This window comes from Hemibagrus wyckioides, linkage group LG11 (genome assembly GCF_019097595.1).
Source record: "Hemibagrus wyckioides isolate EC202008001 linkage group LG11, SWU_Hwy_1.0, whole genome shotgun sequence".
Classification (NCBI taxonomy): Eukaryota; Metazoa; Chordata; class Actinopteri; order Siluriformes; family Bagridae; genus Hemibagrus; species Hemibagrus wyckioides.
Window position 1 is genome coordinate 10116626 of NC_080720.1, and position 288358 is coordinate 10404983.

General features: G+C 38.3%; 1 protein-coding gene across 9 annotated transcripts; it reads right to left on the reverse strand.

Moving 5' to 3' along the window:
- Positions 1 to 1025: 1025 nt before the first annotated feature.
- Positions 1026 to 212235, reverse strand: ptprfa (protein tyrosine phosphatase receptor type Fa). 9 transcript variants are annotated; one of them, XM_058403026.1, is made up of 35 exons: positions 211919 to 212235; positions 135531 to 135683; positions 114728 to 114873; positions 113513 to 113654; positions 96193 to 96381; positions 92881 to 92898; positions 89716 to 89826; positions 77098 to 77367; positions 72609 to 73202; positions 71998 to 72131; positions 71525 to 71669; positions 67118 to 67423; positions 62533 to 62726; positions 55544 to 55661; positions 54723 to 55018; positions 52869 to 53187; positions 51307 to 51404; positions 49947 to 50209; positions 47070 to 47151; positions 44590 to 44805; positions 36591 to 36745; positions 27657 to 27769; positions 26778 to 26810; positions 23839 to 23936; positions 14265 to 14388; positions 13147 to 13322; positions 12904 to 13023; positions 12645 to 12799; positions 10791 to 11076; positions 9291 to 9469; positions 6357 to 6483; positions 5140 to 5265; positions 3750 to 3904; positions 3517 to 3652; positions 1026 to 3209 (listed from the first exon to the last, which is right to left on the reverse strand). In XM_058403026.1, exons 2-35 carry the CDS (start codon positions 135619 to 135621, stop codon positions 3141 to 3143), a joined length of 5784 nt encoding a protein of 1927 aa, XP_058259009.1. In that variant the 5' UTR covers positions 135622 to 135683; positions 211919 to 212235; the 3' UTR covers positions 1026 to 3140. The 9 variants fall into 9 exon arrangements, with proteins under 9 accessions (XP_058259009.1, XP_058259008.1, XP_058259007.1 ...); XM_058403025.1 differs by having other exon boundaries at positions 211851 to 212235; XM_058403024.1 differs by lacking the exon at positions 211919 to 212235 and adding an exon at positions 169635 to 169897.
- Positions 212236 to 288358: the final 76123 nt, after the last annotated feature.

Genomic DNA, 288358 nt, shown 5'->3' on the forward strand with positions numbered 1-288358 from the left:
CACACAAACACACACACCACTCCTGGGCACAGGGATACCAGATTACTGACAAGAGAACACACACACACACACACACTCCTGGGCTCAGGGGTACAAGATTACTGACAATAGAACAGACACAGACACAGACACACACACACTCCTGGGCTGAGGGGTACCAGATTACTGACAATAGAACAGACACAGACACACACACACTCCTGGGCTGAGGGGTACCAGATTACTGACAATAGAACAGACACAGACACACACACACTCCTGGGCTGAGGGGTACCAGATTACTGACAATAGAACAGACACAGACACACACACACTCCTGGGCTGAGGGGTACCAGATTACTGACAATAGAACAGACACAGACACACACACACTCCTGGACTGAGGGGTACCAGATTACTGACAATAGAACAGACACAGACACACACACACTCCTGGGCTCAGGGATACTAGATTACTGACAATAGAACAGACACAAACACACACACTCCTGGGCTCAGGGGTACCAGATTACCAACAATAGAACAGACACACACACACACACACACTCCTGGGCTCAGGGATACTAGATTACTGACAATAGAACAGACACACACCCACACACACACTCCTGGGCTCAGGGATACTAGATTACTGACAATAGAACAGACACACACCCACACACACACTCCTGGGCTCAGGGATACTAGATTACTGACAAGAGAACAGACACACACCCACACACACACTCCTGGGCTCAGGGATACTAGATTACTGACAATAGAACAGACACACACCCACACACACACTCCTGGGCTCAGGGATACTAGATTACTGACAATAGAACAGACACACACCCACACACACACTCCTGGGCTCAGGGATACTAGATTACTGACAAGAGAACAGACACACACACACACACACACACCATTTGTTTCCCTGGCAATGTGCGGAATGTGTAAGTGTGTTTGCATTGTAGGGGTCATCATGAAGTGCCATTTTACACCATGCCACACAGTCACAAGAAGAGTCATAATCAACAATATACAAAACCCAATTATTCAACTTTATTAACATCAAGGTATTTGGGAACATATTTCCTCTCTTTCTCTTCGTTTTTTTTTTTTTAAAGATTTTTTTTATTAACAAATAGAAAATAAACGGCATGTCCAACAGATCGAACGAAGCCTCTCACATCTCGACGCAAACGATGAGCGGTCCAGTCTGTTGCAATCCACCTCACTCTTAGCCTTCCGAGAAGGGAAACGCTCGAGTTTCTCTCGCCGGTGATTCTTCTTGGTTATGTCGTGATATTGTCCTTCCGAGCCACAGTGACATATGCTCACATGATGATTACAGTATGTGAAAATACCATGTGTAGGGACATCAGGATCAGTAGTTTCAGCAAACTGTTCCATGCTGTGGCTTATAATCGAACCATGAAATAATCCTGATAAAAGCACAGTATTAAACATTGTTTTACCCTGCTAACATTTTGCACACTCTAAGACATACAGAACATAGTGTCATGTCTTGCTGTAAGATATCGTGTTTATTATTTGTTTTTATTAATTTGTGAATACTCTTTTGTTTTGTATCACTGCACTCCTTCGGCGTGTGTGTGTGTGTGTGTGTTTGTGGCTTCATACTGTATGTAGTGAAGACTTCTGCACATGGCTAGTAACAGCGTCTCAGTTATGATGTTAACTCTGTTCAGAAGCCTGCTTGGATATTTTTTTTATCTGTTTTTTCAAAGGTATAGTCAGCGATTTTTGGAGAAGTTAGTGTAATGAGGACATTGTGCTCATTGGAATACTAGTGCGACTTCTAACAGTCAGTTCCAGATTACTTCCTGGTTTTAGTATTATATAAATAAAAAAGAAAAGCTCATGGACATTTACTTAATGTGAAGTCTTGCCTTTCTGTACAACTGTATGGAAGTTGTTTGTTCTGCTTGCCGTATTATATTTGAGCCCTTGCCTTGGAGATTTATGCTTATGATCAATTGTGCTTTAAAATTTTGCCTGACTGTATGTTTATATTTCTGCTCTTTTGGCCACAACTTTATGGACATAGATCCTCATCAGCTAGCTAATGCTACTTGTTATGAAACTTAAAATCCAAACGAACACAGCCCAAGTACAACACTGTTTATTCCCTCCGAAGTATTTTATAAGCAGCTGCTTGGATGTGAGAAAGGGTTTGACTGGATATTACAAAATGACTTTAAAAAAAATCGCTGACCTAACCTTTAAGTCCACGTGTCTGATCCGTTTTGGCCTAGTTCCCTGCAAACTCACAGTTTACACACTGGATCTCATGTATCACTGTTCACTGACTCTGGATTCACATCATTTAATATCATGTTGAACGCACATAATTTGTTCTAAAAAGGGTGCCAGAAGAGAAGAAAAAAGGTGTACAGGAGTTCCTCCCCTCGCCCGCTGAATAATTGCAGTCTCATTGAAATAACATAATGATATTAACAGAGGAACGATCAGCAGCTCGGTGTATTCAGGTCGTGTTAAAATACACGCCCCGTGGACTAAACAAATGTAAGACCATATGGTGATAACAATAAACATCAAATAATACATGATTATTTTTTTAAAAATATGTATATAAAAAAATAAAAAGGATAAAAATAAAAAAAAAAGAAATAAAAATAGACCCATTACAGATACCAGTATAAATGACAACAATTACATAGTTGTGTTGTATATTGTATGCGCATGATAATAATAATTAATAATAATAATAATGGTAATGTTGATTAATATGACAACAATGATTAAAAAAAAAAAAAATTAGTAAGATTTTCAGTCTCAGCAGGATTCGGAGATATTATTATGCTATAACAGGTTTTATAGTAATATTGACACCAGAGCGGCACTTTGTGTTCGGAAAGAGGAATGGATGCAGGACTAGAAGAAGTTGTAGGCATCCTGCTTGCCATTCACATTTTCCTGTACTTTCTTCTCTCTCTCTCTCTCTCCCTCTCTCTCTCTCTCTCTCTCTCTCCCTCTCCCTCTCTCTCTCTCTCTCTCCCTCTCTCTGAACCCCTAAACTGAAACAGTGGAGTGTGTGTTGTTGCTCAGAATGATCCGCCTGCTCTCCTGAGGGGCGTTTCAGGGCTTTCCGGAGGTTTTCAGACGAGCGGTTATGTTGCATAGTGATCAAAGCTGCCCAGGTACTCAAGAGCTGCTCGGTAGCACAGCTGATACTGGTCCTGCACACACACACACACACACACAGATGTGTTGTCAGATCTATGTTACAGGAACAGGTTCTGCTCATCAGTGGAAGCTTAAAGAAATAAGCACAACTTAAGAAAAAGCAAATCTTATTGTGTTTAAATAAAACTGCACACTGCTCCCTGTGTTTCAGCCTGACTGACATCACTGACTGCATGTTTTCATAAATGGTGCCAATTGCTCATTATCATAAAATAATTCTGGAGTGGAGCTCACATATGTGTGTCTCTGGTTCACACAGACATCTTTCTCAGAACTTATGCGTCATCTCACTCTCCTTACCTCGGTCTGTACCATGGCTGGCCTCTGAGTGCGCAATGTTTTGATGGTTTGGAACAGATCCACCACTCCCTCATATCTCATCCTTTCCAGTACGATGCTCAGAGTAATGAACACTCCTGTACGACCTACGCCAGCACTGCAGAATGCAAGTGATGGTCAATACACACATTTACTCATAGACACAGGTACATACACACACACATACACACACACACACATATATACACACACACCTGCAATGAACAGTAATTGGTCCATCCTGGCCAAACTGCTCCTTGGTTTTGTGCACCTGGCCAATAAAGTCGATAAATCCCTCCCCCGTCTTTGGCACACCCTGCTCTGGCCAATCAGTAAACTGGAACTGCCGGATGGTCCTGGATTGGCCATCCTGAGAGCAAAGGGGAAGAGTTATACACACATGCTAGATGTTAATGGGACTGTAAACCCCACATACAACCTGTACAACTCACTCAGAAAACTCACTCAAACAGAACTCCAATCAGGATAACTTTCGTCCATATTTCAATTAGAATTTCTAAGGGGAACTGCAAAATGAATCTGAACTGAAGTATAAACTCTAATCTGAACTCCAGTCAAAACCTCAATCTGAACACCAATCTTAAATCTATTGAGAAGTGCATTATGGAGTGTAATCTAAACTCTAGCCTGAATTTCAAAATGAACTCCAATGCAAACTTCAATTTAAACTCCAATGTGAATGCTGAGATTCAAGCAAAAACTCCAAAATCAACATGTACTGAAACTGAAATTAAATAAAAAAAAAAAACCCTCTAAAGTCCAAACTCTAATCTGAATTCCAATCTGAACTCCAACAAAGAAGTCCGGTCTGAACTATTTTTCTGAATTTTACTGTAAATCTGTATTCCAGTCTGAACTCTAATCTGAACTGAACTCCAATCTGTTCTTAAATCTGAACTCCAATCTGAACTATAATATGAACCGGAGTATGAACTCTAATCCGAACTCCAATAAGAATCCCAATCTGAACTAGAATCTTATTTAACTCTGAACTCCAATCTGTTCTTAAATCTGAACTCCAATGTGAACTATGATATGAACCGGAGTATGAACTCTAATCCGAACTCCAGTAAGAATCCCAATCTGAACTAGAATCTTATTTAACTCTGAACTCCAATCTGACCTGAAATCAACGTGAACACCAATCGAAAATTGCTACAAAATGTCTTAGCTAACAACCCTGTCAATAATCATCATTATCTAGTTAATATTAGCTACACGGCTGTCCCAAATCAGCAATTTGATATAATCCTTAACCATTAAATACAATAAAACGATTTTTTATCCAGTGCATTTAACAAAACTCTACTCTGCAGAATCCTGACGACAATAAACTACAGTGGCTATTAAACTGCTTATACAGGATGCAGAGACATAATACTTTGGCTGTGATAGAATGCTGGTGAACTCTGCAGGGAAACAAATTGATTTAACATTCATATTTCTATAAGTTGCAGTCTTCAAAAGTCCAATTAAAACTTTTCCAACTATGTAGCTGTTTAGGATCCAGGCAGCTCTGTAGATACTGGGGCACCAAGGTCATGAATTGCTTGAGTGTTTAACACAACAAAAGAAATGCTGTACCCTGGCATCAGTGACTTTGAACTCTCGCAGGATGTACTGTGGCATGTTGTATTCAGCCATGGGGTCCACCACAAAGTACTGATAGCGTGCAGAGCGCTCAGCTGGCCAGTACTGATGGCACTTCTCCTGCAGGGCAAACACAAACACACACAGATTATAACTGCGTAGGCATAAGTAGGTGTATATTAGCTGAAGGCATGATATTTGTACTTGGCTTAAAACAAGGCATGTCTATGTTGCCCTGCATCGCAAATTTCTATAACCTGGCCTCAAATAGGTGCTCTTTTATTGGAAATGTGATTTAATCTCAGAATGGCCAAAATAACTCATATTGCACATGTTTTCCACATCGCATGGCCCGCCCACTTTGCTTTGCTAAGAATTGCTTTGTTTATGCCTCTCCACATACGTCCACATTTATTTTTATTGCCTGGTGACATTTCTATTGATTAGGTTATGGACTATTGTTATGGAAACAAAACAAACAACCATGGATTACATGGAACGCCTAGGGAAAGTTGGTCCGGGATTTGTTATTTTATATTTTTATTCAGTACCGAAGCTTATAATGATGACAGCATGTAAAATCTCAGGCACATATGGATAAAGTGTCCGTGTCTGTGAAAAGAAAAGATCTTTCCAAATAAATGATATTTGGAAGTAATTTAAAAGTAAGTTCATTTGAAATGAAAAGCTACTGCTTTTACTCTAAAGAGCAGGCAATTAAAACAACAAAAGAAAATCAATATATGGTGTAAACCTCTTTGCCTTTAAAAGTGCACCAGTTTTCTTAGCTCCATCGTCAGTGTTACTGCTTATGATAAAAACTATACTGGTTCCACTTTAGGATTTAGTTTAGTGTTTGTAAAATGCTGTGGTTTAAGATGAAGAAAAGACTTCAGGGCATGAAATTATTGGAAAATCATCAACTTTTTGTTGGTGGACATCATACTACATCCATACCACCATGTTGATTATTTTCATAAATTGACACACCCTGAGATTTTGTTCCTTACTCAAGCAGACTACCAAGCTACAGGCTTCTAGTCATTTCAGTTCTGGAATGCTGATCTAACAAAACATTACTGAAACAACTAGGGCTTTCCAGCTTCCATTGATTTCCCAAGAGGACTCCTGGTGGCAATCTTTAACTTTTGTTGGAAACAAACAGAAGTCAGCTGCTTTGGTGCATGATGTCACTGCCATGTGAGACTTACCCTTCCCATCTCTCGGAGTTTAGTCAGCATGACTACGATGGTGGAATTGTGCTCCCAAAGCATTCTCCAGAAGTCCTCTGTGGTCTCAGCCAGAGGACCCTGTGTTGCTATGTATGCCTTCTGCTGCCTAAACACACACACACACACACACACACACACACACAAAACACAAAACACAAAGAGCGACAGTTAATGGGGGAGAATGAAGAAGTAGAAAAAGAGGGAATGAAAATGGTGGATTAAGAGGAAGAAAATGGGATGGAGAGTGTAGAGGAAAGAGAGGGAGAGGATGCGGAGATGAGAACAAGAGAGATTTCCAATTAAAAAAAAAGAAAGAAGAAAAAAGCAAGAATTGCAATCGAAGTGCAATTGAGTTTCCTGGCACTATGTATCTTTTGAATTAGTGTGCAGTTGCTTTGTATTTGCTTTGAATGAGCAGCAGAGGGCGATGTAACACTGCAGCACAAAGCACACACGGTCGGAGCTGCTACATCTTAGGATCAGTGATGTGTATCATTATAGCTGAGGTCATCAGTTCTGTAAGAGGTAGGATGGAGAGAACACACTGTTCTGTCATACAGTGTTTGAAACACAAAAGCTACTACCGTGACCGGGGTAAGTGTGTGTTACTTATGATATAGTAATTTTCAAGACTAAAATATTAATTGCACTGAAATATCAGCACGTTTCGACCATTAAGCAATTACTTTTGCAGTAGAGAGTCTATTTATCCTGACACACACAAACAACAAAGAAAGAAACAGCAAGCTGTCTCCTCCCACAGGGGAAAGAAAGATAGATGAAGGGTCAGAGTGAAAAAAGAAAGACAGGGAGATAGAGAGAGAGAGAGAGAGAGAGAGAGAGAGAGTAAAAAGAGATTTAGGTGAACAGAGAGATGGGGAGAGAGAAACGGGATGTAGTGAGATAGATTTGTATGTTGTAAGGGATGGAGAGAGAGGAAAGATGAAGACAAAAAAAGAGACATGGGGACAGAGATGTAGTGAGAGAGAGAAAGGGTGGAGTGAGATACAGCAAAGAGAAAGACAGAGAGAGAGAGAGAGAGAGAGACAGAGAGAGAGACACAGACAGACAGAGAGAGAGAGTAAAAAGAGATTTAGGTGAACAGAGAGATGGGGAGAGAGAAAAGCGATGTAGTGAGAGATTTGTATGTAGTAAGGGATGGAGAGGGAGGAAAGATGAAGACAGACAGAAAGAAAAGAGACATGGGGACAGAGATGTAGTGAGAGAGAGAAAGGGTGGAGTGAGATACAGCAAAGAGAAAGACAGAGAGAGAAAGAGATAGAGAGAGAGAGAGCAGATTCCTTCTTTTAAGCCTCTGTGCTAGTTCATCGATTTCTCTAGATGTCACTCGCTCTCTTCACCCTGTGCTGCATGCCATTTCTCACCTGTGACATCAAATCATCCATTTCTGTCTCTCTACATCTGCCTGTGCCTCTCTGTCTCTATCAGTGTCTCCATCACATTCTCTCCTTTGAGACCTCAGCTGTCTGTAACATGATTTTAAATAGTACTCTCTGTTCCAATAACACACCTCTGTGACTTTTGCTAACAATGTGGAAGTCTATTAGCAGCTGGTAGACCACTCACCAAGAAGAAACCTTGAGAGGAAGCAGACTTAACATGGATCCCAACCCATTCTGGGTGATGCCAGACAGTGGGAAATTGGAATTATAAACAGCATTGTATTAAGTTGTAGTTAATAATTCAGTTGAGCATGTAGCGAGTAACTGTCTTGGCATTGTCACTAGCACAGGACAGTCTTTATGATTACAGCGGTTCTTGGGAACAAATCTACAGTATCCATGTGGGATTATCCACTGATGTGAGCTTGAGACTTGAACTGTTTTCGGGATGTGTAAGACTATAGGCAGTGCTAATGAGGTTCAGATATGGAATTGGTTAGTGTATTGGGGACCAAAATCAACTCTAAGCAGTCATGTGTAAGGTTCTCAGAGCACTGAATGTGTGTAAAATGGTCCAAACCAGCTATGTCTTTGTTTAGGTCCATATAATCCCTCTGCCACAGTATACACCAAAAGTATGTGGACACCTGACCACCCCACCCAAAACATCTTGTATGCTGTAGATAAGATTCCCTCCACTGGAACTAAGGGGCTTAAACCTGTCCAGCACGACGAGTGAGCACTGAATATCTTTGGGATGAACTGGAATGCTGACTGCACCCCAGGCCTCCTTACCCAACAGCCACACTTCATATCTGTGTAAATCCTTAGCAGAAGAGTGGAGGCTGTTATAGCAGAAAGGAGGCGGGGCATTTTCAACAAGCACATCCAGGCATGATGGTCAGGTGTCCACACTACATTTGACCATATAGGTTATGTACTGTGTTCCAGCTACCGGGCGCTTTAGATAAAAGATTTCCCCAAGCCTCTTTCAGAGCTTCCGTATTTTAGTCAAATTTGCTTGCATCCATCTCTTTCTACATACAGAATTCTCTTTAATATTCCATTAAAAAATGTAATAGACCGAACTGTCCCCCTGACCAAGATGCTACTGAGATATTACATTCACAAATGGAAGTGAATTATTTATCTAACACTATCGGAAAAAACCCCCCCAAAAAACCCTAGCTGTGACATTCCTAGTAACTGAGGTGGTACACTCTGGACTACAGCATTTTTGGAATAATAATCTTCATACCCATTTACCGGCAAAAGATACACACTAAGGGTATAAAGGGACGAGGAATGGGATGTTTCAGGAGGATATAACTACTGAACAGTCATATTCATGCTCAACTAACTAGCTCAAGTTTATAGGGCTAACATGCTTGCTGTTGTATTCAGCGCTGTTGTGTTCATCGCCAGAATATTAGGCTTCATTCTCAGGAAGAGTAAAAAACCTGTGAGCAATAGTGAATAAGCAAGTCTGAATATATTTGAAATTACACACCTATATCCATCGATGAAGCTGGCATTGATGTAGTCGGATCCCTCCACTCCTCTGATGGGCTGCAGACACACTCGGCTCGACTCGTACGGCATGATATTGACGAGCCGGTTTTTGAACTTGTTGCACGGCAGGTTGGCGCTGATGAAGCGGGAGGTGTGTGCTTTGGAGTTGGCAAGTTTCTATGACGGGAGCGAACAGAGAGGGTTATAAAACATCTTTACAACATCACAACGTCAGCAAGCATTCGCAGTACACACTCCATCACAGGAGGACAGCTATCACGCTGTAACAATGCTTCAGTTCTGCACAGAGACACTAGCATTGAAGGATGCCCTGAAAGTGGTGAGTGTGCAGGGTGCCGATCGAGATGATGCCACAGGGTCAAGGTCTAGGATTTTTGCAGCCTGAGAGATTAGATTGTCTGATTTGATGTGTTAGTGAGGTTTTCATAATGCTATGTGTCTGCATTTCATCATGTTCGGATGTTTTAATAGTGTGTGTCTGTTTGTAATTCTGTTCTGACAAACTGATTTGCTATATTATTAATATGCCTATTAAACATTTGAGAGTTAAATGATTAAAAGTTTTTTTCTCTGTATATATGGCATTATTATTATTATTATAATCATAATATCAGTGTCAGGGTTATGCTTAGACTTTTGCTGCTGGTGCTATAGGCCATGTTCTGTTTTTGTATTGTGTCATGTGCTTTTGTTTGTTTCATGTTCAGATGTCTTTGCCCCGCCTTAGCCTCCATCACTTCACGCTTCTTCACACCGGTTCCTTATGTGGTTGTAATTGTTTTCCCTATTTATCCCTGCCGTGATGCATTTTGCAGCACAGATTCCTGGTCTTTGGGTTCTTGTTTCAGTCCCTCCAGTCTGTGTATTTAGTTATGTAGTTTTGAGTTTCGGTTTCATTTCTTGTCCAGTTTGCCCGTTTTCCCCCCAGTATTTCCTGTCCTTGTTATCCTTGTTATTCTGTTAATAAATCTTGTACTTTTGTTATCCCTGCATTTGGTTCTGGCTTTTACCCTGAGAGGCACCCCACTGTCCTGACAATTAGTGTATAGGAGACCAACAACATTTATAGTCTTTGGCTTTGTGTGTGTATGTGTGCATTGTTGACAGTGAGTCCATTCATCCATGCATTTTTCATACAGCTTATCCTACACAGGGTCATGGGGAACCTGGAGACTATCCCAGGGGACACAATCAGGGGGACACCCTGGACAGGGTGCCAACCCATCGCATGGCACAATCAAACACACACATTCACAACACACTACAGACAATTTAAAGATGCCTACAGTGCAAGTCTTTGGACTGGGTGGAGGAAACCGAGTAAACCCCTGAAGCAAGAGGAGCTCATGCAGATCCCACAAACATATGGTGGAGGCAGTAAGGCAAATGTGCTAACAACTAAGCCAGAATACATAATAAAACTCAGAACGTGTCTGAATCCGTATGTAATGTGTGTCTGTCTGCATCCTAGACTGACCTTGAACTCCAGCTCCATGGCGGTGACGGTCTCCCCTGGAGGTGTGTTTGTGAGTTTCTGGAGGTGTGAGTAAAGGCTGCGTGCTGGGACCTCGGTGTGAGCGCAGACGGCTGCCTCCAGTAGCGCGTCATGGATGAAGACATACTGATCCTCCGTCTGTACCATGTAGTTCCTCTGAGATCGCATCAGGGTCACATGACCATACACGTCCACTGATTGCTCGTGCTTCATGCGCTCCAGCATGGCATCGATCACGATGAAGCAGCCTGTCCGGCCCACGCCCGCACTGGCACAAAGACACAGATGAACTCAGATGTGTGTGTGTCAGAGAGTGTGTACAAGGGCTGAGGGACTGCATAAGTCAGTTATATGCAATTTCCATCGTACTTGCATTTCTGAAATCTGGATGAATTTCTTTAAAACACATATTTTACTAAAAAAATAATAAAAGTATTTGTCTTGTTTTGGTACTCTTTCACACACAGGTGAAAAACTGCTAAATGTTCACATTATCGTTGGAATTTTCACATAACCCTAGTTGAAAGAAACACAGCTTCATTTGCATTTTCTCTCGCCGATTTCTCTGTAATATATATATGTTTTGTAATTGTGAAAGATCTGAATAGAAACCCAGCTTCGTAGTAAAGAACTGGTACCTCACCATACCTGCAAACTCTTTCAAATCAACCTCTACTACTCCGACTAAGCTGTGTTTTATCTAAAACCTATAACACCCCACTCAATTCCTACTTGGAAAGGTCTGTTCTACCTTAAGACCACCATGTGGCATCAAGTCCACATGGCTGCTCACAGCGCCTAAATATAGTAGCCGATTTTATGGTGTATATACTAGCATTTGTTCACTTCTGAATAATCAACATATAGGCATATTAGTTTGGTAAATCAGTAACAGTGACTATACAGCTCACTGTATTGAGGAGAGAAATATACACTTCACTCATTATAGTTTGCTAGATTTTTGCTAACAAAGAACCTGGAAGCAGCCATGTTTTTTTCCCCACACTTTTTAGCTCCAGCGCATGTAGGTCGAACGTGATATCCGATTTAAGTCAAACATAGCATAAACCACTGAGTTTACAACACAACCTTCATCAAACACACCCATGTGATCCGGCAGCCATCGAGCCAGACACCAGATCATTTCAGAGCTGATGCTGGAATCACTGCTGACATAATAAATACTGTGTTTAATGTGGACCAGACTGTTTGCTAAAGGCTTTTAACCTGCTGTTAATAACAAATAAGGTGCTGTTACTGGAGTATCTAACTATTAACTCCTCCAAATAAAATATTCCAGAGAGGATATTGTCCTTTTTATCCATGCATAAATTCATTTAACAGATACAGCGCTTCTAAAATGCTTCTATTTTAACACAATTTAATTACAAATTAGATTACTGATAACAATATGAGTGCAGACTAGAATATTTGAAATATTTATATGAACTGAAAAGTTTCTCAGTATTTGGTATGATCCTTTTTTCTTTGCTTAATGACATTGTAGTCTCAGATTCTTGTACCCCATTTACCTCTTATCCAAATGCATTCATTTAAGAGGCTCAAAATACAGAACTCTGATAATAATTCTACCAAATTAGCTATTTATTATGTTATCCTGTTATGCTATAAAATTTGAGAACCTAATAGCTTCATTAATAAATAATAAACTATACAGAGTTATATAATAATAATAATAATAATAATAATAATAATAATAATAATAATAATAATAATGATAATAATAATAATAATAATAATAATAGGAAGAATAAGAATAACATAGAGCACAGTACAGAAGTGCAGAACAGTTTCTGTGTGTGTGTGTGTGTGTACCTGCAGTGCACCACCATGGGTCCTGCATCTGGCGGGTTGCAAGCTTTAACTCTGCGCATGAAGGCCAGGATGGGAGTAGGATACTCAGGCACGCCATGATCCGGCCACACCATAAACTGGAACTGCCTCACCTCCCTTTTTTCACTGGATCCGCTCTGTCTCACACACACACACACACCACACAAACTTTATATTGAGTACAGATGACCACAAGTGATTTACAATTTCATTCATAGTGATTTAGGAGTCTAGTGTTCACCTTGTACATAGTAAAGGTTCTGACGCTGTATGTGGCAAGCTCCACTGTGTCCAGTAGCGTGACCTGAATCATGCCGTATGTCTCTGTCCCTCGACTCGGCCAGTACTGATCACACTTCACCTGCAACGGAAAAATGCACACATACACATGAGGGCAGAAATAAACAGCTGCAGGTGAAGGAGAAGTTCAAAAGCGTTATTTCTGGTGTTTTCGTGTTTAAGTATGTATAAGTTTTTTGCTCACTCTTGACTTCTCCTCCAGTCGAGTCATCATGACGATGGTGCTGCTCCTCTGTTCCCACAGCATCCTCCAGAAATCACTCACAGTCTCAGGCAGGGGGCCCTGTGTAGCAATGTAGGCATTCTGCTTCCTGTATCCGTCTATGTAGTTTGCATTAATGTAGTCGCTCCCGGGTATAGCTACACATACACACCGGTGTGACATTTAGATTCAACACGCATGGCATTGAAATACAATACAATACAAATCCTCACTGGTACTTCATTTCTAGCCATTACACCACGACTCTGTTAAATATTTCAATCCGGAACTTATCAGAAAATCATGAATGTTCCTTTATTCATCCATCTTTAGTAAATGCTCTGTCGAGGTTGCGGTAGATTGGATTGTATCCCAGGAACTCTGGGCACAAAACTACGATGTGTCATTTTTTTTAATCAAAATTGCTGTATTATAAAAGGGAATTTTGGAGCATATTTTATTTAAAATAATATTCAGCAGCGATATTCAATCATTAATTATTTAACATACTTTAATACACCTAAACTATAAATAAACTATGAGACCTCCTACGCCAGGATCTATGACATTAACACAAATATGCAATTAAGAAAGTATTCATCAATCTGAAATCTGATCACAGGTTTGAGTTTGTGATGGATGGATGCTCCAGTTTGTGACTTGTTTCTTATTGTCATGTTATCAGTGTAGTGTAGTGTAGTGTACTTCGATCTGTGTTGCTTTATATAGCTCTGTATTTTATGTAACACTGGTAGGAACATTGTTTCTTTACACTGTGTACTGCAGCAGCTCTATATGGTTGAAATGACAATAAAAGTTCCTTGAATTGACTTAATAACTTACTCAGTCACTCAATAACCAATTACTAAATTGGTCTTACCCTTGCTACCATCATTCCAACACTATCTCTTGACCATTTATACATATACATCACTGACTGATTTACTATTTTACTTAGTATATCACAGTCAGTTAGTGATCACTCTCTCCATCATTCAATTCCCTATTCATTACTCTCTCTCTCTCTCTTTCTCTCTCTCTCTCTCACACACACACACACACACACACACACGGGTGATAAAAACCCTCAAGGTACAAACCATCGATGGGTGACAGAACAACTCTGGAGTGATCGTAGGCGATGACATTAGCGTAGCGGTTTTTTGGCTTGTTCACTTCGAGGTTGGAGTGTTCCCAGGTGAACTGCTGCCCAGGATCAATTGACTGGGAAGAGAGGGATGAAAAATGTTCTGTAGTTTTACCTTGCTTTACACTTGGCATTTAAAAACCTTCCTCTGACAGTCATGTTAGCAAAAGACTAATCTGCTTATGTGGCATCATACAATCATAAGATTAATAGTTATGATAATAATAACCATCAGTAGAGCATCTATTGTATTAAAACACAGCTCCCAAGGCTTTGTTGGATGAATACCCATATAAGAGAAAAAAAAAGGCAATGTTAATGGTAATATACACAGTGATATTAAACAATAAAAATAGTTTGACTATAACATTAAAAAGAAAAAAAGAAAAAGAAAACATGACCTGATAAAATGATGGACTCAAAAAGGAGGAAATTACAGGGTAAAGAAATAAGTAGTGGCTTAAATATGGTAATAATTGGATTTGATAAATATCGAGGTTTAATGTGTTTCAACTTAGAAGAGAACCTAAACTACAAACCTAGCAAATATTAATATATAGAAATATAAAACTACACAAATCTACCGAAACCTAGCAAAGTATACTAAACACAAATTTCATAAAATCAAAACTAATTAATAATTAAAAAGGTTTATGTCTAAGTCATGTGTGTGTTACCTACAGATGAGTGCAGATAAACAGCATATGATCAAGAGTTATCAAGAGTGCTACAAAACTTGTCCAAAGCTTGAATTCTCTCATATTAAAAGAGATGATTGGGTAATTCCTGCAAAATCATACATGCTAAGCCATTATATGCTAAGTCATTATATTTCAGTTATGAAGCCATAATTGTGCGTAGTTACACAAATGTACCTGGCATTAGTTCTGGCACAGATAGATAGATAGATAGATAGATAGATAGATAGATAGATAGATAGATAGATAGATAGATAGATAGATAGATAGATAGATAGATAGATAGATAGATAGACAGAGAAAAGATGTATTCAGTATATACTATACAAAACAATTTAGCTAATACCACTGTTATTTAGCGCTATTCAGTCATTAAATCCATTTGATCAGTAGGTGTTAGTTAACTTCGAAAACAGCATACCTCTAAAATGTTTAATATGTTATCTAACACATGAGACTGTTAAAATGGATGCTCCACAAATGTGTCATCTTTGATAATGTAGGTGTGGAGAAGTTCATTTAGCATTATTTTTAAAGGAGTCTCCAGTGTCAGCTCTTTCGTAGCCGTTTATCTTCTGATGTGGGAGGCTTTTAGTTCAAAAGGTTTAGCAGTCTCTTGGCAACTTTCTTGGTTTCCTGTTCTTTTTAAATCATAATTATAATAATTTATAAGGAAAATAATTCACTTCAGGGTAATAACCAGTAACTTTTCTTCGCTTCAGGCAGCATCACAGTTGATTATATTTCAAGCATAACACATGGAGTGAAAATGCTTTTTGCGGAGTGTTCGAGGTACAGTAATGAGGTGACAAGAGAAGTGAAGTTCTGCACCAGTGAGTCAGTGGGGTTCTTTATTTGACTTTTTTTTTTTTTTAACTGCATCTAAGGAGCTCATTAGCACTGCACTGGCTGTGCTGGACCTCGCACACTGAAGCCACATTATGTTTCATCTGCTGCAGGCTGGAAAGTATTCCTGTTGCATCCAGTCCATACTTTTAGAATAAGAACAACTTCTATCTTCAGGCGGTTAGGCTTCCCACGCCTGAACACACCTAGGGGATGGTGGGAGCTTGCAAGACCTCCATGAAAGTACACAAACTAACACTAGACTGTCACATACACACCAAACCCTGAGCCTCTACCTCATTACACTGCTGTACACATTGAACTCATCCATTATCTCAACATAATGTGATTCTTGTTTACAGCTGCACCACTTCACTAACGCTTGAGCCTTTCCATTGATTGACCGAACTGTTTTTGCCCCAAGGAATTGCATTTTGCATGATCTTTACTTACAATAAACAAGAACGCACTGAACTGCATACTCGGCGAACATAATACATAATACACACACATACAAAATGAACATGTAAGGTTTGAAATATTTGTTCATTAATCAGATGCCAAACTGTCCATGTGTGTATTGGTCAGTAAGTTTAGCCGTGAGCCTAAATCACTATTAAGAATAAACATGCCTTCATCATTTATGATCTTGTCGAGCATACTCATGTTTTTTACAATAACAGACATTTGGCACTACTACAGAAATGACAGACACAATGATACAGAGCAATGCATAAAATACAATGGATATTTTTCTGAAAAGACAGATGTTTTGACTTTTGCTGAAGGAAGTGAGACACTGATGCATTTGGAGTGAAGGGCCAGGTTCATTCCACCATGGAAGAACTATGACAGTGACCTAGCAGTGAACATAACGACAGACATGCTCGTTGCCTTGAGGCTGAAAACCTGAGCTGGTTGTTGTGCTTTAGCGACACACTACAGGACTGCATAAAAGCAGAGCAAGAATGCTCTGGATATACGCTTTGTAATTTAAGCCTTGTAAAACACACAACCCTTAAGGGTTCTTTGGTTGCACCTTTAATTTAAGTTAGAAGATATCAGTACTTCTTAACCCCCGTATATTAGAAGAATAAGAATCTTTTAACAATCCACTGAACCCATATAATTTTTCCAAATCATATACCAACCAATATTAAAATCTACATCCATATCCTTAAGAAGTGCAAGCTTTGATAAGCATTCGGCGTACTATGCTTTAGTATTTGATAAGCAGTCCAACTATCAGTTATCAGCGGTGAGATATTTCATTATTACAGGAATTCCACTTGCTCAATTCAATTCTATTTTATTTGTCAGGCACTCGTAACAATAGATATTGCCATAAAGCTGCTTTTAGTACACCGCTGTAGAAATAGTAATGATTTATTCCTCCCCTATCCAGTTATGCACGCATTTATTTTTACCTGAGTTGGTAAAAAACAACAAAAAAAGCATTTTATTACACCTGTAGAAAGACAATAAAGTTTAATTAAATCCTAGATTATGAGTGTTGGAGGAAACATGACTGATTACACACATAAAATAGAAACAGTACTAAAGGCGGATGAATCCAGATTACTTTTATTCGTTTTCATTCAAAAAGAGTAATTAGCGAAACGATCACAGCACAGCTATGGTTAATGGGATGTTGATTGGATCCTGCAATTACAAAAAAAAGACCCCCCCCCAAAACCCCTTGCTTTGTTTGTGTATGTAAGGGGTCTTTGGACTTCAACTGATGCATTACCTCCATTTTATAGTCCATTGTGTTTTTGACTTTGCTAATGACTTTACTATTATACCAACTGATACACCATCTCCTTTTAATGCTTACAGGATCACATCCAACACCATAAAAACCCAACATCCTATCAGCAACATCTCTGTAAACACTGGGTGTTTTTCCTTTATGCTCATCTCCCCTAGGCCACCTCCACATTTAGCTCTCTCGAGCTCCCTCTCTGTGCTGCCCTGAGTGGTATGTCTTGTCTGATATAATGCCAGCGTTTGAGAGAGGAGGAGCTGCATATCTTATTTAACAGCCCGTTAGATACAGCTTCCTGCATTTCACATTGACAAATCACACCCATTATTGCTAATGGATTTGTCTTTCTCCCTCTCTATTTCTCCTCTACCCCTCAGCCTTTCATCCCTCCATTTTCTCCTTTCATTTAATTTTCTCAATTTTCCAATTTCTCTCTGTTGGATTTTGCACATTTGTACATTTTAGTTTTATTCCTCTTCTCAAATACACCTGATTCAACTTCCCGAGTTGAAGTGTGAGAGAATTTTCTCCATTCCTCATCTTTAAGTCTCTCCATTTCCCCATTACCATGTCCATTTCTTAACCTATTATTAACCCGTTCCCTGTTCCATGTTTTTACCCCTTTAGTCTTCTGCAATCCCTATCCTTTTATCTCATGCACTCTTATATCTTTTAATCCCTTCACTGCCACATCCCCACATCCTTTCCTCTTTCAACCTGTCCTTATTTCTAATCCATTAATCTGCCCCCACTGACCAACATTCCATCTCTCCATTCTCCCCATTGCCATTCCTTCTCATTCCTTCATCTTTTGTATCCCTCCAGCATCCCAATCTGTATTACTTCTCCCTTTCATCCTGCACCCATTCGCCATCCATTCAACTGTTCATTTACATTTCCTATTCGTTCATGCCTTCTGCTCACTTCATTCTCCATCCCCCTTCCTCCATCTCTTCATCTGCTATTCCTCATCTCACCATTATTCCAGCTTTTAAACCGCCACATTCCTCCATCCCTCCACTCCATTCCAATCTATCACTGACCTCTTCATTTCTATACATTCCCTTATCCTCCCCCTATCTCTCTCAATTTCCAATTCCTCCATTCTTCTATTCTTCCCATTTCTCTCCAAATATTCATCTCTTCAGATTCCATCTCTTCCTTTTGTCTCATTACCTATCATTTTCACCCGCTGTTCTTACCATTGCCCAAACCCTTTTATTCATATAACTATGAATATACTTATTCCAGATTGTTCCATCCCTCTCTATTCTCCCACCCTTCAAATTTTTACCCATTCCCAATCCTTTCAATTTAATGTAGCATGTCCTCATTTCTCCTTCATTCCCTTGATCAAGTCCAAATAGCTAGATGGTGGACCCCCCCCCCCCACACACACATTCTCTTATTTTTCCATTGGCTATTCTGTTGTGTTTATGCTTGGTGAGTGTACCAGTGAAAGTTTCAAAACTCTGACTCATCCTGAAATCAGCTTAAGTTTATTTTTAGCTAATAATAAAAATGACTGTATTCTGAATATTACTGTACTGTGTTGTCTAAACTTATTATTTACTCACTTCCTCCCCAAGAGATCCAGTAAAAAAAAAAAAAAGTGCTGAGATATCCTTCCCCGCACCTTTCTTAGATTTCATCACAAATAAAACTGTCAAAAGTGAACACATTTATGTGGAATCAGTCTTCGCAGCTCTCTATAACAACACTAAACCTCTACTAGCAAGTGTGCTAGGAAGGAATACTAATAGAAAAGCTGTTTGCCCTTTGGGTCCACCAGGAGGCAGCATGCTAATTTAAGTGTTATGTTTCCCCAAGGGGAAAACAAGCTAATAACACGTAAAGGAGATGCCATATTGCTGTCATAACCAAGCATGACCTAGAGAACATGCACAGAGGTGCTTGCGGCAGAGGGCAGGGTTATGCGTGATGAATCCATCTGTGTCTTATTATCGCCAGCCTACTTATGTGTATCTCTTTGTGGTTTCAGTGACTGACGTGAGCCGGAGAGAGAGAGAGTGGCAAAGAAAGCAGAGCACACACTCACACACACACACACACAGACACAGACACACACTCACACACACACATGCCCATGCACGGACTGTGATCTTAACCATGAATGACGTGAAAGCCCTGAGCGAGTGATGGCTACTTTTGAGGGGGTTTTTTTTTCTCAGTTTTTGAAAGTCTGCTGAAAAGCTGTGCAGAAATAAAACTGAGTCTCGAGCTCTGCCGCAATTCTGCCTACCACCTGAGTCTTCCTCCATACCCTTATGCACCAGGTGCCACAATGCTCTCACTAGAGTGATCCTAGCCAATGAGAAATACATAACCAGGAGCTCATCACTCTACACCGGACAACACAACATGAACAATAACCTAAGTGTTTAGTAGGTTCCTTTCCTTTCATTTCCCAGGCTATATAGTTACAGGACCTCCATGGACCTGTATCAACTAGAAAACAGTTGAAAATAGAGCTGCAATCCATTTTCCCATTAAAATTGTTCCTCAGCTGAGTTTATTTTGCTCCCTTAATGGAAAAACAGGGAGCAATTCTTTTTTGAATCTTTCAATTCAGTTAAGAGTTCAATGAGGCTTAATTTAATTTAGAACACATGCTAAATTCATTCTCTGTGGATATATGTTTAACACACAGGTTTTTAGACAGTCAGTTAGAATGTTACATGGCAGTGATTAAACACTGGACACTCTTAAAGAGATGCTCTTTGACATCTATAAAAATGTTATGCATTTGAAAAGAAAAAATTATGAAATGATACTGTAATAGTAATGACTTGTCCAGGTTTATTTCAGACTGCTTCCTAGATCTTGTTTAGAGTGAACGGTCAACTCACACCCATCTCAAGATTTGGCTTTCCTTACTTAATAACCATCATGTATTGCGGTCCAGCTAGCAACATCCAATAAAATAGCAAGTAACTGTATGTCTGCTCATTCAGATTACGAAACACTTATGATTAAGCTTTTGGCTTGGACCATAATACTGCTTTTAAATCTCACCCACTTTCTACTGCTCTTTTAAAAACGCTTAAATACACTGTGTGGATCATAATTCCCACCAGCTCTTTTTTTCTACTCTCATTGGGGGCAGGAATGAAGAAACTCTGGCTCAGGAAACGTTTTTTACATCCAACTGGCACCCTTATTTTATTTACCAACGGGAAGTTTCCTCCATATTTGTATCAACCCTGTGTTGCAATGAATTATTCATTTAAATTGTTTCATCAGGGATCTGAGCTCGGATGTGAAGGTGCTTATTAGAAGGCTCCCCTTGTGTAGTGTTTATATTGACACTGTTCTCAGAAAAGAATAACAAAAAACTCCAAAATCCACACACGCATACAACACACTATCTATCTATCTATCTATCTATCTATCTATCTATCTATCTATCTATCTATCTATCTATTTATCTATCTATCTATCTATATATATATATATATATATATATATATATATATATATATATATATATTCCCATGGTCGTAATTTAAGGTTTTGTAGCACTGGGGTGAGTTAGAGTATGCCCATCGCAACCTGCTGAGCTACAGATGGAGTCACTGTGAGCCATAATTTCAAGCTTTTATATACCAAGAAGCCTCCAAACCCATGATGAGAGGAAATTGTGTCTTGTCACACAGTTATCTTGTGACAGCATTCTTGTCCTCTAATATTGCAGTGCCCGAAATAGCTTCTCCCCTGTTGCATAAATGCACACTCTGGATTTTTCTGAAGTAAACTTTCTGGAGCCTCTGTACATACTCATATTTTATACCACTTTAGGAGCATGCTAGGCCGGTTATAGGGAGATATAGCCCCCATAAATCTTCTTTATCTTCCCAAATAAATGTACACTGTTTAGCTTAAATCAGTGATAGTTTTCATTATTCAATTGAGGACGTTCCCAATTTTACAACATACAGAGCTAGCAAACTCTAGGATCTGGGAGAGGCTGCTGCTGCTGTAATTCTGCGTAATACTCACTTTGATGAGCATTTAGTGAATCTAATGTCACTCATCAACCGCTTAACTTGTGTAAGGATGTCGGATTAAAGCTTACTAAGATTAGCATTAGGCCTTATTCGAAATACATAACGTACAAAATGGGTTGTTATTAGCTAACTAGACATAGCCTGCTAACTTTAGCAAGCGAAGTAAAGAATTTAACGTAGATGTGACAAATAAAGACTGCTGCTTTAGGTTTATGCGAAGTATAGAAAATGGGCTAGCCTGTAATATATTAAGCAACTACTGTTTCTCAGTCTTAACAGTCATATAAAAAAAAAAAAACCCTCCACAAACTGACTGAAGGAATGAATTTTATTGGCAGCTCTTTATATTCTTTACTTTTTTATATTTCTTCAGTATATCAAAACAGTCACCTCAGTAGCCCTAGATTGTTGTTCAGAATACGTCACTGTCAATGAAATGGTCATATAAATGCAATTTTGAATCCCTCAAGCCCTCAGGTTGAAGACGGTTATATTACATTTCTTTAGGAGAGAAGCAGAAGCTCTGTGGAAGCTTAGTCAGATAAGACGATTTTGGCATTTTATATTAAAAGCTTTGAATTTATAGATCTCTGTCTTGAAACATCTGTGATTAATTTAAAAAAATGTACTACTTAAAAAAGCCAAAGAGGAAGAGACGAAGCAGAATGAGACTACGAGTGGGCGTTTAAGCTTTCCCACTGAATTTCATGACGTAGGAATATTACTCATACCAGGAATAAATTACTGAGCAAACTCTTTTATACTCTTTCTGACTGCACCAATACAAATCTATATTCTGTGTGTTTGAATAATACAGTATATTTAACTCCTGAAACCATTTCCTCCCACCAATAATTGTACTGGTTAGTAACTATGACTGTGTGTGTGTGTGTGTGTGTGTGTGTGTGTAATAGAAAGCTGTCCCATTGAGAGCCCAGGGTTTCCAGTACATACAGACTCTGAATACACAGTTCAGGACAAAGCAGTAACTGAAAAATGAATGAATGTATCCAAGAGAGAAAGGAGAAAGAATTTCAAATTAAGGATACTATGAAAATGCCATCACTGTTTCACAGAGCCTTCTGATTCTTTGATGCAGTGGCAGAAACATGCGGGTACGAGTACGGGTGTCTCTTAAACATACCGCAGCCTCCTCACAGGCATGTGGGAGTAGTTAATAACGTTAGAGTGCAAATTACATTTTTTGCACACACTTGATAAAATTGCTCACACTCAAAAACTGCAACTGGTTTCCTTCATTAGTTGCCGAAAATCATTTAGTATAAAGATGGAAAAAAGTTTCATCTCTGTCCACTTGATCTGATTATGTGATTTTTGAGAAATGTTCAATTCAATTCAATTCAATTCAATTCAATTCAATTCAATTCAATTCAATTGTATTTGTATAGCACAATGAACATTGTCTCAAAACAGCCTTACAGAACATAAGAAACAAAAAACATAGTGCAAAAAGTCCTACATGTTAGACAAAATCATCCCCACTGAACAAGCCTGAGGCAAGGAAAAGATGGTATGAGGAAGAAACCTTGAGCGGAACCAGACTCAAAAGGGAACCCCATCCTCATTTGGGTGACACCAAAGAGTGTGATTATAAATTATTTCCAAACCCCGGAGAGTGTGATATCCTTTCTGCAGTTCTGTGGAAGGTTTTGACCTGAGAATAAACTTTAGGAGTCTGAGTTCTTTCTTTTGCCTCACTGTCATGGGTCTTACTTACTAGGGGTCAGCTTTGCGATAATGACTGTTGTTAAAAGCTTGTTTTCAATAGATTACTGAAAATGATAAAACATTCTATTTAAAAAAAGTCACTTTGATTCACAATGTGAGTCTTATTCCCTTTGTGACTTGCATTTGGAGGTCTGCGTTCACTGTCAGACTACAGAGACAGGACCTTTCATACAAATGAACCCTTCTTCTACCAATGTTTTGATTTATTCTCATACAAAAACACCAAGTGTTTAACTGACCATTTGAAGTGTCCTCAGTGGCTTCCACGACAGATAAATGTAGTAGAAAAAAAAACTTTTTTTGGTTGTTACACTTATTTACAATGATCGCCTCTTCTCTTCAGGATCAAACTTTCATATAATTAAATAAACGTGTCTATAGGGTAGATGTTTTAACTATTCAGAGACAATTGTATAGTTTAATAATATTTGTATTTACCTCATATTCCTGAGAGAAGCGGAGGTTGTCATTGGCTTTGAGCCGCTCAATATGTTCGGCCAGGTCACAGACGGAGATGGGTGGGTGCTCTCTCATCCCTACAGGACACGACAAAACAAGGCATTATGGGAGTTCAGTCAAATCAGCAATCTGTAATCTCCTGCGATGCTGCATGGTGGTTTGCAAAGCTGTGTGCTGCACACACACACACACACACACACAACCACACACGCACAAACTCTGAAACCTGAAGCACACCTCATCAAAGAGATGAAGACATCAAGAGTGTGATGCTTGAGAAAGCAGGAAGATAGATAGATAGATAGATAGATAGATAGATAGATAGATAGATAGATAGATAGATAGATAGATAGACAGCATGCATACGTATTGAATGGTTGGAATCCCCACTCTCAACAGTTTATGGATTGGTTTAAACATACAGCCCATATCCAGCTGCTTCCCATCCAACCAAGCGCTATGAACTGTGCAAATGATACACAAGATGACATAAGCTTCAGCCAGTAGGGGGCGTGACACATAAAGCTCGAATGATCAGCCGGGGAAAGAGAATGGCTGAAAAATCAGGACAGTGAAGTGTAACTCTGTGTTCCAGTAATGTTTTCAACATACCCTTACCCACTTCCCCTATACCCTTTTAAGTGTCCAGCACCTGTGCCAAACAAGCGCCCCAACCCTTCACAAGAGGTAGAGTGCGAGTGTAACAGACTTTCAGCAGGAGCACACCAAACCTTGGCTACAAGAACAGTGGAGGTGTAGTGATTTCTTTGTCCATTCACATGGTCTGTTTTTGTACATTTATCAAGATACTAAGTAGCAAGCTAACCAGGTCTAGTGCTTATGCGTTAGTTTGCTAATTAGCTAGCAAAGTGAAGTAGCATGGAAACTGTACAATTTGTGTCTCCATTAGCGTAGTCTGTTTCTTACAAAACTGGTCACTAACCAGTATGCTGCTTAAAAATAAGCAGGTAGCTAACCAGTAATAGTGGTTAAAAATAAACAGGTCGCTAACCAGTAACAGTGGTTAAAAATAAACAGGTCACTAACCAGTAATAGTGGTTAAAAATAAACAGGTCACTAACCAGTAATAGTGGTTAAAAATAAACAGGTCACTAACCAGTAATAGTTATTAAAAATAAACAGGTCGCTAACCAGTAACAGTGGTTAAAAATAAACAGGTCACTAACCAGTAATAGTGGTTAAAAATAAACAGGTCACTAACCAGTAATAGTTATTAAAAATAAACAGGTCGCTAACCAGTAACAGTGGTTAAAAATAAACAGGTCACTAACCAGTAATAGTTATTAAAAATAAACAGGTCACTAACCAGTAATAGTTATTAAAAATAAACAGGTCACTAACCAGTAATAGTGGTTAAAAATAAACAGGTCACTAACCAGTAATAGTTATTAAAAATAAACAGGTCACTAACCAGTAATAGTTATTAAAAATAAACAGGTCACTAACCAGTAATAGTGGATAAAAATAAACAGGTTGCTAACCAGTAATAGTTATTAAAAATAAACAGGTTGCTAACCAGTAATAGTGGATAAAAATAAACAGGTTGCTAACCAGTAATAGTTATTAAAAATAAACAGGTTGCTAACCAGTAATAGTGGATAAAAATAAACAGGTTGCTAACCAGTAATAGTTATTAAAAATAAACAGGTTGCTAACCAGTAATAGTTATTAAAAATAAACAGGTCACTAACCAGTAATAGTTATTAAAAATAAACAGGTTGCTAACCAGTAATAGTGGATAAAAATAAACAGGTTGCTAACCAGTAATAGTGGATAAAAATAAACAGGTTGCTAACCAGTAATAGTGGATAAAAATAAACAGGTTGCTAACCAGTAATAGTGGATAAAAATAAACAGGTTACTAACCAGTAATAGTTATTAAAAATAAACAGGTTGCTAACCAGTAATAGTGGATAAAAATAAACAGGTTGCTAACCAGTAATAGTGGATAAAAATAAACAGGTTACTAACCAGTAATAGTTATTAAAAATAAACAGGTTGCTAACCAGTAATAGTGGATAAAAATAAACAGGTTGCTAACCAGTAATAGTGGATAAAAATAAACAGGTTGCTAACCAGTAATAGTGGATAAAAATAAGCATTGGTTAAAAATCTTTTGCTAGTTAGCTAGAGTCGTAGACTGTAGTTGTTTTCTCTAAACAATATACAGCATCATGCCAGTGTTTATTAACTAGTTTCTGACTAAAATCAGGAATATAGTATCAGTGTAAGATGTAGTGGAAACTATTTTGTACAGTCTGTTTCCCTTGAATTGTATGCATGGTAATATCAGCTTGCTAACCGGCTAGCAGATTTTCTAGCTAATGTGTTGCTTAGCTAATGAGGTGAGGTAAGTATTTAAGCTTCATCCATGTTTTTGTTTTACTCTAAAATATAATATTGCCCTAGTTTGCACACATCATCACATTCACATCTTGTCTCTTTTTTCTGTATGTACTCTTCACATCTGTCTCATTGTTCTTGTGTCTTTTGAGCTTTTCATTTCCAGCAGGAATTTTTCTGAATCCTATTTGGAGGATTTATCAGTTAGCTATCAAAGAAATATTTATCACTTTGTCATAGAAACAATTCCTTAATACAAATATCTTGTTATTATTATTATTATTATTATTATTATTATTATTATTGTTGTTGTTTAAATATATTTATTTATTTATATTTTATCAGATTGCACAACTATCTTCTGCTACACTAGAATGGACTCGATCCATCATCTTACAAACTTCACTTGTGCTGCCAAAGTAATGGAAATGGCCTCAGGGATTTAAGCGAAGAGAAGTGGAAGGGGAAGGTAATGAGCATATGTTAAAAATGATACTGAAACACAGCATGAGACAAAAGTGTAAGTGACACAGGAAGAACGGATGGACACTAACTTGGAGTGTCTGGACAACTTGGGTCACTGGAACCTGCGGAGAAAAGAATGGGGGAAGGAAATGTAACAGCCATGAAGAACCCCACACACTGCTTAGATTTAGAAAAAGAGAGGAGAGGTAAGAAAAGAGGAGAAAGTTGAGGAAGATGAACTCAGCTTTCGGTGATCCAACTGAAGATGGAATTCATACTTTAGGCATCAAAATCAGTGTTCAGTGTTTTATGTTCTCATGTTGTCACACTAATATGCTTGACTGAACCCATTTGTATAGGCACAGCGGGGTCAAAACCGTCTGTGACCGTTCATGACAATGCTTCAATCTTGCATTATTTCCACATGGACTCCACAAGTTTATGCAAAACCTGAGCCATATTCGATCAATCTATCAGCATGTCATCTGAACACATGCTTCAGTAGTAGAGATTAGGTATAAGGAAAATCTGACCTTTGATACATGGTCAGTTTCCACGGTCAATATCACAAAACTGCATTCGAGCAAGTTTCCCTATACTGATGCTTCCATTTCTTACATCCGTGTACTGAGATATTTCATTTGGAAGTGTCTCTGTAAACTGTTGATAGATTTTGTATGTTTTATCTAGTGACACTTGAAGTGTCATTACTTTAGTTAGCTAGCTAGTTTTCTCTGCACACATTAGCTTGATACGTATACTTATTAGACTGGATAATTTATTTTACTTTATTCAGTTGGTATAGAGTTTGTACTTTAGCAGGAGTGGAGTCATCTACATATGGCTCTAACATGTGCATCTATAGGTTATATATTTACTCAGTATATCTGTGTGTGCACAACACATCTGTTGGTGGTTTATCCACAAAAATGTGTGTGTGTGTGTGTGTGTATGTGTGTGTGTAGTACCCTGAGTTTGGTAGTTTAGTCTCCTCATCTCTACGGGATCAGACGAGTGGGCCAGCAGATGGTCCTTCACTCCGGCTGTGTGTTCATCCTTCACTGAGGGAGATGCTCGCTTCCTACACACACATACACATACGTACACGTTTACGTACACACACACACACACACACACACACACAACCCACAGCAAGGGGACTAATTAGAGCACAACTCTACACACTCACATACATTTTATGCCATAACGAAAACAAATGCACACGGGTTGAGAACGGCAGAGTTTCATTTACACCCATACACACCTATTGTGTATAACATGCAAACAAAAATGTGTACACAAACAGGTACACACATATACAGTAGGACTCAAATAGTACACACTGATATACACGTGTGGAGAAGTGACGTAGTGAGGGAACGGATGACTGAGAAGGTGGAAGAGTGAGAGGGGAGAGAGCTGACACAGTGGATAAGTAGAACAATGGAGGAAGGAGAGTGTGAGAGAATGGATACGTGTGAGAGAGGGGAGGAATGGGACAATAAGAGCATTGAAGAATGAGGAGAGTGGATAAGATAAGATTGAGATTGGAGAAGTGAGAGAGGGGAGGAGCGGAGTATGCATGTGGCACTGGGGAAGTGAGATTGAGAGAGTGAATCAGTGTGAGATTGGAGGACAGAAAGAAAGGAGGATTGAGAGAGTGAAACACTGTGGATTAGAGACAGAGAGGGATCATGAGAGAGAGAGAGAGAGAGAGAGAGACTTACCTCTCCTGTTTGCTGTAGCCGTGTAGGAAAGAGCAGAAGGAAGACAGATACATCAGAAGATCAGAACAGACAGATATACATAATTGCCCACAGGCAAATAGTCCTGCCTTCCTCTGGGACAGGTATAGTGTGTTGTGACAAATATAAACTGTATTGTGCCTAATATAGTGTACTGTCATTAAAATAAAACACATTGTGTGATCCTGAAGGTGAACAGGGAGGGAAAAAAATGTCCCAGAACACATAAACACAACTGAGCTCCAATACATTAGTTCTGAATACCGACACAGACCAGCAGCATTAGTACGATGACCACAGAACAACGAGGGATTACATCCGTAACATTTCAGTGGTATTCAGGAAAGACTGAAGGAGTCAGCAGCACACTTCTTCTACAGTATGTGCTTAACCACACAACAAGCCTTTTTCTCATAACCCCGGGTCTTACATGAGTACATTATGTCCTTTAAACATCATTACACGAAATACACCAATATGAATACTGATATCAGTGACAAAAGAACTGTGTTAGCTTGCCTAATTATCCAAATTACTCCACAATGCAGTCATGTCACAGAGTCTCCTGCCAATGTTGTGATTTGCTTGCTTCCTTTAGAAACCCAAAACTGCACATAAGGCACAGGGTTGTATTTTTTTTTTTGTGTCTGATGCTACGCAACAAGTCTTAGAAACAGAAATGATGCCGCCGCAAGTACGCTATGACTATTGATCACCAATTATAGAAATGATAAGGTGACACAACTATGAAGTAGTAGTATTTAATTTGCATTGAAATAAAAAACAAAAAGCTGTAGAGGTGCGTGATCCATGTAAACAACGCTGCATTCGAATAAAACATCAAATTTCTTACCAGTGAATAAAGCCCTGTCTACTGACAAATTGAGTACTAATTGTGACTAATATAGGATATATTGTGATTAATATGAGATGTGACTAATATAGCATGTAATGTGGCTAATATGAGACATGACTAATGTAAAGTGTATCGTGATTAACATCAAAAATGTGACTAAAATGATTATTATAAAGTGTATTGTGATTAATAGGAGACTTGACTTATAGAGTGTATTGTGATTAATAGGGAATGTGACTATTATAGAGTGTATTGTGATTAATAGGGAATGTGACTATTATAGAGTGTATTGTGATTAATAGGGAATGTGATTATTGTAGAGTATATTGTGATTAATAGGGGATGTGATTATTATAGAGTGTATTGTGATTAATAGGGAATGTGACTATTATAGAGTGTATTGTGATTAATAGGGAATGTGATTATTATAGAGTGTGATTAATATGGAATGTGACTATTATAAAGTGTATTGTGATTAATAGGGAATGTGATTATTACAGAGTGTATTGTGATTAATATGGATTGTGACTATTATAGAGTGTGATTAATAGGGGATGTGACTATTATAGAGTGTATTGTGATTAATATGGATTGTGACTATTATAGAGTGTGATTAATATGGGATGTGACTATTATAGAGTGTATTGTGATTAATAGGGGATGTGACTATTATAGAGTGTATTGTGATTAATAGGGAATTTGACTATTATAGAGTGTATTGTGATTAATAGGGGATGTGACTATTATAGAGTGTATTGTGATTAATAGGGGATGTGACTATTATAGAGTGTATTGTGATTAATATGGATTGTGACTATTATAGAGTGTGATTAATATGGGATGTGACTATTATAGAGTGTATTGTGATTAATAGGGGATGTGACTATTATAGAGTGTATTGTGATTAATAGGGAATTTGACTATTATAGAGTGTATTGTGATTAATAGGGGATGTGACTATTATAGAGTGTATTGTGATTAATATGGATTGTGACTATTATAGAGTGTATTGTGATTAATAGGGAATTTGACTATTATAGAGTGTATTGTGATTAATAGGGGATGTGACTATTATAGAGTGTATTGTGATTAATAGGGAATGTGACTATTATAGAGTGTATTGTGATTAATAGGGGATGTGACTATTATAGAGTGTATTGTGATTAATAGGGAATTTGACTATTATAGAGTGTATTGTGATTAATAGGGAATTTGACTATTATAAAGTGTATTGTGATTAATAGGGGATGTGACTATTATAGAGTGTATTGTGATTAATAGGGGATGTGACTATTATAGAGTGTATTGTGATTAATAGGGAATTTGACTATTATAGAGTGTATTGTGATTAATAGGGGATGTGACTATTATAGAGTGTATTGTGATTAATATGGATTGTGACTATTATAGAGTGTATTGTGATTAATAGGGAATTTGACTATTATAGAGTGTATTGTGATTAATAGGGGATGTGACTATTATAGAGTGTATTGTGATTAATAGGGAATGTGACTATTATAGAGTGTATTGTGATTAATATGGATTGTGACTATTATAGAGTGTATTGTGATTAATAGGGAATGTGATTATTGTAGAGTATATTGTGATTAATAGGGGATGTGATTATTATAGAGTGTATTGTGATTAATAGGGAATGTGACTATTATAGAGTGTATTGTGATTAATAGGGAATGTGATTATTATAGAGTGTGATTAATATGGAATGTGACTATTATAAAGTGTATTGTGATTAATATGGAATGTGATTATTACAGAGTGTATTGTGATTAATAGGGGATGTGACTATTATAGAGTGTATTGTGATTAATAGGGAATGTGACTATTATAGAGTGTATTGTGATTAATATGGATTGTGACTATTATAGAGTGTATTGTGATTAATAGGGGATGTGACTATTATAGAGTGTATTGTGATTAATAGGGAATGTGACTATTATAGAGTGTATTGTGATTAATAGGGAATGTGACTATTATAGAGTGTATTGTGATTAATAGGGAATGTGACTATTATAGAGTGTATTGTGATTAATAGGGGATGTGACTATTATAGAGTGTATTGTGATTAATAGGGAATGTGACTATTATAGAGTGTATTGTGATTAATAGGGAATGTGACTATTATAGAGTGTATTGTGATTAATAGGGAATGTGACTATTATAGAGTGTATTGTGATTAATAGGGGATGTGACTATTATAGAGTGTATTGTGATTAATAGGGAATGTGACTATTATAGAGTGTATTGTGATTAGGGATTGTGACTATTATAGAGTGTATTGTGATTAATAGGGAATGTGACTATTATAGAGTGTATTGTGATTAATAGGGAATGTGACTATTATAGAGTGTATTGTGATTAATAGGGAATGTGACTATTATAGAGTGTATTGTGATTAATATGGGATGTGACTATTATAGAGTGTATTGTGATTAGGGATTGTGACTATTATAGAGTGTATTGTGATTAATAGGGAATGTGACTATTATAGAGTGTATTGTGATTAATAGGGAATGTGATTATTATAGAGTGTATTGTGATTAATAGGGAATGTGATTATTATAGAGTGTATTGTGATTAATAGGGGATGTGACTATTATAGAGTGTATTGTGATTAATAGGGAATGTGACTATTACAGAGTGTATTGTGATTAGGGATTGTGACTATTATAGAGTGTATTGTGATTAATAGGGAATGTGACTATTATAGAGTGTATTGTGATTAATAGGGGATGTGACTATTATAGAGTGTATTGTGATTAATAGGGAATGTGACTATTATAGAGTGTATTGTGATTAATAGGGAATGTGACTATTATAGAGTGTATTGTGATTAATAGGGAATGTGACTATTATAGAGTGTATTGTGATTAATAGGGAATGTGACTATTATAGAGTGTATTGTGATTAATAGGGAATGTGACTATTATAGAGTGTATTGTGATTAATAGGGAATGTGACTATTATAGAGTGTATTGTGATTAATAGGGAATGTGACTATTATAGAGTGTGATTAATAGGGGATGTGACTATTATAGAGTGTATTGTGATTAATATGGATTGTGACTATTATAGAGTGTGATTAATATGGGATGTGACTATTATAGAGTGTATTGTGATTAATAGGGAATGTGACTATTATAGAGTGTATTGTGATTAATAGGGAATGTGACTATTATAGAGTGTATTGTGATTAATAGGGAATGTGACTATTATAGAGTGTATTGTGATTAATAGGGAATGTGACTATTATAGAGTGTATTGTGATTAATAGGGAATGTGACTATTATAGAGTGTATTGTGATTAATAGGGAATGTGATTATTATAGAGTGTATTGTGATTAATAGGGAATGTGACTATTATAGAGTGTATTGTGATTAATAGGGAATGTGACTATTATAGAGTGTATTGTGATTAATAGGGAATGTGACTATTATAGAGTGTATTGTGATTAATAGGGAATGTGACTATTATAGAGTGTATTGTGATTAATAGGGAATGTGACTATTATAGAGTGTATTGTGATTAATAGGGAATGTGACTATTATAGAGTGTATTGTGATTAATAGGGAATGTGACTATTATAGAGTGTATTGTGATTAATAGGGAATGTGACTATTATAGAGTGTATTGTGATTAATAGGGAATGTGACTATTATAGAGTGTATTGTGATTAATAGGGAATGTGACTATTATAGAGTGTATTGTGATTAATAGGGAATGTGACTATTATAGAGTGTATTGTGATTAATAGGGAATGTGACTATTATAGAGTGTATTGTGATTAATAGGGAATGTGACTATTATAGAGTGTATTGTGATTAATAGGGAATGTGACTATTATAGAGTGTATTGTGATTAATAGGGAATGTGACTATTATAGAGTGTATTGTGATTAATAGGGAATGTGACTATTATAGAGTGTGATTAATAGGGGATGTGACTATTATAGAGTGTATTGTGATTAATAGGGAATGTGACTATTATAGAGTGTGATTAATAGGGGATGTGACTATTATAGAGTGTATTGTGATTAATAGGGAATGTGACTATTATAGAGTGTATTGTGATTAATAGGGAATGTGACTATTATAGAGTGTATTGTGATTAGGGATTGTGACTATTATAGAGTGTATTGTGATTAATAGGGAATGTGACTATTATAGAGTGTATTGTGATTAGGGATTGTGACTATTATAGAGTGTATTGTGATTAATAGGGGATGTGACTATTATAGAGTGTATTGTGATTAATAGGGAATGTGACTATTATAGAGTGTATTGTGATTAGGGATTGTGACTATTATAGAGTGTATTGTGATTAATAGGGGATGTGACTATTATAGAGTGTATTGTGATTAATAGGGAATGTGACTATTATAGAGTGTGATTAATAGGGGATGTGACTATTATAGAGTGTATTGTGATTAATAGGGAATGTGACTATTATAGAGTGTATTGTGATTAATAGGGAATGTGACTATTATAGAGTGTATTGTGATTAATAGGGAATGTGACTATTATAGAGTGTATTGTGATTAATAGGGAATGTGACTATTATAGAGTGTATTGTGATTAGGGATTGTGACTATTATAGAGTGTATTGTGATTAATAGGGAATGTGACTATTATAGAGTGTATTGTGATTAATAGGGAATGTGACTATTATAGAGTGTATTGTGATTAATAGGGAATGTGACTATTATAGAGTGTATTGTGATTAATAGGGAATGTGACTATTATAGAGTGTATTGTGATTAATAGGGAATGTGACTATTATAGAGTGTGATTAATAGGGGATGTGACTATTATAGAGTGTATTGTGATTAATAGGGAATGTGACTATTATAGAGTGTATTGTGATTAATAGGGAATGTGACTATTATAGAGTGTATTGTGATTAATAGGGAATGTGACTATTATAGAGTGTATTGTGATTAATAGGGAATGTGACTATTATAGAGTGTATTGTGATTAATAGGGAATGTGACTATTATAGAGTGTATTGTGATTAATATGGATTGTGACTATTATAGAGTGTATTGTGATTAGGGATTGTGACTATTATAGAGTGTATTGTGATTAATAGGGAATGTGACTATTATAGAGTGTATTGTGATTAATAGGGAATGTGACTATTATAGAGTGTATTGTGATTAATAGGGAATGTGACTATTATAGAGTGTATTGTGATTAATAGGGAATGTGACTATTATAGAGTGTATTGTGATTAGGGATTGTGACTATTATAGAGTGTATTGTGATTAGGGATTGTGACTATTATAGAGTGTATTGTGATTAATAGGGAATGTGACTATTATAGAGTGTATTGTGATTAATAGGGAATGTGACTATTATAGAGTGTATTGTGATTAATAGGGAATGTGACTATTATAGAGTGTATTGTGATTAATATGGATTGTGACTATTATAGAGTGTATTGTGATTAGGGATTGTGACTATTATAGAGTGTATTGTGATTAATAGGGAATGTGACTATTATAGAGTGTATTGTGATTAATAGGGAATGTGACTATTATAGAGTGTATTGTGATTAATAGGGAATGTGACTATTATAGAGTGTATTGTGATTAATAGGGAATGTGACTATTATAGAGTGTATTGTGATTAATAGGGAATGTGACTATTATAGAGTGTATTGTGATTAATAGGGAATGTGACTATTATAGAGTGTATTGTGATTAATAGGGAATGTGACTATTATAGAGTGTATTGTGATTAATAGGGAATGTGACTATTATAGAGTGTATTGTGATTAATAGGGAATGTGACTATTATAGAGTGTATTGTGATTAATAGGGAATGTGACTATTATAGAGTGTATTGTGATTAATAGGGAATGTGACTATTATAGAGTGTATTGTGATTAATAGGGAATGTGACTATTATAGAGTGTATTGTGATTAATATGGATTGTGACTATTATAGAGTGTATTGTGATTAATATGGATTGTGACTATTATAGAGTGTATTGTGATTACTGATTGTGACTATTATAGAGTGTATTGTGATTAATAGGGAATGTGACTATTATAGAGCGTATTGTGATTAATAGGGAATGTGACTATTATAGAGTGTATTGTGATTAATAGGGAATGTGATTATTATAGAGTGTATTGTGATTAATAGGGAATGTGACTATTATAGAGTGTATTGTGATTAATAGGGAATGTGACTATTATAGAGTGTATTGTGATTAGGGATTGTGACTATTATAGAGTGTATTGTGATTAATAGGGAATGTGACTATTATAGAGTGTATTGTGATTAGGGATTGTGACTATTATAGAGTGTATTGTGATTAGGGATTGTGACTATTATAGAGTGTATTGTGATTAATAGGGAATGTGACTATTATAGAGTGTATTGTGATTAATAGGGAATGTGACTATTATAGAGTGTATTGTGATTAGGGATTGTGACTATTATAGAGTGTATTGTGATTAATAGGGAATGTGTGACCAATATAAAATGTAAAATATAGAGCGTTGTGACTAATAAAGAGTAAGTGTGGCCAGTATAGAATAATTTGTGAGAAATATATAATATGTATTAGAATTAATAGAAAATATTTCTGTATCCAATAACCTATATAGACTGTATTGTGCTTGATGGAGAGAGTATTATGGCTAATATGTGTATGGTGAATATATATAATGCCGATATCCTTTGTGGATTCGGACTTATATTCATGGGGTTTGATTTTTTTTGCATTAATATCCTAATCTCTTCTACTACTGTATCTTGGTTATGCCTATTGCAGTAGATTCTTCTTGTTTGCCCTTCATTGTTGGAGTGGGTATCATTCTGAACTCGCTGAGCTGGACAGAATGGGTTTAATTATGCGTGCCATTACTCTCCCATCTCCCCATGGATGCAATATTTTTAACTCCACTTTAATGGACCTGTCTGCTGCTGGGTGTGTGACTCAGCTCTTCTGCTGTGTTAGAGTAAGTCAGCGCTTTTGAAAACGACACAGGCTATTTATACTTTACAGTGGGAACGGTATGGAGCTGACTCAACTTACAATACTTAACACACCTGTCTTGGGCTACTGGCCAACCAAACACCAGCTATTTATGACTGTGCAGCAGAGACAGAGCAAGGGAAGGGAAGAGCAAGACAGACAGAAAGAGATACAATGAAAGCCTGAGAATGACATACTGAGAGAGTGAGTGTGTGCGAGAAAAAGTGGTAACGCTGACGGATAAAGAATGTGGGGGAGAGAAAGACAGAAAGTGTAAGGGATCTGTGTGTCTCACCTCTTGAAGAGTAGGATGGCAATGACGATAATGATGATGAGGACGACAGCCAGCACCGGCCCCATCACCCAAAGCATCTCGGGATCTTCTGCATGCCGGGACATGTGCACCTGCACCATGATGGGGTCTGAAAATGGGCTTGTAGCGAAGGTTTTCTACAGCACACACACACACACACACAGATATTTTATGGCAAGCCATAATAATTTCTAAAACAATCACATCTGTGTGAATAGGTTAAAATACTAGGATTACTTTTATCATCAAACACAGTTTCACCAAGACCTCATTGTGTTTCAAAGGTAAATCAAGAACACTGTGTACTTACTGGCTGAAAGCACGAAATAACACCCAATGTACTTATGTAGTAAATATCAGTTAGAATTAAGAGCGACAGAAATTAACACAGAAAGAACACTGTGTGAACATGATATTTCAGTTTTAGATTTAAGATTTAACGAAATGCAGAGACACAACAATATCACTGTTTCTAGATTAACAGTCAAGTAGGCAGGTAACACTTTGTAAAGCAGGGGGTTTTCAACATTTTGTTGTAGCCAGTGACCCCATGTTAAAGGCACAAAATGCTTGTGCTGTACATGGTGCTACTGTGGTTTGGTGTAATATGGGCTTAAGAGATTGAATGAGGGTTTAATGGGAAGGGAACACAAGGGTTAAACTATATTTGGGGGGGGGCTGTGAAGGTTTGGCTCATTAGGGCTTAAGAGCATTAGTCAGCTCAGGCACTGATGTTGGGTGAGGAGACTTGGGGTTTAGTTAGCATTCCAGTTTATTTCAAATGTGTGCAGTGGGGTTTAAGTCAGTGCTGTGTGAAGGCCACTTCACGCCAACCTTTTTGCACAGATGTAATATCAGACTGAGCAGGTTTGGGCCTTTTCCAGTGAATTTCCTTGAATTTCAAAGGAAATTCATTCTATACAGTTGTGTTTGGGGGAAGACCCATATCGGGGTGTGATGGTCAGATATCCACAAACTTTTGCCATATAGTGTGCATTATAAATAACGTTTGGTAAAAATCTCCGGTGACACCACATGGGGTTGCAACACCAAGGCTAAGAGCCTATATTGTAGGGTGAGAGGGCAACGACAAGAGGATGTGTCCATTTGATTATTCTAATTATAATATTAAATACAAAGTTCCTGTTTCTGGCACAATGTCATGCGCTGTGAGTGTAATTAAAAGTAAAGATTTGCTTACACCTGCTGTGTCTTGCAATGTTGCATTGCTTCCTAGTCATAAGAGATCTCTGTCAGATCTGTGGTTTATCGTGTCTCAAAATGTAAATGTAAATGAGTGTGACTTATGACTTATATCAGGCAATGGCTTTATAAAAGGGAAACAATCAGTTAATGCTGAGTTGTTGTTTTTTTTGCCATAATCAAATTAATTTAATTGCCATTACAATACACAAAATGCAGACACACTAGAGTCTACAACTGTTAAATCAGTTGTCTGCTTCAGTACATGCAATTGGCCAAAGAAAGAAATTCTCACTGAGGCCATCACAACCCCTCTGGGCATGAGTAAATCCTTCTAAACTGTTATCTATAACGTTATAGCTTTATATCTCGGCCATTTTTGACCAAAATAAAAAAAAATTACAAAGGTGAGAAGAAGCACTGTCTTTTCTGAAAGAGCTAAAAGCTTTTTTCACATCCACTGATGGTTTGGCTACCCTTAATAGCAGATAGCTGTGAGCTGCTGACTGAACACACACGCACTGAAAGAGCTCTATTACAGCAAGTTACTCTGCAGAGGAAGTCAAACCCAGCAAATCTTCAAAGCTGCAGAGCGACCAGCGAACTCTCTCTACACTAATCGCTTTAGAAACGCCTCTTAGAAGCAGAGAAAGATGGAGAGGAACAGCGGGAAAGAGTGTGTCGAGGGCGGCGTTGACTCCTCCACCCTGCTGAGCGCAGGAGGATACGCATCAGTGACCCATTGTGGATGAATCCCATCAGCGCGACACCTTCTCTATTCCCTCTGGAAACATCAGCAGGAACCCCCCCCCCAAAAAAAGATAACTTAAAGAAATCCCATCTCTGCAGAGGCATGCGAATCATTAGAGTGCAGCCTGCAGGCTTGGAGCACTGGGGCGATTTAGAGAGACAGTGAAAGAGAGAGAGAGAGAGTTCCTCCTCTGGTAAGAGCTTTCCATTGAGACGCAAACTGAGCGGCGCTGCAGAAGATTGCGGTGTGTTTTAACAAACACCCACACATCAATGTCTCTATATATTGTTTTAAGTAGGGATGCACTCCATTCTTCTATTTTTAAAATAATATAAATATTGGCCACTTTCACAAAAGCCATGAGTAAGGATACCATGCTTGCTGATATACACTTTCAGTTGAAAATGGGACAGGCTTGTGCTAGTGTGCTGATTGTTAATGTTAATTAAACTTAAATAGCTACTCTAGCTAATGGTGCCACACAATAAAGTTTTAAATATAGCTAGCTGATTAGCTTTATATCTGGAGTTTCTTTTAGAGTATGCAAAAAACCTGAATTGCTGTGTGAGTAAATAATTGCTAATAGCACCATAAACAAAATACTAGCTACATCTAGCTAATGTGGAGAATGGGTAAAGGCCAAAGAAAATGATCCCAACACCTCTACTCTCTCATTATAATGCCCTGCCTGTTCTCTTTTATCTAAAATAATAACAATCCAGTCATTTATACGATTGCATTCAAATGCAGTGCACAGGGAGGCACAGTGAACTCTAGTTCTTCTCTCAGCTATAGCAGTCATTAAGAAACCATCACACACACACACCACACACCACACACACACACACACACCACACACACACACACCATTCTGTCAAAAAGTGAGTCTGAGCCTGCCCAGGAGGACGCATTTCATTTTCACCTTGATAAATTTGTTTGTTACGACTCATGTTGATCCATGTGTCACATAAAATTAAGTGGATCAATTTGCTGGGTGTAATTCCCTTTAAACATCCACATGCACAGTGGCTTTGTGCGCCCTCAGATAGCCCATTAGACAGCAGGCCTTTAAACAGCACTCTGTTCCAGCTGTGCTGCTAACATTGGCACTAACTTTGAAATAATGATTCTTTAAAATAATATCAGAATAACATTGGACTCGTGTCAGACAAACACCGAGCCACTGCTAGACTAATGTTGTGCAAATAGTGGCCTAATATTGACTGTATTTCAGTTATTCACTTCCCCTGTAAGACTTATATCGGCCTAATGTGAGAATAATGTTGGGCTAATGCCAGTCTAATGTTGGAATCATGTTGGTCTAATATCATCTTAATGTTACACTAATGTTGGTCTAATGTCAGAATGATGTAAGACTAATGTCAGACCAATGTTCTTCTAATGTCAGACTAATGTCTAAATAACGCTGGACCAGTGTTGGACTAATGCCAGGCTAATGTCACTGTTGGGTAAATGTCAGACCCAAAACTTTTCATAACCACTGTATTCTTAGGGTCAGTGTGAATCTCAGAAACACTGGGTGAGAGGCAGAAGTATACCTTGGGTGGGTTGCTAATCCATTGACTAAGATCAGACTAATATTGGGCTAATGTCAGTCTAATTTCAGACCAGTGTTATACTAATGTCAGCCTAATGTCAGTTTAATGCCAACCTAAAGTTAGCTGAAAGTCAGTGTAATGAAAGCCTAAACTTACTCTAACGAGACCCTAAAGTCAGCCTAATGTCAGCCTACTTTCATACCAGTTTTAGAATAATGTCAGCCTAATGTCAGTCTAAAGTGAATCTAATGTTAGCCTAATGTCAGTCTAAAGTGAGCCTAATGTCAGTCTAAAGTGAGCCTAATGTCAGTCTAAAGTGAATCTAATGTCAGCCTAAAGTTAGTCTAATGTCAGTCTAATGTCAGCCTAAAGTTAATCTAATGTCAGCCTAAAGTTAATCTAATGTCAGCCTAAAGTTAATCTAATGCCAGCCTAAAGTTAATCTAATGCCAGCCTAAAGTTAGTCCAATGTCGGTCTTAATTTTAGACCAGTTTTAGACTAATGTCAGGCAAATGTCAGTCTAATGTCAACCTAAAATGAATTTACTGTCAGTCTAATGTGATCCTAAAGTTAGTCTAATGTTAGCCTAAAGTTGGTCTAATGTCAGCCCAATTTCATACCAGTGTTAGACTAATGTTAGCCTAATGTCAGTCTAATATCAACCCAAAATGGATCTAATGTCAGGCCACTAACTAAAGTTAGTGTAATTTTGATCTAATGGCAAGCTAATAGACTCAGTTTAATAGACTACTGTTAATTACTAAGGTTGGTCTAACAAGCTCTTTTCAGACTAATGTTTTGATAAAAAGCTGAGCTATTGTCAGGCTAATATCTAAACATTGCTTTTGCTGAGATCTGACAAATCAACAGAGAAATACTGTGCTTTAACATCAGACCACTATGTGATTAAGGTTGAATTTAGACTGCTCTATCAATGGTCTAACACAGGACTAAAATCAGCATAACGTTGGGCTAAACACAAACTAATGTTGAGCTACCATCAGACCACTGACAGACTAGCCATGTACTAGTGTTGTTCTATTTCTGGGCTAATCTCCATCTTACAGTAGACTAATTTTATGCTAACATCACAGTTTGTCCTAGTCCTGCATAAATGTGGGTCTAACTGTATGTGAAAGATTATTTCCTCTAATCCGAAAATGTTCTAAGCACTTAAATATTGCCGAGTAAATCTCCCTAACACTCTCGCTAACCTCAACCTCCATACCGAAGCTGTGAGTGATGGCAGCTGAAAGCCCTGTGCGATTTTCTCTGAGGAGAGCATTCACTCTGATCGATTTCATCTGCTCTATCTGATGGAAATGCGTCCCACTGAGTGACTAATGCATGCCTTTTCACTAAAGTCCCATACTTACTAATGCAGCTTCAACACTATGTGTGTGTGTGTGTGTGTGTATGAGCAAGACAGAGACAAAACATGAGAAATATACTATAAAGCAGAACTCGAAAACAGTGATGAGGTTAACAGAATAGTTATACAGTAACTACACTGATTTTCTCCACCTTCACACACTTGATCTGTCCTTTTCTTTCTCTTCTACCATCTTCTCTGAATCATGCTCATGTTTACACCCCTATCCCCAGCATTTTTAGTGTCTTCAAATACTAAAAATGGTTTCCAGAATGATTGTTCCAAACTGTTTAACAGCTTACTTTCTTCTCGTTCTTCTCTAAAGGTTGGATGCAGTTATTCTGAGCCGAATGGTTTTTGGATTTCCGCTCTGCTCTGTTGTTGTTCATCCCAGGAGCTTGTTTTGATAAATGCCGCTAATTTACAGTGACGTTGTGTCTTTATTATGTGACAGTAGAATTTATCTGAGTGAAATGTGTGCATGTAGATGGCCTTCCAATGTTCCAACCTGGCCTTTAAAAAATGATTAAGCTAAACATTGCCAAGTGTTTAGTTTAAGGTTAAGTCTAGAGGATGTGGTAGCTTAGTGGTTAAGGTGTTGGACTACTACTTGGAAGGTTGAAAGTTCAAATTCCAGGTCGACCAAGCTGCCACTGCTGGGCCCCTGAGCAAGGCCCTTAACCCTCAATTGCTCGGTTGCATACCATGAGATAAAAATGTAAGTTGCTCGGATAAGGGCGTATGATGTAAATGTTTAATTCTGGCTAAAAAAAATTATAAGGTTATATCTGAGAGTTTTTGACCGCCCAATAAGGTCAAAGAAGTCAAAGATTGTCAACTTTGGGCATTTATACTTGTATAACATTTCTAATTTACATTCAGTGTCATGGAAATAACACAATATATATATATTTTTTTTGGCTAGGACCATATAACTCCGTTGTTTCTCAAGGTTCTATCTATATATGTTGTATATTAATGCATGTATGTGAATAGACATATGCAAACCATTTTGGTCTGTCAATCAGTTTTGTTGCATGTGAGAAAAATTCAGCTTTTTCATTAATGATAAAAAGAGGGCTTTTAGGTCTGGAGACAGAGAGGAAGTTAAGAGGGCTCAAAGACTGCTGTTTGTCAAAATAAGGGAGGGAAAAGAGACGTACAGGAGGAAACTGGAAAAGAGTCTGCAGCATAACAACATGAGGTGTGGAGAGGCATGAGGACAATCACTGGCTACAAGACCAGCAGCCAGGTGACGGACAGTAATATGGGTTATGCAAATGAGCTTAATGTATTCTTCAATAGATTTGATGTCAAGCCTCAGATGCAACCGTCCCTCTGCCCCACTACATGTTCACCAGTTCATCCCTCTCAGGTAGTGGCTACTATTCCAGATTCCTCTGGAACCAGCACCATCTCAGTGGATCAAGTGAGAAGGGAACTAAGCAGGCTTCACCCCTCAAAGGCTGCGGGCCCACATGGAATCAGCCCGAGAATACTGAAAACCTGTGCCTTGCAACTTTGTGGAGTACTCCAAAACATCTTTAACCTAAGCCTGCATCTGGGGAGCGTCCTGATTCTATGGAAAACATCATGCATAGTACCGGTACCAAAGGTAGCCCGGCCCTGTGCCCCTAATGATTACAGGCCTGTAGTGCTGACCTCTCATTTAATGAAAGCTTTTGTGAGACTGATCCTCAGTTCCATTCAACCCCTCGTCAAACCCTTTCTTGATCCCCTACAGTTTGCCTACCAACCTCAACTCGAAGTGGACGATGCCATTATCTGCTTCAGTGCACCTACACCCACCTAGAGAAACCGGGGAGCTCTGTGAAGTTTATGATTTTCGACTTCTCAAGTGCTTTTGAGAACACCACCAGGCCCACCCTACTGGGAGAGAAGTTGAAGAACATGAATGTGTACGCTCATCTGGTTTCATGGATTATGGACTACCTCACCAGATGTCCCCAGTATGTCTGAATACAGAACTGTGTCCCTGACACTGTGATCTACAGCACTGGTGCTCCTCAGGGAACAGTTCTTTCTCCCTTCCTCTTCACCCTGTATACATCAGATTTCAGACACAACTCGGAATCCTGCCATCTTCAGAAATTCTCTGATGACTCTGTGATTGCCGGATGTATTCAGGTAGGTAATACCTCGGAGTATCAGACAGCAGTGGACAACTTTGTCACCTGGTGTGAGCTCAACCACCTACAGCTAAATGTTGGGAAAACAAAGGAACTTCAGAAAATCCAGAACCCCAGCCTCTCCTTTGTCTGTCCTTGGTGAGAAAGTAGAGATTGTTGAGGATTACAAATACCTGGGAGTCCATATTGACAACAAAATGGACTGGACACTAAACTCAACAGCACTCAGAGTAGGTTGTATTTTCTGAGGAGGCCCAGGTCCTTCAACGTCTGCAACACCATACTGCGGATGTTCTACGAGTCTGTGGTGTCTAGTGTCATTTTCTATGCAGTGGTCTGTTGGGGAAGTGACATGAAGGTGGCAGAGAGAAATAAACTGGACAAGCTAAGCAGGAGGGCCGGGTCTGTACTTGGCGTGGAGATGGACCCAGCTCACGTTGTTGTTGAGAGAGGGATGCTGTCAAAACTCCATTCAATCCTGGACAACCCTTCTCATCCACTACAAAGTGTGCTAGTTGATCAGAAGAGCACATCCAGCCAGAGACTGATCACTGCCAAGTGTAGCACTGAGCGCTTTAGGAAATCTGTCATCCCTGTGGCATTTAAAATTTACAATTCCTCCCTTTAAGTGTTGGGACATTTTCATGTGCAATTTTCACGTGCAATAATAAATAATGGGTGCTATAGTAATTATAGACCTTTCATGCACATTACAATTTCACCATTATTTATCATGTACAATACAACTTCACCATTATCACCAATTTACAATCCTTGTGTGCAGTACTATAGTTCAACACTATTATTTGTACAGTATTTGTATTTATTTATTCTATTTTACGGTTTGTATAACGGTGTATATATTTCTTTCTTTCGCTCTTATATTTTTATTAGAGCAACTGTAACATGGCAAAGGAATAGAGAGAGAGAGAGAGAGAGACGTACAGAGTCGTGCTCCTGGAGTGCAGCCATGATGAAGGTATGATACTGAGTCTGAGCGAGCAGTGGCTTGTTATAGAAGCCACTGTAATACTGCTCATCTCCCACTGTGAAGCTCTCCGGCAGTGTGTGCAGCCTCGCAGCAATGTATGGCTTCAGGGAGTCGTCACTTTGCCTCCTCTTCCTCTTCATTACAGTTGTATCGCCACCAGCCTCTAACAACTAACACACACACACACACACACAGTCGTTAAAGTACATATAAAAGCTGACCAAAGAAAATAGTCAGGTTAAAAACACAATGCTGTGTGCGTATATCCAGACCTTTACGCTTACTGCATACTCGCAGACTCAGAAATACAAAAGGAAATTCATGTTCAGACACACTCAACCATGTGGGAAGACAAACACACGAAATAACAGACACATTATATGCACAGACGCACAGTTACATAGAGTCTCACAGAGAAACACACATCCATGCAAACACACACTATTAGCGACTCTCCTTTTGCAACCTCTCTTATTATTTTATTTATCTTTTGAAATATTAGATCATCTCCCTCCTTTTTTCACAATTTTCCTCAACCGTATTTTAAATATAGATAATTAGCAAAGGCATGTGACGTTTGCTAAATAATTATACGTAAGAATTCTTAAGATCTATGTGTAATGAATGTATTGTGCATGAGAAGCATTCAGCTTCTTCATTATTAGAATGAGTGTGTGTGTGTGTGTATGTGTGTGTGTGTGTGCTGTATAAAGTCGTGCACCTGGAGCAGCCTTGATAAAGCAGCTCCTGAAGCTCTGCATACAATCATGCCATATTTATTTCACAAGCCTGACACTCATTTATATTCAAAACCCCAGATAGTTCAGCTCTGAGAGAAAGTGAGCTCAGGAGAAAAACAGAGTGTGTATGGGCTTCAAAACTGTCTGTATTAATAACACAAATGAAATAAAAATGAAGAGTTCTGTAGTGACACAGAGAGCAAGGAAGAGGCAGAACAGTTAAAGAAAAGTTACAACGTCAGCACTGAAGAAATAAAGGGAATTTGTTAAAGAGAAATGTGTAAGAGAGAGAGAGAGAGAGAGAGAGACAGACAGACAGACAGACAGACAGACAGACATAGAGTCTCCACATATGGTGGACGAGAAGTGCAAAACAAAAACAAATCCCAAAACACAAAGACAATTTAGACAAACCTCGAAAAGGTAGGTACATTTTGCGAATGGAATTCTTAGCGCTGATTGGAAAAGACATCTGTCACTCAAGATATTCAGGAAGTACAGCAGGCTGCGGCAGTAGAAAGTTGATTTGCGTGTATATGAACACCTCATTATTTAATCTGGAATAGTTTTGCTTTCGACACGTACATGCGTTCTTCAGGTGTGTTTTTAGAGATCGCAAACTAATCTTTATGCCATGATACGCTATCAGTATATCCAAAATCACGCCATCTGAATGTCCTTCCTCAAAATAGTGTTGAATCAATTTTATTTTCTTATAATTATAGATATAAATATGTTTGTTATTTTCTTGAAAAGATTTAAAGTTTAAAGTGAATCCCAGAACTCCACACATGTACAAGAAATAATGTTAAATAAACAATTTCCTACTGCTTGGATATCTTGAGTGACAGATGTCTTGTCTAATCAGCGGTAAGAATTCCGTAAGTTCCAAAGTATATCTACCTTTTCTGGTTTGTATTTTAGGATTTGTTATTTTGTTTTCAGATTTCTTATTTGGTTTTCGGATTTGTTATTTTATTTTCAGATTTATTTTGTTTTCGGATTTGTTATTTTATTTTCAGATTTATTTTGTTTTCGGATTTGTTATTTTATTTTCAGATTTATTTTGCTTTCTGATTTGTTATTTAATTTTCGGATTTATTTTGTTTTCAGATTTGTTATTTTATTTTCAGATTTATTTTGTTTTCGGATTTGTTATTTTATTTTCAGATTTATTTTGTTTTCGGATTTGTTATTTTATTTTCAGATTTATTTTGCTTTCTGATTTGTTATTTAATTTTCGGATTTATTTTGTTTTCAGATTTGTTATTTTATTTTCAGATTTACTTTGTTTTCGGATTTGTTATTTTATTTTCAGATTTATTTTGCTTTCTGATTTGTTATTTAATTTTCGGATTTATTTTGTTTTCAGATTTGTTATTTTATTTTCAGATTTATTTTGTTTTCAGATTTGTTATTTAATTTTCAGATTTAATTTGTTTTCGGATTTGTTATTTTGTTTTCGGATTTGTTATTTTGTTTTCGGATTTGTTATTGTATTTTCAGTTTCATTTTGTTTTCGGATTTGTTATTTTGTTTTCGAATTTATTTTGTTTTCAGATTTATTTATTTTGGATTTGTTATTTTGTTTGGCACTTCTCGGCCAGCGTACATACACATGCAAATATAACTAACAAAAAAACAAACAAAAAAAAAACTCGGATGCACATAAACATGTCCCTGTGCTCACACACCTCGTCCAAGTCAATGTCCTCTGGACTTTCCCACTGGCGTGATGTAGATTGACTCATGGGCACCACCACTATGTAGTACCACCTGCAGGACACATACATTAGGATACACACATTAGGACACATACATTAGGATATACAGGCTGTAAGTGTCAGTCCCACTGACTGAGGCTATGATTCATTCAGGAAAGCACAGATACACAGAGTGAATTTTTATTCAAAGTAAAAATCTGGATAATTTAAATCCTTTTATGAGATTAGTAATGTTTTACATCAGGGAAAATAAAATGGCCTCTATTACTCAGACTCCAACAGCATGACCAAGAACAACTCTCTTTTTCTGTGTGTGTGTGTGTGTGCATGTGTGTGTGTGTGTGTGGGTGTGTGTGTGTGTGTGTGTGTGTGTGTGCGCGTGTGTGTGATTCAGCTGCCTGCAGCAGCTACACCTGGATAAAAATTACATGCCATTTTACAGCCCGAGCTACCAAACGAGATTTATTGATTTTGCATTTGTAAGAGATTGGGTCTGGTTATTTCTTGCACTCTGCGTTCGTTTTGTAACCTTTCTGACTTTCTGAGTTGGAGCTAATAAGATATTTAACAAATTACTATTATAAAAACAAAAAAACCTTAGCTTATTTACTTCAGCTTTTGAATTAGTAGCACACGACTTTTGTCCTTTCCAAACTAAACAGCAAACAGCATCAGGCTGCTTTGGACTGATCAATAGTCGGGGCAGTAAACGCATTTTAAATCTGACTTTAACTTAGCATTGCACTGTAAGTTGCAAATTAATCAATGGTATAAGGCTCTGAAATCCGTCTGATTTTTTTTCCCCCACCGCTTTTGGTTTTATTCAGTGCTGGATGACTAACAGGATGAGCTGAGCGATGGTGCTGCAAAAATCGTTGGAATATTTTTGTGCTATGAATTTTGCAGTTAAGATCCAGACCATGTTCATTTCCATATTTCTATCTAAAAAAAAAAAAAAACATTTTTATTCCATCATTCTGTGATTCTGTTCGTGTTTTTCCCAATCCCAGAGGTTATAGGGCTCCGGCTTTGTAAGCCACAAACAAGTGAGGTTATTTGAGATTCTGTTGCCGTCTCTCAGTGTCCAGAACCACTGCATTATCTCAAATCCCTGCACTGCTGTAGACAAAAAGCTCTGAGCACACGCTGTGAAGGTAGAGGAAAGCAACTTGTGTACGAACTTTGGAATGAGCATGGAACAAGTACGAGTAAAGGAAGAGATGAAGGCTTTCAGGATGACCCAGAAGTGGACAGTAATACACACTAAAGCAATATTCGACTCTAGTGAAACCACACGCTCATCTTGCCTGTATAAAAGCTCTGACACACAGAGCTGAATAACCTAAGCCAGTGTGAGATCTACACCTTTTCTCCTTGGATCTAGATGGCTAGGAATTAAAAGGAGATGAGTTTCAGAGTTCCTCTCCTTCCAATCTGGCTGTTTGTGTCACTCCACTCTGTTGATGCACTAAGAACGAATATAAACAGAGCCAGTGCCTCATGTTTCTTCTTCTTCTTCTTCTTCTTCTTTTTTAATTCTCTATATGCGTCAATCAGAGACCTGTGTTTGTTGTATTATTTTTGGCTGTTTGTCTCAATGGGGTGGATACAGAGAATATTACAAGCTCATACACTTATTTCATTTATTTCTGGCATTTCATTAATCAAGCTGGATATGAAGAGATTTATTTGTAAACAAGTCATTTCATGAAATATAAGATTCATGAAAATACAGCCACTGTGTCATTAGAGAGCTCCTGGGTTTGTATTATTTATATATAAGGTGCCTCAAACCGAATCGCTATACCGCAAATGAATATTAGCTTCATTTAAATATCTTCATTATTCCAATTCACCAAACGTTTGTTGAAAACCAGTTTTCAGAAATGCAAATGAACAAATTAAAAAACGTCCCCCTATATAGACGCAGGAAGAGTCAGTCAGTGTCTTTGTTAGCTGACACATGCTGCGACGGCTGAGCTGCATTATTGGAAGTTTTAGCGCACCATTTTGTCATCAGGTTGTCATTTACAGCTCTGTAAGCTTCGCCTTTTATCACTCAATGTGAACCGTGAACAAGCTTAATGATTTGTAGGTCACTGTTGTTTATCATCACATGCACAGAAGTTAAATCAGATCTACTGAAATACCTATGTAAGTCTGCTACATTTACACAGCTTTATTAACAGGCCCCTTTCGAATCTCCCATTGCCCTATGTGAATATAAAATTAAGCTTTATACCCATGGCTGTCATTATAACAGCCTGCTCTTATAATAGGCTTAATTTTCTTTTACCTTCTAATGAGTTCCCACCGAAGAGGATTGAGAGAATCTTTCACTTCACCTATAGTCTTGTGACTGCGGGAAGCATTTAAAAGTACAACTAAACGCAGCGGGAAGCAGCAGACAACAGAAATGTTTCCCAGTGCAAGAGACAACATCTGCCTATAAAATGTGTCTCTACACAAGACTAAGAAGCGTACCAGGCCACTGGAGAGAGAGACAAGGAGAAACACAAACATTGCTGATTGTCGTGGAAATAAAATCACCTGTAATAGATCCCTCTGTGAAGAGATTAATCTCAAAGGGATTCAGTGGAATTGTGTAGCAATGCTCTAAGATAAGCATTTATTTGTGAGTCAGGTTATTTTGGATTCTGCTGCCGTCTCTCAGTGTCCAGACCACTACATCATCCCTAATCTCTGCACTGCCCTAGACGTCTGATCTCGGGGTGTGGCAGACAAAATACACTGGTTTAAATCATTTGAAATAAAGCTCTTTGTACAAACTCTATAAAAAGTATGTCAATGTGCCCACCTGTTTGTGTGTGTGTGTGTGGCACAGACCTGATACGTGCAGCAGCGCTGGCCGTCACCGTGGGCAATGTAAGCGTGACTCGTCCACCCACAGCGGACTCGTGGGCTGAGCGGCTGGGCTTCTTGTCCAGTAAGTCCGGCGCTGTACGGATGGACACTTGCTGCTGCAGTCCTCCGGCGCTGCTCCCTCTGTTCATCAGCACAAACGAATACTCGGTGTCGGGCTGAAGACGGGTGATCAGTTTCCTCCGCAGATCACCCTGTACCTCCACGCTCTGCTGGTTATACAGGATCTGCCAGGGGAGGGCGCTCATGTTTACACAGAGATCCACAAGCTCACCACAACGCTGAGGGTGATGTGATGAAACAGCCAATGATGTGACTACAAGGGCAGTTGGGTTCAACATTTCTGCTTAAACTGTTACAACTGCTGGAATGTGTCTTGGACGCAGATCCTGGAGCAGATAAAATGAATCTGGACTGAGGCCACACTGAGGGTGTGAGAAGGAGGTGTATTTGTCTTTACTGTGACTATTAATCCATTTGTATTTGTAATTAACTCACCCAAGGTAACTGGTTAGCTAAATACCTGATACTGTAAATACACATCATGGTCCAAAGCCAGACATTTAATCTGAGACAGAGGGGTGAATAAATGGGGGTATTACAGGTGAATAATTAAAACAAAAATGAAAGAAATATTAATTAAGTTTAAGACTAAGTCTTTCTTTGTCTTTCTGTCTGGCTGTCTGTTTCTTTCTTCTTCCCTGCCTCTGTTTGCCTTTCCCTTTCATTTCACTTCAGTGTAATTATCTGCCTTTTCCCTTTTCTCTTCTATATATATTTTTTTCACACCTCTGTTCTGCTTCTGCCTTTCCCTTTCTCTAATCATTACCCTGCTGGTTACACAGGATCAAGCAGAAGAGGGCGCTCACATTAACACATGCATGCTGGGAAAAGAGAGGAGTATGCTCTTTCTCTCTCTCCCTCTCTCTCTCTCATTCTGACCTTGGGTATACAATATGTACCTCTGCTTTCACACACACACACACACACACACACACACGTATATTCTTTGACAAGTGTATGTGGGAGTGTTACAGGTTATTCAGACTTTTGAGTATGTTTGTGTGTGTGTGTGTGTGGGCTTCATCCTCAGTCGAGGGCTTTGTCGTGTTGTTTTCTTGTGTTTTGGTTGTTAGTGTACCTGATGTGTGTCTGTAGAGCACAGACTGGATGTGGTGCTTGATTGCTTTTGCTGTGTGAGCTTTGCAGTTCTGAGGATTTCCTCCGCTCTGGTTATTAAAGCCATTTATCAAACGTGTCTGCCTATATGTATGTTATTGATGCAGCTCTGTCTGTTTGGTGTGTGTGTGTGTGTGTCAGTCACCTTAAAAGGCACATGAGGCTTGTAGGTTTCGGGCACCTCCCATGTAAGCAGTACTGAGGTCTTTGTTGCTGCTTTCACCCCAAAGTTTTTGGCAAATTCTGTTCAATAGAAGGAGGAGATATGAGTATATGCTGGAACTCCCTCTCTCTCTCTCTCTCTCTCTCTCTCTCTCTCACACACACACACACACACATTCATTTTGAGTAGGTGATTTAAATATTAGATAAAATAGGTGTATAAATGCTAAACTGTCACCATGCCTTGTTTGATTTGAAAAGGGCACCTTACATTTTACAGCACATTGTTATACAACATTCAGACAAATTAATTTAGACATACAGAAACATTAAAGCTGTTTTTTTCAGCCAAGCGTAAAATGTGACATCGGCATCCGCCGATCTCTGTGCAGTTTCTTGGTCTCACGCTTAGTTTCTAGTGTTTGGTGTAATGAGGTCCCTAGTCTGTTGGTCTGTTGGTCCTACTTCGGTGTTATTGCGATTATCTGTATTATAACCATGACACTGGAAATCCTCTTAATAAGGCTGGTTTATTAAAGGCTAAAGATTTGCAGTCACCCAGTCCAGGGGGAAAGTCACTGCCTGTGGCATAAGACATATTCAGAGCGAGACTTAACACAAAGCGAAGAACTATGAAATAAACGGATGACTCTCGTCCCTGGAGCTTGTGGTCTGGCGATCTTCTGTGATATTCAATTTACTTGTTATTGTTTTTCAATTAGTGGACTGTTACCTCAGGGTTTTATGCTACTTGTTTTACTTTGTGCTTTTTATTCCTTCACTCTCTATAATGTACTTTATTTATTTATTTGTTTGTTTGTTTATTTATTAGCCCGTCTACTCATAGCACACTCATCCACTATGAGATGTCTACTGTAGCAGAAGGTACAGTCATAATTGTTTAATTTTTGCCAAAACCACACTCACCCACCCACCTACCCACACACACACACACCCACACACACACACACACACACACACACACACTAGTACGTACACCCCAAGACAACAGTGCTTGAGTATCTTATACCACATATAAGCGATAATGCACAGTGAAGTGTCCTGATATCAGATGAGTGGGATAAGCCAGAGATGGAGAATGCCACAAAGCTTCAGCACTCCTTATCTTCTTTATTTCATGGCTACTTCAACATTTTTGAACACTTTCTCGATTTCCTTGTTCGCTTCCTTATATCTTAAAAGAGTAAAACTCATTTTTATTTTTGCCAGCTTGCTAGTCCTGATATATCAATAGGCTATCATTATATGATTATATGTGCTATTATATATATATATTTTTTTTCTGTGCACATTCATGGTCATCACATTGGCCATGGCATAATGATTAAAGGACACAGCAGTAGTCTTTTCATAACTGTCTGTCCTTTAGGCTGTATACAGGTGTGTATGTGTGTTTTTGTGTGTGTGTATCTGTGTTTGTGCGTGGGTGTCTGTAAGCACAAGCCGTGCCTGTCCTGCCACAGTGTTTCAGCTACCGCCATCTGTTCTGCTCGGTATTAATAACTGTGTGTGTGTGTGTCTCACCAGGCACAGATGTGGCCATGGTCCTGCTCTGAATGCTGGGGCTGAAAGGTCCTGGTCCTTTCCTGGTATAGGCTCTCACTCTGATATCGTAGGTTGTGTCGGGTTTCAGGCCGCCGATGCTCATGCGTGTCTCTGCTGTGCTGTTGGTTTGATTCTTCACACTGTTGATGTCACGGTACACAATATCGTAGCGCACGATTTTGCCATTTCTCTGCACCAGTGGTGGTGGTGCCCATGCTAGAGTGGTCGAGGTGGAGCTCAATCCCACCACGCTGAGGTTTTGTGGGTAACCACTAGGTACGTCGTCAGGGGTCGTGATCTAAAGTGAAAACATATAGAAGGTAAAACTCTACATTTGCTAAATCTAATAATCTTGAATATATTAAGTTTGATTTCATGTGTGGTATGTTTTTTTTTTCCAGACTATAAAATTTGTGCCTTTTAGCAGGTGCTGCTATTTATACAGCAAGGCCAGACAATCGTGCAGTGTATATATTAGAATATTTTAAACAGAGATATAATCAAAAGAGTAACCCCTGCCGTTCAGAGCAATGGCTTCTGCAAGCCACAGCTTCAACAGAACACACTGCGGAGACAGCACATATGCCTGGGAGAGTGGCATCTGCACCCAGAAGGGGTGTTCCAGATCTGGGAAAAGTGTGGCAGGATGCAGATGGACCTCTTCAGCAATGCCAAATTGACTCACTGTCTAATCGGCTTTTCCCTGGCAGGACAGTACAGTGTGTTAGGTCAGGGTGCACTGGCTCATGACTGGCCTCACTGTCTACTGTATTAATTTTTAACACTGATCCTGCTCACAATTCAGCAATCAAACCACAGATCAGACCAGCTTTCAGCCATTGCAGTGCATCATAACAGCGTGGATAGCATCTCACTGGAGTCTCATAAACTCCCAGCCTGCTGAAGGCAGCTTCGTCCATCACGTTTCCCGCAAATATCCGACGTAGGCTTGTACTGAAGTCACATCAGGCCTCTCTTTACAGGCACTGCCTTTATAAAACTTTATAATTCGAAGTGAAATGAGTCCCTCTAACTACTGCCTTTTTGCTCGCAATTACCTCAGCAAAAAGAATGAAGAACTATAAAGCTTGGCGATAAGCTCACCTTGCATGTATTGATGGCTGGTGTGACCTTGTGGTTGAATGAGGAATTTCTACATAAAGTCATATCACACACTTTTGTTAAGCAAATTCAGTTCATCTATTGCCCTTGAAGGGAAAAACTGCAGCTCAGTCCCAGCTCTTCCCAGTACCGTCACCTCATAGCGCTGTTTAGTTCACACTACCAAGTGAAAAAGCAGCAGGTGACCATACATTTTCTATTTACATGCCCAATACAGAGACCCAATATCAGCTATAGCAGCGAATATCAGGAGATACTTGAATCAAGATGTGCTTAATTCCCTGCAAATTTGGTATGAAACAATAAAGAGACAAACTGAACAGCTTATTTCAGTCCCAGTCATAACGTTAGTTGCTGCCTGCAATGATATCACTTTTAATGTCTGACATACAAAAAAACCCTTATATCTACAGTATGGTTTTATCCTAACCTGTCATCCTGCCCTGAAGCAAAATAGAGTGCTGAAGAAGTAGCTGATATTGTTGGTGCTTGAAGTGAGAGCACATAGCGACTACAGTTAGCTTGCTCTCCTAATGAGCTAGGTAGAAGGCAGTTTTCTCACTGATTTGTATTTCATTTGTGATTTAGCTTTGTTTTTGCTTCACATCAGAACTAAAAATCGTAAATAGAAGGCGATTTAACCAAGTGGAAATTGACAGGACAAGTTATAATAACATTATTGAAATGCATTGGCACTGTTCACTGCGAGACCTCTTTAACGTGCTCCTCTCCATGGCCGGCTCGGTTCTTGGCACTCAGTCTGAAGCTATAAGTGGAGCCCTTGAGCAGCCCGGTGACGGTGAAATGGTCATCGGTGCGCATGAAGTGGCGCGTGATGAACGAGCCTTCATCATTGTCATCTTTGTCATCATTATCATCGTCGTCCTGGCATTTATACTGCAGTCTGAAGCCCAACAGCTCGCCAAACGTCTCTTTTGGAGGCTGCCACTGGATCAGAGCTGTGTTACCCACTGTAGTGCTGATGATCATAGTGGGCTTACCTGGCACTGAGAGAAAGCGGCAAAAAGACAGACACAGTTGAGCTGGATATACACTATACATACACATCCGTATACTAGCCTAATCTAGCTAATGTCACATCTTACTCAAACAATACCAAACAATACATGCACATGTGAGCATATAAAGACAAAATAAAGAGGTAATAAAATAAAACTTTCACATGCATAAGTAGCAAAAGATCATTATCTTCATTAACATTACATAAGTAAATTCCCATGTTATCTTCCAGGAGCAATCCTCCTTATGACTGCATTCGCCATTGCAATAAGTAGCTGTTAGTCAGTGAGGGATATAAAGCTATTAAATATTAATGAAATAAACTGCCACAAATGAGCAATGTGCTTAATGACAAATTGTAAAAACTTCATCTGTTGCTTTACAGCAGCTCCAGCTTAATATGCTGGTTTAAATATATACAATAAATCACTTATTAATATTTCCATCGTCATATATATCATATATATATATATATAGTCTCCATCTTACATGCCACACAAGCACACCCTTACCTGCCCCTGTAGTGGTCACCACCTTGGCTTTACTCCGAGCTCCATCACCTTTAGTTGTGTACGCTGCCACGGTAACGGAGTATGATGTCTCAGCCTGCAACCCTGTGATGTAGGCCTCCTGAGGAAGAAGAGCAGGGGAAAATATCAGTCTGAAACTCAGTGTGTGTGCTTGTCAGCAAATATTTCATTATCTTCCTGCATGTGAACATTAAAACACACCTTTGTGTTAACTTTGTTAACCATACATGAACTTGCTGGGGGAATATGATGGGGCAAAAAGCTAAAATCTTTCATTTTACTGTTCGTAACAGTTCAATTTCAGTTTACTAAAATTTCCGTAGATTGTCGTCAAGCACATCTGGAATAAAGCTTACTAAATACTACATAACAAATACAATGACACAAATGTGTTTTAATCAGGATATTAAGAGAAATTCTAATCGAGCTGGTAAAACGAACTTTAGTGGCAAAGGAGTTGCACTATGCTGATTTTTTGCCAAGTGGTTGCTCTAAGATGGCTGCGTGGTTCATCCAAAGGACTAATGAGGGCAGGTGAACAAGTGTTTCTACAGTATTGGAAGACACATTGCACACGTATTAATCCATTACTGGAAGACACATTGTGGTGTTTGTGTTTAGTCTGGAGCTTCCTGTATTAGGAAAAACAGACATTCATTATATTGCCAGCCTCGTGATTAATATGTCTTGCTTCTCTCATTGACTCTGAGTACGTCTCAAATATAACAAATTCGACAACATTTCCAGCCGCTTCCAGCTGCCTGATGTTATAGCATGCAGAGACAGAGTGTGGAGCCATCATGCTGAGTCTACAGAGGAAATGGGTTGGAAGAAATAGAGATATGAATTATCTCGCCTTTTAAAAATCTCTTTAAGAGGCAGATAAAGCAGGAGAAAGTCTGTGTCTCATTTAACACTTAGGGGCGTCTCCTCCCACTAATTAGTTTTTTAGGAGTTAAACAGTCCTCTTTCATCTTAGGCAGATTGAGCAAAAGAAGTCAGATTGGGACAAGGCCGATACGGAGAGACTCGAACCAGCATGGAGTTAACCACAGCCACCATGTGTGAGAGAGGAGCCTCTTTATCTGCCTGGAGTGATATCACAGTCACAGCTCATTAATCTGCATATCACAGGGAGGGATAGACAGATAAAGTGAGAGAGAGAGAGAGAGAGAGAGAGAGAGAGAATGATAGTACTGTACTGCCTACATCTTGGCAATGATGAACTTCTTTCGGTCATGTCAGTAAATATATCTGGAGAGCAGGATGAGGCATGTACCATGATTATATTTATTCAAACCCATTGGAAAGAATCTTTCTTTGCATTGTGAATTAAGCTTGTTTACTTATAAACTGTGAACACCAGTCATTATTATTTTATTTTTATTTATTTATTTATTTATTTATTTATTTATTTATTTATTTATTTATTTATTTATTAATTATTTATTATTTCATTTAATATTTTATTTTATTAAATAATAATAATAATAATAATAATAATAATAATAATAATAATAATAATAATAATAATAATAATTATTATTATTATTATTTTGCATTTCTTTGGTGAATATTTTTGAGATTTGCCCTTGGGTGCAATATAAAATAAACTTCTTCTTATTTATTTATCTAATACAGCTCTCAGAAACAAAAATTGTGGAAACTGTGCACTGGTTAAAATACAAAAAAATCTTTTTCAACATATTGCACAAATTCTTCTCATTTTATTCCTTTCCAAATGATAATAATTTCAAAGTACAAGAGATCCAAGGACTTATTGGGGCAGGTGTCACATAAATTCAGTGATATAAAGGACAGTATCTATTCAGTATAAAATATAAGTAGGTAATAAAGGAAGAAAGTTAGAGTATAATTACCAGGGTACAGATACAAATTTCTAGAGTTAAACTATATGTACTATGGGTGTTATTTTTATATATTCGTTAACGGGTTGATTTAATGAGGATTTATTAGGGAAACCGTGCATGTTATTCAAACTTCAGACTTGAAGGGCTATTCAGAAATCACAGGAGACGGTTGTGTTTAACTCAACAGGGTGTTCACAATCACAATCCACTGAAATAATAAATAAGGCCAAGATTAAATACATAAATACCTTTTTGTATAGAGGACATCATTTTAATCAGAGGCATAAGCAGAGAATTAAATTCAAGTAAACTGCAAATCAGAGATCAGCATAATGGACGAGTGCTTGGTCAGCTTCTCCTTTAAAGTCTCAGCATGTTTCATTTACAGGAAATTAACATAAATATAAGTCAGAATAGCTAATTAAAGGCACGATATATATACACGCACACACACATTACATTAATATGACCTTGATTTATTACGTTTTGCGCCCCAATTATTTTAGGGCACAATATAAGAAAATAAAATACAAAATAATTTCATTGTAATATAATGAGGGTAGAAGCCATATTGTAAAATTAAACCAGTGATTAATGCGATAATTAGAACTTGGACTAGTCATGCAGTAAATCGGTATACTGACAATATGCTACCGCTTTTCCCATTCATATATCATCCTATTAGTCTTTTAAATTTTCATTAATTTCAATTTACACTTTATTTCAGATTGAAATTACTTTTATGTTACAGTGTATGACATTTGACGGTCCGTCTTCAGTCTGCATTTATCTATCCCTATTTTGGGGGCATAAAGGCCGTGGTTTATGTGCGACGGAAAAATGCTTTCTCTAACACTTCTACTGAAAAAACGGCTGTCTACATGCATTTCATTTGAATAATCTGAATGGGGAGCCCAGAAAATTGATTGCAGCATCTGTGTAACTCATCTCTAAATACACATCATTTTCCCATGTAAATATTGATGTACATTTTGGATTTTATTGGTTGATATGCCATATGCGTGTGTCTATCTGTCTGTCTGTCTGTCCGTCCGTCCGTCCGTCTGTCCGCCCGTCCATCCATCCATCCATCCATCCATCCATCCATCTATTTATCTATTTATTCATTTAATATAGACCTAAGGCTTCATCTTAGCAACTTGGTTAGCAAACCATAGTTAGTCAACACTCACAGTTCCATTGCCTTTGTTGCCATGAATTAAATTCTCCTGAATGTAAATATGGCCATTGGTAGTTTACAAAGACAACAAAAGGATCCACCCATCTCCATATTTCCTTTACCATTAGGTCAACAGATATGGGTTAATCCCAGGTCTCCCAGTTTTAACTAAGCTCTAACTTTAGGTCACAGTCAGTGACGCAGTAACACTCTAAATTCTATATACAGTAGTGTGAATTCACAGTGTAGTGTGAATATGGAACTGTAAAGTGAGGAGAGAGAGAGAGAGAGAGAGAGAGAGAGAGAGAGGGGAATTTAAAGGAATGTTAACTTGAACTTTCATAACACCATTTAGATCCAGTTTCTAGGGCTCAAACCCCTGAGTAATAACAGCTGTTAAGCCTCTAACACCAAGACTTCTTGGTTTTTAATCGCAGCCCTTGAAATTGTTTACCAGTCACTACCGAGCTCTAAATCTAGTTTATTTTAGTTCAATTTAGTTTCAGTTTTAGTCTCAGGTCAATAAAGGCCTAAATCACGGTTACTCTTTCACTTGTGGAAGCACTGAAAGAAAGAATTATCTCGAAGATATATTTGGATCAGCCATGATTTGCACTCTTTTCTTCCTCATCCTTAATGCAGGTCTGCAGCCTGGTGATTTCTCTGTGGTGTAATTTACCCGTAGAGTCTGACAATGCAGAGCTGAAGCAGATGGAAAGAGGATGGTGGATATAACAGCAATTTTTACCCATATATTTTCATCCATTCTCAGAAGAATTACAGAGTGTATATGTAAAACTACTCAAATCTCTGTATGGTGAAGGGTCTCTTATGTTCAGATCGACCTGTTCCATCTGTTCTTAATAGACTGAGCAGGATGAAGACGTGTCTGTTCAAAAGAATCTGTATCAGGGTGAATGGAACTTTACCCAGAAGTATCCGTAATAAAACGCATCCTTTACTCCTGTTCCAATTTTAGGTTAAGTTTTCTGTTTTAGAGTTTGTTAGCAAAGCGACATGACCTGTACTATTCATGGGGGAGGGTTTGGCAGGAAAAACTCCCCCCACACAACTGGATTATAGCTACTTCTCTTCTACTAGACAAGGACACCAACCTGACAAAACAGGCCACTCAAAATGATTCAGCACCACACACATGACATACCCAATCCGTCACACAGATTTGTGACACAGGCTGTCCCAAATTAATCTCATCTCTCCATCACTCACTCTCTCTCTCTCTCTCTCTCTCACACACACACACACACACACACACACACAAACACAAAGCACAGTTCATTTGGCTTTTCAATACAGACAACAGAATGCTGCTATTCATCGATTGATATGCAGACAGAAAGAATGAAAAAGTGCCTATTAAGTCACAGTGACATTGGGAACAGAACCAAGTATATGAGTGAGAGAGAGAGAGAAAGCAGGAGAGAGAGAGAGAGAGATAATGAATAAACAATTCTGATCGCTGGAACAGGGAAAGAAACAGAAAAGTAGATAGAGTGAGTGAGAATGACAGAAACATTGCACTCCTTTCTCTTTCACTGAGAAAATGTCAAATCTACATGAGATCACTTGGAAAATGAGAGACAAGGAGGAAGAAAGAGAGAGAGAGAGGGGAGAGAGAGGGAGAGAGAGGGGGGGGGGAGAAAGAGAGAGAGAGAGAGAGAGAGCAAAATAACTATTAACAAAAATTAGTGAGAGGAATATAAACAAAGAGAAATAGACAAAGAGAAAAAGGGATGGACAGAAAAAGATAAGACATTGAGGGTAAAAAAATTATTAAGAGAAATGAGGGCGTGAGATAGACACCAGAGAAAGAAAGATAGAGAATCCAGAGAGAGGTTTAAGAACCGATGGAGATTGATGGGGACAGTAAAAAAGTGCAGAGGTGTGTGTGTGTGTGTGGTGTGTGTGATTGTGTGTGTGTGTGGTTGTGTGTGTGGTGTGGTGTGTGTGGTTGTGTGTGTGTGTGGTGTGTGTGATTGTGTGTATGGTGTGTGTGTGGTGTGTGCGGTTGTATGTGATTGTGTGTGTGGTTGTGTGTGATTGTGTGTGTGGTGTGTGTGATTGTGTGTGTTTGGTTGTGTGTGGTGTCTGTGTGTGTGTATGTGTAGTGTGTGTGATTGTGTGTGTCTGTGTGTGTGATTGTGTGTGTGGTGTGTGTGGTTGTGTGTGTGTGTGTGTGTGGTTGTGGTTGTGTGTGTGTGTGTGTGTGTGGTTGTGTGTGTGTGTGTTTGCAGGTGTGCAAGGGGTTCTCTTTGCACGCACAGATAAGAGAGGAATGCAGATGATGGTGGAAATGGGAGGTGAGAGTTTTATCTGCTGCAGTAAGATGGGAAAACAAAATGAGACGAGCAGAACGGCACACTGATGACTAGCATGACCTTTCAGAGAGATAGATAGAGAGAGAGCGAGAGAGAGAGAGAGAGGATGAAGGTGAAGACAATAAAGATGAAAGAATCATAGCTGGCCGTTTCTCGGACTGAATGTCGGTAGTTATTTCATTTGGCATTTTTTCTTTTAAATTGGGTTCATTTATTATAAATGCTAACTTTTTTTGTTTTTATAATGGAGTTAGTCATAGCTGAAACGCACAGCATGTAAACAATACTGCTGGACTGAGACATGAGAGAAGGAAAATTCAGTAAACTGTTCTGTACTGAAGGGAAATTATGTTAAAGATGACAGTGATGGATTGTGTTTAGTGCAAGATGACTTAACCAGCAGTGTTATTGTTGCTCCCCGAATAAGCCTCGGTGCATCCGTCATCTTGAAAATTTCACATCACAATAGACGTCGATTGTTAAGCAAGCCAAGACTACAAAGGGGAATTTTCGTTTTCATTGGCTCGAGGACGTAAAACACATCTCAATGAATTTCTCAGTGTGAACAAGCTACCTGCACTGGAAGAGGCTAGTGCAATAGATTGAATTGTTAAAGTCAGCCAAACGCTACTGCAGTCTAATGGTTAGAACTGAGAAGCTCAAGAGGAGTTTCTTCCCTCAGGCATCAGACTCCTGAACACGGACATGCCCATTTCATCATTTCTGAGGATTCTGTAAAGACTCATCGACTCCATTGTAATTCTGCACACTGCACTTTACAGTTACTGCATGTAGTTGACTTGCACATTAAATATAACACTTTCCAAGTTGAGATGAATTGTCTTTATTTGTCACATATACATTACTGCACAGTGAAATTCGTTCTTCGCATACTCCATCCTTGGGGGCTGGGGTCAGAGTGCAGGGTCAGCCATGATGCAGCGCCCCTGGAGCAGGTGGGGATAAGGGCTTTGCTCAAGGGCCCAACGGTGGCAGCTTGGCAGTGTTGGGGCTTGAACCCCGATCTTCTGGTTAACGACCACCGCCCATTCTGTACCGTTCTTACATGTGACATAGCTGTACTACATGTAACATATACACATATTCTACCTTATTTACTATTATTACTCCTTATTACTTAAATTCATTCTTTTTAACATAGTTCTTAATTTATTTACACAAATAGTCTAGGAGGAGTGCCCGGGTTTTCATTATATATATATAACTGTGACCAATAAAAACCCTGAATCTTGAATAAGCAATGTTGATGGTCTCCCAAAAAATGTCCTAAATACTGAATGTCTGGTAAATTTGAATATACGAATTACTGATAATCACAAAAGTCTCACCATTTCTCCATTGTGTCCCAAACCACTAATCATATAACCAGCGTAGGCCTAAACACTCTCACAAACGCCTCATGATAATGAGTCCATTATGAACATGTTCCTCTCTACTACATTATCATCTCACGTCTCATCAGCATCAAAACGACGGCTACACAAGACTCGGACTGTTTAATGCTACTGTACGTCATTTTGGATTACTGCAGTAAGGTCAGCTGGCTTTTGTGTTTATTACCTGAGCATCGGGAAGTGCTACGTCCAGGATAGTGGGCTGTCCTCGAGGTTCTCCGTCCTCCACACGGGAGTAAATCACCTGATACCCGCGGATCTCTCCATGCTGCTTCTGCACCAGCGGAGATTTCCAGGTCACGCGGAATGCTGTAGAGTTCACTGCGTCCACTTCCACCCTGCGTGGCGGAGCTCCAGGCACTGCAAGAAAGACAGAATGTTACACACACGTCTATCTATCTAACCCTCGGTCTGTTCGTCCATGTACAGTATGGATCTCTTTATTTGCTGCATGTCTGTCTGCCGTCAACTCGGATTACTGGCCAACAATGATTTTGGAAAATAAACACTGCACACAATAATATGACCATTTTCTGTTTGCCTGGGGTAAAAATACTGTATCCATCACCATGACGAACTCTAAAGGTCATTGCTTTTTTTTGTGTTTATATACTACGGGGTCCAAAAGTGTGATACCACTTATGAAAATGCTTCTATTTTGCTATTTTAAATGATATTACCAGCAATAACCATGAGTGAAAAGTCGAACCTTGCATTAATTATGACAGCATACACTCAAGATTCAACAAGCTTGTGTAAAACCTGACGATCCACGTTTGATCAGATCCACTGGAGTGTCGTCTGAACACGTGCTTCACTGGAAGAGATAAGACTGGTGGAAAATCTGACCTTTTGTACAAAAGAGCTAACATGATAAGTATCACAAATGTGCTTTCATTAAGATTGGGAACTATCTATCTACCTATCTATCTATCTATCTATCTATCTATCTATCTATCTATCTATCTATCTATCTATCTATCTATCTATCTATCTATCTATCTATCTATCTATCTATCTACCTACCTACCTACCTACCTACCTACCTACCCAACATCCATCCATCCATCCATCCACCCATCCATCCATCTATCTATCTATTGTGTCTGTAGCTGCCATTTTATTTGTGGGTGTGAGTAGGAGGAGAGCTCACATTCCCACCCACACACACATCAGCAACTACTGTGGAGGCGAGCTTGTGACCCCCCCCCACATTCTCTCTCTCTCTCTCTCTCTCTCTCTCTCTCACTCAAGCACTTGTTCATTTACTCAATCGCTCACTCACTCTCCCACTCACTCGCTCACTCACTTAATCGCTCACTCACTCACTTGCTCACCCACTCACTTACTCACTCACTCGCTCACTCTCTCTCTCACTCACTCTCTCACTCACTCACTTAATCGCTCACTCACTCTCCCACTCACTCGCTCACTCACTTAATCGCTCACTCACTCACTTGCTCACCCACTCACTTACTCACTCACTCGCTCACTCTCTCTCTCACTCACTCTCTCACTCGCTCACTCACTCACTTACTCACTTAATCGCTCACTCACTCTCTCACTCACTCTCTCACTCACTCTCTCACTTGCTCACCCACTCACTAAATCGCTCACTCACTCGCTCACTCTCTCTCTCACTCACTCTCTCACTCACTCCCTCCCTCGCTCACTCACTCCCTCCCTCCCTCCCTCCCTCCCTCCCTCCCTCGCTCGCTCGCTCTCTCACTCACTCACTCACTCGCTCGCTCACTCACTCACTCGCTCGCTCGCTCACTCACTCGCTTGCTCACTCACTCACTCACTCACTACCTCACTCACTCGCTCGCTCACTCACTCGCTCGCTCACTCACTCTCTTGCTCACTCACTCACTACCTCGCTCACTCAATTGCTCACTCACTCTCTCACTCGCTCGCTCGCTCACTCACTCACTCCCTCACTCACTCGCTCGCTCACTCACTCGCTCGCTCACTCCCTCGCTCGCTCACTCACTCGCTCGCTCACTCCCTCGCTCGCTCGCTCACTCACTCGCTTGCTCACTCACTCACTCACTCACTACCTCGCTCACTCACTCTCTCACTCGCTCGCTCACTCTCTCACTCCCTCGCTCACTCACTCGCTCACTCACTCACTCCCTCACTCGCTGACTCACTCACTCCCTCACTCGCTGACTCACTCACTCCCTCACTCGCTGACTCACTCACTCACTCACTCGCTGACTCACTCACTCACTCGCTGACTCACTCACTCACTCGCTGACTCACTCGCTCACTCGCTGACTCACTCACTCCCTCACTCGCTGACTCACTCACTCCCTCACTCGCTGACTCACTCGCTGACTCACTCACTCACTCACTCGCTGACTCACTCGCTCACTCGCTGACTCACTCACTCACTCACTCGCTGACTCACTCGCTCACTCACAGCACCTGTGAGACTTGGAGACGAATACAGATCTGTTGTCGATAAGGCGGATCAGCAGCAATGTAGATGTTAATGATAGTCAATAGAAGAGGAGAAGGCAGAGCAAGCAGCGTGAGAGGTTAAAGAGCTTAGTGCTTTGAGATCACCATGGCATTAACACTCAGACTGCAGTTGTATGTGTGTGTGTGTGTGTGTGTGTGTGTATGCCTCTTTAAATTGGAATGAATTAGCTTGATGTGTGCTCCTGGCGGTGGTAGTCAGTGTTTGGCCTTCAGGGGAAGGACTGGGTGGGGCTTGTGCACAAACACACTCTAATATGATCTGTGTGCAGGCGAACAAGAGAACTCTTTTATTTTATCTAGTTTATTTCAATTACCTAGCTATTAGTCTGAGAGATGCATAAAGCACACACACACACACACACACCACTTCTCTCTCTTTCTTTCTTTCCTTTTTTTTACCAATATGTTTTTTTTCCATCAGCTAATTCACTTTAGATATGAAATATTACTTTTCCATCATTCCTGGCTAATATAAGTGCTGTGTGCTTTTTGCTGAGTAAAACTAATAACAGCGACGAGAAGAATACATGATAACAGTTTGTGATAGGAACATAGATGTTAAAATGACAGCCTCTAGAAAAATAAGGATTGACAGAGTTTGACAAATAACACTGCTGAAAGAATCACAGATGGCCCAAGTGATAGAGGAAAAGTGACATACTGCAGGCAAAGAGTGAGGCAGGATGAATCAACGCAGGTGTGTGTTTAAGCAGCTCAGCCTCATTGCTCCACTGGTGTGAAAAATGCTTTGCCTGCAGGATATGCATCGAGAAGCAAGGAGAAGTGTAAGGAGCAAAGGATGAAAGTGAGAAAGAAAAGGGGGCGCGGCCAGAGAGAGGACGTGGAGCTCATGCTTCGCCATCCGTTCAGCTGTCAGTCAAAGTGCTGAGCACACAGCAGAGGCAGCATTAACACACACACACACACACACACACTTGCACCTGATGTGGTCCACATGACAGTGAGTGCTTTCACCCTTTGCTCACTAATCCCAGACATTTTGCACAACAAGACACAGCTGCAGTCCTGCAGTTTGATTGTCATGACATATCATCTCTCTCTCTCTCTCTCTCTCTCTCTCTCTCTCTCTCTCTCTCAGTACTTACCATTTCTTTCTGTCTCATTATTTCTTTTCTCAGCTGTTATATGAATAATATTTTATTTATTTTTAGTAACCATTTTATCCTGGAGAGGGTTAACACACACACACGGTGGCAATTTAGACCGATCTATCAACAGACATTTATTTTGGGGAGTTGGAGGAAACCTGAGAACCTGGAGGGAACTCACACAGATGCAGGAGGGAATCTGTAACTCCACACAGACAGTAACCTAAGCTCAGGATCAAACCTGGGACCCTGGAGCTGTGAGACAGAAACACTACCCTCATATCCCCTCCGGCTTCATACTGGATACCTAAGAAGAGCATAAGAGCGTTGCTAAAGAGTGACGGAGGGTGAAATACCCTGTTACTAGAAACACGGCAACTTTTTTAATGCATCATGTTCTGCAGCACCATGCTAATGAAACATTCAGAATGACTCTGAAAGAAAGATAAGAATCTTAAAGCCCCTCTGGAAAAAGAAGAAGGTTTCTGAAAGATCTTGAAGAGTGCAGACAACATTTTGGGTCTGTGGAGCAACTGGAAAACTGTCTTGAATAATTTTGTGTAAAGATTTTGAAGGGAATAAAATCGGAGAGATTTCAAGGCAGTAAATAAGGATATGAAGCAAATAGGAGACTTTACAAGAGGCTGGAAGGAGTTCAGAAGTATCTACAGGATAAGAGAGGTGCTCTGGAATTTAGAAGCAGCTCTAATGAGTGCAAGGAAAAACTGGAAAGATGTTTGAAAGACATAAGGTGTTATGGAGTAAACAGAAACATTTAAAAAAGGCTTGGGGGAGGTAAGAATGAGCTGATACGCGGTTCAAAGGAATGAAGAAGAAAGGTTTCGTGAAAAATCGATAAAAGTTGAAGCTTGAGATTAGAATAAGTTCTATAACAAGTCTGAAGCAATCAGAAGTTCTGGGCATATCCATTATATAAAAAAAAAAAAAACTGCAGAGGATTTGGTGTGATTGGAAGGGTAGAGAAAATATGGTATTTTCGGAGCTTCAGAAAAACTTCAGGAGCAGTTGGAAGATTTTTAACAGATTATAGGGAATCTAAATGGTAAAGAGATCTTGAGCAGCTGGGAAGATTTTGAAGGAGTTAGACATTTTGAAGGAGGTGGACAGATTTTTGAGGCGGTTAAGAAAGCGTACCATCCTCTTGGGTCCGAATACTGGTGCTGCTGCTCTCAGGACCCGGCCCGACGTCGGTATGGGCTTTAACCCAGACGTGGTACAATGTCCATTTCTCCAGTCCCTCAAGCACATAGCTGGTGGCATCAGCAGGGATGTCCCTCACCTCGTGACGCTCTTGGTCCTCCCCTGAGGGCGCCTGATAGGCCAGGGAGTAGCGCACAATGTTCCCATGGCGACTGGCAGCAGGAGGTGCCACCCAACTCACCTTGATGCTGGTAGAAGAGAGGCTGAGCAGTTGCACGTCCTGAGGCGGGGCAGATGGGGCTGTGGGTGTGGAGGTCAGAATCATACATCAAGAAGGAATGGACAAGTTTATGTACATTAGTAAGCAGAAATACAAAATAATTTGTAATTTCTGGTTCATCTTATGTCTTGAATCAGGGCCATTAGGGCAGATTTGTAGCTGTGTCCTGACACTCTTCATTATTTTTTACTGAATGTATGTCAAATAGATGTGATAAGTACAGGTCAGCACTTATTTATACCTCATGATTTCCTCATTTGAAATCTGCAGTCGCATTTATCACCATGATTTAATTCTATGAGAAGATCTGGCAGAACACGTTAGATAAATCCTACACATTCTGCTTGTGCACCCCCAAATCCCCATATACGGTAAAGAACTTAAATCTCAATTTATGGTTATGCATGTGCAATCCATTGCCTCAATTATATTTGGAAAACCTACAATGGTGTGAAAAAATCCCTCATTATTATCATCTTTGCCACCGCTGTGTTCCACTGTAGTCTCTTCCACTGTAATGTGTTGCGGTAAGATCAATATGAATTTGTCATGTAAGACGTGTCATTATTCGGCTGAAAGTTGGTTGGGAAATTCCCGGCCTGTCTCAATTTCTCAGTGAAATGTGCCCGTGGCTAAAAACCCTAGAGAAGAAAGGGTTTGAGTGTGTACAGGGATGCTATTTATGCACTATGTTGGTGTTCTGGTGGAAAGTGGAGCGAGTTGCTGGCAGACATTGACTAAAACTGCACAAATGAATTCAACTGATGAGTCTCACATCTCAATCAATGAACTGTTATTTTTTGCCCTACTTTACATTTTATCTGTGCACCATGTTGTGAGCTCTATAGTCAGTCATTACTCTGTCAGTTATTCTGACCTGATTGACAGTTGACTAGTGAGTTTTCAGCAGCTCCCCATAAATCAGTTTATAACTGCCACCATTGTACTTTTCTAAAAAATAATACACACGCTCGGGGGTACAACATTATCAGGCATAACATTATGACCACCTCCCTAATATTGTGTTGGTCCCCCTAAACCTTCATGCACTGTGTATTCTGACACCTTTCTATCAGAACCAGCATTTACTGCTTCAGCAATTTGAACGACAGTAGCTCGTCTGTTGGATCGGATCACACGGGCCAGCCTTCGCTCACCACGTGCATCAATGAGCCTTGGCCGCCCATGACCCTGTTGCCGGTTCACCACTGTTCCTTCCTTGGACCACTTTTGATAGATACTGACCACTGCAGACCGGGAACACCCCACAAGAGCTGCAGTTTTGGAGATGCTCTGATCCAGTTGTCCAGCCATCACAATTTGGCCCTTCGTCAAACTCGCTCAAATCCTTACGCTTGTCCATTTTTCCTGCTTCTAACACATCAACTTTGAGGACAAAATGTTCACTTGCTGCCTAATATATCCCACCCACTAACAGGTGCCATGATGAGGAAATAATCAGTGTTATTCACTTCGTCAGTGATCATAATGTCAATCAATCACGTTCTGTGTTTAAAAAATGATTTTCGTATGCACAGCTGATAAATGATAAACCAGGTCTTTCACTAAATATAGCACCACTCTCAATTCACCATGGCATGACTTAACCTGTGCCTGGACACACTTTATTCTACAGCAGCTTGGCCTCTTGAGTCCTGAGGAGCAGAACTACACTAAAAAGCGACAAAGCCTTTGATAGAAAACATCAGGAGAGAAGAACACACCATTTGGCCTGGAGGATAAACAATCCCACATATGATAGGCAGACATGGAAAAGTCAGCTGCTTCTCCGGTGTGTATTTGGATGATCTTGCCGAACTTTCTGGGAGTTGCCATGAGGCTTGCCATAGGTGCTTTTTATTTTTTCATGTTTCCCATAACACACACCAGTAGCAAATCCTGGATTTGTTTGTTGAGTTATTTGTCTTGGACATTGTCTAGCATTAATGTTGTTTTTTTATTAATATAGATAGACTCTACTATATTTTATTTATACAGTAAGGCGCACAATTCCCAGGTTCCATCAGATGATCCAACACTGTATGTAGCTATTTTTCAAGAATTCATTATTTAAAACTGAAATTGTTTATTTTCCTGTGGGAGAAATCCTAATATAAATCTGAATGTCTTCTTTACACTCAACGACTTGGGAAGTAGTGGTGCTGAGGCTGCTGCAGCCCTGACTTTCTACATTTCTAAAGTACATCTGCTCACATAATAATAATAATAATAATAATAATAATAATAATAATAATAATAATAATAATAATAGGTATATTAATATCATAAAATATTATTATTATTATTATTATTATTATTATTATTATTATTATTATTATTATTATTATATAAAAACGTTTTTTTGTGATTGCTCTAGACTAAAATGCTTGATTTTGTTGCTTTTTACAAAATGTGTGATAAAACTATAAAACTTGCCAAATTTGTTGTGCTTTTTGTGTGAAAACCAATTATCTGGCAAAATCGCAAGCACAGGATTCCTCTTTTAAGCTCCAACTAGTGAAGATATATGTAATTATTTTCTATGAAAGCTGTACTCATGATTTGAAGAGGTGTGTTGTGATGATGTCACATGATGCGTCCAAATCTGCAGAAAATCTGCTGTAATTTTGGAAATATTATGGCGTTTGCTTTGATTTTATGTTCATTTCAGAGATTGTGAAATTCTGGGGGAATGTTAAATTGCAATTGAAAAATTTAAACCCCAATAATGTCCTGGGCCAGTTTGACCTGAACAGACCTAAAGTGTCCAAGGAATGAGCACACTATCAGCCTGTTGTTAGTTAGGTTTGAAGGCAGGGTAACACCTGACATACCCCTTTTCCTGCTTCCCTTTATATGTTAACACCCCTGCTGCTTTTTTTTTTTTCAATAAGCAGTCAATTTTGCATTTCTGTTCGTGATGAGAGGGGGATCCAGCTCCAGCATTTGATAAGCGACTGAATAAAAGCGAATCTGTGGTGCTCGCAGTGCACTTTGTCCCTGACTCTGCAGGTAACCATTGATTCTGCTCAGATGATAATCATCAACCGGTTTTGATGGTGGTTTGACTCCAGACAAAGCGCTAAAACACGTCTCCTGATGTGCTCCTGTGAGCGTGAGGGGTCATGATGGTAACCCACTGAAAAAGGTAAAGGAAAAGGAGAAAGGAAGAAAGTGTGAAGGAATGAGGGAGAAAAGGCACCCCGAGAAAGATAAGGGCGAGGGAGATAAAACTGAGAAATGATTGAGGGGCAAAACCTGGAAACGGAGAGCAATACAGAGAGTGAGAGAGAGAGAGAGAGAGCGAGAGAGAGAGAAAGAGAGAGAGAGAGAGATGTGGGAAAGAAAATAAGCATGCGAGACAAACAGAGTATGATGAGATGATGAGACGAGAGATAATAGGTGAGACAGAAAAAAATACGAGAGTGAACAAATGGGAAAATGAGAGAAAAGGAGAAAAAAAAATCATGGATGAATAAGATAGATTAATAAATAGGAGAAAAACAGATGGAAAGTTAGAGTGAGAGAGTCGACTTTGAGGTCATGCCTCTTTTTCAGCTGCCAGTCAACGCATGCACTAGCATGCACCCATGCACACACACACACTCACACACACACTCCCCAAGCTGTCATAAACACTTCAGTGTGAGTGATGGAGAATTGGAGGAGTGAGATTAGAGTGAGCACACCCGTCACTCTGACATCATTGATAAAAAACAAACAAACAAACAAAAAAATATGTGCCACAGTAACACAATAACAGTGACTGGGAGGCATGAAAAGCTGAAGCGTCTGGAAAAAGTGTGTAGATAAAATCTGAAGTGTGCCATTCTTTACACGCCAACTTTTTTTTTTTTTATATCTGTGATGCATGACTGTACTGAAGTAAAAAAGGATGAATAAATGAAAAAGAGAATGAAAGTGCAAACAACAGGCAGACGCTAGCACAATATCATGAGCATTCACTCAGTCATTTGCATATGGTATGAAAGCAGGGAAAAACAACATTAAAGCTTTTTCTGTCATGTCAAGAAAAAGCTATTGGATTGTGTTGTGTGTATGGAGTGTGTGTAAAATGTAGGTGGAATATGTGTGTGTGTGTGTGTGTGTGAGGTACTTACTGGATTGGGCTGTGCGAGCCTCAACGGGCTGTGTGTACAAGCCTAAACCCATTCTGGAGCGTGCGGCCAGTGTGAATTTATACAGAGTGTCAGGCTTCAGGCCCTCCACAGCGTATGAACCAGCTGGGTCAAAGGTCACATGGTTCTGTAAGAGATATACAAAATTAACAACACAGTTGTTGCCATTAATAGTATTACTCATGTTAAAATAACAGCTCAGGCAAAAAAGTAACGTAGCTTTGAGAAAGCTCTTAATAAATGTTGTGAATCCCAAAAGCAGATCTATTTGAAATTCATGAGGTTATTTATTAAGGTGTGTGTGTGTGTGTGTGTGTGTGTTAGACATGCAAATCTGTCCTGTTATACTATTCCTACTCTATGAACCTATAAACTACACTAGCATTGCAATTCCAGTGCAGACATGCACCAGACATGACCTGCTGTCTGAGTACAATGTGTGTGTGTGTGTGTACCTTGTGTCCAGAGTCAGCTTCCCAGTAGGTGAGCTCATATTTAATAATTTGGTCCTGAACAGGCCAAAGCCAACGCAGCATGATCCGAGTGTCAAGCTCCGCCTCTGCCTCCAATTCACTTGGCTGTGCTGGAACTGCAGAAACCCACAGTCAGTCTCACACCTTACACACACCTGAGCTCTTAGGGTCCTGACACACTAATCCACTCGCAAGCTGTTAGGTGCCTTCGACACACTCACACACTCTCTCACACACACCCATACACTCTCTCACACACGCTCATACACTCTATCACCGACACCTGCACACTCTCACTCACCCTCACACTCTCTTACACTCTCTCACACACTCTCACTCACACTTACAGTCTGACACACATACCCTCTTTTATGCTCTCATACGCCCTTACACATACACACAAATTCACACACTCGTTAAATCACCCTCACACTCTCTCACACACTCTCACTTATCTTCATACTCTCTTACTCACCCTCACACACACTCACACTCACACACTTACCACTCTCTCTTATGCCCTCATACTCTCTTACACATTCTCTTACAAATTCACACACCCTCACACGCTCACTCAGCCTGGTCTGTCTTACCTCCCTGTAGTGTTTTTATCTGCAGTGTCTGGGACGGTGGTCCGTCTCCCACAGCTGTGAAAGCTAGCACACGCAGGCTGTAGGTGGTGCCAGGCACCAGGTTTGAGATGGTGGCCAGCTGTGCAGCGTCAGCCGTGTTGTGCTTGTACCAGGCACTGAGTGGCGCGTACGAATGTGCATCATGTGTGTAATATACTCTGTAGCCCCTGATGAGCCCATTTGGCTCCTCAGGCGGCTCCCACTGCACCAGCGCTGTGCTCGAGCTCAGCATCCTGGCCCGCACCTTCAGCGGAGGAGAGGATGGCGCTTGCTCCCCAGTCCGCGTTTCCACAGAAGTGCTAGGCAGACCACGCCCCACGTTGTTCACTGCCATGACACGGAACTCGTATGGAGAGAATGGACTCAAGCCACCAATGCTGTAGCGTGTCGATGCCACACCATCCACTTCCTGGAAACCACCGTTCTCAGAGTGTTTAGCACGGTACTGGATGACATAATATGAGACCGGCTCTGGGTTCCCAGAATCCCATGTCAGAGTCACGCTGGTCGCTGTGGTTTCAGTCACCATTAGAGAGATGGGAGGGCGAGGGAGGGCTGGAACACACATACACAGGCTGAATTAGAACGCTGTAATGGAGTGTACAAATATTACAACCATTAAAGTCTGACTCTTGTAATGATATATTATTTTTGCACATAGGATAGAACATCTTGGATGTTTAGACCCTGTTACCCCGTCACAATAAATCCTTTTTATGGAGTTTATCTCACAAATGATGATAAATTATTTATACTAATACTGATTTTAAACAGCAAACACTTCAGGTTTTCAGTATATAATTTTTTTCAAATGCACTTAAAGGCCCTTTGCTCTTCTGTACTCTACAGTAGGAAAAAAATGTGCTCCAAGTTGGTTTAATTGCAATGTTTTCAATGCCATTATCTACCACTGAAGTGCAGCCACTGCAGTCTCTGTCTGTAGGTCATCCACTGTGCATTTGACATGAAATGCAGAGGCATTACTCTAAAAAACGTCTTTTTCCCATGGTAAACACGGCCATTATCATCACTTTGGCTCGGGGTAATGGACTGCAGCTCAGAATACTGTGTTTCCACAGGAGAGCAGTAAAGTGCCTCTATTGTAATAAAATTGCAGGAGAAAATGACTCTAAAGCGTTGTTTTTTCATGTTGCATGTGATTGTGCTGCTGTCAGAGGACCGGATGGATGTGTAAGTGTACAAGGTAACGGCGTTAAAAAGGGTGGGAGAAAAAATGCTGGAAATGCCCGGGTTTATAGAGCTTAGGTCTCTTCCCTATGTAGAAAAATGTACCAATTCCATCTGCTGCCTGTGAGAGGTGAATGAGGAGACCAGGATGAAAAAAAATAAAACAGTGCAGACTGGATTAGCTGTATGCTAAGTGATGCCTAACTAAACCTGCAAGATTTAGAGTGAATCATTTACTTTTTTCACCCCATTCCCTAAGCATGAAACCCTTCCTGGCTTTTTTCCATAGAAAATCCAACAAGAGTCCACAACAAAGGTCATATTTTATTCACACTGGAAAATCCTCGTATGAAACTACCCAAATAACCTTATTCACGCATCATTTACCAAATGTTCTTGATTATAAGTTGTTCTGAAAATAAGACACCCCTAACAAATTATGTCTGCTTAGAAGAAAATGAAATGCTGCTTCATTGTATTGATTTTTATTTATAGTGTGTGGTTTGGTTTGCGTCTAAATGCCCCGGAGACGTCGTCCGTACTGCATTCGATAAACAGGGACACACTACTCGAGGACACACTGTATTAGTGAAGAATGATGAGGTCTTGATTAAAACGTAGAATTCAACTAAATGTATTTATTTATTCACTTGCTTATTTATTTTGTGATGGAATAAACAACCTGATCCAATTATTATCATCATGATTGCTTGATTTTTTCTTCTCCCCTCAATAGGGTGAAGGTAAAAAGGAGCCAGTAAGCTACACTAGGATGGCGAGTATTTAATTTATATAGTAAAACTTCACTAGATTAGTATAATAACAAGGACAGTTTACTCTACACCTATGCTGTTTTCCACATCTAGATACACTTCACTGTCTTAGACTTTCTTCGAATGAACTTTTACCTCTCCAGAGAAGATAAAATGTGTTCTTGTTCCATGACCGGTACTGGTACACGGAAATTAGCCAGCAGTACTGGTGTAGATGCCCGCTGATACACCAGAAGCGGCAGAGATTCCCAATGAATTTATGGTGCATTAGCTCCAGGTGTAACAATGTACTACTCGATTCATGATTCTGGCTTCAATCAATTCAATTCTCAGTGACTTTGAATGACCAAAGATTATCATACATACACTATGAAAAGCAGCATGCATATTTGTCTGTATGAAACGAAATAAACCAATAATGGCTATGAACAGTGGTTTAATATTGTAAACCAAATGTACTAAAGGTTCACCACATCTTAAAAATAATTAAGTTAAATAAACAGACAATATGCCTGACCCAGGGACTTTGACAGAGCTCAGCTCATCTGTTTTTAACTGTTATAACCTCGTTGTGTAACTGCAGAATGCACTGTACAGCGTTTGTTGATCAATGTGATCCGCTGGTTGAATGTGATCATGTGCACTCTATAGTGTTTCAATGCATGGGCATCACAGAAACCCATACATGGGACCTCCGATGCTCAAACACTGCTACTGCATTACGAGCATCACTTAGCATAATTCTGATTTGCACAACGTGAATTGCACATTTCCACAAGCATCACATTTTTCCACTGTAATGCGTTGTTACAGAGAGTTAAGGCTTGTCATATCGTTTAAAGAGGCACTGCTTTATTTGGCTTCACGTAGGACACCATAGAGAACCATATAGTGTTTAAAAAGCAGCATCAGTGATGATAGATTGGATTCAGCATTAAATAGTAAGAAATTTGAGAAACGTAATTCAACAAAATTGTATTTCGGATTACTGCTTTTCTTCTAAAAAGCCCAATGCCAGTCTTTTGATTGGAATACATTAGAGTATCTTCATATAAAAAGAATTTCATTTATTAAAAAAATAAAAATAAAAAATCGCTTCTTTACTGAACTGGCATTTCTTATTTTCTGAAACTCCGGAGCTTTACGATGGCCTCTTGTTTGACAATTTCCACCATTTTACAAAGGCTTTAAACTCCAGTGCTTTACGCAGAGTCATTTATTAGGCAGCACCAGGCTAATGCGTATTGCGGCTGCATCAAGCCGTATCTGTCTGCGTCTCCTCATTTACAATCATCTGGGTCGACATCTTTTCATCCCTACTGTAGCTTTAACTGTGATTACTCCATATTTGAAATTCGCCCATTCAGTAATCCAGGTCTTTGAATCGCAAAATGATCATAATAACCAGATATCTAATGCCAACATGTGACCCAAAATTCAGCACGCTGTCTTCTATGTCTGTGGATGTTTTGGTGTTTAAACCTCAGAGACAAGAATGAGCATGTCTGTCCCGTGATCCAATATTGTTTCGATGAGATAAACAATGCAATAGGTTCGGCTCGTTCTCATCATGGACCAGATTTAAATAACACCTTTAATTTGGCCGGACAGCTTCACTCTGATTTAGGGTGAAAAACAATGCCCAAAGAAGGAGGCAGCAAAATTATTCAGTTATTCATCACTCTGAAATGATATTCCTCATATTTCAACACTGATGAAAGATTGATGAGCTGATAGCACGTGCTGTGTGGTAGGGAGCTGTGGGAATCATACAGCCTTCATTATTAACAAGACATTTGTGCAGTATCGCAGCTTCAGCTTGGAGAGAACAACATCAGAGCTTAGAGAGCAGATCGGGTCATCTTTCTCCATCACAGCAGATGAACAAGTACGTGCTTAATCAAATGTTGTGTTAAGTCAGTGGCAGGTGTGTCTGATATGTCTTCTCTCCTATTCAACCCAGGCCCCAAAAATTCTTATTTAAACTTCTGACTATGACTGAATATTGCCTTTACAAACAAGTTTGTCTGACAATGCTTCATGATTTCATAATTTGCATTTAAAATGAGTTGAGTGTGGTCTTTTCGAATGAAAAACAGAAAAGGATGATAAGGCAAACCTCATTACTTGGGCAAATGAGAGGACACACAAAGACCACCAGTGAGACTGTGTAATATAGCTGCAATATTGCTAGCTAGTGTTAGCTAAGCACCACTGCAACTCGCCAACCTGTCATGTCTGCTACTAAGTCATTAGATAAACATTGTAAGTGAACAATGTTTATAAGCTCAGTTGTGAGAGTTAGAGTTATAGGTTACTGGCTTATGACGTGACATTCTATATATATATATATATTGACATGAATACTTTTGATCATAATGAGGCTTCCTCGTATGACTTCCATACATATACAAATATAATTATACTATTATCAGAGTTATTATATTATAATAGTATATTAATCCTGTTTGTGTCTTTTGGACGTTTACCTTTGACGATGATTTGCGCAGTGGTCTCAATCATGCCCAGCGAGGACATGGCCACACAGGTGTAGTTTGCTGACTGGCGGATGTTGGTGAGCTCCAGCACGTTGCGTCCAATGGGCATCTCCTCTTCTTTGGTCAGCTCCGTTTCACCCTTCATCCACTTGACAAAAGGCATTGGGGCGCCGACTGCGACGCATGTGAGGTTGATACTGCCACCGGGCATCACCTCATGATTGGTGGGGGGAATGGAGAAGCGTGGTGGAACTCGCCTGACTGTTGGAGGAGGACAAGAGGAAGTGAACATAGTAAACAGTATACAGGACACGCAGCCTTACTGTGGCATGGCTCTGACATTTTTTTATTTTTACCGTTACTATTTTAATATCAGTATAGGACGGCTGTATTTATAGGTTATAAACAAGTTGTTCAGTGATGAAGAAACTGATATTGTACTTTTTAATATAACATGATGTCTCCTGGAAAGCATTTGAATAATTTATGATTGATGCTAGCTATGTCGATTTCATCACGCTAGTTTTGTACAGTGCTTAATGTTCCCATTAGACTTTTTTGAACTTTGTCCCATTAGGCATATTGCTCCATTTCAAAAACTCACTAATGAACATCCAAATAAAAAGAGCAAACGTTAACTGGACAAAACAATAATGTAAAATGCAAGGTTCTGCAGTTCCCTGAATGCTGAGTGGATCTTGTTAGCGCCCCAGAGTTTCTGTAAAATACCGCCAAGGTTTACACATTACAGGTGTTTCTGAATGGACATAACTGCACTCTGTGTGCACATTAAAAACATGACCTGCTGCAAGCGTTAATTACTATCACGTCATGTAACCCATGAAGGAAAGTTCTCCTGAGACACTGTATTGCTTTCTGTATTACGAGATTCAGTATCTTATCTTCAGGGATTGAACTCAGGACTGTTCTCGCTTTGGGATACATGTCGGATTATGATTAATGAGTTTTTCTTGCTATTTGGTTTGGAAGGGTTTTTTTTATTTTTATCACTGGGTTTTTTAATCCATAAGAAAACCCAAATAGTCAGCTTGAGCATGACAGCATGAGCCATTCTGGCATTAAAGAAATTCCTCTGTGTATTCCAAAAAACATGCCAATAGGTATATTACTGAGTCTGGGGTACATTACAATACATCCTATTCAACACACCACATCAGTCTACCACTGTACTCAAATCTCTGAGCATGATTTAACATATTTGATTTAACATACAGCATGTGCTCATAAGTATGTGGACAACTGAACCATGGGCATTGGAGTTGGCCCCTCCTTTTGCTGTTATATTAACCTCCATTTGTCTGGGAAGGCTTTACACTAGATTTTGTAGTGTAGCTGTAGGGATTCAGCCACAGAGCATCAGAGAGGTCAGTTAGGTAAGAATGCCTGGCATTACAGTTCAACCTAAAGCTGTTCAGTGGAGTTCAGGGCTTGATATTCTACACTCCATCTTTGTTAAACCATTTATTTATTGTCCTCACATTGTCAGGAGCATTGTCATAATGAACCAGGTTTGGTCGTATTTGGTCTCTTCCTCTGAAGGCAAATCCTAATGCTATAGCGTACATTACAAAGAGATTTAATAGACTGTGTATTTCTGACTATTGTGGCAGCAGTCTGGGAAAAGAACCACATAAGGGTGTGATGGACAGGTGAACAGTCTCTGATTCAAAGAGTCAGATTCAACAGCTTTGATAAACATGGCCATAGATGAATGAAATCTATGTATCAGTTCTACTGCATCAAATATATAGATTTGATTTCTCAAACCTGCTTTGAGCCACCTAATCCAATGTACACAACATAAACAAACCTGATTTGACAGATTTACTACATGTAGTGTAACATACAGAATCTACTGAGCACACAATATACAACACACCCAGGTTGACATATCCAATTCAATACATCTGATTTAACACATTTAAGTGAAAACACACAATCTAATAAACTCAATCCAAAGCATCTGAGTCAACCCTGCCAAGCTTCCTGCAAAGAACAGGCACACAGCTCTCATCAAGTAGGAGACTACGCAGAATATTCGAAATGGGTTTAAGTTTCCAGACCACTTTAAAGATAATGGATAAGAGTTCCTAAATTTAGCAAACAAAACAAACAAACCAGTTCAAATTAAGTGAACGTATATCTGCTTCTATAAAACAACATATTTCTTCTTCTTCTTCTTTCGGCGTTTCCCTTCAGGGGTCTCCACAGCGAATCATCTCTCCACCTATCCCTATCTTCTGCATCCTCAACACTTGCACCCACTAGCTTCACATCCTCATTTATTACATCCATATACCTCCTCTTTGGCCTTCCTCTTTGCCTCCTGCCTGGCAGCTCCATGTCCAACATTCTCCTACCAGTATACTCACTCTCCCTCCTCTGAACATGTCCAAACCATCTTAATCTGGCTTCCCTAACCTTGTCCCCCAAACGTCCAACATGAGCTGTCCCTCTGTTGTACTCGTTCCTAATCCTGTCCAATCGCGTCACTTCCAAAGAGAACCTCAACATCTTCAGCTCTGCTACCTCCAGCTCTGACTCCTGTCTCTTCCTTAATGACAGTCTCTAAACCATACAGCATGGCCGGTCTCACCACTGCCTTGATTCTTGCCAATATTTTTCTATCACAAAACAACATATTTAATTGACTTATATCTGTAAAGTTTATTCACTTAATTTGTTAATTTCAGCAATAATTACAATAATAAATTGTTTTTTTACAGATGTACATGAGTAAACAGAATGAAAAATCTGCACGTCTGCACTAGCTCCTATTCCTTTAAGCGGGGCCTAAACTGATATACAGTAGCATGGCCAAACTGGGTTATAGACAGATCAGGAAGCAAGGCTATTATTAATTGTCCATGTTTACGTGACATGAATGCCATTTTACATTAGAGGGTTTTTTTTTTATCCCCCTGAGGCGAAGCAGAACAGAGAGGCATTCGTGATAGTACAGCAGCTGAGACACAGCGGCGCCTTATCACCTGCACCTGGCTGTGCACCATAAAAACCCAGAAAGTGAAAACTGAGCTGTTAAATGTCACTTTGTTAGGAAGTTTATCCACCATGGGAGATTACACAAAGCATTGCCTGTCTCACAACCAAATCACCTTCTAAATATGTCTCTCTATTGGTTTGGTGCATATCTCATCTTCTCTTTTTTTTATGTTCAGGTTTCTCGTTCTGTTATTCATGTTCCGTTCCCACTTTTTATGTTTGGGTCATGTTTTCTATTTTTATGTCTAGTGCCATGTGCAATTTTTCTTTGTTAATGTGTGGGTCAGTGCTCATTTTTCACCCATTTTTATGTATTTAATTAATTTCTTTATTTTTAATGCCCAAAATATCTTTCTTCCCTGTTTTATTTCTGGGCGTATTTCTATTTTTAAGATTTTGTTCCTCATTCTTTTTTATTTTATTTTTTTTTTATGTTCAGGGCATGTTGCTTTCCCCCTTTTTATGTTTGGCCAAGTGTTTCTTCCCCCTTTTTTATGTTTGGGGCATGTTGCATTCACCCTTTTTTATGTTTGGCTTTTTTATGTTATGTCCTTTTTTATATTTGGGGCATGCCACAGTTCCCAATTTATTCTATTTATTCTCTTATCCTTTTTCATTTTAGCCACATGTCTCTGTTTTTGTCTATTAGTTTTGTATGATTTATATTCCTTGTTTTCTTTCTTTATGTTTGTGCCAGTTATAATACGTAGGCGATTTCTAAATGTTCTTCTGCACATGAATGTATGGGTCTGGGGCGAATTACTTAATATCTGAGTGAAAAAAGACAGCTGGATGTACTAGTCAGTGTGTGAGACAGCACATAGTCTCAACACACTGGCTGGAGGGTCGGGGAGGAAGAAGAGTCCACGTTAGTCCATGTTAATTCACATTAGTCATCATACACACAAAGGACAGATGTTACCTATGGACATCATGGACATGGAGGATGGTCATGTTATGATGGTTGAGTTTTATTCATTTAGAGTGAGTTAGAGAAGAGAGTGTGGTGGCCCAGAAGAATACCACCATCTCATTTCGCAAAGGGAGGGGTTCTGTAGTGAGCTGTTAGAAATGCAGACACACACACACACACCAGTCTAGTGAGCATGCTACCGGAAGAAGAGAGAGAGCAGGAAATGCTGGAAGGAGATGCAGAAATTTAGAGGGACAGGTGGTGGTCCAGACACACACAAACACACACACACGCTGCGCACACACACACACACTTTCTCCAGGATGTCAGACAGTGGCAGCACAAGCAGGAAACAAAACAGCCTCAGCCACAATCAACAGAGCATGCACCTGTGACTGAATAAATGGGTGGATAAATAAATAAATACAAGCAAAACTGCCCATTAATGGAGAACAAAACAACAGAACCGGTCTGGACCCTAGTCAGATTGACACAAATGAAAATTCCCTGCATTGATCAGAAAACAACCTTGACGCTCAGATAGCAGGGCGAAACAAGCCTCGCTTCAAGCAATGACTCCGCAATTTCCAGGAGATGTCAAACTACAGACTAATGCCACAGAGCCCATATCAAATGTAAAATCATGAAGCTGACATAAACCAGCGGGTCTGCAACGATGCGATAAAACTAAAGCCAAATAGAGAGGAATATTTAATGAGTGCACTAATACAGAAACATGGTAGCCTTAACCCTTTAAAGCCCGTATTTATCTTTGAAGTCTAAACCACAGCGCTGTCGAATTCTCTTCATCCATAACAATGAATAATGCTGTCCTACCACTGATCTGCATTCATATATACACTTTTCCTACTACATTCTTACATTTCCTACTAATTATTGACAGCCAAAATGTTTGTGCTACACTGGATGCTGCTCTCTAATTTTGATCAAGTTGTTTTCCATAACATAAAGATTTTTGTGAAAGTGCCTTGGTTATTTTGTAAAACATGCTGGCAGAACAGTGATATAGCCCATAGCTAATATACCTTTAGATTTTGAGAAATGAAGATTAACATATTTCACTGCTATCTAATTTTGATCTCCACTGTATATATTTTATTCTTATTCATTTTAGTTTCATGACGCAGACAGTTTATGGTTGTGTTTAATAAAATGTATAAATAAAACTTGAATCAGAAACTAAATTAGAAATTTCTAATTCTCAAATCCGATTGGTCAGAATGTGTTGATTAATCATCTATAATAGCGTAGATTTGAAAAGATTCATATGCAATTCAAAAGATTGTCAGGTTTCCTTATAGCATTTAGCTTGTGATCCACCACAGCCCTGGCTTTCAGAAACAGATCATACGGCATATGTACTCCAAACCCGACCAGCCTTTCTCTCTTTACTTGTCTCAGGATTGTTTTTCAAAGCTGGAGCCAGGACCAACACGGCTCCTTCCAAATTAAACAATCAGTTCTTCTTTATCCGGCTTAAACACTTCCAAACTCAAAAGGCTCTTTGGCTTTTACTCGCAAGATAATAATATGTCCCATCCTCAAACGCTCTAAGCTATGAAAAGGGAGGATAATTACAATCTCTGTAATCGGGAGACTCATCTGTAAACAAGTTTTTGCTGTCTGACCTTGGAGATTTAATGCCTTGTGACATTGCAAAGGCGCCCTGTTTATGTAAATGGAGAAATAACATACTATAGGCTAAACTTTTGTACATAGTAACTGTACATAGTGTTTTCAGCTCTAGGTTAAAGTGATCGCTAGAACAAAATACCTAAATGCCTGTCTACATTTTAAAAAAGGGCTGTATTTTCTAGACAATGTTGTTGATCTTTCTTGCTCCCTGTGTGTGAGGGGTCGCCACAGCAGACCAACCAGTCCGTACCACAACTTTTATCCGGGCTTGGGACCGGCACTGCATCCAGTGGCAGGGAATTGAACCCAGGCCTTCTGCATGGTAAGTTAGAAATCTACCTTTGAGCCACCAGTGCCCTCCTATATTTTCTAGACAATACTACCCACTGGGAAATGAGAGTCAGCTTTAAAATTCTGGAGTTTCAAAAAAAAGAGAACAGAAATTGATTTGCTCAGGTTTGACTCAGGAGAGAGTAATATATTCTTCTGTCACTGTCTGACAAATACCTTTCTCCACACAACATCAGTAGTTGTAGCAGTCTTTACTGTGGAGAAGCAAATCAGAAAATAAAATAGAAATCTGTTGGCAAAAAACTGACAGTAATGAACCAGTGCTGATATTAAAGCACATTAAGGCTAATCATCACAAGGAGTTGACAGAGATCACAGCATTATCTTTCCAAATTTGATCTCCAACCACATTTTTTACAATTGTTTAACTGTTTTGTGTGTGTGTGAAACACTAGGTATCAAAATTTCACATGGACTCAAACAGCCCTAAATGTTACAGCTTGGCATTTACTTCCAATCAGGTTTGCGGCTATAAACTTTATGTCTTTCGAGGATAAACATAAATTTTTCTAGCTGTCAATTAGCTTAGCAGAGCTGTTAATTATCTTAGAACTATTGGCTGTGGTGGGATTAAGTCAAGCCTCTTGATGTGTTCTAATTAATATACATTAACATACAGGACTGAATCTTGATCATTTACATGGTGGGCGTTCTCTAATAGAGCTGGGATTTGGCCACTGAACCAGCATTGACTATTGAAAAGACTAAGCAAAAATAAATAAATAAATAAATAAATAAATAAATAAGCAGATTTCCTGACTTGCTATCAAAAGTGAGAAATGTGAGAAAAAGAAACAAAACTTAAGCTACACAACTACAATCCATATAAATGGTATAATCCATATAAATGGTATAATGAAAGATGACACAGAAGACAAAATATCAACAGGCATGGCCAAGCAATTAAAAAAAAGAGAGCAGAGCAACCGTGCAGCATGCTAAAATTGTTGGGAAGAATTCTGGGGAAAATTGGGTTGGAATTGTTCGCAAGAAGGAAACAATGAGGCAAAGGAGGGGAAAAGGGGCAGAGAAGGGAGGTTAAGTTGTAGTAAAAGCCCCGGGCAGGGCCAAAGAGGAGAGAGCATGACTGCCATCCACAGGCCCTCCACGTAGTTGAATAGGAGAAAGAAAGCAACCCACCTTCCCGCTGGTCTGAGAGTGGGGAATGGAGTGAGATTTGATGGCAGGATGCGATGGAGACGAAGGGAGGAGAGAGAGAGAGAGAGAGAGAGAGAGAGAGAGAGGGAGGAAAGGAGGGAGAACGAGAAGACAAGGAGAAACAGAGAGAGTAAAACAGGCAAATATTCTGCTTATCCATCAAAGCATCCATGAGCATTAAGAACATGAGGTTACAGAGCACTGAAACACCAAGGAAACACACACACACACACACACACTGCTCTATAAGATCTAAACATGACAGAGATAAAGATAACGAAAACACACATTATTCTTTACTCTCATATCTTTCTACACTGCTTATAGTTCTGAACAGTTACACTCTATAAATCGAATGGTTTTCCTTCTTCATCCTACACACACACACACACATCAGCACAAACAAGCTGGAAGGAAGCAGGAACCCTCAAGTGACTGCTTGTGAGCTTGCTAATGGTTAAGGCACGTGAGGATGAGTGTGACCATGCACTGATGATTATGGAACAGGATAAGCATTTACAGCAATGGACAGTCCCATATACAGAGTGTGTATATGCCAAGTTACAACCTGGAGATATGGGATAGTAGTAGAGAAAACACAGACAGAGACACACCTGTATACAGAGGTAAAAAGAAAACTGGATCATATACACACACAGTAAAAAACAGAAAGGTTGTTGTGCACCAACGGGAAAGCGAGAGGCCACCCACACACAGAGCAGCCCACACACTGATTTAGGTTTTACACACCTGTAGAGAGAGGAGGTTAGGCAAGTTCAAATAAGAGCACACGGATTACATGGAAAACTGATATAACACCAGATTAGTATGCTCTAATATGTATATTTATAGATTTTCTAAGCATTGTATTCATACCTACAGCAAAAGTGTGTGTGTGTGTGTGTGTGTGTATACAGCATATGCAGGTTACAAATAAAGAGTTTGATCCCGATTACAGACTCATAAATATATATTGAATGTCATCAAACGACCAAGGTTCTGGGCGTGTGTTTCATCCGTTGCCACATCTTAAGGTGTGTGGTCTGAGTTCAGATCAAAAGCAAAAGGTCTCCGTTTCGGCGGATATGATCTTTGCTCTGCATGTTATTGGAGCTTCTGGTTCTGACTCTTATCAGGGTGAATAAACAGGATGGGGGAATAAATGAGGAAAGAAGCACAATTCTGTTCTTCCAGAATACACACACACACACACACACACACAAACAACAATCTCAAACCTCACTGTATGATCCAGGAAACAAACACAAACTCAGATATGCACTATTTCTCAGACAGGTGAATTTATTCCAAGGACAGACAAAACAATCTCTCTCTCTTTTTTTTTTGCAGTCAATTTTATGATCCAGATTCAGACCAAAGGTTTTCAATGAGACATAACTGTTGAGAAGTTTAATAAACCACAGAAATGTCTCAGGTTATGACTCACAGTATCATGGCAGAAATGAAGACAAGTATCTGATCTCACTAGTCTCTCATTAGCTAATCCAGCTGATTCCCAGCATGTTAGCGCTAGTTAGCTGTTTGTCCTGCACAAACGAATAGAATCTGCGTGTTGGAATCGTTCCCAGACAAGACAATGTAAGAATGAGAAAAGTTTTAAAAAGCTGGTTTATCTTTCTTCATTTCTCAGCACAGATTAGCATACACTGTTTGTCTCCATCATTACAAGCACTAATGCTTCTTCTCCGTCTATTTATCAGCAAGGAACGTGGTCTATCTCAGGCAGGTATACTGCTAATATCTTTTACACCTAAAGTTTCTTATGCAGATTACAAATCCATACCACATACAAAATGGAGGGTCTGTCTGCAGAACAACTACCTGTGGTGGAGTTTTTGAGTAAGACAAATGGTAGCCCGTAACTTGAAGCCACACACATTAAATGTTTAGGCTTAAGTAAGCATCTGGAGTTCAAAAGCAGCTTTATAGCCCAATGTTATAAAGATATCTTGCTGAGCTAGCTCAGCTAGTTAGCATTAGCATTATGAATATTTGTCAGTGGCGGGCCATGCATTTCACACCTAGGCCTTCACTGGTGTCCTTCCTGAATTAATCCACTGCTATACCATCATTATGACGCCATGGCAACTACAGTATTTCACACCTCACAAGGAATAGTCCATTTTATTACAGTCCGCCTTGAAAATGCATTTGTAAGGATTTCTGCGACCAAATCGATTTCTTCTCCCCTGTCAGCCATTGTGAGTTAAAATATATATTTTATTTAGTTTGTGTGGTTCGCAGCCTCTGACTACTCCAATTATCCAATCAAAAGACAGGAAATTGCTGACGTAATCGTATGCCTGCTAGACGGCCCCAGTGACGCCAACTCCAAATCTGATTGGTTAATGTAACAATTTCATTGCCACTTATTTTAAGCTCCGGGCGCCTGCACTGTTGATTCTGAAGGCCTTAAGGCAGATTTCTTTCACTTTGGCAACACATGATGTCAGCCACTGGCTGAAATATGATTGGATAAACACTCTTATCATAAATATTCACTACTGGAAGCAGCGCAACCAAGAGAAAAGCTATGAAATGTAGAGAATAGACTATTGGGAATAATTTAATACACATTCATGGAAAAATATATTAAATGCAAGTCAGTGATTCAGACTCTGCTGTTTAGGCCTGATATTTGTGTATGACTTCTCAGTAGTCCTGTCAAATATTGGGTAGCGAGCAAGTATTACATACATTTATGAATACAACTGCTTTCAGAAATCACTTTTTTTCCTGAAACTTGAATGATCCAAATCCCTAAAACTAGGTCATGATTGCTTCTAATAAAAAAAAAAAAAATTACAGTTTTCACTTCAATACCTACAGCTATTAATTTACACTACATACTGCTAATTTTATAAAAAGCTAAAACACAGGGTACGCAAAAATGTTCAAATGGCAGTGTGTGTAGCTATTCATTAATTACAAAGACCCAAACCAGAGGATATGAACAATAAAGTAGATTGTTATGGAAACAGTATCCAAGCTTTCAGCTCATGTTAGTGTTTATTAACACCCTAGTTGTTTCAACCGGTTGCAACTTGTCTCACAGATCTCATATTTGTAGCTTAAACCTTACCGGAACTATAACCAGACTCTGCCTAAAAGTAGTCTCTTTCTGAATGTGTTAAGAGAGATCACCGTATAAGTGAAGTGGTTATTCTTTGAGAATGAAGCTGTGGAAACATATGAAGGCAGAATTCCCTTTGAAATATTCAAACTTCATCTTAATGCTCATCTGGAATTCCCCTCTTCATCCTGCAGCAACGTTACAGGCATACCTTACAGAGACAGAGACACATACATGCGGTGTAGCTCCACTTTATATTCAACTTCCTGTCACTCACCATAACCTCACCTCTATGTGACTATTTACATGAACTTCCCTAAGGTGACCTGATACCTGACTCATACAGTACCTTACTTTTACCAGCCCTTGACACTTACCTATAAATGTTCTTCACTTGTGTGTAATGCTTAGACCTTAGCTGACAAGTCCTTTACCATAACAGACCCTTACTTGTCGGCTATAACGTTCTCCTCGGGTTTGTATTTGATCCTTAACTATTTCTCTTATACACTCTCAGACGTTGCTGCAGTGCCACCATCAAGGGCACACCTTTGGTAAATTTAGTAAATAACATTTTTTTCTTGTTTACTTGGAAACGTGAATAAATTACACCTTAAAGAATGTAAAGCTTTATTTTGATAGCTAATTAAAGGTACACCACATGCACAGTCCCAGAAAATAAATGGACACAATAGGTAGAAGGGCTTCTCCTTTGATGGAATCACTCCAAAGTACCTTTATTTCTAAGAGCCTAATTTCTATGAACCTCAATTAATCTTATAGTTGATCATCAACTGTACTGTTAATCATCAGTTCCTTACATTTCCCTAGTGTCAGGTCTATGCATACCACAAACTCCACTTCCCTGAACCCACTGCCACCTACACATATATACATTACAATCTCCAGCACCACACTCCACCAGCAGGTTCGCACTCACCTGAGTTCACACACACCCTTTCATGATGTTAAATAAAAGTGTGTACATGCATCCGCTGCCTCTACAATTCTCTGACAGAAGGTCATGCTTTCTGGCAGAGAATCACAGAGGCAACGGGTGCAAGTGCAGACTTTTATTTAAAAAGGTGCAAGAGAAACAATACAACCAAGAGTATAAAGCAATGAAGGGCAAAGCAACAAACACCAACAAAAAGACAATGAAACACAAGAACTTATACAGAGTGTGTGTGTTTGTGGGTGTGTATTCCGTAGCAGCCATGCCTCTAGTTGCAGTGTGTTCTTGGAAGTGGAGTTCATGACATATATAGACTTGACACCTGGCTGTCATTTGCATATAATCCTCAGTTGTGAATAAATTTCAGTCTAAACTTTACCTTACTCTACCATCACTCTTATCACTTCTGTACCAACTGACCCTTACCTGAATTGCCCCTACCTAACCTTTGCTTCACCTGTATCTGATACTTCCCATATATCACAACAAGCCAGGTCCTGTATCTGATACTTCCCATATATCTCACAAGCCAGGTCCATGTGAGATGTCATACAGGTGATATATGGGAAGTATCACCTGTATGACATCTCACATGGATCTGGCTCTTGCCTTACCTGTACCCTAGCTGTGAGTGACTCAAAGCATATGATTATTATCTTTTACCTCTCGTGACCCTCACCTGTATATGAGTGTGTATGGTATAATTACTTGAGCTATACTTGTTCGATTTGACGCCCATCTATATGTTGAGCATCAGAAAACCCATGACCTTCATTCACCTACTTGGTTGATTCAGAATCTCATTAAAGCTGTTGTGATCATACACAAATATTGAAATGCCTAGCTTCAATGTTGAGAAAGGGGAAGGTTAAGGCCTGCAGTTGTTTTTTGCTGCAATCGTAATTCTGCTGTCAGATGGCAGAGGACTCTAAAAATGACAACCTGTTCTATTAAATCAAATCCACACTCAAAAAGTGCAAGACCAGTGGGGTTACGACCAATGACACACACATCACTTTAATCCACAAGTACCAGATTCCAGTCCTGGAGGCCCACAGCACTACAGAATTAAGCAGCCTACTGCACACACTTGATTCAGATCATTCACACTTCATGGTGTAAGTTGGTGGTTCTCCAGGAACTGGATATGACTCATTTATATAAAGAAATTCAAGAAAACCATATTGGACATGAGCCATGGACTCATCCTCCCTAAAAGAAATGAGTGACTGTACTGCTTAAATCACATAAGGCAAAAGTGAGTGTGTGTGTGTGTGTGTGTGAGTGTGTGTGTTTCCCATCCTGGTTTAACTGAAGCTAGAGCTGTGGAAAAAAACAGGAGGACAAACAGCATGACATTTTGTTTTAGTTATTTATCACATTCTGCTTGGTGTTATTTAACATTTTATCATGTACATTGTTGTTTTGTCCCCTGTGTTCAATCTGGACATCTCTTACCTCTGACATAAAGATTAGCCGGAGCAGAGTATCGTGTCCCGGCGCTGTTTGTTGCCACACACTCATATTTTCCCTGATCTGATTCCTCGCTGTTCTCTATCTGCAGCGCACCTGAAAACAAAACAGCATGTCACACAACCACAGGCACATTGCTATTAAACAACGCCCCAGTCATGCCCTGACTTGAGTTTTGACACATCGGAGTTGGATTCGTGGGTAGAGGTCGTAAGTCTACGTGGGCATTCTTCAAATAAAAGCAGACAGCTTTCAATCTAAAGAGTGTCTTTACAGGGTTCCGCTACACACTAAGAAGTCTGGCAGGTCCGTATTATGCTGGAGGCTGTTCCAACATGTCTGTGTTGTTGTGTGGATCCATCTGGCTTAAGGACAAAGACACCAGCAGCCTTGTTTGAAAAGGACAGCGATTTCTGCCAACATGTAAAGATAAGCTGTACCTGCAGTGATATAATCATCACTCTTTGTCCTTTTTAAAGCCCCAGAGAACCGGTGAATAATTGGTGACTTTCAATTGTCTGCGTGCAAGAATATAAATATGTTCTATACTTGAAAAGTCTAAGCGAAAAAGAGAGCGAAAGCTAAAGGGTCAGCAAAAGCTAACCTCAGTGGATATGAGTCAGAAATACACCCTGGATGAAATACCACATACACACTTGCTTTAATACCTAGGAGCAATTTCTATTCAACCTACTGATCTTTTTTTTTTTAGGATGTGAGAGGAAACCAAAGAACCCCCAGGAAACCCATATGGACATGAAGAGAACTAGAACAAACTCCACTCAGAGAGGAGCTCAGGATTGAATCTACAGCTGTGAACTCTCTCTGCTATGCCTCCATGTCATGATTTGGTACAAATAGGGTTAAATAATCCTGATTCTCCCCACATACTCAGTTCTAATTACTTCTGTTTGAGTGGCGCTACAGGCAGGTAGACCTGATGTCAATCAAGTGTGCATATTAGTATATTAGTCCATGCATGGGCAGTTCACAGATTTGTCATTTGTCATACTTGTATTTATTAAATACTAAATGATTGTAATTTTACATGTGTATTCCCGGGGACTTTAAAAACCAAAGACATGTGTGTACAGCAACTATTAATAAAGTGCATATTCGTTCAACTAGAGCAATTTCTCAGTGATATGATCATCCAAATACAAAGTATAGAGTGAACATATAGCTCAGGTGTTGTGATTAAACATTTGGACCTTCTGGAGTGACCATTTAGGACACTAATCTAGATTTAATTTGTGTTGAGCTTGCTGATCTTTTTCTATCGCAACGAAGCCTCTTGGTGTAATACTAGCTGTATTTATGGAGTGATAGTAGCTAACAATCAGGCTAACAATACTTTAGTGTAACACTAGCCAGCTAGTTGTACTTACATTTGCTATTTATACTTAAATACTGAAATACCACAGTGTCAGGACCTGCTTGCAGTGCTAGCTAGCTCATTTAATGGCAATTTCAAATCAGCTAGCTACCTTAAGCAAACCATTTTTAATGATAATTTCATATAAATATGGTAGCGTGTGTGATCTTGTGCAATGGCTGATATCTATAACATCAGGGCAAACTGGCTAGCAATGTTTCTAGATAAATCTTAATCATGAGTCTGTGTTTCTGGATTTTTTTCTTTTGGGGACAGACATATTTCACAACACATTTGAATAAAAGACGGACATGATGTTTAATTGTGACAGACAGTTAGTCCTGTGAATATATGCGATGTTTCAGTGTAGTAACGCTGTGGAACTGCAACACACATCATGCTGATGGAAGCACACATATTAAAAGAAGCCATGTTTTGGTGCTGACTTCCTGAAATGCATTGTGGGATGGCTATGAGAGTCCACTTCGACAAATTCAAAGAGAATTAAAGGACTGTGGGACTATAGAGACTTAGTGGAGCATTGATAAAAGGGTTTAACTTATTAATATCTTATTATCAGTCTCTCCATATGACTTTCTTGCACACATCTAGGTCTCTGATGAACACTTGAGTATGCACGCACACACACACACACACACACACACACAGTCTTTCTTTTTTTTCTCTCACAGCAGCGAGGTGTCTTTCTCTTGACATAACCTTTCTTGAAATAATTTCCCTTACTCCCATCCCTCTTTCCACCTAGGATTTTAGTTTTTGAGTCTCTGCAGTAAACAGATACAGACAGCAGCTTTCTGATCCTTTAGAAAATTGATGGCTGATATCGAGTCTTCTCAAAGCAGAACTGATTCTCACTGTTTCTTTCTCTCTTCATATAAAGCGTCGCCTGACTGCAGAGACCGGTTCAGATCTACCATAAAGGATCTTCAGACGGGTTTAACAGTCTTAATGCACTACCAAGGACTGTTTACACACTGAGCACAAAGACGTGACGCTAACGACCAGGACATTGCTGGGTTTCAGACAGTGAAGTGAAGTTTTCATTGATCATTTGGATTGTTTTTGCTGTTTCACCTTATATCCTTTTATTGAGTATTTCTGGGATTCAGTCCCACATTGACCGTCACACAGAGACTTTTTTAGATAAAAATGTACATTTTAGATAAATCCAATGTTTGAAAATAAGGTAAGGTCACTGACCGTTCTGGGGATTTGAAGGTTTATACTGACTCATTGATTCAAAATGAAGATATTCTTGTGGAAATGTAGAGATACATTTGAGCTACACATCCTGCACTTTATGCTCAGTTTAAGTTGAAATCCAAGGACAGTTAAGTAGATTAGCCTTTACTGACCGTGTCTCTGTAGAGGAGTGTGACTGAGTCAGTTTCAGGCGTTAGTTGTTACAGCAATTAACGCTCTAAGATAGACGCATACAGTGTTACTATTCGAATAAAACATACAGCGAAAACTCTTTTTCTAAAATTAGTTCTTGATAGTTCACTCAGACTCTCAGCCTTCTTCATGTGGTGTTTCTGAAGTGAAAAAATCAGGCAGATGATCGAAGCCTTCATGCACTGAAATGTAGGATCAGAGAGAAAGAGAGAGAGAGTGTGTGTGTGAGAGAGAGAGTGTGTGTGTGTGAGAGAGAGAGAGAGAGAGAGACAGACAGACAGAAGCGATGGTAGACTCTGTGGTGAGCGGAGGAGAAGACGATGATGCGCTCAAATGTTTTGTGTTTCCAGCATTCTTACCTCTGATTGGTGTACCACCTGGTGAGGTAATATAAATGCAAATCAGATTAGAGAAAGAAAATTAGCACAGCAAAGAAAGAGAGGAACAGGAAAAGAGGAAATGTATGATACATTTCCTAGTCTGCTTAAGAGCTGTGTGTGTGTGTGGGTGCACACTTGAGCTGGGATTGGATGTTTTTTGTTCCATTATGCTTAACTCCATACTTTGATCCAATCCATACTCTCACTCAGCTCTACTGTGGTCTTTACATTTTGGTGGCTTTACTGCTGCAGCAAACACACACACACACACATACACACACACACATGATGCAATGCAGAGAAAGGAATCTCCCTCACTGCACTATAATCACACGACTGTAAGAACCGGCATGCTTTCATGCTGTTTGATGTAAAAGCGCTTGACCAGAACTTTGTTGTGCTTATTGCTTGCATTTTCTGCTTTTAATTAGGGCGCTTACATTATCGTACATTCACACAGTGTTGTGAATTCACTGCGTTAGTAAGAACTTCCTTTATGAATAGCCCATTATTGTGGTATTTAGACCATAAGAAATGATGTATTTTTCTGATTGCTCAGAATTCATGGAGCAAGGCATAGTCCATAATTATATGCTGTAACCCACTGAGCTTCAGTTTGTGATCAAGGCAATTAAAGTGTAATTTTAGTTCCATGGAGCCCTCTATCTATCTATCTATCTATCTATCTATCTATCTATCTATCTATCTATCTATCTATCTATCTATCTATCTATCTATCTATCTATCTATCTATCTATCTATCTATCTATCTATCTATCTATCTATCTATCTATCTATCTATCTATCTATGTCTGTCTAGCTACCAGTCAGTAAGTTACTGTAAAATCTATTTTATTTTACAGTGCACCGGGATTAACAGGAGAGAGAGAGAGAGAGAGAGAGAGAGAGAATATGCCGTCCCTCCCACCCGGTCAAGCACAGCCAGTGTTGTTCCCTTGTTCTGCTGACCACAGATGGCTGTGATGAGTTCATACCATATAAAATCCTGCTCATTGTAAAAATGATAGACCATTGCAATGAACACGCTTATGTTAAAAGTGGTCACCATAGAAACAGACTAGTATTTCATTTTACAGCCTCGGGCGATGTGTAAATTTTTTTTTTTTGCACAGTCACAGTAAAAATTCAGTTGCAGTGATGTATTTTAGCTGTTCACTTTCTTGGAGAAAAATATAACTGGAGTGAAATATTGCTTTCTTTCATTCTCGCTGGCTTCTTCATCTATACTTTATGTCTCTCGTTCTGATTTCGGTCTGTAGTTTCTCGTTAAAGTTCTGTCCATGACTTTCTCTCGAATATCACAGATCTGCTGGACCGTACACAAGTTCTTAATCGACTTCTAAAGAGGATTCACTAATCCACTAACTATGGCTAATGCACAAACATGTTCTGGCCAACAATTTTTGTTTCACAGCACACACACATACACACACACACACACACACACAATTATAGCAGTGATGTTATAATGGTATCCAGGAAAACTTCATATAAAAAAAGATTAGCATTCCCTGGTAAAACCTCAGTCTTATAATTTTAGAGCAATTCGAGTTTTAATGATATAAATGTGCCCTCGCTGCATGACGGATTGGGGATTTTCCTAAAAGATCAAGCTGGTCATAAAAAGAGACCTGGGTTATTGCTTGATCTATATTACATGTCAGAATAATTACCATTTGTTTGCATGCCAATAATGAATTGAAATTCTTATCTTGGCTATACTTTTGGCCAAATACAAAGGTTTGACTGCATTACCAGGAATTGTTTTATTCCAGAGCGAAACTATGTCTAATAAAATGTGTTCTTAGTGACTGAAAACAGTAGGGATAAAGACACATCACTCATACAGGAGCGTACAGTCTGACAGTGTTAAAATTTTAACTAATATAATTAATCAGGCAAGTTGTTTTTCAGACAATGTCATTTAGGCTTTGCAGTATATCTTACATATATATATACATGAACCATAATTCTCTGCAGCCATCTTGGACAGTTGATATCACTTAATTATTAAAGCCTACTTGGTATCAGTAAAACAGTTTCAGTGGTTTAACAGGGATTCCGGTGTTCCTTAAACGTGTGCTTTTTAATAACAACACTACAGTCACATCTTTTCACGGCTAATAGATACAAGCTGCAGAAGATGTTACCCTTGTGGGTAAGCTCTTGTAGTCGGGAAGGTGGTACGTTTTAAGTGGCTATAAGTGTGTTTCCATTTCAATAGCAATATACAGCGTCGCAACAGCCGTGTGTGAACTAGATAGAAGGATTTTATGTTAATCTAAGGATCAGTGCTAGATTTCAGTTCTAATGGACTGTTCAATAATAAGGATCATCTGGTGATGAGTGCAGCATTGTTTCGGTGTTTGATCACTGATGGAGTGAAAACAGTGCTCTAGTGCACTCAGACTTTCAGAAGAGTCAAGCTAGAGGCTAACCTAGTTAATGATCTCTGTGAACTTTCCATCGATAGAGGTCATGTCGTCTGCAGAGAGTGGCCTCTCGACTAATTGCAATCTGCTCAAGTGATTGAGGAGAAATGAAGCGGATGCTCCCATGATCAGCCAGAAAGAAACTGGCCTTTTAATGCTGTGTGAAAGCGTGTTTGGGGGGCGGGGGGAGACAATGAGCAGAAATTTACGGGGGTGTTTTCTGCTGAATAATCGCAATTTTTCTCTGTAAATATATACTTTAATATGCTATAGTTTTGGGAGCATTTAAATCTATAAACAGCTATTCATTCATAGTTAATGAGTTTCCAAGTGACATTTCTACATGTCCTACATTCTACATGTGTTTTGGCAGACACCTTTGTGCAGACTGAGATAAAAAAGGATTTAAGCTGCCTTAAGGACAGCATCGCTTAATAAATAAATAAATAAATGAATAACTAAGTAAGTAAGTAAGTAAATAAATAAATATAAGCACCTACTTATAGTGGTTCAGTCAGAAAACTGTGTTCAAATCCCAGCACCACCAGTTGGTTTTTTTGACTGGGTCCTTGAGCAACACCCTTCAGCCAAATGTACTGGCTGGTTATGTGTTTTTTTTTTTTGTATTTTATGAAAGCTATTATATTTTTTTACTGCAAATATGTTTTACATCATTATAGCAGTTCATCCAAGGGGATACTCGCTTTAACTGTTGCAAGATTTATGAGACCTGAGACTTTAAGCAAATGTTAACAGATTATATCATACATGTTCTTCATGTTTAACTGGTTGTGTGTGTGTGTGTGTGTGTGTGTGTGTGTTTTGCTGATTCTCATACCTGAGCGCAGCTGTTTAATTCGCCCATTACTGCCGTTGATGTCGACAGGGAGAAAATCTTTAAACCAGAAGATTTCAGGGTCAGGATTCCCGCTTGCTGCACACAGTATGGTGGCTGTGCGAGTCCTCTCCACCACCTTCAGCTGAGGACCCATGTCTATGGTGGGGAAGCCATGTGGGATCTGGTCCTCTGCACACACACAAAAACACACAGTATTTACAGTCTGTACAGAATATAGAAAACATACATTTTCTGTACCACTTATCCTACGTATGGCCATGTGGAGCCTAGAGCCTATCCGAAGGGACTCAAGGCACAAGGTGGGGGACACCCTGTATGAGGTGCCAACTATTCACAGAGCATAATCACACACCCACACACACCCACACACACCCACTGCACATGAAAACTCCTCATACAAAGCAGTGGTGGAAAATCATATATTGTTGAAAACCAAAGTAGTCAGTATTTATATGACTACTTTATATACATATATATATATATATATATATATATATATATATATATATATATATATATATATATATATATATATATATATATATATGTGTGTGTGTGTGTGTGTGTGTGTGTAAAACTGTTGCTATGTACCTGTACTCTGCAATGACAGTTTTATCTATCTATGTTAGTTATTAGCCACACATACATTTACATACATATATAAATGTAAATAATAGAAATAAACTATATCATATATATCAAGCATCATCATCATCATCATCATAATAAAATATAATAGAAAATGAGCCAATATGTTTTTTTTGGGTACAGAGGTTACAGTAAGTGTAGGGTTACTAAGACAAGTAAGTTGGCTTAGTAAGACAAACATTGTGTTTGTGTATGTGTGTGTGTGTGTGTGTGTGTGGTGTGTGAAAAGCAAACAGAAGCAATCTCAAGGTGTGTTATCAGTCTCTCCCTGACAGCCGATAGTGTGGGAAACACAGGCCAGGTGTAAATTGAGCTCAGTGAGTACAGAACAAAAGAATTTATGCCTTGCAAGTGTGTTTAACACCAACACGCACCACACACACACACACACCAGTGACTGTGCTCTGACTGAACTGGAACTGGGGGCTGTAATGATCTTAGTGTGTTGCTGTCACTGCATGTTAAATGACTGAAATGCATCTTACTAGTTTCACAAATAAACACTACTGTCAAACATCTACTGCTGTGTTTCAGCCACACAATCTGAAGGCTAAGCTGTAAATAAAAAAAAGGATCGAATCCATAAAGGGATGTATTTATACATAAGACAGTTTGTAACCCTGTTATTCTGGGTGAAAAAAAGAGGGAAAAAAAAAAGGCTCCAGTCTTTCATTCTCCAGAATAAACACATACTGTATGTCAAGAAGGATGGGAGGATCCTAAACTGATGGAAGGAGAGGACAGGTTACACTCATACAGGTTATTTATTCAGAAAAGGGAATTGTGTGCAATTAGAAAGGAAAGTCTGTGATCCTGAACTAGCGTTTCATGTCTTATACATACTGTATAACATATTTTCTTTGCATGTCTAACCCTAGGACACTGTTCAATATGAGCTATGTAAAGGTGCTGATGCAAGGACTCTGCTGTGTGTCTGTGTGTGTGTGTGACCTCAGTGAAAGGGCAGTGTAATGATGTAATAGCGTTTGATGGGTGGGGTTGACACCAGGTGCGCATAGAGACTGAATGTTAGTAATGTAACCTGAGTGTACTGTTACAGACGGCTTCAATAAACTGTCTGCTTCTCACACTTCACCATTGTCTCTGTTCTAAAGCCGAGTGTGGGAGACGCCGGGAAACCCTCAATAAATGGCTTAAGGGAGGTAGGGAGGACCCTTCATGGACACAATGAAGCCAGAGGAACTGAAGGACCCTAATCTCTCTTAGTCTTCTTTCTCTTCATATGTGCCTTATATTCTCTCTCTCTCTCTCTCTCTCTCTCTCTCTCTCTCACACACACACACAGAGTGACATGCAAAAGTGCAGTAAGAATTACACACACAACTTCAGGTAATGTGGCATCAACACCAGCCACTGTGAAGAAATGCAATTCCCTTCCTGTTAGTGTGTGTGTGTGTGTGTGTGTGTGTTTCACAAACATGGCTACCTTCCAAATGTCTTTCAAATGTTAAGCAATGTTCCTAAAAAGACAATGTGAACATTTAGGGGAAAATTTCCTAAACAGTAGCTACAGGATACAGTTCCATCCTCAGAAAGACAACAAAACGAACACTAAAAAAAGGTTCACACTGACTGTACCACTTTTTCTTTTGCTTAATTCCATTCACCTTTTCTGATACACAAGCTGTTCATTATAAGTTGTTCTAGTTACATAGTGGGAAAAAAAAAAATCCACTCCTGCACCGTTGAACTTAACATATGGAACAGCCGAGAATGGTCATTAAGATTTTTATTATTATTTTTATTTTTATTTTTACCTTTAAAGATTTATACTGACCTACTTTAGTGCATAATGTTAGTTACATTAGTTTTAATTAATTCCATTCAGAGCACAGCACCTTATGAGTGCACACACCATTAATGCCACAGCGAACATTTTGCATTTATTACATGATAATATTTACACAAGTTGCCTGTTTCTTTTTTTCCTCCTGTATGCCAGCAGTAGTTACATCACCTTTGTACCTTTGTGCGAAAGTTAGCCTCTCTAGTACCTGATGTATTTCAGAGTTTGCCTTCGGAAAAAAAAAAAAAGCTTATGACCTACAAATAATGAGCAACATTTCTTTAAAATAATTGCATAAATCCTGAATTTTTATAATAAAATAATGCATTTCATTTTATACAATATTGTCGTTTCCCCATATAAACACCTTAAGCTACAACGTTCATGCTACATTACACAGTCTAGGCTTGTAGTTAAACCCGTATATGAACTATGCGTAATTAGCTGAATAAAAAAATATGATAAATTGCGAAATAGCTCACTGGTTACAGATAAAATAATGAAGTCTGCTGTATTTAGTTCATAGTAAAGAAGCATATTTACGTCAAAGTCGGTGATGTACAGTAACTAGTGGAATTGGATTTGGAAGTCTCTGCAAATTTTAAATGTCACACCTCTTCGTCAGTGCCGTGTCCATGTCAGTGTTGTGAAATAATTTATCACCATAAAAATAGCAATATGGCCCAAATGCAAAAACATCAGGTTGTGCCTAAGAGAACAGCAACAACACAGGCGTTAACCAACAGATTAATCACCTGTCTGTATGTTAACATAATCCTGCACAATTCAAATGCCCAACATGACCACTATGAACATTCTAATAGTTATAAAATGCTGGCCTTTAAATGTTAATGCACTCTTGTCATTATGCAAATGTTATGTCTCAATAGACCAACATGACTCTGTGCGACACTTACAGTCTGGAAAGAAACAAGAAGAAGAAGAAGAAGGCAGAGGACATTTGATGTGAATTGAAAATGGCACAGCGGAGTAAACGATCAGAGGTTTTCTTCTCTATAATGTTCACCTATACGTGTGTGTGTGTGTGTGTTTGCAGCCAGATAGATATTTAAGTGTCAACCTGTGTCCGAAAATGTATGCCCACCCACACACACACACACACACACACACTGAGTCTGAATCTGTCAGGTGCTGATGGCTGGGTAAATACGGAAATATACAGACAGCGAGAAAAAGCAGAAGAGAATATGAGAAAAAGACAAGAGAAAGTGATAGAGGGAGAAACAAATGAGAAGAAACATATAGAAAGAGAAAATGAAGGATGGTCCGTGTCTCTACCTTCTGATAACTTGGGTGTCTATTGCTATGTTAGTTAAATCACAAACGTTGCAGTCAATTTATAAAAACTTGTTTCTATTTGCAAACACTTTTTTGGGAATGAAATGCTTTTCAGAAAAAACGGAGACCCGAAACCCCGCTAGAAAGCCCGAGCTAATACTGAACATGTCACAGACAAGCGTTATTACCTATCGGGGTCCATTATGCAAATGCCGCCATGTATGCTTGTGGGTGATTCGCATATTCATAGAATCTGGATTTATTGATGATGGTGGAAGTGGAGGTGCTTCTGTACATTGTTCTGCTGTCTACTTGCATGCTTTGGTGAATTTGTACACGCGTGTCTTTGTGGATTTGCTTCATTATGCAGGTCTTCAAAATGATATCTGGGTGACATTATAGCTCATGAACCACATGTGTGCACTTTCTCACCGTAATCAGATCTGGATGGATGACAGGCCTGGGAAAAAATCCTCAGGGAACAGCAGCTAATGGAAAACCACAGCTGATCACGTAGATTTTGGGAAATTTGCTGAGAACAGTATTTATTAGCATACAGTCTTTATTAGCTAATAGGCGCAATAAGTCGTAGCTGTTAGAACAGGATTAGCAAGAGTTTTGCTGAAATGTGACAGATGGCGTTTAGGAAATTGGGGATTTACTCTCCCACCCTGCACTGTAATCTGTTTCTCTGTGTCTCGCAGGGAACAAGGGATGGCAGACATGGAGGTGACACCGTTACGGCATGCCAGCCACCTTTCTGGAGGCGACGGAGAAAAGAGCAGAGTGTGGGAGGACTCACGCTTCACTTCTGCCGGGAATGAAACACGACGTCCCTGCTGTCAGGTCGTAACGCTGCCTCACCTGAACACACTTTCGCACACACTCGCTTACGCTGCTGAGTTTCAGGCTGCTGAGATAAATACAAAGTGACAGTTTGCATCCACCTGCTTTTATGCAAATGGGGAAAAAAAGTTGTGTACAATAAAACCTTTACAGATAAACTGAAGGTGTAATAAAGGCTGATGCAAACAGATTGTCTGGAAGAAATGATGCCTTCGCAAATGTCTGTTCCGGTTGCTCTCTCGTCAACTGTGTGTGTTGCTCTTTTAGATTTATATTTCTTTTGACAACACTGTAGTACATATGCATAACTAGACATTAAGGGGTTGTATTTACTAGTAGACTAATACATTCAGTAGTTAGCACTATGGCAAACTGTCTACTAGGTGAGGTGATAGAAATACTGAAATGGGAAATCATGCAGGCACAAGGTACTTTGTTAGACCAAAAATACACTAAATGGGGAAACGTATCTGGACACCTGACCATCACACCCTTATTTGAGTCTTTCCCAATATGCTGCCTCCAAGCTGCAAGTACACATAATTGTCAGTGTATGATATAGAATATATAGAAACCTGTTCTAGCAGGACAATACCTCTGTGCACAAAGCGAGGCTCATAAAGACATGGCTTTCCAAGATTGGAAGAGAAAAACTTAAGTGGCCCACATAAGGCACGGACCTCAAATGAACCATGAATTGAATTTCAGTGAAGTGACTAGTCTAAGAAACTAAATGAGTAGTTGTGTAACCCTTATTTAGACAGCTAGAAAGACAAAGTACAGTTTATAAGGTTTACAGCATGTGCTTACTCCTTAACAGAACATTCAGTAGAAAAGTAATTGGTAAACACACACACACACACAAAACTGTTGCCTGATGGGGAACCTGGTTACCACTAGCAAGCGAGTATTTAGTTAAGAGTGTGTGATGCAGTGTGATAAGCCCAGCAGGTTTACTGTTATTAGATTTACAGTAAGAGGTTATTAACAGGTTATTAAGTACATGGTCCTGTATTCAGAAACACTTCAAGTGTGCACTGCATTGACACTTCATCAGTCTCCTCGGGTTCTAGTCAATGTTTTTTAATCGGCCCGATGAACTGATCTGATGAGCTTTTAGTGACTTCCAGAGTTAAGAGTCACCACACACACACACACACACACACACACACACACGCACACACACAGACATAGACACACTAAGTGTCAGCTGCAGTTTCACACTCCATCTAACCCACAACAGTGGGAGAATTCTCTCTAATAGCCTTTAATACACCCCAGGCTGATCCCTCATGCACTCTCACATACACAACACACACACAGACACACACACACACACACACACAAACACCCTGACAGGTGACTAAAGACTTCAACAGACTATCATCTACAGCTCAAGAGTTTCCCATGCAGCCTGCGGCTGGCGGTGTGTGTTGCATGACGTAGGACTCGCATAGCATTCTCACGAGCTTTACACGCACGGTGTTTAAAGACGTACAGCTACGCGCTCTGAAAGATGATGCCATGTTCCTCCGAAGTTTGGCCTCATTCCAGAAACTAATTGTGAAGCAGAAGGTGGGACAAACTGCATGCTGAGTACTGTACTCATGCTATACAATCAAATGTAAAGTTGCATGTAGGACATCATGGCTAAGGAATGTCTGTGTCTGTTCCATCGGATTTTCTTTCCTTCCTTTTATTCTTATTGGGAATGAAGTCCTTTTGGTAAATGACACACAACCCTTCCTGTAATAACGATTAAAATATGGATTGGAATGTCTAATAAACAGAGAAGCACATGGTGGAGCTGCATTAATTCTTCCAGAGAAAGAAAGAAAAGACCACAGTTTAGTCAGCACCAGGCTTATGGTTTGCCTCCCAGCTACACCCTGACCCCCTGAATGCGGACTGCTTCCCATCCGTGTGAGCAGTGAACAATTAGCATGGCTAAAGAAAAAATGAGAAACTGATCCGGGATTAACAAATAGTTTTCATTCCCTGTGAAACTTCAGAGCCACAAACACTGCACAAGCACAAGTGGGATAGGGGGATTAGTCCTCGTGTTTCCTCAGCTTAGCCTCAAATCACATTCTGTGGCTATGTTTATCATGTAATAGAAATCCTATGTCATCATAGTACTGACTTGTAAATGAGATGAACACTGAGATAGAGAGAGAGAGAGAGAGAGAGAGAGAGAGAGAGATTAAAAAAACAAAAATGCTAGTAAGCTAGCTATCACAAAATGCCATTTTTGCCACATTTTTGGTTCCATGAACAACCTTTTGTCCCTGAATGACAGATCATTCCTGTTGCCACAATCTGCATATAGATCATTTTCATTTTCCGCACAATGGAAGCATTAAGAGTGTTTATCTTTTATCCATAATTCACAAGCCTTCTTAGTTAAACAAAGTGTTTCTACTGCATTACTCCAAAGTACTAAGAGAAAGGAAAAAATGTGTTTGTGGTGTTTACTGTATGTGTCATTTCTCAATATAATATTCCTGTCTATATGTAAATAGAGGAAGACTCTGGAAAAGAAACAAAGGCTGAGAGAGAGAGAGAATAAAAACAAGCAATTAGTAGGATCATCTTTTTTAAAGTGATGTAACACATACTATATGGACAAACATATGCCACTCCCCCCATCACAAACATATGTGTTTGTTCTACATCCCTTATATATTTTGCCACGCTGTTACAATAATATCCACACCTTTGGAAAGGCTTTCCATTAGATTTAGTGTGAGCATGGCTGCACTCTCAGAAAGAAAGGTACAAAACTGTACCTTTTAAGGTTCAAGTGGCCATCGCTGGGGTGGTACCCTGAAGGGTACAATTTTGTACCTCTAGTCAGAGGCTTTAACACTCGTTTTGGGAACATAATTGTACCCTAAAGACCTATTGGGTACCTTTAAAGGTACCATTATAGTTTTTGTTCCCCTAGGAACAAAATTGTACCACCGCGGTACCATTTTTTCTGACAGTGTGTGAAGATTTACCCATTCAGCTACAAGGTCATTAGTGAGGTCAGTTAGTAATGTTGACGAGGTGAGAAGGTCAGCATTAACAGATCATCCCAAAAGTGTTCAGTGGGGTCAGGAGACTTGACTTCTTCTGCTCCAGCCATAAGTAAATCATATTCATGAACATCACTTTGTGCACAGTGGCATGTCATGCTGGACTATATCTGGACTTGTTCCAGTTTCCATGAAAGGAAGAAGAAGAAAAAGTGATGGTACGAAGCCTTTATTATCGCCACACATACAGCACAGTGCAATTCTTTTCTTCGAAGTTGGGGTTCAGAGCGCAGGGGCAGCTACGATACAGCGCCCCTGAAGCGGGTAAAGGTGTGTGGGGGGGTTTGGGGGGTTAAAGGACCTTGCTCAATTGCCCAACAGAGCCCTTAACCCCTTCCCCCACTCAAGATTACAAAGACATTCAATACAGTAGTGTACTTAAATCTTTGTGGCTAAAAGTTAGAGGTATGATAGTCAGGTGTCCACATACTTTTGGCCATATTGTGTATTCTAATTAATTCCATTTCTTTATAAGCTATTTCTTGTAGTTTATCTTTTAGAGCTCTTCACCCTGATGCTGGTGAAGGGAAGAATTGAATAAGTAAATAAATAAATAAATAAATGTCTTTTGTAATCTTACATGACTCTGAGGCTCTAGTGAAGATGTGTTCAGCACACTCAGAGCTGTGTGACGTTACAGTGTACAGCTGTGGAAAGTTATTAATAATTTATAATCTGACTATCTGGCCTATCCCAGGGGAGGATGGGCTCCCTTTTGAGTCTGGTTTCTCTCACTGTTTCATCGTCATATCCTCTCAGGGAGTTTCTCCTTCATGCTCTGGGCTCTGGTTTGCTCATTAGTGAGTTAAATCTATACTTGAATTTCTGTAAAGCCGCTTCATGACAATATTCATTGTTTAAAAGAACTATAAAAAATGTTTGGTTTTTTTTCCAGTGAACTTACCAGATATTTCCACTAGACAAAACACTTCACGTAATTAAAACAGCTTCATTTGCATTCACTACTTCAAATATACTGCATTTTTATTGAATGTACTTGTATACAGTATATTAAGCTTTATTTCCTAACCATCTAGAACATTTAGGGAAAACATGACGACAGGATAGAAATAGGGACAGACAGACCGACCGAGACAGACCGAAAGAAATGAACACACCCTCCAAAGTCACGGCAACATTTAAAAGTAAGAACATTTGTTAAACAAGCTGGAGTTAAAAGAATAAATACTGATGATCTGATTACTTCTATTACTTCTATGTCTGGGATTCCGACAGGGGTTTTGAGTGTTTGTGTGTATGTGTGTGTGTGTGTATAGCATGTTTGTGTATGTGTGTGTTTGTGTGTGTGTGAGTGTTTGTGTGTGTGTAAATAGCATGTTTGTGTGTGTGTGTGTGTGTGTGTGTGCATGCACTAAAATGTGCACAACAGACGTAGATACAAATTGTGTATATTTCTTTTTTTATGGTTACTGTTGTGAGAGATGCAGAGAGAGAGAGAGAGGGGAGAGAGAGGAGAGAGAGAGAAAGAGAGAGAGAGAGGAGAGAGAGAGAAAGAGAGAGAGAGAGGAGAGAGAGAGAGAGATGACTAATTTACATTTTGCGAACCTCACAGGAGTCCAGCAGGAAATGGGGTTCTGCCAAACACTGGAATTCAGACCCAAGATGTGTGTGTGTGTGTGTGTGTGTGTGATAAACAGGCCTGTTTAGTGGTCTGTTTAGAAGATAAAAATACATGTAATGATGGTTGATTGTCACAAGAATCCTAACACACACACACACACACACACAAATGAATCACTTTTGACAGAAGATCTGCATTTGCATAGTAAACAACCTTCATTCCTCTTAAAGCATACATGTTTGTGCCAATGAGGTGACAGAATAATGCTATCAGATACAGATGGTTTTATTTCTCTGGTGTCTCAGACAACATGGAGCTTGTGCTGGAGCTACAAAGCTAATGCAGCTAACATGTACAGAAAGTGAATATCATCCACAACCTTTTCCATGTCTACCTCAAACTAGAGGAAACAGTAAACTAGGCACAGTACGGAAAACTGCAAGAATACAGTGTCAACTGTCCCTGCACTTACCCCACCAGTCCACCTCCAACTGAATGCTGAACCTGGTTAAGAGAAGCAGCTGAAGCTCACTGAAGCTGTAGTGGAGTGCACTGTGTGAAGCTATGGTGTTATTAGAAAAGGGTTTGTGATTTCTAGAATATTAGCTACATTAGAATTGGAGCTCTTTAGTCAAACATGTCTTCTGTACAACTCTTCTGAGATTCTGTGGGTTTCACTTTCACTGAACAAGTCCTTTAGGAATAAGGTGGATTTACTCCACAGCATCAATTAGGTTTAAATATGCTTCCATTCTTCCTGTGCTGAGGGACCTAAAACCACCACAACCTCCTCTTACACCACATCGAACCTCAACACTACACAACACCACACAGCACTACACAACATCACACAGCACTACACATCACACAGCACTACACAACATCACACAACAATACACAACACAATATTACACAACACAACATCACTCAACACTACATAGCATCACACAGCACTACACAACACAGTATTACACAACACACTATCACAAAACACTACACAACACAATGCACTACACATCACATCACATAACACTACACACTACAACTCAAAACAACAGAATTCTGCAAAACACAAAACCATACTACACAATACAGGACAACAATGACAACACAAGACTTTCTTCTTCTCTCTCTCTGTGTGTGTGTGTCTGTGTGTGTGTGTGTGTATGTAATGGGGTCAGCACAAGTACAAGATTGAGTGTGTCATTAACAAAAAAAATCCTTTGAGAGGACAAACAGTGTGTGTGTGTGTGTGTGTGAGAGAGAAAGCTAAAAATTTTTTAGATCTGTTTTTAGCTGTTTCTTTAGTTAGTCTCTTGTTTTCTCATCAGCTTCAACAATAATCTAACATTAAGTGTTAAAGCTAATCTAACACTAAAACTGCGTCCCGAATGCCATACTTTACCCTGTGCACTAACACTAGGCACTATGTACTAGTGCACTCTAGCGTCTAGTGTATGAGTTTAAAAGGGTAGTATTGTCTCAAATGAAACACTAACAAACTAGTTCTAACTGGAACAGTAATCTATTTCCCAGTCGATGCCACTAGCTTCAGCAGAATTCAGATAAAAATGTTGATAAATAAATATAAACACCGACCAGGCATAACATTATGACCACCTGCTTAATATTGTGTTGGTCCCCCTTTCGCTGCCAAAACAGCCCTGACCCATCATGCACTGTGTATTCTGACACCTTGCTATCAGAACCAACGTTAACTTCTTCAGCAATTTGAGCAACAGTAGCTCGTCTGTTGGATCGGATCACACGGGCCAGCCTTCGCTCCCCACGTGCATCAATGAGCTTTAGCCGTCCATGACCCTGTCACTGGTTCACCACTGTTTCTTCCTTGGACCTCTTTTGATAGACATTGACCACTGCAGACCCCACAAGAGCTGCAGTTTTGGAGATGCTCTGATCCAGTCGTCTAGCCATCACAATTTGGCCCTTCGTCAAACTCGCTCAAATCCTTACGCTTGCCCATTTTTTCTGCTTCTAACACATCAACTTTGAGGACAAAATGTTCCCTTGCTGCCTAATATATCCCACCCACTAACAGGTGCCATGATGAGGAGATAATCGGTGTTATTCCTTCACCTTTCAGCAGTCATAATGTTTTGCCTGATCGGTGTAAATATCTAATTCAAAAGATATTTGTAAGGTATCTTATTCACAGTTACCATTGTTTTGATTGAGTGTTACCATCCATCCTGGACATTTTTCCTCATCCAGGGTCATCCACACGACACTGTTTATACTGATTGTACAAAATGCCACAGAATAGTGCATACATTGACGTGGTAAGTGTTGATTAATTTTTTTCCTCTCATCATGTTTTATTTCTTATCTAATGACTCTGAAGAAAAAAATGGATGTTCAGAACAGACGGATATTATCCAGACTTAACAGAGGGATTCATGCCAGAACTGGAGCAAAAGAAAGACAGAGACAGTGAGAGGATGTGCAGTGTGTGTGTGTGTGTTTGTGAGACAGAGAGAGAGAAAGAGAGAGAGAGAGACAGACAGACAGATAGACAGACAGACTCCTGCTGTGGAGCGCTGGAGCAGCTCAGTGTGAGGGAATGAGAGACGCCTGTAGCACTGTGTGCTCATTTAAGTAACACAAGCCCTGCATCTGTAACCAGGTAACAACATAAACACAGACACACACACACACACATACACACACACACATACAGAAAGCGACAGCAAGACATGTCTTAGGAGCAAAAAAGCCTGACAGATTCACACTCTTCGTATACACAGGCATGCAGACAGGCAAGGGAACATACTGCATAAAGACTTAACTCCAGGCAGGATGTCTGTAATTCTAGCTTTGTGGGGAATTTCCTTGGTCTGTCGCTTTAAACCATGCTTCACCTACACATCATTCTAACCTCAGCCTCAGTGACCATTAGCAAAATCTTTGGGATTGTTTGGATTTGATACCGAAAAATCCTATTAATCTCCATAATTGACTACACAACACTGCACTGTATCACAAAAACACACATCATACAGCACAACACAACAAAAGCTTTTCTTTCATGCAGACCTACAACTCGTATAAACACACAACACAAACATCCTGTGTGTGACCTCCTCGTTCTGCTCTCCCCACATTCGCACTCAATTCCAGCGTATTCCTAAAATTGTCTCCATTTCCGTCTCGATCGTAATCCTGATGCAGGGTTAACTGCGCTTAAGCAGCTCAGTGTAAGAGCGCTCTTACAGAACACGCTGTCATCAGAATAAAGTAGCTGTCTCACATGAGAAAATCCCCGAAATCCACCCGCACTCCAGCCCTAAGCCCTTACATGTCAACTTTCGACTTCAGCTTGGAATGTTTTCTCTCAAAGACACTTCAACGGGGTCATTATTTCTGATTAGACCACAGAACCAAACTGGGTTCTGGTTCATTTTCTTTAACAACAGCAGCAGCAGGAATAGTAATAATAATAATAGTCTAAGCCAAAGCGTTAAAAACCCATTCGTTAACAAAGAAAAACAATGATTATTTATAAATGATTTATTCTTGTATGAATATATGCTCATTTAGGACGGGTCTTTTTGTAAGTGTCAGGTCTTTGTAACAGCCAGTAAGTTTTTTCCTTGAGCATTCTACTACAAACATTTAAACAGCATGACTGAATTGTAATCATTAGCAAACTGCTGTGGTATAAAAAGAAATAAAACACTTCTGGATGTGATGTTCAATAAAATAATTAACTTTATCGGCCACATCGCACCACTCGGGCATCGGTTACTTCCCTATAACGCCATGTGACGTTGCGTATTATTGCTGATTTGTTTTCCTGCTTGAACATTTGTCCCAGGTTTATGTATTTTTTTTATTTTTTCGTCTAGGCCAGTATAAATAACAAAACTACTAAAACAAAAAAACAGTAAGCCGTCTCAGATTACCAATCCAAAATTCTGCATCTCAGCATCTGAAATCCATAAACAGCTTGAAAATGAAACATGAGAACATCTTCCGTTTTTTTCTATAAACAGGTCCATTATCCAAATTCATCAAATGAGCAGCTCTAAACACAGGATCAGGATGTGTATGAGTATAATCACTACAAAACTCACCATGCATGTCGTAAACAGGTGTGCTGTAAACAAGGCTGACTTAACACTCTGGAGAGCATACATGACTTTGCTAATCACTTGATTACGCTCTCGTTTTAATGTTTATTAGTTTGTTTTAATTATAACCCCCTGTTTAAAATGAAGTGCCCTGATTTCAATGTACATGAGCAGTCGAAGGACAACAGAAGCATTGCACATGATTAAAAACCTTTAGGTCTGTGCGTAAATACATCAACTGATGGACTATTTCATGGTTAATATTGTTTTCTGGACAATAAAAGAACAGAGCATCACATCTGTGTTGCTGCCTCACAGATCCTGGGTTTGATTATTGGACATTTGCATGTTCTCATCATGTGTGGGTTTCCTCTGGGTCCAGAACACACATATAGACTGATTGGCTTCACGATATTGCCTTTAGGTGTGAATACATGTGTGAAAGTGTGTGTGTGTGTGTGTGTGTGTGTGTGTGTGTCCGGAGTGAATTCTTCCAGTGCTCCTGGGATAGTTTCCAGATGCACTGCCAGGATGAAGCGGCTGCTAAAGATGAATGAAAGTTCGGCAAGAATGTGGTTGAGGACGGAAACGTGATGTTATAAACTGTTTCCCTTCTTCTCTGTCTTTACACGTCTGACGTTATGTTTATTGATGGATTTGAGACCAGTGTTTGGATTAATGAGAAAGTAAGTTCTGGAATGTTCCTACAGTATGTGTGTGTGTGTATGTGTGAAGCTTTAATGCTGTAAACAGTCATATTGACCGCTGGAAAAAATTCAATTACACACACACACACACACACACATGCCAGGCAGAGACGTCAGCAGGTAAACATGTTGAGTCTGCATTCTGGTGTGTGAGTACAGAAGCTGTGTATGAGCTGAGCAGATATGAGTCAGAAACTTCTACTAATCTACAGCCGAGTGTGAAGGTCTGAGCGCACTACCAACTACTGCCCTTACTGCATCACTTATCAGCACTCCATCACTCTTCACTAACTCACCTCCAGCACAGCATGTTCTTACTGACTAAAAGTCCTTTCCAGGGTTGAGATCGGCTCGCTCTGATTGAATCATTCAGAATCATTCTGTAGTGTCCTCTCCACACACACAGTGTGTGTCCTCTAATCTCTACTGTACGTGTCTAGAAGAGATCAGTCTTGTGAGAGTCTTTGTGTGCAGAGCTGTGTACAGTGTAACATAAAAAAAAAGCTTTTTTTGTCTTTAATTCTAAATAAGTACACCAAAGAATATTAAAGTATATAAAAAAAACATTGACTAATGTATATACTAACAAGTGGACAGTGCTTAACTAAAATAATTAAAAACACACACTGTAAAAGTGCATAAAATGCACTTAGAGTGTTTATTAAGAGTGTGCAGAGTAACAATGTGCAGAGAATGCACTTGATTTATTATGCACACCAAAAAGGTGCATAATAAAGGGTATATACTAAAAATGTGTACATTAAACAATTTGTGTTGGCTGTGTTAATGTGGTAAGAGATGCCACCCCTCTTTGGAGAGAGAGAGAGAGAGAGAGAGAGTCTCTAGTCTAATGACTAATTGATATTTTGCAAACCTCCCACTGAGTTCAGCAGGAAATGGGATTCTGCCAACAACTGGAATTCAGACCTAAGATGTGTGTGTGTATGTGTGTGTGTGTGTGTGTGTGAGAGAGAGAGACAGAGAGAGAGAGAGAGAGAGATGAACATAAAGCTGTAATGCTTTTAATGTAAAAATATACATTGACTGCTGGTAAAAATACAAATATTACACATACACACACACACACACACACACACACACACAGCTGTGAATGCTATTCCAGTCATGATCACCATTTATAACTCATAATGCACTCAGCCTCCAGGGTGTGTATATGAGCATGATTAGCACTTTGTCAGTGGTCTAGTGGTGTATTAGACGACTTGGTCACTCCTTCTAATGGGTAATGTCCTGGGGGGGGGTCTCCAAAGTACTGCACTTCAAATAGATCAATCTAGAAGATCTAATTCATAATAATTACATTATTATTATTATTATTATTATTATTATTATTATTATTATTATTATTATTATTATTATTAATTAATTAATTTATTTATTTAACAACACCAAACATATTTTACATTTTAATTGAATTTATTTATTCATTTATTTGTTTCTTGATTCATTTATTCGTTTATTTATCTGTTTGTTTGCTTGTTTGTATAATGTTTGCTATGTGAAGTAGACACTGGGACTGAAATCTTTCTGGTCCAGACTGTAGTTGCACACAGTCTGTTTGTGTTCACAGTAAAACACCACCTAGCTTTTGTTTAATTCAGACTTAAAGTTTACGTGGTTAGACTTGAGCTAATTAATTTGGGCCCACTTCACAGACTCATCCAACACATATTAATAAGCAGAGCAAATGAACTAAAGAAAAATAAGGTGGAAGACTTTCTCATTTATTAATTTCTGAGCAAAAAATCCTTAGAAGGAGAACGGCAGGAGTGGATAAAAAACTAAAAACAAAAAACAAAATCACACAAAGGGACAAACTACAGAAGGGCGGCCCGGTTTGCGGCCCTCACAGCTCCGGGATCCCTGATTCGTTTGTGAACTCGGGTTTCTGTCTGTGTGGAGTTTTACATGTTCTCCCATTGTGTCTGTGTGGGTGTGAAAGAAAGCACTAACTGTGAAGGCTAACAGCTATTCTCTTTACCACATTAGACTTACAAATAATTAAGAAACACAAATGGTGCTGTAAATCTGGTTGTGCCTTCTTATGTGGATGTGTCTTATGTCAAAAAAAAGAGAGAGTGAGAGAGACTGACTCCACGCAGAGTACTGATTGTTAATACTTTGTTTTTGTACTCCTTGAACATTTATTATGATGACTAGCTGTCACTGGGAGACAGAGTTTTATTGTTACGCTGATTCTAGCCGTAACTACGCAGGTCATATTGCTAGCTTTCCTTTCAGAATCTTCAGTTAGGACTGCACTATTCACAAAATCACAGATTTATTTTAACAGCATTGGGGATTGACACAAGCACTTGCAAGTGACTGGAATAATCAATCACGGTAGGAAAAAAAACCCCATTCACTTAATTAGATTTTACACTGAAGCTGAGCCGTGCTCATCATTTCAAATGAATGTCTGCAGTCTGATTGGTCGCACTTGAATTTCTTTGTGGGATCTGTTATCTGAGTGGTTATAGTGGCGGTTATTCATCTGATTAATTGGTGGGAATTGTGGGATTATACATGAAAGGTCTGGGGATAGAGAGTCTGAGACAGATGCAAGTGCAGGTGAGGCAGAGGCAGAGGCAGCAAAAACAGGCAATGGTCACTGGCCTAGGCAAAATGTAGAAACTGAAGGACAGAAACAAAATCAAACCTGGATATCAATAGCAGTGGTTTGCTAACGTTAGAAAACACAGGTATGCTAATGTATACCTTCTGATGTACAACAACACAAGGGTTTAAATATCCGAAATTAATCAACCGGTAAATCAGGGCAATAAGGACATGTGAGGGAAGCAACCAGGGACAGGGCATTTGTGGAGACAAGACCAGAATGCAAACACAGACGCATGTGGAGACATAAACAAACAAACAACAATGCCAAAATGCTAGCCGCCGTCTACACGCGCTGAGTGACTCAGCTCATGGTGTAAAGTGGACGAAAAGGGAAAATTGTGGGCTCTCGTTACGATGAAATTGGTGGCACTAAGTGTGGCGTGATTGGTTGACTCAAAAACTGTCACACAATACTACTTTTCGTACATTACCTTAAATCTAAACACAAACACAAGAAGGCTTTCTCTGAAATGTGCTTACTCTAAGGTGAAATAAAACTTCTTAAACTTAAGAGACACAATGAGGGGAGAGAAAGGTAGCAAGGAGAGAGTGAGACAGAGCGCTGTAGTGAAATGAGTGTATGAGTTGCACCCTACCTTCCAGTACAGTGAGCTTGGCACTGGTGTTAATTTCCCCCATGCTGTTAGTGGCTGTGCACTCGTAGATTGCCTCATCTCGGTGCGTCCTCAGGGGCTGGATCCTTAACACTGACCCCGAGCCATCATCAAATTCAATCACCTGATACACACACACACACACACACACAAACACTTAGACCACTAACCTTCCAGAGGCATTTGATACATAGCAAACCTCTTATACAGCAAAATAATTGTGTACATTGTTCTAAAATCCCAAAGATATCTACATATTTTCTTTTCACTGGTCCATTCATTAATTCATTCATCTTCAGAAACCATTTTATCATGGTGTCCGGGTTGCACTGGATGTGGGAACACCGTGTGACAGTGAAACTGACTGACATTTGTGTTGTGGTTCAATGTGGGTTCTCATTGGCTCTAAATTGCCCCTAGTAGATGTAATGGCTGTATTCACACCTCATGCTAACTTGTTAGTGAAAGTGGATGATTTAGAATTATGACGCTGTATTCTGTAAGCTTTACCTAGTACATTTGCCATTTAAAACACCACAGACTGTGCCTGTCTATCAGTTTCGAATAACAGCAACAACAACAACAACAACAAACCTCAATGCAATGCAGGTCTTAAAAGAAAGAGGGGAGAGTCAAAAGTATAGTGAAATGTTAGTATGCACCACTGTCTGTTCTGTCCCTCACCCCGAATCACACAGCTCATAGTTCACTCCAGCATTAATACTGCAAAGTGTCCTTGAAACATTAAACCTCATTTTTCTTGAACGACTGTTAAATTATTGGATGCGGATCAGATATCAGATTTCATCCGACTTTCATCCGTACATTCATAACAGCGCTCCTGTATTGTAGCTTTACATTGTGTGCTTAAGTCCCAGACATAACCAACAGAAATATCTAGAGCACTACCTAGCTCACGGATGTATATTACTTTTGTTACATGCTTCGTAACCAAATGAATTCCTGCCAGCTTGAATTTAATAGTTTCCTTCAGCAATGCTATTCAGTGCTTTTATAATACAATACAGTGGCTGAATACACATGAAGATTTCCAGCTAAACCACAGGTTGAGATTCTCATATCACTGTCAGTGCTGTATTTTGACAGACGCATCAACTAATTTATCACACATAAATAGAATATTTTATTAATATAACAAGTGCTGTATGGTTATAACACACACACACACACACACACCTCAAAGCGCTGTGAGCTGACTTTCTTGCCCTTCTTCATCCATGTGATACGTGGTTTGGGTTCGCCAACTGCCTGGCACACAAAAGATGCAACGCCTCCAGAAATGCCAGTCTGATCCTCTGGAGACTTAATGAAGCTGGGCATGCCTGAAACACACAGGGACGAAAAGAGAGAGAGAGAGAGAGAGAGAGAGAGAGAGAGATATTAAGCTATAGTCAAATACAAATATCTATGAATTACTAAGTAGGGCCTGACTGACATAAAAAAGCTATTCTTCATTACAAATGTTAAGAAGCTACAGAAAGTCAGATTTCCTGTAATATTTCACTTGGCTGTTGTCAAATTCTCAAGCTTAGATTTACAGCTAAAAACAGCACAACCCAACCGACTGAGAAAGCAGGATGTCACCATTCAGCTCTATTATTTGCATTGCTTTTCAACACTTAGACCCAAGACTAAATGACACTGTGAACCGAGCTAATAGCAGCATCTTCTCCGGCTGATCTCAGCCAAATAGGACTCTTACAGAAGCTTTTGCATTTTGACCGCTAGTCTTAAAGACTTATTTTTATGCCTCTGAGGCTAGGAAACAGAAGGAAGGACACAAGCACCTACACCTTTAAACTTAATAAGGAAATCTGGAATCTATGAATAGGCAAATGAGAAAACACCTCTAGTCGTACACGCTCCTGCCCCCTTCATCCTTTTATTTGCATACTGGAACATAACAGCATATTTTTTTTGCATTAAGCATACAGTCGTGTGTATTTTTTTTATATTTTATAAATATGTTTGAAAGAAAAACACCAAAGACATGGGTTTATTTTGTAGACGGTTTGTCTCACTTTGATGCTATAAACTTGAATTCTCGTGAATTAATAAAGACATTTTCACTCTTATCAGTTCGTTTATTTGGTTGTTGCACGCCGTTTTTTCACACGGATTATAATTAAAATGCAGAAAAAGCCAAGAAAAAAAGTAGGAAAAAAAAGGCTAAGTCAAACAAGCGAGCATAGAAACCACAAAAATCTTCCAAAAAAAACAAAACAAAACAGGGAACAATACATAACCAGATAATTATATAAAACGGCCAATTTGTGTATGCATCCAGCTTTTACTTTTTTTCTTTTATTTAACACATCACAATTTTGCAGCTCTGTCCTTTGGCTCAGTTTGCACTTCACAGCTCAGTTTAGCAGCTCCCAAAATACACGACATGTTTGTTGAATGGCTTTCTCAGTCTAATCCTGGCAGAACCGGGCTGAGACCGGGCTCGCTCAGATGCTCTGGAGTTTGTTTTGGAGTGCAACTGATTGTGTTCTCACATGCACAAGCAAAATACACCAAAGAGGAAAACACACCAGGGTTCTGAATTAAAACGGACTAAAACACTGCATATGAGAAGAGTGACTCTGACAAAAGGCAGGCGAAAGAGCAGTCATTTTTAACCTGTATTGTGAATTTGAATTCGGACCAAATTGTGGCGTTCATATATGAATTAATCTGTCTTATTTCTATACTAAATACTATGTCGCAATTCACTATTCACTAGTAACTACATGGTAATAACACTGTTCCTACAATGTAATAAGGGTTGTTAGTCAGAACAGGACTATTCCGCATAACAAACATTTATTCTCCATCAACTTAAACTGCTCCTGTGTGCATAATAGTCTTATTTGTATTACTTGACTCTATGACCTTTTATTTACTCGCTATAGCAACTCAAACAAATTCAAATCTGCACTGCGGTCTTAAGCAAGATTGGTGGCCCAGGGTGCAATGAGAGCACACACACACACACCTTCTGCACTGTTTACCTCTGTGTTGCAACAAGCATGCATAATACACACCTGCTTCCACAGAGGACATTAAGTAATCACTTAACACTTAACTCTCTCTCTTCCTCTCTCTCTCTCTCTCTCTCTCTCTCTCTCTCCATATGCACATTTTTGGACTTTTCCCCCTATTTCTTTCCTTCTCTTCAGCTTTTGTGCCTGCCTCTCACTCTTTTCTTGATCCTCCTCCCCCTTTTCTCATTCTCTCTGCCTCTCTTTCTCTCTCACTGCCTATTCTTCTCTATAGCACAGTGCAGTAATGATGTCATGGACAGCCATTTACTACACACACACACACACACACACACACACACACTCAGAATGACTCATAGCTAAGCACACAATCTTATTATCACCTCATTATACTGTAGCTGTTCCATTATAGTGTTGAAGAACAACAAACAACAGCAGATTGACGTCTTACATAACCGCTCACAGAGCTATCACCAGCCCAGGGATAGAGTTCTGCACTGCACTCTACTGCACATATATGACTTATATCTCACACACTAGCACCACCTTCACCTCTAAATATTGCTGTATTAAAGTTAAGACACACACACACACACACACTATTTTGCAGTCTCAGAAACAAAAGAGGCTTCACCCCTGAAGAGAAAAAGAATACAGCTGACGTGATGCCATTTAATAAAAAAATATCTACGTGACCGTGTTTTCTTTAAACACGTATACGCCTAAATGATATTTAAACGGTCTCCTAATAGAGAGCTAGCATTAATGAGCTGACATTTTCAAAGAATGATACAAATATGAGCTGAGGAAATACCAGCATCATTAAACATTAGTAGACAACAAAAGGACAGAAGTGCCTATAGTTGTACGCTTAATAAATAATTCCCAGAGTCGATGAATATGCTAATTAAAGAACTCCCCATATCCTACACATTCCTGGCACACTCTTTTCCCGCAGGTCCATATTGAAGCAAAACAATCTCTTATTTTTCACCTTTACGCCATGCAGTCACAGCACTTAAGGATATTACAGTGTTTGAGGATACCAATAGTTTTCTAAAGGCTCAATCTGTGCTCTTCGGGGCAAAACCAAGCCAGACCATCATTCACAGCAGCTTTGTTTTTTACTACCGCTTTCCAATTCACCTATCTGCACATAGGAAAGCCGGAACGGATAAAGAGAAAAATGTGACAAAGGGGAACGGAAACATAATGTCTGGAATGAATGCCATAGCAAGCGTGTGTTCCACTTCCCCCCATGACAGGCTAAAGAGCCAATGATAATGTCATTTTACTGCACCTTTACAGAATATTAAACAGAACAGTAGCTGTTCGGGGACTCCTGTTCTCCGTTGACCTCTTTTTAATAATATGTTTCAATTTTGTGTATACTGTGTTTGAACAATGTCCTGGCTGATATGAATCCACCTCATGTTTTTTTTTATTATTGTCTGGATCTGTAATCTCTAGCACATAGCTTCCAGAATTCTGAAATGAAATCATGTGTGACGTGTACTGGCGAAATTCGGGTCGGAGGATCCCGTTACAGTACTTAAATTCTTTATCAAAGTCATCATTACTTAGACATAAATACATTAACATCTAGTGTAATGCTTAATCCTTTTTTTTTACCAGTACACTGGCTTCCCATTTCACCAAATTGACTTATCAGGCATTTTCAATCAGTATAAACAAATGAATTACTTTATCATCTGATATAAAGTCTAATATAAAATTAGCCAGGATGCTGCTGGCTTTCAGCGTGAGACTTTTCTTTATTTCCGTTCAGATAACCTTACGCAGAACTTTCAGTGATTGAAAATAACACTTTCAGATTCTACTTGGGGGCATATCGAAGAGTCTGATATATTGAATATATGGGCTTGGTATCACTAACCATTTTTTGAAACATTTCAATCAATATATTGCCCTAAGTGAGCTAGATAAAAACAGAAATACGCGTGGATATCTACTTGTTAAAGCCCTGAATGTCTATTTTTATATGAGCCATTAACCACCACTGTGGAGTAAATTAAAGATGCCTTATCTTTAAAGAGAATATGACTGTGAGTTAACACTAAATAGAATGACATTATTTTATTCTGTTCTTGCCCTCAGTCTTGTTTTTCATGATGCTGTCTAGTACTATTAAGTAAGATTCAGAATATCAAGTACTGTTAATCACAGTCCAGGATGTTCAGGAGTGTTAAATACAGTCTGGAATATCTTGTAATATTAAGTACAGTCAGTACCATCAGTAATGTTCCGGTAAATACAGTACTTAAGTACTTATGAAGTGCACTGAAGGGTGCCCTGTACACTCTAGTATAATCCAGTACATCTACAATCACTACATACACTTCTCCAGTACTGTTCCAGTATATGTAGTACAGTCCTGAACACTCAAGTTTCTGATTATGATACAAGCAGTGTTGCAGTGATATTCATACTATATCAATATTTGCACTCGAGCAGGAGCAGAACATATCTGACGTAATTTCTCACTCCCTCTGGCACCACTAGAAAATGCTCTACAGACATTAACAACATGTCAGGAGTAATTTACTTCGCTTCTTCAGACAAACAGATGTAAAAAAAAAAAAAAAGCTTGTCGCGAAATATACTAAACATTCAAATATACACCATGTCAAAGAGCACTGTGATTTCATTCAAGTACAAACAAGACACTAAAGTCAGCAACAAACATGAGAGGGGCCATTTCATATAAACCTGAGAGATTTGAGAGTGCCAACAATGATGATGAAATTTATTCAATTATAAATCTCACTGGATGATCAGTCATTATATATATACTTTTTTTTTCTAGTTGTTGATAATTTCACTGACTGTATAAACATTCAGAGCCAGGATACAACATGCCTGTGCTATGATATCTTACTGAAACAGCTCTGCCTCAGCTGGGTCTGAGGGATGTAAAGGAGTGCTTGACAGACGTCACTGTGGTTTGCTTCACTGCAGACATTTGGAGTTTGGATGTGTGTCTGATGACACTATTAAGTCTGACTGCTACGTGGGTGGATATACGTTTTACTCTGAAAAGCATAGTAATGCAAGCGAAACCGTTTCATGGATCACATACTGCTGAAGCTATTGCAGCAGCTTTTAAAGGACAGCTTAAAGAATGGAGCAATCGGAAGAAGCATGTCCGTACAGTTTAACGAGTCAAGGGCAAGAATTTAGTGAAGACCATGAAGGATTTAGGACTACCTGGATTAGTGGGTGTCACCCACTCACTAAACCTTGTTGTGCATGAAGGTCTATTGTCATAACACACCTTGGTAATGCTCTGCCTGGTGGGTGGAAAATTGTGGGTCATTTGAGACACTCTCCGCTAGCTTACTTACAACTGTAGGAAAGCTGGCATGAGCAAAAACGGCCAGTGTGTGTGCGCTTATGCAGTGCATCATGAACTGCCAGCCACATTAACTGCAAATCAATAGGGCCTGCTCAGTGCTCTAGAGCTGTTTGACGAGGTAACCCATAAGATTAACTCTCGGTCTGCCTCCTACTTGTTAAAGACAATGATGCTGACCTAGAGATTATGATAATGTAAAGAAGCTAGGCTAGATGAGAGTGAAAAAAAATAAGATTTTGAGTCTTAGAGGCAGATCATTTGTGACTCTAATGGACCTGAGATATAAAGACTGATCAATATTTATTAACCAACTTGCTTAGATTGTTATTCACTGTGGTAATTAAGGTGTCTATCTATCTATCTATCTATCTATCTATCTATCTATCTATCTATCTATCTATCTATCTATCTATCTATCTATCTATCTATCTATCTATCTATCTATCTATCTATCTTTTTTAAAGCCTACTGACATTTTTAGTTCTTTTCAACCATTTGTTTTCATTTGTTTCAGGTACTTCACAAGCTCAGACCTTGCAGCACAAGTTTTTTCTTAACAAAACTAGTTAAAAAATCCATTCAATCTGTCTGTATTATTTGAGTAAATCCTGGAACAGCATTAACCACACTCCAGGCATACAAGGATTAGTGTTGCAGTTCAGATACAGACACACTACATCTTTCCTAGCCAACATTTTGTTGATTGAGCAATCTTATGAGATACTGGAGAAACAGCCAAACCCAATTTAATCTAGCGGACTGATTCATCACTGCCATATGAACTAATGGTGCTGTATTTTCTTAAGGAAACCCATAAATGAATGCTTAAATGAGTCAAACTGCATAAATTTCGGAAAACACTTTATAGAAAAATACTGCAGAATTGTCATTTTACCTCAGAGTTATGCTTCACTTGCTGGTGTTTGTAGGTCCCTTGTCTGTTCATTTTCTGTTCTTATCTTCTTCTTCTTTTTTTTTTTTTTAAATTATTTTAGAAACCATTAAAAAGTGAAGTTAATCAGCCAGTAATACCATTTATGCATTAGTTATGTAATGCAAAACTTTTAAAAAGCTGAGTCATTAGAAAGTTTGCAGTAGTATATGTATGCCTTATTGGCAGGATTGCCAAGCCTCTGGTGTTCCATCTGATTATTATTAACAGTAACATCCAATACATTTACAATAAAAACTGAAATAATACCATCGTAAAATGATAGTTACGGATGTAACTTAATTGCCAGCAATTTATTGAAAAAATGTACAGGATTGTTTTTACAGTGTATTGTCAGGCTGATTAATTCTAGTGTAACGGATATCTACAGTACATGGGGAAGGATACTAGAAAAATTTAGAGAAAAGAAGAGAAGAGAAAGTAAGGAGAGAAAGCAGTGATATGGATTTTTTCAGCTTCTGGCCGGCATTCTGAAGTTATTCAATTGTAATCTGCTTACATAATCTGATAACACAGCAAAATGTTAAAAGTGAATTGCTTGAGAGCGACAGGTTGAGTGTAACTGAGAGAATGTCTAAGTGTTTTGCTATTAGATGCTCTTTCCCTTGTCAGTTCACTTGTCACTGTTATCGGGTATGAATATCTGGCTTTTAAATTGTTGTTACACGCCGTATTTAATTCAACAGTAGCACGTGTACACACATAACACACACAGTTAACTGCTGTCATCTCTTAATGGCTAAGCAGTGACGTTGACTCAGTCAGTAAGCTCGTATGTGTGTTACCCTCCTAGCACTCTTATATGAGCGAATTAAAAGCAGTTCATTCTTCGTCGATTAGTAGACAAAACTTGGTTTCAACTGCTAAAAGTGTTAAGATTGTGTGTAGCTCCCATTGAACACTGCTTCGTGTGCAAACACATGGGATAGAAACATGTGGTGTATCGGGCCACACCATAAACACGGAACCACAGCAGTGACCACTAAATGCCAGAGACAAGCCTGATTTTTAGTGTGAATGCACAGTTCCTGGACCGTTACAAGCCGCACATCGATTTGAGCACTACAGTACACTACCGATCATTACGGTTGCCATTTTACCCCCATCAGATCCTGTAAACAGCTTTTTACTGCTGCTGGTGTTTGTATGCATGACTGAATCTCTCCATAATAGCAGGAAAGCTAAAGAGCAAATGTGACAATGCTGAGCTCATGTGTAGTATTGATGTGTGTGTGTCCTGAGAGTTACACTAAAGCGAGAGGAATATTAACTCTTCAAAAATGAAATATGCTGCATTGTTGAATAATTCACAAGAAGGGAAGAGAGGAGAAAGGACAATGAGACACAGGCAGAGTGAAATCACTTTTTCCCACATTGAAATGGACATGGCAGTAATGGTGCTGTCTAAAGAGGCAGAATAAAGACACAATAAAGTCCATACTGTCATTCATATATTCACAATTTATGGACCTACAGATCTTTCTTCTTCTGCCTTCTTCTTTCTTCTATATCTTTCCTTTTTCCTACTACCCTTATTTCTTCTTGCACCACCATCTGTCGCACTACATTAAATTCAGTGTAGCTTTATCAGCAGCATCAAGCACACTGTTGCCACACTGCTACGAACAACAATATACAATATATTAATGTACACACATAATACGGAGTCATATACTTTAGCATTAATGCATTTATGATACATTGTGATTCACCCCCCAGCATTTCCTGTATCATTATCATTATAATCCATCCTGATAAAAAATGAAACAATAAAAAAAAACTAGGCTTAGTGTATTTCCATTATGGATTTCAGAACAAATATTTTTTTGGACTATTTATGTGTTAAAAAAAATACATTTGATATATAAATATATAAATTAAAATTTATATATTTAAGATCTACTTTCAGTCATCTGTCAGTGAATGCATTTTAATATTAATATTTTTTAAAAATATAATTTTCAGTGACAGTAGTGACTGGTGACCTCTTTCAGTTAAGAAATAGTAAGAAAAAAAATATATATATAGTTATATTTTATAAATATAAATAAATAAATAAATAAATTATTATTATTATTATTATTATTAATATATGTTTAAAAAAACATATAAATATATATCTTTAACTATATTTAGACTACTCAGTATTCTACTACTCAGATCTTCTATCACTATTAACCATATTAACTCTTTTGTACAAAAGGTCAGATTTTCCATGAGTCTTAGTTCTTCCATAGAAACAAATGTTCAGATGCTACACTTTTTGATCTAACATCAGGATCATCAGGTCCGTGGAAGCCCAACTGCACACTGTCATTAAAGCAGAAATGGGACATTACTGATAGTTATTACTGATATTTGTAATCAAAACCTGTGTTGAATTGAAAAGGAATAGATAGACTTACAATAGAGTTTTGGCCCCCACTGTATATACACTAAAGGACATAAAGTATAAAAACACCTAGACAGAATGGAAGGTGAACCGTGAACATTATTACGGCAAAATATGGCTTTGTTGCCACTGCACTACTGCACTGCTCCACATTATTACCACACATTATTGCACAAATACAATAACTCATAACTCAAAATTCATTACCTGAGAGCAGGCCCAGAGTTATTCCTCAGTTATTACCAAACCACCTATTCTTACACATTTAGATAAGAGAGAAACAATAAAATCCCCACCAACACATGCACACACAACACATACTGTACACGTGCTGCACATAAAAAGCTACTAAAGTCATGACATGTATGTGTAATGTCCAGAATGACAAGCATGTGGCACTGGGATTTACAGGCCCTTACTGGTGGATGACTGATGAACAGTTTTGTGATTGAGTGTAATGATCAGAGCCTACAGGGACTGTGGGATCTCAGTGGGGAGCCCTAAACATGGCTGCTTTTATATTTGTTTATATAATTGAACGTTATTTATGACACTAATGTCATATTTACGACATGTTCTAATGAAAATTAGTTGAAAAAAATAATTAATTAATTAAAAATAAGCACCAATCACTGTGAATAGGTGATACCATGCACACTTCAGATGGAAGTTCAGGACAGGAAGGAAGCATGACACAAACTTACACATATCCCTGGAAATCTGTAGTGAGGTTTATGGGATCCTATAATAATGTGTTTGTCTTAGTATAAGAAATATTGTGAAGTTTAACCATTAACATCACTAACCCTTAAACCCTTTAAAGTGAACTTCACCCTGAACCACATTAAATATCTTCACTTTTTTTAAGACGTTTGGAGAAATTTGTTGGTTGGCGCTGTATTTCAAGTGAAGTCAAGAAGCTTTATCGTCATTTTCAACCACATATAGCTGACACAGTACACAGTGACCCTGGAAATGTTTAACTTCCCGTTAGCGGTTATAAGTTATGATGATGATACGGGCAGCTAGCGCAGTTACAATGGTGTTTAATAGGAGACTAAAAAAATTTAGTCATGTAGATTTGTACAGTAAAAGAAATTTGTGAAGAAGATGAAGCCTGGGCTTTAAGATCAGCAGGTATCATGGCATCATGGGTTATTATAGGAAACATTAACCAAAATGAACCAAAGTGAAATGTGACAAAAATTGCCATTGACGTTTAAGCTAAAAATAAACAACTCTGGACACTTTTGAAAATCACGTGTTAATTATAAAGATTAATAAGCCATTGGAAGTGGATTTTTTTTTTCTGTACTCTAAACGCCCTAACTCGATTTGGATAAAATTGTCCGTGAAACGTGTAAACATCTTCTCACCTTTGTGTAATTTGTCACAACTAATAACCGGTGTATCAACACCCTTGTGTTTTTTTTTCCAGTGGCTTGGCAAAGGATGCCATGTGTTACTGTAATTCTAAGCTGTACTTTTATCCTAGTCACCTGAATTCACCTGGTGTGTTGTATATCCAGCGTGTCCTGGCTTTGGCCCTAGCATGTGTGTTTGCTTTATGATTAAGGATGTGCCTGCTTGTATTTTAACCCCTGTTGCCTGTACCAACACAGAACCCTGGATTAGGTACACCGTACAGCCTCTGGCTCCCAAACGCTACAACCAAGCACCTGGTTAATCCTTTCCCCAGATGTGCATACACTAGCTTTTCCTTTTTTTACCCGCAATTGTCAACAATACATGCAATATGACTTTCATAAGAAGCATTAACCGTTATTCAGTTTGGCTGATGCTTTAATCCCAAGTGACTTCCTGTACTTTGGATGTTTCTAGAATATATAATAACCTTGAGTTCAGTGGTAAGAAAAACGCTCTCTATTTTTACAAGCCGTTAAAAAAAAAAAAAAACACCTTCTACAACACACAAGATCTATATGCGCATATTATTCGCGTAATACCCTACAGTGATGGCTGCAATCATACGGTGCAAGTTAATTGAAGTTTGATGCATGTGACAATGCTTGCTAGCAAATTCAGCTCTAACTCAACACGATAACTGGAACAAGTTTCAATAAATATGTCATTCCTGTACAACAGCGAATAAACCCTGTTTGTTCTCGGAGACAAAAATTCTCATTCGCTTGTACTGTACTTGTCCATTCCATGCTACAGAACCTGCATCTATTGAACTTCAACACTGAGCAACAATGCTATTACTTAGCCAGTTTACCAGTTAATTGCACCTATGCTTTATTATCTCTTATTCGTCTTCTTCCTCATATTGTGCACCATAGAAAAGCAGTTAAAGGACAACAATCACAGTTCAGAAAGAGTCATGTAATGAATATGAATGAACGTTTGGTGTCCTTATGTGAATATTAATGTCTTAGGAGTGGTCACCATAAAAACACAGAGTGGCACTCTACAACAGATTATTAAAAATACATGCTTTTCAGAGTAACTTGTGATTATCGGCTTTGGAAGTCCTGGTCACAACACAAGCATATGAACTGATGACCTCCCAGTGCTCTGATATGCTGTTTGGCTAGTTCAGTTACAACCTTCTATGATTACTGATACTATCTATCACAAAAGGTCCACTTTTGTAAGGGTATTCTCTTATGCTATACTGGTGTGGATGTGCCAGTGTCATGAAACATTTCTCCTGTCTGTCTTTTGACTCCACCCTGATCATGCCCTGGTCCTGCTATGTTTATATAATAAGCTTGACAGGTAAACTATAAGCATGCAACAGGAGCAAGTGTATAGCCTGGAAAGATGATATGGTTTGCTACAAACCTCTCTCTCTCTCTCACACACACACACACAAACTGGGCAAACACTCCAATACACAACTATATTCTATATTTAGGAGATCTGGTGTTTGTGGTATATTCAATTTGAGTAGGAATGATTTTCTGCAAATAAATGTAAGCACGCACACACACACACACAAGATATTAAAAAAAAACTAATTAAAGACACATTTGACCAAGATTTAGTGTGAAGCCTTCAAACATTCAGGATCAGATGGCATAAGATCAACTGGCTTACCCTCTCACGCCACTGGATCTGATGAAGCTCAGATCTGAACCGTCAAAGATTCCCTTGGTGCTCGGCAGTTACCATGGCAACAGGGGACATATACTTATGTTTTGATTCCTGTTTTGCTCCTGTCTTCACCCTTCCATCCTGACATTTGTTGCCTGATTGTGTCCACCTGGTTTATGTTAGCTCTTGATAAGTTTGACTATGTATCTATCCCCTGCTGTTTCTTTGACTCATTGCGAAAGGCTTCGAGCTTCAATCCGAGCTGTGTTGTCTAGTTTAGCTTCCCTGTGTGCTGTGTGTAGTGCATGCTGGGTTTGACCTTTTCATGTTTGTCATGTGTAGGATTATGTATTACCTTTGTTAGCTATCCCTGTCTGTTTTTGTTCCATGCTTTATGATTGCTGGATTTGCTGCAGAGTATATACATACTTGTTATATGTTGGATATTTGTTTTTGGATTCTTTCTTCTACATCCTGGAGAGCAGACTCAGATTTAGAGTGCAGCTTGGATGAAGGTTCTTTTGGCAATACAGAGAAACATCAAACACTCTTGACATGGCATGGAGCTCCATTAACGGCTCATTCTGGCTTACAAAGCTGACCTTGAGATACACACACACACTCACTTTCTCTCTCTCTCTCCCTCTCTCACACACACAAGGTAAAACACCCTGATGAAATAACATACCCATGTTTGACATGGTTCTATATGTTCTTGTTTTTCATTTTCATATGTGTGTGTGTAAGAGAGAGAGAGAGAGAGAGAGAGAGAGAGATTATGACTGTTTCAGGTTGCACTGTAATCAAGTCTGACACCACTGCACGGTCTAGAGCAATGACATGACATGTTTAAACAGCTGTATAAAGCCACACATACACATTTCATCGAGAGTGGCCTTGTTGTCATGCACACACTTGTCCCTGTTTCTTTTCCCTCTTTTCTCATTTGCTTTCAAATTGAGGGATTTAATAGCATCCAAGCAGAAAGCCTGTGTGTGTGTGTGTGTGTGTGTGTGTGTGTGTGTGAAATGGGATCTGCATTTCAGAGGCAATTCACAATGACAAATGACAAAAGTTTTAAACAAAGCAGCTTCCCTTTCACTGAAGAAAGAACCCATTAGTGTCTGTGTGAGTCTAGGCATGCAGCTGGGACCTAAACATGCACACACACACACACACACACACGCACAAAACCTCCGGGCTAGATGTACATACATTATCAGTCGCATCGTAAAATGCAACTTGATGCAACCGCAAAATATGCTCGCATTCCATCTGAAATTAAAATTCAGTTCACTAAGACTGTAGCCCATAATGCTATGCTCTCTGCATTGCTATGAAGTCACTAAGAGGGACTAAGCCCTATGACTAGGGTTGCCAGATCTGTGACGAAAACATCTGTATCAACAAGCACTGTTAAAACACAGTTTATCTTCAAGTCATTTCACCAAGCTAATATTATTATTAAGCAATTACATAGTAACTGTCAATAAGACTGAATAGTCCACACTGAATATTTTAATGGTTGCCAAATTTTGAGAATTCACCACACACACTGCCTATAAAGCCCCAAATTTACACCTGCTTTGGGAGGCAGACAGATCACACACAAAGCTAATTGCCTGAAGTTTAGCACATTGAATGGAATATGTAATCAGCTGCACTTCTCATTTCTCTACTTTCACTTTTTACTCGATCCTCCCTCAGATACATATGTATTAGCGGCGAGATGCACTCCTCATGTTTTTGTGTAAACAACGCAAACACAAAAATTGTGTTGAAGTATTTACTCCATTTTGTGCATAATTAGGGCAGAATGTTTCCTAAGTGTTGTCTAATAGCAGTTCATATCAACAAAGCTGGTAGATGACCTGATTTCTACTAATTGTATAAGGACAAAGGAGTGATAGAGGGACATCTTTTTTATACCTCAGTGACACTGAATGGGGCAATAACTTCTGAACATGTCAGCTGCAGTGAAGGTGTGTCCTATGTGCGTGTCAGTCTCAGTGAAGTGGGTGTGTCCTATCTGCCTGTCAGTCACAATGTAGTGGGCATGTCCTATGTGCCTGTCAGTCTCGGTGTAGAGAGTGTGTCCGATGTTCATTTCAGTCTCAGTGTAGTGGGCGTGTCCGATGTTCATTTCAGTCTCAGTGTAGTGGGCGTGTCCGATGTTCATGTCAGTCTCAGTGTAGTGAGTGTGCCCAATGTTCATTTCAGTCTTAGTGTAGTGGGCGTGTCCGATGTTTGAGTCTCAGTGTAGTGGGCGTGTCCGATGTTCATTTCAGTCTCAGTGTAGTGGGCGTGTCCGATGTTCATTTAAGTCTACGTGTAGTGGGCGTGTCCAATGTTTATTTCAGTCTCAGTGTAGAAAGTGTTTCTGATGTTCATGTCAGTCTCAGTGTAGTGGGCGTGGCCAATGTTCATTTCAGTCTCAGTGTACAAAGTGTGTCCGATGTTCATGTCAGTCTCAGTGTAGTGGGCGTGTCCAATGTTCATGTCAGTCTCAGTGTAGTGGGCGTGTCTGATGTTCATTTCAGTCTCAGTGTAGAGAGTGTTTCTGATGTTCATGTCAGTCTCAGTGTAGTGGGCGTGTCCAATGTTCATGTCAGTCTCAGTGTAGTGGGCGTGTCTGATGTTCATTTCAGTCTCAGTGTACAAAGTGTGTCCGATGTTCATGTCAGTCTCAGTGTAGTGGGCGTGTCCAATGTTCATGTCAGTCTCAGTGTAGTGGGCGTGTCCGATGTTCATCTCAGTCTCAGTGTACAAAGTGTGTCCAATGTTCATGTCAGTCTCAGTGTAGTGGGTGTGTCCAATGTTCATGTCAGTCTCAGTGTAGTGGACGTGTCCGATGTTCATGTCAGTCTCAGTGTAGTGGGCCTGTCCTATGTTCCCATCAGTCTCAGTGTAGTGGGCGTGTCCAATGTTCATTTCAGTCTCAGTGTACAAAGTGTGTCCGATGTTCATGTCAGTCTCAGTGTAGTGGGCGTGTCTGATGTTCCTGTCAGTCTCAGTGTAGTGGGCGTGTCTGATGTTCCTGTCAGTCTCAGTGTAGTGGGCGTGTCCTATGTTCCTGTCAGTCTCAGTGCAGTGAGCATATCCTATGTTCCCGTCAGTCTCAGTGTAGTGGGTGTGTCCTATGTTCCCGTCAGTCTCAGTGTAGTGGGCGTGTCCGATGTTCCTGTCAGTCTCAGTGTAGTGGGCATGTCCGATGTTCATGTCAGTCTCAGTGTAGTGGGCATGTCCGATGTTCCTGTCAGTCTCAGTGTAGTGGGCATGTCCGATGTTCCTGTCAGTCTCAGTGTAGTGGTTGTGTCCTATGTTCCCGTCAGTCTCAGTGTAGTGGGCATGTCCGATGTTCCTGTCAGTCTCAGTGTAGTGGGTGTGTCCCATGTTCCCGTCAGTCTCAGTGTAGTGGGTGTGTCCTATGTTCCCGTCAGTCTCAGTGTAGTGGGCATGTCCGATGTTCCTGTCAGTCTCAGTGTAGTGGTTGTGTCCTATGTTCCTGTCAGTCTCAGTGTAGTGGGTGTGTCCGATGTTCCTGTCAGTCTCAGTGTAGTGGGTGTGTCCTATGTTCCTGTCAGTCTCAGTGTAGTGGGCATGTCCGATGTTCCTGTCAGTCTCAGTGTAGTGGTTGTGTCCTATGTTCCCGTCAGTCTCAGTGTAGTGGGCATGTCCGATGTTCCTGTCAGTCTCAGTGTAGTGGGCATGTCCAATGTTCATTTCAGTCTCAGTGTAGTGGGCATGTCCGATGTTCCTGTCAGTCTCAGTGTAGTGGGCATGTCCAATGTTCATTTCAGTCTCAGTGTAGTGGGCATGTCCAATGTTCATTTCAGTCTCAGTGTAGTGGGCATGTCCGATGTTCATTTCAGTCTCAGTGTAGTGGGCATGTCCGATGTTCCTGTCAGTCTCAGTGTAGTGGGCGTGTCCTATGTTCCCCTCAGTCTCAGTGTAGTGGGCATGTCCGATGTTCCTGTCAGTCTCAATGAAGGCATGTCTTATTTGCCTGTCAGTGCCAGTGAAGAACATGTATACTCTTTGCCTGTCAGTCACAGTAAAGTTGGTGTGGTACTGGTGTCTGACGATCACAGAGAAGCAAGTGTAAAGTGTGTCTCTCATGCACCAAGATTTGCATTTAATTACTTAAATCATACTTTTATATTTTTTCTTCCCACAGCTTTGTCAATCCCGCAGAGTACAAAAACAAAGGCAAATCTATTCAGACCACCATATAAAGGTCAGCACTGCTTTCTCCTAGAGAAACTGCAGCATCAGATACTTCAGACTGACTCTGACAGGAAGGTGTTACATAAGCTCTCTTAAGGTGTCTTCTTACCCATCAGATTTCTGCTGTGGTATGAAATTCAAAAGTCTGAACACACCATCAAGAGCTGTATTTCTCCAACAAGACAACAGGTTATACATGCAGTGTATTCTTAATAACTGAAAGCAGCAGAAATTGCAACACATAAGCAAGTATACTAATGAGTCAGTGGCTGTGGCTTCTATGCAAAGATTTACAGTAACGCCCCCCCCCATATCAAATCCCTAATCAACTATTTATATTTTCAATTAAGCTTGCCACTGGGCCCGAAGCCGCATTTAGTTTTAGCATTAGAATACAACCAGAAGCTCACAGGTCTTAACAAAATGAAGCAACTGGCATAGAAATTGTGTGAATTCTGTCAAACGAGACTGATTTTATCTAGCATGGGAGAAATTTCGTGAAATGGCTAACCTCAGCCAGAGCTTCACACATTAACAGTGTGGTGTTTCTTTACAGTGGGTGTATGTCAGGATCTTAGGTGTAAAGAGAAGAACCAAAATATAATGAGCTCTGTGTGTGTGTGTGAAGTTTAATCCTGAGTTTGAGTCAATATACTGTATCTATGGTTTCTCAGTTCTTCAATTTGTTGATAGTTTTATTGGCTTTCCTGTATGCAGTACAATAATCCCATCATAATTCTCTCCTTCTCACTCTTTCGTCTCATTCTCTTCCTCTCTATAAAATGTCTTTGTCCTCTGTCTTGCCTTCCCTTCTTTACCTCACGCTGTTAAATTTTTCTCTCATTCTTTTCATTCCCTATTTTTTTTTAATTTATTTCGATTTGCTGTGTTGTTGCATGGCATTATCAATGAGAAATACCTGAGCCTGTTAATAAAGTGGTAATAACAGTACACAAAGCCAAGAACAGAGGTAATAAAATGTATATAACACTAAATATTATTTAATAACACAGTAATCAAGCATATGGTTATAAAGAAGCAAATCTATCTATCTATCTATCTATCTATCTATCTATCTATCTATCTATCTATCTATCTATCTATCTATCTATCTATCTATCTATCTATCTATCTATCTATCTATCTATCTATAATTATATCCCCTTAATGCCTTTATTATGGCTTTATTATGGCATGATGTTTGTACAATGTTCATTTGTGTGTTTTTACACTTTGAGATAATCAGCTAATCATCTACCTGCACTGAAATCTGTTAAGCTCACACTCCTTAAATTAGATTTGTTCCTTCTTCTGAAAGCTTGTGAAATGCAAATGTGCTTCCAAATGCAAAAATGTGATCTGCTTATTTGATTGCAGAGGCTAACAAACACACACACACACACACACACAGACACAGAATTCAAACAAATCCAGATACGGCTAACATGGTAAGTGCAGCCTTCATGCTGATAAGAAGTGTGTGTGTGTATCTGTGTGTGTGTGTGTTATAGAGAAAGAGAGCTGTAAGAGTTTTTGTGCACTGCATTTAATTAAGACAATCCATTGCCATCCCTGTAAATTGCACTGTGATACACTGAGACACTTCAGATCAGCCCTGTCTCAAACCCCTCATACCTCACCATGTGCCCATTGGACTTTATTAGATCCTGCGGAAACCAAATAATGTCATGCACACACACACACACACACACACATTAAGGGGTTAGGAGTACTCTAATGTGTTTATCCTGACATAGTTATCTTCTTTATCCATTTAGGTCTGCTGTCAGGAATTAATCTTTGCTAAGACCATAATGGGACTGATGGAATCAGAAACCCAAGGGAGATGCCTTACACACACACACACATATATATATATATATATATATATATGTATTTATATATATATGTGTGTGTGTGTGTGCATGATATTATTTGGTTTCTGCAGGATACACACACACCCAACCACCCCATATGTGTGTGTGTGTATATATATATATATATATATATATATATATATATATATATACACCACCACTCCACATACATCATGCATCACATGGATGAAGAAGGGCAAGAATGTCAGCTCACAATGCTCTGAGGTGTGTGTGTGTGTCCCTAGAGTCTAAGGGTTGTAAGGTGGTCAGGTTCGACTCAGATGTTCATCATCCATTCCTCATACATCAATTTACAATCACAGTGTATGCTTTTCAGCTTTGCAGTTATATATATGGACTTATTTTTGTATGTTATGAGATTTCCTGATTGTAGTTATTACAGTACTGACTTCACACGTTTCATTGGGGGTAACTGTTTCATTTGTAAAAAATCTTTTATCTAAAGCATCTGAAAATGTATTATATAAAGGAAGCAATTCTACTTCTTCTTCTTCTTCTTCTTCTTCTTCTTGGGTTATTAATATTGTTACTGTACTAGTTCTTAGTGTGCCCCATCATTATCAGTGTAATACTGGTGTTATTACTGATGTCAATACTGTTATATTTGTTATTGTTATATGGTTTTAAGAGAGAGAGAGAGAGGGAGAGAGAGAGAGAGAGAGAGAGAGATATCAGAGAAAAAGACAGAGACGGAGAAAGATGTGTGACTTTGTGTGTGTGTATGTGTGTATGAGAGAGAGAGAGAGAGAGAGAGATGAGAGAGAAAGACAGACAGAGAGAGGTGTGTGTCTGTGTGTGTGTGAGAGAGAGAGAGAGAGAGAGATGAGAGAGAAAGACAGACAGACAGAGGTGTGTGTCTGTGTGTGTGTGTGAGAGAGAGAGAGAGAGAGAGAGATGAGAGAGAAAGACAGACAGACAGAGGTGTGTGTCTGTGTGTGTATGTGAGAGAGAGAGAGAGAGTGAGTGGAAGGAAATTAAAGGGAAAGAGAAAAGTCAGAGCTACACAGTATACAGTATCACCATACACACAGAATCTGAGTTTGTAACTGCAGGCTTTTTGGTGAATTATTAATATGTGACCATGTAAAGCTCTATAAAAAGCAGCTGTGGTGACGTGTGCATGCTCATTCAGACATGTTGTTCTACGTTCACAGGTCAGGGACATGATAACGTAACACAAGCTGTCATCATCTTTATTATAGCTACTACTGTCAGCCATCACTGACCTGCCACTAAACCATCACTTTATGACTTTACCACCTAACCTGCTGTATGAAGGAGCTGAAATGTGTCTTTAACATTCTCTTTCCCAGAAACTGACAAAAAAACAAACAAACAAAAAAGTCAGCATCTCAAATAACTATCTTCTACTTCACTTAATAATGTCACAGATTTCATTAGCGGAATTAAGCATGGTGCTAATTTGAGACGAAACCCTTTGCAATTCAGCAGCCTTAGATCACCATATAATGAGACATAATGCACTGGGCGGAACATTTAAATGAGAGTTTACTGATAATTACTGAAAATACTTCGGAAAAAAAGTGTGCCAAATGTTTTTTTTTAAAGGTTAGCATACTAAATTGCTAATGGGTTCTAATGATGTTGCTTTCAATACTTTCATTATCAGTAATTTAAGTGCTGTTTTGCAAGAGGCTTTTCCCCCCAAAGCTAGCAGATGTAGCGGGAAAGATAAAACTTCAGAGATGTACCCACAATGCACCAGGCTTATCAGCACCATATTTAAGCAAATAAAACTAGTTTGTGTGTTTTTTTACATTGATTGTTTTATTTATTTATTAGCTACTAATATTTTTTTCTGTTATTTTGTTTGCACAAGGCTAATTTGTACCAACTAACTTACCAAATCTACCCAAAATAATAAACATGCACTAAAGTAAAGACAAATGCTAGTTTTTCTAGGCAATCACACACACACACACACAAAAAGGCTAGGGCAACGATACTGCTGAGGGCCGAATACGAAACAAGATTATAAGTTGTAAGTGATCAGATAAAGCAGTGAACTGCAGGGTTTTTACCCATAATGCACCAGACGTACTGACAAAATGAGCACTCAATCTCAAGCTATACTGGTAGATTTAAGCCTACTTTATTTGTTAGCTACATTAGCCTGGAAGCTAAACTACAGAAGGAGCAAACACCAAGGGATCAGAGATGGATTGGCTTCATTTCACTTCAGGGAAACAGTTAAGGAGCGTACAAACATTTCCATACTGGCTTTACCTTTCATCTGCCTCACTAAACATCTGTATCAATCCAGACCAAACTATTTGTATAAAATCTGTCACCCTAAACACTGTCTATTTAATGTCTGTTTAGTGGTATCAAGTAACAACTATAACAGAGGGAATGCTAGTTGTAGAGGTGATTAGCCTTATCACCTCTTAGCAAGTCTTACGCTACTTCTAGCCTGGCAAAAAGTCCTCCAAATCTTTACTGAGCTGAAAAAAGTGCATCATGATCCATTCTGTTTCGAAATATTTGTGAAGTCACCATGTTGCTTAACTTTTAGCATGACGCTAAAACATAATTAGGCTTGGATTCCTCCGTTTACAGCATTATTAAAATGATTATATAACTCTTTAGATAAGAAAGGTTGTGCAGATTGACCTCGTTGCGTCGAGGTGTGTGTATGAAAGTGTTTATTCCGATTGCAGTCAGATGCTAATCAGTCCGAAGATTTTCAGGTTATTAGCCTGGCTGTAGGCATGTAAGCAGGAATTTTCTTTTGCACCCCTCTCTCTGTCTTACACACTCATGTTCACATTGATTGCTGAACACATTTCCATACTAAACAGTGTGTGTCTGCGTGTGTAGTAAATGGGTTTCTGCAGCGTTGCTGAGAGAGCGCACACTGCTCAAACACAAGGGCTGTTATTTGAGTTTGTTTTGCCAACAGCAGGAGATTGTCATTCTTCAGCACACTAACACACACTAATGCTCTCTCCATGGAGACACACACAACAAGACGAATCTGTTTGTGCACAGGAGAGGGTCTGGGTTGCCATGCTTGTGTGTCTGTGTTTTTGTGCGGTAGTGCGTGGGGTAGTTTGAGATACTCACTGTCTCCCCGTATATGTGCAGCGAGTCCGAGCAGCAGCAGCAGGCCGGCCGCGCTGTGGAACCGAGACGACCGTGTGTGATGTGGCACCATGACCTGAGCTCACACTCCCCACACCTCGACTCCTAGCAGCTCACCGCAGCATCGACACACACCTGCAAATGAGAGGCACAAACTTACATCAGAGACACACTTTAAACATCTGTGTTACAATTTCCTCTTCATTATAGCTGCACATTTCTGGCATTTGGCAGACACCCTTATCCAGAACGACTTACAATTTTATTTCATTTTTTACAACTGAGCAATTAAGGGTTAAGGGCCTTGCTCAGGGGCCCAGCAGTGGCAGCTTGGTGGACCTGAGATTCAAACTCACAACCTTTCACTCAGTAGTCCAAAGCCATAACCATAGAGCTACCACATCCCAAACCAAACACTCCATACCTAACATGGACATGGCTAAGGACTACAATTAGCATGAACAGTTTTGCACTCAAGTCTTCAGGTCATCAGTGAACATTTGATAACTTCGACTAAATAGACTTCATGTTAAAAATAAATAAGAATTAATTTCTTGGTTACATAATTGCAATTTCTGAGCAAATAGTACAGAGTTACAGAGGGGAAAGTATTTATATCACACTCTCCATGTGTCACCGAGATGAAGACTTTGAGTCTTAAGGTTTCTTCCTGATTTAATCTCAGAGAGTTTTCCTTGCCAACGTTACTTCTGGCTTGCCATGATACATTTCAAATTTTTAATTTTACCTCCTGGATGTATATATTTCTGTAAAGCTGCTTTGTGATGATTTCCATTATTAAACGTACTATTCAAATAAAATTGAAATGTATAAACAAATTTTTTACAATTACTGTATATCTCTGACTGAGACTGGAGACTCCTTCCAAAAAAATAATGTTTTCTGACAGAAAAATTGACCATATCAACTACTACACCTAAAAACAGTTCATATTGACTTTCTGCCATACAAAGCCTTGTGCAAGCTAATGTGAATTTACTATAAAAATGATCATACTGATTAAGTAATCAACATTTCTAGCATTTCTCTAGCATTTGGCAGACTCCCTTATCCAGAACGACTTACATTTTATCTTATTTTATACATCTGAGCAATTGAGGGTTAAGGGCCTTGCTCAAGGGCCCAGCAGTGGCAGCTTGGTGGACCTGGATCAACACCTTCTAACCAATCATATGATTTATTTTGATTCTTTGTCAAGCATTTACCTTTAAATAATCAATTTCTACTACTTTAGGTTTTCCTTATACATCACCCTTTAAAAATATTAAGTAAGTACTACTAACTGAGTATACGGAATACTTTCATTTGCTAATTTCCTATTCTGTTTAACAGTATATGACATCATTGAAGCTCATGCATATGACTAATCTGGGACTAAATGATGTCACTGTGCTAATTAAATAAAGTGCTTTAATTTTAAGTGCAGCTTGGTCATGTAGATCTGGAATGGCTCTCGTGGGTGTTTCCAGCACAGCTGGCTTTGTCTTTAGGGACCTGCCTGTACTAATAGGTGTTTTCTGAAGGTTATGACCTCTGGGTGACCCCTCCTCTTTCTCCTCCTCCTCTCACTTTGTCTCAGTCGCTGTGAATGATTACAATGTCTCTCATGTGTATTAACCAAGAGAGGTAATCAAGATAAGTGCAAAATGCTAACCTTTTATTGAATTAGCCATTTAAGAGCAGACAGATGTCATTTCCCACAAAAAGTTAGACAAAAGAGGATGAAGATTAGCAGCAGCTAGTGGCATAGTGATTGACCTGTATAAATATTTACAATGTCTCTGCAATGATTCTGAGTAAATTGAAGTACTGCGAAAGTCTGATATCACACACGCAGCTCTTTACTGGAAAGAGAGTACGTCTCACTCCTTCTGTATTGCTGATACACACGTGAGATGGACTAATAATTCACGTCAAACATTTCAATTCAATTTTATTTGTATAGCACTTTTAACGATGAAAATGCTGGTCACAAAGCAGCTTTAAAGAAATATCTAAACACAGGATTTCAATTATCCAGCTCCATAACAAGCAAGGCGGAGGTGAGAGTGGCAATGAAACACTCCCAGAAAGAAACCTTGAAAGGAAGCTGACTGAAAAGGGAAGAAGGGTGTGATTATAAATGATTTCCCTTCTATGACTGTGTACTATATCCTCAAAAAGTGCACCTGGAAATTCATTCTAGTTTTCACATAAAGCCAATCTCTTGGAAGTTATCAACTGCTCACAGTCAAGTGCTGCAATATTCAGCATGCACAATATTATTATTGTCACCGTCCATGCAATCCAATTGAACACAAACCGTTTAAGCCTCTTTTCGACTGTGCAATTACAGCGGTCTGTTAAGATTATTATGAGATGATCCCAGTAAAATCTTAGCCGGATTCTGTCACAGACTGTGCAGTAACGTGTGCTGTCAATGTCAGATTATAGCAAAACAATTACAATCAAAGAAAATGCTTACGTCATCAATCGGCCAATCGGTGTTAGCGGCTAATATAGACTGAAACATTCTTCAAAGTGAGCTTGAGGTAATAAAGACTTTTTTTTTTTTCCGCATTAGCATGTTTCATTTACGATTTCAAACCACCATATGACTCCCTCCTATGGGTGGCTTTTAGATAAGTGACGTAGCTTTGGTCACACGCTGAGATTTTAATAAAAGGTTTCGGTCACAATATCACTAAAATGTGCAATCTCCATACACTACCTAAGAAGTCTTGTGATTTTAGCCTGCAGCAGCAAAATAATTCATAAGAAGAAAACCTGGCTTTAGTTTTCCTCAAATAAAGTCTGCAACATTTTGTAAGACATCCCTTTTCTTTTTTAGACAGATCAGAAGAAGCAATGTGTGTCTTCATGGATGACAATGCCATAATTAATATACACCGGAGGAGAGTTTTATAAATATCTGAAAGGCATTACAAAGAGTCACCAGAACGGAAACCAGGATCTACATACGCAAATATTTAACTACTTCATTTCCTGCTACTAAGTCAATTTTATATAACGGAATGGTTACAGCTAATATTGGCACATTTCCTCAGATCTTAGACATAAGAATAACATGACTGTAACACCCTCCTTTTCCCATAATGCTCTATGTTTAATCAGAATCTTGGCTATGCATGGTCTCCTGAGAGCTGACCATGTAAACATAGCACACATAAATAACACACCATGCTCTCTTACACCACAGTGAGTGAGGCTCTGGAGATCCCACAGCATCTGTCGAGAGCATAAAGGAGAAGAGGCAAGAGACTGAAAGTGTGTGAGAGCATGTACGACACGGCTGCAAATCTCCGCTAACGTCTCCACACAGATGGCAAGGAAGTCTCACGCTGGATCACCAAGAGGAAATGCTAGAATAATGACGAAGACCTCATTCCTGAATGTGTTACTCCTATCAAAGCATTGTTTCCCTCAAAAGTTCTGCTTTCCCTTACTGCGGAATAACAAAAATACGCTTTTTTTTTTATTACAATAGCATTATTATTATTATTATTACTATTATCATAACAGTGTTGCTTTGCAATTGAGCGGAATATATACAGAGAACCGAAAAAGTCTGGAGATGCTCAGACGTGTGAATGCTACCAAAGAGCCGCATTTGCTGGAGGAAAGAATTGCGTTTAGAGCTTTTTGGATTATAGAGATTATTTTATGAAGGAATATTAGTGTCAGACACCCAAAGTTTACTCTTGGTGTGAGTAAACAGAGTTGATAAAATTCTCTGATTGAAAGGCACACTCTAATAAATCGATGGATTTGGATTATGGAGTGACAACCGCTTTTTCAGAAAGCTCATTTAACCGAGTAATGTATAAATCATATAATCCCCAAAAGAGAAAAATCAATTTCTAAACATAGCCACTGCTTCTGCTGCGCTGTAGGCCAAAAATAAAAATAAAAAATACAAAAATCTACCACACAATTAAAGACATGCTTGTAAAAATGTTAATAAAGAGTGCACTTCTAACATCTGCTCGATTCTACCAGTTGTTGCTTAATATAGATATTTGATATTCGGCACTCAAAAAGCCAACTACTGTACGTTCAATATTCAATTAAGTAAATGAAATAAAACAGGAGCCGAAGGGCGGAGAGTGAAGAGCTTATTTAATCCTGTCAATATTATTCTTCTTCAGTTATCGCTCCAGCCACTTCATTTAAATCCCACAAAATAGAGGTTAATGCATCCATACCAGGAATTACCATCGTACTTGGCTGCAGGCAAATTGAACACGACATTTACTTCAAATGAAAGCCAAGGCTGAAAGAGTGAGAGAGGATAAAGCCACTATTCCAAAAATTTCTAGGAAAATGGTCTGTAACTCACAGCACTCAAGAGTATTCTCTGAGCGATTGGGTTAATAGGTGCACGCTTTTATGGACTTTATTTTTTTTAGCATTTACTCACTCGGCGAATAGGGTTTACCGAATTGAATGTAGATGTACAAACATTACGCAAACTAAAAATGCTTAAATGTGCTGAGGTTTTGAAAGAAACATGATGGCTTAATGAACTGCTCGGGTTAGCTGTCTATCTAAATTCGATGTTGTTGTTGTTGTTAATTTAATGCTCTCTTCTTTAAAAACAATGTGCCAAAGGTTGGAAGAGTAAGGTGACGGAGCACACATCTCCAACACTCACAAATCTCTTTAAGCAATGTTTATTATTTTACCACTCTGTCTACAAGATAAGCAGCGTCTCTGATTAAGACGCTGTCTTCTCCGATCGCCTCTGATAGGGAATAAATTCCCTTATCATGGACTTTAAAGGGACAGTACTATTAAATAATGGATGAATAAATGCATATGTGCTTAACTCTCGGAACAATGCTTCAGTTCTGTGATACAGTGTGTGAAATACTGGCATGAAATCTCCACTATTTACACTTAACTCAACTCTGAATGTGGTTATAAATGCTTTACAGTCCCTCCAGGATTTCAGGAATTTGCAAGCACAGAAGTTAACACAAAGTCAATCAAACTCTAGGATGTTCTAGTGTATTTATTTCCCCACAGATTTTGGCCTAGACATGTCATGTTATCTTTATTTGTCACATATATATTAGTGCACAGTGAAATTCTTTCTTCACATATCCCATCCTTGCGGGCTGGGGTCAGAGCACAGGGTCAGCCATGATGCAGCACCCCTGGAGCAGGGAATTTAGGGTCCTTGCTCAAGGGCCCAACAGTGGCAGCTTGGGTGTGATGGGGTTTGAACCCTGATCTTCCGGTCAACGACCCAGAGCCATAACCTCTTGAGCTACCACTGCCCTGTGACATCATGACGACACACATGCAGCCAAAGCCCTCTTCATTCACGTGCTTGAACATGAGCACAGCTATCATAGAAAGCAATTACATATGTGTCTCACTGATATCCTGAATCCTGTGCTTGCAATTTTGTCAATTCATGTAGTTTTTATCACAAAAATCGCAATAATAACAATAAAAAAGCCACAGAGAAATCCTGGATGGATTGATATTAATGTGACTGGAGGGAATATAAGGGTTTAATGAACAGCTTGGCTTAGCTTATGTAATTTTTTAGGGTTTGCACTACATACGACCTGTGGTGAGAACAAATTAATAACTAGAATGCACCACCTTTTTGCATTTTTCCCCAGAATGACATGATAACAATCTGACATTTTATTCTCTGTTGCGTCAACTTTTGAAAGACATTTTTTCTCGTCCTATTCAAGAACAGATGTTACATTTAGTCTGATGGCTGTTTTCCGCTTCAGCAAAATGAACTTCAATGTGAGTTGTTTGTTAATAAATGCTATTACACTTAATAAGAGTTATAAACAGATAAATGTATGAATTTCTGTCCCTGGTGTGAAAAAGTATTTAGTGCCTCTGTAATAGTAAGCAGTTTTTTTTTTTTTAAATCAAGGTAGGACACAAAGCTCTCCATCAATAAGCTCTGCCTGGTTTTACATCAACATGCAAAAGGTGCCGAGTTTTGGATTAAAGCCAAACAATAGCTTGTTTTTTTTTGTTTTTTTTTTAAACAGAGCGAATAAATTAAGATGAAATATTATTTTCTCATCAGCTCTGTGTCTCAGTGCAGCGTTTATAGCTCAGGGGTTGAGTGCAAGAGGACTGATATCTTCTCTTCACAGATGGGAAGAGAGGAAGTCGAGTGCTGAGCATCTCATCCATAAAGAGACACACTTTCCTCAGGGTGCGTTCCTTCTTCCTCTTAATCCCTCCTTCCATCCATCCGACTCGGAAAAAGGAGACGTAGAAGGAGTCAATTCAAGAGAGAAGTTAAGTAATGGTGCTGGGCACGCCTACAGGGATGTCCATAGGATGTCTGAATGCTATTTATTTTAAAATGTAGCACACACACACACACACACACACACATACACACACACACCTCCACGTTGGAGACTAATAGAGCTCATGAGTAGCAGCCAGGTGCATCACTTTCCTCCACTGTGCCCCTCCAGCTACACAATCCTGCTGGATTTGTGCCTCTCAAGTGTCATGCCATTGAGTGAAATATCCGCGCCTGTAGCGAGAACGCGTGTGTGCGCGTGTCAGGGCATGTTTTTATATTTCAGTGGAGACCAGAAGTCCCTATAAGGCTATTAAACATTATTATTTGACCATTTGGGGACATTTGTCTGGACAGAAAAATGACTTAATTGATAAACAGTAAGACAAAAGTACATTGTATATATATATATGTGTGTGTGTGTGTGTGTGTGTGTGTGTGTGTGTGTGTTGTGTGTGTGTGTGAGCCCTCGCGGTGCATTCAGCAGTAAGTTTTGCTAATCAATATCTTTTTTTAAATCTGCACATACTGTCTATTTTAGATATTAACATGGTAAGATTTAAGACACTCTCATCTTGTATGAAAAACCTACAGTATATTCCCATTCCAGTATATTATTCATACAGTTTCCTCTGTTTTTGGATTCATTTCCTTTAATGTCGCCAAATCAGATTTATATTTATACACTGGTGACGGACATTTGTCTAAAACGCTGTGCGTAATTACGCTGCAGTTTTTACTACCTCCACAACTGCTTTAGTACACGCCACTTACTGCTTGGATTCTTCATATATTTAACCAAACTGATTATTTTTTTGTCAAACAATTCATACACTTGACTCTTTCATGCTGAGAAAAAGCAGTGTGTAGTCATACAGATTTACAGAGGCATGAAACACACACTGTTCAACACACTCATAATGTACCAAAACACACTCCAGACCGAATCGACAAGACCTTTTATATAACCTCATCTGTTGTACAAGCCGGTTGTCTACAGCTCATAAACCCATCAGAACTGCACGGGTCGCATTAACACACACACACACACAAACACACACACCATCAACAGAACGGAGGAGAAGCAGACGAGCGTGACCTTGATCTGATCCTGAGTTACACATCCTCATCTTCACCGCACTGTACGGTACATTAGGGAGCTCGTCTGAACACACCTGCTTTGGGCTAGAAAATGCATTTTGTTTTTAATCAGGATCATGTGTCATGTGTCCATAGGGAAAGGTGGAAACAAGCGACAGAGGGCGAGAAGGGGATGGAGAAGGATAAACAGAGGGTGAGAGAAAGAGAAAGGGAGGGAGAGTAAGAGGGAGCAGGCTATTATAACGAAATAAAGTGTCAACGGAAAAATTAATGGTGCAATCGCACTAAAAAGGGCAGAAAAAAATAGGTGATGGGACTAGGCTATATGGAATAACACGTACACACACACACACACTCTCTCTCTCTCACACACACACCACATTAATCTCTTCCCCTCTCCATCTGGCAGCTGCCTCCACTCTGTTCCCACATGCTGTAAATGTTTGCTTAACAGGTTTATTGGTGACGCCAAATAAGCGACCAAACCATTGCACTCATTTCTGACAGGCTTACATATCGTATTGTCTTACTGTTAACACCAATCAAATAAATAAATAAATGAATGAATGAATAAATACTTTGTGGCATGCGAGTACGAAGGGAAAATGGCTTACCTGCAATTAAGGTGAAGGAGCTGAATATAAAAGGGAGTGGGATTGAATTATTAATCTGATATCAATCCCCGGTTTGATGACACAGAGTAATGAGGGAGATCTAAAACAATAGCACAGCAGCCATACTGTCTAGGCCCTAGGAATCCAGTTTGAGGGGATAATGAAGGTAAACTTTTAGACATGACAAACTCTTTCTGAGTCGGGAATAAAATCTTGATATGTCTATTTGCTACACTGGAATTTTCTCATTGCACAAGCCAGCACTGCTTCTCACATCTGAAAGGATCAGAGCACGGTGTTCTCCTCTCTCTAGAGAAGACACAGAGTAAAGAAACAGTATGACCAAAAATAAATGTTATGCAATTTTCCATTTATCACGAACGTGGTCAATCAGCCAAGATGGGTTTTAACGTCTGAAGGTTAATTCTTTAGTTTTGCGCTGCAGTCTAAGACTAATGCATCTAAAAGGTAATGAAAGTGTCTAGCTTTCAGATTAAATAAATTGTATGTCAAGGGTTCAGCTAGAGACTCCAGAGACCACAGGGTTTAGCTGAAGACTCTATCTATCTATCTATCTATCTATCTATCTATCTATCTATCTATCTATCTATCTATCTATCTATCTTTGTTACAGTACTGAAAATCACAATCCTTTTTCACTCCATCTAAATAGATTTAAACCAAAATTAATAAATTAAAAACTTAATGGCTTAAAAGTAGATAGTTAAATAATGTCTTGCTCCTAATAGTTCTGTTTTCTGTCTAAAGTTAAAACTGTCCAAAAAGTTTAACTCTCTCTTATTCCAAGCTTTTTTGTTCTTTTCAGGTCAAATTGGACCTTTTAAATAAAAATGCAATTACAAAGATGATGTGCTGCCGAATATATTGGCTCCATTTTCTCTAATGAAAATAAATGTACTTTGTTAAAATTCATTTTGTCTGGTGAGTGCAACAAGGTGAAATACAATTGGAAATTGTATTAAAAATGTCTCATAAGATAAGTATTGGCGAAGGCACTCGGAATTGAGTGCTGATACATTATGTTTGCAAACAGCTGAGACGATGCTAGAGTGGCTTCGGGATTCGGAGTGACCATGAGTGACCCAGCCAATGTCCAGGCATTAATGCCATAAAATAATCAGCGGAGAGCCCTGAATATGGCACGTCACAGATGCTCTCTATCCAGTCTGATTGAGCTTGAGATGATCTGCCATGAGGAATGACAGAACCTTGCCTAAATCCAGCAAAGCTTGTACAGACTTACCCAGGAAATTACTGACACTGGTGTTTCTACAAAGCAGGCTGCAATATGGCTGAGTAAAATACTTAAGGGACATTTATATTGTTCTAACTTAGTTCCCAGCCTAATAAAACAGGAAGTGAAAGACACTTTATATTAGGGTTAGGGTTCAAAGGGTTCAGCAGCCTATTGTTATGAGAATGGGTTTGTTTTTGTCTTGCAAATTCTAAAGGGTGCACTTATAAAGATTGGAAGCTTCAATTAGCAGTCTTACTTTTCACATAAAAGGATCCTGATGTTTTTACACACGTAACAAGAAAACCTGTGTGGTCATTTGGTTACTGAATGACTGCATCTGCCACTGTGGCTGTGGCCTCAACCCAAAAAATCTCCCCATTCCCATGCTACTGCTCAATTCGAGTGCCTGAGTGTTTTACTGCCCCATTCAGACAAATCCAAAGCCCCCATAAAGCTGTCGCCGTGCTCAACGCACCAGACCGTATGCTGATCTACAGCCTGCTACACCATAATGAGTTAATGATTAGCCAAGAGTGACCTGGCCTTCTACTGCACCAGGATAACTCGACTCAAGTCTGTGATGGACTGCACGTACAGCCATGTATCTCATCCACAAGATTCAAGCACACAAACTATGCTCAACAATCAGATTTATGATGACAGCAAAATCTCTATATCAACTTGCTTAACAAATCAGAAGCAAACATTACACTGATGTTGGCAGCTAGGCCAAATGAAGACTTCAAGTCGTCTTTCACTCTCATGTAAAGACACACACAAAAAAAACCCCAAATAACTCAGTGTTGAAAATAAAACACCTTATACAATGCTGATAGGAAGTAAGTGAAACCTTTTTAATTGTCTGTATTACTACATAAATTTGACCTGAAATGTGATCGGATCTTCACACAAGTCTAACTAGATAAATAGAATCCAAGTAAACAACTGATGAGCAAACGCATTACAGTTTTCCCGTTTGTCTACTGACCAAACATATCTTTTCAAATCTTTGTCAGAAATTGTATGCCTTTTAGATGACCCTCCTTTGTTTCATTTATATACAGTTATCAGGCATAACATTATGACCACTGACAGGTGACGTGAACAACACTGATTATCTCCTCATCATGGCACTTGTTAGTGGGTGGGATATATTAGGCGGCATTTTATCCTCAAAGCTGATGTGTTAGAAGCAGGAAAAATGGGCGAGTGTAAGGATTTGAGCGAGTTTGACCAAGGGCCAAATTGTGATGGCTAGATGACTGGGTCAGAGCATCTCCAAAACTGCAACTCTTGTGGGGTGTTCCCGGTCTGTATCTATCTATCTATCTATCTATCAAACATATATATATATATATATATATATATATATATATATATATGATATATAGAACCTCCGAAAAATTTAGCGCTGCTCACCAGGCTGGAAATCTTAATGTTAATGCATACAAAGTCAATTATACAACTTTGTGCTTCCAACTTTGTAGCAGTTTGGAGAAGACTCACATATGGGTTTGATTTGATGGTCAGGTGTCTACATACTTTTGTCCATATAGTCTACGTGTTGTACTCCTAATGAATTCAAATTGGATTTTAGTGTCACAAAACAGCTTTACAGAAATCATCCACTGAGACTGAGACACTGGTGTGAACATGTACATGTGCGGGAAGCTTATAGATACTAGTCTACATATTACCATGTTGCTAATGCAAACGTTACACAGTATAACAGTGCAGTTAGCTACAAGTTGCTCAACCAAAGAAAGCTTAAATGCATGGCCTGTTAAACAACAAACATTAAGTATGTACTTGTGTCTGTGTCTAAAAAGGTTGTAGCTAGATAGTCTGAGTCTCAGCCTCTGACCTATTTGAACTAACATGATTATATAGGTTACAGAAAAGTTTTCCTGAAAAACAAAAAAGCTCTCTCAGGTTTCTGCAAACAATAGCTATACTACCCTGACTCAAAATTAGCCTTGAAACAGAGGCAAAGCAGGACATCTCCATCACACGTGAGAAAACAGACAGGACAGTATGAATTCCTTACACCCAAAAAAAACCCTCACACATACTCGTGTATACAAAAGGGTCATTACATTGACAGTAATGTTTAATTACACTGACAGATCATTCACGAGATGTGTCTGACACTCCAATTAATAAAAACACAAATGGTACTGTGAGGGTGAGAAACTGGAGCCAGCCATTACTGCATCCACTCTGCAATTAACGCAATGACAAACAGCCATGACGTTAGGATGCTTTCAGAGGAGCATCTGTGTCAGTTTTGTACTACACATGTAATCTGAGCAAATTGAACAGAGCTTTCTCTTGTCCTTCATTAGCAGCAACACAACAGATTTTAGCGTTTAGATTCACGGGTCCTGTAGCATATTCCTCGGTATTACAGTGCATGTGCAGTGATGATAGATCCTGAAAATGTATAGAATACAGTACATTGTAAGACAAACGCAGTAAAGCATGACAGCTTCGTCATGTGAACGTATTTCTTCTCTTCAAGTTTGAGTTATTGAACTCGGTTGTAAGTTTTCAACAGTGAAACTTAAAGTAATCCATTGTCTTGTCTACTTATGAGTTGAAACAAAGCTTTTAAACTTGAGTTTACTTGAGGAACATGATCAAGCTTGTTAGCTCAAGTGGATAAGGAGTTGTTGATTGGAAGATTGGGGTTCAAGCCCCAGCTCTGTCATTGCTGGGCCCTTGAGCAAGGCCCTCCTCACCCCCCCTGCTCCAGGGGCTCTGCATCATTGCTGACCCTGTGCTCTGACCCCAATCCACCAAGGCTGGGATATGTGAAGAAGAGATTTCAGTGCTGTAACGTACATGTGACAAATAAAGGCTACTTATTTTTTTTAATGAAACCGATCCCCATGACAGTACAGCCACTAATAAATCCACTCTTGGAACAATACACCATCGTCTCCCACTGAAATGCATAGTCAAGCAAATACAAACACAATAGAAACTCTGAATCACATGTTGTGGGGAAAAAAGTCACTTTTTTGACCTAATGGCTCGTTATTTTAAGATAGTATATCATTTCAGCTTAATATCATATCCAAAGTGTATTTCGGCTTCATGCCAGGTATCATGTCTGGTAGCAGAGAATATGGGGAAGAACTATGATTCCCATCAGCCCCTTCACATGATCTAATCACGACCCTCACCATATGACATGACTGTTTTCACCTAATTCACATTTAGGGTTAATGAGAACTCGTATTTAGGTACTGTCCTGTCTAGCACACATTGGCAAGCTTTTTAGTTCTTAGTCCATTTTCATGTCATCGTCGTGCATATCCAGTTCTTATTTGTTTTGTTTCTATGGTCATAGTCTTTCTTTTTGTGTGTTTCATTCTAATAAACTCTAATCTCTCCTGGGATAGGCTTGGGATCCACTGCGACATTGACCAGGATAAAGCAGATATTGAAGATCAATCTTGAATCTTGTTATTTAGACTTAATAACTCATTATTTGAGCTACATCTTTATTTTGACTTTATATCTTATTATAATAGCATGGAGTATGTCTCTTTATTGTGACTTAACAACATGCAATTTCAAAATATTGTATCAGAAAACATGATTAATTATCTCATTAGTTTCACTTAGTAATACAGGGATATACGTACCACTCAAGGAGAGTAACGAGAACAATGCAGCTAGCTGAAATATTAGCTAAGATCTCCATATCCATATTAACTGTGTCTATTACAAATACAATTCTGTGTTCATTGTTTGTAGTTCTTGGTATTTTAATAAACTCTTGTGCATTCTGCTAGAACTGATAATGCACAACAGCCAACTGGACTAAAAATATTCTTTGTTATTCAGTGTCTTTAAATGATAGCTTAATTACAGTAGATGTCAGAGACTCTATAGCTGTCCACTTTTTGAGACAAAGCAGTCCACCAGTGGTTCCCTGGAGTCATCCCACTGCTTAAACTAAATACGGGATCTATGTCTGGCCATCACACACTAACAATAAAGCTGTGTGACACAAATGTCAGGCTGCCAGAGGCACAACGAGACAGCAGCAGAGATCTCCCAGCAAGCACCAGGCCAATCAGGCAGACCGCACAGGCTGTCTGGACAGACACTCCCCAGGGCCAGTGTGTGGTGTTGGTGGATCTGGTAGGAGTGATGAAGACAGGAGCAGCGGGAAGTGGCATTCACTGTCTTTACTCAAACCACTAAAACATACTTACCTGTGTTTCTCACCTGCTTTATCAAACCCAATATTTTGTCCCTGTTCTCCAGTGGAACAGTGTCAAGATTCTCTCAGAGCCAGCAGCTCCCTGACAGTCCAAACCTGAGGCAATGACTATTCCCTTAGTTCAGAAATCATTTCTGAAATATCTGTCCAACTCTGGAGAATGCTTTTTTAGGCTTTGAAGGACATTAACATAACCAGATTCTAGTATTTGGCAAAGTTCTTCTAAAATTCTGGCAAAGTATCTGTTCAGAGGGAAAACTTTACTCTCTATAAACATGGACCACCAACATCCAATCCATCCATCCAATCCATCCATCCAATCTATCTATCTATCTATCTATCTATCTATCTATCTATCTATCTATCTATCTATCTATCTATCTATCTATCTATCTATCTATCTATCTATCTATCTATCTATCTACAAATCAAGGTGCAAAATAAACTCTCTTCTATTGCCCTTGGCTACATTTCTTTTGAAATTAATCCTTTATTAGCATATTAGCTTATGCTTTATGAAATACATAAGATTTGTACAACTGGCTACATGCATGTACCACATCTGCATTTGGATAAGCCTGATTGCTTGTTGCTACCACGTTAGGATGAAAAATGTCCAACAAGCAGAAATCATTCTATGCAATAGGTAAGAAAAGCCACCCTAGTAACACTATAACTATTGGCTCTTCCTCTTAGAAACAAGATGGAGGACAACAATCTCCCATCTCATGTCATATTAGGTGTGATGATCTACTTAAGTCAAATGAGCATACAACTACTGAACACAGTGCCACAAACAACCATCTATTAGCCTGCTAACATGCTAGCTGTCTCAAATTTGAGTATTATAAGTACTAAATGTTCTCTGTATAGGAGTTTGCATTCATTTCTGCCATTGCAAAATCATGAAATCCTGGAGGAACTGAGCACTGTCATTGCAGCCAAGAAGATACACTTTGGTTTGTCGTCATTTATTGAACCTTCCTTGTTGTTGCGCTGTGTTCTTTCTTTCTGCTGTGGTCTTTATTCCTGCCTCATCATTTCACACCCATATGAAGTTGTTTACTACATCATATTCGACATGGCATTTAAAGGACCCTCAGGGTGGAAGTGACAGCTTTTATGCTCAGCCACACTGTTATCAGCACCTTTTTATGGGCATTGTTCAAATTAAAACCCTGCATGACAAAGTTAAGTTAAAAGTTGCTGGTTAGCATTACAAATAAAGCTTAGAAATAACAGTGGGTTGTAATCAACAGGATAGGAGAGGGCTCGCTGTACAACAGGGGCTACCAAGGAATTTTTTAATTTTTAAAGGCCTTAATAATGCTTTAGATGCTCTATAGGCTGTCATGAAGCAACCTGTTAACAGATTCGCAACAACATGTCAAATTAACGATGTTTATCCATCTTTTAACAACATGCTATGAAACCACAGCAACTGATATTGAAATTGAATTAGGGCTAAGGAAATTTTAATTTTAAGATCTTCAAATAGAATATCCAAATTAAATGAAGGCAAAAAAGCAATACTCTGTGGAGTGTGTATAGATTTGTTGTTAAAAATCATTAATAACCCTAAACTGGACTCGTCTAAATATAGAGAAAGAAAACTTTAATAGTGCATAGTAATGTTGCCATATTGTTGGAAAATAATCAATAGGCTGATTGACGGCAGTCAACTGACAGGTTGTTGACAGTCTACAGATGCATTGTGGAATGTTTGTACAGTATCTATACAATGGACTAGCCGAATAATGTCTTACAAAAATAACAAACAGTATTATCACCTCCTTTATCATCCTCCTAAGGGAAGACATCAGCAGCACCTGTTCTGCTGGCGTCCACCTTTAATTTAAAGGGCTTATTAAGGTCATTTTCAACAAGCAGCAAGGGACCAGGCTAACAATAACTTAACAGATTCAAAGACTGTGTTTGACACTCAGAAGGCGAAACACATGGGATGGTTTGTTGTAAAAGGTTAGTTAATTGTCAAACTACATTGGAAAATGTGTTACAGAAAGAACGATAAAAAAACCCAGCCATGTCCCTGAAATCTTCTTTAAGTTCAATCTATTTATGAATTGAACTGTCTGCATAGATTATGCAGCAACAGCATTTTTGTAGACAGGAAGGTAAAAAGAACTAAATTACAAATAACTGCTGCACGTTTCCAAAAGAAAAAGTGCAGCCCTAAATGCTGCTTTCTGAAATTCTCATTTAACAAATCATAATTAACTAACAGCTCTCATCAAATATATGATGTTATGCCTGAACGAGCTCATGATCATTAATGAGTTTTAATAGAGAACTGTAAGAAGAAGACATGTTTTTTGTGTTTGCAAGTAATCTTAAACACATCTGGGTTGTTTTGGATGAATATTCACAAAAATAACTTAATAATGAAAAATTTAAAAAACTCCCTGATTAAACCATATCCCCAATCCCCCCATCCCTCCAAATCGACCCAATTTGGCACCGATACTGGAAGACTTGAAGAGAGGTCAGTAAATGTGGAAATTTCAGATGCTTGTCTGGTGAGTAAAACTTGCCAATAGCCTCTAATTAGGTCAAGTTTACTAACAAATTTAGCTATGCCTACACAGTCCTTCACACATGGAATAGGAAATGAGTCAGATTTTGTTATGACGTTGGACACCTAAATCCAGTTTCGGCACTAGTGGCTAAAAACTAAAAAGGATAAGCTTTGCAACACACTTTAAAGATCTGACATGATAGGAACAACTAATTATCATGCTGAATAACTAACAACCAGTAGATCCTGCTGAATAATATATATGCATATATGCTGAATAAATAATAACTAATATATCATGCTGAATAAATGGGGTGCAATATCATCTCTCTAAAATGTCTAAAAATAGCACTGGGGAGCTCTCAATTAGAGTCTTAATATTGGTTTAAATAGACAAGGTCGAGTGGGCTATTTATATATATATTTTTTGGATAAATGCGGTAAAGACTTGGTTAAATGGCCAGAAGAGACCACTGAAGTGAAAATGACACAGCGGGAGTTTTTCTTGAATTTCATATGGCCCCAGTCCCACCTAGCTTGCAGTGAGCATCCTGACACCAATGAAAATGCTAAAAACCTGCTGCCGTCTTTTGGTCCTAATGCTTTTTCATTTCCTCCTGAAAGGAACTGAAAGCTTTTCTAGCCATGTCCCTTGCCAGCCGTAAGTGCTTATAAAGAGAGAGGATGTAATCTAAGTTTCATTTACTATGGCATGGCATGAGCAGAAATAACCATTGCTCTGACAAAACCTTCAACAGCTAACAGACAGACTGAGCCAAAATGAGCTCAGTAGAGCTAAAACCAGTATCAGAATGTTTGCAGGATATTTTTAAAGGTCTGACTGAAACACTTGAGTACACCCTGCGATCAGGGTGGTACACACTTGGTGTTTGAAGTATAAATTAAAGGACTATCCACAAAAACAGCTGAAATATAAAGTGAGAGTGTTGGCTGGTCTGTGTACACCTGGGCGTGATGAAGGTGGTACAAAATTTGATGAGTCACCTGATAACTTCGATCTAAGGGTGTATGTAGGAATAGCCTCAGGAAATCTGCTGACAACACACATAAGTGTTAATAAATAACAGTTACATAAATGAAACTGTCACTTAATATGTGATAGGCTATAATAAAGTATCGTGATGAAGCTTTCCATCAATATCCATATAACAATAAGGAACAGCATATGACTTCACAGTGGGCCAAACAAGACTGCTTAGCATGTGAAATGTTTTATGAATCCTGGCATTACCTGAAGATGTACTGACATTGACAATATATGACTCCTATGAGGATGAGGCATTATCGGTTGAAACACTGTGTTTCACAGTTCTGGAGATGAGGGAGGAGAAGGTTTGCTCATTAATGATCATCAATTTTCAATAAAGTAAACAATGTTAGTGCAGATATTTTTCCAAGAAAGGGTCTTCTTTCTGATTTCCCTTTAAGACAGCACCTCATGATCAGCTGACATATTCCATTTAACCTGTGTAGGTTCAACAGATGAGGAATTCTCATTACAAAGCCACAAGTCATGTACATGAAACACATTACCTAAATCTTTCCCCAGAATAAAATTCATAGCACTAATTGGTAACTGTGGATGAACAGCAACCTTCAAAACACCTGACAGGGCAAGTAAATGTTGTGCAGGAGCACACAAATTGCAGCAAGCTTAATTAAAACATACCATGGCCAGTACAGGAATCTTTACACATGCACTCTCTAGGATAAACAACTAAACAGCATCAGTACCACTTAATATGTTAATGGGCTGCTTCACATCATTAACCCCCAATGAAATAAAACCAGAAAACACAACCAACTTAAATGCAGACTCGATGTTGGACTCAGGACACTCTGGTAACATATTCAAGACATTAGCCTTCTTAACAGATGCCAGCTTTCTAACACTATTACCTTTTATTGCAGGACATAGAGCAATTAAGAGCCTTGCTCATCACAAGAGTGTGAGTGTGAGTATGAGAAGTGGTGAGTGTGCAGCTTTATAGTGCACATTGAGATCTACCATGGCAATCATCTTGTGTGTTAAAAGAAACTCACCAACTAAATTAGCAGCCGTAGACAGAACATTATTTTTCTTCCATCAGACATATTGTTTCACTAACTGCTCTGGCACTCAGCTTTCAAACTCTTCCATTGGAATCGATTCTTTAAGTTGTTAAAAATCAAAAATTTGCTAGCTGTGCAATTTCTCAAACAGAATCAAACACAAGCAAACTCAACATACAGTGGAACCTCGGCAGAGGATTGTAATTTGTTCTGGAGGTGAGTTCTTAAGGCGAAAATTTGTATCGCAAAATGAATGTTCCCATTAGAAATAATGTAAACGCAGATAATCTGTTCCAGCCACCAAAAAATATTAGCAATATTACCAATACCAAGCATAAGTAAACTGTATGGCTGCTTAAAAAGAACTGACCCAAGCCAAACATTCCATGTCAAGGGTCCTCACGGGAAGTCGTGCCACTAAGCTTAGGCTAAAAACAGAAAAAACCACCCATGCCACCAATCTGTCAACAAAAAAACGAATGAAAGATCTCATAGTTCCTAAACGCATGCCGAGGGCAACGTTGGTATTGTGGATTGAGTCTTTTGAAACTGAAAAAAATAAATAATCTAAGTCGCTTTGTTTGGCTTCGCTTGGCTTTCCTCTGACGCAAACAAGTTTTGAACAGCTCCTGGACGTACTCGCAACTTAGCCGGCGTTCGGTTCGGTTCATTCGTATGCAGAAAATGCTTCTATGCTGATGGAAATTTCTTGGAAAATTTTAATTCATAAGGCAAAAATACATAAGGGAGGACATTCATATGCGGAGGTTCCACTGCATATTTGACATAACTAGTCTTTTGTAATTATGCTGGTGGTTCATAGACTCTAAGAAACATAATCCAAACTCTAGTCTGGGCTAAAACAAATATCTTTCCAAACTCTCTAAAATCAAGTGCACTGCAATAACAACAATAACAAAGTGGTAGATATTTACTCAGAAACAGTGAAATATGCCTCAACTTCATCTTCTCTAAACACAGTTGGTAACTGGACACACAGCAACCAAACCAACATGTTGGCTCATCTCAAATTCAGGCATGATTTCCATTGGAGTTTGTACCAGAGCCAATGGAGAAGCAGTCATGTTTGGCCCACCTACACTGGTGGGAGCAGAAGAGACAGCCACAGGGGAGCAGGGCTGAAGTATGGCTAGCCATTTTCAACTTTTTCATCCATTATATCCCTGACAGCTTTCAGCAAAAAATCCAACAATTACGCCTGCTTCTTTAACTCTATCTAGAAAAACTTTAACTTTATCTAAGGCGAGGGATCCACCAAGGAAGACCATTTCCCCACTGGATCTACATCAGACCATGAACAATTGTCAAAAGTTCACCACCAGCCTCCACAACTGTCTGGCTCTGCAGGCTGGGTGTCACAGAGTGCAGATTTCACTGCCTTCTTTACAGGATATATGTGGAACAGAGATACTAAAATAAAATCTGTGATTAAACAGATGTCATCTTTATGACACTTAACAAATTCCCCCAATTTGGCAAAATGTGGAGAAAACAGTAAACTTTAACGGTAAACGTAAATAGCAAAGACAGTACTGCCTATGCTATAGCGCTATAGCTCTGGAGTTAGGAACATAAATGAGGGAGCATTCAAGCTGCCACATCCACCATGGCAGTCCCTTAAGTGCTGGCTCGAAGATGATACAGTATATTGTACAACTCAAAACAGCGGAAGATGATGAAAGACACATGTGACAATCATCCTGACTGTATACCTGAATCCAGGCGGGATGTTTGTACGTATATGAGAAATAATGTGAGACTAGACATGAATTACAGCATTTGGTATAGCATAAAGTCTTACAGAAGCTCTGCAGTGGTGGTTTGTCTCAGTCTCAACCGCTCATTCTTTCTTGGTCACAAGGTGTGAGGGGATTTGTGGAATAGAAAGTGATCAGAGTGTAAAGTTCCAGCTACAGTTTCTCTTCTTCCATTGACTAACGTGAGCCTTACAGGAGATAGAGAGAGCATTTATATGCCACCCTAAGCTCATAAATCTAGTGATTAGAACAATGTGGTCACCGGTGTTAGCAGGATCCTCCTGTGAGAACTCTTTGCATTTCTACTGTCACTCAACAAAGACTGGGGACATGTAATAGAAAACCTCATGGGGGAGGGATTTCTCTCTCTCTCTCTCAGATACGGATAGACTGGAATTAAGAATAGAAGAGATAAAATCCAAATGATGTTATTTTAAAATACTGAATACTTGAATGCTTTTTGACCTGCTTGTCACTTTGCCAAGTCCAGAACAGAAATAAATAAATCTGCTTCATTCAAATGGTTCTGATTTGGTCTCACACAACCCAGAGTGAAGTGAATCAAACAAAAACATTCTGCTGTATGTCATTTGGGAAAGGACAAGGCTAAAATATAGAAAGTCTTTCATCCATATGTCACTTTCTATGGCTGAGATTAAGCAGGGTTCAATCATGTTCAGGGTTGTTCATTATCAAGGTTCACTTGGAAGTGAATTCAGTGGCCTTGGCCTGGCTGGTTTAGTTCGTAGTAATTGCTACACATGTAATAATGACAGAAGTAGCAAGCAAAACATATAATACGATGAAGAAGTTATCACTGGAGACAAATGAAATGAAAAAGAAAAATGTTGTTCTGCTTTTTGTAGTCTAGTTCAAATCACATTTTTTTTTCCTACTCCTTTTTCCACCCCTGACCAACACTCAGCATGCAAGCAAACATCATTTATTGTCTAAACAAAGGCATCCTGGGATAGAAACTAGCCGGCCACGCGTGATGATTGGGTTCAGAGGTGAGGATGCCTAGTGGCCATTTCTTCCCTGGTGAGGTGCTGTAGTTTGGAGCGGGAATTAATTACAGCTTTCTCTGTCTCTACCGCTCTTGGATGGCACACATTGAAACGTCGTTATTAAAAAGAGCAGTCAGGGGCTGAATACTTTGATGGGTGTGCCAATGTAGTGGAAAAAAAACAACCTTCAGACGCATATACACAACAATGTGACTTCCTCTAACGGGAAATTCAGGTGGATAATCGCAATGGCACAGGAAAACAGGGCTTTTAATGCACATTATCTTTTCTGATGCGTAAAGGTCCTTAAGATGCAGTATTTGTGTGTGTGTGTGTGTATATGTGTGTGTCTAACTGTGATATATGCAATGCTAAATCACCTCAGAACAAGGGAGAGACTCTGAAAAGTTAAATTAGTCAAATTAAAGAAGTTTAATTAGTCAAAGTCAATTAAAGAAGTGCTCTGGGATGCCATTAATCCACCCCAGTGAGTTCTCACTGCAGCAAGTGAAGAGAGAGAGAGAGAGAGAGAGAGAGAGAGAATCTTTTTTATGATAAGTGCAGCACAGAGTGTCGTGTGGGGGAAATTATTTTACACTGCAAATAAAGTACATTCAAATTGGGTCACAAAATGCATTTCAACCCTGGCAGACGGTATAACGAGTCTTGGCCAAAATTGCTATGAGCAGGGCAGCTCTTGAAATGCAGCTGTTTTCTACTTGAGCTGAGCTCCAGAGCGGCCATTTTGTTGATTTCCATAACTAATAAAGGAGGAAAATTATTTAGCCACCACAAACTAGAGTGGCTGTGTGTTGAACAAGGTCAAATCAGACCAATACACAATTAAAGGTAATTCCATTTCATCCATTTATTTCATAAAGGATAAGTTTACTGACATTGTACTGCATTGTTCTTCAACTTGCAGGCAATTTAACACCTTTATAGAGGGCAATCCATCATTGCATGGCTTACATAGCATAGGACAAGAGCCTCATTCACTCACACACTCATTCACATCTAGGAGCAGAAACCTGCATGTTGCTGGAAGACAGGATGAAACTGGAAAAAATCCATGCAACACATGTGGGCTAACCTGAGCTCAGGACTCAACTGGAGGTTCTATAGTTGAAACAAACCTAAATTAAACTTTTTGCTCTGTTTGCTGACCTCAACTTCCTATCAAGCTGGGATATGTGAAGAGGAAAATTTCACTGTGCTGTACTGTATATATGACAAATAAACACTTCTTCTTGTAACAGATTTTTTTTTTATCCATCTTAGATGGATGGAATGAAAATAAAAGTTGGTTTGAGTACGAGTTAGCATTCAACTCGTCTCATACACCTGCAAATTATTCCAGTAACTGTGTTAGGAGTGTGGACTTATCTCAGTGTGGATTTGTTCACAACAGCACAAGGAAGTGGAGGAGTTAGTAGGCGTTAATCGATACAGTCAGCAGGAGTGTGGTGTTCCAACGGCTGGGAGTGTGTCATCCTGATGAGTTTCTGGCCAAGCTGAGAGCTGAGACAAGATAGGAGTGCACTTCACTTGGCTCCTAATCCCCAGAGTTAATGTAGTGCACACTGCAAGGCTTTAATAGGGAATCTAGAGCATATCAATTCAGCAGAATTCTGACTACAGTGATAAGAGAGCTGAGCTAATCATGCTTCTGTAGCTTTTGGGCCATCCACCTACACACACACACACACACACACACACAAGCACACTATATGGCCGAAAAGTTTTTGGACACCTGACCATTATATGCATATGTGCGTAATGAACATCTCTTTATAATAGATTCGAGATTTTAAATTTGTTACATACACAGTAATATAGTGTACACAAGTTACAGTGAAAATACAGTACAGAATAAATATAATAATATGAAATAGGCAGAGGTAATAGAATGTGATGTGCAATGTGTTACATGTTACAAATAAAAACGTGAAAACAGAAAAAAATCTCACTCACGCTTGAATAAGTAGACACTGAATATTATTGGTGGAAGTGGATTAAAATGAATAATCTGGTCATATCCGGTCAGACCCAAGAATAAAAAAAATATTAAAATAAATAATAAAAATATACAAATTTTACTTTGTATAGCCACACAAACTACACGATGCATGCAACTGTCACATCAGCCATTTATGTTTATGCCTTGCTTGTTATTTATTTATCTTATTCTTCTATTGTTAGCACTGAAGATAATAGTGGAGAATCTATGATTAAAAAATATATAGTTATTTTATTTTGTTTCCATAGTTGATGTTTGTAAGGATATGTTTGATATGTATGATTTCATGGTTTCATGGTTTTGATTCTTTGCTTCCCTTTTTTGTAAAGGACAATAAAGAGATGGTTAAAAACAATAATAATAAAAAAACTGTTACATCACCATAAGCCACAAAGTCCAACTCCCAGCAAACAGACACACACACACACACACAGTTCCCTACTCACAGTCGTCCAGCTACTGATTAAACATATCATGTGTTTAATAAGCCACACAAACACTCACAAAGTTTAAAGGGACTTTCATTCAAGTAAAGTTGTTGCCCCTTTGTTTTGTCTTTGCCCATTTTGCCCAGTTTTTTAATCACCTGACCTTCCTGTGTTTGAAACGTTTCAGACTGTTTGTCTGACTTTTTAATAATAATAATAATAATAAATAAATAAAAATAATAATAACAACAATAATAATAAATAAATAAGTAAATGTAATAATAATAATAATAATAATAATAATAATAATAATAAATAAATAAATAAAAATAATATAGATAGATAGATAGATAGATAGATAGATAGATAGATAGATAGATAGATAGATAGATAGATAGATAGATAGATAGATAGATAGATAGATACTTTATTCATCCCAAAGGGAAATTCACAGTTTCCAGCAGTATCCATAAACACAGGTAATAGATAAAATAGGAAGGAATATAACAAAAATACTAAAAAACCCAAAATAGGGTACAAAAATATAACAAAAATATATATCAAATAACAAAATATTACAGAATATAGCAGAATATAATAATATAACAAAATATAGCAGAAAAATACTAAATACAGAGATTTAGGAACAAATATGGAGAATGAGATGAGAAACAAGATAAGTAATGTGCAAAACACTAATGTGCAAAACAATACAAAACAATAATAAAAATAATAATAATAATAATAATAAGAAGAAGAAGAAGAAGAAGAAGAAAAAAAATAGATGTTTTCTCAATAATCAGAGGTCTTCTCGCTAAAAATATACATTCTGTTGAGAAATGATTCCTAATAATATCCAAGCAGTGCATCTCTGTGCCCTCTCTCTTGTCTGAGTGAGCTAAAACTACAATATTATTTAGTACACCAGAATATGGTTGGAGACATGGCCTTCAAATACCCAGGTCTTGTGGCAAATAATTGTGTTTTTAAACTCTTTGTCGTGTCTCGTCTTCGTCATTATGAGTGTGAGGAAGAACAGACTACTGAAATTGTGTATAATCAATGTTTACCAATGAATCTATACGCATAATTAGGCCTAAACATTGGATTTTAAAAATTGAAATATTGGATTGCTCCGGCTGCATTCGATCCACAAAGCTAGAGCTTATGCCGAGTGTGAGAAGAGCGTCTCAGAAACCGGATAATGGTGTTATAATCCTGTCCATGACGGTGTACATATATAAGAATGCAGAAACAATATGGCAGTAGGAGGGAAGGAAAAAAAATGGACATGAACTCAACACTTTAGATGACAAGCTTTAGAAAACAACAATACGCCTACAATTTCGAACTGACATCACTGATTTGGCTGCTTTTCTTCCTTTAACAACACACCAGACAAGACTGCGTGAAAGGAATGATCAACTGTCACAATACCTGGTAGTCTTCTAACACTACTGAATATTTAAATTCAGTGAACTTACTGTAATTCCTACATAATTTGGCAGATTGACAGTTTAAGGTCTCATAAAATTGTAGATTACTCTGGAGATCTTATCGCTATGTATCACACACACACACACACACAGATTCATATGCATGTCATGGGAAAACTCATGGGAATACATCCTGGTCATCTATAGCAAGGACTGAACGAGAAAACATACACATACACACACACACACACACACACACTAATTTACACCTATTAGCAATTTAGCATTATCCATATCCACCTACATGTTTATAGGAGGTAGATAACTGGAAAACCCACACGGAAAAAGGGAGCACATGCCACTCCAGAAGTTTCTTCTCTGCAGTTATATTAGACAGCTGAATGAGGAGACTTCAGTTATCTTTTCATGTTCATTCCATCTGAAAAGTCATAGCGAAATAACTGTAAACTGTAGCATTACAGTTTTGGGGTATATCAATGTCAGATTATTTTTTTTAGTTATTGTTTAGTAAAACTGCTGGGATGCTAGCATCACATACTTTTATACAGAAGGTTACAGGCCAGTGGAGGTCTGTGCATCATGAATCACACCAGGCCTGTGAATGTGATTAGCCTCTGTTTATTCATGTAGATTTAGTGTTTTTGTGCTCATGGGCTAATTAATACACCAGGCGCTGAGTCAGGGGGGCTCAAAGCTAGAAAATGATACCTTGAACATCCACAGAATAAACTGACCCAAATACTATTTCTGTTGTTCAGAGGTAACTGCACTCACAGCAGCTAGCAACTCTCCTCAGATGAAAAAGGACACTTGGAGTCTATTGAAGCAATAGTTTAAAAAAATGGGCTAGAGGAAAAGAAAAAGACTAAATACCAGTCTTCATTACAATCCTCAAACGTCAAATGTGTGATATGAATTAACTTTCAAAATATTCTTTCTTTGCGGCAGGTTTTAAGCGTATTACTTTTTCTGTCTTGAAAATCCTTTTGAAAAACCAAAAAACTTTTCTGTCTTTGACCCATGAACAAACTGCATATTACTCTCTAGACCAAATTTAATCTCACATTACTGTCAGATCCGTCATCCGGCACAAAGCGAGCGATCGAACTTGCATCAGATTGTATTTAGTCCTTATATTTAGTGCTGTAGATACTAAAGAAGCAAGAAACACACACTCACTTTTCTACAATTATGTTAATTCGTTTGACAGATGCTTTCATTCATAGCAACGCAGAAGTGAGGCTAGATCCAGATTTCGAACTGAGACTTTTTAACCAACTGACCAGAAATGAGGGCTAAAATAGAGACACAACATGTACACACGTACACACACACACACACACACACACACAAAACCCAGCAGGATGTGATTTCGAGCCGTTCTCCACTCATCAGCCATCATATCAGTCATCTCATTAGCGTCCCGCCTCTGACATCAACATCCTAACTGATTACTGTGAAAAATGGCTGCTCTGGCTTTAATTAATTCATAACGGTAAAACGACACCGACAGCAAATAAAATTTAACTTGCTGCAATTAAACAGCATTTTAATTGGGTTAAACTCTCAAATCCCCTAGAACTAATCTGACACCTTACAGCTTTTAGACAACTTCACGATTTCTGTAACATTACACTTTAAATAATTCACCCAGCTTCTCATCCTGATGTTAATTTTACTCACCGCATTTTTTTTTTGTTTTTTACATTAACCTAGAAAAGAAATGAACAAAACAAATAGAACCAAAGGATGTTTGAAGTTATTCAGGTTGGCACAGTTTTGGCACAAAAGAAATAGGCTATAAAACGTCAAACCTTCCCAGCTCATTCTCTGTATTCTTGTATCACATGATGTCTGAAATCTAAAGCTTACAAATCGATAGATACTTCGTATTTTTATTGTTGGCTGCTATATTACACAGCTGCTGTGCCCTTATACTATATCAAGAAAGAAGAGACCTGAACTCTTAAATGATATAAATCTAAATTATCTAAATTATATTGGTTTTGATAAAAAATCTGCTAAAAAATAAAATGCTCATAATGTAATATTTCATATAATCGACATATTATTTTATCTTATTATTTCAGTTTGTAAAAAGCTCAGCTTAAATAAATAAATACAATTTTGCATAATTTAAATAAATAAATAAATAAATAAATAACGCCACTCCACTTGATGCCCCTGTATTGATCAGGAGTAATACCTAACTATTTTTGAGTCCTGTAAACTCCCTTGTTACTGAAGAAAGACTTTTTGTTTTATCCGGATTGAATTCTGTTTAGCTATTAAAAGTTTAGCTATTAAAGGAGTAGCCGCAACCGTCTAAAAATAAATGTTTTTCAAACTATTTTTCTGCTCATTAAAACCATAATGGTGGAAGTCACTGATGTATATGCTAAAGAAGACAATTATTTTCCAATACTGCGGAGGTCCCAGCATGAGACCCTCCAGAGAAGGGCGGCTTTTGATCGGAAACCTACCGCTGTGTGTGCGTTTATGTGTGTGTGTACGCGCGTGTGTGTGGTCCTTCAGACCATTAAAAAAGACACGCCACAAGAGAAGACAAAAAAAAAAAAAACATGGCACATCTGAAATGACTGTTTTGCATGTGGTCATTGAGGGCCAGCGGATGAATATGGATTAGCTTCTTCTTCTCACTTGAGTGTTTTTCCAGTGAAGAAGACAAGCTCCTACCTGCGGAGCTGGGATTGCTTAATAAATGGCATGCTGTCCCATATCTCAGCCTAATTCTCTGATTAGATTCAGAGGTAGTGTTTTAAAAAATGAATCCAGCCATAATAATAATAATAATAATAATAATAATAATAATAATAATAATAATGACAGAGAACACTACCGAATAAATATATCAAGTCTGTAAAGTGATGATTTCTTCCACCTTCACGTCCACCATATCGCCCACCACTAATAATAACAGCAATGATTACAATAATAATAACACCAATCATCATCATCATCATCCTTATTTCTATTGCTTTTTTTCATTTTGAGTTAAAAATCTCAAGAAGTTCTTTATGAGCAAAGAATCGACTAAAAACAGACCTTAAAGTTAAACAGACATGGTGATCAGGATTTAAAAGCAGATATTGAGTGAACGTTCCTAATGTTCTCTGGAACACTATTCCAGAGTTTACAGGCGATGTAAGTAAAACATCTTTCATCAGTGGAGCTGTGACTGATCCTTGGGATTAACTGTAGGCCTGCCTCAGCTGAGTGAAGTGCTCGGGATGGGCTATACTGTTTCAGGAGATCAGCGAGATAGGCCATTTAGCTTTAAATGTCATGAGCAGGAACTTAATAGACATCCGGTGGAGCATGATTAAGACTGAGGTAATGTGCTTTAACTTTCTTTGTGCTTTCAGACATTTAGAATTTGCCTTTGCCACTTTGATCCATATAAATAGTTGTATGATCTGTGGAATCAAGCAAAGGTCTGCTAGTATGTGGTTTTTCTTGTAACTGAAGCATTATACTGGTTGCCAGTTATTCTGTGGTTAATTGTTTTTTTTCTCATTTCCTTAGTATTTAATAGGCGAGTGTCCATTCCACAATTTCACCTCGTTTGCTGTATAAAATGCGAATATAGAACCCCCAAAATGGTGGGTTTTAAAGTAAATAATAACTATTTAATAACTCCTGTAGTAGTTCAATGTAGTACAAACTACAACAACTATCAAACTACACAACAGAAATACTACTAAATACACCTCCAGTATTTACAGATAAAACATCAGTAATAACGGTAATAAGCTGAGGAAAACCATCACATTATTAACTAGCACTGTCTCTGAGCTGTACCCACTAAACGTATTAGTGAAACAAGATTCTTAAAAGATATTTTTATAGTCTGGGTGTGACTCTGTCTTTCTTCTCGTCCCTGGTGAATAGTGCAGTGCCAGTTGTAGGCATCTTTCAGCTCATATATAGAGAATCAAGCAGCTATTGCTCTTCTCTGAATGCATTCAACCTCTCTGTGATATTAAATGGCTGGCTTCAGTCACCTTGAGTTACTACAACATTACTAGCTTACTAATTTACAGCCCAGTGTCAGGATTTTACACTTCATGAATAAGCAAGAGAGTTCAAGAGTCGGGGAAGAGGGGAGACACCTCGGAGGGAAGGAATTCACATCCCATCACGCACTAGACTTAAAGGCAAGTCAGTGCTTGTGCAGTGAGAGAGAGAGAGAGAGAGAGAGAGAATGAAAGAAACATCAGAAATAGAAAAACGGCGGCTCGACTACAATCAAGAAGCAGTGTAGAGGCCGCAAAATATGTATAATATTCACGTATGGACAACCATCTTGCATTTTGCCCCCACCAAAATAAAGTTAAATCCTTTGCAAGAATTTTTTTTTTTACAGTGAATAGAAATGACTACCTACATCATCCTGTGTCTCAGGGAAAGATAAAAGGCAACTATAAAACCTTCAAAGTTTCAGAAGCGATGTGTTTGAAGTTTTTTCAAAAGTTACTAAAGAGTCTCTTTTAAAAAACTGGGCTTAGGCTGGCACACAGAATCCAGCAGTTCAGAATAATGCTGTTAACAGCTTATTGCATTGTGGAGGCTTTTCTCACAACCCCTCACTTCTGTGTAAAGACCCTTTTAGACGAACTACTTTCGCTAGAAACACAAGAAGCATATTTAAATTTCATTTATTTTGAACTCATCTTCAGAGGCTCAGGGTCTGCCATCAAAGAGTGTGGAAATATGAAGCACGCTCTTTTGAAAGGCCACTGAATCATTCCTGGGTTTGATCCACAAACGGTACAAGCATGGTGCCATATTTCAGAGGAATCCTCTTTGTGTGCGTGTGTGTGTGTGTGTGTGTGTGTGTGTGTGTGTGTGCGTGCGTGCGTGTGTGTGTGTGTGCGTGTGTGCACGTGCAACCACCTTCCAACCAACTGCTGGGAACACACAGCTATGACAAAACAACCCAAGCCACATTTCAAGAGTAATCAATTACAACATTGTGGTAAACAATAAGAAGGCAAACAGAAGCGAGGCACAGAGCAAACACCACAAAGTGAAGCCTGGATCTGAAAAACATAGATTCCTGGGCAGAACCCAGACAGCCAACGCTAATGTGTCTTACTTCAACACTCTCACAAAACACCCCTCACCCCACAGTGCAGGCTGGAGTGCTTGAGCATTGATGGGGCTCAACAAGTCAGAGAGGTTAAGCACATTTCTGAGAACCTACTCTGTCTCCGTAGGCAACTGCGCCGCTATCGAGATAAACGAGCCCATTTTGAACACAGTTTACACAGTTTGTCTTGACTGATAGCTATCTAACCGATAGCTTGATACATGATGGCTCGATAGCTGATAGCCTAAAATGGTTATCTCTGAGATAGAGTTAAATCCTACAAAGTGATTTAGCTATTGCCAAATATTTACGTTAGGATACAGAATGCTAATATGCACTTGTGTTGTTTGCTCTCAGTGTGATTATTAGCAGAAATAAGCGAAGTTAGGGTTGACTTAGTTAGTGCAGCAGTGGAGGCCTTGTCTTAATTAACCTTGGCATGTTTTATTTCATTCATTAAGAAGCTCTTCTTTGCTCCATGATATTTCGATATCACATCTACAAATGTTTGTACTTGGAAGCGAGTGAGCCCCGGTCCCTCAAAATGTTTAGGATGCATTTGTTTTCTATTCAAGAAGCATCACACTTTCTTCCTCCCTGTTAAGTTGCTTTTGGGAAACTCAGCGCTAAACTTTAAACACTCCTGTTAATAGATCACTGAATCCTTGAAACAACCCTATTTTAGTGTGTGTGTGTGTGTGTGTGAGGACTCCTCAGCACACATACCAGCCTGAAGACATGCTCATTCCTGTGTCCAACCCACCCAGCCACCTTTATTAAGGCCCTGTGTGATACATGTAGGAGGAGGGACTTGTGTCTTGTGGCTTCTGAACTCAATGGGCAGATGCTTTTATACAAAATGGCTTACAAGTCAGAAAGAATCCAATCCATTTGAACCCACAACCTTCATTTGCACATCCGGAGTGTGTGTGTGTGTGTGTGTCAGTGTCAGAATGGTATGGCTCACTAGTATAGTAAAAAGTGAAAAACTACATCCTCAACTTTATTGTTAAAACTAGAAATAGCACCTGCGTTCTAGTTTATAAGTAGCAGCTAAAAACATGTAGGGCATGCCTGACCATGATAAATTCTAGATAATATTCTTAAACAAAGGTGTGTTACATTGTGAATTACTCAGAAAACTGGGAAGATTATTGACAAAAGTTCTACAACTGGTGTGCGATTAACATTTTAGTATTTGGTGGTATTTAGTATGTGGTGGGTTAAGTATTAAGTCAATAATAAAGGGGGGGGGAGTGTTTTATTCCTCGAATTCGGAATTAGAATCAGCTTTATTATTTATTTAAGTAGTGTGGGTTTTACATGTACAAGGAAGTCGCCTTGGTGTATTGGTGCATAGCAGTGTAAAGCAAGGGTAAAAAAAAAAAGGAGAATAAACATAAAAATATAAAAGAAAATTCTAAGAAGGGACATTATACTGTATAATTGTGCAGTATAGTAGTGTATAAAACATACACTACCATAGCATACAGTATATTATACCATAGCAATTAGTCAACAGTTACATATTTTGTTACATAGACAGTTTCCTCACCAAAAATAAAAAATAAAACCCAGCTTGTCATGTTACCAAGAAAAGTGTCAAATCCCGAACTCTCTCCTGTGATGGAAAACCTAGTGCCCTGTTACAAAGTACTGACACCTGATACTTCTTCCAGAAATGTTAAATAAAGGTCTCCTTACAGAAATCTTCATCATATCGATCCTTATGGAGTTCTCATAGCTAAATACCAGCACCTTTTCAATCCATTATTTATGAGATTAGATTATGTGGCACATCCCACTATACAAGTTCCTGTGAATAAGTTACTAGAAATAATAAAGTATTAGAATAAGCATGTTCATGGAAAGCTGTGATGTGCCTTGCAGCTAGAAAAGCTGTCAGAGCTGCTGTTACAGAAAATCTGTATGATGAATCAGATTCAGGAATTCAGAGGTGCTCTGGAATAAATAATAGTACTGGGACTGGTTTCTTCTCGGTTGGTCATGGATCCCTGTCCTTTAACTAGCACAGACCTTAAGCAAATGTAGTTTTGTTTAATGATTATGTTTAGCCAGCAGACAGACAGATTTCCAACCTTAAGGAAACCGCAGTTGTATAAATCATTCACCATCGCTGGGCTTGAAAGAGAAGTTAATATTGGTGGAGCTCAAAAGCCCAGTAAGGTCATGACCCTTAGCGATAGCCTCGACTGACTTTATGGGTTTAAACACTAAGAAAGGGGCAAGAAGGGGAGAAGGGGTTATATGAGCCTGACCTTAAAACCCGCCCTTCTCTTCACCATGCCCACCCACAGTAACACAACTTACAGCTCTTTCTTTTCACCCGCCCGTACCGTCGCTATGAATGAGAGCAACCTGCATGTGTGGGGTGTGGGGACATGTGAGACAGAGACAGCGAGACAGACAAAGAGGGAGAGAGACAGTGAGCGGAGGGGGAGAGTACGAAAGAGAGAGAGAGAGAGAAAGAGAGAGAGAGAGAGAGACTGCTAAATGGTGTGTGCAGGTCTACAGGATTAGGAGAGACAAAGACATTGTTGAAAGACATAAGCCTCTCTGAAATGGAATCACTCCCCGGAGATGGAGGGTCTCTTTCCTATACACACTCCTGTTCACACACAGTCACGCACAGCACCAGTCACTTGGATTCTCACACACACACACACACACACTTTCACGCTGACTTCTCCCCAAAAGACATTTTTGATGGAGTACACAATCAGAGCGCTTCAACTCTGCTGATTCTGGCAAGAAAAATAAACTGTATACTCTCACTGTATTCAACTTTTAGTAACTGTATGTTCACAAAGACACTATATATAAACATATAGGAGACATACCTCATTTATTCTTAACAGGACATACCATAACAGGTCTTACATATTTTTATCCTTCATTCGTTATGTTCCCTTGCATTCATTTTGATTTCTCATCACAACCAGTGATCAAGCACATGATAGTAAACATATAACCACCTACAAAGTTTTCAAACACAAATATCCTGCTGTTAGGACAGAGAACTGGGACAAGGACGTGGAAGTGATATCCTCTTGAGCGTGTTACTGGAAATTTGTCGACACCTACAGTAATAAAATTCATCCACAACTTGTATTTGGGGAATAGAAAAACATGTTCTGATGATGAAACCTGCTCCGATGATCAAACCCACGCTGTGAAAAGCTGCATTTTACATTTACTATATTAAACAAAACTAGTCACTGTGTTTCCATTTCATTTATTCATTACACAGAAACTTTTATCCCAAGCGAAGACAATTCATGACGAACATGATAGAAACAGAAAAAGGTGAGTTAATAATTATGATGTTGTGTGTTTCTCTCTGGAACCACATGGAAAACTTTGAACTGAATTCAAGTGATCATCAAACAAATTGTCATATAAAGAAGCCTAAGATGGAGGATACACATGACAGAGGAATTGTGATACTAGTTATAACTTTTAAACCAGTTTAAAAGCAAACTCCTGCAGCAAAGGAAGCTTCTTCTCCACCACAAATCATGGCATTTCATTTCATTTCGGTGACAATAAAACGACCGGAGACATCTCTACACGTCAGAATGCGGCGGCCAAAGAAAGCTTAAAAGACAAGAAAGTGGTCTTCCAAAGCATTCAGCTTTAAAAGTGCCAAGAAATGATAAGATATCAGAGAAAAGAACGAAAGAAAAGGTCAGAATGTGAAAGCCCAGATCAGTGAGTGGTTCAGAGCTTGGACAGCAAAAGAAAAGAACACGTCAGGAGAAACTTGTTTTCTTAAAGAAAAGTTGTCACCAACTCATCAGTATAAAAGTGAGGCTTTGCAAAAATGTAGATTTCTATTCTACCAGGAAAATAGCAGTAACAAAAGAGTGAACTCTAGCTGTGGTGGAGGAAGAAGACCTTTTTTTTTCCAGAGCAAGCCCTCTGGCCAAGTCATTTCTCTTCAGTGACAATAAAACAACCTGAGATGTTTTTGAACTCAGGAACAGTGATGCATGTTCGAATGATATACAGCTGAAAGGATGGGAAAGTCATCTACAAGTCTACAATTCCACTTAAAAAGAAACACAAAATACACAAAAGTTTGAATTACTTGCCAGAAATATGAAGTGAAGTTAAGAACTTACCATGTGGAGGGAAAAAAACGTCAAGATAAATTAGAACGACAAATCCAAAGCGAGCTGTGAAACACCGCTATTTCCTCCCAAAATGAAGTAAGAGAGTAAAATCCAGCTTGATAGAAAGAAAGAGCTCCAGGTGGTCACTATCTGAATGAGCGCGCCGATCAAATCCACCTGCCTGACATGCTGAGGGTGTGTGCTTGTGTGTGTGTGTGTGTGTGTGTATCTGCATGAGAGAAAGTGTGTCTTGAGGGAGAGGCGTGAGCTTTCTAAGACTGGGAATAAGGCCAGTCCAGACACATACATACTCTCTCTCTCTCTCTCTCTCTCTCTCTCTCTCTCAGGTGTTGAGTTACAACAAGCCCCTGAGGGGCCGGATTTACACTCCTCAACCAATCAGAGAACTGAGCGGCCCCATTCGGGTTCCTGCACAGGTAAGTGTAACCAGGATGAGTCCGCCTAGTGTTACTGAGCTTTAAGAAGCATTTGTGTTTATTTGAAACGAGGCAGACAGACAGACTGGCAGCAGAGCAGTCATAAAGATAATGGAGATAAAGTGAAATAGGGTGTGCGAGTGTGTGTTAACTGATTGTAACCCACCATGTAGTGTTCACTGCTAATCAATATTTCTATCTCACTAAGCTCATACAGAAGTTATTTCTAATCTCATCTATAAATAACTTCTCCATCTCACTGAATAAAAATAGACACAGTTTTCCCTTTCATAGTTTCCCCATAGCTTTACCACAGTTTTAATAAGCCACTTTTGGCCAAGGCAATTTATTTGTCAAACTCGAGTTTCTCCCACTACCCTCCATCAGAGGAGACTTTTTGCCATTCGATTTTCAAAATCCATTTTCCTTACAATCAAATTTTTGCCACTGAGGAATACACTGTAATATCTTGTAATGAAGCATAAGCCGATATAATTCTGTCTAAAAACAAACCAACAAAAAACAAACAAACAGATAGACATTATTATTATTATTATTATTATTATTAGTAGTAGTAGTAGTAGTAGTAGTAGTAGTATACTACTTATTTATTTATTTATTTATTTATTATTATTATTGGCAAACTGTAACAGATTTATGTTGGCTGAGCTTAGAGCAGCCATTTCTAATAGATTTAAGTTTAAGTGTCATCCACTGGGAGCATTTAGAGCCCACACAAATCTCACTTACTTACGGTCTTTGCGCATGATATAATTCACACCCAAAAAGTCATTGTAAATCACCTGCAACACACACTTTTTGCGTACGCAATTCATCTCACGGTACACACACTCGTTATTCTACATCTTAGTAAATCAATCAAAGTTTTGAAATGAGACGTAACACAATGATCAATGGTCACAATGATCTATCAAACTTTAAGGACACAGAAGCCGGAGTGATCAGTGATCAGTGATTTTTTGGGAGAGTTAGAGTAATAGAAAGACCATCTGGTTGCTGGGTAATGTCACTATGGTGATGTAAACTGAAGTCATTTGAGCACTGTGTCGTTCAGAAGTGACTGTGGCTCATTGTTCTAGATAGACAGACAGAAGATAAAACACACAGAGATTATGAGAGACAGCGAGTGGTGGAGGGAAAGCTCTCTCACGCTCTGTGTGTGTGTGTGTGTGTGCGTTTAGCAAGTGGAATGTTTTTTCGAGCTCTGCATAGACGTGATGACACACAGAGAATTACTGCAAAATCAGAAATACAAATGGGCGGTTCATAGACGGGGGATGAATTTAAACAGACAAATTAACACAGGTAACGAGACTGAGTGTTCTCTCTGACAACATACACACACACACACACACACACACACACACTGTACACATGAATAACCATCTAAGCGAAAAACCATAGTCATCAAATTAAAATCAGTGATGGGGTGGTGTGATATGTTACCCCAAAGTTAATATATTGTCTGAAATCCAAGTCCTGTTATCATTTAATAGCAGCACGGGAAGTAAGGTTTTAATACCATGTACCAGATCTAAGATAAGGAAGCAAATTTAAAAGTTGATGTGAAGTGGTGGAAATGATCACTGAAAGAATGTGTACAGTATATGGCAAGAAGTTAACAAATAAAAATACATGTGTTACTCGAGAAGTTCTGATTAACTAAAGACTCATCTCAAAACAATTACCTGCAGTCATGGGAAAAAAACCACAGTCTTGATATCTGAGTAGATGTTCCTTTCTTGCCATTATTCGGTATTGTATTCATAGCAGAATCAAATGTCCAGATTTGATTAACCTCCTCTTATAAGCTTACAACTAATCCTGACTACTAACCCCTAACCTACCCAATACTGCACAAACAACACGTCAACAAACATCCACCTTTTAACACACTCCACCCCCTGGATTTTGCCTCGACTACACCCAGCTCCACCTACGTCGGAGAAAGTATACCAGGTGCGACTCAACACTGTGGACGCTTTGGTTCTTCAAGACGTTTTCTAAGCTCAGCATACGTACTAATATAGCCATATAGCCTAGGATTTTGCAATGCAGTGAAAAATACAGTATGTCTGCGTTAAATCAACAGAAGGTGGATTCTGAATGCAGACTGTTTGAGGAGAAATGCACAACTTCATATTTCTTCTGGGAAATAAACTACAAATAAAGCAAACCCTGAAGGTGCTATGAAACGAATCATGGTAAAAGGTATGGCCAGCATAGTAGGCAGCTATAGATTAACTAACTGCAGCTCTAAACACATAAGAGGCTAATTTTAGCCATATCAAATGTCAACAAGAGGTTATTTTTCTTTTATAAAAAACAGATGTTGTTATTGTTGATGATCTTTCGGCTATGTGAGGGGTCTCCACAGTGGACCAACTGGTCCGCACAACAACTTGGCACAGGATTTACGCCGGATGCCCTTCCGGACACAACCCTCCCATTTTTATCTAGGCTTGGGACCGGCACTGCATCCAGTGGCTGGGTTGTGGGCACTGGCTGGGAATCTAACCCAGGCCTTCCGCATGGTAGGCGAGAAACCTACCACTGAGCCACCAGCACCCTTTACTTAGGAAAAACAGTAATACTATTAACCAAACTAGTCACTGATATCAATCAGAATACATTTTATAAAATTAGTATGGCTAGTATTATGAATAATAAATAATTTTATATATAGGCGTGGCCTCTTTATTGTGGCCCCCACCCTCAAATGAATTTGCACTTTGACTCAGTACATCAGGCTTGTGTTGAATTTTAAAGCATTTCATTAACAGTATAATTAGCATAATTAATGGTCAATTAACTCACACAGTAACTAAACAAAATCAATTTTTATAATTGAGTTTTAAATCATTAACACTTGACTTGGACTCTCCAAGTGGTTCATTGAGGTGGATGGACACAGTTCTGTGATTTTTTCACTGGTGGAATTTCAAACATTTTATCTCCTTGGATCCTTATGTGAATCCCAATAAAATATTGATGTTGAGTAATAAAAGACAGAGACTGAATAGATGTTTTGCGTAAGTGAAAGCTTTACTGTGGAAGCTTCTTAAAGGTCATGAGAGGAGTAGAGCGATTCGGCAGCAAACAGCCCTATAACCACACTGCTTTGTATTCATTGAATCCCCAACCTTTCTTGTGACAGTACTGTAATTAAGAAAATACATAAACCACAGAAAAGGATATGTTTACAATAAAACGGAATTCACTTCATATCAGTTCAGCTATACCTTAACTTGCTCAGTACTCGAAATCATTCATTCTGCTGCACCTTAAAAGAGTGAGCCATAAGAAATACAAAAACACAAGCTATAGGATTTGGTTCTCATCCAGTCCAGTAGGCTCTCGTGTTACTGAACACATCCTATCGATCCTTCAGATCGGACCGCTTCCGTCAGCGTGAAAGTGAAAACTGTTGCTCCCATGACTTATTTGTTGGGTCTTTAGTGTATGCTGAGTTTATAGTGAGATTAGCTCACATATAAAGCATTTTCTGTCTTTAATGTCAGGAAGTGGACAGCCTGGCCGCTAGACATGCAATAGCATATACAGAAATCCATTTTTGTGCAATTTTTGTACTATATGCCAGCATGTTTGAAATGAAACACACACACACACGTAATTATGGACTCCAAGTGTACTTGCAGTAACATTCCAAATTACTTGTAAGGTCATTTTGTTGGTTATCTATCCTTGCATTTTTCACCCAATATATTCGACATTAAATTTAGAGAGACGCTGATAAAAATAACAACATTCTCTATCTATAGCGCCTACAACACACACACACACACACACCTCAAGGGTGACTCTGACATAATGGTTCTTTATACATTTTAAAAACAAAATGGTTCACACTAGCTGCTTAGTAGCACAAGATGTTGCAGTTTTATTTCTACTACAGACAGTGTGTGCTCAATCTCTCAGTTAGTTCCAGCAAATAATTATACGAGATCTTTACAGAATCTGCCAAAAGTCATGATAAATTTTGGACATTGCAGTTAAGCAGATAATGCTGGACACTCGGTGGTAGCAACCATCTGTACATAGCTGGCTTTTGGTGTGGAGGCTCTGGATCTGTTCTGGCACTGATCAGTGATGTGATCATGGGCCATTTACATAATTTCTTTTTAGTACAAAATGTTATTGTTTGATATGAGATGTTAATGCCTGAAATAAAAAAAAAAAAGACAGGCAGTATGGTGGATAGTGTAAGGGGTCATATTCTGAGCTGAAAGTTCAAAAGTCGGTATTTATACAGGGAATGTTCTCTGATTACGATTAACTGCATGTAATTCATACATCTTAGATGTAAATGTATAGCAATTTCTTTTTCGCTTTTAAAGAGAAGCAAATATAAAAAAAAAATAGACCCAGAGGGATAGAAAATACAGACTGATGAAACATAATACGTTTTTTTTCCCCTTTGCTCCCGGCCATAATATGATGTAACATTAAACACAGTTTAAAAGGAATACGATGACATATACAAATTAGAGGAAGGCAAAAAGAAAAAAAAGAGGCTAAAATATTTCCGATATATTCATCCGTGCAAAATTGTCTTGACTTTCACACTCAATTTTATGAAATATATTCAGTTTATAGAATAACAATTGATACGCGCATCTTATATTTTTGCATGATGAAATAGCTTATAGTTTATTTATATTGTACTGAATGTGTGATGCTTACACAGGGATGAATAAAATAAAAAATACAGTGGAAAGCGAACAGAAAAAAAAAGGCTGGATTAAAATATATGCTGTATTTTATACAGAAAAAAAAATTGCTGGATTAAAATATATATTTTATACCTGGCATAGATTATTATGCATATACTTTGTAGGCATGAGATACTGAATGAGGTCATGATATTATAATGTGTGCAAACGATGGATGGTTAATCTCATGCTCTCTTCTGTAAAAATAATAATAATAATAATAAAAAAATGCGGCCACGACGTAAAGGATAAGCTGAGAAAGCATCCATTCTGCTACGGTTACAGGTCACTTTAAGAAGGAAACAGCGCAGCGCATGAATTAAAACACATGCCGTGTTATTGTTAGTAACTGCTAAGTCAAATTGCTGTGTAAATTACCACACCTATTAAACTGTGAAGCTTTTTGTGGTTTTTTTTGCAGTTTCTGTTCTGCATCGTCTCATGCATTATTTCTTTTTCTCTCCTCCCTATATGTAATTTTCATTACATTCCCCTTCCTAATTTCTTTCTTCATCTCAATATTTCTTTTTCATCTCTGTCTCTATCTCTCATTTCATTTCCATTTCTTTCCCATCTTCTCCCTTTCACTTTTCTTTAATGAAACACACTCCTCTAAGTAGCTAAATAAATAAATAAATTAATTAATTAATTAACTTATTTATTAATTAAACAAATCCACTTATTTTTTTTACCCCACACTAATTACAAATTTCTATAAAAGAACATTTTCTAGTAATATTTTTTTGTGATTTTGGGTCTGCAGCAACAACACCATTGTAGGTGGCCTTGGACGTGTCGTATTTTCCAGTGCGTATCAGATTTCAACTATTTCATACTCTTGTATGCTGCGTGCTCAGGCCTGCTCTACACACACTCCCTGGCGCGAGACACACACGGCTGGAAAGAGATGAAGGGATCAGGGTGTATTGATGGAGCCACTCGTTATGGTGGTAAGGACCCTTGTGTTTTATGATTATGTGTGTGTGTGTGTGTGTGTGTGTGTGTGCATGTGTGTCCTAGGAGCCCACCCCTGGAGTGTGAGTCAGTGAGACGGTATTACAGGTGGGATATGACAGGAAGAACATGGATCCTGGAAAAGAGGGAGGATAATAAACAAAACGTCTGACACACAAGGGGTTTCAGGGAAGGTAGAATAGGGGCTGTGTTTCAAAAACAACTCAGACATTTTATTCCAGTGAATCAAACTGTCTTGTCTGCCCTGATTCTGTCCCGACTGACCTACCAAACTCTATAAACCATCTACTGCCCCCTTATTTTCCTTAAAAGATCATTACCTTTTCTTGTTATGATATTGCGATGGCTGTTAATGACTTTCACCTTTTCCTTATAACGCATGTCTGGCTGGTCAGTTTATATACCCTCTGTGTACTGTGCATGTAATGCCATTTACGAGGAAGCTCTGGTTCCTGACAAGATTCCATATGAACCTCATATTTTGTAGTAATCACTTACTTTAGATGTAAAATTTTGTAATAGATCTCAAAATGTAGATTATTTTCAACATGGCAGACTCTAAAGATTTAATACTCATTTGATCTTCATTAACAAATTTGAGGGACATATTGATGTCTTTCTCTTGTTTCCATGGAAACATATAACGATTTAACAAGCTAATACAAGGATGTTTATTTTTTATTTATTTATAGACAAAGTGAAATGACTTACTGCTAAATCAGCCATGTTTTAGCTTGCTAAATCATGATAAGCCTCTGTTATTGGCTGGCTTATGCTCAGTATTTTCTGTTGTGGTGTTATATCCCCTCCCACTTGAACAGCGACCACACTGAGTGTTTGCCTTAGTCCCAAGACAATGCGTCAAATACAAGACAATATTTTTCACTATTTTCTTACAGAAACGATTGTATATGTCACAATTAGGGGCAGTACAGTGCCTTAGCGGTTAGCATTGTTGCCTCTCAGCAAGAAGGTCCTGGGTTTGAATCCTGGGTTCGAACAGGCAGGGGCCTTTCTGTGTGGAGTTTGCATGTTCTCCCTGTGCCTGCGTGGGTTTACTCCAGGTGCTCCGGTTTCCTTCCACAGTCCAAAAAACATGTACGTTAGGTTGATTGGTAATTCTAAATTGCCCGTAGGTATTAGTTAGGTACACCGAGTGTGTGTGGTTGTCTGTCTATATGTGGCCCTGTGATGGACTGGTGACCTATCCAGGGTGTACCCCTGCCTTTCACCCAATCTGCGCTGGGATAGGCTCCAGCAAATCCCCGTGACCCTAATTAGGAATAAAGTGGGTATAGACAATGAATGAATGAATGTCGCAATTAGCTAGAGTCGTAGTCACTTCATATTCAGTCAAGGAACAAGAACAAAAACAAATCTATACTGGAAGTAGGTAACATTGGGTAATTCATTTACATTACATACCATTTACGGCATTAGGCAGATGACCTTCTTCAGAGTGCCTGACAGAAGTGCTTTAGAGGTCTCTATCAATAAATACATCACAGACTACGAATGCTATCAATTCCACGTGCAAATCATGTTTCTGAGCAACTTCGAAACCACTGATTAGGTAGCTGACCACACTCATTACAAAATGCTGTTTCAAATACAAATATTTCTCTTTTCAATCTTCACCAGTATTTGATCCTTTTTTTAAATCTCCATTTCATAATTCCGTCCAGCACATACACATATAGAAGCATAAACTTCTTCTCAAATCAGAGACATATTCTTTGGCGTCTGATGGAAATGATGCTGCCGTGTATTGGTTCAAACTGTTCTCGACACAAGACAAATGGACGTGTCCTCACCCTGCAGGCCGTAACTGATATTATCAGCACCGTTCATGCACGGTTTCATTTCTGTCATACAAGATCTCAGTTAAGCGTGTATGAGGTAGGTGTGCACATCACATTACACAATGATCCAGATGCCCACAGATAGCACTGCAATGGGAGATAAAGCAAAATGGCTTCGATCTTGGTTCAAATGTGGGTCAAAAGTTGACCAAAAATCTCTAAATCTCCATGTTTTAGTTAAAATAATAAAAATAATAATATTATTTTTTTAAATAAAAATATGAAGATGCTCTTTTTCATAATATTATTTCAATATGGTTCAGCTTAAAAAATATATATATATTTTTTCAGATATCGACACTGCACATAAGACAATGAACATTGGCATGCAAATGTTTTCTTATAATAGATTCCAGTACTTTCTGGTAAACCTACAATTCTTTCTTTATAGTGGTATAACACAGCTGCCATAAATACCTGTTTTGGCAGAGACCAGTTTGACTACATTTGATCAAAACCAGCATGTTAGTCCAGTTTACTGTCCCTCTGTCCTAATATTTGACATGTGTACATGCAGGAGTTTACCTTTTTTCAGTTGGTTTGGGTAATAGGAAACAAATTTGCATGACTTCAACTTTAACAAGGCAGCCTGTTTGGTGTTATTTTCCAACACTTCATCAACATTTATTATTTCGTTAAGCAGCTAATTTTTTCTACCAACAGGACGCGAGCTCTGCACTATGAACAAATAAAGTTGCACAGCACAATGATATGTCTTGAAAGGTAATCACACATACAAACCTGAGCTGTAAAAGGAAACTGTGCAGGACTTTTCATTGTCAAACCTATAATTTTGTCTTTGTGCATAGTACAGCACAATGGACAGCAGTGAGCACTGCCAAATGTAGCCAGACATCCATGGAAAGAATGCCGTATGATGCTCTCCCCTATTGATCGGAATGACAGTGACCAATCGAGGCCATCTGTGAGCTCATGTTGTGAGACTGTTGATCATTACTCTTGTATGTGATCTCTGTCACTCGGTTGTGCCTCCAAGTGTATGTTGTTCTATTCGCTGCATTGTCTGGTTTCCTCTCTGCACTGTGAGTCTAATATAATATAATACACTGTTTGATTGATCTAGTGCCGAATGCTTTTTCTAGTGCTCCTATGATATGTGCCTTTACAGTGCACTGTCGTTCAGTCCTATCCTTTGTAACCACTGCATAAGATTTCCCCAGTTGAGCTACATCTGCTATATATTAATGGTACAGTCCCTAGAGCTTTAATCTTCACTACCCACTTTATCCTGGCCTGAGTAGCGATGAATCTGGAGCCTACCACAGGAACACCATCCCTGTATGAGATGCCAGGATGCCACACCTCTGCAGGGCGTCACATACATTCATACACCTTCGCATTTCAAGGGCAAGTTCATGTTTTTGTATAGACACTGGAAGTAAATGCACAGAAGCTGTGGGTCAGCAGCATTGTCCAGTACACCATCAACATCAACCCATATTATCTTACAGCAGATGCTCTAATAGATTTGCGCCTGACCTGATAAAATAGTGGAGGCAATCTAACCACAATCTAGCTCTTGGGTCAACATAGTTAGTGAGTGATTTTTTTTAACTGTAGTCATTTTAACAGGCTTCATCTGCTTGTGTTTCATTATTGTTGACCTAAGGCAGTAGTACTGATAATACAGACATTAATGAGAGTGTTGCTCATTAACAGATGACTGCGTCTTAGGAGCAGTGTACACTTTTTACCAGTTGAATGGAATATTGTATTTTCTAGACTTTCTAAATTCTGAGGATTTTAATCTTCATATCATTTACACTGAGGTATGGTATTGTTTCACCCAATAATGTGATTTAGTTTAGTGTAACATAGTTTAGTTGTCATAGTTCAGTGCTGTATTGTCTCCTTTACTAAAGGCTTTGCTACAAGTTTGATATCAATCTCTCTGTCAGGCCGGGAAAACATCTGTCCGTTCATGGCCACTCCATCACACAATCAACATCCATGGTGAAAAGAAAATACTCAAAATGATACTCGAAGGGATTTCTATTGGTTCTTTACGGATTTTACTGTGTTGTTTCGTAATGGTTCCTTTTGGCTAATGTAATTTTATTCTCATTTGCTCATGATAGATAGATAGTGCTTGGTGATATTTTAACCCTTCTTTGTTGTGCTTGGAATGACTTCATTTAGCATGGGATACATCATACAGCAACATATAAGTCTATAGTGTATATTTTTTATTTTACTGATGAGTATTTAAATGAATGTTTCATAAATGATTTCTTCTGAAAACACTGTATCCTAAGCACAATGTACCCAGGCACTATCCTGGGAACACTGGGCAACAGGCAGGATTGGACACCCTGGATGGGACACCAGTACACACTCCTCATACACTCAAACAATCATACATCTCTCTCTCTCTCTCTCTCTCTCTCTCTCTCATAACCACCCACACACACACAATTAACCAATCCACTTCCATTTTTTACTGTTGTGATTCAAGGGCTGCCCTCAATTATCTATACTGTGATTATGTTCTCTGTGAAAAGAAAGGAGAAGAGCCTGCAATACAATTTCATTTTCACAGGCATTTCATGGCCTCATTGCAGGCCTGAAGTGAGATCTCAATCTCGTTTGCAACAGGAAATACGTTTTTGGCCCTCATCAATTCGCCGTTCACGCCTTGGATAAATGGAATCAGACGTTCAATATGGCTACACGGCCTCTGTGGTGATATAATACATATCAGGTCCTGGCAATTAACGATAATCTTTACTGACTTCATTTGTATGGATTACAACATCCATCACTGAGATGGAGTGAGCCATTAGCATACAGCTCAAGTGATTTGCATGGATACGGTACACTCAGATCTCCACTGTGTGTGTGTGTGTGCAAATAACCTTTGGTTGTTATTGGCTAAGTCTAAAAAGTATGGAGAACAGTGTGCTGGTGTGTGTGTGTTTTGCTGGTACTTCTACAGTCTTGTGGATACATTTTCACATCATGATAATGGTATTATATCCGTATTTATTATGGTATTATACGCAGCCCTAAAGTTTGCCTTGCAGACATACTTTAATGCTGCCCAAAAATGAAGCCTACCTATGCAGCCTTCTCCCAAATGGAACTCACGAAACCATAAAAGAAATTGAATTTCTCAAACAAGACCTCATCAATAGGGACAACAATGACTGAGCCAATATCAAGTGTTAGCTGTTAAAGCAATAGACGAAACGGAGTTAGGCTGAATTACCTTAACTGTAATTGATCAGCCCAGAGTGGAGTTTAAGGCTAATGTTGCTAATAAGTAAGGAAAGTTTATAGAGTCTAGTTTAGCACTGTGCAAACTGCATGTCGAAATAATCACACACTTTCCTTAAACAATACTGTTTGGCTCAGTAAAATGTCTTTCATACATCTGACTTTAAGATTAAGGCCAGACCTCTTACCCAAATTCACAGAGTGATAGTAAACTACGGTATCTTTCAAAGAAGATGGAGATTCTTTGAGAGGCTTTGAGATGGCTGCTTTTAGCTATGTCATGTTCTTGCATGTAAATAAACAACAATACCATGAAGCATCAGAAAACAACTCTTTTGCATTGTGTGTTGGTGTAAATAGGTTGTTTTTGCACGGTGTTAAACTAACAGATTTCTTTAGTTGCTAGCTACATTAGTCTCGTAGCTGCTGTGCAATATGAAAGACTTTAATGTTTGACTCAAAGCAACTACTTATGTTTTAAGGGGGGGACATGTTAATTTACTGGTTCATTTTTGTCTGTGTGTTTTAAATGACAACAATGAATAGTGTTAGCAAAAATATATAGCTTCATGGTAAAGCATCTAACTAACTAACTAACTAACTAACTAATTAAATGGATGAATGAATTGGGTTATGCACAGGATATGCAAAGAGACTTCATTCTCAAATCATTATCATAGCTGTGTTATAATAAGAAAGACTTAAATGTGACACGCCAAACATGTCTTAGCTGATCAGTTACATTTGGTATAAGGGGAAAGGTTTCATTTACTGTTTAATGAATCATAGAAATGCAGCAATAATGAAGAGCTCTTGTAAAAACACATCTGCATGGGAAGAGGAAGCCATGGCTGAGTGTGTGAGGGTCTTACAATTAGGATGCATTAATGTATACCTTAAATTAGCACATTTAATGAATAGTTTAATTATTTCACTATTTCAATTTTTATAGTAGTTAGCATCACTAATCAATTCAGTGAAACATCTATTTACCATTAACCAATTAGAACAAATCATAACTAACACATTAATAATAGTTTTTCTATTATTATTATTATTATTATTATTATTATTATTATTATTATTATTATTATTATTCTTCATAGTGCTGATAAGATGAAAATCCCAACTAAAGTACAGAGCATTATTGTAAACAAATGTAAGTCTGTACCTTTTAAAATACTGGACTTTCTTAATAGATAATATTAAAAAAATTCATGCTTGATAATAATTTATGCTTGAAATGGAAATATGTTTTTAAGATTCAACAAAAGAGCTTCAATAAACATTAATTAATACAGTAATAAACATATATAATTAACAAAAACTATTATCTATTCACTCTTAACTAAAGATAATGATGAGTAACTTTATGTTCCATATTCGTTCAGTGATTAATTCTGAATGTTAAATGGGAACTAAGCAATATTTGACAACTTTCTGATGATCTTTGACATGTGCTCCTTGTGAGTTGTATTTACAAGATGTTAACTCACTCATTCATTTATGTCTTATTACAACATCCAAGTTTTATTAACTTTCAGGTGATGGAGTCAGCCTGAAGTTCTCCTATATAAGTTTCTGGTACAATTTTGCATTCATTGTTCCCTCAGTGATTGCAAGCTGTCCAGACCCTGCGGCAGCAAAGCAGCTCCAATCATGATGCTCCCTCCACCATGTTCTCTGAAATTTTGTTTGGAAAGCGCCGTCATTACCTTGAACATGATCCTTCTTTAAAAAGAGTAGTCTCTGCCTCTAATCAGACAATGTGTGCCTTTTTATAGCACAGTGCCTGACTTCAATTAACCCAGAGATACAGCCCAGGACATACACATTGTTTTGTTTTTTGTTATATCTGTATAAACAGTACTTTCAGCATTGACATGAACAACTACTGCATGTGTGAGATATCAATTTCAGTGGAAAAAAGGGGTTTATCTCTTATAAGATTTGGATGAAGACCAGACCACATGTTATGTGTATTGACAAAATAACCCTGGTAATTCCAAAGGGATGACAAACTTATTACTGAATCTGTAAGTAGATATGGTGAGGTACGGAGGGAATGGTAGAGCAGCGTTAGGTGAAGTGAGGCTAGATAAGGGCTGAAATATGCTGGCACAAGCAACTTATACTGTACGAGCATACCCTCATTCTAGTGGAGAAAGTGGCTGCATACAGTATATATTGGCACACAGCATTAAAGTATATGTTGGACTATAAGACTATATGAGAGTCACATCCATGTTGCCATATTCTGCCACGTCTTCTCAGAAACTAACCTCATTTCATTGCCTACTGCACAGTGACAATAAAGTTCAATCTGTTCTGATAAAAACAAATTCAAAAGTTTAGCTACTACACAAGCTACGCACATGCACATTCCCAGTACTCCAGGTTTACATAGTCTACTGCATTGCTGCTCTGTTTCCCAATGAAATACAACACCATCAATCCAACATGATATATATAGTAAGAGTTAGTAGTCAGCCTGGATGATTTTAATAATCTCCACATTGCTAATTGGACTGCAGCAGTAGAGTTGTACGTTATGACTTCAGCACAATGACAGCCAGAGCCGTTTATTTTTACTCATTGTCTATACCTGTTGTTTATTTATACTTAAAATATTATTCATTGGATCCTCATTTAATAAGGGCCTCAGGCAAGCCTTTGGGAAAATCGAACAAAAGAAACTTTCAAAAAAACATCAGTGGTCATCACTGGCAGTGCTCAAGCGAAGTGGCAGGTGCTCGAACCCTTTGTATATGTGTAATGAAAAACTTATCATTGGCAAATTGCAAGTGTGTTGACATGTGAACATATTAGAGACTCTCTACTAGGCCTTTTCAACTGACCTCTGTTAGTGAGCTAAAATGTGCTTTACTTGTTAAAAATGTCCATTTGAATATTAAAGGGCTTTTAACATGGGAAATGCTAATCGCGCCATTGAATTATCTTCAGAGAAAGGCACCAGGTGACAACAGGGAAGAATAAGCAGGTACGTTTGAAACAATCTCAAGTGTGACCACCATGGCATCCTAGATCTGCTAGAGACACAAGATTCCCGAGTTGTTATTTCAGTTTTCATTAGCAAAGACTTTATAAAAGCCAATTAAAAGTTAGTAAATGGAATAAACTGGAAAATTGAATAAGTATTAGGATTAAAAGCATCAGCAACCATCATCCCTTAACAAAGCATCACCTTTTGACATTTAGAAATGACTTATAGGTAAATTTATGAATTAATCACCATGAGGCAAAAATAAAGTGATGATTCTGTACAACTCTTGTACAGAAGACTCCTTTTTGCCTTCTATGGACAGTGTTTATGATCACCTTGTTTTTTGTTGTCTTTAAGTTCTACACCTTTTTTACTTATTTAATACATACATAACATAATGAGTGCTCTGGATCCTGCTGGAATAGGATGGAGCACCTCTCAGATCTGAAGTGCCTGCATTCAAGTTCTTATTTACATGAATTAGGGACAGCTGCAGCATTTTGCAGCGAAAAAAAGAAAAGAAACAAATTTTAATGAATGATCATCCTTTATGTGTCATCTCTCTTCCAAAATCATAATTTAGATAATGGCCAACTGGTGACTAGTAATCATAGCATCAGTCACATCATGCACCGTGGATCTGGTGAGAAAAAAATAAAAAGGCAGCTGACTTTGCTGTCATTTCTTAAGGAAGTAATCAAAAGTAATTGGGATGTTAGAAAAGCAAGAGAGGCATCACGTCTGTTTCTAAAACTTGTTGGCTCTTTGATCACAAAATTCAACCCTGTGCCTTGGTTTGATTTTTAAAGGACACTGTCATTAGCACAGCAAACGACCACATTAGATTGAGACTGTAAAATGCACAGCCGTGTCGTGGATTCATTTGGATTATTAAGGCAAGCTAATAAGAAAAGATTTTGTTTGCTGACATCAGAATTCACGTTAGTATATTTGTGTTATATTGTTTAAAGAGAATAATGCACTTGTGTAAGTCCTTGTTGTGAGGTTAAGCACACTGTGCACAATCAAGCTTAATGTGAAGTTTAATACATCAGAAATGTGCAGCTGACTCCTCTGGTCATTCCACCGTATCACTGAGGTCGCAACTCTTGTTGTACCGTGGTCATCGTGCCTACTTTATTTTCGCTAAGTCTGTGACAATGTTCAACACTACTGTATTACGTGAAGCGCTTGGAGCAATGTTGGGTCGATGTGTTCTGGGACCTTTTTCCTTGCTTTCCTTACCAACTTGCTGTATGACACACTGAGCATACCAATAAAACACTGCAGATTTCACTCGTTGTGACACTTATCCTCTGAGAAACACTTTTTAGTTGCTTAAGATCACTAGAATGTGCTTATAAAGCTCCTGGGATGAATGGTCACACATCTTTAAGATAAATCCCCAAAGTCCAGCAACTTTGATTCGATACTATCTTCCCACTGTTCTTAACACCCAGGTTTTGAACCAGGGTTTTACTTGTATTTGTGTGGATTTCTTCGGCTGAATCGCTACATCTGCACAAGTAAAGCTCTTCAGCTCTGCTCCCACTCACGCCTATAAGCTCCACAGTGTCCTCTATCAGTAATAACCACTGATCCATTTATATTTATAATGGCCTGACATAAGGAGGATACAGCCAAGGACACACTCTACAGCTGCACTGTAACACAGCCCAGAGAAAACAGAGCAGAGCTGGAAGAAAGAGCAGATGGTCTGAGATTAGTTTTTATGACTATGAGCCCAACATTGAAAATTTGTAATCATCCACATAATCCAACTCATGTACATGTAAGAAGAGTTAACTTGCATTTAGTTTTTGTTCGGCTGATGGAAACATTTGCACCTATTTGCACCTTGCATGTAATACATTATTAGATAGCTTATTGGATACATAATCCTGTTATCCGATGGCTTTTAACCAGTGGAAACGGGTGGAAACGCACAAAGTGCATATCTCCGGAGGTTGTGAAAGTGTGCGAAACAATCAATAAAGCACCCTCATACCAGGCTGGAGCTTGGAAGAAAAGCCCCACCCACAATATATACAACACCATCAAGTTATTAAAAAAAAAAAAAAAAAAAAAAAAAATATATATATATATATATATATAAATGCAGAAAATGCATGACATTTAAAAAAACATAAAAATCTCTAATGATCCAACTTTTTCTATGCTGACAGCTGGCTGACATCCTACACTTGAGCTAGTTCATTTTTCTGGCATACTGTGTTGGGGAAATGAGATCCGATCACAATACCGACAGAGTGGAGATAACGAGAACGCATATAACTACCGGGTGTAAATGACTCATTATTCAAGTATTAAAACCAGGTACAGATTGCATGTCATTACAAGCTATATATAGGGCCTTTACTCTTATAGTACATGTATAACCGCCGGCTCATTTCTAAAACTCACTGGATTCTTCTTTAAGTGTCAGCAATCCTGACAATTACAGTAGTACCTAGGTTTAGCAGACCAGGTTTGTTTGCATTCAGCCCGGATTAATCTAAACAACATGCGGCACAGCTTCGCTATCAGAGTGATGAAGTCATCACAAAGTCCCTTCAAGCACACTATTCCACAATCAAAGCAAATTCCAGCGAAGATGAAAAGACATGTTGTAATGAACTAAAAAAAGTTTTTAAGAAGCAATGTCTGCAACTCCAGCAAACCACAGTGAGAGTTATTATCTTCAAATGGAGCACACTTTGAACAGTGGTGAATCTTCCCAGGAGAGGCCAGTCTGCCAACATCTCTCCAAGGGCACAACAACTATTCATCCAGGAAGTTAAAAAAAAAAGAAAAAAAGAAAATCCCACAGGAACATATCATTGCAAGCGTCTCTAGCTTCAACTAAGGTCAGTTTTTATGAGTCCATGAAAAACAAAAAAAAAAGACTAGGGGAAAATGATGGTTCATGAGAGAGCATCGCAGTGAAAACCATGTTTGTCCCATGTTTTTGAGAAATAAAAAACCAAAATAATATGGATAGTCAGTGTTTTGACTCTAGCACCATGAGGCAAAATTCACACTTTCTGCAAGACACCAGCCCCATTCGAGGGTATAACTGGGTATGAAATGCTAAACATTATAAACATCATGGTATTGTGATTTTTGTTCATTTCATTTTCTGGGTAAAATGACAAGTTCAGAAGAAATACAGAAGAGAGAGGATTGTTTATAGCTGTTATAACATACGTAATAGCAATGATTAGTTTATAAGTAAATAAATGTTATGTATATTTATGAATAAATGACAAAATTGTGATTGGCTAACGGTATAAGAGGAATAAAATACTTTATTCAGCTGGACTGTAGTAACTCCACTTTATTTTAAGTTGCTGTGTTATTCCTTACTTTAAGCACTTATTTAACACCATATGATGCAAAGTGATACTACTAGATTCTGTAATGTACCAAGAGTTCTATTTTAATCAGAAACAGATTGTGAGTAAAGTGACACACGCACACTATACAATCTTTAGGAGAAGCACTAAGCACAGATAAAAATGGAAGGGAAAAGGAAAACATCGTCATCCAATTTTCTTGGCAAATCAAATCAGACACCCCATATACGTTGATCAACCAGGATCTGAGTGACTTTAACAAGAGGTCATTTGTGAAGACTAGACGACTGGATCAGAGAATCTCTAACAGCAGGTGGAGTGTTTGCGGTGGAACAGGACAACGTGGTGCCCAAAACTCACTGATGCACATTAATGTTATGGCTAGTCTGTGTATACGACACTTTATACCACTCAGTAGTGAGATTACTTATGCAGATAAATATTTTTTTTTCTGACTGATCATCTTTACCCTGTGCCTATCTTGACAGGAAGGGTTTTTTCCACAATGACTCCGCCCCATCCCCAGGGCACAAGAGAATGGTTTTATGACAATAATCATGTGCCATTAACCAAACCAGTCATCTGCTATTGTCTTTGCTGATCTGGCACCTTGAAATGTCCTGAAACTTTTCTCTCTTTTGGTTGTTTTGTTTTACTTTAAATTTATCACTTGTCTGTGCATCAGCATTATGTTAGATGTCATGCTTTCTCTCTGGCACGTGAATGTGGAGTTTGTGGTGTGGGGTGTGTTCATTAGGACACAGCAAGCTCAGTGAGAACAGATGGCAAACAGGAGGCACGCTCAATTCCTGCCCAGCGTTTTGCTTTGGTAAACACATGGATGTAAACCACACACTCATATACATGCACACACACAGACACACTGACACAGCAATCTGCCATCGCTTGGACTGATAGATACAAAAGCATGGAAAGAAACAGAAAGATAGAGGGAGAGAGAGAGAGAGAGAGAGAGAGAGAGAGAGAGAGTGTGTGAGAGAGAGAGGAAAACATGGTGCCAAACCTTCATAACTCACACTCACTCTGCAGCTTGCGGAGGCGTTCAACTCACAAATGTCTTCTCTGTGAAAGTTGTTGGGAAAGACAGTAAATGAACACAGACTTTGGTGGATCTCTCCATCCAGAGTCATCCAATATTTACCAGGATTCCTACAGGGGGTGCTAGAGAGCATAGCAGGATCAGCAGTGGATTCAATCCACATGTTGTGCAAATGTTTTATTTATACATTTAACAGATGGGGTTTTTTTTGTTGCATCTATTCATGCCAGACATTCTGTTTATAAGATATGTTTAAAAGTTTTGTTTTAATTTGTTACAGTGCCATGTCAGGAGTGGGATTTCAATCCACACTTCTGTTCAGAGACAAGAATCCTCCTTACATCAGGAGGAAGGTTTGAACCTTAGACCACTCGGCCGTCCTATGATGAAGACATGCTAAGGCTGTCCATTTGTGAAGTTTCTCGCTGTATTTCAGCAAGTGGTCCAGTGGTTAAGGCTCAGATTGAGCCAGGCTGGTAATACTCTCTCTGCTCCTGAGGTGCTGCATCATGGGTAAATTTGTACTCTGACAAACAAGGTGTGATAAGCAAAGAAAGTAGTTTCACTATATTGTCTTCTGTCTATCTGCTATCTTCTGTCTTCCTTTTCTAGAAGTGAGTGCCTGAATACAGATGTGATAAAGCATGATGGAAAAGACTAAATAAGTGTGTGTATTTCTGGTGTGTAATACATAATGTCAGCTCATTGCTTTCATTCAGAATACTCAACAGAACATCCATTCATATTTTGGGGGGGGGTTTGATATTTTTATTTAGTTTTTAGAAAGCTGCTTAAATGTTACGAAATATTTTTGACGGAATCACGTCTAGCGGGCTTCACACATTTGGTTCAAATGGTACAGCTGTGCTGTAGACACACAGTCTGCCTTTCTGTCTGTCAGCTGTATTGTAATTGCATTACGTAAATTAGATGCTCTCTCTCCTGTCAGACGAAAGTAGAGCCGAGACACTTAGAAGTGGAAATGCCATCGCCAGCTTATCAGCACAGATACATTTGTCAAGTTTGTTAAATTTAATGGGAAGTACTTTCTTCTACTGCCTCATTTAGGGGTGTATTGATACACCAGTAAAACGACACGCTTTGATAAGGAAACTGGAGGCGATTAAATTGTTGAAATCATGCTATACCCTATCGGACACCAGTGACCTATAGTCCAGTAGTCTGCTGATAAAACAGTAATCTTATTTCCCCTTTCACATCAACTAAGGTCTGTTCTAGGGATGTAAACGAATTATATACTTCTATTGAACAGATTATATACATTTTAAATAGATACAAATAGAGATAAGAAGAGAAGATGCAACATTTTTCTCCCTGTTTCTTCACTGATGGACAGTTGTGGAGCAGCTCCAGCCCCAAGCTTAAGCAGGGGAATTTTCCCGGACTTGAATCTCCCTTGCCAATGAATGTCTGAATGAGTACAATGGCCTGTCTGCTGACTGTTGCTTTCTTCAATGAAAAGGAAGTTTAACTCTGTTTATACTGTCTGGTGCCATCATTCAGCAAGATCTCTGGGCTGCTTGACCCTCAGTGCCACAGTGCGCTTGCTTTTTGTGCCACTTGTGCAAATACGATTCGAGTTTATGATTAAATGGCTTAATAGACACTTTCTAGTGCTGTAAATGTAGATAGTCAATCCACAAGCCCACTGCCTGCTGTGCTATTGACATCAACCAAGGAGACATTTTCAGAACTATTTCCAGTTGCATTGCATTCCTTGAAATATGGCAAAAATGCTGAAAAAACTATAACTATAATGAAGCATTTTCCACAACCATATAATCAAACTCTTATAATATGGACTACTGAAACTGCCGGTATTAAATTGTACAACTACTATACTGGAAATCTGATCACATAATTAAAAAATAAATAAAAATAAAAGATCTAGCTTCAGTAAATAACACAAATACTTACAGCCTAGAGTCATAAAGATGTTAATTACATTTCTAAATGATGCAGTCCCACATCACACACCCCCATATAATTCAGCTAATAAAGTACTTTATTCGTATTGAGTCAGTGATAATCCTGAGGTTCGGCCATTTTTACTAAAAGGTTACCGATTCACTAACATCGTATGCAGTCCCTGTTGAATCTCGTACAGAACTGAATTCGTTGCCTCGTGCTCACTGTAGGTCAAGAAGACCTGGCTGCCTTACAGCTTATTTAATGTGGAAGCGCATGAGAACAATGGCAGGAGCATTAATATGGAGTGTGCTCTCAGTGCATGGCAATAACCTTTTGCACCAAGTAAAAAAAAAAAAAAAATCAATTAGTGTGCGCATTCTATAATGGCGTGGGAGAAAAATGTGGAGGCGTCTGCTTAGAGTTTGGTCTAGAAATATGAGCACGTCTGGAGTTCAGGGAGGCCAGGGCAAGTCCAGAGTACACGATGTTACAAAACACATACACACTTGCATGTACACACACACACATACACAGAGAAAGAAAGAGAAAGAGAGAGAGAGAGAGAGAGAGAGAGAGAGAGAGAGCACTTAACATTCTTCACTGAGTCATCTCACTAATACGGGGATGGCAAAGAACAGATGTCAGCGATACTGTATTGCACATTTATTATTAATATTAGTTTGGCTGGCATGTTAGTGTTTATACGTCATATGTTTAGAGCTGATATATTTATGTATGGTTATGTATGTGTCAAAGAAAATTTGTATTTTTTCTGTCACACTGTGGCTGCTTCGGTAATATTGAAAAATACATTCGGATTTACAAATGCAGCAAAAATACATTGGAGAAAGAAGGATCGAGCTAGAGAGAATATAATCATTCATTCATTCATTCATCTTAAGACACTGATTTAACCTGGTTCTGGAGTGTATCCTAGAGGTAATTCCTCACAGTCTCTCTCTCTCTCTCTCTCTCTCTCTCCCCACCAACAAGCATGTTTCTGGGAGGCTGGAAGAGGAAAAGCACCTTGAGACACGGAGATCATGCAATGAACTGACCGAGACTCTATAACAGCACTAGCGATGCAATTTCTATTCACAAGTGTTAAGCAAATATTACTCACAGGGGCCAACATTACAGTCTGGATTCATTAGCAACAAAATAAACGTAAGTGCATGTCCAGTCTGCAGGCTATTCTGTGTCCATGTTGTGTTACACATAATAAAAACCTGCTTATGTGTAGACCTGACCATCATGAAAGCCTAAAAATGATGAGCCTACATACTGAAAGAAAATATGAAAAATAGTGACAGGCAGCACATCTCAGTGCTTTTATAACTTAAAAAGCTGTCTGGATACAGAAATGCAAATTCCACTTTTTAGAGTTAAGCCTTATTCATTTGTTAGCATGTGGTCACATGGTCCTTTCCAGTGGCATGCATCAACATTACGTTGCTTCTGGCAGCTGTGAGTATATGGTTATGACTAAACCATAAATATGGGTACCTCGATTGAAATGTATTAAATTGATTTGGGTGAAATAGGGTTCCTTATATAATAAGTTTATTTTTATCTACTTTAGCACATTAAGGCCCAAAAGGCTCATATACCACCCTTCACCAGCATGTAGAAATCAGCAGCACCACAGTGGCAGTTGTATTACGTTTGGCACACGCATTTAGCAAGCTAGCTAGTTAAAGGAAGCCAAAATTAGAAGTTAATTCTATATTGCTAACTTTCAGCCAAACATTCTCTGACTCTGGTCATGCTCTTGACAGTATGAGATTGCACAGGAAATGCCTTCAGTCAGTCACGGTAATATTTAGGAAAAATGAGCATAAAATGACGGAGGTTATCAGCTCACATCCAGAGCTGTAAGATCCAGCGCTGCAAATCTACAAAAGTACAGCTCACAGCAAGCCTCAGCTCTGCACAATATCAGTGTGTGCACTAGTCTACACAAAATATACATTTCAATTAATGCATAATGCATATTAGTGCATTTTTTGTTGGGAGCCAAAGTCTCTTTGAAAGTAGCATTCAATAAATAAGCAAATGTCAGAAAGCAAAGATCAGAGAGTAAAAACCAAACCAATGGGATGGATGGATAATGACTTAATTAATTAAGTAATTAATTTGTTTATTGGTCAGGTATTTTCCTGAAAGTGTTGAAACTATGAGCATAATAACCCTAGAGCATTTCATTTGTGTTTATCGTGGGCTATTGCTTTTAATGAGTTAAATCATAGCAAATTTACAGGGACACACAACTGCTTTTGTCTGCAATGGCAGGATGATGTGCACTGGACCTGGGCGCAGCAAAGTGAGCAGAAATATTGACCCCCTTAAAAGCTTAAAACACGTCACGTTACATTTAATTAGTACGACGGATACCACTTTGATTAAATGACAGTACAGATTTCTGTAATTCCCACAAGTCATGCTTCCCACTTGATGCTGAAGTAAGCTGATGTGTAAACTGTATGTCCTCTTTCACCCACTAAAGATGCAATAAATCCAGCGCAATAAAAGAAGCAAGAATCCTGCGTCTGAGCAATTTTTTTTAATGTGCCTAAAAATGCATGGCTGAGTGATTCTCGTTATTTTTTAAAATCATTACTACTTTGAGTTTAATAATCATTTGGTGCTGGAATTTAATGTAATAGTTTGTCAAATGCAACATACTGTACTAAAACCCTACAAAATAATGGGCTGGAAAATGAGAAATAGAGAGAGGGAGAGAGAAAGATGGTCTGACGATAAAGTTCAACATCTTGTTACTTTCTATCTGAAACACAGCAGCACAAATGGAAGGTGTGAAAATGAGAACAACAGCAGGTAGAAGATAAGGAAGAAGGAATGAGAGGGAACAAGGGAAGCCTGCAGATAGGGAGAGAGAGAGAGCAGAGCAAATTAACCCATCTACAAGACCTCTGGGCACAGAGAGGGGGAAAATGGGTTATTTATGATCCTTTATCTCACTCCTGATATAAAAAAACAAAAAAAAAAAACAAATTTTAATTGGGGTGAATTAGCATTGTGGCCTGAGGTTGCCAGGTAACACACTAAATCCTTAATGACCGCTGTTAAAGCAGACGACTCGATACTTTTCCTGATGTAAGGGTAGAAAAAGCCCGAAATGACGAAAAAGCCTATTTTCTTACACCTGAGCTCATATGTATTCAGTTATCAACAACTAATACTATTTTGTTATTTTTCTAATTTAAGGTAAATAACCGACCCCGAGGAGTGTACTGATGGAGACAGTCATTAAGCAATGTTTTGGGGTGTCCATGTTCAGCACTGAATTTCTTTGTCATGTCACACTGCACAGTTGTGGTTAATGGTTCATATGTAGTAGGCAATCGGGGCTTTAATAATCTGTACCCAGCTCACTAGGGGCAATATTTTCCAAATTGTTCCAAAGAAAAACATTTTTTTGTTTTTTACACAAATGTCTATATCCTGACATTAAACGGTGATATTAAACCCATTTCTGCTCTCTGAGCTGTCCCGAAATTCTCCAAAATGTCTCTAAAATTTGAACCTGTTGTCTTCAACCACTAAAATTCCATGTAAGGTTATTCCAACAGAGGTAAAAATGTCTGACACTGAAAGCCAACAGTGTACTGACTAATATCAGACTTACGTCAATAAAATAATTCATTTGTTCATACAGATGAGATGCAAGTGTACTGGTAAAAAAAGGTTTAAATAAACATAAACAAATAGCAGTAAAACAGCTCTAAACCACCATAAACATGTTTTCATGAGGTAATAAACTAGCTAATATATGTTTATTATAGATATTACCATTCACTTTCAACCTCCTTTAGTTTGCTAGCAAACAAATTCTATTAAAGTTAACAAATGTAGGAGTACTGTATTCAGATGAGAAACTCCTGTGTTTGTGAGAGTTTAAACAAATCAGTGTGTTGAATGCTGACATTTGTTCACTATTGAATACTGCAACTTATTTCTCACAGAATCTTTCAGCACCAATCATATAACACTGTGAAGATGTGGTAGCTTAATGGCTTGTGAGTTTGAACCCCACATCCATCAGGTGCCACTGCTGGGCCCCTGGGCAAGGCCCTTAACCCTCAGTTGTATAAAATGAGATAAAAGTTGCACTGGATAAGGGTGTCTGCCAAATTCTAAAAATATCAATTCTGTGGCAACAGTTACAAAAAAGAATGTTTTTATTTACACTAAATATCAGAATTTCTTCTCATTTTTAAACTGGGTCTTTTTTGGTCGATTTTACTACAAACAGTGGCCAGGGAGAACGTGAGATCATTATCCCAGAAGAGCGAGCGAATCTGCACGCAATATGAGCGGCGTTTCCGCTGACGGGCACGGTGCCCGCTGAGACACCAGATTGGGCCGAGCGTCAGTGAAGCCAGACGCAGCGGGGCACTTCCCCTAACAGGCATGAAGTGGAACGCTCAACCTGTCCGCGGAGGACAAAAGACTGATACAACCAGAAGCAGAAAGAAAGTGGTGGAAGCACTGCTGCACTGAAGACAGGAAGGAAATAATTCAATGCATATTTAACCATTTAAGGAATGTCACTAACAACCAATTTCCATGCAGAGTGATATGCCTGAAATATATATATATATATATATATATATATATATATATATATATATGTGTGTGTGTGTGTGTGTATGTGTATATATATATATATATATATATATATATTTTCTGTTAATCTGTTAATACTTCTTTAACTGTTTAGTTTCTATGGTTTTAAAATTGTAAATTCTTTTTATTTTTATAATCTTTTGAAACACACTTACACTATTATCTTCTTTATTGTTGTAGTAGCTGAATACCATAATACCTCCAAGAACCCTGTTTGAGAACTACTACTAGTCTATGGTTTTATTTTTTATTATAAGAGCAGAAAGGATATATGGATACGGATGAAGGATATTAGATATCTTGTACATAATCAATCAATCAATTATATATATATATATATATATATATATATATATATATATATATATATAAATATATATATATAATTTATTTTTTGTTTTTTGAGGTTTTTTTTGCAAATGTGAGTTGTTCATGCATCCAGCTGGTGAAGTTGAACAACAAAGTTATTTTGCTGTTGTTTTTTTTCTTTTCTTAGAATTGAATTACAGCACTAGGCTTGCCAAGAAAAAAGAACACATCTGATTTCTAGTTACATTTTTTTTAACTAGAGAGAAATTACTTAATACCAGTTTAATGGCTCCACAGAGGAAGATAAAACATCAAGTGAAATAATCCAGCAGGGAGATCTTTCCATTACATTCAGGAAGTTTTATCCTTTTTGTTTAAATCTGTTCAGAACCCATCATGGCATGGCCTGTGCACAGAGAGGAACATTTGCACTGTGATGTTGTCTCAATATAAATAAGAACTGGGCCCTAGGGATGTAGAAAACATGTTTATCTGTTACAAATGAGAGAGAGAGAGAGAGAGAGATAGTGGTGCCATTTAGCAGACCAGTTGAAGACAAGCTCAGAAAAACAAATGGAAGTCATCATTATAATAATAATAATAATAATAATAATAATTATTATTATTATTATTATTATTATTATTATTATTATTATTATTATTATTATTATTATTATTATTATTATTGCTTGTTAGCAAATTAATATAGAAACATTAAACCAGAGGAAGTGTGCGTCACAACCTTTCTAATCTTTGTCACCACATGGGGATATATAAATGTATTTGCTGAGTACAGTCCAAACCCTGAGTGTGTGCAGTAGGATCAGAGGACAAACAGAATGCAGACTAAACTTAAAAACAGCAGCCGTGTACAGTGTAGGGACCGGACAGACAGACAGATGGAGAGACAGACAGATTTCTAAGAGGTATCTGCTGTTACAATATCCACACTAAATACTGTGTACAAATGAAGAGCAGTGTGTACTGTAAGTAACAACAGACTTGAGGGCAATCAAATAACAATACACTGCAAAACATTTCAAAATGGTTAAACTGAGAAAGCTGCAAAAACATGCTGCCTTAAAAAAACGAGTGTCTTAGTTTCATTTCTGAAAATGTATAAATTTCAATCTCCGAAACTTCGTGACAGTTAAAATTAAAGTGAAGAAACGAGCTTACATAAGTTAATGGGGCCGTCATGTTTAACAGTGATGAATAGATAGTTAAGCATATGGATCAAAATAATGGAGGAATCCTATACATTTTCATGTCCAGATTTCGTGCCTTTTCCCTCCTATCATAAAGACGATGGCTATCCCAGCGCATTGCGCTTTCCAACCCTGTATTTCATACAAAAGTCTTCAGTGTGGTTCAAAGAATCCTTCATCTTCGCTCAACAGTTTAGCATTTGGTTTCATTGGAGGTTGTTGTATGTCTTATAGTGTTTACATCTGCTTCATAATGTTTGTAAATTTGTCTTTTACCTGTCATTCAGAGTTTAGATCAGACTCAGAGTTAGCTGTGTGGACTGTGTTATTTTTGGTCACGTGACCAGTTGTCAAGTGTCACACTCAGGACAGGACAAGAGTGCTCTGAGTAGTCAGAAGGAATGATTTTTGTTACACTCTTTGCTACACCATGTTTGGATCAAGCTCTTGCTGAAGGTACTCCTTAAACTATCATGCACTCTATTGAGCATTGTAGATGATGATCATGAGTTTGGACAAGATTCTCCTCTCAATCACCTCATCTGGGGGGGTCAGGAGTCAACCCGATGATGGACATTGTTTCCTGAGGAGTTTATTTAGTCCCCCCCCGCTCCATCTATAGTGGGTTACATGAAATTTTTTTAGAAATAAAACCCACAACACTTGGCATCAGACATGACAGAGTATGCTGATACACACCAGTGCATGATTGCCTTCTAATTGGGTTAGTGTTGGTCTTGTGCCAATATTATGCACTAAATAATTATTGACTTTGCAGTGCCTAATTTTTCCCTGTTAGATTTTTCTCCTTTGCTGTACAATAAATAAATGAGACAATCTTGGGGAAATCTTGCACAAGCTAGTGAAAGCTGATTATAAACCGTGCTCATTACTACATAAGGGCATATGAGCCCTAATGACACTTTTCCCCCCTCTGAACTTTAATTAAACATTTTGTTGTATGCAAAAAAATATATCGAATTACAGTTTTTCAGTCGAGTGCATTATTATTCCTGTACAATATCTATTTATCTAAAATTTCATTCAATTTCATAATATACCTCTGTTAGATATTTATTATTCTTTTCGAGTGATTCAGAAATACATAGTTCAATGTAAAATGTCTAAAATTTTACACAAATGATTGCAATGTAACTATGAAAACCAAAGAGCTGACTCATTACACATCAAAAGAGCCTAAAATAGCAGCTCCGGGTATATAGACATCAACATTCAGATTTCGTTTGCAAGACTTGGCATGTTAATGAAGCACAGCGAGAGGGCAACAACGATGACACCTGGAGATCATTAGTGAGAATCAGCAGGGCGTTTATCAGCATTTTTACACAAAAGGTTAAACCTACAGTCAGGAGTCACAACAGTTCATTGTCAATTAAACCATGGATACATAATCATTTCTCCACGTGCAGTGATCTTTTCAATTTTCCACGAAATACAAAGACCCTTAGAAGGCAGTTTGAGGACATATGATGAAGAAGTACCCCCCATATCTAGTGACCTTGGTATTATAAGTTTTTATATGGGTGAAGAGCTATTTTTGGATTTAGGACATTCTAGCTAGCAGAACTCAAATGTACACTCACCTGCAGAGCCTTTATGCAGTTATTCAGTCATCTAATCATGTGATATATATATATATATATATATATATATATATATATATATATATATATATATATATATACACTATATTGCCAAAAGTATTCGCTCACCTGCCTTGACTCGCATATGAACTTAAGTGACATCCCATTCCTAATCCATAGGGTTCAATATGACGTCGGTCCACCCTTTGCAGCTATAACAGCTTCAACTCTTCTGGGAAGGCTGTCCACAAGGTTTAGGAGTGTGTTTATGGGAATTTTTGACCATTCTTCCAGAAGCGCATTTGTGAGGTCACACACTGATGTTGGACGAGAAGAACTGGCTCTCAGTCTCCGCTCTAATTCATCCCAAAGGTGTTCTATCGGGTTGAGGTCAGGACTCTGTGCAGGCCAGTCAAGTTCATCCACACCAGACTCTGTCATCCATGTCTTTATGGACCTTGCTTTGTGCACTGGTGCACAGTCATGTTGGAAGAGGAAGGGGCCAGCTCCAAACTGTTCCCACAAAGTTGGGAGCATGGAATTGTCCAAAATGTCTTGGTATGCTGAAGCATTCAGAGTTCCTTTCACTGGAACTAAGGGGCCAAGCCCAGCTCCTGAAAAACAACCCCACACCATAATCCCCCCTCCACCAAACTTTACACTTGGCACAATGCAGTCAGACAAGTACCGTTCTCCTGGCAACCGCCAAACCCAGACTCGTCCATCAGATTGCCAGATGGAGAAGCGCGATTCGTCACTCCAGAGAACGCGTCTCCACTGCTCTAGAGTCCAGTGGCGGCGTGCTTTACACCACTGCATCCGACGCTTTGCATTGCACTTGGTGATGTATGGCTTGGATGCAGCTGCTCGGCCATGGAAACCCATTCCATGAAGCTCTCTGCGCACTGTTCTTGAGCTAATCTGAAGGCCACATGAAGTTTGGAGGTCTGTAGCGATTGACTCTGCAGAAAGTTGGCGACCTCTTCGCACTATGCGCCTCAGCATCCGCTGACCCCGCTCCATCAGTTTACGTGGCCTACCACTTCGTGGCTGAGTTGCTGTCGTTCCCAAACACTTCCACGTTCTTATAATACAGCTGACAGTTGACTGTGGAATATTTAGGAGCGAGGAAATTTCACGACTGGATTTGTTGCACAGGTGGCATCCTATCACAGTTCCACGCTGGAATTCACTGAGCTCCTGAGAGCGACCCATTCTTTCACAAATGTTTGTAAAAACAGTCTGCATGCCTAGATGCTTGATTTTATACACCTGTGGCCATGGAAGTGATTGGAACACCTGATTCTGATTATTTGGATGGGTGAGCGAATACTTTTGGCAATATAGTGTATATATATATATATAAAATCATGCAGAAACAGGTCAAGAGCTTAAGTTAATTCAAGTTAAGTTAATTTAATTAAATTAAGTTAATTAAGTTAATTGGTGTGCAAACACCAGAATGAGTGAAAACGTGTGTTACTTTCTCTGTTTCTCTGACTAACGTCTCTGTTACTTTAACTCTGTCATGGTTGTTGGTGGCACTGCCAGATGGACTGGTTTGAGTATTTCAGAAACTGCTGATCATCTGGGATTTTCACTGTCTACAGTTCACACAGAATGGTGTGAAAAATAAAACAAAACAAAAACGTCCTGCGTGTGGAGGGTCTGCAGGCTGAAACACCTTGTTGATGAGAGAAATCAGTGGAGAAAGACCAGACTGGTCTGAGCTGACAGGAAGTCTATAACAACTCTAATAAGCAACAACAGTTGAAAAATTAAAAACTGTTTTCCAGTCTTCAGCTGTCTGCGTCGGCAAAACTTCAGGGTCAACAAGAGAAATTAGAAATTATTACTTATTTTCAGCTACACACGTCCTGAGCTCAGGTTCCTGTCCGTGTGAAATTTCTGTGCATGCTGTTCCAGTGTTCTCTGGTTTCCTCACACCTCCCCAAACCAAGCGGGTAGGTGGTTTGGCTATGCTAAATCCAGACCCTTATGAGTAAATAAGTGTTAAAATGTGTGAGTGCGTGTCCCATTTAGGGTATGTTCCCATCTCACGCCCAGTGTTCCTACGATAGACTGGATCCAGCACGTCTTTGACCAGGATAAAGTAGGTGTCCAATATTTCTCTCTCTCAAATCAATTGTTAAATAAAGCGTGACAAATATTTGAAACAGCCTAGTGAGGCAGAGAACAAGTTCTTCGCGACCGTGTCTAATGCGCTGTAAATGTTTTTGTCCCCCTGAGGCACAAGGCGAGACGTGAGAAGGGAAACATGATTGTATCCAGCTGGTGATCAATCACGAGTATTGATTAGCGTTTCCTGACGCGTAATGAGACGTGCAGAGAAGGATGGTTTCATTCATGCACATACTGAGTGTACAGGCTTGGACGGTACCAGTTTATCAGCCTGAGTGGCTTCACTTATTCTTGTGCTTTCTATTGTTGCCTTTTATTCGGTTTCACAGATCACCACATTCAGAGGTTAATTGCTGTCCGCTGCTGATGAAAGAGAGCAGGTCAAATAGCCGGTACATTGTATGTCCATGATTGTATGTTATTTGAAGGTGAAAGTATTTTCTCATTTTTTGGCTATTCAAGTTATTCCAATAATTGTCAATTATGTGGCTGCAATGGTTATATTTGATCGCAATTAAGGCAACTGGGTGGCACAGGTGAGGTCAGCTGCTTTTACATTCAGTTTCTCCCACCAGTCTTGTATTTCTGCATTATATATTTTATCTTATATCTTATATATTCCCTTATCCTACCTGTATAGAAATAAATTCTGGTTTATTTCAACTCTATTTTTTAATCTATTGTATTTCATTGCATGTTGTTCAGTTTATAGTTATAGTGCATTCGACCAATATAATGTTTTGTTTGTTTGAACTGTTTAATAAAGAAATAGAAATTGTCCTTCTACAGTTCATGTCTATGTTTAATTTAATTCATTCTCAGCTTGCAAAAACACACATTTTAACTATTTCATGTGACAGTTCTGTAACGCAAGAAATGGCCAGCACACTCTGAATCCTTAAACTCTGAAATGCTTCGAATGCAAAAAAAGTCTAAAAGCCATGGGTGAAGGAGTCCAGGATGAGAAGATGAAGAAAAGGCTTTGTAAACTTTGGGTGCTTCTCAAAACTCTAATTGATGCCTGCTTGATTCCTTGATCCTACCTCCTTTAGCCTGTGACCTGGAAATCGATCAAAGTCCAAATCTTTAAGGGTCCTAAAACGCGGTTAGAGAAATCCAGGAGAGAGGAAGTAGGAGGCTTTGAGAGCATAAGAATTTTTGTTGTAGCACATGATGTAAGCCTTTCTTTAAGTGTAAGCCCAAAACTGTCTCAATAAATGATGCAATAATAATAATAAGAAGAAGAAATACAAAAGGAATAATTTTAATTAAAAACACTGGGTGCAAATAAAATCCTGCATTAAAAGTCAATAGTTATGCCTTGCTTTAAAGGTGAGGAGTAGACTGTTGTTTAAAATGAAAGCATATTATATTCATGGTGCTTTAATTAGGGATTACTGAGTCTGTAATCACAGTTCTGCATTTGCGGATCTGTTATTGAGTTAATAAAGCTGGGAAACGTCATCAGTAAGTGAATTCACAAGATGCTTTAGAGTGACACTTCTGTAAGCAATTTGTTAAATAAGCTTGTTTTTCATTCCTTCTGTCCATGATTTCAATTTATGCATCCTTTCTCCACTTCCTTGGAGAGAGGATCTAAGAAGCAAAGTAGGGAAATAAGGAAAGGAAACAATTTAGTGTAACAAAGAAATGAGAAGCACCATAGTAGATAGGTAGATGTAAGTAGATACGTGTAAGGAGGAGGAGTTTCATGCGTGGTCTTTCTCCCAAACTTCACCAACATTTGTATTATCAAATATAAAAACAATTCTTTACTAGCATTTAACAATCTAAGCAAGTCTTGATGTTTAAATAAAACACAAGCTGAGTTTAGTTGTCTGATTTAGGCCACTGCTGGGGCCTTGAAAAAGACTCTTAAAACCCTCAACTGCTCAGATTTGTGCTCGCCTTGGATTTCAGTTCTATTTCTGCCAAATAAATAAACATAAATCCAAGATTCAGTTAAGTAGAAAGAACTGGGAGAAATGGTTCCCTGAATAGTCGTGTTCATTCATTATATGTAACTGTTTAATTAAGGTACACGATGGATTGCAGGGGATTCAGGGCCATCCTGTACTTACTCTGGGCACAAATTTGGCTAGGTGGGCAAAGTTTTATGGTACAGTAGACTGGGAATAGCCAGCTGATCTTTGGTCTAAAAATAGAGCAAGTTGAATCTATCATGTAATCAGTATTTCAGATTGATTATCTGAGAAAGTTTTGGTTCTATCTGAGTATGTTAGTAGCTTTGGCAATTCTAGCTGCACAACCAAACGCATAGATGAATACAGCTATGGATAAATGCTATTATGTTACCTATTGAATGTAATAATATCTCACTAGCTTTTACTTCCAGGTTATTATTAATACATTATTTATGACCTGACTCCATGAAAGCGTCTTGAATACCTCTCTTGACTTAAAGTGAAAAAGAAAGCATAATAGCAGCTGGTCATTCTTATCCTCACTGCATTAAAAAGCTGCTTCCTTACTGGCAGCTTGCAAACAACAATCTCTCAGGCCATAAATTCACTGCTGCTTTTTGTGCCGCGTCTCTGGAAATTTATAACTGAAATAAACTTGAACTGTGGCCATGAAAATGCTCATATCCCTACCAGTAACACAGCTAACTGTTCTGCAGCATCGATGGGCCATAAATCACAGCCTGCCTGGGCTTGTCTGAGGCGAAACATTTCAGAACCATTTACCACTGATAATGCCCCCTGGTGCTCAGGTCTCAGGGGGTGGGAGGACTGGTGAAGGGGGGGGGGGGGGGTGTTGGGTGAAAAGTCCATGAATCACCTGCTCTTTCCATCACAAGCATAGCAGCTACATCAGAGCTTTGGCCAACGGGAGAAACTCCCATAATCCCCAAGGCACTTGAACTTCCTGGATAAGGATTTTCTGTACATTCTAATTAAACATAAGAGGTTTGACCCTAAACACAGCATATCGCAATCCGGAACATGATGGATGTTAAACACTTCAAAATACTGTATCTCATTTCCAACAAGGTAAATGCTAACTAGATCTTTTTTTTTTTTTTGCAGCGTTTGTCCTTCTGAAATACAGTCTGAAAGTAGATGGATAGTTTCCCAAATACATAACTTCACTTGGATATAATAGATGTAAAGTTAAAAGTCTAATGAATTCAGAAATGACTCTTATACTCGCCCTGAAGTTCCTTTTAACACACTTAACACAGCTTGACTCTGTAGTACACAGTTTTAGAAGAGAAATTATTTATAATCTCACTATCCGTTGTTGAGCAGATGAGGATGAGTCCCTTCTGGGTCTTGCCTACTCTCAATGTTTCTCCCTCATGTCATCTTAAGGAGATTTTCCTTGCCATTGTTGCCTCTAGCTTACTTATTAGAGATACTTTTTATCTACATTTCGGGAAAGCTGCGTTGTGACAATGCCAAATATTTTTCTTTTTTTATTTTATGTTTTTAGGCAAGAACTGAAAATCTATCCTTATCTGCTTGTGGTCATTAACCAGTTAACCATAGTGTTGGAGATTTCACAGACAATAGCTACTGATATCTATTAAGCGGATCATTATTTGGGCATATCACAATCAGAAAACTCAAACTTTAATACTGTTTACCACACAAGAGTTAAATGGATGCTTGAAAACCGTGGTGGACAGGGGAATATTGTAGAAGCTTAATAAAAGAATAATAATTAGAATAATAATCAGAATAATATGAAAACTAGACAACAGAACAGAGCTAAAATGCTGACCTTGCTTTCACCTTGACCATGTTTGGATCAATTCCAAAACCGAATCAGTTCAACTGCTGGTTACAATGATAATCCTGTACACTACAAACACTGAACTGCTTGTTACTGTCTTGATACTGCACTAATCGGAATCTTGGATTAGACAGACTGACAAACGTATACAAATGTACAGGCACATAGTCAACCTGAAAACATAATGACTTCACCACATATCAGCAGAAGCAAAAACTTTATCTGTAAAGCATATTTCTACTGGATTTTCAAAGAGGGATGTAATCTCATTCTAGATATAAAAGAGCTGCTATATCTTTAAGACATAAATACAAGAGAGAGTGCTTCAATACGAAGAAAAGTTCTTACCTACTGCACAACATCTGCCAGCTGTGTTTCATGCTCAACTCTGCCATCGCATCTTTTTGAACCGACACTAATCTGACATCACAATGCAGCAGAGCACATTTAGAGAAATGCTCTAGCGCCCACCTTCCATATACATGAGTTCACCCATGCCCACAATTAGTGTCATTCTGATTGACAGTGAAGAGAAATGCCATTCTGTCTACCCAAAGAGCAGAGCTAAATGTATTCTTCCCGCCTCTCTGCTTTGCAAGGCTATGGCATTGCCAGGGTTCAAGCAGATGATCTGATGATAAGGCAAATTACTTCTGACTTGGTCGCTTTAGACATTATAACAGGTTCTACAATTTATACGTCGTATTTATTCCCATTTGTGAGTGACTGAAAATTAGATAACCTCGGCAAAGAATGCTCAGCTGACATTTTCGAGGCAGTACAAACAAATAAAAAATGGCTGAAGCCTTAATACTATTTAGGGCCAATACAAATTCAGGCAACTAATAAACAGATATATTTATGTGTAGCATGTTGCATCCTGAAGTCATAGCCATAAAGCACTGTATGGAAAAGTTTAATGGGTCAAACCTGATGGAATATTTTATAAACCAGAAGGGTTCATATACATGAGTTATAATCCCTAGGAACATGTCAAGGTTAAAGCTGGACCATTCCCCCAAGTGGGGTATTACAGAGCCTCTGAATCCAACACCTATCTATTTCCCATCTGAGAGATCGTCCATAAAATAATGGCTCGTAAAATGCACAAGTGTACTTGATCTAGCCTGAGAGCTTACAAACAAGTCTGTCCATTCTATCAAGTCTCAATTTCATAGAAACGTCTCTGTCTCTCCAAGCAGGAGATTAACAAGTGTAAATGGAGAGTCAACTGATTCTCATTTGCTCAGATGATCTAATCAGGATGCTGTTTGACAGAGCAAACGTTCAAGCCCAAGGAGGTGGAAAACATACAATGCTCTGGGACATTTTCCCACAATATAATGGGTTGAGATTATTACAGATTTGCAGGATATTTAGGGAAACACTGACAGGTAACAGACTCACCAGTATAGTTTGGAAGGCATTATTTTCTTCTCCGATGCAAAAATTCTTTTTCTCTCACCCTGTGCATTCTAAAAGAGACATTTTTTTTGTTTGCAGAAGCTTTGAGAGCATTATGCATTGCAAAAAAAGTGTGCTGATTTCACAGGATTGACTGAGCTCAGTCATGTTAGTCTGCTCTCTCCATCACAAACTGACATTTATTACAAAAATATGTTTCCATCACTCTTCATCAGATTTTCTCTTTACCTATATGCATTCTTTGTCATTTATTTATACATACTAGTAGCTTAACGACAACTGATCTGTTCAGACTGGAATGGCCAGTCCCAGTAATGGGATCGTGTTTACACTGCTGGCTCACAAAAATGGATTATTATGGGATGATTTTGAGGAGGAGTAGGAGCTATTTGATATCAATTACCCAACTGTACATAAAAGACCTTTGAAACAAAAAACAACAAGAACAATATCGTTGAAAACAATATTATTGAACCAAGAATATTTGTACGCCATATCTGTATTCAAAGGAACCCATTTGAATGTTCAACAAAGGTTAAGATCCCATGAGCGCTCCATTTTCAAACTTTCTGGTTGGAGCAGACCAAAAAGTAATACACATACATTTTAATAGAAATTTCAATCCATCTTAATTTCATAAGACTCATAAGTCTTTCAGAGTAGACAGAAAGGAAATGCTACACGCCATTAGAAATTCACACAAAAATGATATTAGAATATTACGCCAATCATTGTAGATTTGATATAAATAAATATCTTAATATTTTTATACTGTCATGGCACAATGTATGCTGCACTGCGTATATGTATTTTAATACTGTGTGTTTCTGTACAGGGGAAAGACATGACTGACCCCCATGAACATCACTTGCCCATGGAGCTTAGATAGGGAATACAATATGAACTCAAAATGCGTCAATGAAATGCTTTTTAATATCATTTTAATATATGAATATCAATAGCAATTTAAACACATTGCTGTGACCTGCATAGATTAACAGCTTGGAGTGTTCTACGAAGCTCATCAAGCGTGCATCTGTCTTATAAGTGCAGCAGAGTGAAGCTACACAGACATGCTGTATAGACAGAATAAACTCACCTTCCAGTGTTGTTGTGGGAATTCATAATACTAATTGCTGTTCATGCTAATGAAAGCACCTGTTACAATGTTTATTCTTAATTATTTATGGAGGTGCATTAATTTAAGTTATTAAACAACAACAAATAAAAACCAGGAAATCATTAACCTACTTGCTAGAAAACAGGAAATGAGACCCATGTGCAGCTTATAAAGTTTATTAACAACAGGAATGGATAAACACACAATCCTAAGATTTAAGGAGAGCAGGCTGTTAGTTTGCTTCATAATAATATCACCTTTATTTCACACTGATCTCAGAAATCTGAAAGTCGAAACTGTTATGTTGATTTAATCGATCTCGGAATTATTTCATCTTGTTTCCAACCAGCAGACACAAGGCATGATGAATGACTCAAATTGTGAATGAGAAGAAAATGAAATACTACTTGCAGGCTGCTTTACATAAACACCAAGCACGTGGGTGAACACAGAAATAGAAAGGTGATTAGAAGGTCACTGAATGACAAATTATATGTTGGTGTTAAAAAAAGAAAAAAAAAAGGCTTTGAAAATCTCTGAATCATGACATAACCTATAGGATAGAGATGTTCTGAAAAAGGCCTGTAGCAAGCTTTGACTTGATCAAAAGAAACTCAGCTCAGATTTGGAGTGAAGGCCTTGGTTATTTTAACATCATTGTGAAAAGTAGAAAGCTTCCCCTTCTTACATTAGCTGACAGCACAGCTTTATTCAAAGAGCACATCTCAGTGCTGTGGAAAGTGAAGAAACCTACTTTAAAATCACGTCATAATAAAGAACTGGTTGTGGATATCCATCCATCCATCCATTCATCCATCCACAGATCCATCCATCCATCCATCCATCTTCAGCAGCTGCTTTATCCAGGTCACTTCTCTGTTGGATCCACATCCAGAACAGGATGCTACTCCATAGCAGGGCACCACGTACACACACATTGTGTCTATACCACCTACTGGCTTATATATTTGGGAGGTAGATGGAAAACCAGAGAACCCAGCTGAAACCCGCACAGACACGGGAAGAACATGCACAGAAAATCCACATGGACATCAGCCCAAACTCTGTGCCACTACAGAGTATATATATATATATATATATATATATATATATATATATTTTTCCCCCCACACGTTATACTTTGTATGAAGGCTAATTATCAGACAGATGAAAATATTACATCAGATTTCCTTCTACAATAAACAAAATTTAAAAACAACACTATGAACCCTTGTTAAATCAAACTTTTGGAGTATGTTTATATTGTAATAATATGATAAATGAGAAGTTTGCTACCTGCCTAATGCCATTAGATGAAATTAACTATGCTTCTTACCTACAGCAAGGCATTTCTAAGCATTGATTATTCAAATCGTGATTTTTGCTAAGCTTTTTCTCGTGTCAAAATATCATTTGTTTAAGAATTCATTTTTTATTTGCTACGGTGACTCTTGCTTATATTTCTTTCTTAGGTTTCTCTTAATTAAATGGCAGAGTTAGAGTTTCTGGGCATTTTTCCCCCCAAGAAAACTATGTTAAAACCTTATTTCACGCTCAGATCTATCTTATTGTATTACCAGATTATTTTGCTTCTTGAAAAAACCCTTAAAAATATGCAAAATTATCTGAAAGTAGAATGTTATAAATTCCAGCTCGAAATTATTCTCAATTAAACAGCTATAAAAAGAGAAGTATTGAAATAATTACAAAACAGAGAGATCTGTTAGTTGGATATGCCTGTATTCAAGATGTGTGTGGCGTTTTTATGTCCACATTAGAACATTTTAATTTCTTAGAACTCTTAGATAATTTTTAAGCACCAGTTACCACAAAAAGTTATTGTGCTCATGTTACTATTTAAAAAATCCTTGAGTGGTGTGTTATTCTCCAGCATACGGTAAACTGTAATGCAACAACTGAAAGGCAGCATGACTGAGTTCATGAATGCTATAATGAAACCAACTGGGACCAGTCATCATGTGATTCCACAAGAGGTGGCATGTTTTCCCAGATTGCCCTTCACAGTGCTCATGGGCCATTTCTTACACAGATATAGGTGATTCACATTACAGCCTCCTGCTGGTTTTGTTTTGGTGTGACAGTCTCGACCTGTGGTCTGTTGATTGAGTCAGGCTCTTGGTCTATGTGGAAATAAAACACAATCACTGCTGAATGAACGACAAGCGAGCATGAGAGTAATTGTAACTCCGGGACTCCGGGTTTGTGAGAGAGAGAGAGATGTCGAGTGATCCTGGAACACCTCAATCAGTAGACCTCAGTCCTACACGACACCAAGGACATGCATGACCAGCGCTCAGATATTTCCATGACTGTGAGAAGTCAAATAATCATCCAGTGCACTTTGTTGAGACAAGAAATGCCATAGAGTGAAATGGAACGGTTTGGATATATTTCTGAATTATTTTAGACAAATAAGTTTGTGAAGGTAATAAAAAAAACAAAAAAACAAAAAGGAATAAATTAAAATGAAAGTAAATCACAGGTTATGGAACGGTCATGTGATTTGATAAACAGATTTAATTAAACCAATGCTAATTTTTTTACAAAAAACTTAAGCCAAGTTTGCTATTTATCCCAATGTTTGCAATTCATCATTTATTATTCAAACCACAAAGCTACAATTAACATAACAGATGGTGATGCATGTGGGTGGAAGAAGCAAATGTTCATTGATTAAAAAGAAAGTGGATGAAAAGCCATTAAAAATGAATCTGATCATTAGAAATGTAATTTGATAATCATTAGGACTGCATGGTAATGACTATTACTATTAATTAACACTATTATTTGCCTCAACATTGACATCACAAGTACCAAAAAATATTTCAGCCCATTTAAAAACAAATCCTTCATTGTAATTAATCATGTCAAATCATACTGTGCGTCGTAAACTTGGCTTTCTTCAAATGTATAGTCATACCAATGTATTGTCACTCACCTAATTGCACCAGCACCCAAAAGACGTCAGCATGACTCAGAAACCCATGAAACACAGAAGTAATTTTGCAAGCAAGCGCTCCTGTGAATGAATAAAAAGCCTAAAATGGCTCACAGATGCATCATATAGGCGTAAATGCATCATTACTCCAAAGTTAGAGTTTGATAATAAAGAAGGGGACCCTTTCCAAGGATATGAGTCATGCTCCAATTTCCGTTGGAACAGATTTCCTGCCCGTATCATGGTGCATGGGGCATCACATGGTGTGTGAGTCCATTCTAATGCAGAGTGACCGTGGATCACTTCTGGGGTGTACCTCAGCTACTCAAGCCTGTTAGAATAAGTAGATGCGCAGGGTGACGGAGAGAAAACATGCCAGAAATAATAAAGGACACCAGGAAGAAATGAAAAGGCCATAGCAACCCACTTTGGCCAGCAATATCACTAATCAAACCTATACATGGGCTGATGAGCTGTCAGCTGTGTTAAAAGAAATGAAGGGGCAAATAAATGTGCCTGAAATATGAACCAGTTTCCCCTCAGAAATGAAAACAACACTTCAAAATGAATGAATGAGATATTATGTATAATGAATTCATGCATTGCATAGGCTTCCCTGTCTATCATTAATATTGCAGCTGATTTATTAACATGATATTCCAACTGAGCATGACAGTCCATTGAGAAAAGGAGACTAAGGGGGAGAGAGAGAGAGAGAGAGAGAGAGAGAGAGAGAGAGAAGGAACCTCTCCCAGTCTCCATCAGTGTTAATGATCAGCATTAAGAAGGAGAAACTGAAAGAAAGATTGAGAAATATTGTGTGAGACAGAAACAGTAGAGAGAGAGAGAGAGAGAGAGAGCTCTCCAGCAGTGCAATGTTAATCACCAGCAATGTGTTTGCTCTGTTTATGATTCAGGCCTCGGCATTGACACTTGAGTGGGATTCCATTAGCAGAGGGCAGAGCTATTTACTGGATTAGAAACGACATGCTATATTGTAAAAAACTAGTAAACTGTTGTGAAAGAACAATCGTTCCAACTATTTCCTTATTTCCTATAAACTATTTCCTTTGTTTCTATTTCCTTTCTTTATATATATATATATATGCACACACACACACACACACACACATACTCCTCCCTGCCAAGGGAATACAGTAAGTGCAAGAGTCTAATATATAATGAGATTGAACAGACATTCATGAGAGCTCCTTAATCACTTTAAAAGGTTCTACACAGTACTACACAACATATATAGTATAATAAAATGCTAAACATCCCTGATTTTAACATCAAATCAAGACATGCCTACTAAATGAGTTGAAAATAATAGCCTTCAACAGCAGTACAATAAAGCCTTGAAATGTTTCTCTAAGCTTCTGTGCCAGTTTAACTCTGACTGTGCCAAATTAAGGGAACGGCTTGGTGAATTTTAGAGTGTCGTTTGTCTCTTGCTTTTACATTTTAGATTGTTGCAATAGCTTTGTAGCTCCAGCGCTTAGAAGAATCAAGTGTTAGACACTTGGCACATTTCAATCAACCGACTAAAAGAAAAATGCTGAACACTTGATTGTTTTTTTTTATCCCTAAAAACATTCTTTTAACACATATACAGTGCAAATGGGCTCAGCTGCTTTTAGAGAGCCGCTACGAGCTCATTCGAAACTGGCAAATCTTTGTTGTGCTTCTTCGGCTAAAGAAAAACGAGACCAAACTGTGAGTGAACTGCAGAGTCCGCTCCCTGGGGTATCTGTCTCACACAAGTATCCAAGCACACGTCATTGTTGCAAAATCCCTGAAACAGATGCAGTGATGAACCCATATTCATATACTCCAACAGAGTGGCCGATCTCCTGATCAAGCTCCTTGTGTTTGTGTGCGTGTGTGAGTAGGTGGTGGTTCTCTAAAAACGCAGCACCTCACACTCACATCTCTGCAGCGGCTTCATCCCGGATTAAACCTACATCGTGTCTGCTCTCGTTCCCTCAGATGGTGCAAAATACCATCAGATTCAACAACAAGCAACTCCGGTCCCATATCATATCCTGCCTTCTTTTCTCTGGAATACATCCAGATCTGAATCTGGCAGACTAAAGTTTCTTGTCATGTGTCATGTCTAATGCTTGCAACAGGACTGACACTGAAGACATGCTGCATCCATTCTGAGTCATGTATGTGCTCTTATGCAATTCTGAACGCAACAGATTTCAGCCCGTGCAACCGAATACATGTAACAGGTTTTTGGTTTTTTGTTTTAAAGCACAGTAGTTCATGATTCTATTGCCCCCCCCCCCCCAAAAAAAAAAATCAATTAACACTTGAGGAATAAGGGAGGAGGTGGGAATTCAACCCATGCAACTGCTGAGAGGCTGTCATGGGTGGTGAAAGAAAGAAAGCATGCATGAAATAAACGCACGTGCAGTTCAAGATACCTGAAGTGTTTCTTTTTCCCTCTAAAACCAGAGCCGGATAATGTGAGCGGTGCGCATTTTAAACTCACGCTCTCTCCATGCATTGATGCTCTGGGTTCTCTGTCCCCCGCTGTATCTCGTGCGCGCGCGCTCGCTCTGAACAGCAGCCGCGTCCTCTCTTCGTCTCCTCTCTCTCTTTCTTTCTCTATTCCTCTCTTTTTTCTCTCTCTCTGTCTCTTCTGTCGTGTCCTGTTTTCTCTCCACAGAGTCTTAAGGCAGACAGAAAATTCCCCCACGCAATTCAAAGTATATTCCTCAAACACGAATGTATGGTCCGTTGGACGATACAAATAGATCTTCTGTCGTCCGTGTGCGCGCGCTTCTCCGTGTGGCGGGCGGCAGCTCTGCTCTCTTTTCGCTCTCACGCTCCCCTCTCTCTCTCTCTCTCTCTCTCTCTCTCTCTCTCTCACGGACTCGTTCGCTGACGCTGGACACCGGACGTGTTTCCCTCCAGGTCCTGCTTTTCTACTCCAAATCCCACAGTGCTTGCTATTCCAGGACACATGATTAAACTTATCACGAGGATAACATGTGTGCGGGATCAGTATTTCCCACAGTCCCCCTGTTTTTAATCGCTCTCACCTGACTGAACTTATCAGCTCATTTACATACCAGTCAATGAGGCTGACTGGGTACCACTAAAATGTGCAGATCATCACACACTTCGTTCATTTATCTTCAGTAAGCACCTTATCCCAGGCAGTGTCACTGTGAGTCTGAGGCAGTTCCTGGATCATGGGGACAAGGAGGAGCAGGAGACCCTGATGGGACACCAATTCATTACACCTTACACACATTTATTCAAAGCTTGGGGCAGATTAGCATAGATCATTTGCTTACCTACATGGATTGAAAGTCGGAAGAAACCAATGACATTGGAGGAAGCCCACATGAACACAGGGAGCACATGCAAAACTGCACACACGGTAACCTGAGCTCAGGTGTGAACCCCTAGCCCAGGAGCTGTGAGGCAACGATGCACCACCATGCCACAAGTTTATTTATTACTTTATTTTTTTTTATTAGGTGCTGGGACTGTTTATAAGGTATTCATTTCAGCATTCAGTATTTTAACTCAGAGTTTTATTTAAATGCATTCTAAAACTATGCAGTGGATGAAGGTGATAGATAGCTTTGAAAGTGTGGGAAAAATGTGTTGCAGTAGTTAGCAGTGCCGTGTTGGACTCCAGATCTACTGCAACCCTGACCAGGATAAAGCGGTTACTGAAGACGTTGAATGTTTGCATCATCTAAACTTTCATTTAGAAGAAAAAAAAAAAAGAAAGTGTCTTCACTCTTTTCTAAAATATTTTATCCAACTAAATTAACAGGTCAGACATAGCACCAGCCATTTCATGACAGCAGAATATAAGTTTATGTTTGTACAATTATTATGATATGAGTCGATCAATTCTGTGATTTTTTTGCAACATGCCAAAAGAAAGAGGAATTGAAACAATACATGTGATAGGATTTTTTCCCCAATTAAACTAAACAAACTGAATCATTTCTACATCACAAATTCATTTTCTAGGTCCTTTTTAAAAAGTCACAGACAGACAGACAGACAGACAGACAGACAGACAGATAGATAGATAGATAGATAGATAGATAGATAGATAGATAGATAAAATTATAGTATCATATTATACAGCAATATAAAGCACAAAATTAAAACCACACAGAAAATAAGGAGGCTTGTGAGGAAAACAAAGATGAACCCCAAACTTCAGAATTCAGTTTCAAAATCAACCATTAAGGAGCAATTTAATAACAGGAAGCTGATTTGATGTGTTGCAGAAAAGGTGTCCTTCCTGAAAGGAAGCCAAAACACCTCATCGTCAACCATCACTGGAACTCTAGCAGCATTCAGATTGTCAGAAAAACATACAGATGCAGGTCAAGAGCTTCAGATAATGTTCAAAACCAAATAGAATGGTGAAAAATGTGATCAGCATGGTTGATAGGGGAAGAAAGCCTACACACAGCAGTCTCTGGAGTTTACAGAGAATGATGTGGAAAAAAAAATCATCCAGTGAGCATCATGTCTGCAGGCGGAAGTGTCTTGTTGATGAGAAAGGTCAGAGGAGAATGACCAGACTGATTTGAGCTGACAGAAGTGTGTATAACAGTATAGAGTATCTAGAGAGGGACCCGCTAAGACACATGTATGTTTTTTATTTAATTAGCACTATAAATATTTCTTTCTTGCCCTAAATATTATTATGAATAAATATTGTGATCCATATAGTTTACATTTATCATAAAGCCATATTTGGACATATGATGTGTCAAACAAACCAGCTAACTTTCTGAATTCTAATCAGAAAATGTGTGAAAGCAAAAACCAAAGAAAACAAACAAAAAAAAAAAACAGGAAAAAAATTACAGAAACCTTATTAAACCATATTAAAACTGCAGAAGAAAGGCGAGAATTTACATGAAAGTATTTACAATAAAAATAGAAACAGAATTAGAATAGAGTACAAAATGTAATGATAATGTCAGCTGTGTGAAATGCTCGGATGTTCCAGAAACTGTGACGTTATGTTAGCTATCTGGTTGAATATGGAGAGTGACACTGCTTTCAGCATCTTTCCTCAAATGACAAGGCAGAGCAAAATGGAAGAAAGCTTTATTTGTGGGTGTCCAAATTAGCTTGTCACTTCATTATCACATTTAATCTGATATATAAGGTGTGGAATTGCACCAGGAATCACTGAAGTGTTTCTGTCAGAATATGTGACAACTCCTTGTCCAGGAAGTCAGCACCTCATGACTCAATCAATGCACATCTTCACATCCTACATTTATCTTGATCTCAAAGGGAATTGTGTCTGATCCTTGCACTGTGTGGGACCAAGTCTATAACCGGGTTCTTGTCACGTCTGGCTCTACATAGGTGGAACAAACTGTTCATGTTTTTAGCATTCTGCCAAGCATTCATATTGGAACAATACTGCACATTACATAATAGTCTTCTTTACCCTGCAACCTGTCACTCATAGCTCCAAATGTCTGATAATAAATAAATAAATAAATAAATAAATAAATAAATAAATAAACATTCAAATGATTTGAACTGTGATTATTAAAGATACATATTTAATACTTCTTCTAATAAATACGACTGCATTTCAATGAAAATCAAAACAAAACTGGGATTTAGAATTGTTTTATGTTTCATGGAGATGAATCTGTTATCATTCCAGTGTTCGTAGAATCCAACACTAAGCACCACACACAAACTCACATGCAAGAACTACAGTAAAGTGTAACCACTGGCACTTAGGAGAATAGCACACATAGGACCTCTGGTTGTTTTACTGTAGCAATGTAACGGGCTGGCAGAACAAACATAAACCACTGCTCGTATAGATGTTTCTTGGTGAGTAAAGATCAGGTACATTGAACAAAAAAGAACTATGAATTTGTTCTGTGTGGATTGGAGCTTCTGCACTTGTGACCATGCCGAATGCTCCCACATGGATATTCTAAAGACTGGCAAGTTTATACTTAAGACACAGCCTTTCTTCAGCTTACAATAAAATTTGGATACTGTAGATATTATACATTTTAATAACTGCTATTATAAACATAAAATCTGTCTCCCAAGACCCTTCACAATATGCTCACATCTTTTCAACACACAGTGTTTTCTTTTCTCTTGAATACCGTAACGATTTATAATACCTCCATCCTGTGCCACCTAGAATCCGTTTATTTCCCTCATGTCATCTTAGAGAGTTTGCCTTTCCTCTGTTGGTTCTGCTTGCTCATTATGGATCTAAATCTACATCTGGATTTCTATTACGCTGCCTGTGACAACCGCTGTTGAAAGAGCTACACGAATAAAATCCAGTTGAACAGAATATCATTTCTTAGTGTTGCAATGTTCCTGAAATGGAAATAGTCTGCCCTCTTATCCAAATAAGAGATTGGCATCAATAATCGCGCCAGGGTTTTTCACAGCTTTGTATGATGTAACATCAAGAGTTACTACATAATCAAGAAAGCTTACTGCTAGCTGCCTGAGGCCCTAGTCAGAGTACTTCTGGCTTCTTGGAAATATGTAGTATGAAGAGTCTAATCTTTGACATTCTTCTCGAAATGATGAAGCTGCACCTGTGTGTCATCAGCATAGCAATGGAAGCTAATACCATGTTGATGAATAATTAAATAATTGGCCTTGGATTGATGTACACACAAGCAACATAATCTAGTAGTATAAACACCATCGGGTTGTGGGCATTTTTGCATGATATGTTGTTCCATGAGCTCATCCACTGCCTACAACGAGTGCCTTTATGCGCTTAGGTTTCAATTGTTATCAGAAAGTACCATTAAAAAAAAGAGACAAATCACATCAGAAACCATTCATAATCTGCTCTATTTAGGGAAGTGCATAGCGCTTAATTGGACCATCAACAATACATAATACACTGACCTGAAGTGTTAATAATCCTGTATTGTGTTAATAAGTACACCAGTGCTGAGGCAGCCTTTTCAGTTTAAAGCTCAGGGGGATTATTAAGATTAATTTCTGTTTTAGAGACCTATTACACAGACGTACCTCAGCTCTCTTATTACTGGTCGAATATTAACATCCATCAGTCCATTGAAACTGAACCTCAGAATGAAAACTACACATGTAAAAATAATAGAATGCCGTGATGTGAAAGTGTGTAAATTCATCCGGTGCGCAATAGAGTAAAGTGCAGGCAAACAGAAATCAAGCCATTACCATTTTAAATAAAGCAAGCAAAGGAGAATTAGACGAATGGGAAATATTGAATGACTACATGTTTACACCAGTTGGTTGGTCTGTGGGTTGTGATCTGGTGACCTCCAATGTCAAATCATATGATTTACATCAGTTTACACGCTACATGATTCCTGGATTCTTGTGCATCATTATGTGTGCCTTCTCTGCGTAGCAACGGAGAAAGCGGCAGAGATTATAGATTATGCCACAACTTTTAAATGCAAGATAAGTAAATTATTTAAAGGCAAAACACTACGTTATTTCTATACAAAAAGTGATAGTCAATGTCTGCTAAATTAAATAACACCACAGTTAACTAGCTAAATTAGCTAGTTAACTAGCTAAATTAGCTAGTTAACGTAAGAAAGCTAGTTTGGTCTTAATTCAGTGTTCATTCAACGTTGATGCAAGCTCTTAATTTATCGGTGTTGACAAGGAAGACGTTAAAACAATGTCACAATATCGACATTTATTAGATTTGCAACTTTGGGGCATTGGTGGCTCAATGGCAGGTCTCTCGCCTACCATGCGGAAGGCCTGGGTTCGGTTCCCAGCCAACGCTCCAACCTCAGCCACTGGATAAAAAGGGAGGGTTGTGCCAAGTTGTCGTGTGGACCAGTTGTTCCGCTGTGGCAGCCCCTCACAGCCGAAAGATCAGCAACATTAGATATTCAACCTTGATCACTGACCAGTGACGTTGAGCGTTGAAATGCCAGCTGGGATATAATAACTATGACAGGATGGCTCACCTACTAGTGTTTTCTGTACAAATTAGTATTCTGTATGATCACCTCGACAAACTGCTGCTGGCATCACATATCATACTTAATTTAATACACTTTTTTTAATTATAATTACAATTAGAATCCACTCCATTGTTAAAAACCATTCAATGTGTGAAGTTTCAGTTATGAAGCTAAAGATTTTCCAAATAGTCGTACATGATTTCTATTCAGAAACACTCAGAGAATCCTTCTGTCTTTATTCTGGTTTTTGTATAGTGCTTGTTGCTTGTTTCCACCACTGCTGCCAAGACCACATCCTCTGCTCAGTGATACTTATAGTCTTGTGATTTTTATCATGTGACCAGATGTCTTCTTTGTGAGGCCTAATATATTTGTCAGGAATGGTTCATACAAGTGGTTCAGGATTTTATTTTTGTTTGTATTAAACAGTTTATATATTTCAAGCATAACTGGTAGGTCTTTTTTGTAATACGGTGCTGTACGAACTACATAACAACTGCTGTTAAGAAGTGCATAGGCTTTCGTTTGAACAAAAAAAGCATGCCCGTCATTTTGACAGAGACAGCTAGGCTGAGTTAAATATAACCGAAAACTAAATCAAATTTGCGCACAATTAAAATAATAGAAAATAAAATGTATTTTTCAACTTGAACAAAAAGAAAAAAACAAACGTCAATTAAAATTCAGTGCTAGTTCATGCTCAAAAGAAAACAAAAATGGCTCAAATAGATATGTAATGGTCATTACTCTGAGAAGTGTTGAGGATTGATGATTTCTTCATGTTTTAGGCGAATACTGGACATGCATGTGATTGGCTGTGACAAGCTACAAATCAGATTACAATGCTGTGTGTCTCGCCTCATGCTTGCTCTTCGGTGAAATGTCTTTTATCCCATTAGATCTTTATAAAAGAAGAACCTTGTGCTTAAGAGCCTTGTCTCTTTTGGGAGCATGAAGAAGAAAGAAATCAGCCCACATCAAACAAGCAAGACATCACGCAATCACAGACTGAGCTAAAGTGAATTAATAAATTGAGGAAATGAGTTTGTCTTGAAAAGTGAGAGTCTGTCTTATATATTAAACTTGGTGTACAGCCGATATGAATCATAATATTTTTAGATAGTAATATCTAACTAACAGGTTAGATTCAGAGGTTTTTAAACAGGAAAGCGGTGACACATCCATGCATGAGGATACATTATTGACAATTTCAAAACACAAAGTCAAAAATACAGAGTCATTCAGAACGATGTAGGTGGCAAAACTTGTGTTAAGAAACAAGCACGGTGGCTTAATGGTTAGCCTCACATGTTCAGGGTTAGGGTTAATTCTCCCCTCTACCTTGGGAGCACGGAGTATTCATGTTCTCCCCATGCTTCTGGGGTTTCCTCTGGCTACTCCGGTTTACTCCCCCAGTCCAAAGACATGTAGACTGATTGGCATCTCTAAATTTGTCAATACTGTGTTGGGTATGTGGAAGAAACAACTGGGGCATGGGGAGAACATGTAAACTCCATGCACATAGAGCAGAGGTGGAAATTGATCCTCTAACCCCAAAGGATTGATGCAAATGTGAACCGCTAAGCCACTGCACCCACCTCATTCTCAGTCTTGACTGTTTCATTTCTGTATTTCATTAGGAATAAAGTGGTTCTCTAGTAAAGAAAGTCTATTGCTGATGGATGTAGGCATTTTGGATATAGATGCACGGTCCCATTTGTCTGGTTTTACATGATCTCATACGCAGTAATGATCTAAGCAGAGATGTCTGATATGTTTGGAAAGTGTGTATGATTATAACACATCTACACAGTTTACTCCAAAATTAAGGTTTTTGTTTTTAAGGAAATGAACTGATTTGCATCCTGTAATTGCTTCGTGTCCTTTGTTAATTACATTGCCGTACTTTAATTAATTGCAGTATATGTTCCCATTGTTAGGCTGAACAGCCAGACAGACATGACATCAGTGATCTAAAGTGATTATGAGAGAACAGGGGAGTTTTGCTCCCCCCATCCAACATATACGATTAGTCAAGGATGTGTGATTGGCTTGGAAAACTGGACAGATGGGAAACAATGTGAGCGTCCATAAGGCTCCTAGAATGACATCTGCCCCTGACAATTGCATCACCCCCACTCCTTCACCATGACCTCTGACGTCAAGTGCAAACGCTTCAGTTGTTTTGAACCTTTGCATCAGGGCAGATTGGGTTAACCATTCAATTAAAGCAAAACACACACACACACACACACACACACATCACATCAGGAGTTTCATTACAGGCTCAGACTCTGAGTCATCAAAGGCCTCTTTATACTGCAGTAAGGGGATCAGCCAACCCTCTTTCATGTCTTAATTAAAAGTCCTGTTGAGGAAAACGGGGTGACTAAAGGACTGTGATATAAATTTTGATTTGTCAAATAAATGAATGAATGAATGAATGAATACATGTTCATCAAGTAGGATTTTATATATGACTTATTTTTATTTTTAATTTAACATAAAAAGGAGGAAAATACCATTAAAGAAATATTTTTTGTGCTTAGATGCGCATGTATTTTTTAGATGAATTACTGGATCAACAGAAAACATACTGAGGACGACCCCTTATTTCCTGTTCAGCACAACTGAAGACAAAACGTAAATAAAAGACAGAAGTAACACCAAAAATGGACAGAAATACAAAATAACAAAATACAACATGAGAAAATGGATCCGATTAAGAGGGAAAAAAAACAACAGACTGTGAGAGGCAAGTAGGAAACAAACTAGACTTGAAAGTCTTCTTCTTCATGCCTCGAACTCATGATTAATACTCACAAAGTCAAACCACACACACACACACACACACACTAAACATACAGAGTCTGGCCTAATTCAAAGTAAACTAGGATAAACTGAAAGTAAGACGGAAAACGAAAACTGAGGAGCCGAGACTGTGACAGTATGTAAAAAAAGAGAGAAACAGAGAGAAGGCAGTGAAGAGGAAAATCTGTTCTGTCTGCTGAGAAAAATGGAAGAAAACTTGACAGGCTTGTAGTCAGAGTTCAGTCTTCTGTTCAGTGTGTGAAAACAGCAACTGAGCGTCACAAAGAGGAAAATGTAGACCTAGAACAAATTTACTATTTCCTCTCTCTCTCTCTCTCTCTCTCTCTCTGTGTGTGTGTGTGTGTAATGGGATATATAAACAGACAGAAAACAGGGGAGTTAAAAAATACATTTGAATTTGAAGGCATAATTTTAGCTTTTTAGAGATTTTAGCTTAGCTGTAATGTCTAATATATTGTAGTCTGTACACTAAATGAGCGTTTTGCACTGATTTGTTCCGAAATTGAGAATTTAGTATGCAAATACTAAATTATTTAGTTCCAGAGTCAAACAAGATGAGTTGCACCAGTAACAGTCAGCACGCACAACCTCTTGTTAAATCATAACCCACTATAAACACAGCGCTGTTGGATTCTTGGGTCTGATTGGTTGGATGATTGGTTGGTTAATTTATTTGTGTTCCGTTCTGCCAGCTGTAATACAAACAATACATTTCTATTAATGTATTCAGGCTAATACGTTATCATTTCTATCGTAACAGCTCATTCACAGGAACTTGTGTCGGCACAATCGACGGATAAATGCGTTGTTATTTAACAGAAGAAAAGCGTAATCGTTGATACGTTGAAGCTATCTCTACAAATCCGTTTATGTAACATTTATAGCCAGCACTTTGTAACTGTCAGTTACTCCTTTCTCTTTTATTTAATTTATATATTAGTTGTGTTGACATTTATGCCAATAAATTACAACCTGAACATGATCTCAATGATCTGCACTTCGCTTTGCTCTGAAACACTCAAACTTTCAAAGCACCTCTGACATCTTACAAGGGCATCAGGCAGTTTTTTTCTTGAGTGAATCACATCTGTCAGGGTTTTCAGGCTGACAGTATGTGTCAGGAGAGCCTCAGTTTCCAGGCAATAATGTCTTCTGGACCAGAAGAACTGCGGTGATGGAGGAACACAGCTTGAAGCCAATAAATGTCTTCTAGAGGAATCAATTAAGAAGACATGAGGCAAGAATGTATTGCCTTCTTCCTTCATGCATAGAGAGTAAATGAGAAAACGCTTCATTTTGTCACTGCCGTAGTGAAATTACACCATGCCTATAACACAACGATGCTAATGAGATGAAAGGAAGGGTAGGTTGGATCTTTACGTGTGACCTTCGTTCAATAATGGCAGCTTCATCAAAAGTAAAGTGTCTTAGGATTTAAGGTCATTCTCACATGGGTGAAACTAGTTCCAGCTCATGCTCGACTTAATTACAGGAAGTGACTTCTTCGGCCCTTAGTTAAGGTGTACGGTTTCGAGGAACATATATAACTGAAATAGTTTTGTATGCTTTATGCTTTAAGGAGCTTTATGTATGCTTCTTTCCTGCTATATGGCTAGTATTACTGACACCTCAGGAAAGCTTGTACCTAACAGTTTAACAAAAAGTCAATTCTATGCCTTAATCATCACCCAATTTTACAAGTTTTCTTCTCCACATGCTGTGCATTTCCAAGTGTTTATATGTCATTTTGTTTTTGTTTGATTTGATGTGAATTTAGTTTGGTTCTAGCCTTCTCATTGTCCTGTCATTGGTGTGTTTCCTGATCGTGTTCTGTATTAAGCCCCTTGTTATTTTCTCTATATATTCCATATCCTGCAAGTTTCCTGTTATAAATTTCTGTATTCTTAAAATCTGAGTCTTGTTTTTATATACCGATCAGCCATAACATTATGACCTTAATATTGTGTTGGTCCCCCTTATGCTGCCAAAACAGCCCTGACCCATCGAGGCATGGACTCCACTAAATCCCTGAAGGTGTGCTGTGGTATCAGGTACCAAGATGCCAGCAGCATATCCTTTAAGTCCTCTAAGTTGTGAGGTGGGGCCTCCATGGATCTTGTTTGTCCAGCACATCCCACAGATGCTCGATTGGATTGAGATCTGGGGAATTTGGAGGCCAAGTCAACACCTCAAACTTGTTGTGCTCATCAAACCATTCCTGAACCATTTTTGCTTTGTGGAATGATGCATTATCCTGCTGAAAGAGGCCACAGCCATCAGGGAATACCGTTTCCATGAAATGGTGTGCATGGTCTGCAACAATGCTTAGGTAGGTGGTACGTGTCAAAGTAACATCCACATGGATGGCAGGACCCAAGGTTTCCCAGCAGAACATTGCCCAAAGCATGACACTGCCTCCACAGGGTTGCCTTCTTCCCATAGTGCATCCTGGTGCCATGTGTTCCCTAGGTAAGCAACCAACACACTAACACCCGGCCATCCATGTGATGTGAAATAAAACGTGATTCATCAGACCAGTCCATTCATCAGACTTCTTCCATTGCTTTGTGGTCCATTTCTGATGCTCATATGCCCATTGTTGGCGCTTTCGGTGGTGCAGAGAGGTCAGCATGGGCACCCTGACTGGTCTGCACCTATGCAGCCCCATATGCAAGAAAATTGTGATGCACTTTGTATCGGATCCTGTATAGGAGCCTTTGGATCGGATCAAACAGGCCAGCCTTCGCTCCCCACGTGCATCAATAAGCCTTGGCCGTCTATGATCCTGTTGCTGGTTCACCACTGTTACTTCCTTGGACCACTTTTAATAGATACTGCCCACTGCAGACCGGGAACACCCCACAAGAGCTGCAGTTTTGGAGATGCTGTGATCCAGTTGTCTAGCCATCACAATTTGGCCCTTGTCAAACTCACTCAAATCCTTACTGTTCATATATGAAATAACTGATTGTTCTAAATACCTAAATATGAAGGATTATAACTGATTTTATATGTGTTCTGCAAAATAAGACCCAGAACAAGCCTAACCTTTTTTCCACCATATTTCTGAGCATTAATGCCTATTGAACATATAGTATTCCTGATACAATAATATTTTTTGAAAATAGTAATAGTTAAATAACAATTCCAGTGAGTTGACGCTGCAATATCCTAAAAATGCACTCAGATGAATTATGGGAATTGATTTGCTTGCAGCATTCACAAGCGTTCATATGGGCAGTAATACCTCAAGTGTTTAAGGCTCTCAGTTGTTGAACGGAGGGTCGGGTTTCCAGCCCCAACTCTGCCAAGCTGCCACTGCTGGGCCCCTGAGCAAGGCCCTTATCCCTTTCTGCTCCCAATGTGCTGTGTCATGGCTGACCATGCACTCTGACCCCAACCTCTAAAGCTGGGATATAAGAAGAAAGAATTTCACTCTGCTGTAATGTATATGTGCCAAAAAAAGGCTTACAATGCTCTCACTTGTGGTCCTGATGTGAATTCTGTATGTAAAAACTATTAGATGTCACTTATTTGAAATAATCTGAAGTAAAAATATAGACTGTCACAATATGGAAATTGACTTTATTATACACAAACAGCCAGTTGGATTTAGAGTCGTGGTATCCAGTGACAAAAGCTAAAATAAGCCAGTGTATTTGGAAGTTATAAAGGCCGCGGCTCTGGGTTCAGAATGTAATCGCTTCGTTGCTGCTGCCATCTTTCATGTTTCAAAGTTGTGTGAAATATTTCATAAAGAAGGTTGATGAAATCAAGTGTAAAAGCAACACAAAGAACACATTCCTCTGTGGTAAAGTTATACTATAATTCTTTAAGAATTTGTTATAAACATGAATATATGTATCAATACAATTCTAGCCATTTCAACAGGACTTGTTAATAATTAGAATTAGTGGTTGATCTGCCCTTTCTTTTCAAGTCAGCATTTTTGTGGATGATCGGGTTTCTGACATCACCCGAGCGTCGGGAGGTTCTGCTTTCTATGACACAGCCAGAGATATCAAACTGCTTAATTTTTAATCCGCTGAAGGCAAAGCCGTGTAGCAGAGGGCTCTGAGCTAATGGCCTGAGATTGGATAACCCGTGATCGCTTCTGGAAATGGGAGAGATCCTCTTCTGCTCTTCTCTGGGGTGGCTTTCATTACATGTGATGGTAAAACAAGCTGTTCTAGGAGCTATTTATCCAAATCAAAGCCCATCTGGAGAAAAAATCTGTTCAAAATCATCTCATATTGACTGATATTTGACAGCTGCCCATTTTCTAATGCTTCTACATTAACTGGAAAACTTGACAATGGAAATTCACCAGAATATCTGAATATCTAAATATCAACTATGTACTGAATTATTAATGATAGACTGTGCATCCAGCCAGTAAGTTCACAGTAATGCACAATTAGACTTCATCCATGAGAAATCACTTCTCAGTTCTGTTCCATCAACGATAGTGAATTTAGTGATATAATCTAAGAAATCTGGCCTAACAACTAATGTTGATAGACCATACAATATTTGTCCATTTATGGAGACAGAGAAACAGCAACAAGCAGACTGCGAGAGGGAAAATGTCTAAGACTCGCACATAATAGTCTTCATAATGTAGATTTTTTTTTATTGCAGCGGCTCTGAGCAACGGGAAAAGAAATGCTGTGATAAAAATGCAAGGAAAGAAGTGATTATAGTTTTTATAACACAATAGGTGTTCTACATGTCATAAAGTTGTGCGTCTGTGTGTGCATCCTATCCCAAGGGTATACTTTGGGGTTGGATCTGTGGCCTTTCTTTACAACAACAAGATGCCTGAAGTTAACAAAGCAGTAAATTAGAGTTTATTATTTTGTGCTATTGGCTTAAAGCATGCAGTATATCCACCCAAGTTAGTACCCACCTGGTGTGGCATCCCACCTTCATAATACAATGCAGTGTCATATCCAGGGGTGAGCAAAGTAGGACACAGAACTCATATGGCTATAACAAAGTAAATCCTATCTAAATCAGCCAGAATATCTAAAAGTGCAAAACGCTATAGTCTGACACGTTGAATTTTCCAGCCTATGCACAAATACATCTTTCTGGTTAGAATCATCATATAGCAAATAGAGCAAATACATCATATTTGTAGTGTTTTTTGTTTTTTTTTAATCTCTGTATTTATTCTGCATTTGCATTTTAATAAAACTCATATACATCTTCCTGACTGGCTACACCTTTTCTCAACTGTGCAGTTGTCAGAGACAGAGACAGACTGTACAGATGCGAGTGCAGGTGGAAATGATTTATTAAACAGAGCCAAACATGAGGCAAAATCAGAGTCTAAAAACAGGCTCAGTTTAGGTGATGGGCAAACAGTGGTACAAGGGCAAGGCAAAAAAAAGAGGCTTGGTAACATCACATACTAAACAAAACAGATTGTATTCTTCACACCTGACGTGTCACACATGAGGGTTTATATATATATATATATATATATATATATATATATATATATATATATATATATATATGTGTGTGTATATATATATATACACTATATTGCCAAAAGTATTCGCTCACCCATCCAAATAATCAGAATCAGGTGTTCCAATCACTTCCATGGTCACAGGTGTATAAAATCAAGCACCTAGGCATGCAGACTGTTTTTACAAACATTTGTGAAAGAATGGGTCGCTCTCAGGAGCTCAGTGAATTCCAGCGTGGAACTGTGATACGATTCCACCTGTGCAACAAATCCAGTCGTGAAATTTCCTCGCTCCTAAATATTCCACAGTCAACTGTCAGCTGTATTATAAGAACGTGGAAGTGTTTGGGAACGACAGCAACTCAGCCACGAAGTGGTAGGCCACGTAAACTGATAGAGCGGGGTCAGCGGATCCTGAGGCGCATAGTGCGAAGAGGTCGCCAACTTTCTGCAGAGTCAATCGCTACAGACCTCCAAACTTCATGTGGCCTTCAGATTAGCTCAAGAACAGTGCGCAGAGAGCTTCATGGAATGGGTTTCCATGGCCGAGCAGCTGCATCCAAGCCATACATCACCAAGTGCAATGCAAAGCGTCGGATGCAGTGGTGTAAAGCACGCCACCACTGGACTCTAGAGCAGTGGAGACGCGTTCTCTGGAGTGACGAATCGCGCTTCTCCATCTGGCAATCTGATGGATGAGTCTGGGTTTGGCGGTTGCCAGGAGAACGGTACTTGTCTGAATGCATTGTGCCAAGTGTAAAGTTTGGTGGAGGGGGGATTATGGTGTGGGGTTGTTTTTCAGGAGCTGGGCTTGGCCCCTTAGTTCCAGTGAAAGGAACTCTGAATGTTTCAGCATACCAAGACATTTTGGACAATTCCATGCTCCCAACTTTGTGGGAACAGTTTGGAGCTGGACCCTTCCTCTTCCAACATGACTGTACACCAGTGCACAAAGCAAGGTCCATAAAGACATGGATGACAGAGTCTGGTGTGGATGAACTTGACTGGCCTGCACAGAGTATTGACCTCAACCCGATAGAACACCTTTGGGATGAATTAGAGAGGAGACTGAGAGCCAGTTCTTCTCGTCCAACATCAGTGTGTGACCTCACAAATGCGCTTCTGGAAGAATGGTCAAAAATTCCCATAAACACACTCCTAAACCTTGTGGACAGCCTTCCCAGAAGAGTTGAAGCTGTTATAGCTGCAAAGGGTGGACCGACGTCATATTGAACCCTATGGATTAGGAATGGGATGTCACTTAAGTTCATATGCGAGTCAAGGCAGGTGAGCGAATACTTTTGGCAATATAGTGTATATATATATATATATATGTATAAAAAAAAACACATGGACTTAAGTAATCCATATGTAATGACAACAAAAAACAGTCAGTTGTTATTTTAAGACACGAAGGTCAGGTGTTCTGGAATAGTTCTTGCAAGAACAGTATTGTCAAGTGCATTTGCAAAACCCATCAAGCACCATGATGAAACTGGCTCACATGAAGACCATCCCAGTAAAGCAAGACCAAAACTGACCTCTGCTGCAGAGGAGAAGTTCATTTAGAGTTACCGGCCTCAGAAATCACCAATTAACAGCACCTCAGATTAGAGCCGTTATGAAGGCTTTACAGAGCATCAGTAGCAGACATTTCTCAATATCAACTGTTCAAAGGACATTATTGTGTATTTCGGCCGCCTTCAGCATTGTTTTACAATGTAGAAAGAAATAAACATCAGGAAAGACCATGGAAGTAGAAGGTGTGTTCAAACTTTTGGTACTGTATGCATGTATATATATATATATATATATATATATATATATATATATATATATATATATATATATACTAGAGTAATTAATAAATGTACTGTTTATCTAATTTAATTATTTCACTAGAAATCAGTTTATTAGGAAAGACCTGCTTATTTGCCCAGTTCCACAATCAGGCAATGATGTGGAAGCAAGGCAATGTGACAAATACCGATACAAGCCAGGAGGATTAGTTCATTTTCATCATCAACAATCAAAACAACTTTTATACAGTACAGTATAGACAACCGCCCCCAAAAAATATGCAGTGAGTGGCAGTTCAGCAGTGAGAAATATCTTATCAATGAAGGAGATCAGATTAGCTGGTCTGAGCTGACAGGAAATCTACAGTAACTCAACTAAGCACTCTTTACAACCACACTGAGCTGAAAAGCATTTCAAGAATAACAATAACATATTGAAACCTGAGGAGGATTAAGACCACATCAGACTCTACTTCTGTCAGCTAAGAATAGGAAATTGCAGCTACAGTGGGATTAGGCTCACCGAATCAGGACAGTTCACTATTGCAAAAAGCCGTCATCTAAGTAATCTAAGGCGTCAGATTCCTGCTTTTGGCTGACAGGACTGTAAACCGACGTGGTCTTCTTCTGTTGTCGCATCATTTGGTTCAACATGCTGTGCAGAGATGACCTCCATGAATACCAGATGTGTCATTTATTTTGCTGCCTGCATGAAAATGGGCATATATTACTGATATATTATACATAATACAACCTCCTCCCTCAGACAGATTCTCATATGTGTGCTCTACTGACAGCTGCTGTGGAAAACTCACACCTCACAAGATAATTCTCTGAGAACAGCCAGGGTGTTCAAACAGTCAGCACAGATTCCCACAGATCCCTTCAGAAATTAATCAATCAAACAATACTGCGATATCCAGCTCTAACAGATTAGCAGTGAATTTATGTAAAAAATAAAATACAACTTATAAATGATCAGGTAACAGATAGGCAGGAAGAATAAGAGTGGTGTAAAAAACAAAAAGTGTAAGGATGGGTAGGAAGAACACATTTGGATCAGCATAGGGTTGCAAAGAGTGACCTGTTTTTAAACTCAGGGCCGGCTTCCTGTAGAGCTGAGATCCTTCCCCCCACACACCTACACACACACACACACACACACATCAACATTTGTCTTACAATGCTTGTAAGGACCTTCCCTTAACTTTCTAGAATAATTATTACTGCAGTTAATTATTACTCAAATATCGGCTTGCCTAATGATAATTGCATATATACCATATATGTATAAATGTATAAATAATTTAATTATATCAGATGATTAATTAATGCATACAAACAATCAACTGATGATCTGTATTTTGGAAACATTATATGGTTCCTCTTCCCTACAAACATGTATCTCAAGCTGATGGAAAAGGGGGAAAAAAATCCTCAGCTGATAAATCCCACCAGTGTTAGTGAGCAGAATGCCTAAAAACAAATTATCACTAATCACTGAAGATGTGACAAAAACACAGGTCAGGAATCGAGGTTAATTTGCGGCACTCACTGAAAGTGCTCAGGGCTGCATTTTATTTTAATGAGTGAAAAGGCAAGGTCAAGAGCACTGTGTTGGTTTGAGTACATCTACACCGCGTGACATGGGACCCAAGCACAGAGCTGCTCGGACAGATGGCTATCCCCGGGACACCTTGTCCAACGGGATGTACACTGGGTGAGAACAGGGGGGAAAAAACGCTAATATTAGATATATTCAAGTATCTCTCAAGGTAGCAGCACTAACAGATGGTGAAAGGAGCTCTGACTCACGACACGAGAGGAGAGCGACAGTACAGACTGGTCCCGGATGATGCAGTTTGCAAGGAAAGGCAGAAGCTATAAGAGACCCTCGGGGAGGAATAACTCAGTGAAGCTTGCACAACCAGCTTCATTTCTTTCCTCTACAGGATTTTAAGAGATTTAAAAGGTATTCCTCTATAGCAACACAACTGCTGACTCTGTCTAGTTATTGTTCTCATGAGGCCCGGGCTCTTTTAAGGAAATGTACATGAATAACATTTACATTTATTCATTCTGCAAATTCTATTTTACAAACCAACTTACAACTGAGGCAAGATTACAATTCAGGTATAGAACTGAGCATTGGAGAGGAAATGGCATTTGTCCGATTTGAATTTACTAGCTTCCAGTCACTAGCACAGATCCTTATGAGTCCAGCTGTCCTACTGTTGGGACAAAATCCCCTGTTAGCTTAAAGGTTATGGTGTTTCCCAGTTCATTGTGTAAAACTAAACATGCAATGCCTGATTCCATTTTTTTCTACTAAACCTTCGGATCCTTTGGTACTCAAGTCAAATTGACCTGAGACATTATTGGGGTTTAAAAGCACTCCAGAAAATAAATAAAATAAAATAAAATAAAATAAAATAAAATAAAATAAAATAAAATAAAATAAAATAAAATAAATAAATAAATAAATAAATAAATAAATAAATAAATAAATAAATAAATAAATAAAATAATTAAATACAAAAAAAAATACAAAAAATACATAAAAATCCTTTACACATATTTTCTTTACCTCAATCCCAAACAATATAGATAATATTTATGATTAATGTTTGCAATTTGCATTATTTATTTAATTCGGTCGATAATAACAACAATATATAACTGTTTTTTAACAAACCCCATAATTATTTAAATATAGGCCTCTATCAAACGGCTGCCCAATCGGCTTGGCTTAAGTTAAAAAAAATTGTTAATGAAATATAGTGACTCTACCAAATGGTCACACAGGACATTAAAGGGTTAAACAATAAAAGTCTCACTTGTTTCTATAATAACATTATCATAAAATATTTTGTTACATACATTATAATGTCCTTGGTGTTATAAATCTAGAGAATGAAATGGAAATGGAATAATGTTTCAACTGCTGTTTATTATTTTTCAAATCCAGGTGATGAACAACAACGGAAGCACAGAGAAACAAATGATTACTGCGGTCACTGGCTAGGAAATACAGCTCTCATATATGCATTTGCAAATGAGGACGATTTACAACAACATTTACAACAAACTCACTTTTAGTAATGACATAAAACAGGTCAATTTGACCTTTGAGAGTACAAGCAGTTTCTAGTAGTTGTTGATCTCGATAATGACACCAGTACTGATACCCATACTGATGCAAAAAATGAGTAACCATTTTAATATTCATCAAGGCATAAAATCAGGGCTGTCTTGAAAGATCTTGTTTAGCTTTCTTTATGCTGGCTGCTACAATGTGCTACTAGTAATTATCTCCGTGTCCTGAGTGTTTTGTTCAAGATGTTATGGCATTTAAACAGTAGAGAGTGCAAGGATGGCCGACCTCACTGAAAATGAGTGCAAGCCGGTGCTGTGAATTGCACCTTGACCCTATCAAATTGTAGACCGTGGTGAGAGAGGGGATAGAAAGCATCAGTGCTCAGAGCATTCAGACCTGAAGTCTTCTCACTCGCTACCATTTCTCTGCTCTATACTCACTAATTCCTTTGTGTGTGCACGATTCATAGCACCTGCGGTCATTTTCAATGACTACATTCACTGGCAATGCTATGGACACCCTCTGTTACGATATTAAGATACTGCTTAAATGGCATACAGTGTTTTATTATAGGTTATCTGTAATATAGATTGCCGACATGTTGTCTATATAAGATTTGCTGTGTAAAGTATCACATGGTATTGGAGACTGACATTGGAGCATTTTTGAGTAGAAGTATGAGTAGAAGAAACTTACGCAAAGTATCAGTCTTACACCCGATACCAATATTGGTTCTGATGTATCACTAATAAAACATATAAACGTTGACACAGACAAAGGACTAGTGACTACGAATTTGTCAATCTGACCCACTGTCATCAGACTATGGTGTACATTCGTAGAATAAATAGGTAGTTGTGTTTATTGGCTTGTGTTTTGCTCAGTCTGATGTATAATATATTCTATATTGTATACACTAAACTATCTATTATAGTGGCTGAACTGAAGTTGTTTCCAACTCACAGAGTAATGCTATTTGACATGTGTTTGAATCATTTGCATTTAGTAGGTCAGAGCGCAGCCCAGCAAAGTGCTTATTAAGGGTTTATTAAGGGTTTAAGTATGGAGTAATATAGCCAGGACGTCATTCTGTAAAATCTGTAAAGAGATATATGGATGCTGTGGATAGTTCCACTTGGAGACCGTGGCAGTGGCTTTGAACTGTTGTTGCCGCAGTGGGTTTTGCGCTTGGGTCTCCATGATTAAACATGATTGATGGCTCCAGTAGTAAAGTTAAATGAATTCTTTAAAAAATAACTACAATGAGTTAAACAAATTCGATAAATAAATAAAAAGATAAATAAACACATTTGGAAATTACACTGATGCTTATTCTTATAAGTTGCTTAAAAGCAACAAATTTAGTCTGTTAAACTGGTTCTTGGTCATGGTGCTGTGGAGTTAGCCTGTACTTTATTTTTGAAAAGCTTCTCACCATGTGTGTGATGGATACTGCTGAATTCAATGTTTAGTAGAATTCAATGTTTTATTGCAGGCACTGGAGTTACACTGGTCCATTTAGTCTTCCATGGTTCAACTTTAGCTCACATATGAAACAGCATCAGGATACAGCTGTTCTCGTTTCTCAGCCAGTGTTATATTCAGCATGTCCGCATTGTGTAGAGGTAAAGAGCTGAGACTAGAGACAATATCCTTGTGCTCCGTGATACATGCCTTCATTTGTGAAAGTCCAGCACTGGAATGAAAAGGTGACAGTGGTTGATTTCAAAGGCCTTCACTGGGTCACTGGTGTCACACTCATTTTGTCTGCTCTTCTTTCATGGCGGTTGTAAATGTACTCCAAACCTGGCTGATTTGACGCAGACCACATAGCGAATTTAGTTCCATTCCATCAAATCCTGATCTGCTGTGAGACACACAGCTCACACAAATCTTCTTTCAGGAGAATGCCGGTGGAATGTTTTTTTAGCAGCATTTTAATGAATGAATTCTGTTGAATGAATCGGAGTGAAAAGGTGATTTGCTTGAACAGATGAATCACCCGAAAATGATTCACAGTTTTTTTGCCAGACAGGCTCTCACTGGCTCACATAACTTGTTGAACATAAATACGGCCTTGTGATGTTCTACTCATTTTTCAAACAATGAATACTGTCAAGTTATTTTTCTGAGTGAGATGATGAAATAGCATTTTGTCACCAGCTAGTGCCCTAAACTGAGTAAGTGCTCTGAAATTTTATTTGAAATGTCAGCTGCTTAAGCTCTGTCATTTCGAGTCGGCTGCAGGACGCACGATCTGTCCAGCCACGTCTTTAGTGACTACAAATACCATTTCACAAGTAATAATTACAAAGCCAAAATTCACAAGATGGAACGCCATGACAGAAATATTTTCCAGCGACACAGAGCTATAACGTTGGTTATATCCAACCACACAGTCTGTATATCACACTGGATGAACTGCTCACATCCAGATCAATCTGTATACTTGGTGACCTTTCAGTAGTCAATCTCACACCTCAAAATGTAAATGTCATTACACCGTATACTGTACTGACCATTGCTGAGAAAACTGATTTCTACAAGCACTTGGATAAAAAACAATCTGCAGCTAGCTTTGAAGAAACTTGGAAACTATTGAAAAAAATATCTCACATTGGCGTACTAATTAAAAAACCTTTTTTCCACAGATGAACACATCCCACATTTACACACATCCATGTGTGTGGGATGTGTTTGAGTTTCTGGTGCTCTAACAGAAAATCTTTGATGCATACATAAAAGGAGGAATGTACCTCAGTAGGGCATTGCATGGTCTAATGTTTCTATACCTCTGCTCTCTGTTTGAGAGTCTATACATTGGGTCAGAAAGCACTGTTACAGACTTCCATGGACTGATTTGTACAGTCGTGGCAATTCTTGTTCAGAAAAAAAAAGGAAGACAAAAGAGGAAAGTTGACAACAGAAACAAAAACCTTGCCACTGTGAACGAACATGCCGTTTGTTTCTGAGGTGTATCAGAGAGCTAGTCCATTCTCTAGCTAGTCCAGCAGCCCAAAATCATGCAAATGAACGCTTAACAAAAATAGTGTGGGTTTAGCAAAACATTGAAAGCCATTCATTGATGATAATGTGTGGGAGAAAATGCTGACACATTGCTGGATGGGACACAAAATAACAAAATAAAACAAAATCCCACTCTAAGCTACCACACTTATGAACATTCATATTTTAATCATTTTCTTTCACTAGAAAGATATTCCAAAGCTATTAGTTTTTTCTTTTTCTTTCTTTTTTTTTTTTGAAATACTGGAGATAACTCTACAATATTGAAATGCTCATTTCCAGCTATAAAATATTTTTAATGAACATTATTTTATATTATCAGTAGCCACGCATTAAAAGACAACTATTGTCATTTAGGTTGCTTATCTAAACCTTTATAAGGAAGGCATTTTAACTGACATTTTACAAAAATAAATAAATCATTGAATACCTCTGCTCTATGCCTTAAGGTATTTATAATAAAATGTACATGGCCACATGGACATGGATCCACTACTAGACATTTTCAGAGCAAAACCTCCACGAGGATTGTGCATTACTTATTCTTTTATATGAGAAATGTAAACATATTGCAGTTTGAACTTTTCTTTGAGACCGTGTTGCAAAAATGTTATCCGAATGACTAGTAAGATGTGTCTCTTCATTTACTTTGATCAATGATTTCCAATTTAGCTTCCAGCCAAAATGTCTGTCTTTGCTCTGATTAGCCATATGCCTGTGCAGTAGTGGTCATAAGCTTGGCTGCAGCCGCTATCACACTCAGCAGTTGCACTCTCAACACTGTCACTTCAGAACTGGGCAATGGCACATGAAGAACTTGAATTTCTTGCCAGAATATTTTGATTGAAATAGCAGTGATGTGACACATCATGCCAGAAAAAGGCACAGGGAGACTTTCTGCACTGCCACTGTTTTTAGCATATCAGTTTTGGATTCCAAATATTGTCCTCTACACCCAGATTAGCCATATGTCCCTGTAATACAGGCCATAAGCTTGATTGCACCCCATATCATCACAATCTCAGTGCTGGATCTGCAGAAATGTGCAGTGACATTCACCCACACTACCATTAAAGTGTGTCTAGAATATGTAAAAAAAAAAAGAAGAAATGCAAATATGAAACTTAGCTAAAGGTTTGTGGTTACCTGACCATGACACCTACATGTACTTTTTAAATATCTCATTTCAGATTTAGACCCCCTTTGCTGTTATAATAACCTCTAGTAGATTCTGGAGCATAGCTGTGGGGATTTGACTATTGAGCCCGAAGAGCATTAGAGAGTTCAGGCATCGTTCAGGTGAGGAAGCCTGGGATGCAGTCAGAGTTCCAGTTTATTCCAGTGGTGTTCAGTAGAGTTCAGGTTAGAGCTTTTACGCAGGTCACTTGGGTTCTTCCATTCAAACATGGGCAAACCATATCTTTGTGGACCTTGCTTTGTGCACTGTCATGCTGGATCATGTTTGTGTCTCTCAGTTCAAGAGAAGGGAAATCTTAATATTAAAGTATGCAAAGACATCAGAGACAACTGTGTGCTACTAAATTTATGGCAACAGTTTTGGGAAGGTCTTCTTCTTCGTCTTTCTGCTTTTCCCTTCAGGGGTCACCACAGAGAATCATCTCTCTCCACCTATCCCTATCTTCTGCATCCTCAACACTTGCACCTACTAGCTTCATATCCTCATTTATTACGTCCATATACCTCCTCTTTGGCCTTCCTCTTTGCCTCCTGCCTGGCAGCTCCATGTCCAACATTCTCCTACCAATATACTCACTCTCCCTCCTCTGAACATGTCCAAAGCATCTTAATCTGGCCTCCCTAACTTTGTCCCCCAAACGCCCTCTGATGTACTCGTTCCTAATCCTGTCCAACCTGGTCACTCCCAAAAAGAACCTCAACATCTTCAGCTCTGCTACCTCCAGCTCTGACTCCTGTCTCTTCCTCAGTGACACTGTCTCTAAACCATACAGCATGGCCGGTCTCACCACTGTCTTGTACACCTTCCCCTTGATTCTCGCTGATATTTTTCTATCACAGGCAACAGTTTTGGGAAGGTACCTTGTCATCACCCTTGGTTAACACATAGGAGTCAGTAGTGGCTGTGCTATCTACATAAAAATCACACTAACGATAAGAAACAGCTAACAAAGAACTATAATCACATGCTTTGGCGATTCTGTGTTTGTGATATAAGAGTCTGGACTTAGGGTTAGGGTTAGGTTGGTTTGTGAATTGAGCCTCAGGCACATTAATTAAGATTCTATTAGATGTGCACGTCTGTTATCATTTAAAACATATGGCATCCTGAGAATTTAAAAGACTGGAACATTGATTAAATATAAGATCTTGAGGATCTCCATGAGGATAATAAGGGAGCTGTGCACAAGTGAATGCTGTCAAACATCAATGAACAGAAGTAATGTTGTATGTTGTATGGAAAAGTTAGCCAAAATGTCTACAACATGATTTGAGAAACTGATAGACTCCTACAGAAAACTTTACTTAGTTGCTGTTTGCTGTTCTAGAAAGGACATTAATCAGCTACAGTTACATTATTTTCTGTTTAGTGTCACCCAGATGAGGATGGGTTCCCTTCTGAGCCTGGTTCCTCTCAAGGTTTCTTCCTTCCATCCCAGGGAGTTTTTCCTTGCCACCGTTGCCACAAGCTTGCTCATTAGGGATAAAATAGGATAAAATAATCTAATTATAGAATTTAATAATTTATTCTTATTTCTAGTTAAATAGTTATTTTTTATTTTTTTATTATTATTTTTCATTTTCCCCTCCCCTTTCTCTGTTTTCTTCTTTTGTAAGGCTGCTTTGAGACAATGTTCATGGTAAAAGGCGCTATACAAAATAAATTGAATTGAACTGAATTGAAGTTGCTAAAGGTGGTTCTATATGTTACTGAATTATAAAGTGTACTTATGTTTTTCACTTGGTTTCTGAATGTTGGTTACTTTGTGGAAAAAAAAGAGAAAAGAATACATATTGATAAGGTTTTTTTGTTGTTGTTGTTGTCATCTGAGGTTTTTATTTATTTATTTATTTTTTTGTGAAGATTATGTGTATTATACTATACATAGACTTATTTTATGCCCTAAAAACAGGATGGTGTAGTTTATTTTCCCCATGACTGTGTAATGTTAAAAAACTACTGAATCAAAGAATTCCTCATCTCATATTTTGTACTACTGATGATAATCATCTTCTATATTTTATATGGAGTTAAATGAGCATGTGGAGTGGAGAGCTCTCTCATGCATTCAGGTAAATGTTTAGAGCAAAGCCTAATCTAGTTAGATAGCTAATAAAGTTATTGCAGCTAAATGAAGTGAGCATCAAGTATCTTTATGATGATCTGCTTAATGCAAAACACAGTATTTAGGAGATGTTAAAGACTAAAAGATGAAAAACGTTTAGTGTGATCAAAAATCCCAACGTGACTAACAATAGAAAGAATTTGCAGGTTAGCGAAAGCTTTATATAGCTATTATAATCCTTAGATATCATAATAAGAGCAATGGTCATGCTAACTGCTCACTACAGTGTTCCATTAGTACAGACTGTCTACAATGGCTATTGAAAATTCTGGCTTATATTTTGTAAACTTCATATTCCTGAAGAAAATCCTTCATCTCAAGGACATTTGCAGTTTAAAAGCATGTATTATAGTGGCATTTTGAATAGTTCAGCTTTGAAAAACATAACTGTGGATGGTACAACACTCCGCTGTACTGAACTGAAAATAAATCAATAGAAACAAAACAAAACAGAAACCGTATTCCATATGTATGATGTCACAGGCGATGTCACGAAAAAGGCTGAAATGATATAATGCTAATTAATGGTAAATGAGGATTTTCATAATGTACACATGATCCTTGTGAGCTACACGTTTTGGGTAAGGTAGCTTTAGATAATTCAACACTTTGTTTTTCTGAAATTCTTTATATTATATTATGCAAACATTTTAGCTTTATCTACAAAAGTCAGAATTGTAACTTTAACTTTTTTCTTATTAATTAGTAGTAGACTGCAACTGACCTGAGGTGTCTTGACTTTGTTATAGTGCAAATGAAAATATTATTTATTTTCTTAAACATGCTGTCTCATTAGCATTTTTGTAAACTTTTAAAGTTAATCTTAATATGGCATTTACGAATCTTTAACACAGCTCTGTGGTGATCTAATGTAAAAAAAAAAAAAAAAAAAAAAAAAAAATATATATATATATATCTCGAGCCAACTTTCTAAACTCTTGCAGCTTTTTAAAGTAATAAAATACCAATCATTGCTCCTCTCCCTGACAGGATGTACAGTCTGTACATTTTTATCACACTGTCTCTCTATCCTCTACCCAGAGAAGTGCAGATGCAATGATAAAATCTGCATTATGCAGACAATAACGTGTAAATCGTAGGCATTTCCATTCTCACACTCAGTCTTGTCCTCATTATATCTCACCATTTCTCTTTCTCCTTCACTCTAACTTTAGCTCTCTCTCTCTCTCTCTCTCACTCCTGAAATAAACATGGAGTATGTCTTATATATCAGCAATATCAACCAGGGAATTTTTTTTTACAAATCCATCACTAATTAATGTGTGTAGATGAGGAATCGAGTTCTTTATCATGAGCCCTATTAGTTGGTATGGATCAATGCATAATTTCTGACACCTTGATCTGTATCTTCTTCTTCTTCTTCTTCTTCTTCTTCTTCTTATCCTCTGCCCTTTCTTTCTACTGCTTATACAAAAACTGGAATGATAGAAAACCTAGTTATAGATCAAGTCTGCTTGGATAAGCTGTTGAAAAGAAACACACCTACAAAATAATGTACGATAAATAGTACATGTCTCAAATATTAGATATTACCACAGCCCCGTACATGCATACAATACATTCCACAAACCAAAAGCTCATACATATTGTTAGTAATTTTTGTTATGGCTTAAGTGGTTAAGGCTCTGGGTCGTTGACCGGAAGATCAGGGATTCAAGCCCCAGAACCGCCAAGTTGCCACTGTTGGGCCCTTGAGCAAGGCCCTTAACCCTCTCTGCTCCAGGGGCACCGTATCATGGCTGACCCTGCGCTCTGACCCCAACCTCCAAGGATGGGATATGCGAAGAAAGAATTTCACTGTGCAGTAATGTATATGTGACAAATAAAGGCTATTTCATTTCATTATTACCAGTTTTCACCGGGAAAAATACAAACAATCTCCTTATTTTATAATATCCCACTTTTCTCTTTTAAATAATAATTATTGGTGGTATAATCTTGCCAGTGATTCTCTTTGGCATTAAAGTGAAAGATAATCTGTGGTATTAGCCCTTATCATTTGTGCAACTCTGACACTGATACTGTTATTTTTGCAGTTCATTCTGAAAGGGAAAAACACAAAGCTGGTGCTTATCAGGTCATTTAAGATGATTTCCAACAAAGCAGAGATTCCTAGGCATTTTGCAATAGATAGGCTGTGATGTGGATAATTAGCTCTAAAGCTGCCTAGAGACAATGAGGGGCAAAATTGCTTTGCACTGGTGAAGCCATTGTTTTCCTGCAGTGAAAGCAATAATGATTTACTGAAAGCCAGAACTACCTTGGGTGTCATGTACCACTTGAAGTGTATGCGATTGCCATTGACCTTTCAAAATGTTGCAAAAGGGAAAAGCCCAAGGGTTCAATTGAGGCAAATACAGTGGAGTGGGTAAATGTAGATAATAACATGGCATTCAACTAATTAATAAACTAACTTAATTAATTAGTTAATGAATTATCTATCAAACTAACTAACTAACAAAACAGATAGATAGATAGATAGATAGATAGATAGATAGATAGATAGATAGATAGATAGATAGATAGATAGATAGATAGATAGATAGATTCAGTTTTATATTGCTTTATAAAGAAATGTTTTCCTGTAATATTTTCCTTTCAAAATTGTAAAATATTTTCCTTTAGTCAAGGCAGCTGTTATCTGCTTATCTACTGTATGGGATCATTATATTGGCCAGAATAAGCAATTTTGATAACATTTTGATGTGATAAGTGACAGCGAGTGCCTGGACACCACTTTTCAGTGTAATAATAATAATAATAATAATAATAATAATAATAATAATAATTAAAAATAAATAAATAAATAAATTAATAAATAAATAAAAATAAAATAATAATAATAATAGTAATAATAATAAATAAATAAATAAATAAAAATAAAACTAATAATAATAATAATAATAATAATAATAATAATAATAATAATAATAATAATAATAATGTCCTTCTTATTTTTAGTCCCCTGTTTGATTCTTTGTCCAATTTCTTGTTTTTATTCTTTGGATTTATCCGATTTATCCTCTGGCTTTTTTTGCACAGTTTCTTTGCCCTGTGTTCTGACTCCTGCCTTGTTCATCCTACTGTCTGTATGTTTGGATTTTGGATTTTTTTTTATAAAGGAACCTCTGTGCATAGATCCTAGCTCTCTCTCTCCCTGAGTCTGATGTGTTACACATGACCTGACTGGTGTGACATCAGAACAAGACACAGGTGCAGCAAAGTAAACACAGGCGGAAACAATCAGAGAACAAGGGCAGGTGGAACTGCTGCAGGAAAAGGACACAGGAGCCCTGATGTTTGCAACCGAAGATGTAAAATAAAAAAAAAAAAATAAAAATAATTATATCAGAAGTGGATTTTGTTACATATTTCTTATATATACCTAGTTGCATCACTAGTCTCTGTAGTACACCTTACACTGTATCTACACTTCCTCCCCAATGCAGCCACACTCTCACTCCCTCTCAGGCATTACGCAAGAATATTATCGGGATTGGTAGTAATTAAAAAAAAAAAATCTTTATAATCACAGACACATTGTTTAAAAAAGAAAAAAACACTACAAATCCTTTAAGGGACAGCTTTTACGAGTGTAATAACACTTACATCCCATATAAACTACAGCTGTCAATAAATTTAGCTTTAAGTCTTTACGCTGGTAATTTGCAGTGAGGTCAGATTTATGAAGGCTACACAAATCAGCAGCGAATTACTACTGAGTTCATTAAAATAAACCTTCTCTACCTGTTAGAACTGCAGCATGCACACAGAGTAACGAATGAATTAATGAAATAATTAATCATTTTGAGCACATGAGCATCGATCAAAAAATAGTATGGCTCTATGTTATATGTTTTTTCTTTTTTAGACCTAGGGTCAAAATCACAGAAACAAGAAGGCAATGTAATAAAGTAATAACCAGATATTTCTTTGTTAAGTTTTATTGTCCAATGAAACAGTGCTGTTTTTTTGTGGTTTATTCCCTAGTTGCATTATTGTACTGTACCAAACCAGTACACATCTAACTGCTTTCTACCGCGCTCGCTCTCTCTCTCTCTCTCTCTCTCTCTCTCACCCACCCCCACCAATCATTCCATGTTTCAGGCTTCAAAAATGCATCTCAGAAACATAAGCACTCCTTTAACCCACTTCAATTTGACCAAATCTCTGTAGCTGGGGACAAAAAGCATGCAGCTACGCAATTCAACAGAGGTGTAAAGAAGCATGTAAGTCCTGTGTTCATTTTTTTTTCTTCTCTTTGCTGCATTTGAAACACAATCATTCAGTCTCAAACCCCTGCTGCCTCCTTAGGGAACAACCCGATTGATCTGGCTCTGCATTATCAGCCAGGCAGGGAGGTTATCGCGGTTGGAGGGAAAGTGAGGAGAAAGAAAAACCTCACCACAGAGCTCTCAGTGGACTTACTGAAATTACAGAGCACACTGCACCATGGCTAGCTGTGTACCAAAGATGACTGTGATAAAAAAATAAAAAAATGACTAGGAGTCAGTTGAACAATCAGAAGAAAATAAATTGACAATCATTTTAAAAAAAAGGGAGAAATACACAGGAAATGGATCTAAAAAGATCCCGCTCACTTTAAACGCACTAAAATGTGCAATCTTAGAAAATTTGAAAGCTTAGAAGTTTAAAGCTTTTTCTGAGAGTGTAGTCTAAGAGTGTAATACGGTGAGTGCTGAGTCACTTGTTAGGGCACATTTTGGTTATAGGTTGGATTGAGGGCAGATCACAGTAACACAGTCTCTTTCTCTGAACATTCCTTCTCTTTCCGCCCCAATCAGCCTTAAAAGACATACAAACAACATGATGAACCTTAGGTCCTGTGCTCATTCTCCTTTCTGTTATTTTTCTGTATCCCTGCCTACAAAACAGAGGCAATTTTCCCTTTACATTCCATAAATCAAATATATTCAGCATGGCATCTGTCCAAATATTAAACTAGACCTCAGATCAGGCCGTGTTGCATTTCACTTTGACATTTTGACATAAACAAATCTCCATGATGTCAAATAATATACAGTAGGGCCAGAAATATCACATTAACGTCACATCACGATTCAAAGATATGAAAGTGTCTGTTGCAGATAAGGAACATATATGATACCAGAAAGCGCTCAAAACTCTTTATCAAGCCCAGAATGCATTTCCATTCCTTCATTTATTCATCTTCAGCTGAATAATATTATTGTATTCAAGGTCACGGTGGATCTCAGCTCAGGGATGTCAGCTCATTGGAGAAGCATTTAGATCATTCTAAAAATAGAATTAATCATGGCCATGAATTCTTTAGGAATTATAATCATATACTTCAGGTGAACTAGCAGAAATAAGATTGGAAACAAAACAAGACTAAAGGCTTGTGACAGAAACCGGTAGAGGACACGAAGTCCAGGGACACAATGATCTTTCTTGTCAAGGAGAATAATCCAAAAACATAGTCAGGAAAAGGTAAAGGTGCAGGTGATGAACAAACAGCATGAGCTAGAGCAGGCAATGTTGAAAAATGGGAAGGAAATCCAGAAAGACTAACAGTAATTCAAAGGCTGGGTGACGACTGGAACAAAAAGACACAGAGCACATACTTCACAAATGTGTGTGTGTGTGTGTGTGTTCGTGTTCAGAGTCCTTATAAATGTAAGACTATGTAGTGAAGGTGATTGAGTCCAGATGTGTGTAATCAGTAGACTGATGAGTGTAACCATGAGAGTCTGCTGCAGTCCTTGGTGGCCATGTTGGTAGGTGTCACAAACGGTGAACCGAATTGGATGCAAATGCAGTTTAACAGTCAAGATCAAGGCAGACGGGTATCCAAAATATTAAGCAAAGTCAAAGTCATCAAACAGTGATCAGACAGGACACACTAGTCAAACCAAACACGTAAATAGAAAGCGCAGCAAACAATAAAAACCATTATAGCATACACTGGAAAAAGGATTGATAATGATAGATGTGAAAACACAAACTGAGCTTGACTGTACCTGGGTATATTTATATAGGTGCAGGTGTTATTGTGAACAGGTGTGCATGGTTAAAAGTGGTGTATGTGAGTAAAACGACACGTTTTCTTGGGAATTGTAGTCTGGAGCAGCCATGCTTGTAGGCTTCTTGGAAATGGTTTTCATGATCCTAACAGTAGGTCGTGCAGCATTCTGGGAAGGGAAGTCAAATCCTGATTCTGGCATCTACATGACAGCTTGTGTGGGGGGAAAAAAATATAATAACACCCAGAAAAGTCATATTTCTGAACGCCACACATGGAATTAATGCATATGTAATTGATACTACTGAAAGGCAGGTATTACATTTTCAAAAGCTCCTATTCACAAGCTGAAGACAAACCCCTATTAAATGACTGAAGCTTTACAAAGCTTTAAGTATAAATTATTGTTTGATTGATGTGGTTACCACAGCAGGGTAATTTTCAGATTCAAAATGTGCCACATATTTGCACCTTAGATGCCAAACGTTATTTGAAAAGCCTCTGAAAACACATGCAGTTCAGTATACATACAGTAACCAGTAGCATGTGCACACAACACACACTCACATCTCCACTCCTTTTACCTTTATACTGTTTTGACATCCTTACATCCATACTCCAGAGAGAGAGAGAGAGAGAGAGAGAGAAATAAATCTATATATTGGTATAGTTCAAGATAATAATAGACAAAAGTTCAATATTATATGTATTTAAATACATTTAAATGTATTTGTACTATAGTCTTATACTGGCTAATTATCTAAACCTTTACAGCCATGGTAAAAGAGCTCTAATACCACCATACATGTAGTATTCTATTGGAATAGCAATGTTGTTTTGCACAACTGAGAATCCATTACATGCAATATTTTGATTATTTACATATATTCGTGCACTTAGTGCAGATACACTTTAATAAGTAATTCCATCTGCGTGTGCTGGATAACACACAGCCAACAATAACCTTTATCCCAGTATACACCCTGGTAATTACTTATTTGTAGTTCAGGAAGGTGTCTACTCCATGTAAGAGACGAGAGCGAGGGCTCCTGGTGGGCAAACACACTGCCGTAATGAGGAGGATTGTCTGATCATTACAGACATAGCTCAAAGCTTATTAAACAAGACCTGTGCTCCCATGTAAAAAAAAAAAAAAAAAAAAAGTCACAGACTTACTATTAAAAAAAAGGTCAGAATTAATTTTAGTGGCTTGATTTAAAATGGACAAGAATTGATCAGTCTCAGTATCACTGGATGCAGAAGTGTGACACTGTCAGAAGCAACAAATTCATCCTCCCTGGAATGGAATACATTTAGACTCCCTGCAGATGTAAATAGTCTGAAGGAAGACAACTGCATGTGAAATCTTCTGAATTCTAATAGAGAGAAAGGAGGAGGAGGACAGACTGTGGAATCTAATGAGGCCCCGGTGTGTGAAGTGCACTTAAAACCGGCAGAGCCTGGGTCACAATGCAGCAGGGAGGTATGAAATGATGAATGTGAAAGCTTGCATGTAGTATATTGTTAAAGTGTGTGAATAATATGCATATGAGAATAGGAGGGCCGGTGTGTTTAATGTTGGCAGATGATCCAGTTGATGGAATGCTTTGACTAGTTTCAGTCAGAGAAATTCAGATAATCAATTTCAAAATTTCATTTCTCCCTGTGCTTCAGGGGTTTCCTCCCCCAGTCCAAACACATAGGTTGTAGGATGACAGCCGCCTCTACATTGTTCATATTGTGTTAATATATGTGAGTGCGTGTGTGCGATTGTGCCCTGTAATGGACTGGCACCTCCTCCAGGGTGTCCCCTGCCTTGTGCCCCGAGTCCTCTTGGATAGATTCCAGGTTCCCTGTGACTCTGTGTAGACTAAGCGGTACAGAAAATGGATAGATGGATGGGTTTCAAAAATTCATTCCACCCATTTAATTTTTTATGCCATGCAGAAGCTCAATTATAAATGACGGCCAAACCAGCGATTCCAAATGAGAGAGAGAGGAGTCTGCAAATGTGCTAAGACTGTGCTGTTATTGATTAAATTTCACAACAGGCATAAAAGCTCATTATGTTTTATTTTTTGGTTGTTTTATTTAGAACTTCCATGAATTTTTTTCTTAATTTCCTAGAGGAAAAAAAAAAATATTAAAGCATTATCTTCAAATGACTACTTTACATTTCAAATGCCGTCTACATTTTACATTATAATTATAGCGTCCACTGACTACTTGATTGCATCTAATATATCTAATCTGTGGTAACACATCATATTGTATTTGCATGCTATTTATAATCACACCTCAGTTGTTATACTAGCTGATGATATCACGTTTGTCTAAATCAGCATCTTTTCCATAATTACCGTACATAGCAGGCATGTGTGTTTTGACTTGGCAGGGATCTTTCTGGTCCTCAGATATTGCTTGGTATAATGAGTCGAAAATGTGTTTCAGACCTGAGCATCTGGATTTAAATCTGGTTTTTACACTTACAGTTTCTGTGAACAAACAGGATTTAAATGGAATCCTGATAGTAAAGATGCATGAGACGAGCAGTGTGAAAGACATCGCTGATAAAAGACGACGTTCTGTACAATTGCGCTTCTTTGTCTAATATTAAATCAAACTGTATGATTTTTCTCTTTTTAAAGTAAATAAATAAATAAATAAACACCGTGATTATTGAGTCTGGAAAACACACTTTATAATCTGATGTTGTTGCTGTGAGTCACTCTTGCCAATCTTGTCACAGTAATCCACAGTCAGCAGAGTGTCAGAAGCTTTGAAGTGAAATTGGTGGAAAATTGGTGGGCATACATCATATGCTAGCTCTAATATGTCAAACATCATCAGTCCCCAACTTAAGACACACTAGAAGTCAGACTACAGAATGACAGACAGAAGCAGGCAGCCAATCAGATAGAGACAGCGAGAGAGAGAGAGAGAGAGAGAGAGAGAGGGGGGCGATGTACAAACAACAGGCATTTGTTTGTTTGTTCATTTATACAATAGCTTCTCTGATTTGGCAGGAATTTGGTGAATAATAGTTTACTGATTGTTCTTATTGTTTTTAATTTGTCTTGCTGCTCTGTTGGGATGTTGTTCAGCTAGACACACCATGATTGCCTGCTAGTGAGGTGGTTGTGTGTTTCTTAAGATTTTTGTATTTATATCATCTGACAGTGAATCATCCAGGACATCTGTTTGCCCTTGGTGTGTAACTTATATTTATTGCTGTGTTTTGGCTAGTGTACTAACACTGTCGGGCTGGTGCCTAATGATTTTGACAGGCTGGAAAACAAAATGCATAGATTAGGTAATAAAATACACGGGGAAAACAAACCAAGGTGTGAGAATTTTGATCTTGACACTGTATTTTAGATAGCTAGCTAGGGTTAGTGAGCTAGTTTGCATTTACTCAGCTTTATAGATGTGTGGAGTCACTTCTGATATAGAGCTACACAGCAGCTCACTGTGTGATTACAGTGGAGTGAACAGGTATTTAAAACAAATATCAGCGAGAATCAAGGGGAAGGTGTACAAGACAGTGGTGAGACCAGCCATGCTGTATGGTTTAGAGATAATGTCACTGAGGAAGAGACAGGAGTCAGAGCTGGAGGTAGCAGAGCTGAAGATGTTGAGGTTCTTTTTGGGAGTGACCAGGTTGGACAGGATTAGGAACGAGTATAGAGGGACAGCTCATGTTGGACGTTTGGGGGACAAGGTTAGGGAGGCCAGATTAAGATGGTTTGGACATGTTCAGAGGAGGGAGAGTGAGTATATTGGTAGGAGAATGTTGGACATGGAGCTGCCAGGCAGGAGGCAAAGAGGAAGGCCAAAGAGGAGGTATATGGAGGTAATAAATGAGGATATGAAGCTAGTGGGTGCAAGTGTTGAGGATGCAGAAGATAGGGATAGGTGGAGAGAGATGATTCACTGTAGTGACCCCTGAAGGGAAAAGCAGAAAGAAGAAGAAGACACTGATTTTATATGGGTTTTTTTGTTTGTTTGTTGTTGTTGTTGTTGTTTGTTTTATTAACATTTTAATATGTATTGATTTATTTATAAAACTCTGAGATGCAGAATCACAAACACCCAAAACTAAATACTTTCTCATTACACTATTGATGTAGTAATTAGGTATACTACTTGGTGCACACTATCCTGTTGAAACACAGCCATGAATTCAGTGTGAATGTGTGCAATTCATCTGCATGCTGCAGCTCAACCCACATGACAATGTTTTTTGTTTTTGTTTTTGGAATTTTCTACCTCCAAATATTCAAAATCTTACATTCAGCATTTTAATATGAATATATTGTAATACTATAACCTTCAGGACTCAAGTCAAGTCATTGGTTGCACACATTACAGCCACAGAAAGTCCAAATATTGTAGTCACGCAGACACAAAGTATGGTTGATTTAAATCAAAAGATAAAGCAGGGCGAGCAAATAAAAAATAATAGATTGCTTATTTGTTAAAAAAAAACAACCATTTTATTTCATTTAAATTATTAGAGGGAATAAACAATTAAAGCGTTTGACTTGAAAATGATATAAGTGGTCAGTGTCCGTTAACTGATCAAATACAAATCTAGTAATCTCTGAATACAATACGCAGTTTAACTACAAATGAAAAAATGATACTTTCTGACGTACAAAAAAGGGCTAAAGTAATATAAATTGATTTTCTACATCTGAGAAAATCAAACAGAGCTGTGAGCCTTTCAGCTGCTCAACATGATAAGAGCACAGAGAACAAAAAGCTGCTCCATTCCTCCTCACATAAACAAAAACGGAAGCATAAATGGCCTAATGCTTCATTATCTAAGGAATAAATAACGATGAGGTGTGTTTTTATAAGAAAATAATCTATCTATCTATCTATCTATCTATCTATCTATCTATCTATCTATCTATCTATCTATCTATCTATCTATCTGTCTATCCGTCTGTCTGTCCGTCCGTCTGTCTGTCCGTCCGTCCGTCCGTCCGTCCGTCCATCCTTCTATCTATCTATCTATCTATCTATCTATCTATCTATCTATCTATCTATCTATCTATCTATCTATCTATCTATCTATCTATCCAGTAATCTCCTACAGGAGCAGTAAGAACAGAGGGACAGGCTCAATACTCTGCCTGTTTCCTCTGACTTTTATGTGCTCCCGTTACAGCAGAACCCATTACCCAGAATCCCTTGGGCTCTCCTGGCTCACCATGATTAAATGCCCCTAGCTTGAAGTGCCTGAACTGAGCTCACCCCTCCGTGTTATTAAAATGTTGAATAAATGACTAAAGAAAGCAAACAGAAAAATGGAGCCGTGTCCGGAGATTGCAGCTCTTTCTTTCTTTAATTCAGGTTAAGGTGTTGAGCTTAGAGATGAATGGAAACACAGCACGCTTCTTCTTTCACTGTGTTTAATTGTATTTCTTTTCTTATTATAACGAATAGGAGTAAATTTCATTCTTGTTTGCCAGTAGACATATTCACATAGCACCACACACGCATGAACAAACTCATGGACTCATAATGCACTGCAAAACATAACACATGAAATAAAAATGTTAAACGTCATTGTCTGAAAATCAACCTGGTAACTTCACTGTTTCAAGTGAACGAACAGGAGCCCATTTTTGCAGCTTATATGATGCACTGCATTTATTTATGTGTTTATCACTGTGTGAGAAGCGCACTACAGCAGAGTAACAAGGTGACCCTGTGGAAATATATGGCCAGATGCTGCCAAGACTTCCCAAGGTGTTATTTGTCATCTGCAGGCCTCCTGTGCAGAATTTCAGAGCTACTCTATATCAGTCACTTCATCAACACACACACACACACACACATCTTTAGTATAAGATTTTCACATTTTAAAAAGCACAAATCATTTCCTTAGTATACAGTATTTCCTTCGAATACTGACCCAGAAAACCGCTAGCAAGTTCATCACTTATCAAAAATGAATGTGGCATTTGACTCTGCTGATCCATATTATTTAAGAAATCATTATTGAAGAATGAGACAATCCTTTTTAATGGCATCACAGTTTGAAATCTATATGTATATACTGTTTGCTTCATTCTTCATTTTATAGTGCGACTTTACTGAGCCTATAAATCATGTAACAGCTCAACAGTGCTAATTGTCAGCTATTGACAACTAAAAGCTTATTCGCGCAAACACAATGCTTTAGAAAAATGAAAGCATACGAAGCCTGAACAGTAACCATACCCCTAGTCCTAATCTGACCCTAATCTAGCTTTAACCCTAACTTCAAACCAAACCACAGACCAAACCGAACCCTAGTCCAACTCTGACCCAAGCTAAAAAGCCAAACCCTAACCCTATTCTAACCATAACTCTAGTCTAACCATTGTCCTAATCCAACCCAAACTGTGCTGCAATTGATTTTTCTTTAACAAACAACTCAACTTGGAAAATCAGGTTAGTTTCTCAACCCTGAGTTCAGCAAGTGATTTCAAATCAATATTGCACCTCTTACAATAATCAATAAGCATCTCTTACTTTTAAATGAGTGTGTATATATATAAGCATTTGCTCTAGCTCAATTAACTTACAAACAGATTTAATTAAATCCTTAACACTCTACTGAGGAGGTAAAAATATACATCCATCGTAGTTAGATGGCTAAGCTTATTGCTAAGAAAAGATGGGCATGGAAACACCAATGTTTCTTTACATTGTAGCTCAAGCATACAGTGAGTTCAGATTTCTTAGGTAAGTTAAATGCAGCATTAGTCCAAACCTTCACCCTGCTCAACCCAGGCCATAGCCCTTGACCAACTCTAACCCTATAGCTCAATTATAACCTTAAACCAGGTGTGTCAAACTGAGGTCTGGAGAACTACACAACCCTACACAGATTTGTGTTTACCGTCTTCTTAACACACTAAATTCAGCCCATAAAGCTTGGAAATTAGCTGATGAGTGGAATCGGGTGTGTTAAATGAGGTTGAAAGTGCTGCAGTACTGAAGTTTCTGGGACTGGACTCTGCTTAAACCAGCCCAAAGTGTAGCTTCTCAGCTCAGATAAGAATATTAAATGCATCAGTAATGGAGGTATTTCAAGAGTTTCGATGATAAATTGAATATTAAATTTCACTTCCTAATATTGGCATATTCCTACTTGTGGCAGGCTGGTAATGAGGCAATATATCAAATCAAGTGCATTAAGGCTGAGAATGTCAAGAAATCAAGAAAAGTTTAAAGAACAGAAGGTGTTCAGAAGGTTTCAGTCAGCAAAGGTTTGCTAGGAAATATTAACCTATTCGTAATATTTTTTTTAATTCTTACATCTCACTGTGCACAACCATTTCACATTTTCAAGCTTTTTTCTCCCCATGATACAGTAAAAATGCATCCATCCCAAAAGCACTTTCTAAATTCTAAAATAGCAGAAAATATTTTTCTCTGTCACCCCAGGTAGAAAAAATAAAATCTCAGTATACAGCCTTTTACACTGTCACTGAAGCCTGTGTGGATTTGGAATCTATAGCTTGAAGTTCCTTGACCAGGATAATGTGACTGAGCTGGTGGGAGTTGTGTCAGATGGTGAGAATTAGACTCTCTCAGGTAAGACATCTACTCACACTCACCTCCTGGAGTACTGACTTTCATACAAATGAAATTTAATCCATCATCGTGGTGCTCTGAGCTCCCTTCCTACACTTAGGGGAATACAAACAAGCACAAATGAATACAGTATCCTTACACAGTGGAGACTGACCATGATACACCACACAGTGCCATTTCTTTTAATGCAAGAAACAACAATTTTGGTGAATGTCAGTCATTTTTTAGAATGGCGATTAATTTTTTTTTAAACAAAAGCTGCTTTTTAATAAATAAATAAATAAATAAATAAATAAATAAATAAAATGCATTTACACCAAAATTAGACTTATCAGTATAACATATTTATATTATATATTACCTACAGCTTAAGAAGTGTCCCCAAAGAAAGGAGGAGCTTCATATTCCTATTGTTAATAACAGAAAGTTATCTGTTTTGTTTATTGCTTATTAGATAATAATTTAAAAGAAAAAGAAATCATTAGCATGCGGATCACTTACTACCCATTGTATTGGGCCCAGTTTAATGGCTTATCACTGTAGCATCTTAGAGCTTAAAGGTATTTATCATAGAGCTTTAAGGTACTTATCTCCTCCAATATTTTTCATAATGTTTTATTGCAGTCATTTGATGATTAAAAAGTCTCTAGACAGTTCTGTAGTAAAGCCTTGCCTTGTTCTGCTGTAACAGGGAGCTCTTTGCAGTTTTTGGTACGTTGCTTATATTGATGTTTAAGCTAGCTTGTTTTGATACTATAACTAGCAATCAACAGACAGCACAAACTACTGGGTAAGATAGTAAACCCCCTGCAGACATCAGATGAAAGTAAGGGAAAGCAGTGCTTTCCTTAAAATAGGATTTTTCACCAGTATATTTTCAGGTACTGTAAAGTTAATTTATTAAATAATTACTAATTCATTGCTTTGATTAACATGCTGGATTAGCCAATGTCACCTATCTAGCATAATAGCTCAGTCAGCCATGATTGAAAGCCTTAAGATCTTCTCCAGAATACTCTCTCTTTTTTACTTTTTAAAATTTATATTTAGTTTATTTATATGCGTAGTCATAAGGTGGAGCAGGTTGTGTTTATCACCAGTATGGGCAGGTGAGATGAGGACTCACTTTCTGACTGTAGCTACTGCACATGCTCTGTTTTCAAGGTCTTTACTGCTCAGACCCTGGCTCCAATTTCTGCAAGATAGCAACTCTAATTTCAAAAAAACACAACAGGAGTAAAAGGTGCAATTTGCCCATTCATAGTGCAGTCCACTCACTGGTTCTGACACAAACCTATTGCCTAGTTTATGATTGCCTAAAATAATGCATATTTATATTTTATCTATTTATTTATTTAGGGTTGCTTCATGATTTGGCGTTCAGCAATAAATCTTCAGCCATATGCTCATTAAGATATTTCTTAAAATCATTTATGTCTGGTATTTTTGTAGGACCATCACAAACCTGCATGTTGATGTAGAATAAAATATTTTTGTAAAAATAGCAAAAGGTCAGAGTAATAGGATTAGTTCTGAAGTTAAGCCTTCTGAAGTTCTTCATCAGTTCCACTTACAAGGCGTTTTCAGTTTGGTCTACTATACAGCACATTTATCCTGGCTCTTTTGCAGTATTTCACACTTTTCTATTCCATTTAAACTTTACGTGTGATCCACACATAGAGGTTTAAGTGCCTGAGAATTCCCCATTAATGAATTAATATTCAAATTAATGAGGTTCTATAATGAGCAGGCCAGAGGCAACAGTGGCAAAGAAAAACTTCCTGTGACAGTTCTAGTGTCAGGAACAGCTGGACAGTTCCCTGCCAGGCCCAGAGAGGGCGCTGGCAGGTGAACCTTGGAAGCCTGCTTCTTTGTGTGTCTTTTGTTATGCCCTTCCTATTGTTCCTATCCTGATTGTGTCACCTGTATCCCATTAGCCCTAATGTCTACCCCTATAAATAGGGATCCTTGTGTTTGTGTCCTTGTCCATGATTGTTATCTGTACTGTGGTTTCTGTTGGGGTTTTGTTTGCTAGGTTCCATGTCCAAGCTAAGGTCTAGGTTTGGTTTTGTTTAGTTAAGTTAACCATGCCATGTCTAGTGTTACGTTTGTTTCCCTATGTCGCGTCTTAAATGTAATAAAAGCAGTGCTTCGCTGAATCCTGCGCATGGGTCTCATTACACCGTGTGCTGGCGTGTGCACACTCCACGGGCGTCTGAGTTCGAGCCCCGCATAGGGCGGGGGTCCCAGACGTTACATCTAGGAAGAAACCTTGACAAGAATCATTCAACAGGGAACCCATCCTTTCTGTGAGACATAATTATATGATTATAAGATTATCAAAGGATTATTAGTCATTACAAAACATAATTATAGAAGGGTGCTCAGTGGTAGGTTTCTTGCCTACCATGCAGAAGGCATGGGTTCGATTCCCAGGCAGAGCCGGTCCCAAGCCCGGATGAAAATGGGAGGGTTGCTTCAGGAAGAGCATGCGGTGTAAAACCTGTGCCAAGTTGTTCTGAGGACCAGTTAGTCCGCTGTGGCGACCCCTCACACATGTAGTGAGCAACTGAAAGATCAATAAATAATAATAAACAAAACACCATTATAGAAGAGTAAAGACAAACAGTGTGAAGTTTGTTGAGAGAATGCTTTGTATGAGCTTATAGTGTATAAAAAAATTCTTTGGATGATTACATCAGTTCTTTAAGTGTAAAAATCTACAGTATGCAGGTGAGATAATCCACTAAAACAAGTGTGAGCCTTTTTCTGAAATAGGCAGAAGATCATCAACCATCAGCGGCATAATGTGAATCCAGATTGTAGAACTTTCCACACCGAAATAGAGCATCAGAATGGGTCAGGTAGGGTGGTAGGTGTGTCTGGCACCAATATCACAGTTATTCTTAATAATTTACATTATTTATTTATTTTCTTTAAACTGAGCATAGCTGGCATGATGGAACCTCAGACAGCATTGCTGCCTCACAGCTCCAGGGTCCTGGGTTTAATCCTGAGATTGTGTTACTGTTGAGTTCTTTCTGTGTTCTCTCCTCTGGGTTCTCGAGTTTCTTCCCACTGTTCTAAAACATGCTGGTAAATGGACAGACTACACTTCATTGCCTATAAGAATATTAATATTAATTTTAACTCACAAACAACATTTCCTTCCTAAAGATCTTAAGCTTGATAAATCCCAATATTAGTGCAAAATTCATTGATTTGCATTGACACTGACATTTTATTTTTCGCTCTTATGCTCATGTGAAATCCTCCATAGGACCTGTAAGTAAAACACCATGCATGCATTTGCCACGTCTGCAGTGTTTTTACACAGAAACTTTGTAAATTGTGTATCTTTATGTTGTTGCCAATTTATAGCTGTTTGAGGCAAACATAAAATACATTCCAGTTTTCTAGACTTTTGGAGGTGAAAAGCCTTATAAAAAGCTAACTACAGTCCAGCATTGGACATCAGATGAAGACTTAACCTTTCATCCTCTTCGTCTCAGACAGGAGAAATAAAAGCCATGAAAGCAGAACCCGTCATCCTCAAACAGCTTTAGGACCTGAACACAGATCAACACGGTGTTCCTTTGGCCTTAGCAGGCTGACGTTTTGTCAACATCGGCTAAGCTTTTGGTTAGCGATCCGGCCTTTGGCCTCTGCTCTGCCCTGAATAAGAATGAAGAATGGGGAGCTTGGCCAGTCTTAGCAAAGGATAAGACTCTGGCTTATTGTCTTTACCTGCTGGCCTGAACCACAGGATTATACTGGACGTGTCACCCATCATTAAACAGAGCAATACAGCACAAATCCTTTTGGCTCATGTGCCACTTCAAACCAGAGGATTAACGACCAGATTTCCTAAACCTTGCCCCTCGGATGTGGATGCAGCTGCATATTTGTGCTAAGCTTGTAAAATTATATACCCAAATCCCAGCAATGAAAAGCTTTAATATTGTACCAGTAAAGTGTTTATTTTTGGCCAATAGTAGTAAATCAATTCAAGTGGATTTAACACTATAATCCTGATGACGTTTCACAATCCACAAAGCTTCATCAGTTCTACGTTAAACAAAGTAATTTTGCATCCCCTTGACATTCCAAATCAATGAATTACTGAACAAATTTCTTGAGCATTGCCTTTCTGAAATGGGTTAAGTTTTCCAGATTACCCCTTTCATACATGCCAACAATACGCACAATGTACTTCCCCATGCAATCACAGGTGTATAATCAGACACCACCATCACAACCACCATCCATCACAATGTCTGTCAGCCAATCCGAGGATTAAATACTGTATGTAACACAGCAGCTCTAATCAGGGAATTAACTTGCTGTAACCTAAAGAACACTTGAGCTGATTGGCTTTTGAAAGCTATTATTAGTTCATTAAGTCTTATTCTTTTTAAATTGTTCCATTGTGTATGTTCTCAGTGTTCTTATAGCAAAATGAATAAAAGTGAATGCAATAAATTCCATATTGTGTGTGTGTGTTTATTTAATTATTTATTTGCACACTACTTTAATCTGTTTCGGTCTTTTCTGGGGGAAAAAATGTATAAGAGAAGACCTTTTGAATTGAAAGACACTAAAAAATTAAGACAAATCAATCCCCTGATGGTCTGATCACTAGGTTGCCTAACTGATTGTAATTCTTTAGTCCAATGGTCATGAGGTCTATTTATTCACTCTATTCACACTTTATAGTGGCAGACTGGGGTCCAGATGTGGATCATCAAGCAAAGAATTTCAGCTGGAAAAATGGAAAGATAGAAGAGTATAACTGATATACATACAATTTCTGAGTCTGCTGTGATTGATGAAGGTGGAAGTATCAGTGTGAAACAAAACATAACCATGTTAAATGTGATATTTTTTACAGCCGATTTATAGCCATGAACTAATCAATAAAGATTAAGCATTAAAAGGTAACCTTGGTCACCGTTAAGGCATATTAGTTACTCGCCCTTGTCAAACCCATTGACATTAGCTAATTGTGGCTGGCTTCATGAATCTCAGAGAAAGCAATGTTGGTTGCATTGATATCAGAGCTGGTTGGTGGGTAGGGAGATGGGGAGAAACATGGGGAATAAAGGAATGGCTATATGTACTGATTGTTCACATGATGATTGTTCATTGAGGAGTTTTTATTACATTGTAAGCATGCCTTGACTCATCTTGTGTGTTTCACATTCAAATTCTAAATCTACAAACATGATGGTTTATAAATTTGTTAAGCAATAAAGTCTCCTAATCACGATGTTTTATTTGGTGCTGAATAATTGAGATCATTGTGGGATTTTGAAGGACTTCAGTAATGTTAATTATGTCACTGTAAGGCTTTATTTGAGAGAAACACTGCACAGAAATGGTTAAAAAAGATAAGAAAAAAAAATAACAAAACTGATGGCCTTGTAAAATTGTAATCCCATGAAATTGCTTTGGTATTTTTGCTGTTATGTTACATTAACATTATCATAGCCATCTTGTAATCATTTTTTTTTAAACTTTTCACACTGAGTTGTCTATTAACGTATTTGGGATCCTTTATAGCAAACCATTAAACCAACAAATTAGCCACCTATAAAGCATGATGTAGTGTTATGTAGAAATGTGAGCTTATCATAGGCAAATCAGTACAGAGCAATGTGTTAGCAGTCACTATAACAAGATCTGTATACATATTATAACAATAACATTATTGTTATTGAAATAGTGAATAATGCATGTGTTAATCATTCGTTTTCATTTGTTTAGCGTTTTTAACAAAGCACACTGCCACGAAGCAGCTTTACACAAATGAGGTAGTGAACTTGCGTTAATAATCTACAACTGAACGATGCCTTAGTCTGTTTGTACATTTCCTGACCCTTGCTTGTTTTGTGAATTTGATCTTGCCTAATGTTTTGGATTTGCTCATCAGATTGCAATAATGCGTTCTAACCCGCACCTGCTGCTGTCTCTGGCGCCTGACAGCATATTAGACAGGCTGAAGCAACCCTTAATTTAATAGATCACAGAAGATTTCAATTGTCTGCTGTATTATGAAAATTGTTGCAAAGCACTGAATTTGTCGTACTTAATGTTTAGTGTCATGACAAGGTGCAGTGTGTCATGTAGCCTTAAATATAATCATCATAATCATATGCATTTAAAATTAACATTATTCCAAACCAGTCATGTTCTGGCATGATATCTAATAATATTTTATTAATTTGCTTCTGAATCTTAAATTGTAATTACAAATTGTTAAAACTTTCAGCGTGTTTTGAAGCAATATGGGCTTTATTGTTTAACATCACACCCCAGTTTCACTCTGAGCTGATAGCCTATTACATAAACACAAAAAGATTGGTATCGTGGGTTGACTCTTTCGAAACAGCTTTCATTTACTGGAAAAGAAAATTGTAAAATTTATAAACTCGCTTCGGTTGACTTCGCTTGGCTTTCCACTGACACAAACAAGTTTTGAACAGTTCCCGGACGTACTCGCAACTTAGCCAGCGCTCAGTTCGGTTCATAAATGCTTCGTATGCCAATGCAAATTTCTTGCAAAATTGCAATACTTAAGGTGAAAATTCATGAGGGAGGGCATTCATATCCCGAGGTTCCACTGTATTTTAAGTTTTTGTTTCTGTTCATGAACAAATGCTTTATTGAGTGTATGTGGACATCTGAAAATCACAGGTATATGTGGGGACACATTTTTTGAATCACAAAATTGTCCAGGAATTCTTAATATGCTGTATCATTAGGATTTCCCTTTCCTAAACCTGTTCCAGCATGACAGTGCTTCTGTGAACAAAGCAAGGTCCAAGACATGGTTTACCAAGGTTGAAGTAGAAGAACTTGAGTGGCCTGCACAGAGCCCTGACCTCAGCCCTACTGAACACCTTTAGGATGAACTGAAACTACTGCCCTTGTGGCTGAATGGACGAATCCCTACACACGCATTTCCAAATCAGTAGGAAAGCCTGCTCAGAAGCATGAAGTAAAAGCGGAATAAATCTGGAATGGGATGTTCAACAAGCAAGTGTGATTGTTCACAAACTATTGGCCATATTATATATATAGTACATTGGTTGTGTGATGTTTGCTATTGAACAGATGTCGGAGGTTTTGCTACTGATTTGCTGTGCCAGCTTTTTCTGTGCACTGTACATTTACCAATTAAAGAGTTTCTGATTTCACTATGCCACTGTGGCTTCTCTCAAACCCACCACTAAACAACAGCCATTGTTTTCTGTACTAGAAAGCTTATTACAGCAGAGAACATGGACGTGGGTTGGCCAGCATTTATTGGACAGGGACATGGCAAATCTCTCTGGGGGAACACACTGGAGAGTTGCTCAAATTAAACACAGCAGACTAACGACATCAATGAGGCAAAATGCCACCGACTCAGTCCAATTTGGATTAGTGCTTTTTTTTGTAATGTCTGACATTTGAGGATGAAAAAAAAAGCCAACGAATAGCCTCTTCTCGTGTATTTCTCTTCCCGAGGGAAAGAAGATTTATTTCTGAGAAGGAAAAAAAAATTCAGCTTCTGCTTTCACTCCCTGCATTAAATCTTCTAATAACCAGGAACAGAGACAGAGCTATTAGCTATCAGGAGTGGAAAACAGCTGGACTTCACTAATCTGCTCTGCACAAGCTAGACTCCACTAATTCTCCCAATATATATATATTTTTATATATATATATATATATATATATATATATATATATATATATATATATTCTTTTTTCAATACTCAGCAAAGATTTACACATATGCTTTGTTTTACCTGAAATTAATACCCAATATTCTACTACAAATCCAATTAGTATCTATCCATCCATCCTCTCTACCACTTATCCTACATATTGTCATGTGAAGCCTGAACTTGGGTGCAAAGCAGGTGGCAACCCATCGCATCACACACACACACACACACACACCAATTCTCATTCAGCCTACCAACGCATGTCTTTGTAGAGGAAACTGGAGTACCCAGACAAAACTCCTATAGAACAGGAACATAGAAACTCCACACGCATGCACAGGGCAGAGACTCTGGAGGTGTGAGGCAAATATACTAACTATCAAGGCACTGTGCCCCTAAAATAATAATGTGCTCTGGTTTCCTCCCACAGTCCAAAGACATGCTTCTAGGCTGATTGGAGTCGTATTGCCCGTAGTGTGTGATTGTGTGTGTGTGTGTGCCCTGCGATGTGTTGGCACTCCGTCCAGGATGTCTCCAGCCTTGATGCCCGATGACTCCTGAGATAGGCACAGGCTCCCCGTGACCTGAGGATAGATCGGATAGGCGGTACAGACAATGAAATGAAAAATAATAAGAAGAAGCAGATGAAGAAGAATTAAAACAAGAACAAAATAATAGGAATAGTTGAAAGGACTGACATGAAAACAAAGGATTTGTTGTGAGACTAAAAGATTGCAGGTATTGGACTAACTGCAACAGAAACATCATGTCAGATGGGGGTCACTATAGAAAGCTACAAAGTGCACTTGAAGTCATAGCTGAAAAAGCTGAGGCAGTGACTAGGCTGGTAAGGTGAAAAAGTAAGATTGATAAAGGCATGAATGCATCTATATATAAGCCAATAAAGCTCTGTGAAGAGAAAGTGTGATATAGAGTCTTCATAAGAGTGTAAACAGCTCGATTTTACATAATGCAGAGTTTATAGAGAGACATATACATGAAAAGAAAAAAAAAAAACAGTAAAACACTATGCTTTTCAATAAAACACATTGCTGTTGCAAAAATGATTAATCTCTTAGGGACTGAATCAACCCTGACTGTATCTACATGAACACAAATGGCAACACTTTGCTAAAGCTTCGGTTTTACATTCACAGCCATTTTTACATTATGGTCATAAAGCTGAGTAGGTGAAAGAGTCTTCTAAACTTTTTGAAACATTTCCAGCAATCTTATCGACTCAAGAAAGTTGAAGTACATGAGTAGTACATCAGAGGGCCATCCAAGTATTTCCAGAATAGCAGTATAGCTGTAGCCACTTACAGCAACCCCAATGCAAACATCCTGCCACCTTTTCTTGCTTCAGACAATGCTGTCCCTAAGGTGTTTCCATTTTCTCTTAATCTTTTTTTTTTTGACAGAACTAACAGAACATGCGATTTCATGCTAGGCATTCTCAATTGCTGTTCTATCAGAGTGCAAATGTATCACACACTGTATATGTTTATATAAATAATCCAGCTCTGCATACTGCTCATCATACTGCTGAACTGCCATGCATGGGCCTAGATTTGAGTTGAACATTGGGGGGTGGGGAGCTTAGAATTGTATAGAAATGCTTCCTGATATAATTTAATTTAAAAGGATCAGCTATATATCTTCAGTATGACTACATAATATCTCTCTGTTTAGCTAGCTTCCTATCTGTATACCTATCCACCAGTCTATCTGCCTAATCTATGTACAGTATCATCCACAAGCATTTATGATCAGGTTGACTGAGTTTATTAAAACAACTTCCACAGAACGTAATGAATGCACACTGTTATTATTATTATTTTAAAAAGACACTCTAGTGTACACAAGAAGCATTTGAAAAGCCAGCTGTCGCCAGCGGCACGTAATGTCCACTGAACTGTTGATATTATGAGTGATTAAAATAACATTTGGCTAAAATAACACACAGCTGTTTTTTTTTAGCTGACTTGTTATGTTGATAGTTATGGCTAAATTGCGATTAATTAGCTAGCTAGGTACAATGTGTGGATTGTGGTTAACTAGATTGCACCATATTATTATACCTCCTTCTGAGTATGTTTTTTTTTTTCCCTCTTTACTCTCGATCTCTGACCTGCAATGCAAAACAATCTGCTGAGCAGCGTTACCTGCGCTCTCCCAGCCAAACAGCAGTAATCAAGCTCTGTGTCAGGAGGCAATGATTGGACATTATCAATTTGTGCAACTGACTTCTACATTTCATGGTATAAATATTAGAGGGGGGGGGGGGGTGTAATTGCTAGATTATTGGGGTGGGGGGGTTAACTCCCCCATACATACCTGCCACAGTAAAGTACACTCCTTTCTACCATGACAGCTGACTGTAGCACCTCTTGCTCTCAGAGTGCAACATGCATTTGCGTTGCTTTCTATACTTTGCAGTGACACATTTCTGAACACAGCAAGGAATGATAGCTCAAAGCGCATGTGTTCACATAGATACATATAGGGTATGTTTTCACTCCTAGTTGTAGATGCCAAAAAAATGCTACTACTGGCTCATTCTTGTCTTGGACTTGAACGTTTTTGTTTACGACACTCCGAGTGCATACAGAGATTAAAAGCAACAGGCTGGTTACCTCTTGGAAATAGAAATGGAATACAAATATGTTTAATGATTTCAGGAACACCTACAGCAAACATAATTGGAATTAACCAATTGCTTTTTGGTTGCCAAAATGTAGGAATGGGTAATATCAACATATCATGCTGCTTTAGTGCTTCTTTATTTTTTGTTCATTTAGTTTCATGCGGTGAATTGTTTATTTTAGAATGAATTTCAATCATCTTGTTTCTTTAATAACAGCATGTGATTTGTGTGATTTAGAACCCATTAGATATTGCCTTCAGTCTTTTTTTTTTTTGTCTGTTTGTTTTCTTTTTGTCCATAGCAAGGTTTGTAATGAATTGTACTTGTGGAAGTCTCTCTCTCTCTCTCTCTCTTTCTCTCTCCCTGTGTGTGTGTGTGCAAGCGTGTGTATAAAATTGGTTAAAGTGTAATTCATCGTCAACATAAAGCCTGAAAAGTTTCCCGATTCTAATCTGATTGCTGCCTTGGTTTACATATGATTTAGCTAAATAAACTTTTTATGAGAATCAGTGTTCAAAGCAAAGCAGTGAACACAACTGAGCTGTTAAAGCTGCTCTCGTCTAGCTCTGGGATTTAAACTCCTAATCTTGCCGTACTTATATATTACCATAAAGAAAAAAAATTTTCAGCCAAAACATGTTGGCTTGCTAAGTTGTGGCACTGTTTAAAGTTATGGGCTACTGATTTAAAGCTTGTGGGTGTTACCTTCATTAAGCATCGGGGATCAATAAAGTATACTCCACTCTCCCATTATCTATGGATAATGTAGGGGTTGTGTATTCATTAGACCTTTTGATTTTTTTTTTTACCAGACTGGTTTTATTTGTGAGAAGAGGAGAAGGTTAGACAACCTAGCTTCGCATTAAATTAAAATTCTAATTCCATTTGTCACATACCCAATCATACTCAGTACATCGTGCAGTGAAATGTTGTATATAACTGAGTCAATATGTTTTGATGAGTCAAAATAAAAAAAATAATAATCTAAAATGAAATTTAAAAGTAAAATAAAATAAATTAGCGTAAAATAAAATTGATTTGTGTTTTTTTTTTTACAAGGACAAAGGAAGGAACAATAAACTGAAAGAATATAGAAATACATGGCATGCGAATACAATGCGATGACTGATGATATGAATATGGTGATACTGTTGCTGTTTATGAGTAAAGTGCATACTGTATGTGTGCAATGTGTGTACAGCTTCAGTGCATGTTGCATCATGCTGGTGCAGAATATAGCATACAGAGCATTTCAGTAAAAGTTTGATATGCTGAAGTACACTGTGTTCATGACAAAAGCTGCATGTGAGCTTTGATATTGAAAATGTGTTGTAAGAGAACATGTTTTTTTCTGTCAGACTGGCGCCATATTTTGTTTCACCTCTTGGCACTTTACCATTTGAATTGTTGTATCATCTTACGTTCTTGTAAATATATCTAAATTTGGGTTTCTCTGAAGCCCCTTCCTGGTAATATTCATTGTTAAAAGCACTACATAAATAAAAAATAAAACTTGAATATGTCCTAAAAATAGGTTTTTACTGAATAGATGATTGGTATGACACAACAACAACAACAACAACAACAAAAAATCCGATTATAGCTTAGAAACCACCTCACACCGACTCAGTGAATACAACAAAGCTTAGCGCTTATCTCCAGCATAATTCATGCAAAGTAAAACAGCAGAGGTGGGAGTAATGCAAGTCACAAGCAAAGTGCTTTCACATACATGTCTTCAGTGATGGCTCGGTAAACATCTCTCTAAGCCACAATATTGACAGGTTTCTTTTGAAATTTTACTCATCACCCAAATATAAAGGTACAAGAACAGTTTCTTTACAGTTGAACCAAAGAAGAACCATTTTGTAATTTTCCGCCCAAACATCCTTCCACATAAAACTAACATTAAGATAACATGTTTTTTTATTTTCTGTGGCACCAACAAAATGGTTAAAGATCCATTAATCAAAAGAATCTTCAGGAATCCATAAATTGCTCTTCTAACACATTGTAAAGAAACTTTATTTTTAATGATAAGAGTACAGCGCTCTCATTCAGGTTTGTTGATGGTATAATGGAGGGCTGCTGATGTCTCAGGGCTTCCTCACGCCTGTGCTACCTTCTGTCTCTGCTGTTTTAGTTACGCTGTTAAAGCCAGGCTTGATGGAGCTCAGCTTGCACAATGATTATTACGTACACCATATGTTTTCTATTGTATGCTCCAAACAAAATTAACAATCTGTGGTGTCATTTTGCTGAGTTGTACATGCACTCCTGCTATCTCACATGCTGCCAGTTTGTGGTCCTGAGGTGGTCCTCCTGCTATGGTCATGCCTACTAGAGCACTTCTGAGGCATGCGTGTCTGGCTCTTGGCTTTTTCTAAGACATCACAGACAACCGTAAACTCCCTATCAAATGCCTGTTTTGGTATTATTTGTAACTAGCTGCACATTAGCTTGCTTGCCAGGTCCCTGCATGAAATTGGAACGTTTTTTCTGAACCGCTTCATAACCATAAAATGTGTTTTTACACTTGAGCAGGACTCCTAACACCAACAATTGAGTATTCTAGAGACATATTTTTGTACTCTGTCCTTATTTTTTCTGCCTTAATCTGGTATCAACCACAGGATGATGAAATCTCACTTGCTTTCCTTTTCATTTTTAAACCTTCTTAGGAGCATTTTCTTCATTAATGTCACCACAGGGTACATACCTATTAGTCATTTTAACAAAATTTTATGTTTGCGAATTGGATGTAATTTGGTTTTTTACACTGATCTAAAGTTACTGTTTGATAACGTCTTATGTTAGAATTAATAATAAATTTCAAGGAACTGGGTTTGATTGATGTGCATAGAAATCAGGGAAGTTAACTGAGCTCTGAAAACAAGGAGACCAAAGCTGATAATACTTTCTGAGCAATTTGCTTTTAAAGACACTAGGAATATAGTGATTAAGTAGTTTCAAAGATCAGCATGTTATGTCTTGCCTGTCATTAAACAGCACACAAGCCAGATCATCATATGCTTTTAGTTCACTTCTGGCATCTGGAACACGCCTCGCATACTCACTGCCATTGAACTAAAGCAAGGGTTATTTACAAGAGGACGGCACCACCTTCAAGCCACACTAAAATGGGTGAACACAGCAGGGTTCGAATAAACTAAATGTTGCATATGCTTCATACCTTTGAGCCATTATAATAAAATCTACATATTATCTAATATTGTAAACTATCACTATATTATTCAATCATGGCTTTAAACTACAATACGCAATATGGGCAAAAGTATGTGAACACCTACCATTGTTAAACCATGACCATTAATACTGAGTTGTTCTTTTGCAGCTATACAGTATCCATCAACAGCCTCCACTCTTCTTTTAAGGATTTCCACTAGGTTTTGGACCATGGCTGTGGGGATCTGTGCTCATTCAAGCCGAAGAGCAAAAGAGACTCTGTTGCTCAGTTAGACTATGTTGTTCAGTAAGAAGGCTTGGTGCAAAGTCAGTGTTCTAATTCATCCCAAACTTGGTGTTTTATCTACATTCTTTTCGCTTTTTTGCTTGGTGCACAGGGGCATTGTCATACTGGAACAGTTTTGGGCTAAATAAATCTTTCAGTGGAACGTACAGTATACAAACAAAATCTAGACATTTGAGAGTACAGAATGAAACCTTGCATTAATACTGTCTGTATAGTCACAAATTCCTTGTAGCTTTACAGTAGGAGATCTGTGAGCGGAAAATCCTAAACATATAATATACTGGACAATAGTTGCGTGGACGAAAATAATAAGACCATAAATTAATTGTTGTCATGCTCTGCACACATTCTGCCCCCATGTGTAACACAATCACTGGCGAAGGGAAAGTCACCCACAGTAGATTCTACATGTTATTTGCCAATAGATGCTATATAGAGGTGTGTATTTTTGGCCATTTTCAGAGCTGAAACACTTGACAAACAATATAAGTGGTCCATTAATTCCTGGAGGCTGATCATGACTTTATAAGCTCAATAAAACATAATGGCAGTAAAGTCTTTGGCTGTTCAGTATAACAGTCTCTCTCTCTCTCTCTCTCTCTCTCATGTCTTTGTATTTGTTTGCCAGTGGATTGCTGGAGACTTCATGCACAATTTATTTGATCATATACAGTAGTAACATGTTTGTAGTTCAATACGGAAATAAAGCTGCTTACTCCAGTAAATGAGTGAAGTCCTGCTCGTGGTGAATTAAACAAATGGGAAATGTTAACTGAACTGCACAAAAAATAGTGAACTAAACAAAAACAAACTGCTTCAATTTCATTGTTTGGTGCTTTGGTTAATGTAAAGTTCTTGAAGGAGTTTTGCTTGATACTCAATTCTATTACAGTTGCAATTAAAAATTTTTTACCTACATATTTCTCCTCAATTTCTACCCATCAACCAGCTTTCTCTTATCTAATAACTACAAACTGGAGAGGAGGAAAGTCAATATGTGCTTCCTTTGAGCTTTTCAAACCATTGCTCATGCTCATGTCACAGAGCAGTGTCTAAACCTTTTAAGAAGGCTCTGTCTGCCCTCTTCCACATACCTGAGCTGACAGACGTCAGTAATTGGGCTCGTCTAACTAATTGACAGGGGAGAAATGTGTCATCTCTGCCACCTGAACAGATTGGCCAATTTTTGCTTCTTATGCCCCTGACCATGTGTAGTTGAGGGATTTGTCAGGGTATTTAACTTTGCACATTTAACATTGCCCTATTCAAGGGCAGATATGAAGTGAAGAAAGGCCATTTGCCTAAGGGTATCATGTCTGTATGAAGTTATACACTTTATTTTCTAACAATTTTCTTCAATTTACTGCAATTTTCTGCTCATTTGCTTTTTCATTTTGTACAGTTCCATATTTCATCAGGAATTGTATGACTACTTAGCTAAGGTTCAATTTAATTTGATTCACTACTTTACTAAATCCAGATATAGATAGAAATTTCGATTTATCCCTAATGAGCAAATCCAAAAGTGAATGGGATACGAGGCTTGGATGTGAAAATAGTTAAATACTTGAAAATACTTGAAAGTTTGCGCTTTAAGTGTATATATCATCATGCGCATGATGAAATGATCTTTTTTTTATTGTTTGATATCTCTTCATTTATCTTCAGTAACAGCAATCTTGGCCAGTAACAACTATATGATAGTCATTCTATTCATTGTTCTGCAATGTAATAAAGAAAGAACGCACTGGTGATTTGAGGCGCGATTAGAGATTGTTTACTGATAGGTCATATGCCAGTAAGCACATCTTATGATTAAGACACATTTTCAACTCACACTCTTTCAAAATTAGTGATTGTTTGTGTACTTTTTTGTTGACCAGAATGTTTTAATCTGAGTTAGGGTCAGGGTCAGGGTCACTGAACTGTCTGAGCCACTGTTAAGTCTAATTAAAATTAAGAAATGTTTGTTACCGGTTTGTTATAGGTATAAATCATGCTCAAATGCTCAAACATTTCCACATTCCTTATTCAAACTCTTTGGAAAAAATCAAGAAATTGATTGAATAAATTGACTTTTGGAACTAGATTCTCTTCCAAACTCTTGAAATCTGGCTTGAAGCCACCTCCAAAACTATTTGAATTGAACAGCCTCGGTGAACATAGGGCAGCTGAGACGATTTACTGTTAAAGGAAAAAGGAAGAATAAAACCACCTCGGCATGTCACTCTGAGTTTAGAGAACTTAGAGAGCACATTGTTATTCTGCTGGGTTCATAAAGAGCTGTCAGCACTGAAGCTCTTTCCCCCAGCACAATCCTTACTGACAGTTCAGGAACTGCAATCATGTGATAGGTCTGTTTCTATGGCAACGTATGTTTCCTTTCTGAAGCAAAGCAGGGAATTTTTAAAATTCAGCCAATGTGTGGGTCAACAAATGCGCCGTGTTGCATTATCTCAGCCTGACGGGTATCAAAAATGTCAAAGCACTTATTTCTGAAAGCAAGCAAAAGGAATCAGCTAAAAGGCTGACAAAAACATCTTTAAAGGAGTCATTTTCTTTTATTCTTCAGCTCATTTGTCCTATTTTTCGTTCATAAAAGTTTTCAATTAAATACTGTATGTTTTTTATTAGGGTTTTCTGATCTTGTAGCTTCTGTCATTGTTGCTTTGCGACTTAGACACTTTGCTCATTTCCTTTACCAAAGATGCTATCAAAATATATATTTTCATTTCTATATGTAAAAAAAAAAAAAAAATTGTGAGCTCATTTTAGTCACTTTATGTCATGCTTGATGCTAAAGGAACCACGTAAGGATATAAACCAAATCTATGGAAAAAATATACATCCAGAACAATAAAGCACCTTCAAGAACTATTTAAGGTTCCTTTCTGCAGAATAAAAGACACGGCATGATATTTGACATTTTGTTAATGATGCCTCCCATCAATGTAGTCATTTATGTAATTATCCTGTAAAGGACAAAAGACAGCCAAACACTATAAAATTGTGTAGGAGTGTGTTTATGTCAGAATAAGCAAGGTACAGCCACCAGCCTAGAGCTCACAAAGGAAAAAAGGGGAAAAAATAATCAGTCTATGATCTAACATACTGAATGTGAAAGTTTAGTCAAACAGACTGCTAGGGCTATGAAATCAAAATTGTTGTTGTTTTTTTTTATTTGTGTCTTTTGGCACTTATATTGAAGAAAAATAACACTTTTATAGTTTGTCACTTCCAGGAAAACAGTAATAAATATCACTGACACATCATAGATTTGGAACTGTGTACTATATTTTGGCTCGGTGAAACACTTTTAACACTTTTTACGATTCTTATGTTCCTCTGCCAAAGCATAAATTCGGCAATATGAGCTTAGCTTTAACATCTACAGCTTCAGTCAACTGAGTGCATGCTAACATCTAGACATATATGCAAATAGTAAGTGCTATAATGTACCCCATATAATGTAGTATTTTGGTGATATAACTGGACAATATATTATTTAAATACATTTTATCTCTGGGTAAAGACTAGTGATAAATATGTTTTATTTATTTTTTTTACATATTTATCTGCAATAATGCTCAGGATTGTGCTGCATCAAGGGCAACAATCGGCAGGAATACACCAAAATAAGGACACCATGTACACCCATTCACACCTAGGGCCAATTGTAGTGTAGAAATCCACCTACCAGCATGTTTTATTGGGAGGAACCTGGAGAACTATGAGACAAGGACAACATGGGTGACACTTTACACAGACAGAAACCCAAGGTCTCAGGATGAAACTGGGGACCCTGCAGCAATGATATGTATAAAGTATATGGGCACATATGGGACCACTGAAGTCATTTACGCCTTTTTCAGCTTCTGCACCAATTCAGTCCTTGTCCCCTCTTCCTACAGAAGTGTAACCTGTTCAACAATAGAGTACTAAACAGCATGAGCGACAAAGTGGTCCACCAGGAGCCATTGCTCACCAAATTAAGATGCATGTCTGTCCTTTGCACTACTGGACACTTTGGAAGGAGGGTTACAACAGCATGAAGAACATGGACCTGGTCCAACTTAGGAGAAGAAGTAGAGTTCCAATCACTTGAGATTGCAAAGAATAGAGAGCCATTTGCCCCTCGGTGATCCCAATATAGTGCAAGAGCCATTTGCAGGTGCTCTGTAATTGAGCGTGCCAGCCAAAGTCGAGGGTCACTGACTTGTGTGGTGGGAGAAGGACAGGTAAGCTAATGTATCCTGCCAGAACTACAGCTTGGCCTGGCAGGTCCCACACAAACCTTGTTCAACTGGAGTTCTTCCATCATCCACTAAGTCCAAACAATCCATTCTTCATCACAGAGGCAAGGAGGTAAAAGGGGGCAAAGGCAGAAATGCAAGTTGAACTGTGACATTATTAGGCTGTAAATGAGTGAGCTGTGAATTTGCTGATGTCGTTTATTCTAGAAGGTTCATTCTTTAATGCTGACCAGGCGTTAATGGTTTAAACCAGAAAGTCACTCTGATATGCTCGTTATTACAGTTAATACCTTCTCAGTTAAATGAGAAATCCTTTTGAAGGACAAGGACAATGCTTCCTTGCATTTCAATGGGTAATATATATATATATATATATATATATATATATATATATATATATAAATATATATATAAATATATATATATATTTATATTTATATATATATAGAGGGGAGGCAAATGGACTCTTTCAAGTCATAGTTGGTGTTTGGGTGCAAGGATAGTACATGTGTATGTTAATATTGCAACTCCCATTCCAAAATGCTTCAACTAGTTCCTTATCATGAGTGGACCCTTCTCAAATTCAGCCACTTTTAAAGCTTTCTGTTTATCTCTGTCTCTCTGTCTGTATGTCTGCCTGTCTGCCCGTCTCTCTCTCTCTCTCTCTCTCTCTCTCTCTTTTACACACACACACAAACACACACACATACCCTTCAGATATCAAAGAAGCAACCTGCAACTTATATAATTTATGTCATGTTAAATGTCTGATTTTGTTCACAGGTTTGTTATACTGTACTGTATATATGCAATTTCACACATGCAAGAGTCCTTTTGTACTAATTATCAGCATGGCTGTGATTAAGCGATAGACAATCACAGCTATGCTGATATTCAGTAGAACAGCACAAATGTGAGTGTGATATTACATTTATATAACAATTCCACAAACAAGAAATTAATATTGAGTAATTGACATTTCAGAAACATTATGGCCAAGTTTTGTAACTGTTACAATGCAATAAACTATTGTTAGAATGTCCCAGTGCTGTTATACTAACAACTATACAACTACTGATGCAATACCGCATGTACAAGCAAATTAATGGATTAGAGCTAAATGTTATCTTTATGTTGTTGAATGCTGTTAATTAATTTCATTTGTCACACAAGTCAAGTCAAGAAGCTTTTATTATCATTATTATCATTTAAACCACATACAGCTGATGGTATATATAGGTATATAGGTGTCTGTGTGTGTGTGTGTGTGAGTGTGAGAGAGAGAGAGAGAAAGGGTTGGTATTCAGTTCTGGATGTTGAGGAGCCTGATGGCTTAAGGAAAGAATGTAGATATATATTTCATTTGTGAGACATTGACTGTCTGTTTAGTTAGCACAGATGCTGCTTTTCATATCTATGCAGCATACGTGTGCACTGTTCATACAATATCTCCTTGTACACTGAGCAGTCCTCAGTAAACAACAGCGACCGACACACTGGCCCTATATTAAGCGGACTACAATACAATAAGCCAGACATTACTGCTATTGTTCAACCCACAAGTCCCCAACCCTGGCCCTGGAGTAGGTAGGTAGGTAGATAGGTAGGTAGATAGATAGATAGATAGATAGATAGATAGATAGATAGATAGATAGATAGATAGATAGATAGATAGATAGATAGATAGATGACCTTGTCAAATCGTTGAACAGTTCTTCTATAGTGACTACATTAAATTATCACAGTGCATAACAGTGCTAAAGCAATATGTTTTATATATATATATATATATATATATATATATATATATATATATATATATATATATATGTCCATGCTGAGGAGGAAATGTCAGAGCCAGACCAGGCTTCTATGCCTGTTTATGTACCTGCCAGTTGGTGAAGCTGCTCCACTTCAGAAACCTTGTATCATGCTCTTTGCATCACCCAGATCTTCCAATAAATGCATTCAAACAGTGATATCTATGCCACAGATGACCAGTAACTGAAACGAATAAAAAGCTTTAAACTATCCGTGGAACTTTAAGCCACTGACAGTGGACTCAAGTAGCCGCTGCTAGACACATGATATGTGTGACCATCAGGATGCTGCATGGCTGCAGAAGGCTTTTTCAATCTCACCCAACTTCTCAGACACCCACTGAAACGATAACAAGGAATTTGTCTTTGGATTTTCTTTCTTTCTTATGGTTTATTTTGTGTGCAATCTTATCTATTAATCTATTGCTGTGTTGATAAATGCAAATATTTCTGTAATTGGTTGAAGTACACTACTATGTACTTGATACTAATATTTTACTGCAATTTAACAACAACAAAAAAATCACTTTAGTTTGAAAGTGTGTAAATATTCTGTTATGATTAGTGCTTTAAGTTCTAAGACAACTGCATCCACAAGAAAACTGAGCTATAGTCACATGTCTATGTAGTTTAAGAAATTATTAGTGCCTCGTGCTGCATACTACTTCAACTCAAGATTAATATTAACACCACGTACCTTGTACAGTAATTTGTCTGGTCAAGTGGATTTTTTTCCAAGAGTGCTAGTATTTCATTTAATCTCACTGGAACGTGTGTGTATCGCTCCACTCATCTGTGTTCACCACGTAAAAAATTCCACTTCCTGGTTTGAAACGGCTGCTGCAGTAGTGTTTGTGACATAATCAACAGACATGGCAAATAATACTTTTATTCCTGAATAGAACTTTTGACTTAAAATATGCAAACTGATTAGATGAAGATGAAAAGGAATAAGAGAAACCATTTGTATCAGAAGCACAAGCCAGCTGGATGACACGCTGTAATGCGAATGTGGGGAATCTTCGGGATCTATTTCTACTAGAAGAGCACAAATAATAACAGGCATAAAGAAAACGTTTGGCCATACTGTGTCCAAAATGTCACTTACCCTATATTAAATTCTGGTTTATAGAAACTGAACATAACCCTCTCACTTGTGTCAACGACTGAATCCCAGTTATGCCAATATTCAGTATAACTGTGCTCTTGCTCCTGTGACATTGCTTAAGTATATACTGGTGCTGCACATACACAGGATATACAATTATCATTTTTGACCTTCATAGACCTAGCTTAGCACTTAACTTTTTTTTAAAGGTCAGCCATTGCCATAGCAACCCTCTAAAGCATCTCTTGCAGTTCAGAGGGCATGTAGAAGAGTGCAGGTTCTTTCCACATTTGTTGTGTGTATGAGTTATGGATGTTTATTGCATATAGGTACAGTTTTCTTTTTCACATTCTTATTGCAGCATTTATCCATGAGGCAACAAGCTAGACCACTTCATCTCCTTAGGCTATTATCTACAATGTTTATGTTGTAAAATGTGATTCTTTATATGGCCATCATCTTTAAAGGTGATGAGTGAATGCTTTATGTTATAGATCATGCTCCTATTCACACTCCCACACACAGTAAGCATTCCTGCATCCTGCTAATTTCAATGAAACTGAAAGAGACATTTGTCTGACACAATGCTTCATATTCTGAAGCATTTACTCGGAAGCATTTATTCATCTGTGGCTCACAGCATAAAACAGTAATGCAGTCTGACCTCCTCTGGCCAGGGCCACAGAAACATGATGGTCAATTTAACACCCCCTTCTGCTAGATTTAATGAAATATTATTATATAAAAGTGGAAAAATCAGCTCTATTCTGAGCAAAGTTGCCCTGCGTGTTAACCCATGATATTCATTAATTCATTAAAAAATAATAATAATAATAATTGGTACACTATATGGTCAAAAGTAGATCTAAACTCATGCCAATGGCAAGAGTTCAATCGTAATCACACACAAAATAACACATCAATATTATATGTAATAATTACTGGATATTTACCCTGAAACAAAAAGGAGAAATTAATCCCAAACTTGCACAGACTTCTCTTCCGTAATTCTTTTCTTCCCTCAAGCAGCAGTGTTTTATTTTGTAATTAAACATGCAAGGATTTTTTTCCCCCGGATGAACATAAGTTGGAATGTAACCATCTGCTTTGCAATGACCATCCAGAAGGACACATATTGTTAAAAATTTCCCATTAAAAAAATGATTTCGTCGAATCAGTTTATTTTTCCAGCGAGTTGCAGACAAAATATAATTAAGTGCTTCGATGTTGCTAAGCACTCAAACACATGCCCTCACAGATCACACAGTTAGAGAAAAAATAAATTACTGAACAGTCTTTCTTGAAAAAAAATAAAAATAAATAAAAAATAAGGACAAAGACTTGGTTGCCATCCATAATTTTCTGACCTTCATCAAACATACTTTTTGCTCAGTTCCAGTAAGCACTGCATGCACCTTGAAGAAAGTGTGCTGAATCAGACATAGCCTTGCACAACACAGTCGCATTGATTTGTAGAAAACTTAATGCCAATTCACCAGTTATGAGATGACATACAGTAGCAGACCATGTCAGGACAAAAGGATAAAAACAGGTTTCAAAGTATCTGTATATACCGTGTATACTATGCTTATGCTCTCTGACCCCGAAATTAAAAAAGGGGGTAATATAGGACATTTCTGCTTCTGTTTTATCATCCTTATCAAAAGAGAGCTATCTACTAAATGTGAACGGAAAAGAAGACTTCACTCCTTTTCCATGTTCAATAATGTTCAATGTTCAATGAAATCCATATACGCTGCTTCCAAGTAATTTCACATATTCACATTTTGATCACAGTAGGTATGTTTACAGGATGTTAAATGATTCAATCCAATTGCAGACTATAATAAATACTGTTTATATGGACCTGTCTGTCGCCATGTTCACACCACTCCTGTGCACTGTGCATATGTGCAAGGTATTTTTTAATCCAAATGAGAATATTCGGATCCAATCATTTTACATTCCTTTTTTTTTTTTTTTTTTTACCAATTTCCCAGTTATTTCATATGTACACCACATTGCTTTAAATTCAGTCAGATTAATTGAGGTGTTTACATAAAGGCATTTCAATCTGATTGAGCACTCGCTGGATTATTTGGTTGCATGTAAATGTCCTGAGTGACCATGCACCCCTTTGTTATGGCACTCTTAACAAAGCTACCAGTCTCTAGGATACCACTTTATACAACCTTGCACTAAAAATGCCACGTCAAAGCATCCGTCCTCTCTGCATTAATCCCGAGCTTGGGTCTGTGAAATGTAGTCGGTTTTACCTGTGTCTCCAAAGGTTTTCTTCTGGTTTTCCCCAAAACATGGTGCTAGACATAGTAGATTAGCTACGCTGAAATGCATCTAGTCGTGAATGTGTATGCATAATTATTTCACTATGAAATGATGTCCCTAACAGGATATGTTCCTGCCTGTAAACCACTGTGACTCTGTCTAGGATAAAGTGGTTCCTGTAGATGAATGAATGAATAATTTGGTATGCTACATTCAAATATGGTATTTGTCAGGATTATCCTAGTCGAGAACAAGGATTCCAGGATACTGTGTAACCCCGATTTACTGAACAAAAGCTTAAGGTTAAGAAATGAAGGTTGAGGTGTGGTTGGTGTTCTTTACCATTTACATCTTCATTTATATGATACTGAAAGCTGCCTGACCAATTTGCTCTTTTTTTGAATTCTTCCTTTTTTTTCATGTAAGGTTATATTTATCTGAAGCTCTAATACGTTCTCAGTCATGATGTTTTCATTGTTCAAGATGGATGGAATGCCTTCTTTCTCACTGGAATGTCTTTGCCTTGTAATCTCCACCGTCATTTTCAGATACTTGTATAACTCCCCTGTAATGATCTTGATAGTGAGTTCAGACTTGAATGTTAGGGTCAAGGCAGAGATCAGTACCAGACTGCACACCCAATGGATTTAGCTTTCATTGTAGGACACTGCGTAATGCTTAGAGGGCATTAGCTAATTGCCAGTGCTTCTGCGGGTGAAGAAAAAAAAGAAGAAGCTTACAGTGAGGCATAATCATAGCAGAGGATATAATGAGAAACACAACTCAGCCATATCATTTTAACAATAAAAACTGCACTATATAATGATGCTTGATTACTGCCATAATGACTCGCGAACAATGTTTGTGTGTGTAATTGTAATCTCTAGAGGACACTAAAGTAATAAATATGAACAAACAATACTTCTTAATCATGTTGTGATTAACTCGGTGTAAAGTACTGTGTTCATTTGAAGAGCTGGAAGAAATAAATGAAACAATTACACAAGTCTATTAAAAAAGAAAATTCAGCGAATTGTGTCTTTTCGTCTTTCATCTTAGAAACACCTCGAAATCTACATCATTTCTACTGCTGCCCCACCTAACATAGTGGAAGGGAAATTAATGACGATGCAAATATGAAGATGATTAAAGATGAACATGGCCAAATGAAGGAGATTTTACATGAGAGTAGTAGGTAGGCTGATCACAAGATGTCCTTATCTCCTGGCTAGCTGCAAAACAAGAGGAAGAGTGCGAAGTGATTGAGTGGATTCTTCAAAAATAATAGACTACATTTCAGAGGTGCTCACACACACACACACACAACCAGAACTAACTAGAGAAGAAATAATAGTCAGAGAAGTAACTTTGCTTACATTAACATTAGAAGAAGAGAAAGAAGAAGAAGAAGAAGAAGAAGAAGCTTGTTCAGTGCAGCATCAGAGCACAGGGTCAGCCATGATACTAGCCACGTAGAATGACTATTAACTGTTCAGTGTGTGTTGGCAACTGAGACTAAATCCTAGAAAATAGCCAAAGATTATATTTAGTCTTTTTTCTGATCATAATATATTTAATGAAAATAAATAGATTTTACAGACATGAGGTGAAATTTGTTTTATTTTGGCTGCTTTGTAACCTTGCCTTGGCTGTATGCCTGCAAAGATCCTGTTATGTAAGGAGTAAGTTTAACAAAAGTTCTAGTAAAAAAAAACAACAAAAAAAAAACTACCTAAGTGTGTTTTGTGCAGTTGATGTAAGACTGAATAATCAGTTCAGTTTAGACACCAGCTGCCAAAATGTCCAAAGCTTGCTCTATGCAGATTAAAACATTTAAATGACCTAATAAAAGGATGTGAATACAAAGAAGTGTGACCAACAAAACAGAACTGATGGAATGAATCAATTATTTCAGCACTGATTTCTACTGAATCGAAGAGGCTAGGAGTTTCTGAATGACTTTTACCTCAGGAGATGAGACTGGTGCGAATCAAAGTGCAAAATGACAAGCACATGAGATCTTCTTACAAAGAAAACAGGAGTGCAAATTTCGTCTTGTCCTTTCCTCACAACACCCCCTCAGTGTGAGCTCTCATGAGTTTTTCAGGTGCCACTTCCAGGGTTAGCTAGTTAGCAATGATAGCTGCACATATAGTGACAGCTGAAAAGCTCGCGAGAGCTCATTATGAAGAAAACAGGTGAGAAAAAACATTCTTATAGCTGCAAACTGGTATGTGCGCTGATCAATTTTGTTATCACTATCACTAGCTAGTTAACATCTTTAACAAGGTTAAGGGCCTTTCTCAAGAGCCCAGGGTAGCATCTTGGCAGCGGTGGGATTTGAACACACCGACTTCTGATTCTCTAACATCCTAACCACTGAGCTACCACTCCCCCTGTTTTGTTGTTGTTGTTGTTGTCACAGTTAGTGTTAGCTAATTAGTGCTGTTAGCAAACTCATCAAGCTTATAATGCTAACTAACACGCACCGATTTTGACAACTACAAAAAATCATGAGAGCTCAAAACAATGAAAAATAGGAGAGTGACAACACGCTTGAACATTCTAGTATACACTAATATCTTATGAGCTGTATACAGATAGAGTGTATATTATCTATAATAATTTGCATTTAAAGCAGGTGAATGGTGGATTGGACAACAACATAGGCTATGGTGAAATGCTAACAGTGGGAGAAAAGAGAGTTTGATGTTCATTCTGACAACAATGCAGTTGTACCAAGAGTGCTTGATAAGACTAACTTGATTAGACAAGTCGCTCTAGATAAGTGAAATGTAATGACATGTTATCAGTTAGTGCAACTGAAGAGATAGAAGTGCTTCAGCTTATCTTCCTGGATATAAACAAGTCTATAGCCATACTATTCACTTTTATAGTCTAAATAACAAAGTAAATGCCTACGTCAACAACAGACTATTTCACTGCTTGGAAGTGATGTCATGATAGTACTTGGTAACATTAACTCTCACTGAACTCGCTGTGAAGTCATTTTGGTCAGAGCAAGATGGAGGTGTACTTTGTCTTAATTATCTCCAAAAAATTTTTTAACTCTACTTATTGAAAATAAAGAATAAATGAATAAAGAATGCATTTTGCTTTTGAATGTTTTTCATTAATTTATGAAGCCAGTGTAAGCTTTTTCGTTACATATTATAATGTAATTGTTCAGTGCTATCATATGTGAAAAACAATACTTACATTTCAATAACTTACTGCGTGAACCAAAAGGATAATACATCATAAGAAATCAGACCAATAAACATTCAATATCCTTTTCACATTCATTTATTATAAGAATTTGTACATTTCTATTAGAATTGTGACTTATTTTACTCGATGTCTTGCTGTAGCAGCTCTCGGAAGATGTTAAGCCTGAGAGTGATCTGCACTACAGTCACAGCTGTAACTGTATTCAAACAGTAACTTTAATAACATCATAAGGACAGAGTTATTAAGTACATGTAATAGCTGATATTGCCCAGGAGAGCTCAGGCAGCGTCAGCTTCATTAGGCCTGAGGCCCATGGGAGCCCACACGGCAACCATGACTAACCCATCATTCACAAATGAGTGCCATTACATGAGGAGCATGAATATTCTCCCTGGTTAGACAGAGTGGAGGAATAATCGAGTGCACTGGACCAAAAAATGAGACGGCCTCGGTGTGTGCGCAAAGAGAGAGGCAGCAAAACACTCAGCTTCTAATCCTCCATGGGAGATGAAAAGTGCTACTCACTCGCATTTAGACAAATGCTGAACTTCAAACCAAATGCACCTCTTACACGATGTCTCTCAATGCAGACGAGAAGGAGTCATTTTCTAAACAAACATCATGCCGATGCAGTGCTTTATCACTTCTGTGCTGTATTATTGTATAACTGCACCATCATGTGAGGGTAGCGCTGCTCAGAAAATGGCTTCTGTCTCTGCCTCTCTTTTTCTTTCTCTCTCTCTCTCTCTCTCTCTCTTTCCCTCTCACTCTCTAGCCATATATCTACTGTTTTTGGTGCCTAGAAGATATGAAAGCCTTAGTCATACATTTTTGAAACTGTTTTTACTGCACCACCAGAGGCTGATAAATGAGAGCCATGGAGCAGAATAAAGGAAACGAACAAAATAAATATTGCATAAATTAATTTAAAAGAGAAAGACAGTGGGAGAGAGAGAGAGACAGAGAGAGAGAGAGAGAGAGATACCTATAACTATGGGTTTACATGGATGCCTTGCTTCGTTATTGCTATGCCAGGTGATGCACCACATATATAAAGATGATTCATATTTATTACTACTACTACTACTACTAATAATAATAATGAACTTGGTCTATCTCTTTGAAAATATTTCCTTCATATGGTGACAATCAACATGTCTGAAACATTACTTAATTTCACGTGACTATGTGGTTCGCTATGTCCAACTTGCTCTTGGTACTGCAGATACTGCAAAGAGAAAAACAATATTAGATTGAACATAATGTGTAGACTAGATAACACATCAAAATTGCTTTGTTTACATGGCTGATCACATAAGGTTTCAGTAGAGAAAGTAAACAAGCAAGCAGGAAACAAGGAAACAGACAAATATAGAAATATGTTTTTAATTACAGAAACACTTTTCAAAAATTAGAAATGGGTCATGGTTTCAATCTCAGTTGTGGTCATATTGACTTTAGTTAATTGACTTTAATAAAGAAGTGCTGCATGTCATAAATTATATACCTTAAATAAGATAATAAGTTCACCATGTACAGTACAAGTCTCTCACTTTTCTCACTGTGTGACCTGTGCTTAAAGCAGCAGTAAGTAACTACAGTATCATACGATACTGGACCTCATTTAACAGTCTGGATATGAATGAATTTGAAGAAACAAGAAATTTGGTGTTTATGAAAATCTCGTAAATTAAAAAAAAAAATGCTACATACTCCTGAATGTGTGTCACTTTAAGCTTATGAAGATTAACTAATAGAAACCTCAACTCGCACAAATTATATAATTTGCATGGATTACTGTCCTTTATATATACAGCTCTGGAAAAAAAATAAGAGACCACTGCCCAATCTCCAGATTTGAACCCTATTGAAAACCTCTGGAATGTCATCAAGAGGAAGATGGATGGTCACAAACCATCAAGCAAAGCTGAGCTGTTTGCTTTTTTGCAAAAAGAGTGGTATAAAGTTCCCCAACAGCAACGTGAAACACTGGTGGAGAGCATGGAGCCAAAACGCATGCAAATCAGGGTTATTCCACCAAATACTGATTTCTTAATGTTATTTATCCAAAGCATTAACACAATTTGTTTACAAACTATTTGCATTTTGTTTTATTTGACTTATTAAAGCTCTGCATGATCTTGGGTTATTTTGGTGTGTTGTCATTTCCTTTTAATATACACTCTAAATAACAATAGTGATATTTTGAATTTAGGAGAAATATTGTCAGCAGTTCACAAAAAATGAACCAAAACTGTCACCAAATCTCACCAATACATGCACCTGGAAGGAAAAAAAAAACATAAGAAACTGATTATTTTGCAGTGGTCTCTTATTTTTTCCCAGAGCTGTATATGGATATTGGTTATTTCTATTATTGACATATTTTTATATTATATTTGTTTATAATTTTATATTGTTATTGACATAGAAGTGAGGTTTTTTTTTTTTAATAAAAATACATTTCTGCCTTTTTGCCTTTACCTTCATCATTCATTTTGTTGTATGATGTCAAAGTAAAAAAAAAACCCAAAATCTTCCACTTCTGTCTTTCAGGCTTTATCCTGATCGATCTTTTTTTTTTTTTTTTTTTTTGTGCTCAGAGCTATCTGTGCACTTGAACCTTCAGAGTTTTACGGGCGTCACTGCAAAAAGCTGTGTTCCAAACTTCTTTGATTCTGAAACTAGCAGAAAGAAATCCAGCAGAACATTTCATTTGGTTTGGCTTATGCAAACATTTACACACAACTTTCCCGAAAGATAAATGAGGCCAAGTGAGTCAATAGGAATAACATTTTAAATGGAACAAATTTCACTGAAAAGCCTAAAATAATTTATACAGTAAATAATTTTGTTAAATTTCTTCTGGTTTTACTTGGTTAAATATTTATTTTTTTTTATAGCTGAACAAAAGCATCCTATAAAAAAAATCACAGCAGGGTTTTTATTATTATTTTCAAACGTGTCATTCTTCTGGCACTTTATTAGCAAACCGGCAGGGTTCTCTCTTCTGTAATAAATGCAGTGTTCTGGATTATTTTTCAATCTACCCCCAAAATTTTAAGCCTTTATCTGCTGAAGTGTGTTTGGATTTGCAGTCTGCTAAGCCATAGAAAAGCACACCAACACTTCACCTTCACATATAATGCAGTTTTTGATAACTAAACTAGTCCTGCTGTAGCTCCACATTCAATTTTATTTGGTTTTACACATAAATGTTATGTATTAACTGCATTTTTAAATGAAATTATTTAATTAAGATTTTATTAAACAATGAGGGTCAACTCCCAGTCTGCTGCTACTATAACACCAAGTCCTTCTCCCCAAGACACATAGCATATAAACACTAAATACTATTATATTGTATATCATAAAAATGTCATTAATCACTGTCATTGCTTCAGTTTTGTACATATATCTCACTGGAAACATTCCCAAAGCTCTTGTTCTCACCCGTGCAGGACTCGACACATATGACAAATGTAATTGGGCAATATTTTGTCAATTTAATTGGATGCCATCTACTTTATTCACCTACTTTTATCAGGCTTGAGTGTCTTGAGCTGTCATGAAAACACTGGTAGGAAAATAAGCTGCTAAGCTTAGTGACTCAGATAATTGAGTCTCTGGTCACTTTTTGACTAAAGGCTTTGAGGTCATGGATACGGACTGGAGATTGTCTGTGATGAGTGATGCAATATAATGCATTCTGTCGCTTATTTTCTTCTTTCTTTAGGTTCATCACCTGATTCCCATTACCAGCCAGCTCTGAAGGCAAACTCCTCGAAGATCAGACAAAGCCAGCACATGAGATCTCTTCAAAATCATTTATTCATGTATATAAAGCTGATTTTGTTGCCCTAACAGAATGATAAGATCTTGTAAGTAACTATCTGTCCTTCATTGTCGTACTAAGGGTGATCTTGCCTTTTCTGTAGAGGGTCCTAAACTCTAAACTGGGTCCTAAACTGGAACGCTCTCCTATTTTGCATCTGCTCTATCTTTAGCCATGTTTTAGCTTCTAAATATGTTTTTAATAAAATATGTTTATCATATTACTTTATGATACTCTTTTATCACTTATTATATCACATATCACATATTATAATGCTAGGTACATCACCTTGGATCAATTCTTACATCACTTTTGGATCACTGTTCCCTTTAATGTGCTTTATAAGTAAAATAAGTATAGGTTTACACACTTTATAAATGCAATCTGTTTTGACTTGAAGGAAAGTGCCCTTTTCCCCATACAAGTGATCACAAATACCTACTGTTGTCTTATGTCACTGTGATTGGCAGGAGAAACTAAATCCACATCCCACCGACAGAGCATGGCCAATTTTGCTCCTTTGGGTCCAGGATAGTTGTGACACCATAAGGATTCAACTCACAATCTCCTTTTTTCTAATTATTAAATTAACAATACAAAGTTGAATACAAGTAGCAGCTTTCCGAATCATGAAATGGTTATCATGAAATCTATGAGAAATACAAGATATATCAGGCAGAGGGGAATGTATTTGAATGGCATGTTGGTTTTTTTAATCAGAATAGCATGACATTGTATGATTTTGACCTTTATACACAGGAAAAGCTATGCACAATTTTTAGGTCTCAGACTATTATGAATGAATAAACGGGCTATTATGCGCTCAAGGTGTCTGTAACAAAATAGCTCATCCTTGACAAAAGTAATTCAGACCGCAACGGGTAAACGGGTGAATCTGGATATTTCCACCCTTCATGGTGACACTGATTGTTATTTTATCATGAATTAACTTTACTAAAACATTACATCATGTATCATACCATGTATAGACTACTCATATTTATGCAGCTTTTCTCTTCTGTTTCCATAATAAAAGCAACAACTTCAAAGCTCTAAACTGTTTATGACTCTGCCTCGACACTGTTGCAAATGAGGCATTGACCCGGAATGTGTTTCTTGAGATTTAATGAAATGCACTGAAATGAGGTGAACACATACAATATGGCTGAGGGTAAAATCTCAGTGGTTTCCACTTAAATTACTAATGATTTGAGCAACCAGACGGGCTGGGTTTTAAAAAATTCATCTCCAGCACAAGGAATTGCTCTTCCTACAAGCCACCAAGGAACAGGGAACAGTGAAAGAGACATTACAAGGAGGCCATCTATGAGATTATAGACATCCCCTGTGTTGTGATCTATAGGCAGGTTTGCAGTGATGGGGAAACAACATGGCAGCCGCCTCCTTGATACCACAAAAAGTTATGTGGTCCTGGAATGAGTGAAGAATGTACAACATCAGCTACATTCAGGAGTTTAGAGGAGTAAGGGGGAACCACACAGCAAATGTTGATTACAGACATGTTGGATGATTGCATGAAGGCTTTGGGAAGATACCGTACAATCCATCCTTGGGGTGTTACTTTCTATTGTTCTGAATCTCTGACATTAATTAATATTAAGTCATTGTTTGGGCTTTTATGCATCATTACAGAGTTAAGTGTGTAAGAATCTGCCAGTCTTTATTTATGTGTAGATTCACCCATTAGCACTAGGAACAAGCCACGGGTTTAGCATCAATGGGAGATGAAGCAACAAACGCCTTCAGGAAGGATGTGAGGTAGAACAAGGCACTGCTCTTCTGCTGAAATATAAATGCTTCCAGATAAAACTGCATCTTGGCCTTTGAACTTGGAACATAAAGCAAGACTTCGAGCCTGTAATCTTAGCATCTAACAGACAGCCATGGTTCTAAATAAAGGAATTAATGAGAGCAAAGGAAGTGTAGATCATGAAGATGTTCCGAGACACATGGCAGAACTGCATTATAGAGTTAATTCAGAAATATGGATCTTATAAGGATAAGGTTAATACCAACAGATACAGGAGCATATGAATATTCCCAGGAATCCTTATTCATGGGGAAATAGCTATCATTACTGTAATATTTATGCTGGTGATGATGAGTGACATATTTAATAAAACCAAAACACTTGAGTGTCTTCAACATCCCTGACAAAAAAAAAAGAACTTTGATTTTTCACACTTTTTAGACAAGCTTTTGTAGTGTATTTTATATTTTTGGCTGCATTTCAAAGACATTTTTTTGTCCTATGAATAATTAGATTTATTTTCAGATATTCTAAAATTACATTATACATTATAGACTATAATTCATTTATACTATTTTGGGGTGCAATTTAATATCTAAAAATGCTGTATTCATTTCTTGTGTGTTTTTATAGACTGAGTATTTTGCTAATGCTTCTGGACATTCTGGTGAAACTCGTCATAAATCTTTCTTGATATATGTTACATAGATTGTCAGTCACTGTGTTGCAAACCAGGTGCAAGAACATTTCTCACCTGTGAGTGTATCATGGGTGCATACTTTTCACATCCAGGAACTGGTCACTATTGATTCATGCCGGTGAATAAAGAACACATGCAGTGTTGAGAGCTTTGCTGGGATTTGTATAATACTCTCATCTGCTGGCCAGCAGCATGCATTAGAAATCCATGTAGTGGTGGATAAGGATGAAAAGAAGAAGGAGACACGCTACAGACCTCCTCTCAGTGCAGATAAGATGTTAAATGAACCAAAAGGAAGGTGAACAGTTCAGATGAAAGGAGGAGAGGGAGTAGAAGGAATGCAAGAAAAAAAGGGGGAGAACGAGGAGAAGAAAAAAAAGAAAAAGTGACCTGTTCTTTAACACTGACGTATATTTCAACAACAAATTAGAAAAATATTCAAAGCATGAGAAGAAGGAGATGTGGTACAGAACTTGCATTTAATGCAGCTATGGTAACCAGTGGGAGGGGGAGGGGGAAAGACAGAAAAAAGGAAGGCGAAAGAGTGAGGTGGCAATGGGGAAGAGAAGAGAAGAGAAGAGAAGAGAAGAGAAGAGAAGAGAAGAGAAGAGAAGAGAAGAGAAGAGGTGACCAGAGTAAAGAAAAGAAGAAGAATGAAGGAAAATGATGAGGTGAAATGATCACGAGAAGAGAAGAGAAGAGAAGAGAAGAGAAGAGAAGAGAAGAGAAGAGAAGAGAAGAGAAGAGATGAACAGAGTAAAGAAAAGAAGAAGAATGAAGGAATGAAGGAAAATGATAAGAGGTGAAATGAAGAGAAGAGAAGAATGAAGAAAAATGATAGGTGAAATGATGAAGAGAAGAGAAGAGAAGAGAAGAGAAGAGAAGAGAAGAGAAGAGAAGAGAAGAGAAGAGAAGAGAAGAGAAGAGAAGAGAGAGTGTTATGAAGACAGAATCAGCCCAAAACAGTGGTCAATACTATTGGAGAGAAATGTACAGAACTTGAAACTAGGGAACTGGAATCCACAAATGTGGCAAATTCCAAACTAGAGACGGCAGGACTTGAGGAAGAGACAAAGCAAAAGTGACACAAGTGAGATTATCTCCAAAGAAGACCTAAAGAATAAACATCTCACTTGCCTATTTCACACATTTTAATCATGAACTAAAGTGCTGCAAACTTCAAAATTAGTCAGAGCGGACTTTCAAGGAGAGATTATCGAGAGAAAATAAATGAAAATAACGACATGAAAATCAATATGGGCTCAGAGTCTATTATTAACTCCCTCTCACACAGCTGTCTGAAATTAAACATTAAAATTCAGCTCATGAAGAACTCCACAAATCCGAGTACAGGATAAGGGAACCTTTCTCTTATCTCAATTCCACACACTAGTGAGTTCAATTCACAATAAATGGAAGTAATTGAAGACCTCATGATGGTGCATTTAGTCCAAAGACCAAGATTGATTTGGGATCAGTGCTGCAGTGTGTATGATTTAACATCGTGATGGATTCAAGGAGGAATTAATGTAGGGGAACAGGAGGCAAACTGTGGATCAGTGTATAGCAACAGTGTCCGTGTTTGAATGTACGCAAGCATGCATGGCTAGATAATAGCAACACTAATAACTAATTTTTTTATTTTTGTTGGTGGCTTAAAAATAGAATTTAAATAAGCAGAATTTCCTTTTATACAAGCAGAAAATCATCATCATCATCATCATAATAATAATAATAATAATAATAATAATAATAATAATGCAAGGGTTGTAAATATAGGTGACAGCAACAATGCCTAATGCAAAAAGGCACTGTTTGAACAGAGAATATAATCTAAAATAAGAACTGCAGGATTCTTTCTTTTTAAGAAAGCATGGCAGAAAGCTTCACATTGAGACTAGGTACAGGTACCGTTGGTACAGCAGGACTGGGATCCAGTAAGATGAAACAAATTTATTTGTGTGAGCCCAAGGTTTTTACTGTTATTCAGAACTTCAAAGATGTAGAAGATGATTCTTGTGAACAGGCTTCAGCAAAAATTTCCACCCCAACTGCAGCTCATAAACCACACAAAAATACTCGAAACTAGACCAAAACATTTGGGCATTAGGCAAGAGAGACACATCGTTTTTATTGGAAACATGTTGTGGTGTGAACACATCTCTGATATATTTATAAATCTGTCGCTCCACACAGACCACACGCAGCGCAGAGAGTAGCTGATCTCTCAATGTAAGTTCATTATGCATGTTTTTCATCATTCTAAAATCTGTTTTTTATAAAAAGAAAAAGTCCTATAGGAATTGAATGAAATGCAAGTTGAAGTTTCATACACAGCAGCACAAAGCAACATCTTTCTATTAGATTTTAGAAACATGTTCAGACACATGGCCCTCTTCTGGTCTTTCTACAAAGTAACAAACCCTAGAATTTAAGAAAATCTGATATTATTAGGCTATTCTTGTCAACTTATAGGCTTGCATTTCCTTTGTTTTTGGAAAGACATGTTGCTTTGAATCATGCTAAAGTTCCATGGTGTCTGGTTCAGGAACTGAATAAAGTGTTGTTCTGCAAAATGCTAATGTTATAATTTATGAATGAAAATTATTATTTTTTCTTTCCAGCAGCCATGTTTTTCTCCCCAGTGTCATCCACTCTTTCCTTGGATATATATATATATACATATATATATATATATATATATATATATATATATATATATATATATATATATATATATATATATATACTAGGGTCCACATTAAAAAAGAAAAAATTTCCAGTTTACTCAGTCCCTCTAGAATTTTGCAATCACAGAAATCGAAAGCAAAATCGTTCAGAATTACTGCCGATTTTCTGCCGATTTGGGCTAAGACACGCTGTGTGACAGCCATGGCACTCTTCGATTTACAAGTACCGGTATTATAGAAATCAATTACATATGTGTCTCCTGAGCTTGCAATTTTGTCAATTCATGTATTTTCCCCCCAAAAAAACTCAAGCATTTTTGCCTGCACCAATATAAAAACAAAAAATTTCAAAGGAATAGAGATATGAATATTTAAAGCACTTTACTTTATACTACTAATGCATGTGTGTGTGTGTGTGTGTGTGTGTGTGAAGTGATGATAGTTTAATTGCTTATTTCCAAATCACACCACATTCGACGTGAGACATTTGACTATGTATAACCTTCATATGACCGAGTATTCTAACAATTCAGACACTAGCCAGATTATGTTTACTGTGCATTAATCTGTGCCTTTTATATTCACATAAAACCTATATAAGATATTACTAAAAACATACTAATAAAAAATACTACTACAATGAAACTTATGCAATTCTGTTTCATTGGTTGCACTTCTGGATTCACTTTAAAAAGGTTGTTTTTCTAACAAAAAACATTTTTTTTTTTTTTAACTAAATCCTTTACCACTCAAGGTCACAATTCTATTTTGCCTTATCGAATGTATGTGTAATCCTCTTTCACAGCGCATACTGCAGAGTGTGTAACTGTAAACACTTTTGTTATCATTTTGACATTCATGAGAAGTGCATGCTGAAAAATTCACAACCTACAAATAATCCTCGCAAAGTTTTTCTTTTATTGTCTTTGCAATTTGAGCTTAGAAGCTATACGCTCGAACTAAACTCCAAAGAGAGAAAAAAATTGGTTCCACTTTGTCTCTCCAAACCCAATCAAACCCATACAGCACATGACAACAGTTGTTTCTGTTGATTCAGCTGACTTCTGGATGTCTTTGAACTCTGTCTAGTTATCATTCCCCAGCAGCTGTTTAGAATCCTCAGTGAACAAAAAGGCTTAACAAAAAGTCCTGAAACGGTTCTGCACGGCAGTGAAGGCACCATCAGATTGACTGCGAGTTGACTGAAAGTCTTTAAGCGAGTATCCTATCTGTGACAAACCTTCAGATACAGGAAGGCTTGCTCAGCTTACAATTGGTGAAAGCAGTCAGTCAATGTCATACCCTTTCCATCCTTATCACCCATCAGCCCCTGCTCACGGAACTCTTCTTCTGCTTAGACACAAGCCTGTTTTTCATACCACTTTTGTATGTGAGTTTTAACTTAAAAGCAAAAATGTCCAGGGAAACAAGGTGGCACGACAGGTAAGGTTGCCCTCCTCACAGCTCAGAGGTCTTAGCTCAGGTTACAATCTGTGGGTTCCTGTGTGTTTCGTCTGGGTTCTCTGGCTTCCTGCCATCCTCTAAAACATGGCAGTAGGTGGACTGAATACTGCACGTTACCCTTGTGACAAATGTCAAAATAGCTGACCTTTCTTTTTTGCCTGGTTTGATGTATTCATCTAATTGAAATCGCTTAAAATACATGTTTGTCTTTCAGGACTTCGTTTAAAATCAAACAAATCTCTCTCTCTTTCATTTCGGTCTGACCTGCACTCTCTTTTTCACTGCAACCTGAACCCCTCTGATCACAAGCCATGTCACATGCCTCATCCTCCCAAGCCTCTTTTTTTGGCTTTGTGTCTTAGTGTAAGACATTCCTTGTCTTCTACTGTCCACCCACCAGCTGAGAGTCTTGACTTTGGCTCAGTGTCACTGGCACCATCTCAAACTCCATCATGGCCTGCCAATGCTGCAGACATTTTGGACAGAGAAATGCGGAGCGGCTACAAGAGCCTCAAAGGAACATGGCCTACTCAGACTCTCTATCACACGCTTTAAATTATGGTTCCTGGTTCTATGCCACACTGATTTCCTGAGGATGTTCCAGCCAGCTGGCAGCTGGAGCTGTGTGTTTAAATCCTGCATTGAATGACAGAAACCTGTTCCAGTGTATGGCTCTGGCTTTGGCTCTGTGACTCCCAAACTGAGAAAGAAGCCAGGGAATGACAAACACAGGATCTGAGATTTTACTTAAAGCTAACTACTTTGGT

Excerpts from the sequence above, each read along its gene's own strand:
- ptprfa (XM_058403026.1), bottom strand. The coding sequence starts at position 135,621 with ATGGTGCCACATCACACACGGTCGTCTCGGTTCCACAGCGCGGCCGGC. Across the intron at positions 113,655-114,727 it reads TCAGCTCACAGCGCTTTGAG|GTGATTGAATTTGATGATGG; the intron begins GTGTGTGTGTGT and ends TGTGTGTATCAG. Across the intron at positions 55,019-55,543 it reads GGTGACCACTACAGGGGCAG|TGCCAGGTAAGCCCACTATG; the intron begins GTAAGGGTGTGC and ends GCTTTCTCTCAG.